The 284,231-nt window shown below is 51.6% G+C and overlaps 3 protein-coding genes and 1 long non-coding RNA gene across 10 annotated transcripts; 1 reads left to right on the forward strand and 3 right to left on the reverse strand.

Moving 5' to 3' along the window:
• Window positions 1–13,473: 13,473 nt before the first annotated feature.
• Window positions 13,474–22,037, reverse strand: LOC120884580 (uncharacterized). Its single transcript, XR_005727015.2, has 3 exons — window positions 21,360–22,037; window positions 20,051–20,171; window positions 13,474–13,690 (listed from the first exon to the last, which is right to left on the reverse strand). It is a non-coding gene; the product is annotated as an uncharacterized LOC120884580 (long non-coding RNA).
• Window positions 22,038–36,156: 14,119 nt separating this feature from the next.
• On the forward strand, window positions 36,157–56,541 carry Mppe1 (metallophosphoesterase 1). Of its 4 annotated transcripts, none has more exons than XM_021732946.3 (10): window positions 36,157–36,267; window positions 46,719–47,060; window positions 48,623–48,731; window positions 50,791–50,894; window positions 51,496–51,570; window positions 53,237–53,345; window positions 53,454–53,522; window positions 53,609–53,731; window positions 54,385–54,525; window positions 55,729–56,541. In XM_021732946.3, the coding sequence occupies exons 2-10, from the start codon at window positions 46,795–46,797 to the stop codon at window positions 55,909–55,911; spliced, it is 1,179 nt and encodes a 392-aa protein (XP_021588621.1). In that variant the 5' UTR covers window positions 36,157–36,267; window positions 46,719–46,794; the 3' UTR covers window positions 55,912–56,541. The 4 variants fall into 4 exon arrangements, with proteins under 4 accessions (XP_021588621.1, XP_040126547.1, XP_021588620.1 ...); XM_040270613.2 differs by lacking the exon at window positions 36,157–36,267 and adding an exon at window positions 36,557–36,816; XM_021732945.3 differs by lacking the exon at window positions 36,157–36,267 and adding an exon at window positions 36,903–37,182.
• Gnal (G protein subunit alpha L) lies at window positions 54,516–177,564 on the reverse strand. 4 transcript variants are annotated; one of them, XM_078030435.1, is made up of 13 exons: window positions 176,674–176,692; window positions 144,246–144,491; window positions 143,896–143,968; window positions 142,885–142,939; window positions 142,617–142,736; window positions 98,692–98,789; window positions 72,741–72,795; window positions 71,280–71,353; window positions 69,413–69,471; window positions 68,720–68,840; window positions 66,235–66,365; window positions 63,137–63,204; window positions 54,516–59,047 (listed from the first exon to the last, which is right to left on the reverse strand). In XM_078030435.1, the coding sequence occupies exons 2-13, from the start codon at window positions 144,385–144,387 to the stop codon at window positions 58,901–58,903; spliced, it is 1,143 nt and encodes a 380-aa protein (XP_077886561.1). In that variant the 5' UTR covers window positions 144,388–144,491; window positions 176,674–176,692; the 3' UTR covers window positions 54,516–58,900. The 4 variants fall into 4 exon arrangements, with proteins under 4 accessions (XP_077886561.1, XP_077886560.1, XP_077886562.1 ...); XM_078030434.1 differs by lacking the exon at window positions 176,674–176,692 and adding an exon at window positions 145,093–145,231; XM_078030436.1 differs by lacking the exons at window positions 144,246–144,491; window positions 176,674–176,692 and adding an exon at window positions 177,546–177,564.
• Window positions 77,375–79,888, reverse strand: Chmp1b (charged multivesicular body protein 1B). The gene has a single exon (XM_005334865.4). The coding sequence runs from the start codon at window positions 79,741–79,743 to the stop codon at window positions 79,144–79,146; it is 600 nt and encodes a 199-aa protein (XP_005334922.1). The 5' UTR covers window positions 79,744–79,888; the 3' UTR covers window positions 77,375–79,143.
• Window positions 177,565–284,231: the final 106,667 nt, after the last annotated feature.

Consider the following 284,231-nt stretch of genomic DNA (forward strand, 5'->3'; position numbering starts at 1 on the left):
GTGAGGGGTCGTTTCTGCAGTGATGGGAGCCAGTCAGAACCACACGGTAGTGTACAGAGTCAGGTGGGTGATGGCCAACAAGTGCTCTGTGTTTGGGTGCCACCTGACCTGCACATGGACAGGCAGCAACACATGCCTCTAGTAGTCCTTGCAAAGCTGTGTGCCCACAGAGCTGTTAACCGCCAGGTTACGTCACTGCTCACTTATTCCCACTATAACCCTCGAGGTGCTTTTTCCTACTCTGGGGAAATCTGCTAAATGGTTACTTGCCATTGGGGAAGGGGTTAATGTGGTAGTCCTTCTTCTCCTGCTGAGGTGAACCTTTAACTTCTGAGAATTCACAGACTCACATTTCTTCCTGGTTTGCCTTTTTATCACTTTTCAGGGTTCCACATTCATAGATTCTGGAGAGTAAGGAATTGTACTTCAATAATTGATGTCCCCTCTGACCTATGAAATCATTGTCCAGCACTTCCAATTCCATGCCTGATGGCCTGAGTGGAAATTAACAGGCTAGACTCGAGGTCATATTTTGCAACCTGCACATTCAGTTGTACAACATGCAACTCTATTCACTTCCCCATAACTGAACTTTCTTGCCTCACCTCCCTCCTGATAGCAGAAAACTGCACCTACTTACTTTCAGACTCTTCACACCTGTGCCGATGCAAAATATCAATTCTGCTTTACAGAAAAACAAGATAGATTGTTCTGAACCAAATATAAGTAGCTTAGGCCTGGGAACACAGATTTGAGTTATTTGAAGGCGTGTTCTGAAGAACAAGGACCTGCAAGGACCCTTTTGGCAGAGAACAAAGTTAATCACAAACCAGTTCATTCAGGGAATACATTGATAAAGTGGATGGTACCTTGCTGCATTCTTAGGAGAAGACTGGAAAATCAGGGGCCTGTTCTTTTACCTAGTTGTCAGTGCTAGGCCAGACACCAGGTCAGAACCATGACTTCTTTATCTTAGGGCCTCAGGTACTTTGTCCTGCAGGTCCATCTGCCTGGGCTTCATCTCTCTGGGGAGGAAGAAGTTATCTCACTGGTGCTTGCTAAAGAATTCTATTGCAATAGTTTCCTGGGAAATGCTTCATTTCACACTTTAGTGATTTTTCAGACATTTCAGGTTTAAAATTCAATCAATTCCACCTCGAACTGTTCCTTTTTCCCTGGGTGGGTCTGCACAAATGGACCTGGCCATGAGAGGCCCATACTCCTTGGCCTTGGCTGAGTCCTACATTGGCCAAGCTGAGACCCGATCTGCCCTTGTGCCTTGGCTTTGGCCCAGCCCCCATGGCCTCTCCTGGGTAGCCTGACCATCCTGGGCCTGCTCCTGTGGGTCTCTTGTTTGCTCCAGGAGGCCTCTAGAGCCTGAACACTCACTTTGCTATCATGCAGTTCTTCTGTGTTGGTGTCTGTGGAAGAACCCAGGAGCTCACTGGTTCCCCAGGTCCCACAGGAAGGCACCCAAGCCTTCATTGTCACCTGGCTCCTCACCTCTGCAGGAGAGAGGGCTTCTGTGCCCTGTGGGAGGTAACCCTGCCTCTTCTCCTCCCCCTCTCCAGGCAGCTGTGCCCTTGTAGGAGAGAAAGGGACACTGGCTACATTCTAGCACATCTCCCCTCCCCCTCAAAGAACTTTGTTTGTTTTCAGTGCCGGGAATCCAACTCAGTCCCTCATGCATGCTGGGTAGGTGACACCACTGAGCTATGTCCCCAGCCTCTCCCCCAGTTTTCTTTTTACTTTTTATTTAATTTTATATTTTAGTAGTGGCAATTGAATCCAGAGGCACTGTGCTGCTGAGCTACATTTTAATATTTAATTTAATTATTTAAAACCATTTTTTTTTGGTTGTACACGACACAATACCTTTATTTATTTTTATGTGGTGCTGAGGATCAAAACCAGTGCCTCACATGAGCTAGACAAGTGCTCTACCACCGAGCTACATCCCCAACCCTAATTTTAATTATTTAATAACAAGTTAATTATTTTTAATTTGGGGACAAGGTCTCACTAAGTTGCCCAGGCTGGCCTCAAACTTGTAATCCTCTTGCTTCAGCTTCCCATGTCACTGGGATTATAAAAGAATGTGCCATTGGGCATGGCCCAGTGTTCTTTTTTTTCTTTCTTTTAAATGTTTTTATCAGTGTGTTATAGTTGTACATCATAGCAGGTTCGTTTCATCCTAATCACACATGCATAGAATATAATTTGCTCCATATCAGTCCCCAGTACTTCTTCTTTCCCTCCCCTCTTCCCTCCCACTGTTCCCCTTACTCTGCTGATCTATTCTTATTCTATGTATTTATTCACTGTAATTGGTGCTTTATAGATGGCGAAACCCACTGTAGTGAATCATTGGGTCCATTTCATTCTGTAGTCCTTCCATTTCCCTCCTCCCTCCCTTTTCCCATTCCTCCTCCCTCCCCCATGGTCTTACACTTTACTCATCTGCTATCTGTTTTCCTGGGATACCCCCTCTTTCCTTCCCCTGATTTTGGTCTAGCTTCCACATAGGAGAGAAAATGTTAGACCATTGACCTTCTGAGTCTGGCTGATTTCACTGAGCATGGTATCTTCCATTTCCACCTATTTACCAGCGAATGCCATAACATGTTCAAAATGTAGAGGAAGGTTCAGAGATTTCCCATCTGCGTCCCCTATACACAGCTGCTTATCTCTCCTATCTTCTTTGTTGGCCCTGACCTACTGGGCAGTGCTTCATTCTGAGTTCTTCAGTGATAAACATGCATCCTGTCCCTTGGGTAACTGAAGCCTTAGATCTGCTGCCGACTCCTGGGGTGAAAATGAGTGGAGGTGGCACAGACTGACAAACTCTCCTCCTGCCTATAGTTTTAAACTGGGTTGTTTTCTAGGAAATGTTTCTGTTTTTTTTTTTTTTTTATTGCAGACTTATGTTCATTTGCATGCAATGTGGTCCCCTATCCCCCCAACTAAAAAGATTTTGTTACAATATCCCATTCAGTTTGGGTGTATTTTTACTACAGAGAAAAGAGAGGAAAAACAATCTTTTTACCTGGGGAAAGTTGTATGTTGGTGCACACAAAGATGCTTCAGAGTTATAGGTAACATCTGAGGGGAGATGCAAGGAGGCTGGGCTGCACTGTCCCAGGAGGGATCTTGCACTTGACCTACTCACTACAGGACCATGCTGGAGGAAGCCCGGGTGGGGCTTTGTGTCTTGGTTTCTCAAGCTGGTGCTGGAGTGTTGAGGTCCAAGTTTTCTTCTCCTGGTTTTGGTAACTGCAGGAAGGGCCAATGCAGGACGTGCTCAGTCCTGCCAGCTTCCTTCACCCTAACAGATGAACAGATCTCTCACAAATCACTCTTTGTTTAAAATATTCCCCATTTGGTAATAGCTCGTGTCTAGCTCCCATGCTTAAAGACAAAAACACGGAGCAAATTTCCTGAGCCGGCCTCTGTGCATGAAATGCTTTAGGTTCACAGGCCTTTTGAAGAAAGATTAAGTTTCTTAGAATGATTCCTGCAAATTATGCTAGGCACGTTATGAATGTATCACTATGCATTCCAATTTTACATGTAATATAATGTGCCAATTTAAAAAGTAAACAGAAGGAAGACCAATAGGGTATAGGAGGGGGATGGAGGGAAGGGGAGAGGAGGAAGTACTGGGGATTGAAATGGAGTAAACTATGTGGCATGCATTTATGAATATGTCAAAATGAATCCTACTATTATGTATAACTATAATGCACCAATGGATATTTTTTAAAATATTTATTGAATTTCTGACAACTGTCAAAATCAGTCATATTTTAATTGAGACAGTGTTTCATTTTACACTTTAAAAAACCTGATCTAAACTTAAAATTCTTTTTAGTATAGGGGTGTGTGTGCACATGTGTGTGGAGAGAGTTGGAGGAGTAGTAAGCAAGAGGACAGGAGCACACACATTTAGCTTCCAGGGATAAACAACTGACAGAGAAAAGTAATAAACACATGACCTGTGACACTCCAGGTCTTGTGCAACCACAAGAATGGGAAGTTGTGCTCCGCGTGTGTGTGATGTGTCAAAAGACACTCTACTGTCACGAACGTGTAACTGAAAAGAACAAATTAAAAAAAAAAAGAATTTCTACTTCTGGGCTGGGTGTGTATCTCAGTGAGTGGTGGAGTGCTTGCCTAGCATGTGTGAGGCACAAAAAAAGAAAAGAGAAATATTTTTTTCTACTTCTAAGGCAGCACTACTAATAGAGAATACATTTCGCCAAGGATGAGCATGAGATGAATGTATTCTGCTTGTTTGTGTCTCAGCAGGGAATTCTGAGTCTGGCGTAGTGGTGCTCAGGACGGCAGGGGGATATCCTGAGTTCAAAGCCAGACTCAGCAACAAAGCAGCAAGATCTTGCTTCAAAAAAAACCTAAAATAAAAAGGCTGGGGATGTGGTTCAGGGTTAAGCTCCTCTGAGTTCAATCCCTGGTACAAAGAAGAAGGAGGAGGAGGAGGAGGAGGAGGAGGAGGAGGAGGAGGAGGAGGAGGAGGAGGAGGAGGAGGAAGAGGAGGAGGAGGAGGAAGAGGAGGAGGAAGAGGAGGAGGAAGAGGAGGAATCATGATCAGTACCAACATTTGTCAGGAGAGGAACCTAATTTAATGGGGAAAACAAACAAATTTCCTACTTATATGTGTGGATGCACCCTCAAGTATGTGATTGGTCCTTTGTTCACTCACTTGTTCCACAGGTGAATATTGACCATGGTCACAGGGGACACAAAAGGGGAGGGGAGGTTGGGGTGCTGTGTCCTGCGTATTGAAGGCCACACCCGGAGGGTTCCAGATGGAGTTGGCAGTGGGACTGGACAGGAGAAGATACCACACAGGGAACAGGAATAAGATGACAGGGCCAGGCAGAGCCACAGGCTGTGTCGGATGGGCTTGACCATTGCTTCAGAGACAAGTCAGCTACCGTGGTCCTGTGGTAATGCGTCCTATCGGGGAGACTCCAAGGAGTGCGGAAACATTTCAGAATACTAGTCAGTTCCACGCCTTGGGCAGAAACCTCACCTTAAGGGGGAAGCACTGCAGGAAAAAAACAACAAAAAACTCCAAACATAGCAGCAGGCCAGGGCTGGGGGTATAGCTCAGTTGGTAGGGTGCTTTCCTTGTATGTATAAGGCCCTGGGTTCAATCCCCAACACCACAAGGAAACAAGCCACTGAATCTTCCACAATCCCAGCTTCTCAAATATGAATTTTTAAGACTAAAGTCACCTCCGGATAACATTTTCTCTACACACACACACACACACACACACACACACACACATACAGATCCTTACAATGAAAATGTATTAGGTCATACAACTCTCCTGAGACCATTTCTCCTGGAGTAGAGGTGGGACAGAAAACAGACCTTTTATTTCCATTTGGAGAGCTGTGTTAATGTTTGTAAAGCTAACTTCTACAAAGTCCGTCCAAATGTTCCCTTATTTAGAAAAACTTCTGTGTGTTCACGAGCATTGAAGTCACCGTGTTTCAGGACAGCTCTCACCTTTCCTTTGACTAGTCACAATGCCCTCTAACGTTTTCAACAAATGCCACACTTAGCCCAAGTTCTAGGCGGATCATTTCACACAGTTTACAGTTTTGTTATTTTGTATCCATATAAAAATATTTTACTTAAGACAAGAGCATATTTCTGCCCTGATTCTGAATAGTTTTGTGGTTAAGAAAACAATGCAAAAGAGAAAGGGGATACAGTCCCTTGCTCCCTGAATCTCAGAAGGAACTGACCAGGAGAGGCATTGGAGGTGACTGGATCAAGATCAGGCAGGGCGTGAGAACCCAAGTGTCAGCGAGAACAAACCGGGGGGGCCCCTGGCCTCAAGGCTGCTGCCAGCCCCGTGGCAAGTGTGCCCATCAGGTGAACCCCTGGCTGCCAGCGAGGCCACTCTCAAGCCAGCCTGGGGAATGCATGAATGGCCCAACCAGATTGGGTGACTGATGAGAACTGGGGTTTGTTGGTCTCACTGTCCCAGAGGCTGGCAAGTCCCAGAGCATGGCGCCAGCCTCTTCTGAGGGATTCTTCCTGAGTTATGGCAAGGCAGAGGGCTTTGCCTGGGAGATAGCAAACTTGGTCAGCTCAGGTCTCTCTTCCTTCTCTCGGAAGCCATGGAGGCAGCAAGGGGCCACCCTTGTCTGATTCTACTTACCTCCAGAGGCCCCACCTCCAATTAGCATGTACATAGGAACCCAGGGACAAAGTTTCCAATATGGGAGCCTGGTTGGGACCCTTTCAAACCCTTGCAAGGGCTGAAGTGAACACATTCCCGTCCTGCCATATGAACGGTGCTTTCAGAACCTGGAAAGGTTCAGAAGTTCCCTGTGATATTATATAGGTTTTGGTTTTCAACCTCGGCTCCTGGCTTCCTTCCCCAAGGAGGCTCTTCCTCTGCCTCTAACCTGCCCTTAAGAACTTCTCTGACAGTGGGTCATAAGACTTCTCCTGCTAGAGGGATCCTGCCCATTCTGGAGGAAGACTGTGAGGGATCCTAATGCTCAGGCCTTGCTGAGCTCCCTCACCTGGTCTACTAGCTTTAGGTCAGGCCCCTTTTGTGCAGTCACAATCACGTCCATGCAAAGAAGTGTCCATAAAACGCAGAAGAGCAGGGTTGGGAGCATTTCCTGATGGTAACACACGGAGGTTCCTGGGGGGTAGCACCACCAGAGAGGGCATGGAAGCTCCCTGTCCCTTCCTCTATACCGTGACCTTCAATTGTTCCATGTGTCCTAGAATAAACTGGCAAGGTGTGTTCCCTGAGTTCTTCAAGCTGCTCATACAAAATAATCAAGCCCAAGGAGGGTCCTAAGAATCCTTATTTCTAGCTGGTGGGTCAGAAGTCTGGGTCAGACAACCTGGGGCTTGTGACTGGCATCTGAAAGGTAAAGGTGCCATCTTGGGACTGAGCTCTCCACCTTTGGGACCTGACCCTACCTCCAGGTAGACAGTGACAGAATTAAATTGTCACAGAGGACACTTGGCTGCCTTTGGGGTGTCAAGTTGGAGTCCAGGTTCTTGGTGTTCCAAATAAAAAAATTGAGCAAGACACACCTAAGTAACAGCCACAGTGCAGATCTATTGCAGGCAGCACTCCATAAGGTAGAGTGGAGAGGGCTGAGAGAGAGGAGGCTCAAGACCCCCATGTCTGGAAATTGGTGTCTTATAAGCTGAGCATGAGGCCTTCTCTTCCCTGTGCAGACCTGATTGTGGACCTGCCCCATGTCCCCCCACTGGGTACCTTGTGAAACCTACTTAGAATAGTATCCAATTTCCCCCCATTGGCTACTTTAAAAAACCTAACTAGAATATTGCCCACTTTACCCCCATTGGTCATTTTAAAGCACCACATCTGTGGTGGCAGTTGTTATGGTGATACATCCTCAGTGGCAGGAGTTGTCATGGCAATGGGACTTATTCTAACAGGAACACGTTCCCCTGTCTTGTCCTCCAGCGGCAGCCTTCTTGAACCCTGCTCCCACTCTCTTGGTGTCCCTGAACTCCTACCTCACAGGAGGTCTCAGAAGCCTTCTGTGTTGTGGTTTCCCAACACACATTCCCCCCGTCGAGCTGGTCAGAAAAGGCCTGCCTAAAGCCAGCCGGTCAGGAGTCTCCTTTTCTTTATGCCTGGTTTGCTGGACCGCAGCTCAGTGCCTGTATTTGTGGCACAATTGCTTTAGACTTATCAGTAACTCACACCCACTGCCACCCTCATGCATAACAATCATACCAATATGAACAGGTGATTGGAAACGATGATTTTGAACAGATTTGCAAAATGGAACAACCAGTGAAGGCATGGCCGAATTAGTAGAGTGAAAAAAAGAATCGAGTGAGGAATTAAAAAAAAAAATAGCAAACTGCATCTGTGTTGTTTAATCTGAAGCATTGTTTAGATCCACAAGTTCTTTTTTTTTTTTTTTTTTTTTTTAAATATTTTATTTATTTTTTAGTTTTTGGCGGACACAACATCTTTGTTTGTATGTGGTGCTGAGGATTGAACCCGGGCCGCACGCATGCCAGGCGAGCGTGCTACCGCTTGAGCCACATCCTCAGCCCTAGATCCACAAGTTCTCACGGAGTCATTCTGGATCAAATGGTCTGTCGCCTGAGACATGGATGAAGGAGGAAATAGAAGGAAGAGATCTAGGATAGGACCAGATTTCTCCAAAAGTATAACCTAAGCCTGTCCCAAGGCAATCCCACATGCAGTGGGTGCCTGGGCTCGGAGGGGAAGCAGGGTCAGTGTGGGCCAGGCCGGCTGACCCTGGCCCTCCCCAATCGGGATCTGCATGAGCCATAAAGACAGGCTGACAGCACTGAGGCTCTGATGGCCCATGTTGTCACCGACTCCCAGGCCCCAGGAGACTTTCCTTTTCATCCTTTGCCAAAGGTTCTCTGTGGAAATGGCTGTGCTGTGGAGGGGCAGGAAGATTCGCTCCCTCCCCAAACACCAGGGCAGCAGAAGTGGCTCAGGACGTTCCAGAACACTAAAAATCACACTTGTTCCAGAACAAATTGCCCCGTGACTTCCAGGGAAGAGGGTGTCAGAGACGGGGTTTCCCAGCACACTGAGCCTGCCCTCTCCGTGGTTCAGGACACGAAGGAGAATGGAACACCACAGGAGGGACCATCTCGGAACTTTGTCCACGTCCCTTTACGTCTCCTCTGTCCGCCACCATCCTTCTCAGGTAGTGCGATTGGTGACAGAGCTAAAGCCTGCGTGTCTGAGGGATGAGAGGTCTGAAGCGGGGAGTCTGTTCCTGGACATTCCACAGTCAGTAGTATCCAGAGCTTAGACCAGCTCCCAAGACACAAATGCTAGAAGGTGCCATGCTGAGGCTCCCACCTGTCATCTTAGTGACTGCGGAGGCTGAGGCAGGAGGATGGCAAGTTCAAGGCCAGCCTCAGCAACTTAGCCAGACCTTGACTCAAAATAAAAAATAAAAAGAGCTGGGGATGTGACTTAGTGGTAGAGCCACTCAGCCCCCTGGGTTCAATCCCCATAGTACAAAAAAAAAAAAAAAAAAAAAAAAAAAAAGAAGAAGAAAAGAAAAAGATCTAGAAGGTCACTCTCCTTCCAGGCCCCGAGCCCCTCCCAGTTCTCTCACACTGCCTCGTTTTCATGCCCCGTCCAACCTCTGTCACCCTCAGGTCCCTACAGGCAGTACCCCGTCCCCTGCTCCGACATGTTCCCAGTTTCTCCTCTTCCCTCTGACCCGAAGAGCCCCTAACAGTGGAACCCTCTGGAAGCTTGTGGGCACTCCCAGGGCGAGTGTGCAGGGATGAGGCTGATGTGTGGGTGGCCATGCCCTCTTCTCCCACTGCACCCTGGCTCCTCTTGGGCTCTTCTGTGTTAGGCGGGAACTCCAGCTCCCAGGAGGTCCCTACCTCTCGGGTCACCGTCACTGTCTTATGTGAGCTGGTGTCTTGTGTGTTCGTGTCTCTCTTGGCTTGTGACTTTTCGCCCAACCCCAACACAACTTTCAAGATGTTGCCAACATTTAAAGAATGGTCCTCACCTGCGTGTCCGCAAGGTGGCTGACAGCTGCGTGGGGTGTGTGGAGAAGTCAGTGAAACTGTGGAAAGGACCTTTACACAGTAGGTGCTCACTAAACGCTGGCCTCTTTCCATTGCCTGACCTTAGTGCTGCTTGGTGGTGCATTTGCTTGTTCTTGCTAACTCTTTCCCTCCACTGGTTTCTCCCAAGCCCTCTGCTCTCTGCTCAAACCCCAGCCTCACACTGCATCCACTGCCGTGGTCCAAGCTGACCGCAGCAGCCTCACCATCCCATTCTCCTCCTGCTTCTCCTCTGCCCAGACCCTGACCTTCCCTTTGTGCTGGGGGCCTCCCTGCTTCGCCCCTTCCTCTTCACTTCCTATCCCTCCTGAGTGCATGCCCTCTGTCTATCTGCCTGCACCGCGTCCCCGTTCTGCTCAGGCTCCTCTCCCTGAATGTCCCCGTTGACCTTGTGCCTCTGGTTCCACCACTCTCCTTTGATTTGCAGCCAATGTCCCCCAAGGAGCGTCCCCCTCCTCACATAGATGCTACCCTGTCACTCCAATGTCTCCCAAGGAGCACCCCCTCCTCACATAGATGCCACCCCCTTCATTCCAATGTCCCCCAAGGAGTGCTCCCTCCTCACATAGACACCACCCCCGTCATTCCTCAACCCACGCCTCGCCCTGTGTGAGCTGCTGCTCTTGCAAATGTGCCCTTCCAAGGGCTGTACACAAGGAACCCTTTAAGATGGCTCTCCTGCTGGCGTCCTCGATGGCATTTCACTCTGGGGACGACTGCTTGGAATTCTCCTCTGGGCTTCAGGACACAGTGTCTGCTGGTGCATTCCACGCCACTTTCTGGTCTCCGTGAAAACGCTCGCCTCCCCCTCCCCTGTCCACTCTTGGCCACGTTCTGCACGACTGCCAAGTTCCAGGCTGGCGGCTCGTGTGTGTGTGTGTGTGTGTGTGTGTGTGTGTGTGTGTGTGTGTGTGTGTGTGTATGCTTGCCACGTGACAAAGGCGAGGTCCCAGTCCTCAGGGAGCACCATGTCAATGAGGTCCCCAGAGAAGCAGAACGTGAAAGAGGGGCCTGGAGTAGCTGAGCGGCAGAGCGCATGCCCAGCGGTTTCAGCCCTGGGTTCTGTCCCCAGCCTGGAAAAACAAATAAAATGAGAGAATAACTTAAACTCCTGAAATACAGGGTGACCCCCAACCACATATGCCTTTGTTTAGACTAATCAGTGGAAAGCTCGGTTCTCGGTCAGAGCAGCTTTGTCCTGGACACTGAGCTGTCCTGGACAGCTTTGTCCTGGCTCCAGAAAAAACTCTGTGGTCTTTCAGACCTGGCCCAAGGCGACTCCTTGCTCAGCGGGTCAGGTGCTGCCTCCCTCACTGGACCTGGTGTGCCGCTGGTGACTCCAGCTTATGGACGGATTTCAGTGCAGGACTCAGAAACCACCTATTCCAAGATGGGAGGCTGCCTCCGAGGACACTCTCCTGCCCCTTCCTCTTGGCCTCCTCTCCCTCCTGTGTGCACTCTGGGACCCTGAGGATGCTCTCCCAGCCTAGCCCAGAGCTCATACTTCTCCACATCCAGCCCTCCCCGCTCCGCCCTGTCCCCAGCCCTCTGGGTCCTGGCAGCCCAGTTTATTCCAACTCAGTCTAGAAATACTCACATCAGGAAATTATTTGGTTTTCTTGGTTTTCAAATCTGATTGGCACTTAATGATTATCTTTATTTATTTTTTTAAAAGATGGGGTTTTGCTATGTGCTGCTTAGGCTGGCCCCTAACTGCTCTCCAATGATCCTCCTGCCTCAGCCTCCCTGGTAGCTGGAACTTCAGGTGCTCACCATCATGCCCAGCAAGGGAGTTTAGAATTGAATGAGTAAAAGCAGGTTTCTGTTTTCGAGAAGACAAACCTAAAGAGAGATCACTGGGCATGAGTGATGGGATAAGGCTTCAAGAAATTTTGTGGACAACTTGGCAAAGGAAACTTAAATCCTTAGATCTCAGATGTGGACAAGGAAGGGGGATGTGGAGTTGACTGGCCATTGTAAGGTCAGCATGTTGAAGGGCCTGATGTTTGGAGCATATGGAGCAAGACCTGGCTGGAGGTATCCCAATGACTTCTGGGCAAGCTCTGAGGGTTACTTATTCAACTATTCAATGAAATACATTCAAACATGCAATCTTGCACCTGGCAAGTTTTTTTCCCCCCCCCGCAGGAGGGCAGGTACTGAAACTTCCACCACAGTCAGCTGTCTCCCATTGGCCATTGACCAACAAGAACATGTCCAAGGAAACAATGGTGTGAATCAGGATGCCTATTGGGGGAAAGAAAAGACATAGCAGTGAAGGAGCTAAGGATGAACTGTCTCAAAATATGCCACATTGGTCTGTTGCTGATTTTGAGCTGATATCATTTGAGAAAGGATAGCCTTGGAGAAGGTGGCTCGGCCTGTCTGTATGCAGCAAGCCGGGAAGGCAGGGAAATGGCCTTCTTCACCAGAGCCTGTGCTTGGGCTGCAGCGGATGGGCTGGCCCAGCTCCCCAGTCCCCTGCTGTCCTCCTGGCTCTAAGTGACACCCCTGGAACTCACTGCTGCTGACTCCAGATGGCCATCTGGGCTGTCACCCCTTGCCACGAGGGTGCTTTGGTCATCTCACTGTCCTGTGAAAGTCTGCATGTACATATGAAATTAATAAAGTTTTATGCTTTGCTCTTGTTAACCAGCTCCTGTGTAAATTGGGTTCCTGGATACAGTTGAAGAACCCACGTAGGAACCATGGGGGATAGAGAGGACACTCCCTCCCTGCAGCAGCCAGGTAGAGTGTGGGGTGATAGAAGGACTCTCAGGAGAAGGGGCCACAGCAAGCTGCCTTTGCTAAGGCTCTCCTGGGACAGAAGCTCCCAGGCCCTGCCTGCCTCCTCCCAGCCTTCCATCTAACTCACATGGTGGTTGGTATTCTTCTGAAGGAGGCCCTGGGAATGAATGGGGCTAGCACAACCACCACAGCGAGGCCTCCCCAGAGCCAGAATGAGTCCACACACCGCCGCATGCATCAGGGCTAATAATAGAGAAGAGCAGTGAGGCCTGACATTATTCAGGGTCTGAGAACTCACCCAATCAGTGCTACTCAAACCTGGGCAGGGCTGCAGCACCCAGGGGAGCACAGCACTGGGCGCCTTCAGGAGGGGCAGAAGTTCTCTTGCAGAGACTGCAGAGGAAATGCCCTCCTCCAGCTATAGGAATCCTAACCTCCACGATAAGCTATAGAGCATTCACAATTATATTTTTTAGCTGTGCCTTATACCTGACACCCCAAGTCCAAACTTGCAGTAGTCACGTCCCCTTTAAGTTGCCACAGTACAATGAAGTAGTAATGCATGTACAAAAGCATGTGACATTACAGAAGTCTTTTCTCAAACTACTCAAGCCTGTTGGGACCTACCAAATTTAACTTGCCATTGATTCCTATCTCCCACTCCTCCAGCCAAGCTGTAGGAAACTGGATTCCTACCTCAGGTTGTCCTGTGCTTTCTTCTCTTCCTCACAGTGTGCAAGTAGTGACAACCTGTCCCACCACCCTGTCCTCATTGCAGCCACATGAGTCCAGGGTAGCCTGGCCTTCAAGCCAGGTCAGCAAATGCTTGAACACACTGACAGGTAACAGTGACAAGCAATGGCAGCCACATGCTGTGGGTTACAAGTACCTGCTGAGTGTCCCTTCTCTGAAATGCTTGGGACCAGAAAGTTTTCTGATTTTGGATTTAAAAAATTTGCAAATACATCACGTGGTATCTTGGGGATGGGGACCAAGTCTAGACATGAGATCCTTTTATGTTGCATACACTGTATTCACATAGCCTGAAAGCAACTTTATGCAATATTTTAAATAATTTAATGTATAAAGCACAGCTTCGCATGGAATTTTCCACTTGCAGCATCATGTTGATCCTCCAGATTTCAAATTTCTGAGCATTTGGGTTTGGGATTCCAGACCTGGGTGCTCGATCTGTATTCCAGCTCCCACCAGCAGAGTTCCAGGCCAACATCAGGCCCAAGAGACACCCACCTCAGTTCTGAAATCTCATTGGTGAGAGTCTGTTTCCTCGAGGCCAATCTGCCATCAGTCCTGGTCCTGGCAAGAAAACAGAAATAGCCCTAAGCATTTCAACAGAGAGAACTCGACCCAAGAAATCGGTTAAGCAGGTAAAAAGGCAAAGGCAGGAAACCGAGGCCGTGAAGATAGCAGTGGAACCAGTTCCTGCCATCACCAACCTCAGGGCAGAGGTTGGGAGGATGGTGCCTGGAGCTGAGAGCAGAGCCCACAGAGGACGCTGCTGAGCCGGCGGGCAGGCGCAGGCGAGGTCCTGCAGGAAGAGTGCTGCTGGCTGGTGCCACACGTCCACAGGGCACAGCGAGGTGGGCCAGGCGTGCTGATGAGGACAAGGGCAAGCAGGTCCCTTGGGCTCCAGATGCCCTGTCATCTTTGTGCTGCTCTCCCACTGCTGTCCCTGCTGCCTGTCCCTAGCAGAAGCCATTGGCATAGGGGAACTGCGTGTTCAGTCAGCCTCAGCAGCAAGCTGTGGAGCAGAGGAGGGTGGCACTGAGCTCAAAGACCATGGCTTACGATCCTTCAAGCATGGCCTCTGGGGTCCTATGGGCCTCGCTGCCCACCAGTCCTGCAGCCCCTCATGTGAGACAAGCTTCGTGCCCTCTCTGCAAGTGGGAGGGGTGAAGTTCTCTTTCCTTATGATCCAACGCACCTGCTCAGGTGACTGAAAGCCAGGGACCAGCCAGGCATGGTGGAGCACCCCTGTAATCCTAGGGGCTCAGGAGGCCGAGGCAGGAAGATCTCAAGTTCAAGGCCAGCCTCAGCAACAGTGAGGCACTAAGCAAGTCCCTTATAAAAATGTTGCCCTATTGCACGGAACCCCCACGCATCCCTCTGTGTACTTAATACAGGGGCCCACATGTCACCACCTTTCCATGGGCTCAGCCTGGTCCTTGGAGCACGACAAACTCAAGTTTTGCTTTTTGGAACTTTATGAGTCTTGTGAGGGCCCAGGCTGGTCTTGAACTCCTGGACTGAAGCAATCCTCCTGCCTCAGCCTCCAAAGTAGCTGGGATCACAGGTCGACGCCACACTTGGCTTGGAATTCTTTTTTTCCCAGTACTGGGGACTGAACCGGGGGTGCTCTAGAACTCCACTACTGAGCTATATCCTCAGTCCTTTTTACTCTTTATTATGAGATAGGATCTAATACACTGCCCAGGCTGGCCTTGAATTGCCATTCTCCTCCTCAGCCTCCAGAGTCACTGGGATTACAGGTGTGAACCACCACACCTGCTTGGCTTAGAATTCTTTTAAAAGGTATTTTCTATTCACAGTTGGTTGAATCCATGAAGGCAGGTATGGAGGGTCAAATGTACTTTGGCTGGCACTTGTAGGTACTTCGAAACATTTTGTTGGGTGGCTGGGGTTGTGGCTCCGTGGTAGAGCGCTTGCCTAGCATGTGTGAGGCACTGGGTTCGATTCTGTGCACCACATGTCAATAAATAAATAAAGGGTAAATTGACAACTAAAAAAAAATATTTAAAAATTTGGTTGGATGAAGGAAAATGTCTTAAGTGTTTGTCAAGTTTGGTAGTAATATTCTAATTTTAAGAGATCACATATAAGTTATAGACAAATGAAAAGTTTTTAATGGGAGTTGAAGCATCCTGGGCTTAAATCTTTTAAGAATCCCTGATCTACAGAAAACTGTAAGCTAATAGAACTTCCATTTACAATCAAATGCTTGTCATTTACTCTCTGGTAGTCTAAAATCCTCCATCTCCACAAAATAGTTTTTTGTCTAATGTAGGTAAATATCTGTGGCCTGAGGATAGGAGGTGTTTTGTTTGTTTGTTTATTAGGGAGGGGTCTTGCCTTGATGCCCAGGCAAGCCTAAACTCTCACTCACCCCCCCACCACCCCCCCTCGAGACTGCAGAGGGGGCCTGTGGCCTCGGGGCCCAGCATAGAAGGCGTTTGTAAAGTGGGGAGTGTTATTCATGTTTTCTTTGAAAGATGGCTGTTCTTTTAGTAAGAATGGGAGAAGTAGCAAAACCACACTGTCCCCTCCCAGGAACACAAGCCATTCGACAGGAAGACACTCCTCCTTCCTCGACAGGCATCTTCTCCTGGTCAGGGGAAGCCAACAGGTAGCCGGGGTCTCTGGCTCCAAGGTGCCCAGTGACAACCTCAGAAGCTAAGATGGTGCCGGTCTGATACTGATCTGAGAGGCGCGTGAATCAAGGGCCGCGGAAGTGAGCTTGCCCAGCATGGTCAAGGCCCTGGTTTCCATCCACAGCACGGACAGGAAGGAGACCAGGGAAGGGGAAGAAAGCAGGGGAGGGGTGGGTGTGGGGGGGGGACACCCACAGGGGACAAGAGGGCCGGGTAGCGTGGGGCTTCTTCTGAATAGTGGAGGAGAGAACAGAATGCTTCCCTGTTCCAGGTGGAGCAGGCAGGGATGGAGCTGGTGGGTTTGGAGCCTGATGGCGTCTGACCGTGGTTGTGAGGGTGGGCAGGACCACCACCCACAGCCTGTTCTCTGGTCCATAATTCCCAGCTGGGCGCTGGTCTGCCTACTGGGACATTTACACCACCGTGAATGGTGCAAATGACTCCTGAGGTTTTCATTTTGCTGAGCTTATTTCACATACAAAATTGGTCTTAGAACAATGTTCTTTCTACATTTTGGCATTAAAATATCATTTTTTAAATAAATTGACTGTTATGAGAAATGACAGTTTTGTTTTGTTTTTCTTCCTCTCACTTAGATGTACAAATGGTTGATACACCTATGCAGGCAGCCACCTAAACAAAAATAAAAAATCAAAAAAATATCCCTTTTTGAGACCCTGTTGGTGTGTGGAAGCTGGAAGTCTGGGAAGCAGTGTGTTGGTCAGCTTTCCATTCCTATGACAAAATACCTGAGGTAACCCACCAACAAGAGGAAAGATTCACTTCAGCTCACAGTTTGGAGGCTTCAGTCCAAGTCCATTGTCCCTATTTCTTTGGGGGGTTGTGACAAGACAGTGCGGCATGGCGGGAGCAAGTGGCAGATGAAGCTCCTCACTTTGTGGAAGCTCCTCACTTCAGTAAAGAATGAAAGGAAGGGGTCCCAAGGTCCCCTTCAAGGCACAACCTCAATGACCTCACTTCCTCCATGAAGCCCCACTTCCTAAGGTCTCCACCACCTCCAGACAGTGCCACAGGCTGGGGACCGAGCCTTTAGCTGGCCTTTATGCACAGTGATGAAGTCCCCGGGGGCTCCTCCCACAAGACATGGTGAGCCAAGGAGAGGAGAGTTGGGGGACAGGACATCAACAGAGAACAGCACTCCATCTTTTCCCAGGTAAGAGTTAACAACAGGGGCTGGGGATGTGGCTCAAGCGGTAGCGCGCTCGCTTGGCATGCGTGCGGCCCGGGTTCGATCCTCAGCACCACGTACCAACAAAGATGTTGTGTCCACCGAAAACTAAAAAATAAATATTAAAAATTAAAAAAAAAAAAGAGTTAACAGCAAAGTCATTGGTGAGAATCCCCAGGACTTCTGAGATCACCCAGCTCTTCTAAGTAGCGATCAGAGAACTTTCTCTCGGATTATGCCCTTTTAGAAGGAAAAAACAAAGGGCTGCTTTGTACATTCCCAAAATTGCATTAATCTGGAAAAAAGAAATCACTTGGTCCTTAGGTGAACTGAGCCCTGACCTTTGCATGGCTTGAGCAACTGGGTTTTATGCACTTCTCTGAACCTGTGGCTCAAGAGCGGTTGGTCGTGTGTGCACCGGGGAGAGGGTGCTTTGCTCTGAAGAGGACCTGAGAGCTGGTGTTTTCAATTTCATTTGTGTTTTTGTTTTTGTTCTGTGAGGTGGAGTCTCACTGTGGCCCAGGCTGGCCTTGAACTTGTGGATCCAACCTGAGCTTCCCTCTTCCCCACAGGCACATACCACTTGAAATTACCATAACGAGCTAAAATTATAAATTCAAAGACCTAACGTTTTCTCTTTCTTGGTTTCTAATTTTTTTTCTTTCTTTGGCAGTGCTGGGGATGCAGCGGGGCTTCATTCATGCCAGGGAAGTGCTCAACCACCAAGCCACATCCCAGCCTCCCAAACCTGCTGTTCTTAAACCCTTGTGTTCACTTCATAAATCTTATTAATCTATTCAACAACCCAATTCTGTTAGTAAGTCAAAAGATTTAGCTTCCCCTTATTCTTTAATCAATGCTCAATTTGTGCATAAATTGGACAGGTTAAATTCTCTCCCAAGCATACTATTTCCAAACTTGATTGAATTGCCTTGGACATTTCAATGATGAGTGTGATGCCTGATTTCTTTCAAGCATTCCAAATACACAACTAGGTGCTTTCATAATTTGCAAAGACAAAATCTCCCTGAGTACTTAAGTGGCTCGTGTGCTTAAGAAGGCTGACTTAGAACCCTAGAGAACCCGGTTCTCCTTGCCAATCCAACATCACAATCTCAACCAAAGCCCACAAACCACGGAATTCTAAAACCTCTCACGACAATGACAGAGGGTCAAAAACATTCTCAGCAACTGAGAGACAAATCTCTTATTCCAGGTCCTCGGTCTGGGTCGGAGGCTGGAAAGCTGCGCCTGAGTGAGAGGCTTGGCTTAGTCTGGCATCTCAGGATTGGAGACAAGGCTCCCTGCTACCTCATTTCTTTGCCCTGGTTGATTTCTTTGCTGTCAATATTTTTTTGGGGGGAGTGGGGTACCAGGGATTGAACTCAGGGGCACTCAACCACTGAGCCACATCCCAGCCTATTTTGTATTTTATTTAGAGATAGGGTCTCACTGAGTGCTTAGCACCTGGCCGTGGCTGAGGCTGGCTTTGAACTCAGATCCTCCTGCCTCAGCCTCCGAGCCACTGGGACTGCAGGCTCACCACCTCACCTGCCAGATTTAGACTCAGTTTCAGAGGTTTTAATTTGGTCACTTGGTTCCTTTATTCTGGGCCTGTGGTGAGGTGGCACATCCAGGCTCGAGCTCGCAAGGAGCGGGTCTCGTGACAGTTGAGAGGGAGAGGCGGAGAGGGCCCAGGGACTGGACACCCCTCCAGCGCCCGCACACCCAAGGTCGCCCTTGTGGTAACTGGGCCACCGCCTACAGTTCCCACCACCTCCCCGGAGTCCTTATCACCGGACCAATCCCCTGGGAGATCAGAGCCCTCAGACCAATGCCCTGTTCGGGGGATCCAGCCTCCAACACGGGAGTCTGGGAGTCTGGGGCACTCCAGATCCCAGCCCCTCACTTCAGTTGTCTGACTGGTACGCAGCGGGCTTAGCACGGCGCCTCGTGTTCTCAAGCTGATCTTGGAAATGTCTGCATGGCTTTGCTTCACCCTCCTTAGTCTGCTGGTCCCTAGGAGGTCACAAGTGACTCGTGCCTTTTTTGCAGAATGGTTAATTTCTTTCTTGAATTATTGTCATGCAGCCACGGGAGCTGGCTTCTGGGGAGTCTTGGAATGCCCTCTGCTTTTCGTGACAAGTAAGTGTGTCACGATGGCTGTGACTCCTCTCAAGACACAGGATCAGATGCTGAAGGGCCAGCAGCCCAGGGACCCTGGGGAGGTGACACTGATGAGAGGACTTTAGGTAGCACCATGTGCTGTGATGTGTCCACAGAGGTTCCTGTGTTGGGGGCGTGGTCCCCAAGGTAGTGGGTGTGGGTGGGCAGTCAGCCCTCAGGACCTGTCCAGAGGCAGTGGTACCTTGAAGGGGTGAGGCCTGTGGGAGGAGTGTCCTCCTGGTCCTTAGGAGGCAGAGACCCATCTCAGGGAGTGGGTTTGCTCACCTAGAGAGAGGGTTAGGTTGTAAACAAAGTGAGTTTAACCAGGTGCAGGGGCAAGTGCCTGAAACCCTACAACCCAGGAGGCTGAGGCAGGAGGATCTCAAGTTCAAGGCCAGCCTGGGAAACATAGTGAGTCCCTTCTCAAATGTTCTGCTTTCTCCGCTGGTTCTTCTGCTCCTTCTTACCAGGTGAGCTTTCTCACCACATGGTGCTATCAGCCATCACCAGAAGCTGCTATCAGGGCCATGCTCTTGGACCTTCAGGACTGTGCCTAAATGAAACCTTTTGCTTTATAAAGTACTCTCAGGTATTTTGTCACAGCCATACAAAATGGAGTAAGACATGAGTTTGCATTTATGGATCTGTTAAGCCTCCATCTTAACTCAATACTCTTTTGGTTGAAAACAATCCTATTCTATAATAAAATCTTCACTTGTTTCCCTCTTTCTGATCTACCACTTCCTTCTTCTCTGACATAGCCATGCCCTCTTGCCATGTGTGAAGTGCCATCCTGTGTTATTTTCCCCAACTATTTGATTGAATCACACTGTTTGTCTAGCATTTTTCTGACTTTTCTGTCATGCAAAATGCACCTATTTAGATCTTAGAGTCTAAGCAGCACAATCTCACCTGGTTATAATTACAGCTCCATTTTCTCCTAAAATCCTTTTTTTTTTTTTAACAGTAGTTTTCTGGATCCATTTGAGCATTTGAGGTCAGCACTGCGGTTTATAGTGTTCAATCTGCAAGACTGACAAAGAAAATATCCTTCAGTACTTCGCATGACATTCGAAGCTGTATGCTGCTTGGTGAACAGAAGCAGTGAACATAATGGTAATCAATACTACTTTACCACCAAACTACGCTTTGATGTTTGTCTTCTAGGGTTTGAGATTGTAATAATCAGTGCTCAGGAGGACAGAAGAGGGACAGGCAGCCAAGGGCCTTCAGTCACTCAGGACATTAGTTCACAAGCATGTGCCTCTTACTGTGCCACGTCAGCACCTCCCCCCAACCCCCCCCCCAATCGTGCTCCAGTGCCAGGACACAGGGTGTGTGGGTGGGCAGTCAGCCCTCAGGACCTGCAGGGGACCCTGACCTGCTGTGTGCTCTCCACTGTTGCACTACACAGCAGAGCGATTCAAGTGGAGAACAAAATATCTGCCTGGAAAGGCACAGTAGGCAGAGTGCTGAATTGCTGTGGATGATTTTCTATTAAAATAGCTGTTGCAGAGGCATTCTCCTGGAATCCCACCTGCTAGGGAGGTTGAGGCAGGAGGATCACAAGTTCAAGGCTAACCTGGGCAGCTTAGTGAGACCCCATCTCAAAAATAAAATTAAAGGGCTGGAGGTGTAGGTCAATGGCAGAGTTGCCAGCCTAGAACGTGCAAGGCCCTGAGTTCAATGCCCAGAAATAGAAAAAGGGAAGAAAAAAAAACCTAAATGTCACTCTTCTGGCCTTTGCTGGCCTCTTAGGCAGAATGTGCTGAATGCCCCTATCTAAGATGCCAGGGGTGGAGGTCAGGTTGCTGGGAGGGGAGCTGTTGTCTGTTGGTCCAAGCACAGGCCTGACCCCACCTGTGCCTTCAGGACAGGACAAACTGCGCTGCTCCTCCCCCATAGCTTCAGTCTTGAAAACTTTTTTATTGAAGCACATGTGCGTTCAGAAGAGCACATATAACCTTAACATAAAACTCATCGAATTGGCCACAAATTGAATGTATCTATGCAATCGGAGCCACATTAAAATGCAAGGTTTCATTTTAATAATATGAATAATAATTTTGCACAGGACATGAATGCAGAAGACAAAAAGAGCGTTGTACAAATTAGTCTCCCTCCCACTCCTTTCTCCAGCCACCCAGTTCTTGCTAGAGATCAAAGCATCGTTAGTGGTTCCTTAATCGGTGGGTTTTTAAACAGACGGGCTTTTAGACACCTGCAAGATCCTGGCTGCGGTGTGCGCCTGGATGACGCTGGCGCGGTCTTTGTGAGCCAGAGCTGCTCAGCGGGGCGACTGTTCTGGGCAGGACCCGGCACCGTGGTCCACGCCGGCAGCTGGCGCGGCCTGGCTGGGACAACAGCCTCTCCTGGCTGTGGGAGAAGCCAGCACAGACCCAGGAGTTCAGAAGCGAGCCCTCGGGGCGCTCGGCCGCCACCAAGGAAGGTCCCGGCGGATGCCGGCCCGCTGGCTGGCGCCTGGCCAGGTCAGTCCTGGGAAAAGGGACAGAGGAGCCTCGAGGGGCAGCCTGTCCCCGCGACGCCGGCAGGAGGCAGTACGTCAGGCTGGGCGTGGAGCCCAGGGCCCTGGCGGGCTCTCGCGGGTCCCTGGAACGCTGTGCGCTGTAGGTCGCGCCCGCCCGCGCCCAGGCGCGCAGCCTTGGTGGCCAGGCCCTGCGCCTGTGCAGTGTGGGAATTTCCAGGAGAGATTCCAAAAATAGCCCAGCGTGGGTGTGAAGGGCCGCAGCAATTGGTGAGCTGCAGCACCTGCTCAGTCCAAGCCCCAGCACCGAGCCTGGGCGGGAGGCCGGCCGCGCCTCTAAACCCGCAAATACGGCCTCCTGGAAGTGGGGCAAAGGTCTCCGCGGAAACCTGTGGCGGGGTGTTCAATGGGTAATTTCTTTCCTTTGAAGAGGGTACACTTGTAACCGATTCATTTTTTTTTTTTGTAGTTGTAGATGGAGAGAATGTCATTTTTTTTTAAAATTTGTTTATTGGTGAAGGCAGTCCTGCACCCACTATCTGACAGGATCACAGTGTGGGGGATGCTGGGGCAAGGCTGCACCATCTGGAAACTGGAACCATTAGGAATGTTAAGTGTTTTGTTTGTGATACTTATGATATGGATAACAGGGCATATGTCAATCAACAATAAAAGTAAGTATTGCCTGAGATTGCAGGAAAATTCCCAGAATGAGACTAAGGATTCAATGGAGACATGCCATGAGGTGCGTTTCAGTATCTCTCAGGATACAAACAATAGTGTCATTCCTCAAGCCTGAGCAACAAGAAATATTGATCCCATGGTTAACAATTTACACTAGCCACCCCCACACACACACACACAACCCCATCCTAAAGCCACAACCTGTATAATAGCCTAGCTACAGAAAAACAATTGCTGTGCCAACAGTACAAGGATCATTCTATGTAGCTTATGGACAAGAGGCTAACGAAAATACATTCCTCAACCAATAGACCCTCCTTTGCTTTATGTAGAAACTTATGATGAAAATGGAAAACACATAGTTAATATAAATGACAAATGAGTTGAGGTGTAAAGCCTGCCCTTCAGTTGAAGATTACAAAGACATAAGAATTGATGTGCTTTGACCAAGGATCAAGGAAGTTCTTTAAGAGAGCAATTGAGGGCTGGGGATGTGGCTCAAGTGGTAGCGCGCTTGCCTGGCATGCGTGCGGCCCAGGTTCGATCCTCAGCACCACATACCAACAAAGATGTTGTGTCTGCCGAGAACTATAAAATAAATATTAAAAATTCTCTCTCTCTCACTCTCTCTTAAAAAAAAGCAATTGAATGAAAAAAGGAAATTACCTTGGACATTAAAAATAGAATAATTTTAAAATTAACATAGATATATTTTAGAGGCACTTCAGAATAGTAGGCTTTTAAATACTAGACTTTCACTACTTTAAGTATGTTTTACAGGGATTTTAGTTTAGAAGTAAGAAAGCTTACCAATAATCATAAATATGCTTTAAAGTTAAAGGTTAATGAAATAATTATAGGTATGCTTTAAAGTTAGAAGTGAATAACAGGGGCTGGGGATGTGGCTCAAGCGGTAGCGCGCTCGCCTGGCATGCGAGTCATGTAGTCTAGTTGCATCGCCTAGTACCTAGTGATTGAGGTAAAAATGTAAAAGCTTAATCATGATTGTCTAAGGTTGCAGAAAAATATTTTGAACAATGTACTCAATATCTTAGGTAATCAATGTATGTTAGAAAAGATTGTAATTCTTGAAAGTTATGTAAATCAAAAAAGTTTTGGGCTTTGAAGCTATCCATTAACTACCTGAAAAAAACACCTGTAAAAAAGGTATAAAAATAAAAGTCCCTCCAGGGTCAATGAGATGTCTTCTTGAGGTTGCTCATAACTTGTAACCTGTCATCCTGACTCTTCTTCTTTCACTGATGCCACTCCTCCTTCAGGAACACCCTGGACCCTCACCTCTCCCCCTGCTGGGGCTGGACCTCGGCAGTTTATTTTATTTGTTTTTAAAATTAATTCATGGGCTGGGGATGTGGCTCAAGCGGTAGTGCGCTCGCCTGGCATGCGTGCGGCCCGGGTTCGATCCTCAGCACCACATACCAACAAAGATGTTGTGTCCACCGAGAACTAAAAAATAAATATTAAAAATTCTCTCTCTCTCTCTCTCTCTCTCTCCCCTCTCTCACTCTCTCTTTAAAAAATAAAATAAAATTAATTCATTATTTTAATCAGATATGTATGTCAGCAGAATGCATTTTGATTCGTTGTACACAATTGCAGCTTTTCATTTCTCTGGTTGTACATGATGTAGTGTTGCACCATATGTGTAGCCACTTGTAACTATGGTAATGATGTCCATCTCGTTCCATCATTTTTCCTGCCCCCATACCCCCTCCCCTTCCCTCCCTCCCCTTTGCCCAAGCACAGTTCCTCTGTTTTTCCCCTGCACCCCACCCCATATAGATCAGCATCCACTTATCAGAAAGAACATTTGGCCTTTGTTTTTTGGGGATTGGCTTACTTCTCTTAGCATGATATTCTCCAATTCAATCTATTTACCTGCAAATGCCATAATTTTATTCTCTTTTAATGGTGAGTAATATGTGGTGCTAAGGATAGAACCAGTCATACATGCTAGGCAAGCACTCTGCCACTGAGCTACAGCCCCACCTTCCTTCTGTGAGTAACCCCCAAAGATCGTGCTAGTTCTCAATTCACCTGCTATCAAGGTCAAGTGATGAGCCATTCATATATATATATCTCCTTTATTTTTATTTATGCATGGTAGTGAGACTCGAACCCAATGCCTCACTCATGCTAGGCAAGCATTCTACCACTGAGCCCCAGCACCAGCTCTGATGAGCTATTTTAATTCCTTGACATTGCAGTAAATTTTGAAGCTGACCATCAGATAACATGTTGATGGGCACCTAAGTTCAGCCCTGGGCTATGCCTCCCAGAGTCTAAAAGAGTAAAACTGAGCTCAGTGGATGTATCCAGGGCACATGCCTTATAATGCATGGTAGTGCAGGATTCTCCATAATAAGGTGTTAATTCAGATCACTGGGGAAGTTGGGTGGGGAAGACATGAGTGAGAACAAAGAATCAGAGAAGAACCATTCATCTCCAGTTGGGTAAGATTTCCATGAGTCCTTCCTGGGTGACACTGCCCTAGACCTTTGTCCTCACGCATCCGGAAGCCTGTGTTAACTGAAGGCTGTGTCCACATGTCCATGTGCTGTCATAGGGGTAGCGTACACTATTACTAGTGCCCCAGAAGTGTGCCCCCACCCCCTGAAACAGCTTTCCCTCCCTCCTGCACCTCCTGCAGGTACACACTGTTGTTCCCACAGTAAGCACAGGCATTCACTGTTTGCATCTAAAGGTTACCTGAACGTCCACTGTGCTAGCTATAGCTGTTGGCTACTATCTCTGAACCTGTCCTTCTGTTCTGCCTCCCCCAGCCCAGACCTTGCACCGGGCACTCCCTGGATGGGTCTGCCCACCGCTGAGTCCCTCTTCCTCCAAGACCAGTTTTGCTTTATGCTCTCAGGGCTGAAGACGAGAAGACACCAGCCCAGCCCCGTGGTTGGCTATGGTCTCTCCACCAAGCTTCCAAGTTCCCAACTATTTTTATTTGCTCTCCAGCTGTCTGTCCCAGGTTGCCAGGAGGAGTCTGCGGTAGAGTATTCTGTTCCTGCCTCTTTAGAGCCAGGGCCCAGCACTGCAGATGCTTTCAGGTCTATTCACTTTCTCATAAAAATCACAGAGCCAGGCTCCCAAGTGTGAGCAAGAAAACTCTGTGGATAACAAGCAAAGTGGCATACACCCTGGCTGAACTCCATCATCTTTAATCAGCATCCCCTCCCGAAGCCTCCTTCAGAATTGGCTTGATTTTTAATTTGTTATGGTAAGCTCACAGTTTCTCCATTATGAGAGCTTCACTAATTATGCTACCAGATAATCAAAATATTTCCAGACAGGCGGGTATGGTGGTGCACACCTGTCATCTCAGCGACTTGAGAGGCTGAGGCAGGAGGATTGCAAGTTTGAGGCCAGCTTGGGCAACTTAGTAGGACACCCTGTTTTTCAAAATAAAAATAAAAAGCCACTGACATTTCAGACTGTGCCGGCGGGAAACATCTTGACCACAGATCCCAGGGCAGGCAGGATGTGGTGTCTCAGCAGAGGGCAGCTGGTGCCACCTGCTGGGTGCTGGGTGGATCTCATTCCGTGGAGTACCATTCTCCCTGCAGCCTCACCATCTGGTGTTCCTGGCCAGCGGTGGTGCAGACTGTTTCAGAGGAGCGCGAAGTACAATTCACCTTATATAAAAATAAATTTAAACTAAAAGATGCAGTCATCTGCTTACCCCAAAGGACAGCCCAAGGAGGAGCTGAGCGAATAGCCTGATACCTTTAGGGTGGTCTCAAGGTGTGTGTGTGTGGAAACCTTCCAGCTTTGCCCTGGGGAAGGGCACCTGGCCTGGGAGTTCAGTGCTAGGCTGGAATCCTCTGTCACCAGCCAGTCTGCTGGAGCCCCTTCCCCACAGACACAGAAAAGTGAAATTAGCCTTGGCTTGAGTTTCAAACTCCGCCCTCAGGCCTGTTGCTCAGGGAGTGGATTCTTTGCCCTACAGACTGCTTCCTGCCCAGCCCTGTGCTGTCTGTCGCTGGCCTCCTGCCCCCCATATGTGTGCTCAGGTGAGCACCCCACCCCCTGGTCTGGGCTGCTGGTCTTCTAGGACTGGGGCCCCAGGTTCTGCTGGTGACCCTGCCCCTGGATGAGGCTCTCAGCTCCGTCCTCTCCAGGGAGGATTTACGTGTATCGAATCACTCCTGGTGTCTGCCGTGTTCTTCTCTTGGCTGCAGCTGACTCCCGACTCCTCCATGGGTTGCTGCGGTGGAGTTTCGAGGTTGCCGCCCAATGAGTCTTACTTGCAGGGTGTGAGGAAATTATTTCCTCCAGGGTTAACTGGAAACTCCATGACCTACTTGTCAGATCAGGCGAGGCAGGCAACCACCAAAGGAGGCAGATTTAAAAGGGCCGCTGAACAAGGCTTTATTGAGATATCACTCCCAGGCGGAACTCAATCAGACCCACAGAGTGGACAGGAGAAGGGTCTGAGGAGAAACCATGTGGAAGCTCGACCCGACTGGACTTTTATGGGGCTTACAGCAAGAAGGGAAGGGCTTGGGACAAGAAAAGGTGTTTTTAGGGTCCCTTGTCCCCTTGGAGTTGGTCAGGGGAGTTGGCTGAACTCCAGGATTGGCCAGGGGGTCCTGCTGATTGACAGGTGTTAGGCAGGAGATCCCGCTGATTGACAAGCGTCTCCGCTGGCACCTGATTGATATTCTAAGTCGGGCTGCTTTGTTCTAAGTAGCCACTAAGTGGCCACCAAGTCACCACCACCGACCTAACATTACTTTTCCAAGCCCCGAATCTGCTTCTCTGCAGGAGAACAGAGGGCTTACTGGAGATGACAGCCATGGATCTGGAGGAGTGAGGACCCCTGGGCTTCTGCCCTTGGAGCAGCCCCGGGGCTCTAACACTTCTTCCCCTCCAAGGGCGGAGCCTCTGCTTCTGACAGTGTCAGAGGTGTCAGAGGTACTTAGTGTGCAAACATTCCTATGTTATAATAAAAAGCAGTCTCTTTTGTCTTGGCTTTCTTCTATAATTTTATGAAAACAATTTTATACTTTCAACTGTCTTCAGAAGCTGTTCAGAATTTCTTAAAGACTGTCACTTTAATCTTCTGTGTGACCTTTCCAAAGGACTCCTCCTGTCATGGGAGCCAAGCTGCCATTAGTAAGGCTCATGCTTCTTGTGTGAAGGTAGAAACAGTCCAAGACCCAAGTCCATTACTCTAGATTTAAAAAAATTACAATTACCACAACAAATTAAATCAACTAAAACTTTGAAAGTGTTACAACAGGCTGGGGGCACAGTTCAAGGTGGGGCACATGCTTAGCATGTGCAAAGCCCTCTGATTAACTTCCAGTATCTCTATCCCCCCAAAGTGGTAAAGTCCGTGATGATTTTTATTTCCTGCCATTCTGGCCGTATTTATTTTTCCTTTCTTTTGCATGAAATATCTTATTGATTATGTTCTGCAGTGATGGTTTAGTGGTTTTGAATTCTTTTAGTTTCTGCTTATCATGGACAGTTTTAATTTCATCTTTAATTCCTAAGGGTGGTTTTGTTGGGTATAGCAATCTTGGTTGAAACCCATTGTTTTTCAGGGTGTGGTTTATATTATTCAAAGCTCTCCTGGCTATTTTAGTCTGGGCTGAGAAATCAGTACAAATTCAAATTGACTTATCTCTAAATGTGCTGTACTATTGTTCTCTTGTGGCTTTTAGAATTCAATCCTTTTTTCTGAATATGAGGTGTTTTATCCACAATTTGTCCTGGAGAGGGTCTTTTTTGATCTATCTATTCGAGGTTCTAAATATCTCTTGATTTGGATTTCTAGTATTGTTTTAATGAAAAGGTTGTGTATTTATTTAGTTTGTATTTTGATTTCTTCAGGTATACCAATTAGATTTGGTCTCTTGATATTATCAGATTTCTTGAAAATTCTGGTCATGATTTCCTAAAACCTTTTCTTTGTTGTTGACTTTATTTTCAAGATTGCATACCTTATCTTTGAAGCCTGAGAATCTGTCTTCACCAATAGAAGACAGAATCTGTCTTCTATTGGTGATATTTTCAATAGAATTTTTGAGTTGAGACTTTCATTTCCATTTCGGTGAGATTCTTTTTCAGAATCTCTCTTTATTGAACTGTCCTTTTACTTCTTGTATTATCTCAGTTCATTAAACATTTTAACTGTCAATTTAAACATTTTAACTTTATAATTTTTTTTTTTTATAACTTTATAATTTTTTTTTGAGGGGGTGTATTGGGGATTGAACTTAGGGCACTTGACCACTGGGCCACATCCCCAGCCCTAGTTTATATTTTATTTAGAGAGAGTCTCACTGAGTTGCTTAATGCCTCACTGTTGCTGAGGCTGGCTTTGAACTTGAGGTCCTCCTGCCTCAGTCTTCCCAGCTTCTGGGATTACAGCCGTGCCCCACCGTGCCTGGCTTGCTAGCTATTTGGGGTGGCTTATTCCCTTGATTTTTTGGTATTGTTAGTATTTGTACCCATCTGCTGGGAGGATTTTTCTCTTATACTTTTATATAAGGGATTTTTTGCTGTTGTTCTTAGGTTGACATGAAAGTAGAGTGTATTTTGACATATTATTCATAGATGGAGTATAACTTATTTTAATTAGGATCCCATTCTTGTGTGTACATGATGTGGAGTAGTACTGGTCATGTATTCATCTGTGAACATAGGAAAGTTATGTCCAATCCATTCCACTGTCTTTCCTACTCCTATCCCCCTCCCTTCCCTTCCTTCCCCTTTGTCTAATCCAGTGAACTTCTAGTCTTTCCTCCTTCCCTTATTGTGTGTTAGTATCCACCTATCAGAGAAAACATTCAGCCTTTAGTGTTTTGGGGGATTGGCTTTTTCACTTAGTGTGATATTCTCCAGTTCCATCCGTTTCCCAGCAAATGCCATAATTTCATTCTTCTTTATAATTTCATTGGGTATTGTCATGAGGGGGCAAAATTATGACATATGCAGTCAAGGGGAGAAATAAAGAATGTCCCTTTCAATGCTTTATTCACTCAAATTACTCAATACAATTTCACTCTATAGGTTCTTTATCAAGAAAATGACAATCCTTAATGCTAGGCACTGCAGTAGACATAATCAATTCACAGCAAATACTTCTAGATTAATTAATTCACAGCAAACAACTCTAGATTAATTCTAAGCACTGCAAAACACACTTAATCATGACAGGCTAATGGCAGACATTCCCTCTGCATGCTAAGTTCAAAGGTCTTAAGTCTTAGGCTTTATGTCCAGCAGATGCACACTCCCTCAGACGAGGTGGTAGAGTTTGAGGGTGGTGAGGATCGTGCAGAGGCTCAGGGAAGGATGACAAATGATGAGATGTCAGGTCCTCATCAGGCTCTACAGTGCATCCTTGATTCGCCTGGCTCATCCCTGTTCATTTGCTTTATCATTTATACTAAGTTTTGGGGTTTTTTGACCCGCCCCCTTTCAATCCTTATCAGCTACCATGGGATTTCTCACTGACATCATTTACCCTGGGGTCAGAAACTTCTGGTCCCCACCCTGATCTTCTCCCCTTTCCCTCTTATCAGGGGAGGACAGCCTGCCAGGGGCTTCACTCTGTTTATATGGGTGAGGGGAAGTAACTTGTCTGAGGCCATACTGGAGGGCTCTGTGGGTGTGCCTGGTGAGATTGCAGGAGTTTTTAAAATGGAGTTGCTTAGGCCTAAGGCCATCCTAACAGGAATATATACCATTTTCTTTATCCATTCGTCTGTTGAAGGGCACCTAGGTTGGTTCCATAGCTTAGCTACTGTGAATTGGGCTGCTGTAAACATTGATGTGGATGTGTCACTATAGCTGGTTTTAAGTCCTTTGGTAGAGATCTAGGAGTGGGATGACGGGGTCAAATGGTGGTTCCATTCCAAGTTTTCTGAGGGATCTCCCCAGTGCATTCCAGAGCGGTTGCACCAATTTGCAGTCCCACCAACAATGTATGAGTGACCCTTTTCTCCCACACCCCCACCAACGTTTATTGTTACTTGTATTCTTGATGACTGCCATTCTGGTTAGAGTGGGGCGGAATCTCAGTGTAGTCTGTAAGGGACATTTTAGTGAGTCTTTTTCTTTTTACTGTTGGTCCTGGGATAGGTGAATGTCTTGGCCTCAATTTGAACTCACTGTTGTTTCCAGTCTCTAACACACATTGGGAGGAGATACTGGTCTCAGTGATCACAGTCATTTCAGAACACTGTCTTGTGCTGATCAATCTTTTAAGAAAGGACTAATTAACGATGTTCCTCCGCAGCCCACTCACCTGACCATTGTTTGTGGTCAGGTTTCTGAAGTATGGGTTTGCTTTCCGGGGTCTCAGTCATCACGTGGTTCATTCTTAGCTTTGACCCTGAGTGGTCAGACTCCTTAGGGGGTCTTTATGCAGAATTTCAAGACAGGCTCATTCCTTTCCCAACTGGGCAGCCTTGATGTCCCCAATTTTTCTGAGCACGTCTCAGACGAGTGCTGGGGAGGAGAGTGGGATGTGCTGGCCTGCCCTCCCTCCACTTCCAGGCTTGAAGGGACTAACGCAGCCAGGTCTGGTCAGCAGGGCCCAGGGGTCCCCCATATCACGTGCCCATCGGCCAGACCCCTGACAGACTGCAGATGTCTGTTCCAATGCTACAGCAGTCTGCTCCTCTCCATTTGCCGGTGTGAGTGGCTGTTCTGACTCACTCTCAGGGAGCTGCCATGGCCGTGTGACTTCCTCTGAACCCTCTTATCCCAGCCCCCCAGGGACAATGGTCCCACCCAGGTCATGGCTTGGCTGAGACCACTGTCCCTATTATACTCTGAGCTTTCTCCACATTCCTGGTTGGGGATGAAGATAATTTTTATTTCTTAAATTGTTTCCCTTTTATGTCTAATTCTTTTCTCAGGTTGCCACTTCATTTCTCAAGGCTCCTAATTCTGATTTATATTGTTCTTTAGCTCTTCTATGATTTTCTTGATGTTGTTAGCTTGTTCTGAAATAAGACGCCATGGATGGGAGCCTGTGCTGCTCACCTGCCTGAGGGAGGCCTGGGTTCAATTCCAGCAACAAACAATGACAGAGAGAGAGAGAGAGAGAGAGAGAGAGAGAGAGAGAGAGAGAGAGAGGGGGAGAGGGGGGAGGAGAGGGGGAGGGGGGAGAGAGGAAGAGAGGGAGAGAGAGAGAGAGGAGGAGGGGGAGAGGGGAAGGGAGAGAGGTCACATGACAGAGGGAGAGAGGGAGAGAGGGAGGAAGGGAGAGAGGAAGGGAGAAAGGGAGAGGAGGAGAGGGGGAGGGAGAGGGGGATAGGGGAGGGAGAGGGGGAGAGGGGAGGGAGAGGGGGAGAGGGGGACAGGAGAGAGAGAGGAGGAAGGGAGAGGGGGAGGGAGGGGGATAGGGGAGGAAGGGAGGGAGGATGGGAGAGGGGAGGGAGAGGGGGAGAGGGGGACAGGAGAGAGAGGAAGGGAGAGGGGGAGGGAGGGGGAGAAGGGTAGAGAGGGAGGAGGGAGGGAGAGGGGGAGGGGGGAGAAGGTCACAGTTTGGATCGGTTGTGTGGGCATGTCCTTGTGGCCTGCTTTCTTTATGGGAATGTCCTCTTCTCAGCTCTTTCCTGGTAATGGCCTTGCATGTGACTGATCTCAGTTCTCCCTAGTGCTCATTCTTGTGTGCATGTAGAAGGAGGCAGAGTTTAGGAGAGCTTTGGTAACCTCACTTAATGTGGTCTTTCTGGACTTCTATCAAAATGCCACAGTCTGGGTGGTTTATGAACAATGGACACTTAACCTCTCACAGTTCTTTAGGGTGGAAGCCCAAGACCGAGGTGCCAGCAGATTTGGGGTCTGGTGAGGGCCTGGTTTCTGTTGCACAGATGGTACCTGTGAAGGAGGCCCAGTTGCTGACCTCACCAACTTCATTCTGACCCTCTGATTCCATTCACCTCTTTACTTTTACTTTCCTTTGAACCACTTTCTTTCACAGTTACCTTGAATTCCAGGAACAGTAGGCCTGATGATAAGGTACTGAGCCCAGCCCCAAGAGCTAGGAGCCCCACCGGACAGATCACCCCACAAGGAGACTGTCCCCTCAGCAAGCACTGACTTCCCCGGGGGAAGTGAGGCTGCCCCTTACGCAGGAGCAGTGACCTCATGACAGGAACCAAAGACTGTCTAGATGGGCCCCCAGGGTACGCCTGGCCAGCACAGCTGACTGCCAGCAAGGCAGCCCTGCAGCAAAGTGTTCTCCTTGCCATGGTCTGTGCCCCCTTTTCTAGAAAACTTCTAAGTGTCTGTCAGTCCCTTGAAGACAGACCTTTGGTCACTGTCCCCTGCATCTTTCTTCTCAGTGTGGCCACACGGAGTATATCTCCTTTCCTGCCCTTCACCACTGCTCAGCCCTCTGGCTGGCACATCGGGGTGGGTGGTGGAGCCTGGTCTGTTGGGACCACTAGGGCTGGGCCCCCACCCAGGGACTTCCATAAAACTCTCCTGCCATGCCTTCATGGTAGAGGCTAAGGAACTCTCTGGGGAATTTTTTATTTTTATTTTTTTGTGATACTGGGGATGGGCAAACACTCTACCACTGTGCAACATCCCCAGCCTTTCTTCATTCTTTATTTTGAGGCAGGGTCTGAGTTGCCCAGGCTGGCCTTAAAGTTGTGACCCTCCTGTCTCGGCCTCTGGGATTACAGAATGCTCTCCCATCCCAATCCCATGGGTTCCCTGTGCCCCCATCCCTTCCTTAGCATCACATCTCCTAACCCTAACACTTTGGTGACTATATTTATCGTGTGAATTTTGGGGGATACAAACTTGCAGACTCTTCTGCTCTTCTCCGCAGGGTGCCAACACACAGAGGCTCTCTGAAGTCTCCTTTCCCACTTTGTACCAGAGAAATGCACTTTCTCTTTCCTGCATTTCTCTGGTACATTCTGTGGGGGTTCTTATTTCCTCCTGGGAGGCTCCCCTCTGTGAGGACCCTGGAAGGAGTGTTGGCTGTAGCCCCGGTCTGGCCCTGGCCCCTCTACTTGCTCACTATTGTCCAGGGCAAACCCATCCTCATTGGTTCTCCAACCTGGGGCAACCTGATGCTTTCAGGTCTCCTGTCTTCAGGTGAGTGGAAAGTGTAGCTCTATTCCGGTTCCTACCTGCACAGGCCGATAGCTCGCAAGCCTCATAGCGTTCTGTGGTTCATCCCACCCCCTTTATACGTTGGGCCTTCATGGAGATACACCTTTGATGTCTTGTGAGCTGTCTTGTTCCAAACACTGTCCGTGGGGTTTGGTTTTGATACCTAGTTGCTCAGTCCAAAGTACTTATAGATAAATGGCCCTTGATCCATATTAAAAAACTAAAAGAAAAAGAACATCTTTTTAAAAATATTTTTTTAGTTTTAGATGGACACAATATTTTTATTTTTTATTTTTATGGGGTGCTGAGAATCGAACCCAGGGCCTCACGCCTACCAGATGAGCGTGCTACCACTTGAGCCACGTCCCCAGCCCCGAAAAAGAACATCTTATTGAATCATTTTTAATTATTTGAACTATGGATTCTGCCTTGAACCAAAAATATGAAGAACAAAATCTTGAGAAAGTAATTCTCCCAAAAAGCGGAAAAAACCAAGCCACCCCCAAGTAATAAGCCTTAGAAGTATCTAAACCAAAGTTTCCTAAACTAGAATCTTTGCAACCACTTAATACATCTTAGTGTTTTCAAGACATTCAAGACATTCTGAGTGTGAATCTATTGCAGGTGGTGGTTCTAGTGCATGCTGTTCTAGAATTAACTAAGTGTGAAGCCGGGGCCCTCTTCAGAGAGTCTCAGATCTGACTGTCCTTATGTCGGACACATGAGGCAGGACAGTAATCTGCAAATTACAATGCCTAACATAAGATGTCCTTCCACGGGGCTGGGGATGTGGCTCAAGCGGTAGCGCGCTCGCCTGGCATGCATGCGGCTCGGGTTCGATCCTCAGCACCACATATAAACAAAGATGTTGTGTCTGCCAAAAACTAAAAAATAAATATTAAAAAAAAAAAAGATGTCCTTCCACATCTCATCGCACATTGACTATAATCTATCTTGGGCCACCCCTCACCCCACCCCGTAGTTCTCTATAATTCACTGGGATCACACTGCAAGCACTACTTGGAGGGAAGGAAGATGGATGGAGTAGGTACACTTTTGACCCTAAGAAAAAAGTTGCAAAGGTCTAAGAAGCAAAACAAAATTCTAAATGCAAAGTTGAGGAAAACAGTTCCTCAAAGATCTTTCACCATCTTAAGCAAGAACTCAATGTCACATTAAGCTTTATAAAACAGACTAGAGGGTTGGGGATGGGGCTCAAGGGGTAACGTGCTCGCCTGGCATGTGCTGGGTTCGATCCTCAGCACCACATAAAAATAAAAGATGTTGTGTCCACTGAAAACTAAAAAATAAATATTAAAAATTCTCTCTCTCTTTAAAAAAAACAGACTAGAAATAATATTTCACATTAAAACTGGATTCTCTAACTTTCCTTCTGATAGCTCTCATCTGCTTTTATATCTGACTTTCTTTTTACATTGTTTTTTTTTTGCACAAATCCTATTTCCCCTTCCCCTGCATAACTTGGTTTATATATATAAAATTTAGCTTTGGTCAACCTGCATTAATTGTGTGCATTCAGTGTGATATTTCCACACATGCACACAAGGTGCCTGATAAAACCGATCCTCTCTTTATCCACCTACCTCCTTCCCAGTGCCTAGAGGTCACTATTCTACATTCAGGTCTACTTTGTTTATCTTCCACTCCAGAACAGGATGCACTCTCTTTCTGTGTCTGGCTTATTTCCTGTAACTTGATGTCCTCCAGTTCTATCCATGCTGCTGCGGATGACAGGATTTCACTCTTCTTTACAGCTGAAAAATACTCCCTTGGTTTAGATTTCTTGTTTGATTTTCTGGTGATGCTCTATGAAGAGTTCAGTACCAGGGCTACTCTGAGAGAGACCTTGAGACTTCTCCAGGCTTTGTGTTATCTCTTGAAATGAAGGTGGAATACCGCGGGTGGTGGAGAGAATTCTAAATGGCTCCCCAAGATCTCTCCCTTGTTGTACACTCAGTTGAAGCTCTTCTTGTCCATAGTGCCCAGAGGTAGAAAGGCTGAGTGCCTGCCAAGGCGGTGTCATTTCCCTCCAGGGTTCATTGAAAGGACACAGGCAAATATATATATATATATGTTTGTAAACATGGTTAAAATGTTAAGACTGGCCTCTGGGCTTCATCTTCTGGGGCTCTCAAACACCATTTCTTATTGGAAAGGAGGGGATTTTCATGGCTTCCTTATTGTACACTGGGATAAAAAAATATTACAGGCCTAGGCTGGGTTGTAACTCAAGGTTATGTGTGTTTATCTAGAATTCACAAGGTCCTGGGTTCCATACCCAACACTAAAAAAAAAAAATCTTGTTTATTGTGGTGAATTTGACAAAGTGAGAATTATTTATTCGATATGCTATTTGGGGGAAAAAACCCCGAGGTCAAAATATTGTGGTCTATGTTAAACCATTCTATATTTACCTATTTTCAGAAATAGTTTTCTCAATTTTTAAAAAATTTTATAAACTCGCTGTTTTATAAGTTTGGTGACCACTCCAGCCTTGTTCTGCCTGTCGCCCAGCATGCCAATTCTAAAGCCATCAATTTTGCAGAGTTTATTCCAGAGGCGTCCAAGTGTGTGGAGGAGGGGGCCCCAGGCTCAAATCCGCCCTCCAGAGTTAGAATTTGGGAACATACACGGGATGAAGCAGCAGGGGTGGCAGGTGAGGGGAAAGGTGAGCGGTGAACTGACGCGAAACGCCAGGTCTGGGCATGCGTCAATGTCCAGGCTGCTCTCTGGGCACACACTCGGAAGACCGCTGCCTTAGTCCATCCCAGGGTGGCTTTTTTGCCTTCACACAGGAAAGGTCGCTCAAACGGTTAGCCATCAGACACTTGTGCAGGCCTTCAACCAACCTCCTAAGCAAAGGGACATTTTACAATAGCCCTTGCCAAGGTGGCCACTCCTCGACTCGGGTCTGTAGCCAACCGGCCCCGGGCCCATTCAGCTGGGCCAGGCGCAGGGCGCCCATCGCGCGGCCTCGGGACTGGGGCGGAGGTGCCGGGCGCGCCCCGGGTGGGCAACGGCAGGAGCTCGCGGCGGGATGCGACCCGGGCCGGAGCTGTCACTCTTGCTGGTGGCTCCGGGCGGGAGCGCGCGAGCGCGGGGGCCGCCGTTGCGGGCGCGCGGCGCGGACAGTTCGGCTCCGGGGCTCCTCTCCACCGGCCGGTCCCCGGCGCCCACGACCTCCCAAGGGCGCCTCGCCTCGCCCTGCCCTGTCCCGCGGGACGTTCCCGAGCTCCCTCCTGCGCCCTCGCCCTGGGCAGCGACTTCCGAGGTTCTGGGGCAGCCAGCGCCGCGGCCCGCGCGCACCGGGCCTCGGAAGCCCAGGAGGGCGGCGCGGGCCGGCGAGGATGGCGCGGCCGGGGTACGCTTGTGCCTTTATTTTGATCCGTTCTATGGGGTCGCGCGGAGCGCCAGCTGGGTTTCCTCCGTGAGCACCGGCCGCGTAAATGTCCGGGGCGCGACAGCCGGGCCACCTCCGCAGCCCGCGCTCCAGAACGCGGGCGCCGGGCCGGGAAGGGTGGGCCGCGCGGGACTCGGTTCCCCGGAGGGCGGGGCGGCGGAGGTGGGTTCCTGGCGACAGAGATTGCAGAGGCGCTGCGGAAACAGGAAGGCCGCAGGATGCTCCGCCCAGCTGCGAGGCGGCTGGCCTGGTGCGGAGCGTGGGACAGCAGAACCCCCGGGCTTGGCCTTTCCGGGGACCCGCGGGGTCCCGGCGCCCTGGGGTTTTGTAAGTATCCTCTTGTCAGGATGAACTTCAAGGGTCATAGCTAATTTTTTTTATCACTGCAAAATGGAACTTTATGGTCCTTTGGGGTTGCAAATAAACCTATGGAAAAAGCAGTTTTCTGTAACGAGTTATTTGCTGGAAACTCTGGATGACTAAAGGTCGTATGTTAAATTGTAGGGGCCTCTCGCTCTGTAGTTTATCCATGTAGATTGAATAAAAATGCTCTTATTTTAAAATAACACTTAAGATTAAAGATTTCACATGCAAATAGCCATCGGAGAGATTGTGATAATAATGTATTTAAGATAATGAACAATTAAGAGAAGAAACTACATATTTAGTGTATTTAAATGCTATTTTTTCCCCCAGGCTATTGGGGGTAGGATTTGGATATTAGCTTTGAAGTTATAAGTCAGTCGATGGATAAAATACTTTACTTTCATTTGCAGCTCTTTTTTCTATGTGTTGGGCAGTATAGAACAATGAAGTATACTTTCTGAACATAAGTATTTTATAATTTGAAAGACTTACTTGTAGTTTTCCGTGCTGGGGATGGAATCCAGGGCCTTGTGCAGAAGTCTTACCCCCACCCCGCCAGCTACATGGGGGTAGGGGTTACTGGGTGATGGAACCCAGTCCTTTTCCTTATGTTCTCAGCTGTTTTACTCTCAAGGTTGGTGAGTTTTCTTGACAGTAGTTCACTAAATGAAAATCATTCAGCAAACTAAACATGTTTTTCTCATTCTTTAAAAGGTGACGAGATTCATGGGTTCTCCTGGGAAGCCAGACTCCCAAAGCTTTCTTCCTCCTGTTTATCCTGTTCCTCCCCTCCTCCTCCTTCTTCTTCCTCCATTTCTTCTTTAAATATAAAAAGTAATAGGGGCTGGGGTTGTGGTTCAGTGGTAGAGTACTTGTCTAGCATGTGTGAGGCCCTGGGTTTGAGTCTCAGCACCACATATAAATAAAATAAAGGTCCATTTACAACTAAAACAAATATATATTGAAAAAATATATATCTAGGTAATAGATTTAAGGGTTGGGGATTTAGCTTGGTACTCAAATGCTTGCCTAGCATTCTGGGGACCAACACTTACATCCCCAACACTGGAAAAAAAAAAGCAGCATAGATTTAGATTTAAAAGGAAGGCCTCGGGCTAGGGATGTGGCTCAAGCGGTAGCATGCACACGGGTTCGATTCTCAGCACCACATACAAACAAAGATGTTGTGTCTGCCGAGACCTGAAAAATAAATATTAAAAAAAAAATTCTAAAATAAATAAATAAAAGGAAGCCCTCACATAGGACACTGTTAGCTTTTTGGATGGTGTGTGGTGACTTGTGAGATCTGCAACTGGGATAATGGACTTCCAAGCAGCCTGGGTCCCCAGGGCCCAGGGGAAAACCAAAGTTAGGTCACTTTTCTATTTATAACTCTTTGAGGAAAAAAGTTCTCTAAAGAGGCTCAAGGGAAGATTGTCCCTCTTCTCTCCAGTCAATGGGTGAGTGCATTAGCTCTTCCTCTCAGGCCACATACAGGGGTGGCTGCACCTGTTTGCCAGTCCCCCCCCACTACACCCATAGCACTGGCAGTGGAACCCAGGGCCTTGTGCATGCGAAGCAAGCGCTCTACCACTGAGCTGCATCCCCAGCCCATTTCCATTCTTTAAATACTTTTTATCAAAGGCAGAAAAAAAAATGACTTCTTTTCCTCCTGTTTATATGACTGTGGACTTTTAAGTATTTACAGAAAGGTGATAGAACAAAAAGGTGAGCACGTGTATTTTGTAATTCTAAAATGTTTGGTAAAATGAGACTACTTGAAAGCCATTGAATCAATAGATTTCTGTGTGTGTGCATGCTGCATCCTGGTCATGGGGTGATCTCGATAGTGGAGTGCAGATGTTGTGGGGCAGGTTGCTCAGAAAACACATCAAGTCCCAGTTTTGTCCAAATTGAAGAGTCTTTATTTAGCTGGCAGGTTGGCGACTGCTCCCTACAGGACCCATAACTGTCTTTGCAAGGAACAACCTCAAGCCTCAATATATTTTAGGATATTTAAAGGCAAAAACCACATCCAGGTTGACATAGCTGCAAGCAAACAGGTACAGAAGCAGAACTGGACAGTTAGCGAGACAATGCAATGGGGTATATTGGTATTTCCCACGGGACTTCCAGGTTGGCACTGCAGCAAGCAAGCAGAAGTGGATCAAAATGACCCTAGTTCAGCACAAGTTAGAGAATGGTTACTAATGTCTAGACATCAATCTCTGACATTGCCCAAGAAAAATGGAAACAAAGAGAACAATTTTACATTGTATAAGGATTGCTACTTTGTGTTGCCAAGTATGCTATGCTAGGTAACTATTAATGAGTACAGAGGCGGGCTTTCTTAAGGGATAAGTATTTCTTACATGATGGAGTCTCAGGGTAAAATGCAGTCTGTTTGGTCATTGCCCATATAGCCTGTCCTATGTGAGGGCTTCCTTTTCAATCTAAATCTACACTTTTTTTTTTCTAGTGTTAGGGATCCAAGCTTTGGTCCCCAGCATGCTAGGCAAGTACTTGAGTGTCAGGTTTCTGTTCTTGTGATTAAAAGGCTCAGGGGTCACTCCAGGTAAACTGGGCTAACTGGGCTGTGTAAAATAACCACAAAAGAGACACAAATACCTTCTTCTTTGGGGTCTCTGTGACGGGCTCCTCTGACCTTAAGGGTCCACAGGAAGAGAGAGGGAGAGCACACGTGCTGACCCCTTTTATTGAGGAGAAGCTATTCAAATGAGGCAAGGGGTCAGGTTTCAGGGGGCTGAGTCTATCTTCATGATGTCCACTGTCAGCAGGTTGACTGACATCTGGGTAGGCCACACCCAAGGGCTCAGTAAGAGAAGGGGACACACACAAGGCACTTCCATGGAAGATTCTATCCTAAACAGGGCAAGGGGTTATATTACAAAGGAACAGGTGAGCATAGCTTCCCCCATGGGACTGTAGCAAGACACACCCATGCACGAGACACTGTCCCTTGAATCCAAGAAGGTCATGGGGAAAGCTCTGCCACATTTCTGTGACTGAGCGCCTCAGCACCCAGCCGGGGATTCTGACTCAGTCACGTGCGAGGTTGGTCTCTCACACTCGAGTACCAAGCTAAATCCCCAACCCTTAACACAGAGTGAAGTGCGTTTTGTATTGTGAGCAGTACACATAGATACAGGTGTTTTAAAATGGGAACAGAAGTTTCATCAAATTAACTTGACTACACCTTGTCCCTACTGTACAAGCTAGTATTTTCTACTGTTATTTTAGTTTTTTAAAATTATGGTCACAAATCATCAAACTGATTTCATAAACCAGTAATGAGGCTCTTTAAGCTTTTTGAAAAGTTCTGTGATAGATATTAACAAGTTGGGATTTTTGTTTTGCTTTTTTGTTATTGTTGTTGTTGTCATGGGACAACAGGAGTAAAATGTATGTATGTGATAGAAATCAGAACATGACAAGGTCAGCATTCCAGTTCTGAAGAGGGCCTTCGGGGCCTTCACTGTCCAGTCTGGCTGCCTTGTTTACATACCTGTCAGGAGGAGTCCAGAGAGGTACCTGTTAACTTGCAATCCTAGGCCAGCTCAAATGGTACTATACAGACCATATGATGGTGAAGTTTCTCTTGGGTTATCATTTGATAATAAAACTGGCAACTTGAGCTTTTAAAGTGAAATAAGTAATAGAGCAAGTAATTTTGATTTTTAATCCCAAATCTGCTAATGTGCTTCTGGCATCTCAGCTGCTTTGGAGGCCGAGGCAGGAGGATTGTAGGTTTGAGGCCAGCCCCAGCAATTTATCAAGGTCTTGTCTCAAAATAAAATAAAATAAAATAAAAGGGTTGGGGGTGTAACTCAGTGGTAGAGCACCCTGGATTCAATCCCCAGTACAGCAGCAAACACAGGAATCCTCCTAGTATGGATAGAATCATTCATTCATTAATCAAAGGGAGAGTAGCACACAGTATGTGCTCTTTGTCCAAACCTCTTGTTTTATAGTTGTTCAGTTTAATGATTCCAGATAAGTGCCCACATCTCCCCATCTTTCCTGTTTGGGCCTCAGGCACTCCCTTAGCTCCGGGGAAGGCCAGATCCCTGCTCACTTAGTCTCAGGAAAAGAGGCCCATTTCTCTTCTTGTCCTGTAAGAGCCAGGCTCGGGAGTGGCACGTTCACTTACTCGCACGCTGAGCAGGGGTGAAGGTCTAGAGCCTTGGCTGAGGCAGAGTTGAAGGTTCACATGACAGGTGACTCAGGAACTGCTCTGCTGGGTGGCCACAGCCTCTAAGATGTCTTTAATCCTTAGCCTTTTCATTCTTCCTAACTCCATTTTGGTCCTTTGGTTCCGGAGATTGAATCCACTGAGCCACATCTCCTGCCCCCTTTTTACATTTTATTTAGAGACAGGGTCTCTCTGAGCTGCCGAGGGTCTCACTGAGTTGCTGAGGCTGGATTTGAACCCACGATCCTCCTGCCTTATCCTCCCAAGCTGCTAGGAATTCAGGTGTGTGCCACCGCCATTTTGGCCCTTTGAATTGAGCAACATTGCATGAAGCCCTTTGGGGTCCACTGGATGCTGAGGTTTACCTCCAAACCAAATCCTGACACATCTGCTCTGTAGAAGGCTCTACAGGACTTGGTGTAACTCAGTGGTAGATCACATACTAGGTGTGCAGAGACTGGAGCGTCAGTTGTCCACACTGCACACACACGTGCACACACATGCAAACACACACACGTACACACACGTGCACACAATTATTTTTAGAAAAGAACAGTTGTGTAGATTATTTCTGTCAATCTGCACAACACAGTGAGGTTGGTGTTGTAGGTTGTGAGGTTCAGAAGGGGTGAGCAGCCTGCCTCAGGTCACAGAGCTGGGCTGCGGGTCTGGCTTCTCGTCCATTCAGTGTGGCTCTTGTCTCTGCTGGTGGGTCTTCACAGCAGAAGGCAGAATATTTGAAGAGGAACGAGCTGTTAGCTGTACACAGAGCTCTGCTTCCTCCTTCCTACCAAGAAGGCAGGGCTGCATTGCAGGGGTCTTCCCGTCAGGAGTGTCTGCGTAGCTCCTGCTTGCCGTAGCAGGATCCCCTCAGCTGTCCCTCTAGTTGGCCCAGGAAGTGTGTGCAATGAGGAGGTCACTTTTACCCTTAAGGTAGGGCTGACTTCTCATTTCCTAAAGCTCGTTTTGAAAGGCCCGGCAGCCTTGCTGGTGCCACTCCTGGGGAGAGAATGATCCCTCTCTCTATCCCTATCAACTCTTCAGATGGTTTTGTCTTCATTTTGTTGCCATCGTCCCCAACCAGGGGGCCTCAACTGGGGAGCCCCAACACACCAGATGCAGCCTCTCCCCCCAAAGGAGAAGTGGAAAAAGTGCTGGTGAGGAATCGAGGAGTCTTGCTCTGATAGCTCTCCTGGGAAATCAGGGGCCAGGCGTCCTCAGCCTGTCTCCAGGGCACTGACCTGAGCTTCAGGGTCAGACGGGGGAAGAGTTGGGGTCTTTGACTCAGGGTCTTGCTCACACTGTGGTCTGGTTGGTCATTGTCTCAGGTCTGGTCCTGGGAGATGCTGAAGTCCTCATTGCATGAGGGGTGGTCGGATCCCATCTGGAGATGATGGTTCCTGCTTTGGGGCATCCTTGGGACTGTCATAGTGCTATTACTCCCAGTGAGGGGGCAGTCTCAGCATCGGGTGATCTGCCTGCAAGCTGCCTGCCTGTTCCAGCGGCTGCCGCAGGGGTCTAGAGCAGGTGGTCTTGAAAGCTGCTGTCTGCTGCTGATGTCTCTGCAGATCTTGGACACACCTTCCTTCCTCTTTATCTCAGTGCCTCCAGCCTTGAATTGGGGAGAGCAAGGTTAGGTGAGTTTAGGGCTGACCAACTGCGGGTTTCCAGTTTTTAGACAGTCTCTCCTTAAGGGATTACCATGTTTAGGTTCAGAGTCGATCAGTAATCGGATCCAAGTTCAGATAGCAAAGGGAGACAGCTGCAGAATGAAGGTTGGGCCAAGTGTGTCCTGCTTCAAGGTTCCCATCAGGAACCTGCAGAGCCCAGCAGAGAGTCAATGCCTTCAGCCACAGTAGCCTCCGGGGCCCTGTTATGAATTCAGGAGGAAAAGGGCATGTTTTGGACATAACATTGCAGACAACATTGGAAGTACTAACAGTAAGTGTTGGGTAGAGGAAGAAAAGGAGTTTTGTAAGATTTAAGCAAAAGCAATTGTTTAAGGATCTGGTGACAGAAGTTGCTTAAATACGGTTTTCATTTCTCTTTTCTGTTAAATGATCACATTATTACAAAGCGTGGATTCACAGATGTTAGGCTTTCTGCAGAAATTCCAGATCAGCACATGTCTCTCCCTGCCCTCCCCTCTTTTCTCTCTCTCCTGCTGGCCACGTCCCTGGCTGGAAGACTCTCTGTGGGACAGTTTTTATTTCTTTGTGGAAAAAAGAACCCAGAAGTCTGAGGTCTGGACCTCCCTCACCTTTTTTTGGTGGCAACATGGCCTCCTTGCGGGTGGCTAACCATTTGGGTCCCATGAGTGGGTCAGGTAGAACTCAGGTTGCCGGGGAATGCAATGGAGGTTAGAGGTTTTGTGTCGCTTTGGCTCCTAAACTCCAGCTGGGGCAGGGTCGCCTTCCTGGCCTGCAGCCTCTCCCACCTGGGAGTTGCTTGCTCCTCTTACTCATGACTGCTCCAGGATTCTCTGATGAAAAGAAGAGGGGCACTGCGTTGTGGCTCAGCGGCAAAGCGCTTGTGTGAGGTGCTGGGTTCAATCCACATACAAATAAGGAAATAAAATAAAGGTATTGCCCAACTATAATTAAAAAAAATATTTAAAAAGAAAAGAAAAGAAAAGAAGTGGGTGTGGAAGAGAGAACAGTGGTTAAAGTTTCCATCTGGTGTCTGATCTTGGGAATGTGAAACCTGTACAGCTGCTGAGCTTCTCGCAGATTCCTAAACCCAGCCCTACGGGGGCAGGACACCTTTCTCACACTCCTCAGGGCCGCAGGGAGTTTCAGCTGCTGCTTTGGGCTCCCCTTTTAGGAGTAGGAGATTCTAGGCCTTTTAAAAGAAATGAGGTATTAAGACAAAGTAATTGCTTTGGGTATGTTTGATTTAATCAAACAAAGGCCACTGGGTGCTCTAAAAGGAACACTGTCATTATTGCTTGAAGCCTGTCTCTTCTCTTATCTCCTTAACTCTGGACGATAGCTCCACACCAGTGTGGCCTGGCACCATCATTTCCCCTCGATACTGGGGATTTAATCTAGGGTTGTGCTACCGATAAGCTACACCCCGAGCCCCCTTTTAAAATTGTTTTGAGAGAGGGTCTCACTAAGTTGCCAAGGCTGGCCTCAAACTTGCAGTCCTCCTGCCTGAGCTTTGCCCGTTGCTGGGATGACAGGCAGGTGCCATGGGCCTGGCTGAAGGGGCACCCCTGCACTTGGTACAGAGGCCACGGGCCTGGCTGCATGGGCACCCTGTGCCTGGTACAGGTGGAGTGGAAAATAGCAATCTTCTACTCATGCCTCTCAGGTCCAGCGCTAGAATTTCGGGGCAGTGTGATGTGCAGGGTGCTGCACATCCTCAGTCGCTGGGCCAGTCCTGGCTCACCGCTGCTGTGTTGCGCCTACCATCATCTCAGAGGTGTCCCTGGTTGGAGGACAAGGTTTCTGGTGATTCTGGTTTCATGGCCCATGGGGTTCCACTCGGAGAAAACAGAGGGGAGGAGGAAGTTCAGGTGGGGCAGGTAAGGTCTAGCATGTGGACCCTGAGGGCTGGGCTGGAGCCTGGCGACGGAGCTCCTGTGGGCTGCTGCAATGGCCATGTCCCTACTGACCAGGTCCTGCAGGAATCTCCGCTCTGCAGGAACATCCTTAACTCTGGACGATGGCTCCACGTGCAGGCGGCTGGGCCTTACTCTGCTCCAGGAAGACTTTCTGTATCCTCGTGATTGCTTGTCATGGAACACCACCGTGACATAAACCGAGGAGTTTTGTAAGGGTCTGGGGTTTGTCCTTCCTTTTCTGTGATCAAATGTGAAACCATCCTGAAGACTGGCTTTCTCTGAGATGCCCCTTTGGCCCAGTGGACGTGAGGTTGTTCCTGACTCCACGCCTGTGAGCCAGGGGAAGTTCCTGGACTCACATGAGAAAGTTCTGCAGAAGAGGACCTTCTCCCTCTGTGGACTCCCTCGGGGCTGCTGGCCATTGTCTCACGATCCCTGCTCAGTCCCCTGAGACCTCGGGGCTTCTCTGACAGGTCACTGAGCCCTGTGGGTCACTGCTCTTCTCAGAGTCTCCTCTTGTACCCAAGCTGCAGCACCTTGAGGTGGATCTCTCAGAGCCCATCTCAGGGTATCTTCTCATAATGTGGCTCTTCAGAGTCTCAAACACAGATACCTCTTTTCTTCTTTTTGATACCAGGGATTGAACCCAGGGGCATTTAACCACTGAGCCCCATCCTCAGCCCTTTGTATTTTTGTTTTGAGACAGGGGTCTCACTGAGTTGCTGAGGCTGGCCTTGAACTTGTGATCCTCCTGCCCCAGCCTCCACGTCTCTGGGATGACAGGCATGCCTGGCTAACAGACAATGTCTTTAGAGGGTGGAAAGTTCATCTAAAATTCAGGATGAATCCATCAACATTTTTAAGGACTCCAAAGTGAAGCCACTGTACATAAGTTTCTTATAAAGACTAATTCAAGTCTAATTTGTGGAGGAAACCATTTCTGTGGAAACAGAATCCAGCTGCAGAATTCAGCATCCACATTCAGGAGGGTGGCTCTGAGCTCCTGGCCTCTTGTCTAGTGTGAGATGAATCACTAGGAACTTTGAAGCACGTTGTCCATGCTTCTTTTAAGGAAAAGCAGAGTCCTAGTGTGGGGTCACACCAAAAGCAGCGCATCCTAGGGCTTAGGACGCTGTTGACTTTTAATATCATGGGGGTGGTTGAGGTGAATTCTTCTGGGAGTCAGATTACATTTTTCCCATTAGATCCGGCTTTAGCACACACCTTCCTGATGGGTTTCCACGGTGTCTCCTGTATCTGTCCAATTCCACTTCCTTGGGTTGGGGTGTAGCTTGGAGGTAGAATGCTTGACAGGGTGCCCAAGGCCTTGAGTTCCACCCCTGCACCACAGAAAACATGAAACACACACACACACACACACACACACACACTTTTTGATCATCTTAGTGGGAGGATCCTCCTCACAGCGTTATTCTGGCACACGGAAGTAGGGAGACTCGAAGGAGTCAGTGTTTATCCTGTGACATTGGGTGTACTACAGTGTTGAAGTCCAGACGGGAATGTGGCTAGGATTGTGTGGGTCACTGGTTCTGCTTATCCCTTTGCTTTTGTGTGCTGGGCTGCGATCCAGGACCCGTGTGCTAGGCGAGTGCTCTACCTGTTGGCTGGTCCCAGGGCCCTAGTGGGTTCTCCTGGAGGGAGGTGCTGATACTGGCCCTTGGAGGAACCTAACCCAGTCCCGTCCTTGCCCTGTAGGCACACAGCCCAGCCGGATGCTGCCTCCCGCTCCCCGGGCTCCACGGCCTTCTCAGGGTGAACTCTTGATGGAGACATGGCTCTGACGCACTGGCTCAGGAGACACAGTTTCTGCCTGTCGAGGAGGAAAAGGTCCTTGCTGTGGAAACTCACCGTGGTGGCCTTGGCCTCTCTCCTGTTTTGTGAATTTCTCATCTATTACCTCGTCATCTTCTGGTGCCGCTGGCCGGAGGTGGGAACTCCAGCCCCAGGCAGACGGGGCCCTGTGCTGAAGGCCATGTTTCTGGCCGATACCCACCTGCTCGGGGAAATAACTGGCCACTGGCTGGACAAGTTGCGAAGGTAAGAGGTGAAGTTAGGACTGTGTTCTGGAATTCTGTAAGCAGAAAGGGGTAGCCCTGTCCCCATGGGTCAGGTGGAGTGGCTTTGAGTTACTCTTATTTTTCTCTCAAAGAAGGGCATTTGGGGACATTTGAGTTTCCCTTGAACTTAGTGTTTACTGGACATCTGTCCTATAGAGGGACTCAGATCTAGGCTGCTGATGGGCTTTCTGAGTCGGAGGGGTTACCAGGGCCTTGGCCCCCCATCAGGACCAGGAGGACCTCACAGCTGTGAGGGAGGTGGGCGTGACCCAGGTGGGGAGGGCAGGCCTGGACAGTGTGTGACTTTGAGTCCCCTGGGCCTCAGGGGTGTGCTGGCTTCCTGGGGAAGGGTCACACCCGTCTCCCCAATGTGGACCTTCTGATTTTCCACCAGCAGGCTTTTTAAAAGCCTGTGTATAAGTGTGGTGAGATGCACACGGCGTCCGCTAATCGTCCCCACCATGGTAGGCGCACAGTGGCTCGAAGCACATCCATGCTGTTGTGCAGCTGTCCTGCCCTCCTCCCAGAACCTTCTCTTCATGACACACCAGCTCCTTGTCCCCTCTGCTCCCTACCCCTGGTGACCGCTGTTCTCACTGTGCTTGTGGATTTGGCTGCTCTGGACACCACATGCAGATGGAGTCATTCTGCGTCTCTGGTGTTGCGTGAAGATCCTCCAGGTCCACCTTGCTGCCTAGAGCTCAGGGTGACTTTCCTCCCAGGGCCGAGTCATATTCCCCTGTGCAGACTCTGTGCTTTGCTCCTCCTCCATCTGTGGGCAGAGCTGGGCAGCTCCCCATCTCAGGGATGGGCTCTCCTTGCTCCTGGCCCGAGCCCCGCTGCTTTCTCTCACTACCCTATGTTGTGCCCTTCGACCCTTATCATCCTAACAAGAGGCAGCATGCCCAGAGGGCTGTGGATGTGGGTGAACTTGGGCCAGGGAGGTGGGTGATTTGCGAGGTCCCCAGGGATGAGTGAAGAAAGAAGGTGGGGGGCACAGTGGCTGCAAATCAGCGGAGGTACGAGTCCCAGGCCAGAGTGAGACCCCAGCTCTGAAGCTGAGATCTCTCTCTCTCTCTCTCTCTCTCTCTCTCTCTCTCTCTCTCTCTCTCTCTCTCTCTCAGCAGTGCTTAACTACTGAACCACACCCCTAGCCCTTTTTATTAACTATTTTTATTTTGAGACAAGGTCTCACTAAGTTGCCCAGGCTGGCTTTGAACTTGCGATGCTCCCGCCGAGATGATGGGCATGTGCCACCTTGCCTGGGTGTTCCCCACATTCAGTCAGACTCAGACTCAGTGGCCCTTTGGCATGAGAGTGGGAGAGCAAGAGTGGGGTTGTGGAAGGAGAGTGGGAGCACTCAGCCCACTCGTCTAGTCTTTGTGGACCTGGGGAAGAACCCAGGGCTTCCCTCCTGCTGGGCCAGTGCTCCAGCACTGAGCCAGGCCTGGCCTTGGCTTCACTTGTTAAATGGCTAGGTAGATGGAAGTAGCCTCTTCCAAGGAGCATCTTGACGGCTTATTTTTTCCTGTTGTCCTCAAGGGAATGGCAAATGGAGAGAGCCTTCCAGACTGCGCTGTGGTTGTTGCAGCCGGAAGTCGTCTTCATTCTGGGGGACGTCTTTGATGAAGGGAAGTGGAGCTCCCCCAAGGTAGGACCCGGGCACCCTCACCCAGCGCGGGGAGTCACCCCCGCAGTGCAGAATGGCCAGGAAGCTGTGCTGGCCCACGTGGATACACTGCTTAGTGCTCATACTAGAAATGTAGTTGAAGAATCTTAGAATTCGTGTATAATGCTAATTTCAAATTTTACTTTTGTGGTGCTGGAGATCCAACCCCAGACCTCACGCATGCTGGGTGAGTACTCTACCACTGATCTTCATCCCCAGCCTATTTATTTTATTTTGAGACAGAATCTCACCAAGTTGCTGAGGCTGCCCTCAAACTTGCAGTCCTCCTGCCTCAGTCTCCTGAGTAGCTAGGATCACAGGTGGGCGCCCCTGTGTCCAGGTCACAATTCTAACCTTGAATTAGGTTCCCGATCTTGTATTTGTCTAGGTAGGAAATGTGTGGATGGCCAGATATTGCTTGGCTTGAATTCACTGTCTTGTTAACCTCTTGAGAGAGGGAAAAGTGGGCAGGATGGCTGCTGTTTCATTGATCACCAAATCACAGAATATATGTTGAAATGGACACCTAATGGGGCACATTTTTTTTTTTTTGGTGGTGATGGTAGTGGTGCTGGGGATGGCACTCGGGGCCTCACACATGCTAGGCAAGCATTGCACCACCAAGCCACACCCCAGTCCTGTTTTATTTAGTTGCTACATCCTGAGAATTGTGCTACAAATGTTCCTTGCTACTCTCCTCTGATTTTCTTTCTTAAGTGAGCGGCATAGAAGGAGCCTTGGGGTTCTTCTTCCTTCAGAGGGCCCCAGACATGTGCCTGGGTATTGGTGTGATGTAAGCCTTTCAGTAAACCAGACAGAGAGGTTGTTCTCCCTTTAGCTGGCTGAAGGCTCTGCTCATGATATTCTGGAGATGAATGAAGGATTCCTCCTGCTGCTTAGTTAAAGATGTTCAGTCACTAATGTTTTTTTTGGAAATGTTTTATTTGGAGGATCTCTCTTATAAATTCATTGGTATTTCCCAGAACAGCGCTACAACTTGGTTCAAATGTGATTGGAACTTACTGTTTACAGAATTGCAAGTTTGTTATGATGTAGGCTCTACTTAAACATGATAATGGAAATATTGTATGTAAATAGCAACTAGTTATTCAATTAGATTATATGTTGCTTTTGCAAATTAAGAGCAACATTTTATGATTTCCTAGATTTGTTATTCTAAATTTAAATACCATTTGTTACCATGAATTCTTTGTAAAGGAAGGGCTTTATCTAGCACTTTTCTTTATGTTGAATCGTATACTGTATTTAACATTTTTAGGATAAAGTTGTTACTATCCAGAATAGAATTGCTTTTTGTTTTTGTTGATTTCTTTTTGGCCCACCCAGGGTGTTCATCCAATTGATATTTTTACCTTATAAAAATAAGGAGGAGCTGGGCATGGTGGTGTGTGCTTGTAGTCCCAGCTCCTAGGAAGGCCAAGGCAGGAGGATCACTTAGCCCAGGAGTTGGAGGCCATCCTGGGTAACATAGCCAGACAAAGCAAGTAAAAATAGTTAATATAAATGTCAGAATACTTGAAATGTTTATTGTAATAAAGGTCTTGTCTGCCTCCTCTGTCTCGGTGGACCTAAGAGTCAGCGTTTCCCAGGAGTCTGTTCTCCTCATTTCTTGACCTGGGGCTCTGTGCCTGGGGACGTTGGAATAACAAGAACCAAAAATTTGGGGGAGTTGCCAGTTAAAAATGTTTAAAGATGGAGGAAGACACCATCTGTTAAGATTTGGCATCAAATTAAATAAAGGATGAAAGCTATTGTAGTAGTCTTGGGGAAAGAGGTATTACGAAGAATTAAAACTCAAAGGTTTTTTTTAAAATTTAACCTTATTTTATTTATTTGATTTTATGAGGCGCTGAGAATTGAACCCAGTGCCCCACATGTGCTAGGCCAGTGCTCTGCCACTGGGCCCTAGCCCCAGCCCAATTTTTTGAGATTTATGAGCATCTGATTTGGACCCGAGAGTTAATTTTCAGCTGTGGGCAGAGAGGGTTCTGGGCCCTCAGCAGTGACCCTGTCTCCCCAGGCCTGGGAGGAGGAGATGGCGCGCTTTCGGCAAATGTTCAGACACCCGGGTCATGTGCAGCTGAAGGTGGTCGCGGGCAACCACGACATTGGCTTTCACTATGAGTAAGTGGTTCACCAAGTCACTGTTCCCCAGAGCCGAGGTACGAGCTCATGTCAGACCTGCTGAGATGCAGGGCAAAGCCTCACCTGTGCTGTGTGGGGAGCCTGTCCTCCAACCAAGCTTGGGAGTGTGAGCTGCTCAGGGACCCTTAACATAGTGGAATGTCCACCCAGTGTCTGCTGCAGGAACAAAGCACAGTGCCCTTAGGAATCAGTGGCCAGACTGTTTTCTTTAGGAGTCAGAAAACAAGACCATTGAGACTTGCACAGCTCACAGGAATGTGGGGCTGCAGTGTTTCATAGGAGCCTGCTCAGGTTTCTTCCCTGTGGTAATCTGGTCTTTCCTGGGGCCTGTTGTTTCACTCTTTGCTCCAATGAGGAGGACACGAGGTCCTTGGGAGCCAAGCAACCTGCCTGGGGCCTCTGGGTGTGTAGTTGAGCTTAGATTTGAGCTTCTCTAGCCTGGGGTCAGCTGGAGCTCTCACCTAAAGGTAATGCTAGTGTGACATTCAGATCCTCAAAGTTACTTGCAATGTTCAGAATAACTCCAAGGTTCTAATATGGCTTAATCTGAAAAAATGTTTCTCTTGACAACTGAATCTAGGATGAGCCCCTACAAAGTAAAACGATTTGAGGAGGTGTTCAGCTCCGATAGGCTGTTTTCTTGGAAAGGAGTAAAGTGAGTATTGGTCGTGAATTCTTATGAAGATCTGAATCCTTGGAGGCTGCTCCCCTCCCCTCCTGTTCCTCTTCCCCTTCCTTTCCTCTTCCCTTCCATTTCTTCTCCCCTCCCCTCCCCTCCTCCTCTCCCCTCCCCTCCTCCTCTCCCCTCCCCCTCCTCCCTCTCCCCTCCCCCTCCCCCATCTCCCTTCCTCCTCCTTCCTCTCCCTCCCCTCCTCCTCCTTCCTCTCCCTTCCCTCCTCCTCCTTGTCCCCTCCCCCCTCCTCCCTCCTGGTGTTGGGGCCCAGCCCAGGGTCTCTGGCCTGCTCATAGCAAGCTCTACCTCTCAGCTACCCTCCTAGAGACTTCCTTTTTGAAGGTGATTACCCTGTTCAGTTAGACCCACTATCTGCTGGACTGGTATCTTAGATAAGGGTCCCTCTGTGGAACCAGTCTTGGCCAATGGTTACCCTGGAGTTGGCAGGAGGCCTCACACCACCCAGGTTTTCCCTAGCAACCCAGAGTGAACCGCCAGACTCCTCCCGGCCGTGGGTGCAGTGTCCCTGCATTTCACCAGCCGTTTTGCAAAGGTGTCTTTATTTCATGTCCATCATCATGGAGTTTTGGGACTTGGCATGTTGGGGGCACTCCTGCAGCTCCCATGAGCCTTGGCTTTTAGACCGAGCCTCCCAACCCTGAGCTGGCCATTCACATTGTGGCCCTCTTCGAGGCCACTCCAGTGCCAACTTCTGGACCTGTTCTGGTCTGTGTCTGCAGCACCAAGACAAGGCTAGGAAACCACTCTGGTTGTGACGCAGTGGAGAGGAGGGCTTGGAGAGGAGGGTTTCCTCTTTGGCTATGTTTCCTGTGGGTGCCCAGAACTCCTGATTGAGGCCGACCCAGCTGATGGGGGCTGTCCAGTGAGACCCTCTCTGTCAAGTGCCTGCATGGGTAGTATGGAGCATTTGAATGTTCCCCTTCCCTCCCTTTGCCTGGAGGGGGGCAGCCTTAGCAGGTAGCTTCCTTTGCTGTGTCACCATGGAGACACAGTACCTGTGGGTGATTCAGAAACTTTAAACACGCTCCTCATGTTTCGGCCTCATTGTTTGAGTTTCAGAGTCATTCCTGACAGGCCCCTTTTCCATGCCCAGGTAGTGTTTGCATGGGAGATAAAGCAAGTGGGGGGTGGGGTGGGGGGGTCTGTAGGTGCAGGAGCTATGGAGGGGTGGCCTTGTCTGGGCCTGGCACTACCCAGCCCTGCCAGCTGCAGTTAGCACCTGTACCCCTTGCCACCCGCTTAGTGCACCTGGAGAGGGGGAGGTCTCTAAGTCTACCAATCTACTGATGGGAGGGCTTACTGTTCTCACTCCACCAAGACAGGTGAGGCACAGAGGGGCTAAGTAACTCACACAGGGACACGCCTTTCTGGCTAGATGACAAGTGGACAGGCCCCCTGAGCTCAGAGCTTCTGCCGTCTGGGATTTCCTACTAGTTTATGGTTAAAAATCATTTTGTGGAGTCTTGGGTGCAACTGACTCGGATGCGGTACACACGGCTGGCAGGACTTGGAAGTGACCTGGCTTGGTTCTTCCCACCATGATGCTCAGTGGTACTTGAGGAACGATGGGGAGAGGAGCTCAGGCCTGTGTGGCCGTGGCCTGACCTGCCCACCCTGTCTGCCTCAGTTTTGTGATGGTCAACAGTGTGGCGCTGGAAGGGGACGGCTGCGGCATCTGTTCTGAAGTAGAGGCTGAACTCACTGAAGTCTCTCGCAGACTGAATTGCTCCCGGGAGGTAGGAGAGGTCCTCGGGTACAGGCCTGTGCTCCTGCCGCAGCTGGGCTCCCCCTTCCCTTCCTGCCTCCGACCAGGTGCGCTGGGTTAATGGCTGACCTCTGACCAGCAGGTGCCAGGCTCCAGCCAGTGTGCGGGTGGGCAGCAGCTCCCCGCCTCTGCACCCATCCTCCTGCAGGTGAGCTGGGGCGGTGGGAGCCGGGCTGGGCAAAGCCACCTGGGGGTTCCTGAAGTTACATCCATCTCCTCTTCGGGTCCTGGCAGCACTACCCGCTGTATCGCGCCAGCGATGCCAACTGCTCTGGGGAAGACGCGGCTCCTCCGGAGGAGAGGAACATCCCTTTCCAGGAGAAGTACGACGTGCTTTCTCGGGAGGCCTCACAGAAGGTGTGCCAGTGGGTGGACCCCATGCCAGGGTGGCCCTGCTTTCTTACCCTGTGCATCGTGGCTAGTCAGGGGTGGGAGGCGCCCGGGTGGGGGCGGGGGCACAGGACGGGGGGGGGGGGCGGGGGCCCTCTGGAGGACTCGGCAGTGGCTTTCTCCTTTCTCCATTTGGGAACATCGTAACATTCTCGGCTATTGTTTGCAGTCATTCTCATAAACTTAAATGGATTTTGGAGTGTAAAGGGCACTTAGAGTCAAATTTTTAGGGTCTTAATTAAAAATGCACTTTCTTAAATATATATAACAAATATAGACATAAATAGCATTTATAGATAATGAAATATAAGATTCATATTTATACTTGAAAGTAAATGAATTTCTATTTAAAATATATTTTGGAAAATATGAGATAAATTTGTAAAAATGTTTATAAAAATAAAACATGTAAAGCCTGGGGTGAGAAGAGTAGAGTTTATGAGGCTGGGTATTAACAAGCCTTACTTTTTATAAGCAAGATTATTTTTGGAGGAGAAAATAAGCCCATCCTCTGTAGCAACCGGGTGTTTAGCTCAGTACATGGTGGCCCTGGGGCAGGGGCGGGGCGGGGGGGAGGGTCCACGAGGAGTAAGCGCTAACTGTCTGTCCCCTGGGCCCAGCTGCTGTGGTGGTTCCGGCCACGCCTGATCCTGAGTGGCCACACGCACAGCGCCTGTGAGGTGTTGCACCGCGGGGGCGTCCCCGAGATCAGTGTCCCATCTTTCAGCTGGCGGAACAGAAACAACCCCAGTTTCATCATGGTAACGTGAAAGTTTATTTTCATCTGAAAGCTTTCATAGGTATATAAGTCAACACAGTAATCAACTATTTAAGTGCTGCAATCTGTAAGAAGGTACAAAAGCCAGAAATCAGTGAGCCTCCTACACACCATGCTGTGTCACTCTCCCGCTTCCCAGCAGCTGCGTGGGAACAGATGAGCAGAGCTGGGTCCTGGGGCAGTTACCGCAAGCAGCATCTCCTGGGTGTGCCTTGCCCCGTGCAGAAGGCAGTGTCTGCCCATGTCACACTCTTTTTTTTTTTTTTTTTTATTGTTGGTCGTTCAAAACATTACTCAGTTCTTAATACATCATCTTTCACAGTTTGATTCAAGTGGGTTATGAGCTCCCACACACTCTTGAGTGTGACATTTTCTAAGGAGGCAAGATCTTGTCACTTGTCACCAACACTCGATTGTCTTGAATTTTGCAAACGCACTCGTTTGCCCCGGCAGACAGTGCTGCCGCGTCTGCGGCTGATGGACAGTGTTGGTCCATCAGTGACATCTGGAGCGACCACACCCTGCTTTTGGTCATGGGATCCTGCGCCTGGCTCACAGATGCTTTACTGTGGCAGGTGCTTTACTTCATGAAAGGTGGGGGACCCTCGTATTGTCAAATTCCCAGTGTATGAAAACATTCTCCACTGTCCTTCCACACTGTGCACTGGCGACCAGGGGAAGCCCGTGGGGGCCGGGATGTGACTCAGGGGCGGAGCGCTGGCCTGGCATGACAAGGACCTGGCTTCCATCCTTAGCACCGCAAAAACAGAGAGTAACCTGTGGACAGGTGTGGGCATGCGTGTATGGGCATGGAGTGGCATGAGAACACCCTTATCTGCCTGTTCCTCGCTGACCATTGCTCCCTGGTCTCTGACGCGCTCTGAATCTCTGTTAGGCGCCCCCCATTCTTTGGTGGGAGCCCCCAGCGCCGGGGTGAGTGCGAATGGCGAGATCCATCCGCATCGCCATCCCCTCCCCCAGGCACGCCTGCCTCACCTCCTCTTGCCAGTGCCCGTGTGGGCAGGTGGCGGCAGAGCAGGCCGAGGCCCCTGATCACTTGGTCTCGGGTGGGAGGGCTGCCCCAGCCTCACCAAGAGACCCCTTCAGGGCAGACTTTCCCCTGGCGCTAAGTTGGGCTGCTGTGCTAGTCCTCTGCAGAAAGAGTACCTTCCTATTTCTTTTCCAGGGCAGCTTCACGCCCAGAGACCATGCCCTCTCCAAGTGCTTCCTCCCCCTGGAGGGCACAGTTCTGAGCACGTACTGCGCAGCCGCAGGGCTCCTGGTGGTCCTCACCTTCGCCCGCCTGGAGTGCCTAGCCAAGCCTTTCCTTTCCGTTTGGACCCTGCTCAGAATGCACATGGCCCGGTGAAGAGCGGTGCTGGCTGCGCGCCGTAGCGAGTGCCAAGCCAAAGACCCGGCTCCTTCAGGACTCATGGGGCTCAGGCCAGCCAGGCTGGCTGTGGGACTGCGCTCGTCAGGGGAGGGCTGAACCTCTGAGGAGTGACTGTAGAATAAACCGCTGATGGTCCTCATGCGATAAAAATGGAACACGTACTCTATAACAGCCTGCTTACCGAACGTAGGTGCGATCGGAGGTGGCATCTGCCCAGCACAGAGGTGCCCGATACCGCTCCTTGCATGATGCACCACCCTGCTCCCCAGGAAGCACCCGCGCCCTGGTGCACGCTCAGGCTGACACGGGCACATGCACATTGAGTGTGCTTCTGTCCTTCTGTGAAGTGGCTCTCAAATTCCTACGTCCTATGAAGCCCTAAACTTAGAACTACAGATGCGATGTGTGGGGCACATGGTTGATTCTTATAGACTTCTGTACTTCTATGGGAAACTAATAGAATCAGTTTTAGGTGAGTAGATTTTCTGTCTAGGAGACCATGTTCTTACATCTGAATTCAATGCCTGTTAATGATCAAAAATTGAAAAGAATGGAGTGCTGATATATGGCTTTTAGTATTAAAAATGAATATTTTGATAATTTCAAGTCAGATGTCATGTCTCCTTGTTTTTGTTTCCTAAGAGTCTGGCTCTGTTTTTAATTCCAGCTTTTGTTATTTGTTTGTTTATTTGGGGTGGTGCTGGGGACTGCACCCTGAGCCACACATCCCCCCCCCCTCCAGTTCCTAAGTCATACTTGGTCAGGGGAGTTGCCTAGTGGTAAGGAGTTGTAAGGAGAGGACAGCCTTCTACAGCTTTACTTGTTTTTGGTGGATGTGTAGCTCTTCAGTTTTCTTCCTCCCCTGTGAAAGCAGAAGGGGACCTGAGACCATCTGCATTTCAGTTCCACTGCGTCTTAGGCCACCGTCGGGAATCAGAGGAGCGCGAAGATGGGGATGATGAGATAGATAGCCTATTTGGGAAGCTGTCATGGTCCATGGGAAGTGACATCTAAATCTAGTTGAATTCCTACATGATCATAGAATGCTGATCCACAGAGTGTACTTGAATATATTAAAGACTAAAAGAAAGATAATGAACTGACATAGGCTGTCCCTTCTCTGGACCTGTACTGTTGAAAGTTCAGTTCTGGACATCTTTACAGATTGTTGTAGGACGACCGAGAAAACCAAACCTGTGGCTGTGGATGGAACTGAAGCACCATTCCCGCGGCGATTGAGCCTTCTTAGGGGTCGTGCCAGGATGTAGCTCTTGAGGCTGCATTTGAGAATCTTGCACAACAGCCATACGTTCTGCCTTCATATTTCAAATAAAGGTTCTGTGGGGTGGGGTGTAGCTTAGTGGGAGAGCACCTGCCTGGCAGGACAAGGTCCCGGCTTCTATCCCCAGCATTGCAAATAAAAATGATTTTTTTAAAAAAAGATTTTATAATGTTTCATCTTCACAAGACAAATGAAGATGCAACCCTTTTTCTCCTCATCCGGATGCAAACACAGATTCCACTTTGCTTTTCTCTCGTTATCTGTTTACTCGCCTGGTGGAGTCTATGCCCAAAGCTTTGGCTATGGGGATGGCGGTCCTGTTCCTACCTGGGGAACTTGAAGGAGTCTTTAACTAGCAAAGTAATCAAAAAACATTGACTGGGAAGGAAAAATAAATCCCTAGCTCTTGGAAAGATGATGTTGTGATCTGTACCCCGAAAGGGAGTTCAGGATTTTGCAACTGAGACCCAGAGAAGCACAGGCAGGTGGCTGAGGCAGTGTTGGGACAACGTTGTAGTTGAGGATGACATATAATTCACAATTTCTTGGAACCAAGGATATCTTACAAAGTCCCAGGCTGATGAGAATGTCGCCAAAGCTACAGATACCATTCGTTCCCTCTTATGGGGGAAGCGGCAGGTCAGGATGACATAGGCTGATCAGCACTACTGAAACACAGGTCCTTTACAGGGAGAACCATCATCCAAGGCACAAAAATCTACAAGGAGTTTTCTTTAGTAGTGATACAAAAGAATATTACATTTTGTGGTCTGTACAGTGTAATAAACCAGCAATAAACCAACAGTGAAAGGAATATATGAAAGAAGACTCCACCCAAATATAGTGAAAGCATAAGGGATCTTTTTTCCAGACAGGACAGGTTTTCTAATAGTGAATGTGGCAGGTGTTCTGCCTAAATTCCAAAGGCTCAGAGGAGCTCTAATTCAAGTGCCTGAGGCTGGCAGCAAGGGCAAAGGAGACTGAAAAAGGGCTTCTCAGCTGGGTGTGATGGAGGTCGAGGCCAGAGGATCGAAAGTTCAAGGCCAGCCTCAGCAACTTAGTGAGACCCTGTCTCAGAATTAATAAATAAATAAATAAATAAAGAGAGCTGGGGGTGTAGCTCAATGGTAGAGCACCCCTGGAATCAATCAATTCCTAGTACTGCCAAAAAAGAAAAAAAAAAAATCTCTGCTTGGTTGCTCAGGGTCTCCTCCATGCCTTGGGCCAGCCACCTGCTGGCCTTCCTCAAGGAAAATCAGAGGCCCCTGGCTCAGGGCACTTTGCATATGCCTTTGCAATCATGCTGAATAACTTGAAGAAGGAAAAAAAGCACTTTCTCCATCTACCTACAGGGTCTTGGTGAGTCAGTCCACAAGTGTGTGACAGGGGTCCCCACCCAGAGAGGGCTCCCTGCAGCATCAATGGGTGAGTGGGAGGTTCTGCAGCAATGCAAATCTGGGGGTGGAGGTTGTGTTCAGTGAAAACCAAGCAACAGAACTAAACCTGGGGGGTGGAGGTAGCCAGAGGCTTGGTGGGGCACACCCAGGGCAGGACAGACAGCAGCCAGAGGGGACTAGACACTCACTACACCCTACCAGGTCTTGGATGGATGAACACGCAGTCTGGCCACTCGTTGGGGTGGCAAGAGGGATGGGGGCAGCGGAGGGACAGGGACAGTGGGCCTCACAAGAGTTCGTACTGCTTGAGGTGCATCCTCTGGATGATGTCACGGCAGTCGTTGAAGACCCTGCGGATGTTCTCTGTGTCCACGGCGCAGGTGAAGTGCGGGTAGCAGTAGTGCTTGCCATCCCCAGTGGCTGTGCTGATCCTCTGCAAGAGAGAGCCAGGGCTGAGGGCCGGGTGGGCCCATGCACTCGGGGCGGGGCGGGAGCACCTGTCAGGAGGTGCCTGGACAACCCGGAGCTTACCTCTGCCCACAGGTGATCCCTGCTGAGCTGGAGAGACAGCACCCAGGTGCTGGCCAGCCTCAGGAGAGGCAGGCTAAGGTTTCCAGAAATGGGCACCTAAGCATGGTGTGCTGGAACACACGTCATGTTCTCCTCTGTCCTGTCTCCTGCTCACGGTGCAACCCAGGGACTGGCCTTAGCTGACGTACTTTTAATAAGCTTATTAAACATCTGGTGTGACTGGTGGTCCAGCAGTGGGCAATGCACCGGTCACAGGGACTCCTGCTCACAGATGGTCTTCAGCATTTGCTGAGGGTGCCCTGGGCTGGCAGTGGAATGTCTCCTGGCAGTCTGGGAGCACAGCACCTTGTTGTCCAGTAACTTGGGGGATGCAGGTTAAAGATCCCTGATCATGATGCTTAGAGTCACAGGCTCACGCACACCATGAAGCTGCATGGGTGGATGAGAAGTGGGCTGTGGCTGAATCTGAAGTCTGAACCGGCACAACTGGTGTGCTCCCAAGAAGAAATTGGACACAGACACAGGGAGTCCACAATGAGGAGGAGGTGGCCGGCTACAAGCCAGGCAGAGAGGCCTCAGGAGGAAGCAGGGGGACTTCAAAGCTCTGGCCTCCAGCAGTGTTTGGAGACCTGCTGTTCAGGCTCTGGCAGCCCAGGACTGCTCTGGGCTCCTCGGGAATCCCTGAGCCTCCTGCCCCTCCCCTGAGTGAAAGAATCTTCAGGCTCTGTGACTTCTCCAGGGGTGGGTTAGACTAAATTTGAGCACAAGTCAGGCTTCTCTTGAACATTTTTTTTTTTTTAATGTGCCAGGAGTGGAATAAGTGCTTCACCAATGAGCTACACTCCCAGCCCCTATTTTTCATTTTTAAACTTGGGAACACCAAAACCAAGTGTCTGTGTGCGCACTCGGGCAGTGCTGGGGATTGAATCCAGGAGCAATCTGCCTCTGGGCCACATCCCCAGCCTTTTTAAACAATTTTTACTTTGAGACAGGGTCTGCCTAAGTTGCTGAGGCTGGCCTCCCACGTGCCATCTGCCTGCCTGTCTCCCGAGCCACCTGGATGACAGGTGTGCACCACCACATCTGGCTGGTTAAATATCCTTTGTGCTCTAAAGCACCAGGTGAGCTATGGGTGCACACAGCATAAGTGCACCGAGAACAAATCAAAAGAAGGCTGTTTTCTGTAACCACCAGACTAGCTGGTCCTGTCCCAGGGCAATAAAAAAACTGGGGTAAGGAGACATTACAAAGGTTGTTGCAACTTGCAAATCTTGCACAGTTCTCCTCGCAGCACACCTGCTTTGATCACTGGCTTTCACTAAACACGAGGGTGGTAACTGGTCAAGGAGAACTGGCAGTCCCTGGCTCTCTGCATGCCTGGGGCCCTCTCTTAGGAGACGGTGGTCAAGGTGAAGGAAGGCTCAGGGGAGCTGGTGAAGCACCAGGCAGTCACCTAGGAGGCAGGAAGACTGCCATGGTGCTGGGGTGCCAGGATGCAGCTGTCCACCCCACAGCCACCATCTTAGCTGCACCACTGGGAGGCCAGTCCAGCTCTGAGTTGGCACTCCCAGCTGGTTTCCAGTCTGAGGGACAGGATTGTTCCCAGTGACGGGCAGGACCCTGGGGGACACCTGCCTCTCCCACTCCTGGCTCCCTCAGCTCCAAGTTCCTCCTGCCTGTGGAGATGGTTCCAGCTGACCCTATGGAAGGAAGGGCCTTGTCGGAGACTCACCCTGGTGGTCGGTACCCTCCTTAGGCAATGACTGTAAAGTGCATCTAAGGAGGATGCTCACCGGGCGCGCAGCTGGCTCTCAAAGTGGACTTCCTGCCACTAAGCCCCCTGCTCCTCTGCCCTTCCCAGAGGACTTCTAGTAGGAATAGAAATTTATGGCTCATTGGGCCTTAGAACCTAAAGCTGCCAGTCGAAGCTGATTTTTTTTTGGGGGGGGGGGAAAGTACTGGGAATTGAACTCAGGGGCACTCAACCACTGAGCCACATCCCAAGCCCTATTTTGAATTTTTTTTGAGACAGGATCTTCACTGAGTTGCTTAGTGCTGAGGTCAGCTTTGAACTCGTGATCCTCCTGCCTCAACCTCCTGAGCCATTGGGATTTCAGGCGTGAGCCACTGCACCTGGCTAGGTTTTTTCCCTTTCCAAGGAAGGAAAGGTTTGTCCAGACAAGGTCTGAATGCCCCTTTGCTGAGGGCCATTACCAAGTAGGAATGACGCATCGAAATTTCCTTGCCAAGCGTACCCCATGCTGCTTAAAGGACATTCGATGGGACATTGCATGCATGCTTTAATAAGGTGACCTTGCTCAAGGACCAAGGCGGATCCGGGTTTAGAGCTGATCAGGTTTGAGGAAGTAACCGGCTCCTTGAGTTTAAGGCGTTGCCAGTTTAAGATAATGGGTTTTAGGGAAGTTAGAGGTTGAAGGTTATTGCTGGGATTAGGGTGTTCCTGCTGCTTGTTCCCGTTGAGTTCTCGTGAGATTAAAATGGGATTTGGAGTAGGTGAATTGGGCGGGAGACGGCAGAACGCGATTGCCCCTGGACCTGTGTGGAGGCGGTGTGAGAGCAGGAATAAAGAATTGCTGTTTGAATCTACAAAGTGTGGGGTGGCTCGTGATTCTGGTGCCAAGCCGAGACATTGGCACCCCTTATTTGGGGGATGGCGTAGTTTGTCTTTGGCACGGTGGATAGAACACAGAGCCTGCTAGGCCTGTGCTCTGCCCCTGAGCATCAACCCCTGCCATTTAAAATGTTTTTTTTTTTTTTAAATTCTGAGACAGGGTCTCACTAAGTTCCCGAGGCTGGCCTCGAACATGCCGCACTCCTGCCTCAGCCTCCCAAGTAGCTGAATTACAAGTGTGTACCACCCCACCTGGCTTTTATAACCTCCATCTCAATGCCCGACATTTTCATACTTAATTAACATTTAATTCTGATTAGAGTAGTGTTCCATGGGGCACTTTCTAATGTGTCTTATATTTTGAGGTCTTACAAGGTGCTCCTCAAACAAAGAATCCCCGGATCTGCTAGGAACTGAATTGTCTTATTGAAGATGTTTCCAGTATGTCCCCGTGTAGGGAGGCTCTGGGAATCTGACCACCAAACACCTGCTGTGGATTCAGAGTAGCAGCAGGCTCCAGATTTATGTATTTGCAGAAGATTTTCTGGTACCGCCTGTTCACTTCCTGGAGAACTCTTATCTCTCTGGGCACGGATTTCTTACCATCCTTACTTTCTAAATCAGTGTAGGACTCAAAAGGCAACCTGCCCTTGGAGTGTGATGGCAAGGGGGGCAGGCAGGAGAGCTGAACTGTGGCCCAAGGGCCACTCCTGCGCTGGCTGGGCTAAGAAACTGACCTGTCCAAGAGACAAGGTCCACTGCACCTGTCATGTGCACCTGCAGTCTCACCAGGAACATGCCCTTGGCATTCCTTGTGAGTCACTAGTTCCAAGCCAGGAAAAACTCACAGCCAGCTGTAGGTTATTCAAGAGAAAAAAAAAATGTAGACATATATACATAGAAACAGCAAATTCGGCAAAAATTTTATCAATCTGGGGTCAATTTGCATAGAGTAGATGGGAATTATTTGCATTTTTTCCATGTTTTATGTAAATCTGCAAGGATCTCAAAGAGTTGAAGATGAAGAAAAAAGAAAATATCTTAATTTGAGCGGGTCCATTTTTATGTTAAATTTTTCCTGTTACCGCTTTTGGTGGGGGAAGTGGGGTACCAAAGTATGAGAGCTGGAGTCGCAGCCTGTGCAGGAGGGTTCTGTTCTTTTCAGAAAGCACAAGTGAGTGCTGTGTTACCCTGGTGAGAAACCTGACCTCTCTGACTCTCAGTGTGTGCCACGGTGAAGGGAGCGAACACACCTCCTCTCTCCTGGCTCATGATTTTTGGGAAGACTCGGTGAGATCATGAGAGGCTAAGGAATCTGTGAATTATAAGGAACAACGTAACTTAGAAAATACTGCTTACCAAAAACAAGTCCCGGATAAAGAACTTGGCTCTTGTGACTTTAGGGTCTTCTCCTGCATCTGGTGTCGCTGCGGAAATTAAGAATGGAGATTTAAGTGGTGAAAGAGACAAGTGGGTGGAAACCAAGGAGGAACCGGAGCTGGGCTGCCCTGGTTACCGCGTCCATCACGCCAACAGAAGGCTCTTTCCTTCTCCCCCAGATCACTGACACGTCGTTCTTGGGCCTCTGACAAGGCCATTCTTTGGCAGTGCTGTGGCCTGAAAGTGTGTGTCCCTCCCAAGTTCTCTCAAAGCTCAAAAGGTCGGTCCTTTGGAAGGCCATTAGGTCAGGTGGGCTCGAGACTCAGGGAGGTTGGGCACACCTTCCACTGTGTGAGGATTCAGTCAGAAGCACCAACTGTGAAGCAGAGACCCCAAATATGCTGCTTCCCAGCCTCCAGTAGAGGGAGCTAGAAATTCCTGATGTTTATAAACCTCACAGTCTCAGGTATCTTGTCATAGCAGCCAAAATGGGCTGAGGGAGGTAGAAACTCTCCACTCAGATAAAACGGGTGCACCTCCGTGCATGCTGACCACAGCTCCAGAGCCGGCTCTGCCCGCAGGCCTGCTCGGACAGGAAGACTGGCAGCCCTGGGCCTTCTGAGGTGAGGGTTGGCACCGGCTGCTGGTGTGACTGCAGCTGGCATCCATCAGCCCTGCTCTGAGGGGCAGAGGGAGGGGGGCTGCAGCAAGCACTCTGGCCCCGGGTCCTCCTGAGACCGTCTGCGGTCCTGGGACTGGCCTCCCATTTTCTGCACGAGGGACATCTGTTCTCCTGCGACTCAGGCTGCGCAGGTGGGCTCACCACTCTGCCTTCTCTACTGAGGGTCCGTGAGGACATGGCCACTCTCCTGGGAGCGGGATGGCAGGCCTGCTCTCCAGACCCGCCAGGCTTGGCTGGAGGGAGGGCTGGGCAGGCCATGTCGGTGCGACAGGCAGAGAGGGCAGCACCCCCAGCTCTCAGCCCAGCTGTGTGGGGCATCACTGAGAGCTTCCAATCCCACGTGACCCTAGGCACTGGGGGTGCAGCGCGGTGGAGCGCTGCCCAGCAGGCCGGATGCGCAGAAGGAAGCCCTCCCTATGTCTGCGGCCCTGGTTCCTTCTCATGGCCACAGTTCAGGGCGTGGAGGAGGAGGTGACGCCAGGGACAGGTGGGTGCCCTGGGAGGTCCAGGGGGATGTGACGCAGTGCCCTGGTGTGGCTGTCACTGGGCCTGAGCCACTGGCCCTGTCCATCCCCTGGCTGGGGCGGGTTGGCCTTGGCTTGCGAGGCAGTTAAGCCAGTGGCCACAGTGCCCCTTAGATAAGTGTGATGGCGGTGGGGGTTACAGGAAGATGGCTTGGCAGAATTTCAGGGAATGTTCTGGAAGGATACAGGAGGCCAGGGAAGAAGCTGTGGCAGTCTCCGAGACAAGGAGAGTGAGGACCTGGACCAAGGACGTGAGGGCAGAAGGAAGGAAGAAGCTGATTTGGAGGTGGCTCTACCCAGCTCGGCCACCTCCCAGACCCAGAGGCCAGGGCTGAGGTGGGTGGCACCAGGAGAGGTGAAGGCCTAGCTGGCTGGGAGGGGGGCAAGGCCAGCAGCACGGGGCACCAGCAGCCCTATGGGTCCCCTGAGGCAGCTGCCCGGCCCGCTGTGAGCTTCAGCAAGGAGAGGAGGAATGCTTGCTGGTGAAGGAGAGCCGGGGCGGCCCTGCAGGCCGAGGCCCCAGGCCACTTCCAGGGCTATTCACCCTGCAAGGAGGCCTCGAGCTCCTGCCCTTGGCCAGCACATCGGGGTGGTTCAGGTCTTGCTATGACTGTGCTAGTCAGGGGCTCTGCCGTTATGGGGAAGAGAAAATTGAACACAAAGAGCAGGAAAGTTAATTACAAATCCCCAATTTCCTTCCCCTCTTCACTGATGATAGAAAATAAATCCCCCAAACCTGAGCTGGTCAGCAGGCGAGTCCCTTTCATTTGGCTTCATCTAGTTTGGGCTTCGGATATTGAGAAATGATGTCATTCTGCCTGTGACAAACCACCCGGGTGCCTGCTGACACTGAAGCACAGTGACCAGCCCTTCCTGGTGACCTTCCTGCCTGGGCGCTCAGCCCTGCCGGCTCAGGTGGACGGATGGCCCCCCAGGGCGTAGCCAAGGGCAGCACAGGGAGGCTGGCAGAGCCGGCTGTGGGCCAGGGTTCAAGGAGTGTGCTGCCCACGCAGGCCCCCTGTGTGTGGCCTTGAGCAAGCTGCCACCTCTGTCAGCCTCACATTCCGTGGTAAAATAATAGGAAGCACCACCTCAGCTCCCAGGAAGGAGGAAGGCTCCCAGCCACACAGACCCCAAGGCAGAACTTACTCAGGCAGTGACACATTCATACCCCCCCAATGGTCCTTTCATTTTTTTTGGGGGGGGGTACTGGAGATTGAACTCAGAAGCACTCAATCATGGAGCCACACCCCCAGCCCTATTTTGTATTTTATTTAAAGACAGGGTCTCACTGAGTTGCTTAGGGCCTCACCATTGCTGAGGCTGGCTTTGAACTTGTGATCCTCCTGCCTCAGCCTCCCAAGCCACTGGGATAACAGGCTGCACCACTGCCCAATGGCCCTTCCCTGTGTTGCTCGGGAGTGTGAACCATTTACAAGTGGATCCTAAGCCAGACAAGCGTCCTGAGATGCCTCAAAACAAAAGCTTTTTGAGCATCAACATGACACAAGTGGAGTATTACACGTCTGACCTCAAGTGACAGTAACAGCTAGAACACAGGTGTGCTACAAACCTGCAACCTCACCTCAATCCACGGTGTAAGGTGGACATGAAGCCATGAGTTCCACAGTCAGACCCGGGCCCATCTCATGATGGAGGAGCAAACATCCCCAAATCATGAAGCCCCTGTGGTCTGAAGCACCTCTGTCCTGTCCCTGGATAAGGGTGCTGAGCCTGTGTGCCAGCACTTCAGATGGCGCTAGAGGAGAGGGCTAATGGGGACTGGTGGACGTCTTAGTTCAGGAGGTGTTTGAATGACTGGACCAGAGAAGTCGTCACTCCTCCGTCACAAGGACCTGCTGGAGCCTTACCGTCTTCGGGGACGGTGTAGTTGGCGTACTCTGGGAAATAGTCTTCGATCTTCGATTTCCCCGCTAGGACTTTTTCCGCCAGCATGTCCTGTTTGTTCAGGAACAGGATGATGGAGATGGTCCGCAGCCACCTGGAGAGCAGGAGACACAGACTTCACCTGTGCTGGGTGAGAAAGCTCCGGGCAGGGCTGTCGCCCAGAGGCAGAGCGCTCGCCTGGCACAGGCCAGCCCTGGGGTCACCCAAACATTAAAAAACATTGTGTCTTCCTGGAAATGTACAGGATTCATTTTTTTAAAAAATTTACTTATTAATTTTTTTGGTACTGGAGTTTGAACCTGGGACACTTGACCACTGAGCCACATTCCCAGTCCCTTTTTTATTTTGAGACAGGGTCTTGTTAAGTTGCCCAGGCTGACCTGGAACTCACAATCCTCCTGCCTCAGTCTCCCGAGTTGCTAGGATGACAGGGGTGTGCCACCGTGCCCAGTGATGTTCAGGAGCTACAACTGTTTGGTACACCAGTACCCCCTTCCAGCTGTAAGCCAGGATAAACACTGGGAGTTAGTGGAGCAGTTCAGCATTTTCCAATTCAGCTTCACTGGGGACATAAATTTACTGGTACCAAAACCAAGATTCATTCATTAAACAGAGACAGTAGGATTTTTGTGGTATGATTTCCTAATAAAGGGTCAGAAGACTGACACTGGAAGAATCATTAACAACAGCAACAACAACATATCACGACTCATTAGCTCAAGGCAGAGCCTGGTGTGCCCCTCACCGGGTCTCCTCTGGAGCAGTGGCCTCCTGGGGCCAGGATGTCCATCAGATCTGACTCCCTGAATCTCTACCACCAGCTCAGTAGAGGGCGGGGACATCTGGAGGGGTCTGTTCTCTCCGCCTCATGAAACAGGAACTGAGAACTGGCTCACAAAGAGTCTAGCAAACCAAGGAATCAGTACCGCCTTGGGGGCCCTTGCTTCCCAGCTTACTGGTCAGCCCACAGTCATCTATTATAAACTAAAGCACAGGCCAGGCATGTGGTGCAGCCCACAACCCCCACCACTTGGGAGGCTGAGGCCTGAGGATTCAAATTTGGGACAAGGCTTAGCTATTCATCTAGACCCTATCTTGGATTAAAAATCTTTTTAAAAGGCCTGGGGATATAGCTCAGTGGTAAAGCACGCCCCCCCCCCCAGAGGGGGCAGTCCCCAGGACCACACACACACACACACACACACACACAACAAAACCCCCAACCACTTCCACCACAAATGGAAATGGTGCATAGCTTCTTCCAGTTATAAACTACATAAGCTTTATAAAAAGGTTATTTTGAGAGTATTTTTCTATTATCTTAGATTAGCCTTAATTAAGATAATAACTTATCATCTTAAATTACAGAAAAATATTCAGAAAACACTCAAATGTAATTACACCAGAGAAAATTACTATTAAACTGATCATCTTTTTACACCCAGGTTGACTCTCATATATATTTATAAAATAAGAACATTTTTTTTTCAAAACCACTTATTTTTGTTGTCTAGGTGCTGAGGGGGGCACCCCTGTGCATGCCAGGCCAGTGCTCTGTCTCTCCGCTGGTTCTGTGCCTGCTCCAAACTGCAGTACTGTGTCCTTCCTCCCGGGGGTGAGCAGCGGTGAACTTACAGCCACTCCAAAGCAGAGGCAGGGTTGGCATTTAGTGGCCCGATTTCTTTCCCATTAACTTCTTAGACCACAAAACTGAAGACAGTGTTGGACACTTGATAGAGATACTTTTCCAATGATCCAAGCCTTTTGCAGGGCTAACTTATATTCCCTGGGCTCCTTGGAGACACATCTCAATGCCATGTGAGTAAGCAGTGCCTGGGTGCTGGCACCCTGGCCACAATCACCTCGGCCACTCTGCAGTTGGTAGAATCAGCCTGGCCGCGGCTGTGGTTTTGCGATGCAAGGGCTTTTAGACACCCTCAGTTACCTGTAGGTGCCTTTTTTTTTTTTTTAAACTGTGGATTGAACCCAGGAGTGCTCTACCACTAACCACACCCCCAGCTCTTTTTATTTATTTTGAGACAGGGTCTCCCTAAGTTGCTGAGCCTGGTCTCAAACTTGCCATCATCCTCCTGCCTCAGCCTCCTGAGCCACTGAGATTACCGTCACCACAATCTGCAAGTGGCCAGCAAATGTTCTAAGCTGGATTCCTAAAAAATTTAAGCATAGAACAAAATCAATTTTGAACCCCAGATGTAATCTCAGGATTTCAAAACAGGTCTGAAAACTGTCTTGACAAAGCACATTCTCTGTTTCATTAGAGCACTTCCCTCATTGTCCACACACTAGATGGGTGAGGGAGGCCCTTCTTAGGATGGTTCGGGGCCGATCAGTGAGGACAGAGTATGTTTCTGGGGGAACAAACATGAACGCGTTCTTCCTAAGAGAAGACACGCAGTCCGGTGTGAGACTGCGTGGACCCCGCGTGACCTGTTGTTCCAGATGCTTTCAAACAGGTCCAGGGACTCTCGGAGCCGGTTGGTGTTGTTGTCCTCCCGGATCACCATGTTGTAACTGCTGCAGGCCGCCACGTAGATGATGGCCGTGACGTCTACATGGGGAACAGAGGAAAGGGAAGCCTGTGGTTAGACAGAGGCAGTGGTCTGGGGTCAGGGTCAAGCACACGCCTGGTAGCAGCTCAGGCCAGGGACCCGGATGTCCACTGACCACTGCTTGCGTGGTGTCTGGTGTCAGTGCACACCTCACGGGTTGCCCCAGAGAGAGGTCACTTTGGGATGCTTAAGTTCTTTGTGAGATTTGTGTTTCAGGAAGAAGCACAATGATCTGATAAAAAATGCTGCAGTTTGGCTGGGCACAGTGGTGCCCGCCTGCCCCAGAGGCTCCGGAGGCTGAGGCAGGAGGATGGCAAGTTCAAAGACAGCCTCAGCAACTGAGGGAGGCCCTAAGCAACTCAGTGAGGCCCCGTCTGTAAATAAAATATAAAAGAGGGCTGGGGATGGGGCTCAGTGGTTGAGTGCCCCTGAGTTCAATCCCTGGTACCAAAAAAAAAAAAAAAAAGGCAGTAGTTTGCGTCCTAGGTAGGGGAGGATATCCCACTCAACGCAGTCACACGGGGCTTGCTGAGCTGGCCCTCTACCGGGTCCTGAGGTTCGTGAAAATCACCGTTGAAACACTGGATCCATTTCCTTCTCTCGTCCCTCTGGCCACCGACGTCGAACATGCTGTGGGGAGCAAGGGGAGACTGTTGGGGGCAGCAGGAACCCGGGCGCGCCCACCTTCCTCCTCTGCTGTCAGAATGTCCCCATTCACAAAGCTGCATCTGCCTCATCAGGGCCACGCGTGGGGCTGCCAGCTCTGTCCCTCCTCTGTGGCCCTGCACAGTGGAGGCTCAGGGAGGGCTCAGACAGGCAGCAGCCTGCAGTGTGCAGGGGCACAGAGTAGGTGCCTTATAAATGCAGTGGTTTCTAGTTCACACCACATCCTACGCAGACGTGGGGGCCTCTCTGAGTACATGCCAAGTGCCCACCCAGGGCAGCTCAGGTGACCTGTCCTGGCTCTCAGACATGGTCTCTCTCCTCCCCTGGACAAGGGAGAAAGGCTCCCTGCCCTCCCAGCTGTGTCTATGTCCCTCTGGGCCACTGGAGGCCTCTTCCTGGGCCTGCAGTGGGTCTGGTCCCCTCCTGCATCAGTCCAGATCCCTGGGCCGCCCAGGTCTCCCTCGGGGGCCTCCCCTGCAGCTCTCCAGGTGGCACCCGCCCCTCCCCAGCATCTCTCCTGCAGCACCCCTCCTCCACACCCCCCAGGCTCCTGGCTAAGCCAGACTTGGGCTCTGGGACCACGCAGTCTGTACCAGCTGGCCCGGCAGGCTCATCAGCGACCCTACAGATTTCAACCTGGTTTGCCTTAGCACGTGCTAAGGTGCTTGATGAGCAGCCAAGCCGCAGAGCAGAACACTGTTCAGCAAACCCTGCTGCAGTGGGACGTCTCCTTGTTAGTAAGTCCCCATGCCCGGGACCTGCTGCGGTGTGGGTCACTCCATGACTGTACAGCTGGACCTAGCCGGGCTTTGTCCAGCCCACACGGCCTGACCATGTCCTGCTGGGTTCTCCAGAAATGCAGAGGAAGTACACATGCCTGCCGTGGAAAGTTCTGGGCATCGTGGGAGTCCCGCTCAGGGCCCTCACTACTGACTTGCCACTGAGGTGACGTGGGCAGGGGACAGGAGCATGTTCTCAAGTGCTGAGCCGCACAGCAGATGTAGCAGAAGCTCCAAGGAGCCAGTGTGCTGGGATTTGAAGGCTGCTTTGACAGATCTGTAGGGTTTGCTTAGCCAGGCAGCATCCAGCAGGGCTTGGAGGACTGGGTGAGCAAAGGCACTGTGGCAGGGGAGCTGGGTGAACTTTGAGGACAGTGACCTGGTACAACCTGGTGAGGTAGAAGACTGGCCAGGCCTATCCAGGTGGTCTGGGTGGGAAATATGAGGGGACTAGGATGGGCAGTGCAAACGGCTTTGTGGATGGAGAATCAACTGAGGGTCTCAGGGGAGGAAAACAAAGAAATGGGTTCATTCAGTGAAGTTTGTGCATGGACAGCGGGAAGAGCCCCCCCAGGGGTGTGGACAGGGGGAAGTGCCCTTCAGGGGAGTGGACAGGGGGAAGAGCCCCTCAGCAGGATGGACAGCAGAAAGTGTCCTCCCAGTGTGGGGGGGGGACAGGGGGAAATGCTCCTCAGGGGGTGGTACAAAAGAGGTTGCTGGCTTCAGTTCTCAAATTCCTGATTTAATCCAAGGGCCAGTCAAACCTGCGACCGGCTGAAATGTCCCTTTCCTTTAGGGGAACACTTCAGAATACTACTACTTGAAAGTAGGTGGTAAAATGCAAGATGCCCACCCTGGCTTGAGATCAGATTTCACCCAACAGCCTCACCTGAAAGGGTCAGTCTCTCGTTCAGGCCCCTCCAGCCCCAGGGCTGGGTCCTGGGACCCCGCCCTCCACCCCACCTGAGGCTCCCCTCTGAACAGCATACTCACTGAAAATTCACTTTGTCCACTTGGAATCGTGTCTCGAAAATTCCCGATGTCAGCACCCTGCACCTGAGGAGGTCCTGGGAGCAAGGAGAGAGAAGCCAGCTCAGCCCTGCCCTGCTGTGACCACGGTGACCAACCCTTTCAAAGGACAACTTCTACTGTAAAAAAGCAGCAATAGCTAAAGACTCAGATGAACGCTCTGTCTTATCCTCCAGGGAAAATCCACAGTGAATATATAGATTTGGTCCCCAAGACTTGAGAACTGTGCTTTTCTTTTCTGTCTTTTTTTTTTTTTTTTTTGGTACTGGGGATTGAACTCAGGGGCACTCAACCACTGAGCCACATCCCAGCCCTATTTTGTATTTTATTTAGAGACAGGGTCTCACTGAGTTGCTTAGCACCTCACTTTCACTGAGGCTGGCTTTGAACTCCTGCCTCAGCCTCCTCTTTTTTTCAAAAAACGTTCCCAGTGAACATCTTGCGACTGCTTTGCCCCTGACAACTGAGTCACAGCACTCGCCTCTGGGGAGAGCACCTCTGCTCCTGTTCAGCTCTGGGTGAAGAATACTTTCAGAGAGAAAGTAACTCTGCATTCACAAACCAGGGACCAGAAGACTAGAATCGATTATAGATTTGCTCTCTTCCTTGAATATCTCTTTTCTCTAAGATCTCAGATGACATGGTCCCCAGGGGATGGAAAGCCAGGGGGTTTCACTAAGGGGACATCTCTGCTTCCCAGGCAACCTCAGGGTCTTAAGCTCCACCTTTGTGATGCTGATGAAGTGGTCACTGTGCTGCCATTCTAGACCGAGAGAGGTGGTCCTGCCGTTTTACACCAGGAGGAGTGTTTAGGACGGGACTAAGGGATCCGCCTGAGGCTAGGAAGCCCAGAAGGCTGTCAGATCATTGTAAGCTCTTGGAATTGGCTTCAGGGAGAGAGGGACCTTAAGGGAGAGAGAGGACCTCAGGCTTCCAGGAAGGGGAGAGGAGGGAGCCTCCAGGGGCCCAAGGCTCAGGCCCCAGGGATGCAGCTCTGGGGGGGGGGGCTGAATAGATCCCCTCCTATCCTCCTTGGGGCGCACCAGCTCTGGAAGGCCTGGTGGCTGTGGAATTGAGCCGCCTGGGCACTCGTCTCTGCACATGCCTGAAGCCTCTGTGCCTACAGTTTGCTCAATCCAAGGGAGACCGTGGGGCACAGGTGCAGTGTCCTATGGGACCCTGCTGGGCCCAAAGCAGAGAGGCCCCGTCCACAAAGAGGAGTTGAAGCCTGGCTTTCCTGCTGCCTGGGCTTCTTTCCAAGCCCGGGAGCAGGGGCTCAGGCTTGGTGACAGGCTGAGGACACTGGCATGCACAGTGAGCGTGCAGCAGGCATCTGAAGGATTTTTTTTTCTTAACCTGTTTTAAAACGGTCACTGAGTCTCTGGGAAGTTGGCCGCAGGCTTGCACAGGGTGCTGCTTGCCTACCTGGTCAGTGGGAGTGTAGTCCACCAGGCTGACACTGTCGATTCTCTCCAAGAAGCTGCAAGAAAAGCCGTGTTCGCTCAGCAGCAGGTTCTGATGCCTGTCCCCTGGGTTGGGGACACATGCTCAGGGCAGAACAAAGTGAAAAACCAGCCTCTACCTCAGAGCAAAGCCTGTCCAAGGACTGACCTTTGTCCTTGGAAAGCCCCACAGAGCACTCCTAGGCACATTCCCACCCTGCGAAGTGGTTTATCTAAAAATAACAGGAGAGATCTGCTGCCCCAGGTGTCCCTGACTCAGTCAGGCTAGGTGGGAATCCATAGCAACCCCCTAGCAGCCACCAATCAGCATGAGACAGGGAAATACCTGGGATGCCAGATGACCCTCCCAGTAGTTTATGGTGGTTGATAACGTGTTGGGAAACCATGTAGTTCAGCACATACACCCCTCTTGGCTTAAACCAATCAGTTCAAACGAATCCCCCTCTTGTAGTAACCAATCACCCCTACCCAACTTGTTCCCGCCAGTGAATGTGCTAATCATGTTTTAGAGTTGTTATTTGATTTTCCCGCCGGTGTGTGATGATTTGCTAAGAGAGGCTATGATGTATGTGAAGTCCCTGCCTTCTCCAAAGAATGTATAAAACTGCTGCAAACCCTGGGCTCGGAGCCTCTCAGCGTCACCAGTTGCTGTGTGCACGCAGAGGACCGAGCTAGCTCGCAATAAACACCTCTTTGCTGCTTGCATCAATCTTGGGTCTCTGGTGGTCTTTTGGGAGTCCCGAATTCGAGCATAACAAAAGCACACGAGGACGGGGTGGGCTGAGAGCTGAGGTCACCGCCCACCTTCCTTCCAGGAATGCATCCTGGATAATGCTACTGTCTGGCCGAAGAGCAAAGGCCTGATTCTGGTGTGAGTGTGTGTGTGTGTGTGTGTGTGTGTGTGTGTGTGTCTTGGGGATGAACCTGGCTTCCCACAGGCAGGGGCAAGCACTCTGCCCCTGAGCTAAAATTCTAAAAATTTTGAGAAAGGGATTTCCTAAATTGCTGAGGCTGACCTTGAACTTGGGATCCTCCCACTTCAGCCTCCCCAACAGCTGGGGTTACAGGTGTGCACCACCATGCCTGTCTTTTCTCTTCATTTTAACCTCTACCTTCCCTCTTTCTTCTTCCCCAGTCCTACAGGGTTGGGGAAAGGGCCAACTGGAAAATGAGGAAATGGGGGGCCTCCTTTCCAAAGAGAAGACAGTAGAAGTCATCGTGATGTAAATAAAACAGGGAAGTTGAGAGATGACCAAAGCCTGTGTGGGAGGAGAGTTATATTGTGCCCGTAGAGACACTGCAGAGCTAGGACCCAGGTGACAGGGCAGTGAGAAGCTGGTGGCCTCTTGAGAATGGTAGTGTGGATCCTTGTAGCTGCCTGCCTTCCTGGCTGGAGGAGGGAGGGTCTGCCCCAGCTGAGGCCGGTTTGAGAATAAGAGAGGAGGTTGGCTCAGTGGCGCTGGCCTCCAAGGTGGCCATGGTATCGAGCACGAGGGCAGGACGCCCGAGTCCCCCCCCCCAGGAGGGAACATGAACAAAATCTGCAAGTGGGAGAAGTCCCTGCCTGTGGCGGGCGCTCAGGCCTGGGGCTGACAGCAGCTGCTCCCCAAGCCCTGGTGCTGTCAGCATTGACCCAGAGGGCCCTGCTGACTTGACACAGGCACCTGGGGCTGAGCACTCCAGGCAGACTCAGCTCCTTGGAGAAGGGAGCAAGGCCGAAATTAAACCTGGCACCCAGGATGCAGGGTGTAGGAAGCAATTGACTTAAAATGGATGCACTGGGGCGGAGGCGCCCGGGAGAAAGTATTCAGATGGTAATAACCTGTATGAGCAGAAACAGTTGAGAGAGGTTGACAAAAAGCACATCTGAGGTTCTGCTCCAGAACGCAATTAAACACTGCCTTCCAGAGGAAGTGGTGGGAGAACCGTGCTGAGCCACTGTCCTGAGATGCTGGTGGGTCTCCCCCCACCTCCAGGGCAGGCATTGGGCTGCCTCCAGTTTGGCCGCCTGGCTCACGTCCAGGGCTCCCACAGAATGACCTCACTGGGGGCTCCTGAGGTTACATACAGAGGTGAGCTACAAAGGGGACTTGAAGTCACATAGTCTTGCACATGACCACATTTGAAAGGGTTATAACATTGTCTCCTTAAAAATGCCACTGCACTCTATGAAGAAAAATTAAGGAAATCTAAGAATTCCTCTTGCAAACCTTTGACTACAGACTACACACAGAGCTTCAAAACATCATCAAACTGTGAAAAGTCACTTCTGCAGGAATGGAGGTGCGCACGTGCAGTCCAGCAGCTCAGGAGGCTGGGGCAGGAGGATTGCAAGTTGGAGGCCAGCCTGTGAAACTTAGTGAGACTCTGTCTCACAATAAAAGAAAAAAGCTGTGTGTGGAGCTCAGTGGTAGAGGACCCTTGAGTTCAATCTTCAGTAACCACACCCTCCCCCCAAAAGTCACCTGCATTGTTGAGAATGTAGACAATGTACCTTTTTCTCCTTTTCCCTTTGAAACCTCAGATTACATCCCCATGGAACTCTCTCCACCTGGCACTGAGGCACACTCTGTTTAACAGAGTGCACAGCCTTTCATTGTGATTCACCCCCTTCTTAGAAGTGGCGATAGGAGACACATGAAGCATGTGAGCTACACTCATCTTTTTTTTTTTCCTTTAAAGGCACAAAATGCAAAACCAAACCAAACCAAACCAAACAAAAAATTGCAAAACATTCCTATATTGTCCAGGCTGGTTATTGAACTCCCAGGCTCAAGTGATCCCCCTGCCTCAGCCTCCAGAATAGCTGGGGTTACTGGTCTGAGCCACTGCCCACCTTGCACCAATCTTTTTTTTTTTTTAAATACATATTTTTAGATGTAGATGGACACAGTACCTTTATTTATTTTTTATGTGGTGCCAGGGATCACACCCAGTGCCTCGTGCATGCACGGTAAGTGCTCTACCACTGAGCCCCAGCCCCCTTACACCAATCTTAAGTGTTCAGTTTGATCTTTTTTCACACCCATGTCCATATTTCCTTTTATGTGCATGTCTCATCTAGTATTAGTGATGCTTAAGGGCAGACACTAAGTTTTTTAATCTCTAGAGAGAAGTGTCACGTAGCTGGTGCCTGATACATTTTGGTCTGGTCTTTCACCATGTCCCATCATTCTGAATAAACACCACTGACCTGTTTGTCCTGAGACTGTTCTGGTAAGAGACAGACTGCCAGCCCCAAGGAGAGGGACAAACATTTCCATCTGGACCAGTGCCGTGAAGGGCAAGACACAGGGCTCCCAGCACCATACCCGGGGCTCTGCCTGTGCTCACCACGGCTGTTCCCTGCATCCACTGTTGCCATCAGGGAGCTCCCGGCACTGTCAAGAGAGCACCCCAGGGAGGCACACTTGCCCTGGTGCACCAGGAGCTCACGGCATCAGGTGCCAGGCCAGAGCAGACCCTGTGTGCTCCTGCTTCTGGTGGAATGACATCTAGCTGTGCAAAGGTGGATTTCGGGAAACCAGGCAGGCATTTGCTAATGGATTAAAATCAGTTGGTTGTTTACAAACATTACAGAGGTCTGTTCATCAGTTTGTTCAACGTCCCTGGCTTCTCACTTTTGTTAATGGTACCAAAGATTCGAACTTGACTTTTGGCTACAGAAACACCCTCCAGGTGGTGCTTGTGTACTGCAGATGGACGGAACCCCTCACTTCAGCTCTTAGTGGGACGAGCTGACCCTGATACCACGGGCAGTAAACAAGATTGTCAAATGGACAGTGTGCAGACCTTGTGGTAGGTCCTGTCGAAAGGCATACAGGGTGGCCTGAGGCTTGCTCTGTTAGGAAACTAGCTTTAGTTAGAAAGGTCTTGGCAGATACATCTGGGTTGCTGTATTCAAATAAGTCAAAATTGAAGGAAAGTTAAGTTTGTGTATCTGTTTAACTCTATGTCTCTCCCCATTCTTTTTTTTTTGGGAAATTGAATCCAGGGGCGCTTTACCACCAAGCTACGTTCACAGCCCTTCTTATTTATTTTTGAAACAGGTGTTGCTAAGTTGCCAGGCTGGTCTTAATTCAGCACCAGCCTCCAGAGTTGCTGGAGTTACAGGTGTGGCGGCCACACCTGGCTTTCCTCAATAATTCAAACCTCAGGTTAGAAACTGCATTTGAAAGCAGGAAAATAAGACTAAAAATAATGTTAGTAGTTGCATGAACTGCTTTCCCTGGTGTGTTTAAATTGGACCCAGTCATAGGCTACTCATCTTTGGTCTAGAGACATTTCAACAGATGATCTTGCTGCCAGGAAGAGACAATTACTGTAAAGAAGGGATAGACAAGGCTCCGAGGAAGGTGCAAGATAATGCCATATTGATCACACAGGAGCTCAGGTGGGAAGACCAGGTTGGGGGGCGGGGGGGGGGGTCTAGTCAAACACCAGGCTTTTTGAGCAAAATCTACCTCTGGATTCTTTTTCCTTTTTTGTGTGTGTGGTGCTGGGGACTGAATGCATGCTAAGCACAGCCCTACTCTGAGCTACTTCCCAGCACATAAGCAACTTTTTAAATAGGACTCATACTCATATGCAATAACATGCAGTTTAAAACAATTTATTTAACAAAATCTCTGTGATTTACATCTTATCATTGCATCAACTCCAAAAGTGAGGAAATAATTCATGGGCCTGTAGCGGTGCTTTTGAAAATAATATTTGATTCATAAAAAATGTACATTCATATAGTATGAAATGAACATATTTTAAGAAAGTTCAAGCATATACAAGAATTGTTTAATCTTACAAAAAATATTTTAATGGGAATATCTGCACTACAAAAGTGTCTTCAACATACCAAAGAATTCAACACTAAGCTATTTTTTGAGTTCTAATTATAATTTTCCAGTCCAAAGAGGGTTTAAGACACATGCTGTACTCACACCAGGCAGGCTTTGTGAAACCAAGCGATGAGAGGACACCCGACCTGCTAAGGGCCCATGACAAAAGACTCTGGGCAATCGACAAGTGTCCCATAGAGGAGACTTCTGAACAACACCCCGTCAAATATACTTTAAAAAACTTACTATGAAGGTCAGTCCTCATCTGCCTATGCTTCTTTTTTCCTTAAACATTCATTCACACTGGAAAACATGTTATCTATGTGTACTTGGTGGTGAATCTTTCAAAGAGCTTGGAAAAGTCCCTATTTTCAGAAATACCGGAATTCTCTTAGGGAGAAATCTTCCAGTGAATGAAGAAGAATTTTAAAAACTTACAAGTATTTAACTTAGTTTAATTTAATTGCCAAGCAAAATAAGTGCAATTCTCCCTGTTCTGAGCCCAAGCAGAGTGGAGAAGGCCTGCTTTGCTCTTCAGCTAGACACACAGCCTTGGGAAATGTCGCAGCCCGGCATGCCATTCAGACCCCCAGCCCTAGCTGGCTCCCCTTCCCACACTTCCAGTTGGCCGGAGGAACATGCCTTGTTTGCATGGCTAAGTCAAACATTACAACTTGTATTTTTAAGGTTTTTAAAGTTGTTACTTTAAGACAAATAACAAATGAAAATAATTAGAACTTAAAATAATTAGAACTAATTTTATTTCATTTTTGGTTGTTAAAATAAAAATGAAACCTATAAACATACAGTCCCAAGGTTTCCCCAGACCAATCAGCTGTTCTTTGGCAATGTTAGGTGTGTAAAATGACTATCATGCTAATTAACATACTTTAAGGAGAAGTCTGATTAAAGTGATGACATCGTGAAATAACTAGGAAACTGTCAAACATTACATCTAAGTCCTTTAAAAAACTCTCTGTAAATAGAAAATATAAATGAACAAATTTATTTTTCCCAATAAATTAACTTTTGTGGCATTTTTTCCAGTTACACAAACTCCATTATCACATGAAAATTTATAGAATGTAAACAGCAAGAGAATATTATTTTAAGATCTAAGATAATTTTAGAGTAAGTTATGAGAACAAATAGTCAATTGTAGTCTTGCTTTGATGGCAAAACCCAAACAAATCAAAATCGAAAGAAAGGCTATACAGAAACAGCACTGCCGACTGAACGAAGTGTTTATAGCTGTGTAATCAAAATAATCATCCCCTTCTTTAATTCTCACGGACCACCTGTCACTCCGTGTGCCACCAAACACGCGACACACGCACACACACACACTTGGCCTCGCATGGGACCCTCCTCGGTAGGCAGCGTCACCGAGGGGCCGAGATCCACGCCCACCACTCAACCAGTTCTGTTAAAAGGCGGCTATAAAAATACACGTCACCACGAGCGGCAGCTGCAGGGCGGAGGCGGCCTCGCGGGCCTGTCCGCGGGCCTCCTGCGGCAGCCTCCGGCCCGTCACACCTGGTCGCGCAGGCGGGCCAGTCTCTGCGACAGCTCGTCCTGCTCGGCCGAGGCCACGCTGGTGCCCACGGAGCCGGTCTGGCCCTGCGGCAGCTCCATGTTGAGGTCGAGGCCCGCCTCGTCTGCCATCTCCTGGAGCAGCAGGTCCACCTGGTTCTGGGGAGTGGTCAGCGTCGTCGTGCTGCTCATCGTGTCCTCCATCTGCTGCGTCTGGACGTCCAGGGTCTCGAACTGGTGCTCGAACTTGTCCATCAGCGCGGAGATCTTCTCCAGGTTCATGGTCTTCAGCGTCGCGTCCATGGACTTGACCACGCCGGCCATCGACTTGGTCACCTTGCCCATGGTCACGGCCGTCTGCACGCGGGCGGCCACGGCGTCCACGCGCGCGCTCATCCTCAGGAAGTTCACGGCCTGGTTCTTCTGGCGGATGGCGTTCTCGGCGTGGATCCGGGCCACTTCCATGTTGCCCTTCTGGATGGCCTTCTTGATCTTGGCCTTTTCGGCCTTCTCCTCCTTATCGCACTTCTTGGCACTCCTGCTCAGTTCTTTGGCGGCGAACTTCAGGTTGAACAGGTGCTTCTCCATGTTCGACATGGCGGGACGCCGCCTCGGGGTCGGCGGCCAGGGCCCGGGCTTGCGCGGAAGCGAGGCGAGGAGAGGCAGGTCCGCTCCCGGCAGCCGCTCCTTTGTTTTGGTCCTACTTCCTGCTTCCACCGCGCGCGACGCAGACGGTGACGTCAGAACTAGGCGCCGGGGCGGGGCCTGCGGGACCGGGACTGCGAGCCGAGGGAGCCAGGGGCGTGTCCTGCGTGGCGCGAGGCGCGGAGAGGAAGGGCGGGGTTACGGGTCGGAGGGCGCCGGGGGAGGGGTCTGCGTGACGCACGGTGCCTCGGGCGGGGCTGGCTGGACCGCCGACGCCCGCGCTGTGCGGGTCGCCCATTTACTGACCTGAAGCGTTAGCCCGTTTCCAACTTCACCGGAGCGGCGCTCGCAGACACTGGCGTAGGAGTACGTCCTCTGACGTAAGCGGCCACGCTCGGACCTGCACGTCAACGCAGCCAGGCGCCAGGCCTGCCGGGCTTCGGCAGAGGGTCTGGCCGGGGCTGGAGACCCGCAGGAGACCGGCGAGGTCTGCCGGTGGGAGCTCTCTGATTGACGTGGGAGCTCTCTTGATTGACGCGGGCAGCTCCGCTTTCTCAGGGGAACCTGAGACTGTGGATGAAGGCAGGGTCCGCGCTGACCCACGGTTTGCGCTGCAGAGCGCGGCGGGTGGGAAACCTCAAAACCCAGGCGCCGCCGACTTCAGCAACCATCACCCCAGGTCGGCCCGTGGCTGAGGAATAAGAAGACCTGGCTTCTGCTGACACGAGTCTGTCTTTTTGATGTTTTATAAAATACCCAAGGAACTTCAGTCACATTCCAGGTTGACAGGCAGAGGACGGCGAGGTCCGGAACCCCGCACACGGGCATGCGTCACAGCTGTCACTGGGTATCTTACCCTTTAACAGTAAATGCAGCTTTTGGATGGCAGCAGTGCGCACCGTGACTTTTCCTATTAGAAAAGCCCCTTCCACGTAGCAAGAACGAAAGGCAAGGGACGTCCAACCTGTCCAGATGACCTAGGCTGCAGGGAATACTCAGAGGATCCTGTTTACAAGTCATTTCCTCTAGAGTCTCCAGGCTTCTCCAGGCTTCCTGGGCTAGTTTCCCAGTCAGTTCAAGGGGTGCCAGTGCTGGGTGCATCCCCTTGAAGCACAGCTCTGATGATATCTCTTGCTCCAGACCCGGGCATGCAGGTTACACTCCTATGGGGCATCCTGGCTCCTTTCTTTTGCTGCCCGATGCCAGTCAAACCAGGCCGAAGCATGGAAGCTGCTAGTCGGTTGAATCACTGGACCAAGGCAGAGGATGAGACATGTTGCTCCTCCCCATGTCCTGGGTTTTCTGTCCACCACTTTGCCACCTCCTCCATGAAGCCTTCCCAGGACTCCCTCATGTCCCCTGAGTGCTGCTACTGTATTCTGGGTGGATACCACAGCACAGGGCATATGCCTGGCTCATAACAATTATACATGAGCTACTTGGACGCAAAGAATATTCTCATTTTGATTGCATGTGGACTACTGCAAGTGCTCAGAACACCCCAGGCACTGTGTGCAGTAAGGCTTTGCTGATTCCAGCTGTCACAGATAGGGGCTGGGACATGACCCTAATTAGCAGCTTAACAGATTCCCCTGCCTCAAAGCAGAACTCTTTTTCCAGAGAAAACTTCTAGAAATGTGATGTAGAAATGAGTAAGAGGGAAGAAATCTCTCTGAAGTGGGGATGGAGTGTGGAGGGCCCCTTCTCACCCTCCCCTCCTTTCAGCTCCCTGGCTCTTCTTTCAGTTTGCAAAAACAGTTTAACATACATGTTTTGTGGGGATTTTTTTTTTTTTTTTTGGTACTGGAGATTGAACCCAGAGGCACTCTACCACTGAGCACATTCCTAGCCCTTTTTATTTTTTTATTTTGAGGTAGAGTCTTACCAAGTTGCCCAGCCTGGCCTCAAACTTGCAATCTTCCCACCTCAGCCTCCTGAGTAGCTGGATTTGCTGGTGTTCACCATGCATACCTTCTTAATAACAAATTCTAATTAGGTGAGATGGTTTGGAATATAATCATGAGAGATGATGATGATTGTGACAACTACCATCTATTAAGGACTATGTGCCAGATATTGTTCTAGGTGCTTTCCACGACTTAACTCGCAGCCCCTGTGAGGTGGATACTGGTAACATTGCCAGCCTGCAGATCAGGGAAGGGAAGCACAGAGCCCAAAGGAATTTGTCCGAGACCACACATCTGGTTACGTGGCAGAAACCAGGTTCCGTGGATGTGTGAGGACCAGGAACAAAACAATGGGGCATCTGTTCCAGGTAAAGGTTAGGAAAAACAGAGGATGCTCACTTGGCCTAAAAGAAGGAGGTGACTCAGCAGCTGTCGTGTTGAGAAGAAGGAGGGTTGTGTGGACTGTAGGGACTGCAGGGTCAATGTTCGCTGCAGTGTAGCTGCTAAAAGAAGGTGCCACCACCTGAAGCTGCTCATGGAATGCCCGGGCCCCACCCTGGCTGGACAATGTACAAAGAAAGGGGCAGATTCAGAAGCCAGTCAGAGACGGGGCTGACAGACCTGGAGGAGAAGGCTCAGTCACCTTGGCCCCTGCTGTCCCTACCCTTCTAGGGAAGTATCCAAGCCCTGCCTCTAGTCCCTGCCCCCAAGGGTCCCACCTTGCTAGCAGGATCTGGAGCAGGTTTTCCCTCTGAGCTCTCCATCTCCTTGGCCCAGGATAATCTGTGACACAAGACCCTTCGCAGCTCCTCAGGGTGTCTCAACTCAGTCCTTGCCCCCAAATCTCCTCATCTCCACTTAGCCATGGCACCCCCTCCATGGGTTCTTCAGGTCAGGGTCTTAGGAACCCCCTGATGAGGCCTCACCCACATCTGTGTCTAACGCATCTCCACGTGTTTCCCATTCTCTGCCCCCCGCTGGAGGTGACAGCCTTAAGCCTGTCTTACACTCGTGTGTGTGTGTGTGTGTGTGTGTGTGTGTGTGTGTGTAAAACGAGCAAAGGGAAGATTATTTGGTGATTACTGTCAAAAGAGACTTTAGGCCTATGACAGTTAAGATTGCTCCTAAGAACCTGCAGGATCTAATATGGGGGATGAAAGTGTAGTTCAAACCACCGGATAGCCGTGGCTGTGGCTCCCGGCACCCCTAGCCAAGCAGATATTTCTCAGTGAAGAGAAGTAATGTTCTGTTAGACTGCCAACGTTTCCAGAAAGCTGTGAGTCAAACCAGTTAATTATTTTCATTATAACATGTTAGGAAATATATGCTATAATTTGGAACTTTTATTTCCCTCTTTTGAACTCATATAGATGTTTAATCTTCAGATACACAGGTAGGATATGAGATCCGATTTCATTGGGAAAGAATGAATCATTTGCTAAATCTAAAGACATTAAAAAAAAGGAGAAAATACAAAATTTAATTTTGTCCCCTGTGTTAAAATATTTCAGGAGCCTGGGCTTGGGCTGAAGCTCAGTGGTATAGCATGAGGCCAGTACTCGTGACACCCTGTGTGTTTCAGATTCTCTCAGCCACCGATTCCTCCCCACCACGACTGCACCCATGCGGCTCTGTGGGTGTCCTCGCTCTGCACAGCCCTTCCTTCCCCCAGCATGGGGCATACTGGCTCACCACTTATCCCTGTCCTTCTGCAACATAGCAGATGCTCCATGAGCTCCTGCTGAATGCGTGAATGCAGGTAAAGGAAACAGTTCTGTGTACACAGCCACTTGGTGACCATTTCAAGGACTATGTGACTACGTGTATGTGCATCATATGATACATGCATGTGTTGATATATCCCATATGTCACACACGTGTACACATGTATCTAAATTTCCTCCATATCACTGTTCTTTTCCAGTGCTAGGGATCAAACCCAGAGCCTCAGGCATGCTACAGAAGCACTGTACCCCTGAGCTGCATCCCATCATTCATCCGTCTACCATCTGTCTGCCTATCTGTCACCTTTTTATACAGGAACACGAGCTGTAATTCAAAACCCTAAGACTCCTCAAAGCTTATACAATCTCATAGTCACTACACTCAGTTTATGTTAGCATGATGTCAAGTTTAACCAATAAAAGCAAGGAAGCATCAGCAGGGAACAGAGCCGAGGCATGACAGTGGCCGGCACTGCTTTGTCGCTCCTCAGAGGCCTGGTGACTCAGTTCTGGACGGAGAAACCTGCTCCAGGAGCCCTGAAGGCCTAGTTTGGCATCTACCACTATACTAACAGAGGGATCTACTTCTCTTCCCTGAACAACTTACTGATTTGGTAAGTTTGGGATGGAATCTAAATGCCCTGCTCCTCTAAGACAGTTCAGAATTTCTTTTGGCACTGAGTAAAAGCAGTGACCCCCTGACCCTGGGCCTTCATGGTGGGCAGGCTTTATTCTGTCTTCCTTGGAATAAAGAAAAATCTGACTGGGCATGGTGGTACAAGCCTATAATCCCATCCCAATGTGGGAGGCCAAGGCAGGAGGACTGCAAGTTACAGGCCAGCCTCAGCAACTCAGTGAGACCCGTCAAAGAATAAAAAATAAAACGGGCTGGCAGTGTTGCTCAGTGGTTACAAAAAAGATACAAGACCGCTCGCCGAGGTTCCTCAGAGTGACTGAAAGCCACTTGCGCACACTTTGTTCATGTCAGACTCCACATCTGTGGAAATGGGAATCGTGAGCACTAACTAAGGAAATGTGGTAGGAAACTGGAGACCCACGTGTTACTTGGTTTGTGAAGCAGGCCACATATTTTCCTTTCTATTCCTTGCTGGCCATCTTATTATGTCCCTTTTTCCCTTTAGGAAAGCTGTTTCCCTGCAATAGCTGACAGTTGCCTGGCCATCTGTGGGCAATACCTGGTTCATCCCACCAACGGTTCTGACGCACACTGGCCTCATGACCACATGCCCGAGGCTGGACAGGGCAGCACACTGACCTTGTGACCACACACCCGAGGCTGGACAGTGCAGCACAATAACCTCACAACCACGTGCCCAAGCCTGGGATAGGGCAGCAGACTGACCTCATGACCACGTACCCAAGGCTGGACAGGGCAGCGCACTGGCCTCACGACCATTCCCTGAGGCTGGACAGGGCAGCACTGGCCCCCTGTGGTGCTGCTTTGCAGGAATATGGAAGCTGATCCTTCTCATGTAATTTTCTTTTATACCTGAGCCTACAACCCATAAATTAAAAACTCAGCCTGCAGGGTCCAGCCCATTCTGCTGTCTACTAAAACCTCATCTTGTGCCCTGAGAGCTTTGACTACACCTAATGGACACAGACCCCTGGGAGCTGGGCCTCTTCCCAGGGCTAGTGTGGGGTTTATTGACAGTGGATGGAGTGGAGGGAGCAGTGTCCACCCACATCACTGCCCTCTGGGAATGTGTACATGACTTGCGACGTCCTTGATCAGTGCTGCACCTGCCCAACCCTGAGGCCCAACTTCTACTTAGTGTTGTGTCTTGGTTAAATTAAGCTTCAGAAGGGCAAGTGATTTAAAATGGCCACGGTCAGGGGAGAGGAGTGCCCGTTCCAACAGCCAGGTATGCCGAGAACCATTTAAAACCTTTTCAGTTCCTGTCCAACCCACATTACATACTGGGCTCCTTGACCATTAGTGTTCACAGAAAGGGGTCTTGGCCATTTCTTCCGGTTAAGGAAGGCCTGAAATTTAGTTTTTGAGCCCAAACAAAGATATTTTTCTTAATTTAAGCTAGTATCTTTAAGTTAGGAAGAAAAATAGTATTAGAAATCAAATATAATCTATCTTAGGGAGTCCTACTAGAAATTATCCTTTAAAAAACTTTTTTTTAGTTGTAATTGGACACAATACCTTCATTTATTTATTTATTTTTAGGTGGTACTGAGGATTGAACCCAGCACCTTGCATGTGCTGGGCAAGTGCTCTATCACTGAGCCCCAGCCCCAGCCCTGAGGTGATCCATTTTAACACCTCTAATTTGAATGTAAAAGATCCTGTAACAAGGCAGAATATTTCCTATCATTTCTGTACTATCATAATACACCATTACAGTTGCCAGCTTCCTCTGAAACATGAACACTGTGATCTACAGAGAGTCAAGGGCAAAGTGCTAACTGCAGGAGGCCGAGGCAGGGGGATTGCAATTTAGCAAGACACTGGGCGACTCAGGGAGACTCTGTCTCCAAATAAAAAAGGGCTGGGGATGTGGCTCAGTGGTTAAGCACCCTGGGTTCAATCCCAGTACCCCCACTCCCTCCAAAAATGTCAACTCTAAAATGATGTTGAACTAAGTCATTAAGTAGGAGGTATCTGAACTATTACAATGGAGATGTTTTCTTCTGTTAGCCAGCAGAGATGGGCAAGAATCTTCCAGTTCATGCCTGCATTCTATAATATCTACCAAGTTCTGGGTTAGTAGAGGTAAATCAAGCATTTAGGCAAAAGCCAGGCAAAGAGGGCACATTTCCATTAGTCCACTCACAGAGGTCGTGATCTCTCCCTGAGTTTCTTCTAATGAAAGTGCAACAGTGAGTTAGAAGATGCTTTTGCTAAAAGCACTGACTTTCTGTGTGGGCATGCAGATGCCCAATGGGCGATTAAAAGCAGGACAAAGCCTGGCATCTCTGATTGTATTTTGTAATTGTCTCCTTTATTATTTTTTTTTTTTTGGCACTGGGGATTGAACCCAGGGGTGCTTAACCACTGACCACACCCCGTGCCCTTTTTTTGTATTACATTTAGAGACAGGTCTTGTAGAGTTGCTTAGGGCCTTGCTAAATTGCTGAGGCTGGCTCTGAATTGTGATCTTCCTGCCTCAGCCTCTGGAGCTGGGATTGCAGATATGCACCACCATGCCCGGCTTCCTTTATTACTTTATTTTTATTTTTTTTAACACAATGTCTTTATTATTATTTTTTTTAATGTGGTGCTGAGATTCAAACCCGGGTCACGCCCGTGCCAGGCGAGCGCTCTACCGCTGAGCCACAATCCCAGTCCCCTTTATTACTTTAAACCTCTAGTTGGGTTCCTGCTCGGCCGGTTCAGGGCTTGAGGAGTGTCATACAGGTTGATGTGCTCTAAGTTTACCTGACCCTTCTCGTCCTGCCTTAAGACCCAGAACACCAGGCTAAGAGTAACCGAGGCATCTGCAAGATATGCAGAGACATCCAACTGCCAGCCTTTGTGACCTTTGGCTCTAGACCCTTGCAGCGGTGCCTGGACGTGTCCTGTCACTGCCCTAAACCTGCAGCCATCTTGGGTTCCAGGAACAGCACAGCCTCACAGACAGATGATGGAACCCCCCAAGTGGAGGCACTACCCCAGGAGAAGAACGGAGGCTGCCCAGCTCATGGGCACCCGGCTGCTCCCTCAGGTCTAGTAAGGACCTCTGCAGAGTCTCCATGCAGAACCAGACCTGAGGTGATGACCGACAGGACCATGGCGTGACCACACTGCCTGGGACACGGACCCCTCTGGGCCAGCTTGTGCTTGTTACTGCTGAGCTCCTGTCGGGGCCTGCAGGCAGCGCTGTGGTGCTGGACCCCACTCGCCTTCAACATGGCTGCGCTGATCAAAGGTCCTTTCCTGCTCTCCACCACTGCTTTTTCCACGTGATTTCTGGGGTGAGTGGTCAGGCCTGAGTTTTTGGGACCCCCAGAGCTGTGCCTCTGACCTAGAACTCCAGGAGCAGAAGGGTCTCCTCAACTGAGGGACGAGGTGCCGGCCGAGCAGTACCAATATTTTGGACAAGGGAGGCCTCTGGCAGATATCTCTTTGCAGGAACCACCTAGAAAGTGACACTAGTAGGAAATCAGAGCACATTGGAGGAGAAGTGTATTTGAGAGTAAGCTTGGGGTTAAAGAGAACTGAAAGCTAACTGAATTCCAACCAGGTGGACACGAAACTGTGAATTCCGCAATGTCAAGTGCGTGAACTGAAAGAAGGCAGCCCCTCACTCACTCAGGCCTCCTGCATCTCCTCTTCTCCCAGCTGCCACCAGGACCTTGCCTCTGCCCAGCTTCATTGCCCTGTAGCCCCTCCATCCCCTTTGGACACTTTCAAGGAAGAAGGAGATGCATGTGGTCAGGACGGGGTAGAGAGCTGTGTTCTGAGGACTTCCACACCAGGGAGCTCCCAAGAGGGGTGCCCCAGAGACCAAATAGGGTCTGCACCCCATATCCAACCCGCCAACAACTGCAAGTTGAAAATCCCATTAAAAAGGACATTGCCTCTGTCCTCAGCACACAGACACTCTCTCCCTGCCGTCATTCCCTGGACAGTAGAGTATGACCCCTGCTTATGGGCAGTCGCAGGGTCTTAGGTGTCAGAAGTCATCTAGTGATGGTTTGAAGTCTGCGGCAGGTTGTGTGCCGGTTACTGGCAGATACCATTCCATTTTATATAAGAACTTGAGCATCTGTGGGTTGCAATCTGAGAGGTCTGGGAGCTGGTTCGCTGAGGATCCTTCACTCATACCAGGTTTTAGAGGAAGAACCAGAAAGAGAAACTGACCTTTGAATCAATGTTTACCTTATGCTGAGTTTCTCACGTTAGGAAATCTGAGATGTCATCAAACACGTTCCATTGAGGGTAACACAGAGTTGCCTTTTTTGGCAAAACGCTGTCAAATCCTGTCTCTCTTAGAAGAAGATATATTTAGCCACCACATGTAGCTCAGCAGAGCCTCTGTTCCTTCGCAAATTACTGCCTGCCTCAGGGAGCCGGGAGGGATCCTTCCATTCCCTCCTCACAAGGTGATGCCCAGCTCAAGGATTTTACTCATATCAAGTAGAATGAGAAACAAGGGTACCCCTGCACCCAACTTCCTCTTGTGAGTAGCAAATGGAAATTCTGTGCTTAGATTTCCTTAGGTGAACATAATAATACAGGAGAGCTTCGACCTCAAATGTAGCTTTCGGTCGGTATCAGAGATCCTGGTGGATCTGCAGAAACAAAGGTATTGAATTGTAATCACTGATGCACATACTAGCTGAAGGAAGGACTTTCTTTCTTCCTTTTCAAATGCTTTCTTTGATAGGAAATTGTTAAAGAGTAGCTTCCTTATACCCTACACTGTTTCAAAGCTTTCATTGCATTTCTTGGTCTTGTGAACACATTCTCACTTTCTCCTGGGAAGAGGGACTTACATGATCTACTTCCCATTTCTCCAAGGCAGTCAACACTTCTGCTCTAAAGGAAGCCACATAGTAGGGTATATCAGAACCTCATTCTTTTCACTTTGTTTTGTTTTGTTTTTTGGTCCTAGGGGTGGTACCCAGAGTCTTATGTGCCAAGCATGCCTTCTACCACTGAGCCACATGTCCAGCCCTGAGAACTTTTCGTTTTTATGCCCGAATAATATTCCCTTATACAGCTGTGCTGTATTTTCATCAGTTGATGAATACTGTTTTCCCCCATTTTTGGCTATTGTGAAGCATGCCATGGTGAACAGATAACAGATAATGTACCAGATCTGGCTAGCTTCACAGAAACATTGATTTTGTTTATAGGAGAGTGATAAATAATGGTGTAGAGAAAGGCTAAGAAGCGCAGTTGTAATATGAAAATCCAGTTGTTAACAAATTCACGGCACAGCTGCTGTGGGGCCAGAGGCTGTTCTAGCACAGGACTCGAATTCACCTGAGCAGTCAGTAAGGTGCATTGGCCTAGCCAGAGTGGGGAGCTCACAGTCCCTGGTCAGACCCACACGTTCACGTTGTCTGGCTGTGAGAGGAAGGAAGTGCTGCTACGTGCCCCAGCATCTCATGTTGGTGAGCCGTCCCTGCGTCAGGCCCTGCGTGGGGAACGAGTCCCGAGCCTGTGGAAACAACCTGTCAATCACCTTCTCGAGTCTGAGATTTTAAGACATATATATGTTCACTATAGGACCACATCTCGCATCTGCATTTTTACTTTTCTTTCTCCCCTTCCCCTCTTAGAAGAAAGTGTGCATGGATGCGGACGGTTTAGGCTCTGCTCTGGGCAGCACCGTGGCACCCTGACAAGTCACCATCGTGGAAGGGGTCAGGAAAGTCCCTACTCCTGCAGAGCACTCTGTTCACTACTGCTGGGCCTTGGTGTTGGCCAGAAAGACCCTGGAACCAGGCGGACTTAGATGATCAGACGTCTCTAGATTAATGCTACCGATGTGTCCAAGAAAGCACACGATTCAGGGTCTTTTCTGTGTGCCCAGGATCACTAGCCATCTCCACGGCAGCAGCATTTCCATCACTCCAAAAAGAAACCTGGGCCCACTGGAGTGACCACTCGTCCGCTCCTACCCCTCACTGTTTCAAAGCTTTCATTGCATTTCTTGGTCTTGTGACCCCTATCTGCTCTGTCCCTACTCTGTCCCACTCTGGGCATTTCACAGCAATGATTATTTTTTCCTTTGGTGGTACTGGGCAGAGCCAGGGCCTCAAGTGTGCCAGGCAAGTGCTCTGCCCCGACTGCACCGCAGCCTGGACGTTTCATATACAAGGACTCAAACAACATGTGGCCTTTCAGTCTGGCTTCTCTGACTTAGCACAGCTGTTTCATCCATCAGTAGGATGCACGCACTGAAGGACAGCAGTGTCCTTCCCTAGGTGTGTGGCCGGCTCCTTCAAGGGGTGACATAGTGCCGCTGGTGGCTAGCTGCTTTGTCACCTGTTGGCCAGCCCCGGGCACATACGTGGCTGTCCCCATTCTTCCTTGCTGGAGCACTTGTCTGTGGGTTTCCATGTGGGTGTGAGCTGGCAGGTCCTGGGTGTCCACCAGGGGTGGGGCTGGGGGTCCCTTTCTGGAACGGCCATGCTGTTGGCCACCAGCGTTCCCCCAGCAGCAGGAGGTGCTCCACAGCCGCCCAGGCTGCTTTCAGCTGTTTGGGTTAGAGCCGTGGAGGAGGTCTGAAGTGGGGTTCTGGGTCCCTAATGCCCAAGGAGCATCTTCTCACGCGCTTCATGGCTATTTATACACCTCACTGGGGAGGGTCTACTAAGATGCGTCCTCTGCCGTTTAAAAGGTGAGGCATTGGTCTTTTTATGATTGAGTCATGAGAGTTCTGATAAGAGCTCCTACAACTCCATCGCCATGCAGTAGCCTGACATGGAAAGTCAACAAGAGTCACTTCAGAATCTGGGCCAGCGGCAGCCCTCTGACAATCCACCTGGTCAATCCACCTGGGGGCCGTGCTCGTCGTCTTTGACACTAGTGCCTGGCCCCACGTGGCCAGCATTGGAAGGTCACAGAATGCCGATGACACTTTACTCCAAAAGAGTCTCTCAAAATCTTCAGGTTTCAAATGTGAGATCCCGGCCACATCAAGTGGTGGTGTGGTGCCGTGGAGTCCTGTGTCATCTTGTGTGACTTTGAGTTCTCCTCTGCCTGACAGGATCAAAAATTCCTTGGGGTCGGTGTGAGGACTAGTATGTTAACTCAGATCCCGTGCCTGGAACAGCCCCTCCGTGGTAAGTTTCAACAAATACGAGCGCTCCTCTAGGTGCACGTGAAGCTGAGAAATACAGGACACGCCTCTTAAATTATTCTGAAACTGTATATTCGATGAGCAGTCGTAGTTAGTGGCTTTCCATCTGAGTTCCCTGGGCTCCTTGGAAGTGTTTCAAAGGATTCTGCAAACATTTGAAAATAACTGAAGAAACTCCTCACATATTCAAATGCCTTATCGGTCTGTAATTTGGGGGGACCTCCAATTTATTAGCTGTGCTACTATGTGACATTTTTCTAGAGACTTCGGATCACATACACTTACATGTTTTCTTTCTTCCTCCTACATTTTACCATAAGCATTTCAAACACGAAACAACTTGAAATAATTTCAAAGAAAACACTTGAATACCTTTTATCTAGATCCTGCCGTTATCATTTCACTGTATTATTATTATTTTTTTTTTATGTGCCTGCTGAGGACGGAATCCAGGGCTCTGCATGCTAAGCACGTGCTCTACCCCCAAGCCACGCCTGGCCCTGCTGGTTCTCTGTAGGACGCAGGCCCTGAAGGACAGCAGTTCCCCCCCTAGGAGCAAGACCTAGAAGGGACAGAGGTGCACAGCCTGCTCCTCTAACACCAGAGGGGCTGGAGCTCCCCTGGCAGGCCAGCTGCCCTCTTCCCAGGGGAAAACGCAGCCCACTCCAGGGCCGTAAATAGAATACTGACGGGATTTCACATTCCTGCTATAGGACTGCGAAGAGTTGTTCACGATGGTTAAAAACTCAACTTGGAAGAAAATTTACAATGATTCTCTTTTTCAAATTTCAGCATAATTTAACTTAAAACATTCCTTGTGGCTACAAGGAAAACAAAAATAAAATTATTTTATTTGCCAGAATACTTCCACACAGCCTCCTGCCCAGCAGGAATGAAGCGGTGTCAAACCTGGCAAAGGCTCCGCTCTCACCTCTGATCACTGGATTTCAATTTTGTTCCTATTAAAATTGGCTAAAGAGATCTTCTTGTTCACTTGCAATGAGCAAAAGGGTAAACAGAGCATCCGAGATACCCTGTATTCACTCCGATCCACTTGGACATATTTGTTCCAATAAAATACCACTCTGCGTTGGCACTTGCTGTGCATTTTGAAATGCACAGTGTGGCCACCACACCTTGGGGAGCTTGGTGCCTGCAGGCTGCAGAGGGACCCCAGCAGCACCCGGAGGCTGGGTGCTGGAGCAGTCTGGCTTTCCCCACACAGTTCCACTTCTGGGAACGTTGAAATTTACAGCTCGAAGTCATTGAAAGGCAGCTTTCTTTTGTTTGTTTTATTTTACTATATAAAACATGATGTTCACAGCTTTTTGCGTGAATCTAGCAACATACAGCAAATGGTAAACACCGTTAGAAGCTTGGTAAGATGTGCAAGGAAGAGGCTGAGGATTGAACCAGGCAACAAACGGGGTGGACTATACTCTTCAATCAAGGCAGTGTTTGTTCTGGGATATTTTATTTTATTTTTGGTACTGAAGATTCATCCCAGGGGGCTCTACTATTGAACTACACTCCCAGCCATTTTTTATTTTTATTTTGAGACAGAGTCTTGCTAAGCTGCTTAGGGCCTTGCTAAGTCACTGAGGCTGGCCTTGAACTTGTGATCCTCCTGCCTCAGCCTCTTGAGTTGCTGGAATTACAGGTGTGCACCACTTTACCTGGCTCAATATGAGGTATTTAAAACCACTTTTTACAAAAAAACGTTTGTGGTAAGTGGTGTCAAGAATTTCTTCTGCATGTGTCAATTTCTTCTGCATGTAGGAGTTTTCACATGAGGGTAGAAGAAATGAATACTCGCTGCAGGACTTACCTCTGAGATACCCAGTTCACCTGCTTTGCTTCGGCTGCTACCTTTGCTATTCATAAGTACAATGACAAAAAGACTAATTGTACTGCCTATAAGCAGTTCCAATTTTTTCAAATACAGAAAGTCTTGAAATAATGGGTAGAAATAAAGGCCAAAATAAGTGCCAAGAGGAATATGTATGTGTACCCAGGTAGTTGTTATGAAGTTAATGAATTTAGCGTATACTGTAATATATGTATTTAAAATTACAGTTTCTTTTATTTTAAAATAACCGACAAAAATAATGTTGAAGCTGAAATTTCATTGGTGTTAGTGATTTCCAGATTGTCCTGGAAGCCTAGTATTCCAGGACTTGCCAGCCCTCCGACTGGAGGTGGGGCCGCAGTGAACATGGTTATGGAGACTCCTGACAAGTGACAGGGACACCTGTAGCCGAAGAGTAACCTGATCTTTTCCCCTGATCTTTTCTTTTTTTCTGGAATATTCTCTCTGCAAGTATTCAAAACCAATTATTCAAATGGATGCGCTCCTGAGCAAGCTTACGTGGCTGAACAAAGCCCACGAACCTACCCAGAGCCGAGGCATTCAGAGTTACATCAAGCAAAGCCTGACTTTATGAAGCTATTCTGAAGATCCACGTTCTCTGGTTTTTCTCTCTCCTAAAATAGCTGTTTCCATGGCTACGTGATCACTCATTATTACACTCAGAGGAAGTGCATCTTGGGGGTGATTCAGTAGACTGGGTTATGATTTTCACAGCAGGACCTGGGAAATTCTGCATCAAATATGATCTCTGTTAATTTGCACTGCTTACGGCTTCAAAGACGCTCATTTTTACTGAAAGTACGAAATTTCAGATTCAGCCACATGATGGTTTCCACAGTCCTCTTGAGGCGGTCCCGGGGCTGGACGGAGCAGCTGGCTGGCTCTGTCCAACCACAGCCCCAGCTCAGAGACACTGCCTGGGTCAAGGGGGCCCAGCAACCTGGCCGGGGGCTGGTGTGAAGGACAGAGTCAGAAGTGAAGTGGCCCAGCCCCAGCAAAACCCATCTCCCTTGCCCCCCGGGAAGGGAGGACTGGACAGGGAAGGACAGAACCACTTCTCGACAGCCACTGAGTCACCGGCAGCGTCCTCGCACACGCAGCAGCCAGCGAAGACCTCATCAGCCTTTGACATCTGTGCTTTATGTGGCTTGAATCCCTGGGTGGTCGCCACCCACAGGCCTGGGGCCTGGTGCTGGGCGCTGCTGGTTGGCCTGTCTGAAGAACAGGCCTCAGAGGCAGGCACACCCTCCCTGCCGTGGGGAAGAGCACCCTGGGGAGCAGGAGGCCAGAGTGCGAGGCCAGCTTCGCTGAGTCCTCAACAAGAGGCGCCAGGCCCAACGTGACCACTGTGTTCCCGACACGCCCCTGCCTGAGCTCCCCCTCCTCCTGCCATCTTTCTTGTTAAAACTGAGATATAATTCACATAAGATAGGACACAATAACCCATAACCCCACACCCACCGCTTTGAAGCCTACAAGTCTGGTTTTAGGATATTCGCAAGGTCCGAGTTCGAGAACACGCCTGCTATCCCAGAGACCACAGACACTCAGCTTCCGCTCCCAGTCCCTGCACCACAACTCTCCCTCTGCCTCCGAGGAGGTGCCTCTGTGGACACTTCACACCCAGAGTCATCTACAAGTGGCCCTGGTGTTGCCTTCTGCACTCAGCACAGTGTTTTCAAGGCTCATCCATTCTGCAGAAGGTTTATCAGGACTTCATTCCTTTTTTGTTGGTGAATAATATTCCACGGTGTGGAATTTCATATGTGGTTTTTGTCCACCAGTCAGTCGATGGGTACGTGGGTTGTCTCCACTTCTGGCTGTGATGGATGAGCCAAGAACACGTGTCTTCGAGTTTCTGTGTCAGTATCTGTTTTTAGTTCTCTTTGGTGTCCACCTAAGGGAGCACTGCTGGATGCACAGGCGAACTGCCAGATTCTCCCGAGTGCCTAGCCGACGGCTTTGCCTCCCTAGCCCGAACAGGATCCTGACATCACCCAGCATCTGCTGTTCCTCAAGAGTCCCCAGGAAGCTGCGCCACAGGAGGCATGACCTCATCGGCCTCGGTACTGGCCCCTTTCTGGTGTGTCTGCAGGTGCAGTGCAGGCCTGTGGGGGACACAGCGCCAGCCCGCGAGGGACACACAGCGACTCAGTCACCCCAAGGTGCAGATTGGGTCTGCCCCAGAGCCACTTAGATGAGGGGAAGAAGGTGCGTGGAGGCTGTGTGGGGAGGACGAGCAAGTGCAGAGGCCCAAGCATTTCTGAAGGCTGTGGTCAGCACTGCCCGCCAGCAGTGCACAACTAGGGACTCTGCCAGTCCAGCTGCAGCCACATGGACAATGTTTCCATCAATGCCAGACGCAGGCAGGAGTGGCCCCGAGGTGACAACGGAAAAATGGTCTCCACATCAGTGACCTGGCCGCTGCCTGGTGTCCCAGCACAGTGCGGGCCTCGCGATGGCGGTGGGACGACCTGCCAGGCACCCCTGGGGGCTCGCATGTCCACCACACCGTGCTCTGCTGTCATTGCTTTGGAGCACAGTCCTACTCACAGAGAAGGACATCTCGGTAACACGGTTGGCCATGTTCGGATGGCCAGCTCCGAGCACCCTGAGCCCATTGTGCCTCCCAGTCGCATGGTTTTCTCTCGTGCTTGATTTAACCTCAGCTGTGTTGAGCACCATGCGCCTGGAGCTGTCTGCCCACCTCGAACACAGCCCAGGGGTAGAAGGCCAGGCAGTCGGGTTGCGCGAGTGCACCCCAGGACATTTGCACAGTGGTTCTCAGCACTGTGGCTAGGTGACCCACGACTGCATTTCCAGGTGCGTGCACTGAGCACTGGCTTCTGCAGAAGACCCAGCCCGGAGCCGGGCTTCAGAGCTGAAGGAGACTCGTTCCCGGGGATCAGAGCGTGATGGGCTGGACAGCAGGCGTGAGGATCGTGGCCCCAGGCTGCGGAGAGCTCGGTCCCTCTGCTGATCTGCCTGGCACCTCCCTCCTCTGACCCAGTGCAGGAGGTGGGAGACGGACACAGGTTCTACTTGAACGTTTGGTTTGGCAACTTGAAGGATTTGGCAGCTACACACGGGTCTGGCGGAGTGACTGAAATGCCACCGGCTTCTGAGCTCTTCCTCCCTCAACCCCAGAACCGAGCACAGAGGAGACTCAAGGCAATTATCAAGAGAGAAGGTTCTGGACCATCGTGATTCCCTCGTGCATTAACAGGGATAAGACGAGGGAAGGCGGAGAAGTGAGGAGTAATCCAGGATCCCCAGGTCTTGGTGTGGGGCTGGTTCCCGTGGTTCTGCCTGGTCGGGGACAGAGGCCAGGACGGAGGCCAGCACGGAGGCCAGGACAGAGGCTCGGGCTGAATGTGTTTTATTCCTGACAAGCCTGGAAGGTCTGGGCCTGAGGCCGGGAGCCTCACCTGCAAGGCCTCCTCTATCCGTGGCTTCCTGCGGTGTGAAAGGCCAGGACTGAGAGAGTGAGGTGGCATCTGTGACGGGGCAGCCGTGACCCCACGGCCCTCAGTTTCTGACCCCTGGGCCTTGGTTTCTGTGCTGGTGACACATGAGCGAGAGGCAGAGCTTCTCTGGGGCTTCCTCTGCGCTGGGCACTCTTGATGGCTTTGATAACTACTGACTGAATCCTACCAGGGCCAACTGGGCACAGACGCCATGGTCCCTCCCACTGAAATAACCTGCCCCAAGCCCCGCGTGGCACCCCCGGGAGCCAGGGCTGAACCCGGTTGTCACACTCAACCTTATATTCTCATTTTCTATTTAAAGCTGAATCATCGATTGTACCACCGTGGTGATGCACGAGTAAGCAGTCTGTTCATTTTCCTGTGTGTGTTTAAAAAGATTCCAGTGTGGGACTGAGTGGCACTCTGATTTCCCCGCCAGTCTGTGCTCAGGGCCCACGGGCACAGGCCGACAAAGCACCTGGAGGCAGTGCACAGGGTGAGCGTCCCCATGGTGACGGGCTGAGCCAGTAATGCCCCGTCCACCCCCCTGGGCCTTAGCACCCAGTTCTGCCATGGCTTCTAAACGACTGGAAGGAACTACCGCCTGAGCCAAGCCTCTGCTGACCCCCATGACATCTCAAGCTGCCCTCGAGCTCTGCAGCAAACCTCCTGCAGCAGCACAGGAGGAGAGACCCAGTGGGCGGCTGCTGGTGGTGGGCAGAGCCCCATCAGTGGATGGATTAATATTCTATGGGGAAGGAGTCAGCTTTCAGGGAGTTCAGCCCCTTCTCACGTCTGCTTGCTTTTCTTTCTGCCACGAGGCCCTTGATGGCACAGACCAGATGCCATTGCTTCATCTGGTGATTTCTGGCCTCCAGAACCATAAACCAAAACAAACCTCTTTCCTTTATAAGTTACCCAGTCTCAGGTATTCTGTGACAGCAACAGAATGGATGATTCTCTCTGAGCTTCAGGCTCCTATAACAATGGCCTGCTTGAGGTCTCCACTCTCCATCCCTTTGGCATCTCAAACTTAAAATGCCCAAATCAGAGATCCCTATCCCCCCACCATCCCACAGACTAAATCTCCCAGGCTTCCCCATCTCAGAAAATGGCACTGTGCTGCCCAAAACCCTTTCCTCGTTTCTGCCTCTCGGCTCCCAGTGTGCAGTTCCACACTGACCCGAGCCACTCCATGGGCTCTGCCTCCTCCATTTTATTCTCCCCTCTCCAGTCAAAGCCACTCACTGCACTGGAAGAAAACCAAGTTCCTCCACATGGCCTCAGCCCTGAGGGCCTGGCCCTGGCCCACCTCTCCCTTCAGGTGGCCACTCTTCCTCTCCCATCCATGCTGCTGCCTCCAGCGCCCACTCCTGCCATGACCCTTCCCAGCGCTTGCAGGCGGGACCTTGCTGGGTGCCTCATGCCCACCCCCATGGAGCCTGCACCTCTGCAGGGAGGAGGGCGCGGTGCCACAGGCTGCTTGCTCCTTGGGATCAGCACTCACGGTGCAGGTTCCCGAGGGCCAGTCCCGGGGCCTAGGCTGAGAGGCTCTGAGCTCTTTGCTGTCCAAAGGGCCACATGAAACAAGTGTCATGTCCCCTGTTTGTGATCAGAGCAGCAGACACTTGTAGAACTTCTCGTCATTGGACAGTCTCCTGGGGAGCCTCGCTGTCTAACAGTAACAGAGTGTGTCTAAAAACCGCACCAGACATAGAACATAAACATTTAGGGAAAAGTAAGGAGGCCACCTGCATCAGGCGTCCTCTCATTACCGGTTCCCCCTCAGGTGCTTATTATGTCAGTTACCAGCTGGATCACTAACGAGGTGGCCGCGTCACTTTAAGGGTCTGGCCTTGATCATGGGTGTTGGTATTATTTTAAAATTTACTTTGGAGACCCCCTGCTCCAAAATGAAAACATAATGAGCCCCTGGCTCACGTCCATCACACTTTACAAACATGCCTGCCACCCCGTACAGAAGGGAAGAAGTGACAGATTGACCGCACCATGAGGCCGAGCCAGCACAGCTTTCTGCTCCTGCTGGGCCTTCTGCTCCGCCTGCCAGACACACCCCTCCACCACGAGGCTGCCCTCGGCCCCTGGCCCGCCCCCCAGCTCCCGCCGCAGCCCGGCACTTACTACTGTGCGCAGTCGATGAGCTGGTACTCGTTGGACCTCTCGAAGCAGGCCTTGACGCCCTCGTCGTCCCAGAGCTTCTTCACGTGGTCGAAGAACTCCTGGGAGAGAGAGCGCAGGTGAGAAGGCGCCCACTGCCGCCTCCAACGCCAAGGTGCTACCTCGTGACAAATCTGCCCCCCGCCATGCTGCCAACGTCTGTGGTTCCAGAATGTTCCCCCAGATGGAATCCAGAAGCACAAAATGCCGTCACTATCTAAAGTTCCGGGCACTCAGGATGAAGGAGGTGAGTGGCCACCTCAGCGTGGACACAGGCTCAGGTTCTGTCTCGGCAGCTTCTCCTTCAGCCCTTCCCTGTGAGCCGCCAGCACAATGGACGCGGTCCACTTAGGGTAAAATCTGGCCACTAAGTCCATAAGACTGAAACCTTTAAATTTACCCTTTTTGGTGATAATACGTGTGTGTGTGTGTGTGTGTGAGTGTGTGTGAGTGATTTTCCGTTCACCCCAGAGCCAGGAGGGCCATGCTGATCTCACCCACCAAGGCAAGCCAGACCCCCTGAAAGCAGAGCGTTTCTTATCTGGAGGTGGGGGCCCACTTGTGAAGTCCCCTCCCAAGTTACCCAGGCTGAATGAACCAGAGCCTGGCGCAACTGAACACGTTAGGTGTGCCCTTCCCACCTTGGCACCTGACCCCTGCTGGGACCCCAGGAAGCACAGGACCACCTGTGGTCTGTGTGCAGGGGTTGAGGCTGCAGCCTTTCCTGCCTCCACCTCCAGCAGATGGCCAAGAATCAATCCTAAGTTCCCTGGGGGACAATAAGGGTTTGCTACATGTTCTTAGCCACAGTTCCATTCAAAAGTGGGTCCAGGTATTGTGAGGCAGCCTACTACTTAGGAGGGGAGGAGGAGGGGGAGGAGGGGAGGAGGAGGGGGAGGAGGGGAGGAGGAGGAATGAAGGAAAGATGAGGGGGGGGGAGGAGAGGGGAGTAGGAGGGGGAGGAGGGGAAGGAGGAGGAGAAAGAGGAGGAGGGGGAATGAGGGGAAGATGAGGAGGAGGGGGAAGGAGGGGAGGGGGAGGAAGGGGGAGGGGGAGGAAGAGGAGGGAAGGAGGAAGATGAGGAGGAGGAGGGGGAGGAGGGGGAGAAGGAGGAGAAAGAGGAGGAGGGGGAATGAGGGGAAGATGAGGAGGAGGGGGAAGGAGAGGAAGAGGAGGGAAGGAGGAAGATGAGGAGGAGGAGGGGGAGGAGGGGGAGAAGGAGGAGAAAGAGGAGGAGGGGGAATGAGGGGAAGATGAGGAGGAGGGGGAAGGAGGGGAGGGGGAGGAAGGAGGAGGAGGAGGAAGAGGAGGGAAGGAGGAAGATGAGGAGGAGGAGGGGGAGGAGGGGAAGGAGGAGGAGAAAGAGGAGGAGGGGGAATGAGGGGAAGATGAGAGGAGGGGGAAGGAGGGGAGGGGGAGGAAGGGGGAGGAGGGGGGAGAAGGAGGGAAGGAGGAAGATGAGGAGGAGGAGGGGGAGAAGGAGGAGAAGGAGGAGAAAGAGGAGGAGGGGGAATGAGGGGAAGATGTGGAGGAGGGGGGAAGGAGGGGAGGGGGAGGAAGGGGGAGGAGGGGGGAGAAGGAGGAGATAAAGGAGGGCGAGGGGAGGGGAGAAGAAGAAGTAGTAGTAGAAGAAGAAGAAACCAAAAGGATGATATGAAATCAAGAATAAGACCCTGTGTTTGAGCCTTAACGGCCTCCGATATCTCCAACTCTCACTTCCTAGAATGAAGAGCCATCTTTTGGGTTAGGAGCTGTATCTCTCTACCTGTCTATCAGGTCACCACCGGCAAATCCAAAGTCCCCACAGTTGAAAGAGGAAGAGCCGATCTCTGCCAGAGCCCCTGCTTATATCTTGTCTCCCTGGGCTTAGGCTTCCCTTCTGGAACGTTCCTCTGCTGTTTCCCTTATTCCAGGAAAGGCATTTGTAGCTTCCTTACAAATCCTCCTCCCCCCCCCCAACACACACACACAGACACACACATAGCAGCCACTGTCTGGGAAGAGGGTCCTGGAAGAGACCCAGAACCCTGCATCACAGTGACAGGCACCTCCAGTCGCCAGCGCTGGGGCACCTGAGTTCTCTCCACGTGGCGGACTACAGATAAATGACCACTGGACCTCAACGTAGGAACCACAGTACACACAGCTAGAAGTCCACACAAGGATGGTCCACTATGATAGGTTTCCAAATGGCGATAAAAACGAGTGTCCACGGTAGGAGCGAGCAGCCAAACCCGGGCAGTAAGAAGAGACGGGCCCCTTCGTCTGGTTTCCAGACATCCGGAGAGGCCGGGAGGAGGGACAGGGGTACTTGCAAACCAACGTCCCGCTCTCCGGGGTCCCCAGCTGCTCAAGTGGGCCTCGGTGGGCCGCCCCTGCCCACCGGCCACTCGAGTGACCGTCTATGGGGAGGGCCTGGACCTGAAGGTGGGGGCAGGGGCTGGAGGGGATGAGAAGCCCCCGCAGGTCAGTGCTGTGACCCCGCCCCATGCGGCCCTCCTCCCAGGCAGTGGATGAACTGCCCTCCAACCAGGTCCAGGCGTGTGGACCCCTTAAACAGGGGGCGGCCGCTGCAGGCAGCGCTGGCCTGGCTGGAGGTGGCCCGGGTGTGGCGGGCCAGCACGGAGGCAGGGCTCCTGTCCCCGCTCAGGGCCCACTGGGCTTCCCAGCCCGGTAACTAGGAGCCGCGAGGGAACACGCCCCGCAGAGCTCCCCGGCCTGGGCTCTGCTCAGCGCCTGTTCCAGGCGGCCGTTTCCTTCCCAGCACCCGCTCCTGACTCGCTCTGCATCCATGTCCTGGACCTGAGAGTGAGATCCTCGTTGGCACCACGTCCTGCCCTTGAGTTCTTAGGCGGGTCTTATTTTGTTGAAGGCCCTGAGCACCATATTCGAGCACACATGATTTCCTTTGTTTCTCCCAAAGATGGAAGAGGTAGATGGTCTTCTCTGTGCTCAGAGAAGCTGAGCTACTCAACCAAGGGCAAACAGCTGGTAATGGCAGGATCTGTCTTATTCCACAACCTGGGTTCGACATGTCCACCACCCACACTACCACCCTTCATGAACCCAGGAAATCACCTTCTGTTCTCTAGTTTCTGACCAGAGTTCTTTGAAGTCACTATTAATGTGATCTAGTAGACCCACTCAACAGGATACCCGCGTACAAGGGATCCAGGAACTAGCTGAGGCACCAAGTGGACATTCAGGGGGTTCCTGGAAGCTCCACAGAGCTGGGCAACCTAGATCCTTCCACAACTCAGGCCTACGAGTTCAGTTCTGGGGTAGGTGGTCACCCTATCCTGCCTCAAGGGACACCCACAGGGAGGCTGGACATGCAGGGTTCTGCCTGAAACCTCCAAGGCAGAATGCATGGGATGTGTTCTCACAGCAATAGTGGAATAAACAGGAGCACTGTGACTTGAGACTCATCTTGTTTTTCCAGCAGAAGCTTCTGCTGGAAGTTTCTTTTAGATAAATGCTCTGGATAACACTAAAGAAAGCAGCAGCAATCTCTCTGGGCTCTGGCTCACTGGCTAATGCTCGTGGGTGCTGATGGAGGACTTGCGGGGTCTTTGGGATACCACGTGTGTACTTTTAGGGTTCTGAAGTCTTTGTCGGGCCTGCTGCTACTGCTATGTCAGTGCATTGACTAGAGAAAGTTTCAAGCTTATGGAAGTAGAGAGGATAAACCCCGGGTGCCCTTCAGCCTCTGCGTCTGTGAACACAGCTTTCTTTAAAATCTGTCTCGTCCCCCTTAGCCTACACCTTCCTTGTGTTCAGCGGATCTCTGAAACTGTATCATTGCATTTCAACATTATTGCCAAAGGATTCAGACAGCCCAATACCACTGTTTCCACCAAAACCACACAAACCAATCAAGAAAGGTTCTTTAAAGTCACTACATGTTCAGTCAGTCAAACAGCTTCCTTAGCTGTAAGCTGGACATGTGGCCTGGCTGGCGAGGTTCCAGTGGGCCTCGTGCCCCTGGAGGTTGTCTGGAGCAGAAGGCTGCTGAGAACTGCAAAGGCAAAGAGAATGCTCCCTTCCTGTCTGAATTCCAGAACCAGGAGTGGGGGGGGTTGCTGGGCAGAGCCCTCCTACCCACCCCTCTCCCCACCCCTCTCCCCAGAACTTGTAGCCCCTTCTCCAGGACTTCTCTCCCTTGTTAAGGTGGCACAGAAGCTCGGAATCACACTGGCTCTTTGGGGGGTGCCATTTCTTTTCTGTGATGCCTCTGCACACAGAAAATCAAAGCTGTCACTAAGGGCTGGGGTGGGAGAGCACATGGTGTGTGTGTGGGGGGGGGGTGGAGAGAGACGCTGTGTGTGTGTGTGTAATGCGGGGGCCCTTGGTTTGATCGCAACACCCCCCACACCCCATCTCTCTCCACCAACACACACACACACACACACACACACACACACACCCCATCTCTCTCCACCAACACACACTCACACACCTATCTTTCTCCACCAACACACACTCACACACACACCATCTCTCTCCACCAACACACACACACTCCCCATCTCTCTCCACCAACACACACTCACACACACACCATCTCTCTCCACCAACACACACACACTCCCCATCTCTCTCCACCAACACACACACACACACACCATCTCTCTCCACCAACACACACAAACACACACACACATACACACACACACCTATCTCTCTCCACCAACACACACACACACACCCCATCTCTCTCCACCAACACACACACACACCCATCTCTCTCCACCAACACACACACACACACCCCATCTCTCTCCACCAACACACACACACACCTCTCTCCACCAACACACACACACACACACACCCCATCTCTCTCCACCAACACACACACACACCCATCTCTCTCCACCAACATACACACACACCCATCTCTCTCTACCAACGTACACACACCCCATCTCTCTCCACCAACACACACACACTAAGTTGTGGAGACTGGCCTTGAACTTGTGATCTTCTTCCTTCATACTCCCGAATCCCTGACTACAGGGGAACGCCACCTTGCCCAGTTTAAAATTAGGTAGTTTTAAATTCTCCAGCTTTGTTTTTCTGTTCTAACATTGTTTTAGCTATCGCAAGGTCTTTTTAATTTTCACATACACTTTAGAATTACCTTGTCAGCTTCCATAAAAAAGCCTGCTGGTATTTTGATTGGGATCACATTGACTCTCTAGGTCATTTTGGGGAGAATTGTCATCTGAATCATGAATCTTGTAATCCATGAACATGGTGTGTCTATGTATGTCTTATTTAAGTCTCCCAATATTGTTTTGTACTTTTCAATGTATAGATACTTTAGATCTTTGGTTACTAAGGCCAGGTGCAATGGGACACACTTGTAATCCCAGAGATTTGAGAGGCTGAGACAGGAGGATCACAATTTCAAGGCCAGCCTGGCCAACTTAGTGAGGCCCTGTCTCAAAATTAAACCGGCTGAGAATGTAGCTCAGAGGTAGAGCATCCCTGGGTTCAGCCCCAGTACTGCAAGGAAAAAAAAGTCTTCCTAAGAAAACTTTTTGGGGTGTTTTTTTGAATGCCCATGTTTTAAAAATGGCTGGTACATAGAAACAGTGATCCCTGTGTTTGGTCTTGTCTTTTGTAAACTGCTAAGTTTACCCATAGTTCTAGTATTTCCAAAGGCATTTTCATCCTGGGGAGGAATTAGAATTCCATGGGGCTCTGAAGTATGGGGGGGCTCACCGAGGGACCCCTCAGCACCACAGCCAGCTCTCCTAGTCTTTGTGACTCTTACACTTCATTTTTAAAGATTCCCAGAGCTTCTATCTTTTGTTCCCAAGCTGTAAGCTCACACACAACCATGATAAGTCTAAAGTTTCAGTGATCAGATCCATGAACCACAGTGGAGAATTAAGTCTACCCTGTTGTTATGGGAACATATAATTTTCCTTAAGTTATCTTTTTTTTCCACAAAATTATTATTTTTTTTTTAGCTTTTGAGACTTTTCTTTTTGCAATACTCCCACTCCTACCCCTAAGATCCTCTCTGTAACATCCTAATTCTCGGAGAAAATTGTGCAATCACACAGCATGCCAAAGACACTCAGTAGAGAAACTTATTTGTGTGGGAATAGAAATACAATAATTAGATATTTTCATTAGGGGAAGAGACTCCAAGAATCACGACTTTAGACTTTGCTCCCAGACAAGGTGCTAAGTTATCTGACAAAACCCCCAGAGCATCAAGCTGGGATTACATAACATTTTAAGGTATTATTCTCCTCCTCGGTCTTCTCAGTCACTGTGGGTCTCTCTGCTTTGTGTGCTGCAAGGCAGAATGGAGAAAGGGGGTTCCCTCCTTTGAGGAGTGAGGTTGAATTCAAAGAGAAGGTTGGCATCGGCGGGTTTGTGTTCCTGCTGAGAAGCACAGGGTCGAATGGGGGGGAGTCATAAAATAGTATGGGGGTGGACTTTGGTGTCTGAGGGCTCCGTTCAGTCCCAGCTGTGTGTGTGGGGGGGTTCTTTGTGACTTTGGAAACTCAGTTTCCCCTCCTGTCTGGGGACAGCATGGAGAAGACAGTTTATCTGGCAGGTGGTGCAGTAGCAGGCTGAGCAGGTCACCACTCACAGAACTCTGGGTAGATGGGGGCGACAGGCGGCGGGCACAGAAGTTGAAGGGAGAGCAGAGGTCAGCAGGGGCTCAGACCTGGGCCCTCTGCACCCTGGGCACGGAGACGCTCCAGGAACATGGCCTTGCCGCTCTGGTAGCGTGTGGCAAGGCCCACATTCCAGCAGCCTGAGAGGACACGCAGAGAAGAGGCGGGAGTCCTGTGGCCTGGTAATGGACCACCTGCAGGGCGTCTGTGTGAGGGACAGAGGGGCGAGCGCGCTGCCTTTGGCTGGACTCCCACTGCCTCCTGCAGACTGCTGCGCTGGCCATGCCTCAGGCCCTTCTGGAAGGACTTGGGCACTAGAGCCAGGCCAGGAGCGAGGACCAGACGAAGCCTGTCAACGGGAGGGCGGCAGAGTCCCCTGTGCAGACTGCAGGGACTTTGGGATGGCCTGGAGGTCCCTTGCTGTAGACTGAGCCTCCAGGCCCCTGGAGACCCTGGCTGAGCTTTCAAAGGTGGTGACAGGCTGGGACCCATCCAGCCCTGCCCAGCCCACTGTGACCTCCAGCTCACACCTGCCAGTCACCCTACTGGGAAAGGCCAGGGGACCCTGTGGAGCAGTCGGGTGGAGCCAGGAGGGACAGTGTGGGCACAGGCCATGATCTCTGTCTGCCAGTGGACAGGCCACACCCCAAGAGCCAGCGGGCAGCATCCTCACGGGAGGTATCCTCTTGGAAGGGCCGAGAGCAGGTAGGCACACGACCCCCCGGCTGTGTGGGCCTCGCTGTGCCCAGGAGACCTGACACGGGCTCCTGTGGGAGGACAGGCTCGACCCTGAACTCGGAGCTCCAGAAGTTGGTCCGTGGTGGGCCAGCTCCCTTGCCCTGGGCCCAGGACGAGGCAGAACGTCCTGGCGCAGGGTATGGGAAGGACACCTGCTCAGCTCACAGCAGCCAGGAAGCAGAGCAGAGCCAGGGACAAGACCTGCGCTCCTCCAGGGCTCGATGCCCGTGACCTTCCTCCTCCAGCCACACCACCCCTCCAGTGGACAACCCTGAAGAGGCGAAGCTCCCTGGTCTGGTCACCTGGCCTCTGAACGCCCCTGCACTGCCCGACACAGGAGCTTTGGGGGGACGTCTCGGATGAGGATTTTTGGAAAATCTGCGCATGGATGGGAAGTCATCGGGGCTGCGATGAAGGGGATCCGACCTCTGCCTTGGGGACAGGAATGCGGGGTGCAGCACAGGCCAGTCTGCAAGGCGCACCTGGGGAGCACAGGGGCGATGGGCTTGGAAAGAGGCCGCCGGGCTCCTGGCCGGACGATCAGAGGTGTCCGGAGGGACTGGACCTGGGTGGGTTGGGGCCAAAGACGGGTGAATTTGGGGAAGGGTCTTTGTGTGGCTGATGGTTTAAGTCCTATGCTGAAAGAAGGCACTGGGGGTGAATAAGGAAGAAGGGACAGTGGGACCCTGAGACCCTGGGACGTGGAGCGCGGGTCGGAGGAGAAGACTTAGGAGAAGACACCGAATGTCCCACGAAGCCAGAGCCCACGTGGGGCTGGGCCACGGCGAGGTGGGATCCCACACACCACAGGTCACAGTGGGGCACACAAGGACACCTCCTTCAGTCAGCGACTCCAGTCAGAAACCAAGGGAGACTTCGGGGCCCGCATGGCATACAAGGCCCTCACAGAAGACGGGACTCTACTTGTCCACCTTCTAGGGCCAGACGACGAAATGGGCAGCAGCAGTGGGGGCTGGGCCAGGCACAGAAGCACGAGCTTTGGCTCCTCGCCTGTTTCGCTAACTTGACTCTTACTATCAAGAAAATGCCATTTTCTTGTCAGGCGATCTGCAGAGTGGACGGACGAAGGCGTCTGACAAATTACAGGAAATAGGAACGTTGTTCTTGTCATCTTTTTCTGAAACTAGATTTTATTCCTACCACAAGGAAAACGGCCCTAACCTTTCAGGGAAGCAGGTGGCCAAGTTCGCATTTGAGAAAACAGAAGCTTCAACAGGGCTGTGCGTCGCGTTGGTGCTGGCTAAGGCTGTCCCGAGGACCTGGGCACTGCTTACCCTCTGACCACATGGGGTTCCCCCCAAAGAGCCTTCTACTCACAGATGGCAGAAAGCTCCCCACATCCCCACTGGGGTGGACCTGAACTCCCTGCGGCCAGGGCTGACCTCTGGCTCCCCCAATCTGCTCCGCTGCAGCCCCAGCATCTCAGTGGAGGGTGCCGTGGTTTTTCCAGTGGCTCAGGCCAAACCATGAAGCCAGCCTGGACGCTCCTCCTCCTGTCATGTTGGACGTGTCTCCTTTCCGTACTTGGGAACCTCCAGACACATGTCACGTGCCCTACCTGGTCTCTTCACTTCCACCAGTGTGGGCTGGCCCAGTCCCTCCCCTGGCTCCACCTTCTCCAGGGGGATCCTGGTCACCGAGGACCCTTCCTCTTTGTCCCTTCCCCACCTCCTGTCCAACCTGGCCACCTCCTCATCCTCCTGGCTCCCTGCTCCAGCCACAGAGGGCACTTCCTCTGTTTCCTGCTCCCGGGGTGCTCCCACCAGGGCAAGGCCTTAGCACTTCCCCCAGGCACAGCCCCTCCTTAGTTCAGCCCTCCCGTAGCCCCTCTCTGACCACCCTGTTCCAGGCCTGGCCTGCTCCCATTACTCATTCGCCTTGGACGTGTCTGTTTCTAAAGCTGGGGGCGGGGACTGGGGGCGTACCTGTGAAGTTCCCTTATCTCTGACCTCTCTGCTACACAGCAGGCCCCACCAGGTGTTTCTCCTTTGCTCTCTGACCCTGACCCTGACAAGCACTCACCATTGTTCTGGGCACATACCCGGGGCACAGTGGACGACCGTCTCAGAGCGAGTGGATGGGAAGCTTTGCCGGGAGCTGTCCCTCTCTGTCCTCTGCTGAACGGCAGGGTCTGTCACTTCAGAGCTGAGCTCCTGTGGTCGGACACTCACGCCAAGTCTCAGTTGGTGACCTGACTGGTGGGGCTGTGCGTTTTGACACTCCCTGGCCTGTTCACCAGGGCTCTTCTCCACGGTGACTTAGAGACTCCTGGAGTCCCGGAGCAGAACTGGCCTCTGGAGTTCATGGGCAGCTGATGGGCAGGGGAGGGGGATGCACTCTCCTTTCCACACAGGCTGTGGCCCCTTGGGGTCTCAGCTGTGGCAGAGCCGGGAGGAGCAGTGACGTTGTCAGTGCAGTGTCATTGAGGATACCTCGAGGACAGTGACCCAGGCAGTGGGTGGCAGAGGACAAGTTCGACTTGCCCTCAGGGCCTGGGGTGACCTCTGCCAGGATTCAGCCCCTCCTCTCCACCGGCAGCACTCTGCCCCCAGGGTGCCCATGGGGACTGGCATTCCTGCCTGCTCAATCCTTATTTTTGACCTCTGCCAGGACGATCTGCAATACCTGGGCTCATCTGTCGCCTTCACACCCCCCACAGTCCATCCCAGGAGCCCAGTCACTGGCCACTGCAGGGGTTGGAGGAACACCTGCTGCCGTCACTTCATCTCTCTTCTCTCGTTCTGTCCACCAGCCCACCTCCCTTCCTACCTGTCATCCTGTCACCTATGCAAGTGTGACATAAGCACGTGGGCAGATGGACACAGCCTCACACACCGCCGTCCATCCATACCTGTGGGTTTGACATGGGTGGATTCCACAGCCACAGGTAGAATATTCTGGGGGGAAAGGGCTGCATCTGCACAAAACACGCACAGACTTTGTTCTTGTCATTGTCCCTAAACGATATGGTATGACGACTATTTATATAGGACTTGCATGGCATCAGGTAGTCTAAGCAACCCAGAGATGATTTAAAGCATCTGGGAGGATGGTGTAGGTGACGTGCAGACACTGTCTGTTTTATATAAGGGACTGAGCATCTGCAGATGCTGACATCGGGTGGGGAGTCCTGGGACTCAACCCTTCACTCTCTCTTGGCTGTGTGCCATGACACCAGTTCACTGTGACCAAAGGCTGTGAGCTTTCCGTTTTCTCCCCTGTGGGCCTGTGTTATTATTACTGTTTTAAGTTACATGCCACATCGGGACAGACTCATTTCTCTCTGTTTTTCTTTTTTTGTGATGCTGGGGTAAACCCAGGGCCTTGCATGTACCAGGCAAGCACTGAGCTACACCCCAGTCTGGATATACTGCTAAACTCAACAGGAAGCTTGTTTCTTTGACAACCCTGTCCAAAATGGTGACAGAAAGAGAATATGAAACAATCAAGTTTGGTCACTCACTGTGTAAGACATTTTGTAAATGGTGGGCGCAAAAGTGTCCCAGAAGATCACACTGCCCAGTGACGTCCTAGGTGCTTGACCTGTCCAAGTCCACTCTATGATATTCACACACAGTAGAAAATGTCTGACAACAAAATTTTCAGAAAGTATCTGCATCCTCAACACTATATGATACAATTCAAGAAGGGAAGCTTTCTATACTATAAACAAAACATTTTCTTCTAACCATCAAGGAGAGTTAAAATTACATCAGTCCATAAAAAATCAACCAACCAAATAAACAAACAAAAAACCCCAAATTAAACAATATAATAACACAAATTAAAAGGTTTAAAGACATCTCTATGCTATTCTAGTAGGAATTTATCCTCAGGGGAAAAAATCAGAGGGCTGTAAAAGCCATACACACATTCAGTATAACATAATCACAATTAAACGTCTTCAATGGGGAGTTTCTCAGTGAGTAACGGGATACTCACAAGGAATAAATAGTACGTAGCCATCAAAAGTCAGGCGGTACAGGCGTATTGAAATGACAACAGCTTTTAATATGTTTAAAAAGCAGTAATGAACAACAAGCAGATTTGAAATCGGTAGCCATGCTAGGATTGCGATTTGATTTAAAATTGTCCCCTTCAGGCGGACGGTGGGGGCTCTCCCAGATGTCTATAGTGTCTTTCTCTGGGGGCCTGGAGCCATGAAGGTTCCAGCTTCCCGTGGGGTACCTCCCAGTGTTAAAGGCAAACCAGTCCTACTGTCCTGCTGTGCAGCCTGAGGAGCCCAGCCAGCCCCCTCCCCTGGCCTTTGCTGAGCCTGTCCATCTCTCAGCAGGTGGCTTGTCTGCACAGCAATGAGGACTGCTTTACACCCATGTGAGAACTTCCTCCTCTCAGGTGACCACCTGGGTGCCCGTTAGTGACCCCAGCTTCCGTGAACCTCATAACTGGGTCCCCTGCTCTAGGCAGGAGCCAGATCTGCCGTCCTGGGAGCTCTGTCCTCACCTGGGCTGGTGAGGTGGGGATCCTTCACTGTGCACTCAGAGTGGCCAGTTCCTTGGGAGGGACGGCTCTCCCTGGAACAGAGGGTCCTCCTCCCACCCCAGGGTCTAACCCTCAGGAGGTGCCGGAGACTGGGCAACCGGTGTCCACAGCTCTCATAGGACGAGGGCGTGGACACCCAAACAGGGCAGGGCTCGGGTTTCCAGGAAACACCTGTCTGAAGGGGGCCCCAGCTGGACTCTCACCAGGGCCCTGTGTTGGCTCAGTACAAAGCCTTTGAGAACATCTACTCCTCCGTTGCTCCCTTAAACCTGTGCCTGTCGGGGGTGGGTCCCTGGCAAAACTGCAATGTTTATAAGTGACTTTCATCTCTCCTTAACAGAGTGGAAATGTAAGAAAGCTAATTTTCCCTGACGATGGGTGCGAATGTTGTCGAGATGCCTGTTTTGTGCGTCTTTGTCACGTGTGTGCTTTTAACTGAGGGCAAATCCACAGAGCATGGGACTGCCCACGTCCAGGTGGGTATGTGGTAGCACTAGTGTATGCACGATGCCGGGTGATCACCACCTCTATGCAGTCCAGTGATATCTTCATCAGCCAGTGAAACCCTGTGCCCACTGGCCTGCCCCTCTCCAGTCCCTCTGTCCCCCAGCGCCGGCAGCCACCACCATGGAGTTTCCAACGTAGACAGTTCATAGAGAAGGAAGCACACACAGCTGGGCTTTAGTGTCGGATTTCTTTCTCTCAGCACCAAGACCTGAAGGTCTATCTGGGCTGTGGGGGGCAGGGCTACTTCCCTACTGCTGTGTGGGGCTGGGTGGAACCCATTGCCCTGTGTCCCTCATGATTGTCATCCAGCCTCCTGGGTTGTTCGGCTCTTTGGCTATTGTGAATCAGCATGCAGACCTGTTTGGGACTCTGCTGTCCGGGACTCTGACTAGCTTTACAGTATTCTGAGGTTCAGCTTTGGGAGCTGTTTCCACGGGGACCGCACCATCTCACATCCACAGAAATGCGGGACAGTTACAATTCCCCACCCCTTGCCGACACTGCTGTGCCTGGTCTTTCTTTTGCTGTGGTTTCAATTTGCATTTCCCCAACAGCTCGTGATGCTGGGCATCTTCTCGTGAGCTGGCCGTGGCAAATCTGCTCTGGACAGACCTCTGTGCGAGGGCCTTGTGCGTTTTAACTGGAGTTGTGGGGATTCTTCCTGTATTCTGAGCATGAGGGCCTCTGTGAGATGCACAACGCTGGTGCATGTGCCTCTCATTCTGTGGGCCGTCCTCCTGCCTTTTAGATAATGTCCTCATGCACACGTCTTTAATTGGAAGAGGACACACACTCTCTAAGTCCACACTGCATAATCACACCTAATTTTATGAAGGAAATCTGTAGTTTCTTCCCTTCTACAAACAGAACACAAGGAATCTCCTAGTAAAGCTGTGTCACCATGTCACTGGGTCCGCAGTTTGTCACAGACACTTTAAAACAAGAATCACCTTTTCTTTCAAACTTGTCATTGTGCCACACAGTGCCCAGGTGCCCACTGGGCAGTGATCTTCAGTGCTTGCTGTGCTCCACTCCATGTTGATCCATGCTGGGAGCTGGGGCACGGGCATGAACGAGGGAGGTGCCCTGGGCTGCAGGCGTCTGTGTGTGGTAGAGCACGTGCCCAGCACACGGGCAGCTCCTGGGGGTGTGGGGACGGGTCTCTCCCTGCTCTCCGGAGCCGCCCTTTACTAGGGCATCCACTACTCAGATAATCAGGACATGACTCCTGGCAGGAAGCACTGAAGTAACACGGCCACTAAGTCAACGGGCGCGAGAGCTGAGGAGCCCAGGGGAGAGATGTCCCTGTTTCAGCACAGGCGGACACGTCTGCACAGGAGGTGGGCTTGGCCTCCAAGAATAATCAGGGAATGAAAGATGGAAGCGTAGCGGTCATTACCCAGGGTTCCCAGCCCTCGGGCGGCCTGGCTCTGCTGCAGGGGAGGTGTCTGTCAGAGAGCCAGGAGGGCTGAGGCTGCAGGCTGCACTGTGTGGGGAGGTGGCCCCTGGGGGGCTTTGCATACTCCCTGCTGGAGACCAGGGAAAGCTCCTCTGCCTCCTGCTTCTGTGCATCTCGTCACCAAGACACAGGAGCCGAAACGTGGGTCTAGGCGACAGTCCCTGGAAGCCAGCCTCCCTATTCTCCAACAAGAGAAGTGGATGTGTGTGTGTTGTGACTCCATGTCACTGTGTGACCTTAGTCTTTTATTTAGGTAGTGCAGAGTTGGCTACAGCCTCCCCCACACCCTGTTCTCTTTAAAAAGCTTTTATAAAATGTTTTACCATGAAAAATACCCAGGAGAGAAATCAGCTAATTTATTCTAAACAAACAGCATGATCTCTTGATAACCGGCCTTCTGTTTAGAAGGCGAATCGTGTCCCCTGAGGCTTCTCTGATTTCACCCCTCCTGCCTGGTGTCTCTGGTGCCCAACAAGGGAGCATATTCTTCTGTGGCTACAGAAAAACACCGCTGGTTCCTTCCCCGCCCTGTGGCTGACAACAGGGCTGCGAACAGGCCGGGATCTACAGTGACCGTGGCCAGTGGGTCTGTGTGAGCTCCCACCTCGCTTCCTTAGGACCCAGCCAGGCTTCAGAGCCCACATGACCACTCAGGTGTCCCTGTGTCCAGAGGACAGCTCAGCAACACTGCTTTGGGCTCTCCATCCAGCCATGGAAGTGACAGCTTACTAGAAACCAACTCTGGGAGTCGAGACTCTCTGTTTTCCCAAATCTGGATGTTCTGGAATGGTTTCGATAGGAAAGTCAGGAGGAGGACTGAAAACCACCCATTTTACATTCTCTTGCCAGAGGGGTTTCCGCACATCTAACGCCAGCATGTACTCCGACCCCCCTGTAGTGCTAAGAATTGCTTAAAGTGGTGAAAAATGTCTATCCAAAGAAACTAAAATATAAAGGTTAAAAATAATCTAAAATGCTGATGAATCTGTATAAAAATACTGTCTTAGTTTGAATGTGACATATCGTAAACATCACGTCCCCGAGGATACAGTGATGTCAGAGGTTCAAAGCTGAGGGACAGAGAGGAGCTGGTGAATACCTGGAGAGTTCTTATGTCCCAGCAGTGGTGTGGCAAGTCCCCCAGGGGACAGCCAGCTCTGAAACCCTGCCTGATGGGCACAGAAGACAGCTCTCAACTCCTCTCTGAACACCTAACATTCAAACTATTAAAACTATTCTCCCACTTCAATTTTTTTTCTCTTTTTGGTACTGGGATTGAACCTAGGAGTTCTCTACCACTAATCTACATCCCCAGCCTTTTAATTTTTTGTTTTGAGGCAGGCTCTTACGAAGTCACTGAGGCTGGCCTTGAACTTGTTGGTCCTTTGGCCTCGGCCTCCTGAGTTCCTGGGATCACAGGCAAGTGCCACAGGTCCAGCCCCCACTGAGGCTTCCACTGTGAATATGTCTGAGCTTTCATTGTGGTGAAAGAGAACCCTTTTCCTGGTCTCCAGGGGCTTTCTAGAAAATTAAAGCCTTTAGCTTGGTTGCCTAGAATGTTCTTCTTAGTTTCATCCATGACAGAGGTTTTCCTTCTTCAAGTAATCCTACACATTGCAAGTAAGGAGACTTGTTTTACTCCACACAAGACGTTTACCTGTATCTGAGACTTTGACACCTAGTCCCATCAATGACTCGGAGGCACCTCTTGATGAAAGGCACTGTATCGATAGCATGAAAGATCCTCAATCTAACATCGTTCTTGACTCCTGGTGGCAAACGCCAAGATAAAAGTGGGAATAGAATTCAAGGAGACAGAAAGAGAACCCAGAGTACTTCACTAAAATAACCCACTCAAAGGACACCGTCACTTCTGTTTAGCGTCTACAGAGGTGTGACGTTGACTGGCCACCTGTGGCTTTCCCATCCTCCCGGCTGTGACCTTGTGTCACATGTGCACGGGATCATCAAATGCCTGAGAGGTCGTGAGGAAATGCTGTACGGAGGTGTGTAAGTCACCTTCAGACAGGGCCAACCAGGCCGGAACCTGCCCCCTGTAGCCTGGTCATGGAGAACCTGGAGCAGGGCTTGCTGGTACAGTATTGGAGGCCACCGTAAGCTCGCTGACCACCCCCTGTTCACCCAGGCTGACACGCCTGACACCTGGGAGTCACCAGGTAGGAAGTGGGCTTTCAGCAGACTCCACGGCTCGCCTGGGGCTCACCTTGGCTGACTCTCTGGTGAGCCAAAGCTGAACTCTGCACCTCACCGTTAAAGACGGGCTTTAGCTCTCTGGCTCTCCTGTGTCCCTGGAGAGTGTGACTTGACAGAGCAGGTGTGGACCCAGTGGGGAGGTCAGTCGGAGGTGGGAGCAGGTGCTGGATCTGGAGGCAGAGCCAGATGTGGTATGGAGCCCCCGTCACAGCCAGCACTTAAATGTACCTGACAAACTGTTTTTAAGTGAAAATACTGCAAATACCTTTTCTAACTTCAAGGCTTAGTTGTAAATATAAAAGGGCTATGGGAACACACCCTGGTTATTAGGATTGGGGACAGGAACTACGAGCTGGCAGAGGGTGGGAGTTGGGGGTCCGGTGGCTAGCCGACTCTCAGGGAACCTGCAAGTTCATCCTGGGTTTGGGCCACGTCCTAACCCCTGCTCCTGTTGACAGCCACACTAGGTGTTGCGTGGCCAGCGCCAAAGCTGGTGGTGCCTTGGAAACCCTTGGGGAGCCTTTAAAACAGGCTTGCGAACCGTCACCCAAGCATTCCTGAGTCAGAATTGCTGGGAATCCTCTGAGGATCTCTGCAGGGATCTTGCGTGACAAGCTCCCGGGGGGTTTCTGAAGCACAGCCCATTAGGAACAGCACGTGTATCCTCTACGGCCCAATTAAGTTAATGGCTCTAGGACTAATTTACTGGGCACAGGAGGAAATAAAAGAGGGGTATTGCGGAAGGAGCGGGAAGTTGGAGCATCGGGGAAGCCGGGTGCCTGAGCCCACGCAGGCCTCCCCTGGTACCTCCACTGCAGGTGCCTCCAATCCCACCCAGCAGGTTCCCTAAACACACATGAACTTCAGCAAGGAGTCCACGGAGGCAGGCAGACCTCCGACATGGCGGAGCGGCCTCCTGGTTTAACGTCCCTCAATTCAGTACAGCTGCCAGCCAGCATTTGATCCACACACAGTTCTCCATGCTTCCCTGATGCCAGTGCTGCAGTCACCGAGGGGGTGACATCATGGCAACGCTGCGAGTGCTGAGCAGCTTCAGCCACCTCACAGGCGACCACACTGCCAGCCCCAGGCACAATGAGTGCTGGCCCAGAGGGCTGTGTCCAGCAGGTCCCTGTTCTGCGTTTCTGCATCACGAGGAGATGCCAACTGCTTTTCACGACTGCTGGTCCTTTCCTAGTAGCTCTAGGTGAGGGGTTATCTTCAAATCCTCCATCTCCCCTCGAGTACCTGGCCCAACGCCCTGGACAGCATGAGGTAAAGCAGACACATGTGAACCCATATTTTCACTAGCTTGGGGTGTATGACACGGAGTTGAATCAACAGGGACATTATGAATTGATGTCCCCAAACACAGAGTCACAGTGGAAATCTGTAAAGGCCATCCCTGGCATTCCCTCAACGACACGTAGCAGAATCATCGCGAACGCTGCTCTTCCCTCAGAGCTGACCCCACGTGCATTCTGTTTCACGGGGAGTCTGGGTGCTCAGAGGAATGGAGGAGAGAAGCCTCTCCTACGCCTCCTTCCCCTAGGAATGTCGGGGTCTTTTTGCAAAGCTGCCCTGTGAGGACCTTTTCCTGTGAACCTGGGTTCCCCGTTAGTCCAGGACGTCCAGTGCCACGCAGGCAGTGGCAGGTGCGGGGCCTCCCCTCCTCCTAGTCCCTGGGAGGCAGGTGCCCCTCACAGGAGGGAATGAGGAAGGAGAGACAGCCCCACTCTCCCTCTCTCTCCTTTTTAGAACACGGAACAGTCATTTTCTCTCACTTTAATAATTTCCTCCCTTGCGAGAGGAATTCAAACGTCTTTCACTTGCAGGTGAGTGGGAGGCGGGTGGGTGGAAGTCTCTAGAGACCTTCAATAACAGCTTGACACCAGCCGAGCTGGAGGAGCTGGCGCTTAACCCCTGCAGGGCCGAGGCCTTTGCAGGAGGGGAAAATAAAAGCAGGGGTCAGCGATCCCTGTTGGCCTTCTCACACTAGCCGTACCTACCAGCTGGGGCCCCATTTAGGAAAAGGAACATTGGAAAAAACGAAAACAGTGCATTTCAGTGACACCGAATTCTGTCACCCACGACCATTAACCGCCTGCTAGAGAGAGAAAAAACTGGAAACCCTTGTAAAGGCTGTGTAGGGTGTGGTGCAGGGTCTGGGTTCTTAGAAGGGAGTGGCAGGTGACGGGGTCCTCGCTGGCCTCCTTGCTGGGCTCCCTCCGGACCCCAGTGTTGTGGCCCCATGTCCCACTCACTCCTCATCGTGACAAGTGTTTGAAGTTCACGCCATCTGCCTCTGTCGGCAGGTTCCGCATCCGTGAACCAACCCAGGATCGAAAGCACTCTAAGCAGGAGCCTGTGCTGAACACGCAGTTTCTTGTCATTGTTCCCTAAGCAAAACATGTGACAACCACGTACACTGCACCTACATGTCCTGGGTACATAAATGACCTGGAGATGATCTGCAGCATGTGGAGGATGTGCCCAGGTCACACTCAGAGCCGTGTGGTTTATGTGAAGGACTTGAGTACCTGGGGATCTGGGTGTCCACAGGGCTTCCTGGGACCAGGGCCTGGGCCTACCCAAGGGTGACTGCATTCCAGGCTCATGGCTCCCTACGGGGTGTCCCCAGCTCCGTGAGCCCTGTAGACACCCCCTCCACACTTGCAGGGTTCCTTCGGGGTGGCATCGTGAGAAGGGTTCAGACTCAAGGCCCATCTGCTCAAAATTCGCCTCTCACCTTTCCAAACTCTGCCAAGTGGGATCTGGTAGAAAACCACCCAGAAGACCTTGCTGGCCTGAGGCAGGGAGGCAGGGCCTCTTTTCAGGAGGCCAAAAACTGAGCCCAGGGACAACAAGCACCAGGTGATAGCTCCAGACTTTGGAGAAACTAAAAATGATATACTATCTGGAACTTTCTTTTGACACTCATGTGCTGTCTTCCCAGGTTTAAATCCTAGTGATTGAGTAACTCCTCTTGTTTATTCCCTTTTCCAAAAGCCACTTCTTTGTGCACCATGAATCACAGATTTCCTCCCACGCTCTGGGCTCCCGTGGTACAGCACGGGGACCTGTGCAGGCTGCTAGCTGGAGTAGGCCACGGAGAGCGGTTCCTGTAAGGCCCCCCACTCAGGTCTTGGCTTTCTTTTCATTTCCCCCAAAATCCACGGAGTTGGGAAACAGCTTACCTCATGTCTCCTACTCACATTCAGAATGTAGTGCTTTTAATATGCACGCAGGCCACAGCCAAAGCTTGGCTCGGAAATAAAATGCTAATCTGTGTTTTGAGTGGATTACTAAGTACCCTAAAAAGTACATGCATAAAACAAAAAGAACAAAATTACACAACCTGCTCCTGCTTGAGCAATGCAAAACACACATGGCTCTTTTTGAGCAAGGGATCAGGGATGCGTTTTAGGGCCAGGTGTGGCTGGGGTGGAGCCCTTTCCCGAATGTGTACCCCGAGTCCCGTCCCCAGCACAGCACCAAGCTTTGGAAAGCCATGAGGGTGTGACAAAGTTAAGTCTGGCAGTCACACCCGCTGCCCACGTAGGGTCTGGCTGACTACAACCACCATGCAGGGAGGGACGAGGGCCACCTGGTTAGATTTGGTCTGGTGGGTGACACGGGAGACTCAGAAGCAGTCCATTGGGCTAGGGTCACAGCCACTCGGGTGGACACTTGGCTCACAAACCTGGAGACACACAGGCCTCTAAGAGCAAGAGGTTCTTGTCAGCACCAGGAGACCAAAGGCACGTGGTCTGGGCCATGTCAGGAGGAAGTATGGCTGGCTGCCAAGCACTGGGCAGTGCCCACACCTCAACCTGAGAGCAGGGGCCGGCGGGGCGGGGGGCAGAGAGGCCCGCAGCCAATGAGCAAGTACTGACAGAGCCCACACCCAGCCAGCACTTTCCAACCATGGACACTGACGCTATCAAGGAAGACACCATTGCAGGCTCAAGGAGGATGCCCAGATCCTCAGGTGGCAAAATAGTCGCATAGAAACTACAGAATCCTCCAGTATATTCAGATCATCTCAGATTATTACAATACCCGACACAATGTACATACCATGTAAATAGTTACTATGCTGTATTGTTTAGGAGGAAAAAAAAGTTTGTATCTGTTCCACAGAGAACTGATACAGTAACTGTTTTCTCTCTGCAGCTGGTTGAACTTAAGGATAAAGAGCCCAGGATGTGTGTCCTCTGGTTCCCACCTGCCCTGTCTGAAATAGTGGCCACTAGCAACAGGTGGCTTCTGAGCACGTGGGGGTGTGGCTTGTGAGGCATGTGAATTACACACTAGATTTAAAAGATCTATCATGAAAAAAGAATATAAAATATCTCATTAATAATTTCTAAAAATTACATGTAGAATAATATCTTGGGTATAGTGTGTTAATAAGATGTATTGTTTAGAGTTTATGTTATTCTTTTTATTTTTTGAAGAATGTGGCTACTAGACAATGGGAAGCGACACGTGTGGCTTGCATCTGGGGCTCACACGTGGTGTCTGCCTCCTGTGTTGGTCACTGCTGGTGGAGAAACATGTCTGTCAGAACATGCTGGCCACGGACAGCGGCGGGCTTTTTCAGCTTTGCAAATGCAGACCATAAAACTGTGATTTAAACATGATTTTTTTCTGAATAGCTAAGAGGAGCTTATGAGGTGCGACCTTTGAGCCTGGCCTTTTAATCCTTGCGGTTCTCATGCCCATTTCAGAGGACAAAGAGAGGGACCTGAGGTGACGCTGCTTGGAGCAGCACAGGTGGGCTCCGTCCTCACGGCTGGCTCCAGGGGGAGCCTCTCCCACCCCTGTGCCTGCCAGATGTGAGGTGGTCAGCAGACACTGCTAATATAACCTGGTCACGTTCAGCGTGAAAAGGAACAGGCACCCTCGCCTCCCGAGTTAGTCTGACTAACTGCAGGAATAAGGGCTAGAAACCTACAGCACGACAGTTAGTCACTCTACCAGGTGTGGATCCTTCTTCCCCACCTGATAGTTTGTCTTTATGTGGGTAGCACCCCGTGAACTTGGTGGTAGTAATTCTGAAGCATTGTCACCCATCACAATCAACACAAATTCCAAACACGATTCTTGGGACTTAGAGTCCTCTTCATTGCATGTGCTCACATAGCGCTTTCAATATCAGATACAAATATATATACATACATATACATATATATGTATATATATATACATACATATACATATATATATAATATATATATATATATATAATATATATATATATTTTTTTTTTTTTTTAAGAGGACATGAGGGCATGACAGAAAGAAGAAAGCTTGTCAATAAACCAGCCGGGGCTGGGGAGTGGCTCAGTGGTAGGTCCTTGCATGTATTGTAACAAACGAGTGATCTCCTGCAACAGCAGCAACAAAAGAAATTAAAGTTTTTCTTTTTAGAAAAACTTTAATTTCTTTTTAGTGTGTCTGCAGGAGATCACTCGTTTGTTAAATAATGCAAAGGACACCCTGAACCCCTCCCAGCCCCCATAGCAGGCCTGGTCAAAATCTGTATTCTCTGTGTTCCTTCTCCTCCCATCCCTCCCCCTGCCTCTGCTCCCCTCTCCTGAATGTTGTGACCACCATTCTCATCATCATCATCCCAACACACGAGTGTTTGTGCGGCACAGTGTCATTCTGCTTGTTCTGAGCTTCCCGGGAGCATCTTGCTGGGTACGATCTTAGCAGCGTGTATCCTTCACTCTGCGGAAGGCACTGAGACCTGTCCCGTTAGGGCGAGTGCGTACAACCCATTGGCTGCTGTTTTATTTCACTGTGTGAACATTCCACACGTTGTGTATCTGCTGTCCCATTATTGGGCATTTGATTCTTTCTTTGTTTTGGTCTTGCAAACAGTATCACTATGTATATTCTAGAGCATGTCTCCTGTTATACATTCTTGACGACAGTATTTATTTAACAAATTTAATTTTGCATCCATTGTAACCCAGTTCTCTGCAGCACTGTCTCCTAAGTTTTCTTCAAGCAGCAGAATAAACTGCAAGGTGGTGGCTTAAGATGTCTGTCCTGTGCAGCTCAGGGTTTGCTTTCCTGTGGCTTCTCGGATGTAGCCCTGCAGCCTGTGTGAAGCCGGACAGCCCAACACAGTTTGCAATTCTCACGGAGGCAAGGTTAATCTCCCAAGAACCCAGTAATTCGCTAATTTGCTCCTTATATAAAATGACATTTTAAAAAGGATTATGCAATTAGCTAAGGAAATGTCTACAACTGCAGTTTTCTTTTTTCGAAGCAATCTGATGCTTAATTTTCTACAAAATGATATATATATTTTTTTCATTCTTGATGAAGCACTGTTTTAATAATAGATTTTCGAGGGTGTGGGGGTGTATGGGAGGAGAAACGCTATGACATGAGATGTGCATGTCTATTATAAGATACAGAAATCACATATTGTGTGAGGTGCATGTCAAGATCGCCCGATCCAGGGGTGGGCTTCCTGGCTCTGGTAGCGCAAAGGAACTCAGGCTGCAGAGCTGTAGTGGACTGTGAGACACTCTAAGACCCATCAAGTGTATAAGTTGGGGCACGTTTGTTTGCAAATATTGCATGTTGCCAAGATGCATGTAAAAGAAAATGTAGATTAAAAAAAATAAAACATTTGTCTGACACTTAAATTCACTCAAAACAGCCCCCAAATCATGAGTATTAATTATAGCCCTAACTGTATAATTATAGTAGTTGATATTTAAAATTCACTTGCAGCACATCAATCCTGCAGTCAAGTCCTGGGTCAGCTGAAAAGCAAAGACACCTGGGGGGGATCAGGTTGGTCCTGCTACCAGTCACTGTCCCCTGGTGTGACTTGGGTCTTGCCTAACAGTGGACCTCTGGGAACGGGGCTGTCCAGTCAGTGTGTCAGCGTCTCCTGGGTTTCTGGATAATTTTTATTGCAATTCAGGTCCCTTTATGGTTCCAGTCTGTGACCTGGCCATTACCACAACAGTAATGATTCACGTGTACTGTGTTCTTCACCTTCCCAGCTGCTCCACGCACCGATCCAGTTCATTCTTCAGGGCAAGATCCTCATCTACCCATTTTACAGATAGGGAGGCCCAAGGCAGATTGGCTGGAGTCCGTGACGGACTCTATTCCTCCGCCAGGGATCCAGGGTTTGGGATCCAGGGTCCCACACTTCACAGGGGCCGACTGAAATAGTTTTGAAATCTGTGTGGATGGAGAATCATGCTCCAGTTTATGGCAGAAATTGAAATATTTTTCTTTTAAGGGGTCAAAGAAGTTTCCACCAGAAAACCATAAACATTTTTAAAAGACCTTAAAATATCTACATTCCAGAGTTGGCAGTCTTACATCTAACAAAGATCTTTTTAAAATAAGAGAGACATAATAAGAATTTCAGATATTTGCTTTGAAAGAAGACCTACGTACAAGAAATCCAACAGGATAAACCCCTGGGCCCGAGTGGCTGTACAAAGACACCCTGACTTCCCGGGTTGGCTTCAAGGGCCTGTGGAAAAACTTCAGGTCACGGCACACAGAAAAGAGGTTAAAGAAATCAAAGATAGAAATTCGTCACAGAGATAATTTCGTCTTACCCCTGAGAAGTGTAACCCAATCCACCAGAGTCCCTGCAACAGATGGGGCATGACAGCAAGGCCGGGCCCAGCCTGAGCTAGGGATCTGAGTTCTAAGGGTCCCACGTCATCCTGTCCCAGGGTCCCAGGTAGGGAACACGTGTGAGAACTTAAACACAGTCCATAGTGTACAACGATATGGCTCAGAAGGTTATAAGTATGCACAACGTCGATAGCGCACGTGCGAGGTTAAGATTCCCAATTTTGTAGAACCCGTCACAGAACTGAAAACCTGGACTCAACAAAGACATCCTTGACTACTCAGTAAGCAGAAGAAGGCTTCTTCAAGCCGTGGAAAATGACCCCAGGTTGGTATTTTCCATCCCAATCTTCACTAATGGCGGCACAATTAAATTTTATAGTATGATGCAAGGAAACGAGGGGAACTGCAAGCGGCCCCGGGGGCAAGTGGCTCACTGCTGGCAGAAGCTTGCTGAACTCCTCGGGGAGGGACTGTGCCTCGGTCACTGTGACAGCCCAGTTTCCAGCCCACCCGACACAGGAGGTGACTGGGGAATTTACCTGAAGGCGGCCGGCCCAGGGACACCCCCAAACAGAGTGACTCCTAGATCTGAGTTTTTGCTGAATAGTCAGGTTGTCCTGGGACCCGGACCTGGTGAGCTCCCTGTCATTCCAGGTGACTTCCCCTTTTCGGGTTGCGCAGTGAAGCCTGCTCTGCCACACAGGCTCATGTCAGCGGGTCCTCTGTGCCTCAGGCCTGGAGGCTTTCCGTTGCTTTACCTGCCTGCAGCCCCGGCCACGTGCCATGTGCCCCTATGAACACTGGTGTGGAAAGCACGCTTGCATCCAGGGGAAGGAGGAGTCCCAGGCAAGAGAGGCAAACTGCTGCAGTCTGCCATGGCGCCTGCCGTGGTGCCTGCTGTGGCGCCTGCTGTGGGTCAGCGTCTCTGGCCTTCCCTCTGCCTCACCAGAGACCCCCATCTCCAAACTGCGGAGAGATTTCCTCTGTCTGCCAGGGCCACTGTCGCCGGCCTAGGGGGGGCTGGCCCTTCCTTTCCTCTGCATTCACTTTTGGCTCTTTCTACAATTTCCAACTCTTGCTGTTGGGATGCGTCTCCCTGATGATGCTGGAATTCGGTAAAAACAGGGTTTGCTTCTCTTCAAATGTTCATCCATGTGCTCACTGTGTGCACCCAGGAAGACCTCTGTCGCGGTTCCCTGGGTCCCAATGTGCCCAATGTGTGCATCCAGGAAGACCTCTGTTGCTGTCCCCTGGGTCCCAGGGCTGGCAGGCTGCTCTGTATCCCCTCGCCCAGAGTGTCTCCGAGTGACATTCCACGGCTCACAAGCACAGGGAGGGGGGAGGGAAGACAAAACCCTTCCGTAGTGTTTGTCTGTGAGAGCACATGGCCTCTGAAGATGTTACCCAGGCCCCAGACCAGCCCTTTGGGATGCCCAATCAGTTGGTGGTTGACACCATTTTTGAGGAAATAATAAAAATAGGAGGAGGAGATAGGACGTCATGTGACGCATAGTGATCTGACGGGACAGAGCCACCAACAGGGCGTGGTTCAGATACCCCAGGGAACTGAACTCACCTTTGGTCTTCAACTGTGGTTTATCTGTGCCAAGGGTGGACATTGCTTGGGGGCCACAGAAAAATCCCCAGCGCTCAGGGCAGGTAACCCAGGAGGTGAAAGCCAGCCTAGCTCTGCAGTCCCAAGTCACCACACATTCAAATGTCCGTGCACACTGGGGTGCCCTTATCTGAGGAGCATGGCGTGGGCCACGATTAACTGTGGGAAGGCAGCCGTGCCATGGGATGTCAAGCACGGGACAAGCTGTGGGAAGGCAGATCTGTCCCAGGGGCAGCCAGTGAATGGGAGGAGAGCACAGAACAGATTCTGGGGTTCCCATCCTGAACCCTCTGCCGACGGGCTGCCCGACTTCCCTCTCTGCACTGCAGTTCCCTGACAGTTCCTGGTGGGGGCGCCGTGAGGACCCAGTGAGCGCTTACGTCTAAAGCCCCAGGAAGGAGAGGGGGCTATGTGACGGCCCATCCTTCTGTGTGGGGTGAATCCTCCACAACTTCAAAACCTCTGTGGCTGCCCATCTGACTAAATGGTTTGAAAAAAAAGCCTGAAGGGTGTCATTAGGGAAAGCACTTTCCGAGGGGTGCCCAGGCTGGCCTTGAGCTGGTGGGCTCCAGAGATCCTCCTGCCTCAGCCTCCTGAGTAGCCTGCACGGCGGCACCCAGTGGGAAGACGTGTCAAGGGTGCTAATTAAATGACTGGCAAGGGAGATTGTTCTTCGATGTGTCCCTCAAGTCTTGAGGCCTCTTCCTGTCCAGTGCTCTGTGCTTTCCCACTGGCCTGTGCAGCCGGAGGCGAGGTGAAGAGATAGATGTACCTCCAAGTTCACTTGCCATGCGATGTCCTCGTCACGAGCAGCAGGTGTTCACTGCGTTCTGGACACAGGGTGCTGTGAAGCTGGCTCCACATCAGCTGCCCGTCACTGGCCTTCAGGAGAGCGGGGCATAGGGTGCTGGAGTTTCCCACAGAGGCCAGCTGTGGTTACACAGGATTGGGTTTTTGGTGGTCCTGCGGATGGAACCGGGGGCCTCATGCGTGCCAGGCCAGTGCGTCACCACTGAGCAACACCCCAGGTCTGGAGGTGATTGTGGGTTGGGTGGTTCGTTGTACCTTAAAAATGAAGGATTCTCACCAGGGCTGTGTCGTGGACACCTGAGGTGTAGGAATGATGGTCTCAGGAGGAGGAGTTTTGGTTTTTCCACCGGTGTGGTCTACACCCGGACAAGGCCCTCCATCTCCTGGATTCTGTTGCTCATCAGTGAACTCCCTTGGACATTCTCTGAACCAACTCCTACGCTTATGTTTAAAAAAAAGGACCAAAGGATAGAAGAGTGGTAAAAAGATGTGTTTTCCTCCTGACTCCTGATGTCGAGAACAAGAACATCGGGTTTTTATCTTGATCTGAAGCCTCTGCACAGTGAAGACCCATTTGGGTTTTGGACTTGTGGAGTGACCTCCGAGGAGTCGGGGAAGCGGTCGGGGACCTGTGTGTACCTTCCTCATTCCTAGTCAATAACCAGTGATGAGCAGAAGCCGCTTCAGCAGAACTGCAGTTGGTGCAAACTCCAGGAGGAGAGAGCACTAGTTAAGTCCCCATCAGGGCGTCTTCTCTCACCCCACAGGGAGAGTTGTGCCCCACGAGGGGAGCTCTCACTAACACACACTTTCCAATGAAAAGAACTTCTTTTCTCAACAGCATCGAATTCTTCTTCCTAACGAGCAAACTGGAATCTGGATGTTTTTGCAAAAACGTCCTGTAGAGTCCACTTGGAAGAGGCTGGAGAGCCCGGGTTCCAGCTGTGAGGAGGAGGAATGTGGCATAGGGGCCACTGGGTGTGCACACTGGGGACTCTGCAGGGTGTCTCCCAGCAAAGGGACACCTGACTTCTCAGGTATCAGCGGGGAGGCAGTGAGCAAGGGCGAGGGATGAGGAGGTCATAAACGGCCTCTGCCTGCAGCCTTCTTGTCGGGCCTTAACTGCTGCGGTGGACCTCAGGAGAGCAATCTCAGTGAACGAGATGACAGCCCACCATCCAGAGCGAAGCTCTCCAGGTGGCCAGGTCCACTACTGTGCTGTGCTGGGGACACAGAGGTGTCTTGGTATAGAATGCCCCCAAGGATGTGCTTCTGAGCTCTGGGTGTGTGCCTGAGCACATCTGTCCCTGCCTGAGATCACAGTATAGTCACGTGCCATGAGGCTCAGTCCATGATGGTCGCATGCACCATAGTGGCCCCAGGAGATGACCATGGAACTGACGAACTCCCTCACAGTGACAGCAGCTGTCTCACGCTGCAGCATGAGGTGCCACTTGTCTGCTCACAGGGACACTGGTGCACACCGACCTGCTGCCCCCAGCAGAGCCATGTACTGCCACGATGCTCCAGGGCCACCGTGAACACTGATGTCACTCACTTGGGAGATCACAGCCACAGCGAGTGAGTGACACACACCACCAAGACTGCACAAGTACCCCGTGATGCTCCCGCACTGACAGAAGGGCCTAGTGACTGTTCCTGAGAGCAGCACATGGCCACTCTCCTCCTGGCCGTCCTTGTTCCTAGCAGGACGTGGGCCTAGGGAACTCCCTCAGAGTATGGATGACACCTCCAACATCTTGCTGAGAGTGGCTCTGGTGCTGGCTCCCCCCGGCACAAGCACTGTCCCTCCGCCTGGCCTTCTGTCCACTTCTCATGGCCGGGGATGGACTGTTTCTCCACCTGGCCTTCTCTCCTCCTCACAGGGTCAGGGACAGGCTCCTTGACAGGTGTGCTAGGAGGCAGCCCATGGACACCACAGCACTGAGCACTCAGGACTGGATCATGGCTGTGACGCGGGGTCTGACTATGTGGGCACATGGAAAGCCAGAGGGTACGGGCAGGTGTGGCCTTGAGGCCTGGCCACGGCCGATGTCTGCCCCCGCCCTCCTACCTAGGAGTGTTGGCAGGAGCTCCCCAGCCCAGGTCCCTCCAGGATCGCTGGCTGTGGCTGGGAGGTGCCCCACAGTGACTCCTTCAGACTTAGGAAGCCACTGCTGGTCGAGGGGAAGCTCAGCAGGACTCTGCCACACAGAGTCCTCTGCAGAGGGATGGCCACTGGCTGCAGGGAGGGTTGTCACCATGAGATGCAGAGGTGCCCAGTGGGGTGAGCCCACCACCCTGTCACTCTGCTCTGTGCAGACCCAGGGCTCTGTCACACACCAGCGGTTCCCATCAACCTGGGCTCTGAAATTAGGACCACAGGAGGGAAGGCCAGCCGATGGACGACCCTGCCTAGAGGCAGGGTGCCAGGGGACGGGGAGCCACTGAGCTGTGCGGGGCAGGTTCTGGGTCGGCTAATCTGGGTTAATGTGACCACCTCCCTAGCCCACGGCCTCCTCAGGGTGTCTCATCCCATGTGAGCCTATGTGAACGGCAAGGCAGCCAGCTCCTGCAGGTTGTGAGTGGCCATCACCTTCACCCACCAGGGTGGGGCCCATCACCACCACCACCAGACACCCAGAGGATGGAGCGGAAGCATTTCTGTGTGCACGTTTATCAGAACTACATGATCTATCCCAGGCGGAGACACTTCCTGAGGAATGGGGCACTTTGACCCTTCCCGCACAACTCCAAGCTCTGGAGGGCCACCAGAGGCCCAGTCCCCTGGAAACCCACAGACTGGTCATCCATCCCGAGCCAGGCGTGTTCCTGGGCACCCTGGGCACGTGCGTGGCTTCTGGCCGCGTCAAGGAGGCATCCGACGGGGGAGTTCCGTGCCACCCCTCCATCTACCCGGGGGCCCATACTGCTCCCTCAGGAGTCCAGCAAGGACAGGAGGAGCTGCCCTGAGTCTCCAAGGAGACAGGGAGAGCCTTGCTGTCACCAAGGCATACGCGGGCTGGAAATCAAAACCCCAAGATTGAGCGTGCAGAGCTTCAGAGCTCAGCAACATTCAGGATGACAGCGTGTGCACATTTATAAGTGCCATGTTACAGGGGCCTGGGGCGGCATGTGACACCTCTGAAGTTCACGCTGCTGCCTACAGTGTGCAGCACTGTAGATTACTGCATTTGATTCCCCCAAACAGCTTTGTGGGACAGGCATTCCCGCTACCATCCCGCTTCGCAGACGGGGACACCGAGCACAGAGATGCTCTTGAACCACCCAGGGCCGAGAGACGGAGCAGGGCGTAGGCCAGGTGAAGGGCAGGTCCATACCCTTTTACGTTAAGGGTGGTTACTCCAGCCACCAACATCACAGACACCAGAGCGGCTGAAGGATCATGCGGGGAATGATTATTATTAGAATTTTGGTTCTATTTTGTTTCCTTTCTTAAAAAAAAAAAAGCCCCAAGATGTGACCCCAGGTGGACTGTGGGAGCAGCTCCAGGGGCTGGCTCTGCAGAGCGCCCACCTGTCCGCCTCCCGCCCCAGCACACCCTCGGGACCCTTGGGTGACGTCACTGCCTGATAACTGCTGCAACTGCAGGAAAGGGGTCCAGTTCCTGCGTAGCCGCCAAAATTGGGATGCTTGGGTGCTGGGCTGCTGTGGTGACGTGACACAGGTAGCTAACTGGGAAACTGCCACCTCTGGTCCCACAGCAGGGATGCTCCAGGACAGAGGAGGGGAAGTGGGGGGAGGGAACGCTGCTGACCGGCGGGAGGCAGGAAGACCCATGCAGGGGCTGAGAGCTGCAGTGTCAAAGAGAAGGGTCGGACGCAGTGGCAGGACTGCAGTGGTCCCCTCAGGGCACCTGCCACACATGGGGACAGGGGACATAGGGATGGTACCAGAATCTGATGGGCACGTGCCACCTAAAGGTTGCTACCTTATAGCTCAACGTGGCCAAATGCTGGCAGCTTCTTAGGGTCCTACTCACGGAGGACACTGTTCTTCCAAGGAGGAGCAGCACTGAGCCACAGATGGATGAACGTGGACATGTTCTGAGTGTGCCTCCAGGTCAGCACCCCCCTGGTGGCCACATAGGCCTTCTCAGGGCGTCGAGAGCCCAGCTCCACTGCTAGCTGAAAGGCCAGGAGCCTTGCTGAGCCACCATACTGGTGTGGGTGGAGAGGCGGGGCCGAAGGTGTCCAAGAAGCCACTGTGCCGGCCCCTTGGACCTCTGCAAGGGGACAGTGCTGGGGCAACCATTGGGCCCAGAGGAAGCACCTGACATAGAAAGCCTGGGCAGACCTAGCCAACCCCAGGGCAGCATGGGAAGCCATGAAACGGATGGGCTTCAAACGCTCTCAGGAGGGCCAGCGGGACAGTTGAAAGCAACCTTTTTATGGGAGCACAGAGCTGGTCTGAGCTTCCTGTAACCCTCTTGTGTTATGCACACTGGGTTTTATTTATTCTGCTATAATATTCAGGCCACATTCATGCTGTAAGAGTCTCCACTGCAGCAAGGGCCAACGTGTCCAGATGGATTGCCTGAAAATTCAGTCCAGAGAGGCCTCCTCCTGGGAGAGTTCTCCCATGACCTTCCTGTGGGGCTGGACTCTCTTGAAATCCTTCCCGAGAGGCAGGGTTTCTGAGGAGGAGCCTCGGGTGTGTCCTGACTCACACCTGGCACTTCCCTGGCCATGCCTCCAAGGCTGCCCCTGGTCACCCACTTGGCTCCAGTGCTGGCCTGGCCTTCCCTGGGTCAGGCTGCTCCCTCGGGGCCAAGCCCACGCTCCTCTCACCCCCTCGGGACAGTGTGTCGTCATTATTCATTCAAACCCCGTGTGTCCTGCTGGAGTTGCCGTGGGCACGCATGACGCAGCCATCTGGCACTTCTGGCGCCGCCACGCTCACAGGGTGACACTCCTCACATGTAAGTTTTAACAGGAGACGTAAGAAACACTGGTGGAAATCGTCACAGGCTCAGTTCAGATCTATTGTCCCAGTCGAGGATGCCAGTGGGCGCCATCTTGGTTTCTGGGGAAGTCGACTGGAAACCATAAAGAGACGACAGCTTGGGGCTGGTAAAACAGTCCATGGGGAGTTTGAAGCAGTACACCCCGAGTCTAAAGTCATCCCGTAAAGTGGCACCACATTCAGACAGTGAGGGGCAGAGAGGCCTGAGGGAGGATGGTGGGCTCCAGAGAAGGCCTCTGTGGGTGCTGCCACACCTTGGCCAGCAGGCACAAACACAACCCGACCTCAACGTCACAAAACCCTGAATGTGGTTTTCGATAAAAATGAAAACTCAAGTGACAGTTTTCATTTGTCTACAAACATACCAGTTAAGTTCTTCTCATTAGAGACTGCACAGACGGCTCTAGAAACAGTTAAACCATGGCTGCTAAAGCTCCTGCCACCCTCATCCTGTGGTGGGAGAGTGGGAAATCAAGAGGAGATGTGTATTTCCTGTTTTTGGGTTTAGAGCCAACTCTAAATGTTTTTGCTATGAGGAGACCTTTCATTCTTTTTAGACATTCTTGAAGAACAGTCACGGAGCTGGCTGTTGTGTCTGGGCAATATTTTCAAAGCAATGTTCAAAATGCAGGTGATGCTTTGTGCATGATTCAGGCCCATGTGTACGTGTGTGCACATGTGGGCATGTGTGTCACAAGTGTGCATGTGAATAAATGGGAAGAATGAGCAAGATTAGGGAAGGTTCATTTTACCTCAGTAGGCACGAGGAAGTTCAAAAGGAAAATACGTGAAGTAAGGGGTGTCCATCTCTTCTTGCTCTAAATTTGCAGGCTTTATAAAATGAAAAGACATCTTTAATGCAATCGGTCTTTAACACCAGTGGTCCTGAGCGCGCACAGTAAGTGGACGGCCACGGTGAACTGGCCACCAGGACTTCTCTGCTCTTGTGAGTGCTGTAGAAGGAGCATGTGGACTCAGCTTGTCTAGGGTCCCAGCAGAGTTGAGAGTCCCCACAGACGGGAGCCCTGAGGCTGGTGATGGACGTGCCTTCCTGACCGGGCAGCCCGGCCTCCTAAGGTTTCCTTCTTGCTTTGCTATTGGCAGCCACACCCCAAACCTATAAGGTGCCACATTTAAAAACAGGAAGCGTGTCCCTCACTTTTGGCAGTCCTGGCCCCTCTCTGTCTCTGCCCCCAACGCCTACCTTTCCTCCACAACCTTGAGTGAGACTGTCCCTCAGCCAGGAAGTCCCACTGCCTCAAGTGCTGCCGTGTGAGCTCGTCTGCTCCAGGGCCCTGGTCTGCACGCTGACGTCAGCGCTGAGTCCTGCACCTTTATCTGTGCTATAAGTGAGGTATCACACACGCCTGTCGCTCCATCAGGCCGGAGCTTCCGGAGCCGCGAGGGTGTACGGTGACCTCCTCTGTGAGACCCATGTCCTGAGTGCCTACCGAGCGTAAGCGGGTGGCCCGTACTTGGTTTCCGCACCCACTTACTGAGCACAACTGTATGCCAAATGCCACGCCAAGCAAGGGGAAGGTGGGTCCTGCCCCTGATCAGGGTGCACTAAGTGACAAACCCAATGTGACTAACCACACCACGAGCTTCAAGATTGAAAGGGCAGGCACCGAAAAATAAATATTTCAAATTATGCCACACAAATCTGCTTTCTAAATAAGCCCCGCCTTGGCAAATGGAGAGACTTAAAAAGCAGGCAACTAACCTGTTCTGAGTTATCACTCTGCATTGACTGACTAGTTACCAGGTGGTCGAGATTGTCGTTCTGGCCTCAGGCAGATGAACGTGCGGATAAGGACAACCACACGCTTGCAGACTGCGGTTCTGGGAATCCGAGTTGATCAGGAAGAGGGAGAAAAGCAGCAGGCAGGGCAGAGGGGTGTGTAGCACCGGGGACAGAGCCCAGGGCTGGCACATGCCAGGCCAGTGCTGACCACTGAGCCGCACCCCAGCCCTTCTTATTTTAGTTTGAGACAGAGTCTCGCTAAGTAGCTGAGGCTGGCCTTGAGATGCTCCTGCCTCAGCCTCCTGAGTCCTGGGTTCTACAGGTGTGGCCACTGCGCCCAGCCAGGTTTGAGGAGGTGGGAGAAGACCTGGTAGGAAGGAGGGGAGAGTGCAGGGGCACAGAGGGGCAGGTGTAGACAGGAAGGAAGCCAGGGGTTCTTTCTTGGGCAGAAGTTTCAAACTGGGCTGAGACAGAAATAGACACAGGTGGGCAGGAGACTCTAGATGGAGAGCTTCTGCCTGAACGGCAGCTCCTGGGAGGAGGAGGACCCCTGCAAGGACCTGAGCAGGTTGGAGACATGTCCCAAGACCTGCCGGCCACTGTCCAGGGCCAGTGGCCACCACACGGGACCCAGAGGTCAGCTGCTCCCAATGTCCTTCTGCTAACCGTGGGGTTCCTCTGGGGGAGGAAGCCCGCAGCTGGACACCTCAGAACAGGAACATGGGGGTGCCCAGTTGGATCTTCCCGCGTTTTTAGGACCTCGTGTTCTGGCATTTGTCTCAGGCCCCACAGTCCCATACGACTCACTGTAAGGTTAGATTTTATGTAAAAAACATGGCAATTCCGTACAGATATTTCTCCACTAATGAGGTTAACTGTGATTACAGTAAATAATAGATGATCTTCATTAGAAGATAAAAATATGTAAAGGGCTGGTGAGTTCCTTCCCCAGCACCTCACACAAAAAGTTGTGTGTGTGTGCATGTGCATGTGCATGCGTGTCTGTGTGTATGTGTGTGTGTACATGTGCATGTGTCTCTGTGTTGGTATGTGTGTGCATGTGTGTGTGTGCGTGTGTCTGTGTTGATGTGTGTGTCTGTATGTGTGCACGTGTGTTTGTGTGTCAGCATGTGTGTGCATGTGTGCATGTGTCATGGTATGTGTGTATGTGTGTATGTGTATGTGTGTGTGCATGTGTCTGTGTGTCCATATGTGTGCATGTGTGCATGCGTGTATGTGTTGTGTGTGTGCATGTGTTGTGTGTACGTGTGTGCATGTGTATTGTTATGTGTATATGCATGTATGTGTGTACATGTGTGTGTATGTGTGTCGGCATGTGTGTGCATGTGTGTCTGTGTCAGGATGTGTGTGCATGTGTGCATGTGTGGGTGTGTGCATGTGCATGCTGCGTGTGTGCATCAGTGTGTGTACATGTGTATGTGTGTCTCTGTGTTAGTATGTGCACACACATGTGTATGTCAGGGTGTGTGTGCATATGTGTGCATGTGTGTGTCTGTGTTGGTGCATGTGTTTGTGTGTGTGAGTGACATGTGTGCGCATGCATGTGTGTTTGTGTGTCAGTGTGTGTGTCTGTGAGTGTGTGCATGTGTCTCTGTGTTGGTGCATATGTGCATGTGTGTCTGTGTGCATGTATGTGTGTGTGCATGCATGTGTGTCTGTATGTCAGTGTGTGTGTCTCTGTGTGTGCATATGTGTGCATGTGTGCGTGCGTGTGCATCTGTGTGTCGGTGTGCATGTGTGTGTATGCATGTATGTGTGTGTGTGCGTGTGTGTGTGAACAAGATGGCTGGGGTGCTCTAACTGCTGTTGTGCCAAACTCAGCTGCTGCACGTCTCACCGGCTGCCTCAGGTGAGGACCTGGGGGTGGGCAGCAGGAGAGACCCTCTTCGTTCCATCCTCTTTCCTGTTTTTGGCTTTTTTGCCCACACTGATATTTCCTATTCCAACATATACAGACAGGATTTTAAAATGGAAATTCCTTCTGTGGCGAGGATGTTATGCGAAAACTGATTGAATTGCATGTACATGGCATAGCAAGTGACAGGAATTATTTTAAGAGGTGAAGAGACCCCATGCCTTCATGGAGGGCGTCCTTGGGACAGCTGGAGCCCTGTGCAGACCTTCCTGCGCTCCCCAGCCCCTCGACACCTCTGCGCTCTTGTGCCACCCAGGCTGACTCACGTCGCCTGCTTCCTGCCCCTTCTGCCATTTCCCAAGAGACAGCTCGACAGTTCAAAATATTTTCTCTCAGAGTTACATAAGGCCAGCGATGACAGGGACAAAAGGCACTCATGCTAAAGTATCTTCCTGTCCTGTTCCGCGAACAGCAGGTGTCCTTAGAGGCGAAGGCAAGTCTCATTACTGGTTCCAGGCTCGTGAACCCGGGGAGCCTGGGTACAACGTCACACTCTCCTAGGACTGGACGTCTCAGAGCTCTCTCATCCCAGGGATTGCAAGAGTACTGCCTTAGTTACTCTAACTTCAAGTGGACCTCTGTAAGCACGAGCCCTTTAGATAAAATCCACAAGGCTCAGCTCCTGGCATCATGGTGGGACACTGCCAGCGTCAGGTGAGTCTCCTCGGCACATAGAAAGCAGCAGCCCGGGCCCTCTGCCTCACGTCCCCTGCAGGATTCACAGAAGGAAGACCAGAGGGCAAGAGCGTCCCCTGTACGTGTTCGATGTGGTTCAGATTCACTAGTGTGCTAAAATCAGCACAGGAGTGCTGGGGTAAGAACAGGGCATTTATTCTGTCCCCAAAGACATTCCTACATTTACTTAGGAATGACCCTGGGATCAGGGGCCCCTTGCAGGGACGACCCCACCTCAGCTCTGTGTGCAGAGTTAATTTCACAGCTACACTGAGAAGGAATGGAGATCCCTCAAGCGTCCTTCTTGCCAAACACAAAACCCAACCTGGTCACCAGAAAACATCGGGAGCCCTCAGCCAGGGCTCTGACCGGGACCTGCCACATCCCGGTCAGGACAGGAAGAGGCGGAGATGGGAGGTCCTGCTCCATCCTGGACGGGATTACTGGCAAGATAACAGCCGGTAGCTGATAATTACTGATAGCTGAGCTGTGGTTACACAAGTGGATGACCTTGTTCTGGGGACACACACTGCCATGGCGGGGGAAGGGGGGTGTGTGCCACCTCTCAGGTGTCTGTGGGAATGTGCCTTAGAGCAGAGAGTGAGGAAGCACCCGCCCACCCGGGGAAGCAAGGACGGACGGGAGTTTGCTGGACTATTTTTTCCACATTTTGGAAGTAATTTCAAAATTATTGTAAAATAAAAAGAGTTTATCAGGAAGACCCCTTATGACAGTATTTTTAAAAATGGACTTTTAAAAAAGCATCTTATGGAGCTCTAATACGCTTGACACATCTAACGTCAATATTCTCTTATTAGCACACAGGATATGCAAAGTAAGAAAGATAATGACGATAACCATGCTCCTGGGGTCCCCCCCAGCATTCCTCATGGCCCTGTGGCCTGGAGACAGGGCTCCAGCAGAGGAAATGCCCGATCCCCACCGAGACCAGCTCCGTCATGCCGTCCCTCCGCAGCCTCGCTGTGAATACAGAAGAGACTGTCCCAAAGGCAACCAGCTCTCCGTCCCTGCCTTGAGGGAAACCCCTGACTGATAGGGTCTCTGCACCCGTGAGGAGGAGGGGCCCAGCCCCTGCCACGTTACACAGCCCCATCCAACCTGCTGTCCAGGTGTGGGTGCCTGTCTGAGCTGCTGCCTGCAGGTCGCAAAGCTGTCCCCTGCCTCTGGTGCCCGTGCTTGTCTCTGGCCACCTTCGCACCTGACCCTTGTTCCTGCAGGCACTCTCGCTCAGCACGAGCCAGCTGGTGGGGTCCTCGTGTGCTCCCAGAGGCTCGCTCTGAGCACAGCATCATGGGACGGCACCACCTCCTTGTCAAGCCTGAATCCCCTCCAGCCTGAGAAAAGTGCTGCTCCATATGAGCCTCCCTGTGCTTGGCCAAGGAGCGGGCTCAGTCCATGCCACCCCTGGTACAGATCTCTTCACACCTGGCATCCGTAGTCAGAGCCCAGGGACCTCAAGGCCAGCCCTCAGTAGACCGCTGCTTACAGAGTCCCTTGGGAAGTCCCACTCCATCCTGGCCCAGGCCAGGGCGCTCCACGGACATCCCGGGAAACCAGGGGATGTTCCCAAGTCCTACCTCCTGGTTCCTGTCCTCAGCTGGGACATCACACGACAAGGACCCCATTCCCAGTCTCCTCAACACACACCAGTTTCAGTTTCAAAGTGTGACTTCTAGAATTCTCTATGGACTCAACATGGCCTGAATCTGACAGGCAGGTGGCCCTTCCAGCAAATTCCAGGAGAGAGAGAGAGGCTATCAGAGGTGCAGATTAGAGAAAGCAGCTCTAGCTTAGAGAAATGGCTCATTTAAAAGGATCTTTTTGGGGACTTTTAAAAAAACCAATGGAGACACCTAGGATATTCAGAATATCTCATTTACAAAAATTCCAAATGCTGACTACCTTCCTGAGGAAATGCCTGTCGCTTGAAAGCTGGTCTTTATTTTAGTGTTAACTCCCCTTGGCGGTCAATTCCAGACACCTCTCACCTTTCTCTCTTCAGGTAGCACAAAGCACTTTGGGGTGAGCACCCGGTCGGATTAGCTAAGCACTTGTTAGAACCCGAAGCAAAGCTGGGCAGACCCTGTAGCCCCAGAACAAGGTGAAAGGTGGACGAGGCCCAGCAGAGCCAGCACAGGCCCAGTGCGCTGTGGGAACCTGGGGCCCATCACAGAACCAGGCAGGCCCCAGGTGGGAACCGAGGACGAATAAGTCGGTTTAAGAAAGTCTGACTGAAGGCAAGACAGAGAAGTGGGTAGGGGTCCCTGGGACACTCTAGTGACAGACCAGACAGGAAGCGAGGTCCAGGCACATCATTCAGTGGGGGTGTCTGGAGGACTCTCACACAGAAACCTGACCTCTGAAGGGAGGCAAAGGTTGGGATTCCAAGCACGGGGCCAGCGCTGTCCCCAGGGCCACCTCCCCAGGATGCTGTAAGGTGGTAGGGACAGTGCTGGTCTGTGGCAGGGGCTCAGAGGGCTCTGCCTGCGATCCAGAGGGGTTGGGACAGGGACTGGGTGGGTGTTTAGACCACCAGGATCTCAGGATGCACGAGATGGGAGGAGCTCAGGAGGTTTGGGGCTGAGCTGATATGGGAGGAGAACACAGGGCCCCTGACCTGCGGTGGGCTGGCTCGCTGTGGCCTTGGGCAGATGGCCAGGCTGCACCCAGCTGCCTGCCGCCCATGCTCCTTCTCAGGCAGAGCAGGCAGCTCATGTGGAAGCTGCCGCTCCCGGGGACCAGCCACCGCCCCAGATCGGCACCCCTGACAGCCACGTGTGGTCGGCCTTGTGATCACTGCTGCTGAACCATGCAGAGCAGACAAGCAGCGAGCAACCCGCCCAGGTCATGGCAAGAACGGGGAAGGGCTGGACTCGGAGGGCAGCCGGGCTGGCTCTCGAGTCTCCCCTCCAGACCTGGCCGCCATCCTGCCAGAGATCCCAGAGGGATGTCCTTACAACACCTGTCCCCCTCCTGCACCTGACCTGCCCCACCCCAGCCTTGGGCCCACACAGGCAGCCCAGTCCCTTCCACCCCATGGCTCCTGCTGCGGCAGACGGTCGGGCCTCCAGAGGAGCCACCCTCGCTTCTAGCCACACTGAGCACATCTAAGACGACACCTATTACTCCTCACGCATTTCAGCTCCCTGTGGAAAGCAGCCCCAAGCTTCCCTGCTCTGTGGCTTCTTCTCTGTCTGTCCTGCTCCCGGGGCTGGGGAAAGATCCCGGGACCTCACGCACACCAGTGCTCTACCCGTGAGCCGCACACTCCCGGTTCCCAGGGCCAGAAGAGGGTGGCTGTCTGGACATGGATTTCAACATCATTTTGAATTTTAGTGTGGGCCTCATTTGCCTCCAATAGTCAGCCCACCCCGGCATATCATGCCCACAGGTCCTCAGTGAGCAACAGGCCTTTGGTGACATTTTCAGTGTACCCAGACGTGAGATGCAAATTCCAGTGTCAGCTGAGGGTGGGGGTGGGGGCCTGGTCCCCAGCTGTTCTTGGGGAGCTGACACAGAAAGCCTGCATCTCCCAGCAGTGCCGGGCTGAGTGGGGAGGGCCTGGGAGGAAGGTCCAGGGGAGCACCACTGGAGGACGGTGCTGGGGACCTGGGCTCCCACGGAGGCACGCACTCTTACCCGATTTACACAGTGGCTTCAAATTGGCTAATTGACACAGACACAGAAACAGCAAGGAAAGCCCCTAAGCTGGATGACTGCCGTGTGTTCAAGAAATTCTGCACTCACTCGCCACCGAGGCAGAGCACACAGGCGGGCGTAGCTAAGAGGTCATGCCCCCAGAGACGGTAGAGCTGAGACCCACATGGGCCAGCCTGGTTCCCCAGACCTTGCTCCAGTCCCTGGGGGGTCCTCTGCCTCTACTTTAACTGAGCACTCACACATTAGCCCAGCTGAGCACCACTGACGAGCTAGCTCTCTGGATTTTTAACTTAGGAGCCATCCAGTGGTAACGATGGGTCATCGACTGCCAGATGGAACTACATTTTTTGGGGGGCAATACTAGAACTGAACCCAGAGTCGCTTCACCAATGAGCCACGTCCCCAGCTCCACTTCCCTTTTATTTTTTATTTTGAGACAGGGTTTCACTAAGTTGCTTAGGACTTTGTAAAGTTGCTGGGGCTGGCCTTAAACTTGCGATTCTCCTGCCTCAGCCTCCCCAGCCACTGGGATGACAGGCGTGCGCCACAGGTGAGACCGCTTTTGCATTTCTTATTAAGACTCATTTATTCTCTTCCCCTTAAAAATTTAATGACACATAATTTTAAAAGAGCTAACACAATATCACATTTGAAGAAGAAAAAATTAACAAATAAGCACTTCAGTTTATCTCAGCAGTGATTTTGCTTAGTTCCACACCAAAGGCATTTTGGGGACTCGGAGCAACTATGACATTTTCCTATTAATAATCGACCCATTGATCTTCAATCTCTTGTGATAGTCACTACAGCCTATTCATCTCCTCTCCCTCCCTGTGGATATGAATCAGGTGGGATCCAAAACTGGGTTGCAAAGACCTGGGGCCAGCCAGGGAAGGGGTCTTGGGGAGAGTCAGTGCCCAGCCAGGGTGATCTCAAGTCTGGACACACTGATGGGGAAAATATTATCCCAGGCAACGGGGGCTGGATGAGTCGCCTTGGACCAGCACCTTCCCTTTCCCTTTGGATTTACATGCGGCAAAGCACTTTTTCATTTATTTTATTTGAAATTCAAATCCAACACATTGTGCTGGGCTTGTCCCCAGAATTCCACAGTATCCAGCAGTGAGCCTCTTGCTGGCTTCGAGGACAGCTGGATCGTTTGCTTCTCATGTCTGCAAGAACCCCCTGTTTACACTGTTGGCTGGTGAAGGGAATAACTGTGTCCTGGGGCTTGAGGTCAAAAGGGCTCAACTGCCATCGTCCACTGAGCTCAAACAAAACCACAAATGGCAGGCGGGTTGGCTCTGGATGATTCCCACACGAGACAGTCATCTTCACCTAAGTCGCCAGTTTGCTTTAGCAAACTCTGTGCCACCAAATCTGAACCCCCACCTGGCCTGCGCCTGCTGCTCTGCGCTCCCTCCTGTCCAGTGGCAGGTAGTCTGTCCTTCTGTCCTGTCAACAGCCATTCTCCACCTGTACTGCCACTTTCTCCTGCTTCACCAGACAATTCAGGCCGTGTGCATTCAGCTGCTTCTAGATCTTTCATCTCAAGAGAAGCCCTCCCTGGCCTCTGCCGCCCTTGGACTTGCTGCCCTGCTTCTCAGCTTCCCGGCACAGGAGGACCTTTGGAAAGCCTGATGCCCTGCGGCTCCAGGGTCCCAGGCGGCACCCTCTCCTTGACACTTGCCAGCCCAGGGCCAGGGCACTGGGCATCAAGCTGCCAAAGCCATGTTAGCCCAAGGCCCAGTTGAGCCCTCAGCCCTGCACTGGCCCAGCTGCTGTCCCTCGACCTCTGGCTCTCTGGCCACCTCACCAGAACATCCCTGGTCTGAAGGTCCTCAGCCTCCTCCACCCTGGGCTCCAAACCCACAAACCAGGCTTTCCACCCCATCCGCAGGACAGGTGTGAACAGCGTCTCCAACCCACCAGGAGAATTCGCCGCACCTCCTCACACCCGCCTCCGCCCACCCTTTCTCCCATCTAAGGGAAATTCAGGCCAAACCCCTGGCCTCGTTGATTTCTCCATCTCCCTCCCAAACCACGTCCAAACATCAGCCAGTCTGAGTGGCTCCATTTCCACAGTGAGTCCTAACTCGGGATATTTCTCTGGGTGTCCATGGTCACCAGCTCACACTAAGTCACCCCATCACCTGGCATCTGGAATGCTACCTCAGCCTTTAAGTGGCCGCCAGTGGCCCCAGCCCCCTCCCCCATGACCAGCATGATCTGGACCAAATACAGTGGCCTCCTGAAGCCCACTGCCCAGCACGTGCTCAGCACCTGGCCCAGGAGGCCAAGACCCGGCCTCTAGCTCTACCCTGCCTATGGCAGTCCTGGCTTCTAGGTAGGGCCACATTTCCCTTCCTCCCTCCCTTCACCCCTGAAGTTTCAGAGTTCAAGTGAATTCAAAGAAAAGGCAGTAGGAAAAAAGGGGAACCCACCTGTATTTCTAAATAAGTTATTCTTCTAATTTCTCCTGCTGAACTTGAAGAACTCAGAAATTTGATTTGTTCTGTTTGGGGGCCTGGGGATGGAACCCAGGGATTACGCATGCTAGGCACGAGCTCTATCACTGAGCTACCGGCCCAGTCCCCCAAATTGATTTTTGGCAATAGAGCACTTTTGGTTCAAAAGTTATTTTACTGGGGTTGGAGATGTGGTTCAAGAGGGAGCACCCTTGCCAGGCTTGGGAGGCCCTGGGTTTGTCCCCAGCACCGCTAGAGCCAAAGGTTAGAACCTAGAAACTTATGATCCAATAAAATAAATAGTGTGACTATTTCTAGGCACTCTGGGAAAAATGGATACATGTCCCTGGAAATCGTGTGCATGCATCATAAAATAAAAATGACATTTTCAGAAGGAACACTATATATTTGATATTAACTTCCTTATTTGTGTAAGTCTAAGTTGTAAATAAAACATACTCTCATTTGACAGGAATAGACAGACGGCAGAATGTTAGCATTACAACGGGACTGGAGTCACCCTGGAGAGGAGCATCATCTCTAAAAGAGGATTACATTACATTTGTCTCTGCTACTGCCCAGTTCTCTTTTATTTTTCTGAGAGTTAATTATGGTTTCTGACCACCAATTTTAAGTAACCTTAAAAAACAAATGTGAAAGTACATGCATTCAAAGGAAATGGTTCCTCAAGTTTTGTATATTTTTATTTAAACTAAATATAATTTAACTTAGAGACCACGTTCATGAATCAAATGGACTCCTTGGATAATACCGACAGTTTCTGAATAGATTGAATAAAGCCTCCCTTCTCTGTGAGTGCGTCATGAGGAGAAAAAGGTGTGGAACTGATTGATGCGTCTTGACCTATTGACACGTGGAGAGATGACTCTCTTTACTGAGCATGGAACGTCACTCCGGGTAGACACAGCAGAACTGATGTCCATGTTCACATGTGGTCTGTAAATGTCTACGGGACACCACTGCTGCTTCCAAACTAGACCCCACCATTTTGAGTGATTTCTCCAACATGCAAAATGCCACAGAGACCTAGGAGGACACCATCACGCTCTGGCTGGTACCAGGGGGCTCCTGGTGTGGCTGACGTGTGGCCCTGGCCTCTCTGGCCCCGCCTTCCCTTCAACCCTTCTCTGCCATCCAAGTAAAGACAATTTTAGAAGACCAGTGTGCCCTGTGCCAGGTGCCCAGTCCCTTCCTCTGCCTGGGTGCCGCCCCAAACTTCTTTTCAAAAATTCTGGTGGTGTCACAGGCTAAGTTGGGGTGCTTGTCAGAAGCAAAATATCACAATAGAAGATGCAAGTAAGAACGTAGTTGTTATTCCTCATACCAATACAGAGCGTGCGGACAACAGAGTCTTGCTAAGAGGGTGTGGGCCAGCGGGGGTGCCCGGCCCTGCAGCCAGGGTGGATGGAGCCCCTCCACTCACAAACTGGTGTCTACACAAGCTGTCCTTGAAGATAGGATTCCGAGAAGGCTGTCTCCAAACCACCAAGCCAGGCCACAAAAATGCTAAAGTACTTTCACTGATATCTCTCTCTCTCTCTCTCTCTCTCTCTCTCTCTCTCTCTCTCTTTCACACACACACACACACACACACACACACACACACACACACAGGCTCTTTTGATGCAACTGTAGCAAAAAATGGCTTTCTGAAGAACTGAATATTTTTCCTTTAAAATATGCTTCATGGAATTTCCAACTGGCAATATTTTTAGGAAATGTTAATCCACCAAACAAGAGGCCACTAATACTGAAAACTCCCCTCTGCACAAACCACCTGCCAAGTAGTGATGAGGAAGGTTTAACTGGATGCAGCACACCTATGCACGTGCTCTGCCCTGTGTGGGGGAGTCGGACAGTGCCCTCTGAGAGTCCGAAGGACTCTGCCCTGTTACTCCAGGGAGGTGACTGCGTACCATCAGTATTCTTCTCTACTGATGTAATCTCTGCTGTTGAGATCTGGGATGCTGCTTAATTGTTCATTTTAAAGAATACAGGAAAAAGCTCTACCAAGATTCCTAAAGGCATGCTGTCTTCCCATGAAATTCATGAAAGCACTTGTGGCGGTCCTACTGTCTTTAATTCTTTTAACAAACACGAATATTTTCCTAAAGAGGGAAATATTTAAAGAGCTAGATTTTGAAGAGTTAATAATGAATGAGCATTAACACTGATTCTCAATAAGCCAGCCTATTAAAAACAGTTATTGAAAATATTTCAGGAAGGATTTACTTACCTGAGAATATTCAAAGTCAGTGATAGGCGCTATGCTCTTGATATAATCTGATCGAAACTGGTTTTCGGGGTTGGCCAGTGGGACTGGAGGTATTATAGTACTCATTGCTGAGACGATCGTCTAACATGGAATGAAGAAAGAAACAGAAAGAAACGTGACATGTGGGCCCCATGTGTGATAATCTCACACATGTAATCTCCACCTGTGTAGTTTTACAGCACAGACTACTTAATCTTTCTGGTAAACAAACATTAAGAATATTTCTTACCACAATAGCATCTTTGACATTTTTCCTGATGTCCAGAATTTTCTGTTTCTTCTCCCTATGTTGGAAGAAAGTTATTAATTTAATTCTCCCTCAGCACTGATTGGTATCCAATGAGTAGGATTTTACACCTCATGCAGCATTGGTAGAATTCGAGGTCAGAATTGACTCCCAGGACAAAGTTTTTACCAGGGAAAGGAAAACAACCCTTTTCTAATTTGTACTCTAAACAAACTTGAATGCCCCAGTCTTATAACTAAAGCATGCAGCTCACACAAAAACATGGCGACATTGTGATGAGCACTGCTTGTAAATGCAATGATTTGGCTACACTTAAATCTACCCATGGGTACAAACAGATGTGGGCAAGAGAGACTACAGAGAAAAGTATATCTTAAAATACCGCTGGACTCCTTATATGCACTCCACATAGGTGGAGTCAACTGACTAGATATAGAAAATACAGGGGAAAAGAACCACTTCTGCACCCAACAGACTCCCCCGTTATTATTTATTAAACAATTATTTATTTACATAACATGTACATCATATCAGGTATTATGAATCATCTAGAGGTGATTTCAAGTGTTTGGAAGGATGTGTGTGGGTTACATCAAACCCAGGCCATTTTATGTAACAACTCAGTCACTCCAGGACTTCTGGTATAGGCAGGTGACCTGGAGGCAATCTCCCACCCTCCAAGGACCAGGAACCAGTGTATTGGTTGAGTGCTCAGAGCAGTGCCAATATTGCACATCAATACCCCAAGAATACCTAATAGATCATATTTTGTTAAACAAGTTTTTTTTTAAACTATGCACTACCAGAAGAAAGATTTGCCTAAATTAAGCAGATTCAACAACAGAATTTCTATTCCCCCCCCCCCGCCCCGCCAAAAGGACTCATGGGTCATCAAAGGAGCTGACCAGAGAAAGGAATTGCTGGGAGAGCTGGGAGAGATGTCAAAAAGTCTGCATGCAATTCGGTAGCAAAACTGAAACTGGGCTTTCTTACTCGGGATTAAATCCGTTCACGTGCAGGATCCTCATCTGTTTGACGATAGTGCTTTTCCCAGACTCTCCAGCCCCTAGGAACAAACAAAAAGAATGCGGTCAACTGTACGCTCACCGCGTGGCCACCCCTCTCCGCTAACCCTATTATTTTCCTGCCCCTACGTGGGGATTTTCGCGGACACGCCGGTTGCTGTGGAGGAGCTCGCCGAGGTCGGCGGCGTTTGGTCTCGGTCCCCTCCCGCTCCTGCCCGCCCCGCCCGGTGCTCGCCGCAATCCTGGACGGGAGCTCGGCCGTGCGCTCCGCGGGTGCCAGGCGCGCCTGGCGGAGCGGCCGCGAGCCTCCGACCTTACCCAGCAGCAGCAGGCGGTGGGTCGCTTTGTAGGCCAAGCGCTCTTTCTGCAACTGCTTCTCGATCTTTTTGTTGGCCTCACGTCGTTCCTTTTCATCGACGCCCTGGTCTTCTGCGGTCTTGCTGTTGCCCAGACAGCCCATGCCTGCCCGCTTGGGTGGACGTCAGGCACAGGTTGGAAGGCGCACCGAGAGCAAGAGGGAGGTGCAGGTAGTTGTGGGTCCTGCGAAGGCGTCTTTTCTCCACGCTGCAGAAAGAGATGGTCTGGTCTCCTGGTGTTTTCCGATCGCAACGGGCGGTTCTTCTCCCTCCCTCTGCCTACCGCAAACTCCCAACCAGGAAGACGCAAGCAACACGCGCGGAGGAAAACGCTTTTTGAAGGGACTTAAGAATCTGCTGGATATGCACCGCACAACGCAGGGAGCCGGGACGCGGGCGGCGGGCGGCGGGCTCTGCAGGAGACAGCCAGGGAGGCGCTGCGCCCTAGGTTCGCCCCAAGGCTCCGCGCCCGCGCTCAGCGCCCAGTCCGGTACCGCCCAGCGGGGACCTCCAGGGGCGGCGCGCTAGACCGGTGCCGGGTCCCCGCTGGTGTGGTGGCCGAGCGCAAAGCAGAGGGACCGAGTGCGTCACCAGGTCCCCGCTGGACGACTGTGGCCACCTTCCGGCGCAACCTGCTCAGAGCCTGGGACACGCGCCCCCTCCCGGGTCTGCACTCCCCGTGGGGGACAGGGGAAGGGGCAAGGGAAGGATGTTGGTTCGGCGGGCAGCCGGGCGCCGACCCCAGGGCTCTAGGAGAGGGGCTGCGGTGCGGGTGGGGTCGGGAGCGGGAGGAAGGGCAGGACGCTTACACTGGCCCGCGTGGGTCCCGAGCCGCAGCCCGCTCCGCCGGCCGAGGCCGCCTGGCTGTCTCGCACCCCGCGCCCGAGAGTGCGTCTGGGCGCGCGCTCCCCGCCTTCCTTGGACGCCTCCCCGCTCCGGGCGGGCGGCGAGGCCTCGCTCAGGATCATGCATATTCTATCAGGGAGGAGGGTCTCGGAGCGCCAGTCACTCCGCCTTTGTTCCCTGCAGTTTCTAGACTGTTCCGCTCACCCACGCCGCCGCCTCCCTGCTCGCTCGCTTTACCTCCAGCCCAGGTTTCTCCTCTGCAGTTGGGAACAGCTCTACTATTTCTCAGAAGGCACCGTGGCGTTGAATTCGGCATTGTGGCCGCAGAGCAGAGAGGGCACCTGTTGTCTTGCTGGGTGACTGAAGTCCAGGGCTCTCCATTCCTCCCCAAGGCGAGCAGCAAGGGGTCAGCAGCTTTGTTGAACTTGTGAGGCAGGAGGGCGAAAGCCACAAGGCGCGACTGGGCCAAAGTCGTGGACACCAGCATCCAGCCCTGAAGATCACTCTTCCGTGTGTGGACAGATTGCCTTGAGGCCAGCGGGATCTGGGCACTGCTCACCAAATCCATTTCTTTGCTCAGATGTTTAAGCCCCCGCGGGCCCTGCCTTCCCAAACCCACACCATCTGCCCGCAGTTTTGCACACTGGCCTCTGTCCTGAGGGAGAAGCCAGGCCTGCCAGTCCTTGCACTTTCCCCGAGGCTGGGATGGGCTTCTGTCCTCTGCACCCTCCAGCTCTCCCTCTCCTCAGCCTCTCTTCCCACACCCTGGTTTCCCTCAAGCAGGCAGACAGGTGAAGCTCTGTCCCATTATAGTCAGTCTGGCACCTGGTCAGTTCCACCAGCTTTCTTCCTGCACTGGGCCTCTGCCAGCATTTCCTGCTTCCTGGCCACTCTGGCTTTGGCCTGTGCCTTCCACCAAAAACATCCTCTTGAGTGGGCTTCCAGGACCTGGGCCTCTTCAGGGGAGCCAGTTCTGACCCCTCCTGGAGGCTCCTGCCTTTGGCTCCCCATGCTGCCCTTTGGCCTCTGCTCACCCCTGGCGGGGGACTTGAGCTCTGACTCCCTGAGCCAAGTTCCTGGGGCCTGGCTGCATCCTGTGGACTCCATATGCCCAGATCTGAGGACATCGGCATCAGACCTGCAGCCTGGTGCACCCTGTCACTGTCCCTGAACTCACCGAGATCTTCAGGCATCTCCAGTTAGACTTACCCTGGACTGAGCCCCCCCCCCCCCAAGTATTGGATGGGCCCTCTCCCTCTGTGCTCTCTCTGGAATAAAGGACCCTGGTTTCCAGGACCAGGAGCATCATGCCGGACTCCTTTTTCTTCTTGCAAACTCCCAAAGTGACTGCGTCCCTTTGGACCTATGCCCTGAACTGGTGTCCTATCCTCTTCACTCATCTGCCACCACTGAGATTTCAGCAGAATCCTGACCCTTTCTACCAGGGTCCTCCTGTCTGGCTGAGTCCAGTGCACCTGGCACAATGGTGTCACAGTGACAGTGCAAATCCAGCCACGCCACTGGGCCCACCATCTACAACCCACGGCATGGCCCTGCCAAACCTCTAGCTTCAGCTCTCATTTCTCCCCCTCCCACCCCACACTCCACAGTCCAGAGCAGGTGGTTCAATGTGCCAGCCACTCCCTCCTGGGGAATACCTGTGGCCCCTCTTCTCAGCCAGCTCCTATTTACGTTCATCCTTCAGTCCACATGGGCGTCTCCCTCATGGCCAGGGTTAGGCACCCCCTCACGATCTCACTGGGCCCAGGTGATGGCTTGCTACTGCCCCCTCAAACCCCACTGGCTGTGACACTGCCAGCTGGGCTGGGTCTGCCCACCTGTACCTGCCTCTTCAGCCTCAGAGTCACGGGTGCTCTCTGGGTCCTTGTTCAGTGAAATGACGAGTTCGCCAAAGCCACAGATAGCTCCTGGTCAAAGTGCGGATTCTCGCTAAAGGAATCTCATGATCACACTTTAAATTTGTAAAATAGTTCTCCATTGTATCACTATATGGGAAATAATACTTTAAAAATGAAAAAATAACTCTTCTTTTAAAAATTTTTATTGGTTAATTACAATCACACATAACAGTGGGTTTTGCTGTTACACATTTGTACATGATACAGTATAACCCTATCCTCTGGCCCACCTCATCCCTGGTGCCTTCCCTTTGCCTCCTCCCCCCCCCCCCCATCAGCTTCCTCTGCTCCACTGACCTTCTTGTTATTATCATGGGCTTCCCTTCCTCCTTTTCTTTAGCTTCCACATATGAGAGAAAATGTACGACCTGGACTTTCCAAGTCTGGCTTTTTCCTCTTAACTTGTTGGTCTCAAGCCCCATCCATTTTCTTACAAATGACATAATTTCATTTTTCTTTATGGCTGAATAAAACTCCATTGTGCATATAAACCCTACATTTTCTTTATCCATTCATCTGGGCTGTTTCCATAGCATGTTGATAACCCTTCTTGACATATGCAGACACAAATGCACAGTGTCACACTCCATCCTGAGCTAGGCTAAAGTTCTAGTTTGTGAACCAAGAGTACTTAGCATGGGTGCCACACCTGTGAGTGTGATAGCATGTCCTGCAGGTGATAGCATGGTATGCCACAGCTGTGAGTGAGCTAGCATGTCTGTACAGGTGATAACATGGCTAATGGGGCGGGCAGTCAGAAGCTGAGAAAATATACATAAAAAATATAGTGTGGGGTGAGGAGTTTGTAAAAGTATGGGTTCTTTTTTAATGACAAGATTTCTATGTGTTGTTAGAGAAAGGGAAACAAAAAATTCTGTGAAAACTTACAAAGGGATAATTCAGTTAGAATTCAGAAGCCACTGTTTTAAGACAAACTGATATTCAGTTACCCTGGGAATATAACAATAGGTTTTGATGTGTTCACATTTAGAAATTAAGGTTAAAGACAACAATGTTTGGTATTTAAGAAGGAGTAGATAAGGAGATTCGATGAAACACACACTCTACTGGAACACGCATTTGTTTATCAGCAAAAGAGTGAGAATATCTGCCCTGTAAAACAGCCTCTAGCTATCCATCAGGGTGGCAGTGGGCTTCATCTGTCCGTGAAAAACTTTATTCAGTGTTGGAAATAGTCCCCAAAGACAGGAACCATAGTAACATCACTTTAAGGAGCAGAGGGGCGAGTGAGAGGGTAAATGACTGGCCACAATGTCAGTGTAACATCACCTACAGTGATGCCTCCACCCACGACAGATGTGACAACCCCAAACATTCCTGTACCTTCCTTGTTCACGGGAGAAACGTTTCTTGTGAAAACTGTGAAGCCAGCATTTGCCTATTACCAGATAGGAGCTCAAGACCTGTCCCCTCCCTCCCTGTCTTCTTCCCTTGGTGCTGCCTGGGGAACAACATGAGGCAAGTGCCACATTCCCTGCCCCAAAACTTTTTTTTAAAAACCCAATCGTCTGGCCCTCTGCTATTTAAGTGTGAGAAAACGATCCTCATTCGTTTCAAGCCATTGGATCAGATTCCAGAACACTAGCTTGCTTATCGGGAGCAGAGGAGTGGAGCTGTCGGGAAACAGAGCCGCTGCTGCGCAAGCATCTGTTGCCAGGCAACCACAGCAGAGCAGCATCAGGCTCCTAGGCAACCAGCGCCCGCGCGCAGGGTCCACCCTGTGAGCAGCGCCAGCAGAGGGCGCGAGCGCGCAAGATCAGGGAACCGCCAGTTCCCCAAAAGCGGTGAGAGAAGGCCCTGCTCACACCTGCTCACACTCTGCTCACACCCTGCTCACACCCAGAACGTGAAGGGCTCAAGACAGGAGGCAAAAGGACAAAGGCAAACCAAGCAGATTCTTCCTCACTCTCGCTGATGTTTAAGACATAAAGAATATCTCAGAAACTTAGTGCATCTGAAAGTTTTATTTTAGTCTTATATTTGGTTTTGTGAATTTCGAACAACGGTTTAAAATTTTGTTTTGGTTTGTTTCCATTCCTCTGACTGAAGGTGGCAAATGGTAAAACAAAAACAAACAAACAAACAAACAAACAAAAAACCAACCCAAACCAGTGGTTGTTCTCGGGGGAGCTAAAACCCATGGCAGGCAACGAAAGTCATGGAAGAAAAACTAGTTGATGGGAGGCCAGGGGTCACTTCAGGAAGCAGACAGCCGAAGCCTGAAGGTCACAGGTGACCGGCCTTTTCTGCACAGGCTTTGTGATCATATTTAGGATTTATTGCAATACTATATCTCCCTGTTTTCCTCCCAAAGCCAAAGTAATGCTAAGAAGCTCTCAGAAGAGCCATGCCCAAAGAATACCAGCCACCTTGAACGACAGCTTCAAACACCAAAACGGCTGTGTTAGTAGGAAAAGCCTGTTAGCAGCTCCGACTCCACTTCATGTCCAAAACCCCAGAGTGAAACACCCTTAGAACATGCCTCGGCTCAGAGGGGAGCTTCATGCCTGTGTTGTGACCGAGTGTGTTAAAAAGCAAAATAACAACGCAACAGGCACATCTGCCAACAGATGAAACTGTCAACGTTCTAGTTAAAAAGCCAGTGAAAGCCACCCAATGGGCAGCTGTACTACAGTTGGGCTGTGTGACCCCGAAGGCGCACGTGATGATGCTGGCCCCAGCCTGAGGCCCTCCTGGGAGACAGGCGAACCCTAAGAGGTGAGTCCCAGTGGGAGGTCTTTGGGCCCTTGGGGGGTACCCTCAAAGGGCACACAAGGACCCCAGTCCTGCCTCTTCCATTCTTCCTCCTCTCAGCCAGAAGCCACGGTTCTGCCATGTGCCACCCCCCTGGTCCACTTTCTGCTTTGCTACACAACCAAAAGTAACAGGGCCCCCCAGCCACAGACTGGGACCTCTAAAACCCGGAGCCGAAAGAAGCCTCTTTATACGCTGAGCATCTTGGGGGTCTGTCACAGTAACGGGAAGCTGGTATGCTGCAGAGGTGGTGGCAGAGCCCATCGGGGACTAGAGTGACTAGAGGTAACCGCACACTTTAAAACATATTTTACAACTCAGTGAAATTCAGGGGCTCCCTGGTGTAGGAGGGGCAGCCCTGGAAGTGGAAGTCAGGGTTCCTGTTGATTTCATTCAGCTCTTCACCTCCATCAGCCTAGGGAGGGCTTGGACGGCAGCAGATATTCACACACATGGTGCTTAATTGATATAACTGAGTACTTGTGTGAAGTTGCAAATAGTCTGCTAGCTTTAAAGACAGTTCTTCCCTGACTAACAAGCATTAGATGAAGTAAAATGTAAGCATTTTGCATATAATTCTACCACACATGAACAAAATCTCCATCTTAAGGAATGTTTATGATAAAACAGATATTTAGCCCTTTAGATGGTTCTAGATCCATGAGTTTTCACATTCTCAAATGATCATATTCACTAACCTATTTTCTTATCAAGTAAATCAGACCCCACCGAGTCCCTTGATTTGGCATGAAAAGAGAGACATGTGGCCCCCCCCCCCACTGTAAATGCTTCACAATGCTCTGTGTTGGTGAGAGCCTGGGTGGGATTTTACCAACCAGAGAGCAAACAGAGGGGTGCAAGGATGTAGGAGGGGCTCCCTCCAGATCTTTTTCTGCTCTTTGCCTCAAATCACCCACACAACTTTGGATCGCAGCAGACACTCACATGCTCTTTAACTGACATATTTGAATACTAAGCATAAGTCCCCAAAGTAGCGAGGCCAGCTGTGAAAGCTGCAGTGCATGAGTTCCTGCACAGCACCCTGGTTCTGTGCCGCACTTCAGACCTGCCTGCAACTGTTCTTGTGTTTTAGCAAATCCCGTGGCAACACGTTACAAGGGAAGCCAGTTCACAGACTCCAGGTCCACGTCTGCACAGCTCAGGTGCCTGTCATTCACATGTCTGCTCCTTCCACATCATCTGATGAACGTGTTACAGATCGGATAAGGAAAGCGTAAGGCCCGTCTCTTACCTTCTTCAACAGCTGGGGATATGAGACTAATTGTGAATTTAGCATCTCAAATCCCTAAATCCAAAATCTGAAACTTTTTTGAACAATGTTAGGACACCACACCTCTGACCTTGAACGGCAGACAGGTCACGGGTCGTAGAAAACGACCTTCGGGCTGAGTGCCTAAGGTGCCTGTCAGACATAAATGAGTTTCAGGTTCAAACTTGGGTCCCATCTTGGAGGAATCCAGTTATGGGTACGTGAGATTCCAAAATCTGAAACACTTCCTGAGCATAAGGAGGGCTCAATTGGCACACTCCAGTGCTGCCGGAGCCGCACATGACAGCGTGCATGTACCGAGGACCAAATGGTGTGGAGGGGACTCTGCTGGGCGTGTGAGGGACAGAACTGGGAAAGGCTCAGGAGGAGGAGGGCTGGAGGTGTGTACTAGAGGAAGCACAGGAGCCAGGTGGGGAGGAACCCATGCGTGGAAAGCAAAGGTCAGAAGTTCGAGCTGCTAGGAGCAAGGTGGACAGAGAAGAGGACAGAGCCTTGGAGACTGGGTGGACCGACGGGGCCGCAGGAAAAGGCACATGCTTGGTGTGGTGGTTTCTCACAGGTGTAACCTCTCCTGTGAGTTGTGCGGCCTCGAGGCTGGCCGGGAAGAACGCTAGGGTTCCAATCCTGCTGCGTGTTGTTCTGTTTCCACGGCTGCGAATGGTGAGGACAGCGTGACACGGATGATTCTAGGTCTCAGCCAGTGCATGAGAGCAGGAGGCTCTCGATCCACGTGGAAATCACATGATCATCCAGCACTAGTTTAGCAGATACACGTCCACTTTCTCCCTCTACAGGGGACACGCTGACGTCCTTGGGGACCTCCTGGCTTTCTTCTGCCAGGGAAACTCGAGAAAAAACTGCAGCACAGTCAACAGCGATGGACTGAGAACCTCCCATGCTTGCTGACCAGTCCCAGCTCCTGGCTGAGACATAAAGACCCTGCCACACGAGCGAGCGAGCGAGCCAGTCCTAGAAGTGGAACAGCTAGGGTGCAGTTCCACTTACCAAAGGTGCCGGGCCAGGCAAATAGGCAGAGACAGAGGCATCCGTGGAGCTGGGGGCTGGAGGTGAGGATACCAGGAGCCTGTGGGGAAGTTCCAGAGATGGTGTGGTGACAGTCGTGTAACGATGCCACTGTTCTTGATGCAGCGGACCGTATACTTCAGAACGGTAAAATGGGGAGTATGGGGGCGCATGGCTGCAATCCAGCTACTGGAGGCTGAGGCAGGAGGATGGCAAGTTAGAGGCAAGCCTAGGCAATTTAGTGAGGCCCTGTCTCAAAAAAAGGGGGGACAGGTGGAGGTTGCTCAGTGATAGACTGCCTTTGGGTTCAATCCTAGTATCAAAAAAAAAATAGTTTTAACCTTTTTAAAGGTAAATTTTATGTTTTGAATATTTTGCCAAAATTTAAAAATATGCCCTTGTGGCACCTCCATCACGGCAATGGTGGAAGAGAGGAATGCTTCTCAGGTGATGACATGTCTGTGGCTTTGGGATAGATTTCTTCTGACTTCTGGTGACAGGTGACCTCAGGCACATTGCTGCAATTACAGGTTATGGCCAGCAGGTAGCAGCACAGAGCCAGAAGGACAGCTGCTTGGATCACTGAACTCTCCCCAATCATTGATCAATCGGAGCATTAAAAAAAAAAAAAAATTCTTTTGTAGTGCTGAGGACTGAACCAAGAGCCTCCCACATGCCAGGCAAATTGTCTACCCATAAACCACACTTCCAGCATCATAAAGATTTTTTTTTCTTTTGGTACGGGGATTGAACTCAGGGGAACTTAACCACTGAGCCACAACCCCAGCTCCCCTCCTTTTTTTTTTTTTGTATTTTTATTTAGAGACAGGGTCTCAATGAGTTGCTTAGGGCCTTGCTAAGTTGCTGAAGCTGGCTTTGAACTCACAATTCCCCTGCCTCAGCCTTGGAGCTATTAGGATTATAGGTGTGTGCCACTGTGCCTGGCTCTCCATAAAGCACTTTTAAAACACCTGCTGGATATCTGGTGCGTTCCCAGGCCTGGATCACCAGGACGAGTGAGATGATGCCCTGATCTCACCTGGAACAACTATCTAGGAGGGGGGGCTAGCCTACAGCTGACCCCACCCCACCTGGCCTGGTCATCTGGTGGACAAGGCTAGCCTGCAGCTGCTCCGACCTCACCTGGAGTGGTCACCTAGGACAGGTGGCTAGCCTACAGCCATCCTGACCCTACTGAAGCAATGGTGTAGGGGACGGGGTACCCTGCTGTCGAGTCCCCTAAGCCTTCTGAAGATCACAGTGGGAGCACAGGACACAGGGCTTGGTCATTTCTAAAGGTTTAGAGAAACCACCATTTCTTTACTAGGGAGACCCTTGCTACCCTGTGCAAGCCCTCTTCATCTCAGTTTGTAGGAGACACTGAAGGTGCTTTGTCTTCGGCATCTCATTGGCCATCACGAGATGCACATTGTCAGCCACAGATGGTCTGAAGGTAACATGGGGGTCTGAAAAGAGCCGTGACTCTGATTCTCAGAAGGAGCTGAAGCCCCTCATACTGAAGGAAATGACACCCTTCTCCCTTCCACTGATTTCAAAAAGGGGGAAAAATTAAAGAAATCTCGTTCCTTTCCCACGCAGGCAGATTAATCTGCATACAATGACTGTTGAATTCATTATCTCTTTGCCTGGTTGCCTTAGAAACGGGTTTCTTTTAGAAGTTGGTTTAGTTGGAGTTTGAAGCCATTGTGTTCCTCATAAGAGAATGTCACGTTGTGTATGAAATCAAACCCAGCAGGCCCGTTTCACCCCAGGTGGGAACCATGCGCCTTTCTCCGGAAACTTGGATGGCTCATCCTAACCCTGGCAAGCTGGTCACAAAGAACGAGAGGTGCAGAGCTCAATGTCCATCTGCATCTGCATCTGTTTGTCACCAAGTAGCAACCACTCAGTGGGGTCCAACCACAGAGAGGGTCCAGCACAGAGGTACAGCACTTTCCAGGCAGGTGCGAGGACCTGGGCTCCCCCCCCCCACTCACCCCCACCCCCGCACCAAGGAAGGAAGGAAGGGAGGAAGGGAGGGAGGCAGGGAGGGAGGGAAGGAGGAGTAGGCTAGACAGGAAGAGTGACATCCAAGAGGGATCCTTTCATTGAAGACCAATCTTGAGCGAATGTCCATGTGCAACGCGGCTGAGCAAATGAAGAATGGACTGATGTCTTGGTTCAGGGCAGGATTTTCTGGGAGAAAGAAGGACCAAGAGGAAACCCCAAGGGGATGGACCAGAAATGTGGAGTTGATGGGAACTCAGGATTTCCAAAGTAGGCATGGACATGTTCGTGAATGTGTCCATACAAGCCTGCGTGCACATGTGAGCCGTGTGTGTACACGTGTGCACATATTTCCTAGTTCTGTCTGTAGAGAGTTCAAGGAGTCAAGACCCCCAGGGGATGCGCACCAGGCCGAGTCCCTGGTCCTCAATACCGTTCACCACTGAAAAGCGCCAGGGCCCTCCCTGCAATGGCTGACTTGGGGCTGAGGGGACCCTGGAGCTATGGATGACCTGAGAATGACGAGCTGGAAAGGAAGGACGTGTCAAAAGATGCTGGGGACACTTCACTAGATCACAAGAGCCACATGGAAGGGCTCTCACTCGGCCAAATCTGAGGCCATGTCACTAGAATGCAAGTGCCCCATGGAAGGGCTGTCACTCAGTAAAATTGGGGGACGTGTGACTAGAACACAGGGCCCCACGGAAGGGCTGTCATTCGGTCAAACCTGGGATGGTTTGAGCACCAAGATCGTTAAGCCCACTGATGAATTCCAAACTGGGGTACAGGAATGCCAGGGGACCTGCCACAACTAGACAGGTAACTGGCGGGGAGGGGCACTGTGGGAGGCGGGCTGCCAGGGGAGAGCTGGCGCTTGCCACCTCGTGAGGTTGGCACCAGGCAGAACTGCCAGGATGCTGGGCCCAGGGAGCCTGTCATGAGGAGCAGGATGGCTGCAGGGTCCGTGTCCCCACAGAGCGCTGACTGGTTGCTATAGGGTGGAAAATCAGGCTCCTGGTAGTGGAAGGACCTGCCACTGCAGAGGGCTGGACCCTCCCTGCTTCCAGATGGGGGTCCAGGAGGGACAGTCTATGTGGTGTCTGGCCAGGGAGGCACAGCCCAGATTAGAATCAGGGGAACGTCAGGCAGACCTCACATGAAGGAAGGAAAGGAGGGAGGGAGAGGGAGGAGAGACAGGTGGAGGGGGAGGCCTGTTTTCTCCCAAAACACCCGAGTCATAATAAACTAGCTGATGACGATGGCGACCATGGGCCACATGGGAGGCTGAGGCAGGAGGATCGCCAGCCTCAGCAACTTAGTGAAGCAGCTTAGTGAGGCCCTGTCTCAAAATAAAAAAAAGAATGAGTCTGTGGGTGTCTTCTGCTTGGGGTCAGGTGGTGTCCGTTCTGGAACCTAAAGCCTCATCCGTAGAAGGCCTGTGAGATAAGCAGGGTCCTGGGCCAGCCCGCGAGCAGGCCGCCACTGAGGCCACGACCCCAGCCTCAGGGCCCAGAGCCAGCCAGTGTCCCCGAGCCCACGCCCTGTGCCATCCGTGGTGTGAAGACAGGCTCCTGGTCTCCCTTGGTCCCAGTCCCACAGGAGGCCACTGAGGGGCTCAGTGAGGCCTGGGGCTCCCCCTCCAGCACGAAGTGGCTGTGGGTTGGCAGAGTGACAGGGCCGGCCAGCAGCTGCAGAGTCTCATGCACAAAAAGGGCCTGGAAAAAATATTTTAACCTAGAAACAATATTCCTGGGAGAGAAAGAGCACACCAACAAGAGGCCAGGACACTCCCACTCCAGGGTGCTGCTCAGGCCCCGGGAAGGCCACCTGGCCCACCCGTGGGTGCCGACATCCAGCTGGGCCACCGCCTGACATTCCTTCCCTGAATGACATCATCATTTCGCAGAAGGAACGCTAGCCCCCTCCCCCCTCCCCAGACAGAGCAGAGCCTGCGTGGATGGCCTCCGCCAGCAGAGCCAGTGTCCTGGCGCACAGTGGGTGGCTGAGAAGACCAGCGCTCCTGTGCGACAGCACCACCCTGTGGCCACTTTGGGGAATGACCCAGCCTGAGCCCAGGTCTGTGCAGGGTTTTCTCCTGCAAATCTTGCAAATCAGTTACTCCCAGCTCATAAAACTCCCCCTCCAGGGCCCATGGCTACAGACACCCCCTGTGCCTCCGCCTGCTTTCTTTCCCCATTTCTGCACCTGCTATGGGCCAGGCCATATGGGCAATGACCAAACAGACTCCATTTACCCTGAGACTCCATACCATGTAAGAAATGCTTCTCCCCTAGGAAAGCCCAGCCTCTGTACCCATTAACAGTTACCCAGCACAGCATACTTGGCAACACAAAGTAGCAATTCTTATACAATGTAAAATTGTTCTCTTCTTTTTCCATTTTTCTTGGGTGATATACCCTGTCAGAGATTGATTGTCTAGACATTAGTAACCATTCTCTAACTTGTACTCAACTAGGGTCATTTTGACCCACTTCCCTTCTGTTTGCTTGCTGCTATGCCAACCTGGAAAGTCCTGTGGGAAATACCAATGTACCCACTGCATTGCCTCACTAACTGCCCAATCCAGCTTCTGTACCTGCTTGCTTACAGTTATGTCAACCTGGGTGTGGTTTTTGCCTTTAAATAACTTGAAATGCTCAGGCTTGGGGCTGTTCCTTGCAGAGACAGTTATGGGTCCTGTGGGGAGCAGTTGCTGGCTGCCCAGCTAAATAAAGACTCTTCAATTTCGACAAAACAGGGACTTGGTGCATTTTCTGAGCGACCTGCCCCACAACAAAGCTGCAGTTCCTGCGCCTCTGACTTCCCGAGCTCTGCTTAGGTTGCTGCTGTAGCTGTTAAAGCACTGTGTCCACCCTAATGGTTAGGTCCTGCTGCCTTCACACTCACATGGTCAAACAGTGTTTCAAAGTATAAGGACGTTTTGTTTAGGTGTCTCCCTGGTGTCTCCCCCAGATGTGTCTCCCCCAGATGTGGGAATGTTGGCAGGGTCTGATTCAGAGCCCTGGAGTTAACAGAATGTTGAAATGACGAAAACAGGTGAAGCTTGACAGCGTGGACTGGAAGTGGACGTCCTGGTCAGGCCTGGGCAGGCCTAGGGTCCCGTGTGGCTGGTGCAGCCTGGAACCAGATGCTCAACATCACTAGGACAGAGAGCTCAGTTGACATGTGCACATGCTCTGGACAGACACTTCTCTAGGGGACACGCACATGAAGGGCACTCAGCAGTGTTAGTCCTCGGAGGTTGCAAGTCAGATGCTCTGTGAGCCCTGTTCACCTGGGGGGGCAGCTGCCAAGGAAAAGAAGGACCTTATGCTGCTGGTGGCCACGTGAGATGGCTAGGTTTTTGTTTTTTCCTTTCTCAAACCCAAAACTGCCTGGTCGGACGGCCCAGCAATCAATGGAGCTTTCAGGAAGCACTGGAGGGAAATGGAGCTGTGTCCAGATGAAAACCTGTACCCGAGTGTTCACAGCCACAGTGGTCGACATAGCAACAGACGGGGCCCAGGAACGCTCACAGAGGCAGGCAGACCCGTCAATGCGAGGAAGTCACCCACCACAGAAGGAGTGGGGTGCCAGACAGTGGCCCATGGGGGAAGGGGCCATGTGCAGTGTGTTGCCAAAAGCTCGGTCCTTGCCCCCAAAGCCAGTCCAATAACAAGACGTGGTCTTGAGAAAAAGCAAAAAGAAGGTTTATTGCTTTGCTAGCAAAGGAGAAGCACAGGGGACTCCCGTCCCAGAGGCTGTGATTCTGCCATCAGCAGGAAAAGGAGGGTTTCTTTTTTTTTGGGGGGGGGCGGCGGTGCCTGGGATTGAACTCAGGGGCACTCGAGCACTGAGCCACATCCCAGCCCTATTTTGTTTTTTATTTAGAGACAGGGTCTCACTGAGTTGCCTAGCGCCTTGCTTTTGCTGAGGTTGGCTTTGAACTCGTGATCTTCCTGCCTCAGCCTCCCGAGCCGCTGGGATTACAGGATGCACCACTGCACCCCACTAGGAACAGGAGGTGTTTAAAGAGGGGCTTCACAGGCTGCACTGTAGGTGCTCTCCGTGGGAGTTGAATTCACTTGTTAATTTGAGACCTGAACGACTTCTTTCCTGTGGAGGGTGTGTGCTCAGGAACCGACACCTCTGCCTGGGTGACCCTGGTTCCCCTGAGGTCAGGGAGAAGCAGGGTGAGAGGAAGAGAAAGACATACGTCTGCTTTAAAAATAAGTCGCAGTGGCAGAGCAGGGTTGATCAAAGCATAAAGTGGCCACTGCCACAGTGGAGCCAGAGACCAGGTGCCACGCGTGTGGGCCACGTACCACACACGTGGACACCCAGCAAGGGAAACCCACAGGGACGGAAGGCAGCTGGTGGCTGTGGGTTGGGCCGGGGATCTGGGTGGGCCTGCAAGTGGGGACAAAGGCATGCCCTTGGGAAGGCAAAACATTCCTGGGCTCAGACTGGGACCGGCCACAACCTGTGACCACACTAAAGACCACCGACTCGCAACGTTAGGAAGGGTAGATTCTGGCGTCTGTGGATGGGATTTGCCTGAAGGGGAGAAAAGCCAGTCCTTCTGGGCAGAGACGAGAGATGCCCACTGGGGGGCGCCAGGCAGACAGGGCCTCCCTCCCAGGAGCCTGCTGTGAGGTGCTCCAGGTCGAAGGTCAGAAGGCTGGGGGTGGGGTTGCCTGGAGCCAGGCCTCCAGGTCAGGGGGCACCTGAGTAGATGACAGGGCAAGTACTGTAGGGCTCCGGAGGGACAGCAGCATGTCATGGAAAGGGACCGCATGGCCTGTTGCAGGGAACCCAGGGGCCGTCAGGCAGAGCTCCGGAGGAGTCCTGGGGGTGGGCACGGCTGGAGGAGGGCCATGGGGATGGGAAGGAGCTTCCTGAGTGCGACTCCATGGCAGTGACCCACACTGAAGCCCTGTCCTCCAATGAGGGCAAACACCAGGCAGGCAGAGGCTGTGTCCCCAAAGCCTGTGGCCCTCAGCACAAGACCTCGTCCTTTAGGATCTGTGACTTTGGAGCCACTGTGACTGATGGGTGACAAAGCCACTTCCACAAGTGGCCAGGCTGACCTCATGCTGGGGAATCCTGTCCATGGCCTTTGGCTGGACTCTAGGACACATGGGGTCAGCCTCAGAGGTATCCTCAATCGCCAGGGAAGGCCAGCCTCCCTCCAGGAGAATTGCTCAAGGACACAGGGACAGAGGTGACAGAACTCATAGGGAGTTGCTCACCTGAGAAGGGCACAGCAGGACAGGAACCCCATGCTGTGACCACAGCCTTCTCTCTCTCTCTCACCATGGGTGCCACTGGTCACCTGCCCACCCTGGACGGCTAGGCCTGTGCACTCCCACCCCAGGTGTGCAGCCTGCTGTCTTGGAACCAACCTGTGGCTTTGCTGAGTCTCATTTTAAAAGACAGCTGGCGGTGAAATGTTGGCCAGGTGTGGTGATGCACGGTGGGAATTCCAGTGGTTTGGGAGGCTGAGGCAGGAGGATTGCAGGCTCAAAGCCAGCCTCAGCAACTTAGTGAGGCCCTGAGCAACTTAGCAACTTCCTCTCTCTAAAGAAAATGTAAAAAGGGCTGGGGATACAGCTCAGTGGTCCAGTGTCCCTGAGTTCAATCCCTGGCACTAAATAAAACAATAAAATTAGTATGATCACTCTGGAATACAGTGAGGAGATTCCTCAGAAGACAAGTAACGGAGCCACCAGGGGACCCGGCTGTGACACTCCTCAGTGTTTATCCATAAGAACTAAAATCATCGCACTGTAGAGACGTAGCCGCATCCACAGCTGAGCTCACAATATGCCAGAGAACCAAGAAGTCCTCCTGCAAAAGCAAAGGTGAAAATTCATCCTAGGTGGGTAGATGCAGGAAACAGTAGACACTGTGATTTCAGGCGTCCAGCAGGACCTTGACCTTTCCCCCACAGATAAAGAGGGACTCCTGGGTAAAGCCACAGTCCGCTGCTGGAAGAATAGGCCCCCAGTCAGTGGGCCAGAGGAGCGAGCCCAGAAAGAGAGCCACATGGACTCAGGCAAAGGACGTTTGCCAAGGAGCCAGGAACGGGATGGGTCGGGTAGGCTTTGCAATCTGTGGTGCTAGAACCGGAGAGTCACCGTGGCTAAAATCCAGGCCAGCGACCACACCAAGCGCTGACAAGGAGCGGGAACCACGGGACCCTCTTCAGTGCTGGTGGAAACAAAACGGGATGGACAAACCCTCGTGCTGGGTGCCTTCCCACCACCCAGACAGCGGCGTGGCCACACCAAACCCACACGTGCGTGCAGCACTGGGTTCTCAACCTCCCTGAGCAGCAGGGAAAGACGCAGAGGAACCTCACGCCCCGGCCACCGGGTGAGAGAAGCCAGTCCCAGGGGCCACGTCCCGTGTGACCCCGTGTGACCTCCTGGGCAACGCTGCGCTGAAGAGTCTCCTAGGAATGCTGTCACTGAGCGCCACGGACTCGGGGCGCACACGAGTCCATCTGCTCACAGATTTGGGGGTTAGAAGCTCTTGACCGCGGTGTGGGCAGGGTGTTCTGCTGGGGCCTTTCTCCTGGGTCCTCCCGGGGACATCCCTTGGCCTGGCGTTCCCATCTCCTCTTCTAGAAGGACAGGGGTCCTTCTGGATTGGGGCCCACCCACACGACCCCGTTTTGCCTTAGTCACCTCTTCTCTGCGTGCTGCCACACTGTGAGCTGTTGGCGTTGAGACTTGGGGACAGGGTACTGGGAGGGCGCACCTCGCTCCCGACATTGGGTGCCACTCTGGTCCTCTTCTTGGGGACCCACAGAGCTGCTGGTTTGGAGTGAGATCCAGAGCAAGAGGTGGCTCTGGCTGGGAGTCACGCGACCCAGCTGACCGGTGCCTGGCGGGGTGATGGCAGGTCCCAGAGCCTTCGCAGGCTCCTGGGGGTGAGTCCCCGCACAGACGCGCAGGATTCTAGAACACAGCTTTCCTCTCAAGGAGCCGCTTCTGAATGCTTGACCACGGCCACAAGTCACCCCGGGACCTCAAATGTCCCTCGTGTCATCTGACCCGCCAAACCCTCGTGCTGGGTGCCCAGCGCAGCGTCTGTCCTGAGAGGAAGTGGGCTGTGCCGGTCAGCTTCCTCACGCCACCAAAGGATCCGCAAGAGCAGCTCAGGCAGAAGGTTCCTTCTGGCCCCTGGCCTCGGGTGTCGAGTCCACCGTTGGTCTGTCCACTGCTCTGGCCTGAGGTGAGAGCACAATGGCAGACCAGCATGGCAGAGGCAAGCCCTCAGCTCACAGCAGCCAGGAGGGAGAGGGAGGTGCCGTAGGGAGGGCGGGGACACGAAAAGCCCTTCCAGGGAGGGTGACCTGCTCCCCCCTCTAGGTCCTGCCTCCCAGTGGTATGTCCAATGTACCATCCATCAAGAGGATTGACCACCAAGGGGGGCAACGCTCTCAGGACCACTGTCCCTAGAAGCACCACCTCTGGACGTCCCTGCACTGGGACCAAGCCTCAAGCACACGAGGGACCGTCCAGGTCTGACTGGCCCGACCCAGCCCTTCAGACCCAAGCAAGTGTGGAGGAGTGGCCACAGGCCCGCGGTCCCCACCCGCGCTACGCTGCCTCCCCCTGCTGTCCTCACCTGCGCTCGCGGGCACCCACCCCCGCCTGCAGTCCATCCACAGAGAACAGGAAGACAGGCCGCATGGACAGGCAGCTCTGCCCAGTACCCAGGCACCCCTGGAAGTGGACAGCTACGGCACCACAGCCCTGGTGTGACGTCCCCGAGGGATGCACATCCTCCTGGGCAGGACCTGAGAACACAAGCTGCCACGCGGTCTGCGGGACGCTGCAGGGAAGCCTTGGGAAAGGGATGCAAATCCTCCCAACACAGGAGTGCCACCGACCTGGAAAGGCACCTGCCCAGGTGAGCTTCTCCACACCAGACTCGAAATCGGAGATGCTCCCAACTCCGATGCTGTGAGAGCCATGACAAGATGCCACGGTGGAGAAGCCACCCTTGACGTCACGTAGTGGATCACGGGTGTGGCATGGAGAGGAGCATGGGACCCCGAGCCACTTCCTGTTCTTCTTCCTCTCCCCTGCCCCCCTTCCTCCTCCTCCTCTTCTTGTTTGGTTCCAGGGATTGAACTCAGGCCACTTAACCACTGAGCCACACCCCAGCCCTTTTTATTTTTTATTTTGAGACAGGGTCTTGCTAAGTTGCTGAGGCTGACTCTGAACTTGAGATCCTCCTGCCTCAGCCTCCAGAGCCACTGGGATGACAGATATGGGCCTCTGCACCCAGCATTTTTTTTTTCTTTTGCTTCTTTATAGTAAGATAAATAATTGTCTCCATCACATGCTTCAGCCACAGTGTGTTACCTCACCACAGCTCCAAAAATTATGGGGCCCAATAATCATGGACTAAACTCACAAACTGCTAGCCAAAATAAACCTTTGCTCTTTATAAGTTGAATACCTCAGGCATTTTGTTACAGTGATGGAGAGCTGACTAACACAGTTTCATATACACCCTCAGAGGCGTTGGTCTCCTAGGTCTTGGCTCAAGGGTTTGCAGTTCTAACAAGCTCCTAATATTTTTAGTGCATCTAAATTTTGACTATGATCTTCTGAGAAGGCCTTGCCCATGCAGGAGAGGAAGGGCCACAGCCAAGGAATGTGGGTGGCCTTTGGGTGCTGGAAAAGGCCAGGATACGTTTCCCTGGATCCCTCAGAAAGGAACACAGCCCTGCAGAGCCCCACGCCCAGGGCGGCGAGGCTCCTAGAGGACTTCTGACTATAGAAGTATAAGACAAAGTGGTGCTGTTTCCATACACTACATTTGTGGCCATTTGTTACAGCAGCGGCAGGAAACTAATACGGCAGGCCCTCCGCTGTGCCCGTCAGAGTCCCACCCTCTGCTGTGCCCGTCAGCATCCCCACCATGGCAACACACACTCCAATCGGGGAAGGGAAGGGTGCACTTTGGCTCACAGTTTTGGAGGATGCGTTCAGGACAAGTGGCCCCTTTGCTTTGGGCCAGTGGTGGTGCAGTACATCATGGCGGGAGCCCGTGGTGGTGGAGGCCTGTTCACCTTGTGGCTGGGCATGGAAAGAAGGGGGAAGAGACCAGGTGGCACTGTACCCTCTGGGGCACACCTCCAGTGACCTACGACCCCACTCGACCCACCTCTTGGAGGTTCCAGCACCTCTGGAAGGTCCATGCTGGGGCCATTTGAGGCCAGCACTCCCACCCAGCCCCACCCAGCAGGAATGTAGGTAGAAAGCTCCTTCCCAGCGGCAGCTCCTCCTCCCCCAGCCGGACCCTTTCCATGCTCAGAGGAGAAGGGAATTCTCTCTGTGAACCAAAGGGCTCCAACAGAGGGTGGTGGGGACGTGCCACCCTCCCATAGGGGCCACTTCTGGGTTACACCACTGACCATCCACCAGGTTGCTCAGGAAAGATGTGGAGTGACTTCCAGAGTCCCGGACGGAAAAGAGGGGAGTGACTGAGCGGGCTGGGGCCTGAGAGGAGGCCACTGTCTCCTGAATGGGGTGACATCGCTGGCTGGGCTTCCTGCAGGGCTCCGCCCCTCCTGGTGACATCAGTGGGAAGGGCCAGAGTACTTGGTTGGGATCACCCCTGTGTGGGCAGGCGCTGGGCCAGTCTTCTGTGCCTTCAGTGAACACTGAGTGTCTACCCCAGGCCTGCTTTGTGGTCACCAGGGCGGGTATCCATCTCCCCGGGTGAAAATGATCTTTCAGAGTGATCGGCTCACATGTGTGGGGTTGTCTGTAGGGTCCAGACCTGGGCTAGCAATGTGGCCTGTGGGTGATCCTGGATAGATGCCTCTGTTTTTATTAACTGAGAATGTTTCTCCCCTCAAATTCATATGGTTTTCCCCATGTGCTCCCCATATTTACATGGCTCATTTGTTAGCCAAGCAAGAAAAACCACCTGCTGGTATTAATTAGATGTTTGATTGCAGCAGCAGGAAAAAAAGAGTGTCCAGGGAAAATAAACTACTAGCCATTTGCCAAGAACAGTTGCCGAAGGAATCAAGGATGCTGGCAGCAAGATCCATAGTTAATTAAAAACGAAGGTGGTTTTCCTTGGCTTGTGATGGGCTAGGTGTCAGTACTGGTAATGCTCAGTTGTAATTGTTTACTCAAGGCATCAGTGTTGCGTGCAAAGGGACTGAGAGGTGACCTCCAAGAACAATCTTTGTAGAACAATCATGGTGAAGGTATTTTCAAAGACAGAGAAAACTCGGATTTAGTGCCACCTCAAGTGGGATCCACTAAGATGAGCTAATGCTACTAAGGGAGTAGAAATGAATGAGGAAGAGAGAAAGGTTTAGTGGGACAAATCTGCAAAGCTTGTGAGAATATAGAGTGTTTGCATCTGACGGCCATTGACGGTACCAGCAGGTACTCTGCCATGAGCTGCTGGACTCCCCTCAGCAGCTGTGGATTCTGCTTACTTTAGTGGACGTTGTCAGTTCCATTAATGTTTGGCACAAATAGAAGCTTCTTAGGTTACAGCACTTCAGTGGCTTAGCAGTGGTGATGTTTCCGTGTGAATTCTTGAGCTCAGGGATGAGATGGAAATTTTTATGGAAGAAGAGAACCCTTCATGATCTTTATTAATGAATTTTGGATTGCTTTGGGAATTAGCTTTTAGTGAAGACTTGTTTCTCAAGTAATCCAACCTACAATCATGAAGCCAAACTGCACTTAGATGCAAATCTTATATTGTCAATAGGCCACATCCAGAGGACACTCATGTTTGAATCGCAAGTAATGCCACGCGCGTTCCCTCACACACGTCCGGTGGTGTCAAAACCCCAAACAGGACGTGACGTCTCCATTCCCATCCAAATTTACGGCAGGGACATTTTGCAAGCTGAAAGGACAATTTCAGGAGTATTTTAAAGAACTTGACATACATGCAAAGAAAATTTCCAAATTTCAAAACCCATTTAACTGTGCAACGGAAGAGATCCCACCTAACTTTCACTTGGAGGTGATCCATTTGCGATGTAATGGAAAGCTGAAAGGGAGACATCAAATGATTCATAAGCTCAATTAGAGTCCTATGCTGGGGTATCCCTATGAGAGGCCGGGCCTCAGGAAGGGGTCCCCAATGTAGAGAAAGTATTGAAGGAAAAGCCTGTGTTACCTTATGCCACAGGGTCTATGAGATGAACTTCAATCAGTAAGAACTTGGAATGTAGACACGTCTATCATGATTTTTTGTGATACATGGTTCTCTAAAATTCTTTTTCTTTTTCTTTTTTTTTGGATTGGTAAGGATTTCCAAAGATAGCTTATGAAGAAATTAACCACTTCTCATTTAAAGGTGAAAAATTGGGTTTTCTGTTTCTAGCTTGAGTCATGTACACACACACACACATTGTGTGTGTATGTGTATATCATATATCTCATTAACACTTTTTTTTTAACATTTGTAAGTTGCTAATATTTTAAAGTGTCAAAATACCTTCACCTGGTGTCAAGTAATACCACACCTTGATGTTGCTGATACATTGAAAATACCGTGGAATTTCTCTAAAATTCTGATTTTTTTTCATAATTCCCCAAACCAGGGCTGAGCTTGCAACTTGGGTTTCAGACTTTATCATTGAGGAGATGTAAAAAGGTTTCAGTGACAAACACTTAGTCCCTTCGGTAATATTTGGATCATGGGGACTGGTGTGCCTGCTCCTGTGACCCTCCTGCCCTGCCCCTCAGCAGTCCCCTGTCAGATCTGACCCACCGTTGTTGCCGGGGCCCCTGGTCTCCCCGTCTTTGTCACTGACCACATAATGTGAAGGACAGTCATGCTTCTGGTGCAAACGCCCATCAAGGCTGTTGCTGTGTCCAGCAGGTTCCCCAAGGGCCCAGGGTGAGGCTTGGTCTCCAGGGTAGGTGCCATCTCCAGGAGGTGGGGTTACTGGGAGTCCTGAGGTCACTGGGGTGTGTGCACGGAGGGGACCGTGGGACCCAGTGTCTTCCTCTTCCTTTGTGCTTCCTGGCTGGTGAGGTCAGTGGTTTCCCCCCCACACTCCTGTGAGGAGAGTCAAAGGCCCAGTCCATGGGACCACGTGACCTTGGACTGGACACATCAGAACCCTGAGCCTTCACGGCCATCTGCATGGCAGTGTGAACAGGCTCTGTGCCAAAGGCTTGGCCAGCGTCCTGTGGTGCTCTGGGAGCCGGTGGGACCTCTAGGAGGTGAGGCCTGGTGGAAGGAAGCTAGGTCAGCAGGGATGTGCCCTTGAACGGGAATGGAGACCTGGCCGCTCTGGTCTCTTTGTGTACCAGCTGCCATGAGGTAAGCTGCTTCCTCTGCCACAGACCCCCAACGACAAAGTCAACCAGCCATAACTGAACCCTTTGTAACTGTGACCCAAAATAAATCCTTCTGTCTTTAAGTTGTTTATCTCAGGCGTTTTGTGGCAGCAATGAAAGCCGACAACACATAGGAAGTTAGCTTTTTATTTTTTGCAATGCCGGGGATGGAACCCAGGGCCTCGCACATGCTAGGCAAGTGCTTTACCCCTGAGCCGCATATCCAGGTTTTAAAAATAGAGTGACCACGACAGAGTAGGTGACCACTACCATGTATTGTAGGTCTCCAGGGAAGTATCAGTGAGCAAACTCGAGTACTTGCTCTCTGGGAGCTTCCGAGGGAGGGGGAGAAGCACGGTGAAGAGCGAGCCCGGTGAGGTCGACAGGGAAAATAGAGCGAAGGGCGGGAGAGGCTGAGCTCTCCTAGGCAGGATGGTCCGGTAAGGCCTCTCTGCCAAGAGACCTGGCTGAAGTGGGCAGTGAGCACGTAGCTTCCAGGCGCTGCGCTGTCCACGTGAAGGGAACAGTCAGAGCAAGGCCCTGGAAGAAAGCAGGAGCACGGCCATCAAGGGCCACACGCAGGACAGGCCCAAGGTCACTTTCTTAGAGGCTCTGAGCGAGCAGGAGTTCATCACGGTGGACGCCGTGGTCACGATGGAACTGGGCACTGTCGTGTTGAGGCTGGGTCACCTTCCGTGGGACTCCCGTGTCAGTGGAGTGGCCAGGCCGAGGGCAGCGGGGAGGCCCTGGAAAGTGGAGGGCGCCCACGGCCACGAGGACAAGAGGGAGGCTCGGTCAGGAACACAGGAAGGCTCTGTGGCCGTCCCCGGGAGAGCCAGGAAGAGGGCAGGGGGCGAGGCCCACGGTGCCAGTACGGAGCCTTCGCCATGGTGAGGGATGGGCATTTTTAACTCAAGTGGTCATGAGACACCCAAGAAAGTCTGGTTGAGAATTACACAAAGTGGTGGGGGAGCTTAGAGGGAGGAGGGGAGGCAGATTTACTGTGGAATGTACCCCCAGGAGCCAGGTCTGAGGGGCTCTGTTCACCCCCCCCCATCCCTGTCCTACAGTCTAACCTGCTGCCTGGCAGGAATCCCTGGATGCATTTGCTCGTGGCACAGGAAGGCCACGTCGAAATCTCAGACTTACTCATGTGCAGGATTTTGTTTGGCAACAGAAAACTTCCGTGATTTCACAGCAGATTCACCGTTTCAAATAGAAAACAAGAACAGAGGCTGAGTGTGGCTTGGTGACAGACTAGCATGGAGTCCTGGGTTCTGTCCCCAGCACCACAAAACACACACCACCCCCTAAACACGAAGCAGCAAAAGCAGGAGCTCAGCACAAGATGTCTCCTTGGGAAGGGAAAATGACCCAAACTGCCTGCAGCCAGTGTCCACCTCCAGCCCCCACTGAGGTCTGCACAGACGGCTGTGGGACGTCTCTTGGCAGGTCAGCATCACCAGAAGGACATTCACGGTGGATTCAGACCACAGGGAATGCTGGCCGTGAACCCCAATTAAGTGAAATCATAACTCCTCCCAGACACGGTTCCGATCTTCTCGTTAGACTTGTCTTATAAAAGTCATAGCAATTATTTTCATTGTATTTGATCTATCACATTAGGATTTGATAATTTTTTTGCAAATTCGTTCTCTTTTGTGACTCACATATCTGCATGACAGACAGCACCCTTGACCTTACCTTGTGGCCTAAACTGTCCCTCTGCAGAAATAGCTGATGCTTGCTCCAAGCTCAGCTGGCCCAGGTGCTGGCCCTGCCAGCAGTTGTCCTGCGACACATCTTTGCCACTCTCGGTTTTCTCTGAAGCATGCAAAACAGATGAATTTAAACAATTCCAACTCAAAAGTTGGGCATGGTGGCGCACACCTGTAATCCCAGCTGCTTGGAGGCTGAGGCAGGAGGATGGCAAGTTTGGGGCCAGCGTCGGCTATTAGTGAGGCCCTAAGCAACTCAGTGAGATCCTGTCTCTAAATCAAATTTAAAAAGAGCTGGGGATGTGGCTCAGTGATAAAGCACTGGTCACCATGTGGTGGGGACCTGGGTTTGACTCCAGTAAGACCCAAACAAGACAAAACATCCCCTCAAACCAAATTGAGATCACACACCTCTACCTTTAACCCTCAACAACCAATAACCAATAACCACGGGATGCTATCTCAGTTGAAATTGTGAGGACTCTTTTTTTTTAAATCTCTGGAGGTGGGGAGGAAAGATAAAATAATTGATAAAATTGATAAATGTTTAGCTAAACTAAAAAAAGGAGAGAAGACTCAAATGAATAAATTCAGAAAGAAGAGACATCACAACTTATACCACCGAGACAGAAAGGATCGTAAAAGATGACATATGCCAATAAATTCAGTCACCTAGAAGAAATGGATAGATTTCTAGAAATATACAACTTGTGAAGTCTGAATCATGAATAAATACAAAATCTGAACCCAGACCAATCCTGAGCAAGGAGGCTTGAGTCCGTGATTCCAAACTAACCAACAAATAAAAGCCCAGGACCAGGTGAGAATTTGCTGAAATTCAACACTCTTTTTTGACTAAAATTTCACTGGAGAAACTTACTGAACCCTTGAAGAGTTAACACCAATCCTCAAACCCTTACACACAATTAAGAAGAGGGAACACTTCCCAGCTCACGGTATGAGACCGGCATCCCTCTGACACCAAAGCTGCACGAAGATGCTGAAATCAAAACCATAGCTCAACGTCCCTGGAGGCCATGCACACAGAGGTCCTCAGCAGAATCCTGGCAGACTGGACGGAGAGCACATGAAGAGAGGGGACACCAGGACCAACCGGGGTGACCCCTGGCGTGTGGGGTGAATGAGTACGCTGCAGACGGGCTGGACACATGCCAATCAGTGCATGTGACAGACCACACGATCAGGTCCTGCAAAGGTCGCATGACCTGCCAAGAGCCGCTGAAAAGACCTGACAAAGTCCCACACTCTTCCATGATCTGAAGTCCGAATGCCAGGTGCAGAGGGGCTGCACTCGACATGACGAGGCTGCCCTCGAACTCAGCAGTGAAAGACTGGAAGCTCGTCCTCCAAGACCAGGGACAAGGCAAGGGTGCCCTCTGTCACCAGTTCTATCCAGCACCTTCCTAGCAGTGGCAGCCAGAGCAATGAGGCAGGAGACAAAGGGCATCCACCCTGGAAAGGAGGAGGCACAGAGATCTGTGTGCAGATGGCGTCATCTCACACAATGGAAACCCCGGGCTCCTCAAAAACTGTCAGCACTGTTCAGAGAATTCAGAAAAGTGCAGGATACAGAAAAAATGTACAAAGGTCAGTTGCATTTCTTTATATAAACAAGGAACTATCCAAATATGAAATTAACAATCCCATTTCTAATAACATCAAAAATAACACCCCCAAAATGTACGCAGCAAGTGGTCAGTCTCCAAAATACCTACCAAGTCCTACAGCTCAACAGCAAACAGCCAACCAGCTTGACCAAAAGACTGGTAGAGGATTTGAAGGACGCTTCTCCAAGGGGGACACGCAAATGGTCAAACACGCAAATGGTTATGAGAAAATGCTAATGTTATTCATCATCAGAAAATGCAAGTCAAAACCTCTGTCAAAAACCAAAAGAGGGTGAGTGTTGGCAAGGATGTGGGGGTTGGGACTCTTGTCCACTGCTGGTGGCCACAACATGGCACTGCTGCTGTGGAAAGCTCAAAAGACAACCACCGCAGTGTTCAGCGATCCTGATTCTTGTATGTGTCCTCAAACATTAATCTCTCTGTCAAAGAGAGAGCTGCATTCCTGTGTTCACTGCATTACTCATAACAGCAAGCCACAGAAAGCACTAAATGTCCATGGGTTCATGAATGGGTGATCAAAATGTGGTATACATATGCCATGGAGTATTACACAGCATTATAAAGGAGAAAATTGTCTTGGGTGTGACATCATGGATGGATGAGCCTGGAGGACGTAATGCTAGGGACACATGCTGGTCACAGAAGGAAGATCGCTGTCTGCCTCAGTCACATGTGGAATCCACATGAGTCCAGTGCAGAAGTGGAGAATGGAATGGTGGTTTCCAGGGGTGGGAGGAAGGCAAAGCCTCAGTCACACAAGAGGAGCAGGATGTTGAGAGCTGGGTGCGACACTGTGCCTGGGGTTAACAGTGCTGAGTGACACATGTCGAGTATCTCCATGAAAGCAAACCAAGGGCAGGGGGAAACCTGCAGGTGGGGGATGTGCTTATTTCTTGGTTGTAGGATGATTTGGGGGCACACGCATGTTAAATTCATCCAATCATCCACTTTAATATGTGCAATTTTACGTATCTCAATTACAATATCAGAAAAGCTGTTAAAATTTAAACAACTTTTGGTAATGGACTTAATAATGTTTACCCTGATTAATAACTTCATAGATCTGCGTCACATGTTCCACAAAAGGGCAAGATTCGATAAGAAAATGTGGACCCTAAAGAAGAGCCAAGAGTGCAGGAGGTGGTGTCGGAAGACCCCCGCAGGCTACGTGGCTGTGCGGTGGCAGGTCCCTTGGCACGGGAGCAGGACCTGCCAGAGCCCGCCTGCCTGCCTCTGACCTGGGCTGGCAGGAGTCTGGGGTATTTAACATGGGGTGTGCCCAGCTGTGGGTTGACCCTGAGAGACCTGCTCCTCGCTGTCCTCACCCTCTGCCCCAAGACCCTGGCCACAGTGGTGCCTCGGACACTCTTGAGCTTTAGGCACAGTGGCCCATGACAAAGCATTCAGGTGCAAGGTCGCCCTGCAGGCTGGGACCACAGGTGAGGCAGGGAGGGGAAACTGTCCTCTGTGTGACTGGCCCTGTAACCCAGGGGCTGCGGTCACTGTGACCCACAGCTACAATTGGAATGTGTCCCCAGGGCCATGGTGTCCACAGGCAGGGCCTTCAGGGCCTGCCACGGGAGCAAAGCTGAGACTGTGCCCTCCATCCGGGGGGATCTCTGTGACCCAGAGCAGCACACTGTGGACCCTAAAGAAATGCGTGTGGTTGACAGATAAAGTCACCTTTGCCCCTGACACTCCAGGTGTGGACACGGTGCTCCTCCTTTTCCAGTTAAGACCCCTGCCTGAGCTTTCCCAGGACAGTTCCCTTCCTTCAAGGGGACGCGGCTTTTCAAAACGTTCGTGAACCCCAACTCGAGCACTGTGGGCCTCCCTCTCCAGGCCTCTGCTGGAGGATCAGGGGAAAGTGGCTCCGGGTCATCAAGGTGCTTACTGACGTTTCCTCAGGGCAGGAGATGGACACGGCAGGGCTGGAGAGGGTAGCCGGACCCCGAGGCTGATGACGTGGGAGGCTCCCTGACACCGTGGGCCGGGGCGTTGGGAGAGGCTCCCACACCAGCATCAGGGCCAGAGCTGGCATTCCTCCAGACAAGGCCAGAGGCAGGGCACCGGCAGGGACCAGGGCCAGCATGTGTGCTGGTCTCCGTGTCCAGCAAGGTGTCGATACCATAGAGCCAGCTGGAAGCCTCTACTGCTGGGGACAGTCACCCAGAAAGGCAGTCAGCGGGGTGTGGGTGATGCTCTTCCTATCACAGGCTGCGTCTTCTAGCTACGAACACTTCGTTCCTGCTCTGGCCAACCTACCTGGGCTCTTTTGGAGGAGGAGGTGGTGTCCGTGGCTCTGAGAAGCTTGTCAGATGACCTTCTCTCTGGCCCTGAGAGTCCTCCTCCGCATCAGCTCCCCCTTCCGGGATTCCAACCAAGTCTTTTCACCTACCTCTTTTCCTAGTAAGGAGTTTTTAGAAACAGACTTTCTAAGAGTAGTCTTAGGTTCGGAGTAAACCGGAGCAGCTGGCACAGCGGTTCCCCATCCCCATCCCTCAAGGCACTGTCACCATGTCCGGAGCTGTCCATCCGGTGCCACCCGCCGGGCTGGACTAGACACCATTCCTGCCCAGGTCTGGGCTGCGCTTCCTCTTTGCTGGGTGTTCTGTGGATCTGCACAAATTAACAAGGATGTGCATGTGGAGTAGCTCCATGGCCCCAAGTGCCCCGTGCTCTGCCTGTTCCTCCCTGGAAAGGGAACTGAAATGATGGGACAGTTTCCACCTGACTCTTGAATACAGGAGCCTGACGCTGCTCCAGTTGGCAGCACCTAATTTTCAGCCAAAGGGAGATTTCAGTTTGGAATCAACCAGAACTGACATTAGGTATGAGTGAATTACACAGGAACTAAATTATCCTAGGTGCTGGGAGATGAGGAGCAATTCTGTAGCGTTCTTTCTTCTTATTTAATTACATAGTGGTTGCCATGGTTTGCATGAGAGGCACCCCCCAAGGCACCTCTGTTAATGTGGAAATGTTCTGAGGTGAAATGACTGGACTGTGAGACCCGTGAGCGAATCAGTCCATTCAGACTAGGAAGTAGTCTAATGTGACTAATGGTGTGGTAGCTTAGGCAGGGGGTGTGGCTGGCTAGGCAGGTCCTGGGGGAGTTCTGGAGAGTGCCTCTTCCCTTGGCCCCTTCCTCCTCTCCCCCTCTCTCCCTGCTTCTGGTTGCCAGGGATAGAGCAGTGCCCTCCACCACGCCCTTCACTTGGGCCCATAGCAATGGACTTGGACCCCCGTAGACTGTACCTCTGGAACCATGAGCCAAAATAAACTCTCCCTCCTTCCTGTGGCTCTTGGCAGGTATTTTGGTTATGGCAAAGCAAGCTGAGCAACACACTGGGGAAGTCTCCTGATTGTCGCTTTCAATGTCATGAGCTGGTTTCAGGCCCTACCAGGTAGGTGTCATCCTTGAAAAGGCTTATGTCTGGAAACCTGGGAAGATGGGGTCAGCAAGGGAACTTGCTGCCTCTCCTGGTCCCATCTGAACTGCAAATCCTGTGTGCTACTGCAGGATCTCACTGTAAATTACAGACGTATGCAACAGTGTGGTGGAGGGGCTGGGTTGGGTCTATGCCTCAGTGCTACGTGGTGGACTCATCACCAGCATCAAAGCAGAGGCTACAGTGATCAGGAACTTCTTGAGCTGGAAGATGGTAGTTCCTCCCCCACCTTTACCTTCCTCTTAGGAGGAGTGCCACTAGGGCATCCTATGTACCCTCCTGAGCCACCTCTCTGTGGGCACCAGAGAGGCACTGGGGCAGCTGCTTTGTCTTCTGCAACCAAGTCCACCCAGAACAGGCACCATGGGTGTCCACGCTCACACTGTGTCAATCTTCAGCCTGCTCCTGATCCCACAAGCAGCCAAGCCGACGGATCACCTTCAGAATTATCTTCGAGCTCCTGGTTGAAACTGCTGGGCGCTCTTTTCCTCCCAAGACCTTTCCTTCCTGGTTTTCCTCCGGTGCCTCTGGATGGCTGCAGTTCCATGATCCCCTGTCCAGGCCCTTCCCTTCGGCTCTGCACATTCTTCCCCGGGTTGGAGGGCCCATCCTGGGCATCTCTCTGGCTCCACCTGAGCGTTCCTCCTGCTGCAGACCCCCAGGGACACCCAGCCCCTTCATAGATCTGCCATGGGAGCCCCACTGCAGCTGTTTCCAATGCCCAAAGCAAAGCTCCTCGTTCTCTGCTCCCTCCACACCTCTGCCTCTGAGGTTCCTTGCTGAGGAGAATGGTGGCCCCGCATTACCGCAGCCAGAAGGCAGAGAGATCCAGGTGTCCGGCCACTGCCTCGTCAGTCCCCAGGGTGTTGATCCCCCACGAGATGTGCCATCCAGCTCAGCCGTCCCCTCTCCCTCCTCCTTTCTGGCCCCGCCTACATGCCCATCCGCGTGTCTCCCGCAGGACCACTCCACTGTGCGACCTTCTGCCTCACCGTGCAGGGCTGTGACTCTTGTGCGAGCGTCGTGTGCATCACGGAGAGCATGAGTAGCACGGGGAAGAGATCCTGTTGGTACAGTTGGATGCAGGGTTTTGAGACCGGTCCACCTTCCTGAGTGTGAGCTCACAGAGATCATTCCAGCCCATTTTGCTGACTCCTTCCGCTGAGTCCTCACACTGGAATTAGTATTGGCAAGGGAGCTGAGGCTCAGAGAGGCTCATCTGGTATGTGCAGGGACTCCCAGGGGAGCAACGACCATGGGGAGAAGATTACCCGAGGACTTCACAGCCCTGAGCTTTCTAGCTGGCAGCCCTGCAGCAAGGCTCCCTCCTGGAGCCTGTGAGTGCTCTGACCCCCACGCCAGGCTCCCCACTCACTGCCAGAACCAGTAGGCAGGCGGGGCAAGGAGAAGCAAGCATCTGAGGACATCCTTGGTTGCATGTCAGGGCTCTGATTCAAACATTGTTTGCTCAGTAAATCCATCGGGAATGCCAACAAAACCAAGGACCTTTCTGTGTTCAAAACTCAAATCTACACAACACCTCACAAACAGCATCAGACAGAAGTAACAGCCCGAGTTGCAGTGTGATGTCCTTGGGTAGAGAACTGGGCACACCAGTCCTCTCATTCAAGGGCAGGTGGCAGGCTATGTTGATCACCAGCTCCACTAGGCCGGAGATAAACAATGTCCATGAGTGTGGTCATTCAAAACCTGTTCAAAGAATGGGCTGCTTAGAGCCCACAGTTCTGTTCTTCAGACACTACCTCCCACTTCTCTTTCCCAAAAAATCAGTTTACTAAATTTTTATTATATATTCATTATTTCTATGATATATAACAAATTACTAATAATGTTATATGTAACAAAATAACTAACATATAACAAAATAATAGTAATTATTATTTCATCATTATTTTGGTGCTGGGGATGGAGCCGGGGCCTGGTGGCACACTAAGTTCACAGTCTACCACAGAGCTACCCACCGTCCCAGAACTGCCTTTTATTATTTTTTAGAGATATGTTTCACTATACAGTCTCATTAAAACTCACAAGAAGAGTGAGTAAACATAATAAGACTTTTGGGGGGCCACATTCACATAATTTTCATTACAGTAAGCGGTTATAATTGCTGTTTTGTTAGTCATGCCATCAGACACATTATAAAATAAACTTTACCATAGGTGTGTATGGATAGGGAAAAGCAGGTACAGAGAGGGTCTGGTGCCTACACTGCCCCAGTTATTCATGGGACCTTGGATCAAACCCCTGCAGATAAGGCAGCACTATCATATTTATTTTGTGTTATTTATTTGAAAACAATTCCCTTTGTTTTAGAACTCAGATATTTTCCCATGACACGGCAGCAGGTTCATGTTGTTTTAATCATTCTTGCAGCAGGTGAGTCCTTCTAAATTCAATATTTATTGTTGTCTAGATTTTAAAAGTCACCTTCATTTGTAAACAGGCTTTTGACTCCAGTCATGGGATAGCTCCTTCCCCCTCGCACAGCAGGGCTAGACCCAAGTAGACGCCTTCCTTCTTGTCACTAACTTGAGATCAAAAGCCCACGTCACTTTGTCACTTTTTCCCCTTAAAGTTTAAAAGGCAACAAGTAGAGTCAAGAATTCAGGATCGCCGCCCCCCCCCCCTTATCCTATAGCAGAGCGTCCAGGAAGTGACTCTAGCCGCTAACTGGCATTGACACACCTGTGCTCCCTAACGCTGAGCTCGGCTGGGACAGAGCACCCGTCACGCAGCGGCTGAGCGCGCTCGGTCCTCCACCTGCCTGCAGCTGATGCTGGGACAGCTGTGGGATCTGGGTACGAGGAAGCGTTCCTACAGCGCCCGGGCTGCGCGGGGCGCCGAGATGCCCTGTAAGCGCCGGGGGCCGAGGCTTCGGACGCTGACGTTATTTCCCAGCAGTCCTCGAGCCACACTCGCCGGCCACTCTTCTCCAACACAGGGGTGGGAAGGAGAGCTTTGTGGTCAGGCTAAGAGGCCGTGTAACGCTTTTCCTTGCTTCTTGCCTGACGCCGGGGCAGGGCGCGGAGCGCACTGTGGGAATCAACCCGAGGACGGGAGGGAGGACGCTTCCCGGGAGGGAGGATGCTTCCCGGAGAGGCTCATTAATTACTTACAAGCGCGCAACCAGCCGGCATCGCAAAGGCGCAAAACCACCCCTGTGCATGTTCTCAGTGGCTGCAGCAAAATACTGTCCGGATAAAGCCTTTCCAGGCCAGTCTCAGCCGGCGGTCTCCCAGGCGGTCTGACCCGCCAATACCGCGTCTGCGACCGTCGCCCACCCCGAGAGGAGCCGCGCCCTGCGCCCCGCTGTGCCCGCCCGCGCGCGGGACCTACCCAGCAGCAGGAGCCGGTGCGTCTGCTGCAGGTCCCGCTTCTGCTCGCGCAGCATGCGGTCGATGCCGCGGCTCACTTTCCGCGCCTCCCGGGCGGCCTCGCGCTCCTCGGCGCGCAGCTGCTCCGGGCGCCGCCGCTTCCCCTTCGGCTTGTCCGCGCTGGGCCGCGCGCCCGCCGCGCTCTGGCCGCCGCCTCGCGGGAGTGGGGTCCCGGCCGCATCATTCCCCGCCGCCCCGGCCGGGGCCGGGTCGGGCCGCGTGTCCTCTAGCCGGGACTCGGGGTCCGCGCAGGGGGCGTCCTCTGGGTCCCCGAAGAGAATTGGCCGCAGGCTGTAGCACAGACCCATGGGGGGCGGGGGGCGGGCGCAGGGCCCGGCGCTCCAGCCGGGCGCGGGCGGAGGGCCCCGGCCCCTCACCGCGGCCGAGGGCCGTGCCGCATTGTCCGCGGGGTGCGGAGAGGCGGCCGCCTCGGCCAGAGACCGCGGGACTCGGAGCCGCGGGGCAGCCCGCTGCCGTCAACCCCGCCGCGGGCTCGCCGTCGTTACCGTAAATATCGCCCCCGGCTGACCGTAGACTTGCTCGCGCCCCGGCCCTCGCTACCGTAAATGCCGCCGCCCAGTCGGCGCGCAGCTGCGGACTGGGCCGCCGCCGCCGTGCGGCCACCGCCTGGAGCCGCGAGCGCAGCGGTCAGAAAACCAGGGCAGCTGTGGTTTCGGACGGCGGTGGATGAGCATCTACAGCCTGGCGTCTGGACGCAGCTCAGCTCAAGGTCGTTCTGCTCCCAAGTGTGACTTGCAGGGACGCATCGCCTTGTCGCTCTTTTCCTACCAGTCGTTCACCCCTCCCACTCTTGAAACCCACTTTAATACTTACATTCTTTGATCTCGACCAAAATCTCCAATGAATGCTGGAAGTCCAGGCGTCGCACTTGCAACAATCTCTACAATTTCTTAAAATACTAAAAACCCGAGCTGGGCGCGGTGGCGCTGTGATCCCAGCGGCTTGGAAAGCTGAAACAGGAGGATCAGGAGTTCAAAGCCAGTCTCAGCAATTTATTTAGTGAGGCTCTTAGCAACTCAGCGAGACTCTGGCCCTATTAAAATATTTAAAAAGGGACTGAGGATGTGGCTCAGTGGTAAGCACCCCTGGGTTCAACCCCAGTACCAATAAATAAAAAATAAAAACCAGCACATATAATTGTCATGTATTCAACATATGTGCTAAAGTGAGGACACGGAGTTACACCTCGCATTTCATTGGAGGCAGCACAGAGAGAAGGGGTGCACCACACTGGGTGTGTACTCTCTCCTTGCCTCTGCAGGTGCCGGCCCTCCAGGGTCCACCTCCCCAGGTGGGGCAAACTTCAACACATCATTCCGAGTGTCTCAGGTACGCTGGCCTTCCCAGGAGAGCTGGCAGCTGCCTTCCTCCCTGATGTCCAAAAGGTTTCCGACATGTGACTTGAGTTTCATTAGAAGGAATAGTAAAATGGAAAGGGGGGGTGGGGCTCTTAAGGGAGAGAGTGGGTCCTCTCAGAGAGAAGAACAGTGCACCCCCTCGTCCTCCACTTTTACTGGAGAGTCTCACTCAGGTCCAGCTTTTGGTGGCAGGTGACAGGGTTTCCCCCATATGCACTCCTGCCCTTGCATTTCTCCTGCAGATCCAGGTCTTTGCTCCTTTTGGCTAAGACAGGCAGGCTACAGGTCAATTGCTTTTAAGAAAGCTGGTGGGGGTCAGCACAGTGAGAAGCAAGGTGACTGCAGCATAGAATTGGCACAGACCACCTCTGGGAGAAGGCCGTGGGGTGTTTCAGGGACATCGAGTTCCCCTGGTTTTGCCCTTAGTTAGCTTTCACTTTTGAATAGCCCTCAGCAGATTTTGTGAGGGGCTTCATGTTTTAGTTGCCATGGTGATGGGCAGAGGTGACATAATTGGTGGTAAGGGAGGGTCCAGGACCTGACAGGCTGTGACCTGATCTTGAAAGAGTCCTTAAAGGAGAGTAACTATAGCTGGGGGAGGTTTTGACACCCCCCACACCCCCCAGGAGCTTGCCTGTCAGCTAAGGCTCCTGTGCTTTTCAGTCACCTCTCACCACCTTTCCCTGCTCATCTACTCGTGGCTGACCAGCTACCTAACCATAGGTGAACATTTCAAAAAGGTTTTTAAGACTCTGCTTATAACATGTGTACTTAGCCGGGTGCAGCGGTCTGCCCTGTCATCCTAGCTACTAGAGAGGCCGAGGCAGGAGGATAGCAAGTTCCATGCCAGCATGGGCAACTCAGCAAGACCCTGCCTCAAAGTAAAAAATAAAAAAGAGCTGGGGATGCAGCTCAGTGGTAGAGTGCCCTGGGGCCCACCCCAACATGCCCCTCCCCCCACACACACAAAAGAAAAAAAGGAAAGCGTGTTCTTTAATTTGGAAGACAATGACAGGGAGTCTCATAACGGATAGTTAAATACATCTGATTCGAACACTAAGGACACAGCAGATGAGGCCATCTAATGCAGCACAGTGCTGCCTACATTGTATCAGCTGACGCTTGTCTTTGATTTTTAAAGAAAGAAATTGGAGACCTGGGTTTGCCATTTTTTCTGGAGCCCTGCTGATAATACACGTGCTATGCAGTGCTTCTGACCTAGCACTACTTCACACAACTTGCCCAGATCACGGCATGCTTTAGGTCTTTGAGCAGTAGGAGGAAGGGAGACAAAAAGTTACTAGACACCGAATTTTCACTCTTCAATCAGTCTTTCATCCATTGACTCATTTGATGGGGAACAGACAGATGCCGGGTTAAGGGGAAGTCCCATAAACTGGGCCACTGTGCTGAGCCCCACATGCTTCTTCCTTTCCTTTCCCCTCTCTTCCATGTTTCCTTTCTTTTAAATAAAATGCCGTTTACCCGAAACCCTGCCTGGCTTCAGTTGACAGGACATGTCACGTTCCTCAGTGAACAGCCTGTTACCTGCAGAAGGAACACACGTTACCTCGAGGGGGGGGGGTGTACTTTTGTGACCTTTACACAGAACAGATCCTGGAACAAAGGGAGACAAGGATAATTTACTGTAACCGAAAACCTGAAAGAACAAGTTCCATTAGAACTGGTCAATGTGGGCCAAAGTGACTCCAAGTGGTCATGTGCAGTGGGAACTTCAAAGTCCAATGTCATCATGCTGTCAGTCAAAAATCAAGAGGTGGACCCAGTGGACTCTCTGGAAACTTCCATACCCAACAAAACTGGAGGGTAAGAGGGGTGCCTGCTGTCTCTCTGGAGAGCGTCCCCTTCCCCTTTCCTATCCTAATAAAACTCAGGCCTGCACTCTGAGCAACGCGACTTTAGTCTTTCTGGTCTGCTTGCAAGAATCAGGGTGAGAAAGGGCAGCAGTGCCCGCCTCAGCTCGGCAGCCGGCCTCTGCCCTGTGATGTATTCACTCGTGTTTGTCAAGCACTGACCATGTTCTAGGCATACTGGCCATTGGGGGAGGAAAAGGATATGGGTTCTTGTAGAGTTTACATACTAGTGAGGTAGAAATATGTTGAATCACAAAAACGTAGGTTAATGCATCACTGTCCATTGGGATTATACATGAGCCATGAAGACAGATGGCAGGATCTTCCAAGCAGTAAGGGAAGGTCCGATTTAAATTAGTGTGCTCGGGTGAGGTTTGTGAGACAGGAAAGGCCTTCAAAGGAAGGGGTGGCTGAGCTGAACCCTCAGGAGTTGGTAGCAATTACTTTCCTAATATAACTTAACTAGCTAAACTCTCATGTCACAAGAGAAGGAAAAGGCTTAGTTTATATATTAGAGCCAGCTGAAAAACAGGAGCAAGCAAAGCAGAGATTTTTCAAACTTAAGTTTATAAATTAAAATGTGGTCCCTTGTTGAAAAATTAAGACAGAGCAAAGCATTGAATCCAGTGCCCTGGGTAAAGTTCAGGCCACAGACCCATGAAACTGGCCTTGCTTTTGGCTGGTGATGTCAGAGAATTTGGAGCTGGGGAGTCCTACAGATATGTATACAACAGCCTCTCAAAACACTGACAGGCCACTCAACAATGTGGATAAGGGACACACTGGTGGCTAACTGAAGATAACCAAGATGGCAGGTGCTTTTCACATCAGGGAAGGCAGAGTTGGGATCTGAGTACAGCCAAGTGAACCAGTTTACAAAACAAAAGTTCACTCAATAGAGAAACACAACAGCCCTAAGGCCCTTCACTATATAATTTGTAATGTCTAAAGTCCAACAAAAAAATCACTCAACCAGCCTAGACAGGCAAAAAAAGCAATCAATATAAAGTGATGTTTAAATGGCAAAGATGTACCCATTATCAGATAAGGATTTTAAGGCAGATGTTATGTACAAATGCCTAAATATGACATATATATTTATTTGTTATAATAACCTGTATTTATATGGTATGTAAGGATTTTAAAGAAGATGCAACCACAATAAAAAGATAAAAAGGAAAATTGGAGCTCTACAAGAGAAGCAAACACAGAGTCAAACTAAAAAGTACAATAACTGAAGTAAAAACCTCACTGTAGGTGCTTAACAGCAGAGTGAAGATAGATCAAACTGATGAATCAGAAAAAAAAATCAATACAAATGATCCAATATGAAGAACAGAGAGGAAAAAAATCAATTAAGAACAATGAACAGAAGAAACTCAAAGACCTATTAGCCAACATTGTCTGGTATAACATTAGTGTAATAAGAATCCTGGAAAGAAAGGAAAATAAAATGGAAGAAATAGTGGCCTCAAATTTGGTAAAAAATGCATTAACTTATGAATTAAATAAATATTTATAAATTAAGTCAAATATGGTAAAATGCATTAACTTATAAATTAAAAAAACAAACAAACCCAAGACTGAATCAATATGCAGGACTATAGAGCTTAGGTATACACCTAGGAACATCAATTAAGTCCACAGGCCCAGGCACCCTGGTGGCACCGTGGAACGTGAAGAGAGGGCTGGGAATGTGCCTTGGCACACAGCGGCCGAGCACATGGTGACGAGTGAATAGCCTTGGCTCTTTGCCAGAGCCACCGAGGCCAAAGGCGGCAGAGTAGCACGGCCAGGTGCTGGGCACTGGCATGGCTCCAGTAGTCCACTCTCAAGATGCAGACGTCCAGCTCAGGTGAGTGGGGCCAGAGAGAGGAGCACAGGGGCAGGCGTCACCCCCAAGGCTACCCAGGATGAAGCAGGGGAGTCCTGCTTCTCCCGAGCCTTAGGGTGAAAAGTCCTGCCACCGGAGAGGCAGGCTGCCCTCCTGAGCAGAGGCCGGTGGACTCATCAAGTGGACCTAGACCTAAGTCGTCCTGAGTGTCCATGGTTGGCTGAGAGCCCACCCAGCAGCCTTGCCGAGAATGCAGAGCGGGGAGCCCAGGGGCTCTGAGAGGGCTGTGTGAACCCGCCTGGGCTTGGCCTGGACCCCACTGGGCCTGACCAGCCCGTGGAAGATGGCAATGGAGCACATTTCACCCAGGGAACCCAAGATGCAGGGGCTGGAGGGAGGCCGGCTTTCCCCAACCCGAGTCCTGCAGCTCACAGAGAAGTTGGAAGGGTGGGGTGCGGCACCTGGCCCTCAACCTGCCCAGTCGACCAGTCCAGCAACCCGCCCAGTTCAGCGCCCACTGGGTTCCCAGGACCCACCCACAGGCACCCACAAGGTCCTGGCACCAGCCTGGTCCCTGGAATCACCCTGGTACATCAGCCTTAGTACACCACCAGGTGCCTGGGCCTCCTAGGCCCATGGGGCATAGCCCAGCCTGCCAGGCCTCCACTATGCCTCCAGACCTGCCTGTCCATGGACAGCCCTGGCCTGCCTGGCCCAGGTCAGCTAGGCCCCCAGACATAACCAGCCACTTGGCCACCCAGCAGCAGCCCAGCCTGCTCCACATGCCACCTCCCTGCCAGGCCCAGCTGCCCCAGCCTTGGCCTCCCACCTGGCAGCAGCCCCACCAACCCACAACAATTTCCCAAGAGGGGAGATTGGGAAGTGGTCAACCCCAGCCTTCAACTGGGTGAGTGACAAAATTAAGAGGAAGGACTGGATAGCCATGGCCCACACTCCCTCCCTTAGTTCATCCCTTAAGAAGAAAGGTAGACAATCAGCTGGGCACTCATGGCCAGGCACGAGCTCACTGACTGTTATGTCCACCATAGTGGAAAAGACTCCATAACTTCTTAACTTTTCACCAAGATTCTTCCCACTCCCTACTTTTTTTTGCTGGTATTGTTTTGGTTTTGGTTTTCTATATTTGGTTTTTGTTCTATTTGAATGTGAATTGACTGATTCAAGGACTTCTATGTATGAAAATTTCTAGCCTTTTTTTTAAAGGTGTTATTTTCTCATGCTTTGTATTTTGAGGGTTAGGGGTTTTGATTGGGATATTTTGATTTGATTTTGATTTTGTTTTGTATTATCTTTGCACTACTCTATCTCCCATCTTACTCTTTTTTTTTCCTCTGGCTGAGAGCCAAATTCCATTCTCTCTCTCCTCCTTTATATTCCTACTTTTATTTTTTTCTTTTCCTTTCTCATTAACAACATATCCTAAGTTAGCACTGCATCTGCCCCATTCACTTTTTGAAATTGCATACACTTTTCTACCCTCTTATCTCTTCTTCTTTCCTCATGCTAAATTCTATCCTTAACAACTCTTAGTACCAATGTATATACCGTTTGCCCCTACCACCAAAGTCACAGCAATAATTAATATCTCACAAGTCATAGACAACACCTATTGTTTAATTTCATGCCAGGCATAATTCATGATTATTTACTGTTTTTACTGATGGAAATTGCTGATCCTACTATTTCTGCATACTGTACCAATTCACACTGTGGGTATCAAAACAGGAACAAAGTGCCTAGACTACTGCTATATATTGTTGGCATAGATTGTTGCTATCATTGGACTCCCCCTCGCACATCTATGAGATACTAGCAACATAAAGAGTCACTCTAAACTTGTAATGTAGGAACTCTACAGCTTCAGATCATACCAGATAGACGGGTAGACACAGGAATCATAAGAAAAAGCAAGGGAACAAACCATCCCAAACAACACAGAGTACCTCAACAACAGACTCCATTGACACCACAGTGGAGGAAATGTTAGAGATGGGATTCAGAAAGTCATGGTTAAACTGACCTGCAAGGTAAAGGAATAAAATTAGACTAAAAAATATAGGAAATGAAAGTTCACTTCAACGAAGAGAGATTCTGAAAAAAAAAAAAAACTAAGCAGAAATCTTCAAAATGCAGGCATCAATAAACTAAATTAAAAGTTCAATGGAAAGCATCACCAATAGACTAGACCATACGGATGACTGAGTTTCAGGTCATGAAGACAAAATACATAATCTTGAAAATAGAGTTGACCATGAAGAAAAGATATTAAAAGACCATGAGCAGAACTTCCAAGGAATATGGGGTAGCGTGAAAAGACCAAACTTGAGATGTATCAGGAAAGATGAAGGCACAGAGGCACAAACCAAAGGAATGCACAAATTTTCAATGAACTAGTATCAGAAAATTTCCTAAACTTTAAGAATGAAATGGGAAATCAAATACAGGAGGCATATAGGACCCTGGATATACAAAATCACAACAGACACACAATAAGGTATATTAGTTTGAAAATGCCTAGCATACAGAATAGATAAATTTTAAAGACTGACAGAGAAAAATGACAGGTCACATTTAGAGGGAAACCAATCCAGATCTCAGCTGATTCTCCACCCAGACCCTCAAGGCTAGGAGATCTTAGAATAACATATACAAAGCTCTGAAAGAAAATGGATGCCAGGCACGGATACTAAAGCCAGCAAAATTAAGCTGTAGAATTGATGAAATAAAAACTTTCCATGATAAACAAAAGTTGAAACAATTCACAACTAGAAAGCCTGCACTACAAAACATACTCAATAAAATATTTCATGAAGAAGTTAAAAATAAAAGTGAAAACCAGCAAAGGGAGGAACTACAGAAAAATAGGAGAAAGTAATCCAAGTTAAAAGCCAGAAATAAATCAAAATGATAGGGGATAAAAATCATATCTCAATAATAACATTGAATGTAAATGGCCTAAACTCTTCAATCAAAAGACATAGATTAGCAGATTGGACCCAACAGTATGCTGCTCCAAGACTCACCTCATAGGCAAAGACACCCACAGACTGAAGGTGAAAGGATGGGAAAAAAACACATCACTCACATGGATCTTAACAAACAGAGGTTTCTATCCTCATATCGGATAAAGTGGACTTTAAGCCAAAGTTAATCAGAAGGGACAAAGAAGGCCATTTCCTACTGCTTAAGGGAACTATGCACCAATTGCATACAAAAATATATTAAAAAGATAGCGCACCATGATCAATTGGGGTTCATCCCAGGGATGCAATTTTGGTTCAACATACAGAAATCAATCAACCTAATTCATCATATCAATAGATTAAAGAATCATATGATCATCTCAATAAATGCAGAAAAAGCATTTGACAAAATTCAGAACCCCTCATGTTCAAAATACTAGAAAATCTAGGGATAATAAAAGCATACCTCAACATTGTAAAAGCAATCTATGCTAAACCAAGGCCAACATCATTCTAAATGGAGAAAAACTTGGGCTGGGATTGTGGCTCAATGGTAGAGTGCTCACCTCGAATGGGTGGGACCCAGGTTTGATCCTCAGCACCACATAAAAATAAAGGCAGTGTGTTGTGTTCATCTACACCTAAGAATATATAAATATTAAAAAAAGAAAATAAATGGAGAAAACCCGAGAACATTCCCTCTAAAAGCTGGAACAAGACAGCAATGCCCTCTTTCACCACTTCTAGGACTTCAAGGACTATTCAACATAGTCCTTGAAACCCTAAGCAGAGTAATTATACAGAACAAAGAAATTAAAAGATACAAATAGGAAAATAAGAACTCAAAACTATCACTATTTGCCAAAAACATGATTCTACATATAGAAGACCCCCACCTCCCAAAAAAACCTCAGTTAGAAAGCTTCTAGAACAACAAATTCAGCAAAGTAGCAGGATATAAAATTAACATCCATAAATCAGTTTCACCAATGGTGAATCAGCTGAAAGGGAAATCAGGAAAACTACCCCACAGTTTAAATAAACAAGCAACAACAACAAAAAACAAAAAAGCCCCACAAAACAAACAACAAACAACAACAAAAAACTTGAGAATCAATCTAAAAAAGAGACAAAAGTCCTCTACAATGAAAACTACAGGACACTAAAGAAAGATATTGAAGGAGACCTTAGATGATGGAAAAATCTCCCATGTACTTAGAAGGGTAGGGTTAATATTGTCAAAATGGCTATGTTACCAAAAGTGCTTTACAGATCAAGTGCAATTTCTATTAAAATTCCAATGACATTCTTCATAGAAATGGAAGAAGAAATCATGAAATGCATTTGGAAAAATAAGAGACCCAGAATAGCCAAAGCAATCCTTAGTGAGAAAAGTGAAGCAGGAAGCATCACAATGCTAGGCCTTAAACTATACTACAGAGCTATAGTAACAAAAACAGCATGGTATTGGCACCAAAACAGATAGTGTTACAGAATAGAAGACACATGAGACAAACCCACATAAATACAGTTGTCTCACACTAGCAACAGGGCCGTAAACACACATTGGAGAAAAGGTAGCCCCTTTAACAATGGTGCTGGGAAAACTGGAAATCCTCATCCAACAAAATGAAATTAAACCCCTGTCTCTCACCATGCATGAAAGTCGACTCAAAGTGGATCACAGACCCTGGACCTACTGGGAGAGAACACAGGCCCAATTCTCCATCATGTCAGCTGAGGAAACAACTTCCTCAACAAGACCCTTAAAGTGCAAGAAGTAAAATCCATAGTCAAGAAATGAGATGGTGTCAAACTAGAAACCTTTTTCATAAAAAGGAAAAAATCAAGAATGTGAAGAGAGAGACCATAGATTGGGAGGGAATCATTGCCACCTGCACTTCAGATAGCACATTAATCTCTAGGATATACAAAGAAATCAAAAACCTTAACCCACCCCCCACACTAACCCAATCAATAAACGGGCAAAGCAACTGAACAGGCACTTCACAGAAGATATATGAAAGGTCCAACAAATATATAAAAGCATGTTCAATATCTCTAGCAATTAGAGAAATGAAAATTAAAACTACACTGAGATTTGACCTCACTCCCGTCAGAATGGCAATTATCAAGAATATAAGTAACAATAAATGCTGGTAAGGATGTGGGGAAAAGGTTCACTCATACTTTGTTGGTGGGACTGCAAACTGGTGTGACCACTTTTGAAAGCAATATGGAGATTCCTCAGAAAACTTGGGATGGAATCACCAGTTGACCCAGTGATCCCACTCCTCGATATATACCCAAAAGACTTAAGATCAGCTCACCCACATCAGATCTTAAGTCTTTTGGGTGTTTAATGTTTATAACAGCTCAGCTCACAATAGCTAAGCTCTGGAACCAACCTCAGTGACTTTCAACAGATGAACAGATAAAGAAAATGTGGTCCATGTACACCATGGAATATGTGGGACTGGAGTTCAGCCATAAAGAAGGATGAAATTATGGCACTTGCCAGTCAATGGATAAAACTGGATACTGTCTTCTAAGTAAAATAAGCCAATCCCCCAAAACAGAGGTGGAATATTGTCTCTGATATGCGGATGCTAACCCACAATAAGGGGGGCTGGAGGGAGGGATAGAAGTTTATTGTTTAGACAAAGGGGATGAGGGAAGCTAGGGGGGATGGAATAGGAAAGACAGTGGGATGAATGGGACATCACTGTCCTATGTTCACATATGAACGCACCACCAGTGTGACTCCACATCATGTACAACCACAAGAGTGGGATCCTCATTAGAGTAATTATGTTTCCTGTTATGTATACTATGTCAAATGCACTCTACTGTCATGAACATCTGAAAAGAACCACAACAGAAAGAATGAGGGTGAAAGAATATTTAAGATAAAAAAATTCAGGGAGAATTTACCATCAGCCCACCCACATCAGGAAGGATGTTAGGGAGAACTCTTCAGGCCCAAGGCCTGCGACAGGAGGTGGTGTCCAGTCAGGGGAAGGTGAAAGGCCACAGAGATGGGCAAGCATACAGAGCCTGTCTGCTTCTCTAAAGCTCAAAAAAGGAAGAGGGATGGGTATCTTGGGGTCTGTGACACATGCAGGAGAAACACCTGTGCAGCTATGCATAGGTTGTGAAAGCCAGTCTGAATCGATGCCCTGCTGAAGGGCTTGTACTGAAGGCTTGGTCCCCAGGAAGCAGTGTTCAGAGGTGGGCGTGGACCTTGGGCACTCTGACGGTTCCAGTGGATTCATTCATACCTGGAGGGCTGGAGGGGAGGGGCTCTGTCTCTCTGCTTCTGGCCCCTGTCACAATGGCCAGGGGGCCAGCATCTCTCTCCAACCCACTCCACCTTGTGCTCACCAGAGGCCCCAAGCAAGTGACCATGGATTAACACCTCCAACACTGAGCGCAAACCCAGCTCTCCTCCTTCCCCTTGTCTTGCTCCCGTATTCTGTCACAGTGACGAAACACTAAGCGGCACAATCAGAGTGGAAAAGCCATATTCTCACACAGTCCCAGCGTTTATTTCACATAGTATAATATTAACCATAAGTAGCTTGTGATGAGAATCACCTTCCACCATGATAAATATTCCATATCTGCCTCGCCCTGCGGACCAGCACACCTGTGAGGTCATTTCTGCCTTGCCCTCTGAGGTACCTTGTAAGACTAGCCACATGCACTCGTCAAACCCTTGAAATGTGAGGACTGTGGCCACAAAACTAAATCTCAACTGTGATTTTAATTAACTTAAATTTAAATAGCCATATCTATGGAACGAGGCTATTATTTTGTACAATGCAGGCCTAAACTACTAAAAACCAAAGCAAAATAGCGTACCTTAAAAGCCAACGGGGAAGAAATACCATATAATCCAGCTGCACACTTCTCATATTTATCCAGGTGAACTGAAGGCAGCACCCTTCAGAGCTGCCACGCATGCCTGTTACCCTCCCACCCCTGCACGCCTGCCACCTGGAGGGACCAGTGTCCATCAACGTGGACGGAGGAAGAAAGGGTGGCGTGTACACAGGTGGAGGTTCACTCAGCTGTATAGAAAATTGAAATCATGTTGATTGCAGAAAAATGATGGAACTGGAGCTCATAATGCTGAGAAATAAGACTCAGAAACTGAGAAGTACTGTGTGTTTCCTATGGGAAGCCAGAGGGGACAGAGGGACAGACACTGTGAAAGTAGAGGGGAGACCTGGAGGTAGAGGAGACTAGGGAGAGGTCAGAGGGAAGGGTGTGGGAGGGACAGGGCAGTGACACTCACCAAACTTGTGCCTTCACCTGTGTGTGAAGATGTCACAATGTCCAGGCACGTGGCCCATGCCTGTAATTGCCAGTGGCTCTGGAGGCTGAGGCAGGAGGATTGTGAGTTCAAAGCCAGCCTCAGCAACTTACTGAGGTACTAAACAACTCAGTGAGACCCTGTCTCTAAATAAAATACAAAACAGGGCTGGGGATGTGGCTCAGTGGTCGAGTGCCTCTGAGTACAATCCCTGGTACCAAAAGAAAAAGGAAAAAAAAAAAGTCACAATGACCACACTGTTCTCTAAACTTAAGGGTCACCATGGAAAAATTTCAGGATCTTCGATAGCAACCCCTTCACAGTGGAGTTTATACGGAGTTCCATTCCCACCAGGATGGGCTGTCTACAGTATTGTTTCTGATGCCAAAAATCTACAATTACCAGAGCTAAAAATGCCTTCGTGAACTCAGGGGGGAACTCTCTGTGAATAAAAGTCATGTGTCCTGTCTTCTTTTGATTGCACTGGCATAGTACAAAATGCCAAAATCCATGGATGAAGCTCTGAAAGAAATACCAACTTGTCATTTAATTAACATCCCCATCTTTTTATAGCACTCATTTACCTCCTATATATTGCATATTTTGATTATCACCGCTTCAAAACACCCTTTTAATGCTTAAAAAAATGCCAGTATGGAATTAAAACTGAAATGCCAGAAAACATTCAATGAAGCCCTTAGAAGGATGTAAGAGAGGGAAACAGAAGCCAAGGTGGCCGACTCAGATCCAACCACATTAATAACATAAACGGACTAAATCCCCAAACAAAAAGTAGAGACTGTCAGGGGGAATAAGCCCAAGATCCAACTGTACGCTGTTAATGAGAAGCACACTTTACATCCAGACACAAGCAGATGGATGTTAAAAAGAAACAAGAACAATGTCCTGAGACTCTGGATGGACTGCATGTGTCCACCTCGGTTTCCATGTCCAAGTCCTTATCCCCACCTGATGGTGTTTGGAAGTGGTCTTTTGGAGCTGAGGGGCCAAGGGAAGTCACGTGACTTCAGGGAGCCTTTTCACAGTCTCTCTGCACCTGAGTCCACCGCCAGACCGAAGGCCCTCACCCCACAGACCAAAAAGCCGCTCTGGCATCTCAGACCTCCAGCTTCTGCTGCTGCAGGAAAGTGAACTTTCTCCTGCTGAAGTCACCTCGCCTGTGATATTTTGTTTTGTGGCGTCAGCTAGGCCTTATGTATAGCATATTGTTCCCTAGGACTTCGGGGACAAATCGCCGGCTGGGAGACCTCACTACCGCACAGTCTAGAGGGCAGTCCAAATCTCAGGAGGACCGGGCCAGGCTCCCCTGAAGCCTCCGGGGAAGAGCACATCTCTGTGCCCTTGGTGTGTGGCAAGGCCACGCCGCTGTCTGCCTCCATCTCCTCCAGGTCCTGTCTTGTTCTGTCTGTTGTGAGGACAGTCTCACTGAACCTAGGGCCTAGCTACCCAGTGTGTTTGGATCTTGATCCTTGCTGTAACCATGGTCTACAAAAGACACTTTACAAATAAAGTCATCTCCTGGGGCTCCAGAGGGATGTGCATTTGGAGAGGAAGCTGTTGGACCCACGACGTGTGGACCATCTCGTCATGAGAAGCCTGCAGTGTCTATGAGGATATCAAGCAAGACAGACGTCGAGGGCGAGGCCGATTGGAAACAGGGCTACTTCACTGTGATCAAAAGGTGAGCACATCAGGAGGATGTGACAAAGAAAAATGCCTCTACAGAGTTGCAAAATATCATGTTGGACAGAACTTCAGGGAGAAGTGAACAAATCCACTCTCGTGGTGAAATCTCTTAATGTGCTTATCTCATTAATAAAAAAGCAGGAGGTCCAAAGGATGCTGTGAGCCATCTTTGACGCCTTGACATGTTCGAAGCTCTGCACGTAACAAAGGCAAATGTTTCTTCCCATGTCTACGTGCCACCTTCACCAGGAGAGACCAGATTCTGGGCCAAAAGGTAAGTCTTGGTCAAAGTCTGCTAGAGCTTGCTTCCTGTCCTCGTTGGAGTTACCTAGAGTAAATGAAAAGCATCTCAAAAAAATTCCCAAATGTTTGGAAATTAAACAAGAAGCCTCTGAACAGCCTGTGGCTCTAGGAAGAGGCCCAAGGATGCGAGAAGTGCTGTGCCTGAAGGGCAGACAGAACCACGAGGGGCCTGGGGGACGGGGCTGTAGCTGCTCCTGATGGTCATCTGCAGTTTCCACCACTTTCGCAGGACACGACAACAAGTAAAATGTCAACTCTCCAGGGCACTTATACAAAATCCTGGAACAGAATTCATTCAAGTTGAAGCAGTTATTATGATGGCTGCTCCAGTAGCACAGTATCCATTGAGAAGGGTCATAGAGTCAGGGGGGAGACAAAATGTCCATCATTTACACGGGATGTGGGTTTATATTGACCGACCGTGGTTCAAAATGATACAAAAAGACGTGTGCGTCCCAATATATGCCAACCTTACCTAAAACATCTAGTCAGTGGGCTTGAGTGTGGGCAGGTAGAGTTACCGAGGTCAGAAAAATGGCCAAACACCATGACTCCTGAAGTTGAGTGATGAGCTTCAGCATCTGCCGTGTTTAGTTTGTGCAGGTGACCTGGGTTTATGGCAAGGTCTCACCCCGACACACCCACTGCAAACTGAAAACATTGTACTTTGGAATGGCTCCCTTATCCTGTCCCTGGAAGACTGATGGCTTGAGCCAGACTGCTTCTTGTGACCAGTCATGAGGACTGTCCCCAACCTGACCCAGGTGCAAATAGGCACCAGGGTGTCTTTCACCCCAAATTGACATGCTCAAGAGCGTGCATCTTACAGGAAGTGTTGATGGTATTCTGCTGTGTGCTAGGCCACACTTTCCTTGTCCCTCCACCTGTTGGTGGACATGCGAGTTGGTTCCCCATTTGGGCTCTGGCGAATAGTCCTGCAGTGGCCACAGGAGTGCAGGGCTCTGGGACGCATGGCTTTCAATCCTTTGGTTCCACACCCAGCAGAGAGACCCTGAATCCCGCGGGAGTTCTGTTTTTGAGATTTCAAGGAGCCTCCTACGACACCGTGCATGGCTGCAACTGATGAGCCTGGACTGCTCAGCCATTATCCTGCTAAGACCCCGGCTCCCACAAGGGTCCAGCCTGGTCGCTGTGCGTTCCAGGGGCTGGACACGTCTCCCACAGTGCTGTCTTTTCCAGGACCTAGCTTCCCAGGCTGGCTAGATTCACTCGGTCACCTGTGGTCAAGGCACCGCCGTGTCTTTCCATGGCTGGACAGCACACCTCTTCCTGGGGCAGATCCTCTTGCCTGGCCTGGATGGACCAGGTTCAGGGACCCACTCACCGACCGAAGAGCGTCTTGGTGCTGGCCACAATGAGCAACCTGCCGTGGACATCTCGTGCAGGTCTAGGGGATCGCGGTTCTCGGTTCAGGTGGCCCAGTGCCCTGGAGGGCCAGGGCTGGGTTCCCTGTGCCATATCTCCTGTGTGTAGGACCCCTGACTCTCTGCTAGGAACCTGGCTCTCCTTGTTCCTCCATTTCGACCCCCTCTGACGGCTTCTTGAGAAAGGTTCATTGAAAGTTGATTTTTTGAGACTTCTGCCTAAAAAGGCCTCTTGCTCTGTTTAAATTGCTATTTTGGCTGGATATGGAATCCCAGATTGGAGATTTATATATACTTAAAAGTGTTTTTAGTTCCCCCAGCCCTGGGGAGGGAACCCGGGGCCTTGGGTGTGCCAGGCGAGGGCTCGGCTCTGAGCTGCACCCTGTCTCTGTGGGACCTTTTAAGGCTTCGGGCTGTGCCTTCTGGGGTTCGGCTACTGGGCGAGTCTCCATCCTCCACGCCCCACCTCCCCTCGCCCGCATGGCTCTTCTCTGGCTTGTGGGGTCCTGAACTTCCCACGCAGCCCTCGCGGTGGCCGTCACAGTGTCCCTCTTGCTTAGCACGTTGTCTTCACTTTAGCCTCTACCGACTGTTCTCCTCTAATCTACAAATTTAATGCTTCAAATTTGAGAAAGTCTTTAGTTTAATTCATGATTTTTCTTCTTCCTCCCCTTTTTCTTTTATAAAGAAATATGGTTATTCAGACATTGGACTTCCTGGTCTTATAATTTTTAAAAATTTCTTATAATATCTTTTAATTCTGTTTTTTGCTTTTTTTTGTGTGTGTGATTTTTCTCAAGTTTATATTCCAGATTTTCACTGATTTTTAAAAATGATACACAAGATACGACTCACTTGTGATAAAATCTACCCTTTTCAGGTGGAGTGTTTTGGATTTTCTGGTTTGTTCTCTGTGTGCTTCCCTCACCAATTTCCAGTTCTAGAACATGCTTCCCACTTCCACGGACACCCTGCGGCCCTGGAGGACACGTGGAACCCCCGGTGGCATGGTCTTTGGGGTCTGTTCCATTCCCTCAGAGTGCGGTTCTCAGGGTCCATCCGTGTGGGAGCATGTATCTGTGCTTCCTTCCTCTTCATCAAAACATGAAACCCCATCTCCTGGAAACGCTGCCTTTCACTGACCCATCGTCAGCTGGTGGACGTTTGTCCTTTCTGGCCAACATGAATAATGCTGTTGTGAACACCTGGCTACCAGCTTTCATGTGGACACTTGTGTCCATCTCTCTTGGGAAACACCGTTTCAGTGTGGCTTTTGGAAGGCCTCCAAATCTCTGGGCCGCAGAGGCTGTGCTGTATGCCTCTTCCAGCAACAGGTGAAGGGGCCAGCTCTCCCCCAAGCTCACAGATGCATGCTACTTCATTATAGCTATCAAAGTGGGTGCCTTGTGCATCTCGGGTTTTGATTTGCATTTCTCTAGTGATTACTCAATTTTCAAGTTTTTTTCTTGATGTACGTATGCATCATATCTATGTTTATATATATATATACATATATACACATTTATAAAATCATTCTATTCTTGTTAATGAGTATATATCTTTCCTTGCCTCTGCAAGGTGTTTAATTTTTTTTTTTTTCAGAGACAGAGGGAGAGAGGACAGAGAGAGAGAGAGCACAAAGGAGAAATTTTCTTATTCAAGAACCTGCGCCAGGTTTCTCTGTTTCGGCATCTTTCATTCTGTACCTCTGTCCTCAGGCTGTCCAACCCTTAGGAGCTTGGGGGGGGGGCCTGCACACACACACACAGGGTACTACTGCTGGGCCCTCCTCCTCCCAGGGTGGGGCTGGAAGGGGTCTCTGTGGGGAGGAGCCCTGCTGGGCACCTTTGGGCCTTTCTCCTGGAAGGCCAGACTCCCCAGGAAGGCCTCAGGCATGGCTTTATCCCGAGTCTTAATTGTGAGCTTGGCTCCAGCAATTCCCGTGGTTGGGCCACGGGGTGGCAGGGGGCATCATCATTCCCCTGCAGAAGTTCAGCCAAGCCCCCCACTTCAGAACCCAGCTGCTGTCCCCTGTGTCTGGAGCCTCCTTTCAGACCCCCGCACCTCGGGGAGGACTGGCCCATGGGGGCCTGGGGCAGCTATTCCACCGTGTGGCGCGGGGGACAGGGGAGGAACGAGGCCGCGAGGACCGTGGCTCCAGGCTCCTTCATTTCTACATCTACGTGACATACCGTCCCCTCCTGACCCTGGGGCCCAGTGGGGGCCTCTGGTTGTCCCACCGCCGCCCTCTGCTCTGCTTTCACAAGCTTCATCCATGACAGTCAATCCATCTGATTTCCTGTCTCCGAAACTTTGTGTTTTCTTCTCAAACATCATCTTTCACCTTTTAGGTTTATGCAGTCCAATGGGGCTTGGGGACACAGCAGGCATTAAGTGCCCTCAGGCAGTTTTAGCCTAAAATGAAGACGTCTCAACAAAGTCCCTGTGCGTCTTGGATCACGAAGCACACCTTCCTTTCAATGTAAAGGAGCCTCATGTGGCGCCCCCTTCAGGGAGTGCAGCCCAGGGGAGAGCCCGGTCAGCCAGGCTTGCCTCTGTCAATGCTGCAACTTCTGAAACGCAGGCGCCCCTGGGGGACACCCAAATTACAGCAGGACGTCACTTTAGTTCATCCAGAACTCTGCAACAGCCGACATGTAAGGGACGTTTGGATTCATGGGACAGTGACCGTAGATCAGCACAGCTACCTGCACCCAGTCTTTGTCTCCAGCGAAGACGCATTACTGCCCGCTCCACATTTCTGAATCTGGTGTCAATTATGACGGGGACACGGGGAGTGGGTGGGGCGGTGATCACCTTCTGTTCTCAAGATGGCTCTTAATAGTGCTTAAGAGTCCATTAAGCCTGGCCTTGCTTCACTTTTCACTAACAAGGTAGGGTCAGTAACAAAACCCAGGCCTCATCTCATGGCCACCTGCCAATGCACTGTCCTCTCTGTGTCCCGGCTTCCTCCTGGTGGGGGCGGTGGCAGACACCCCTGCTCCCTGGGAGGCTTTGCCTTCACTGGGCACCCTCTCTCCTCCACGTGCCTTGCTTTCCAAGAATCATTCCCAGCAGGAACTTGGGCCCCATTCGCTTTCCACCCCTTCCTTCCGTCATCCCCAGAGACGGCTCCTGCCATGACGAGCCAGTCTCCATGCTGCCAGGGCCAGGGCCACCGCTGCAGCATCCTATGACGATAAGCATCCGTGCTGAGCCAGCCTCTGTGTTGCCAGGGCCAGGGGCATTGCTGCACCATCCTGTGATGAGCCAGCCTCGGTGCTGCTAGGGACAGGGCCACCACTGCAGCATCCCATGATGAGGCAGCATCGCATGACGAGCCAGCCTGCGTGCTGAGCCAGCTCTGTGCTGAGCCGTGCTCCATGCTGCCCGGGGCCAGGTCCACGGCTGCAGTATTGTGGGACTAGGCTCCAATCTTAGAACCCGTCTGTCCCCTTCCCTCCGCCTCTCCCTGCCCTTCCTGATCTCCTTGGAGGTCTGCTCTTCCTTCACTTGATCTCTGGGTGGTGGCAAGTCCCAAGCCTGGGCTCTGAACTCCCCTCTCTTTTCTGCCTCTTTCAGGTCATGGCTTCAATTCCAGCCGTGGTGCAAATCCCACCTAGGCAGGAAAACCCACCCCAATTTCCATCTCTGGGCTCAGCCATTGCCCTGAGCTCCAGGGGCCATGTTTTATCAACACCTTGGCCATCCCTTGACGGTCAGTGACCATCCCATTTCACACCTGCAAATTTGCATCCTGTGTCCCCCTAAATAGCCAACTGCTTTCCCTCTCTTCCCCAACTCAGATGAGGAGACCGCAGCCTGTTCATGGCTCAAACTCCGGACTCAGGAGGGCTCTTGCCTCCTTTTTATGTGTGACCAGGGCCTGTCCCTTCAACCCCCTTTGAGTACCCCAAGGACTTCTGTCCCTACCACCTCAACACTAGTTCACATGATTCCCTTCTTGTACTTGGTTTTCTGGAGTCCTGAGGCTCTAGGGATTTCCTGGCTCTGCTGCATAGTGGCTGCACTCATCTTTTAAAGGTACAAATCCAGTTACGTCACTCTGCTGCTTGGAAACCTGCCACGCTTTCCCTTGGCGTTTGGAACGAAAGTTCCCCCCTCCTTGCTTTTCCCGGCTTTTGTGACCTGGTCTCTGGCTCCTGCCTTGGCCCCTGACCTACGTGTTGGTCACCCTACCGACTTTTTATTTCTTAAACTCCAGGTTCGTTGCCACCTGCAGCCTTTGCAACTGTCCTTGCCTCAGCCTGGAAAACTTTAGCGAGCAGCGAGTGGCTCCCGACACTCCCGGCTGAACGGCTGGCTGGTAGCCAGGAGTAAGAACCCACGTCAACTCCCCGGGAGGAAGATTTAGTGTTTTAGATTCTCTGTCCCCCAGTGTCTAGCTCAGGGAATGGAGAAAAGGTCTCTTATTCACAGCATTTCCCCAAAGTAAGTGCCTGGCAGAGGGATGAGAAGGCGGAGAAGTATTCAGGAAGAGAGGGTTCAGCAGCAGACCCACTGCACCTACCTCCCCAGGGTGGGCCCTTTAAGTTTAGGGAAATAGAGAGGAGTAAAGACACGCACCCTGCTCCCAGGGCTGGGGGGATATCAGCATTGCAGTGAGCTCTCAGGAGAGGATGACCAAGGTCACACTGCAGGTGATGCTGTGGAAACAGGTCACCCACAAGAGTGGCAGGCAGCGCCCTCAGACCTCAGGGGCCCCGTGGCCTTTGTGGGAAAGGTCTCCATGGACAGGTGAGTGGGGAGGACAGCCACCACAGCAAGGCCCCAGCTCGCCTCTTGTCAGCCGTGTGGGATGGGCTGGGGCCAGGTGTGTGGTAAACTAGGGCTGGCTGTCCCAGCTCCCGGGAGCCAGTTACACACACAGCACATCCTCCCAGACACACGCCTGGGACCCCTGTTCAGTGACATCATATGGTAGGTGGCTTGGAGTTGGCCATGGTAGGAGAATTTATAACATGGAAATTGGCAAGTTCTAGAAGCAGGGCTCTTTCCTTTGTCCCCTGCCAGCTCCCTAGCTTCCCAGCACACCACTGGGGACACACCCGTAACGGAGCCATTTGCCCAATCTGAGGAGGATAAAATCTCTGAATAGAAACTCGTGTGACTCGTAGGAAGGTACGGGTTATTCTTTGCATGCAAGGGGCTGGCCACTGCGATTCTCTTTTACTTTTCCAGGTTGGGGACGGTTTTAGGTGGGATTCCTCAGGAGCAGACTCAAGACAAGAGGCTGGGTACAGTGATTTGTTAGGAAAGTTCTCCTGGGAGGAAGAGGTCAGAGAGGAAGGCAGACAGGCAGGACGGAGCCACGCGTGGGGCCCAGGTCCTTTGCAGTTTCAGTCCTGCCTGAGGCTGTGGCCTTGCTCTGGCCGGTGGCTCTGGGATGGGCTTCCGTCGACCACCCTGGCTGGCTATGGCTGTGCCAGGCGGGATGCTCGCCCAGGTGCCTCCAGCCTTTGGCCCGCAAGCTGCAGCATGCCAGCAGCCTCGGGGGGGCGGGGGGGTCTGCTAAAGGAGGCCTGGCAGCTAGGGCACAGACCCAGGACTCAGGGAGTGGTCTGCACAGGGAAAGCACCAGGAGGTGGCGCCGGGGCTGCCGTCTGTCTCCTGGGTTCTTGGCACACTGTCACCCTCTGTCACCCTGGAAGGTCCTTCTCTCATTTCGTTTTTGCTGCTTTATCCCCAGCCCTCCCCACCAGCCTCGAATGTGTTGGCGGGTGGAGATCACACCCCTCACACGTGGGCACGTGGGCAGAGGACAGGTTTACCTATGGGAGGGGGACAGGGTGCTGCAGTCTTAGAAATGGCACACAAGCCCGAGGGGAGGAGCAAGGGGGAGCCCCACTCTCAGGTGGCCCCCGGGGCAGAGACTGGGTCACCTGTACATAAACACACGGCCCAGGTGTTCCTCAAACCCTGGCAACTCTAAGGTTGGGAATGGCTGAGGAAGGTTCCTGGCCACATGTCTGGGGAGGCCAGGCATGGCCGAGGTCAGCATCAGGGTGGCTGTTCTGGGCAGCAGCTAGGGAAGCGCTATGAGGAAGCTCTCGAGAGGGCGTCCGGTCCACGGCCCAGTGGCTCCACCAGATGAGTGCAGGCGTCAAGCTAGACCCCCGGACCAGCAGGGAGGGCTGAGTTCCCGGCTGTGCCGCTTTCGTTACCCTTCTCGAGAGCTAGAGCAGGGAAACGGGCAGGAGCGTCCTTCTGTCTGTGCAGAGACAGACGCAGCCTGCCGCCCACCTCTGCGGCGGCTGGGAGTGGGCCTGCCCCTTCTGGCTGGCGAGTTTGTGTTCTATGACTCCATCCCATGAGCCTGCTGAACAGGGTGCTGGGCTCCCAGGAGCTGGGTGCAGCTATAGGGAATGAGAGGGACGTCAGTTTCCACAAAGAAATGAATGAAATAGGGAACGGCTCTTCAGGGCGGCCGAGGCAGGGACCGGGAAGACACTGAGGGCTTTTCCGTGCGGGTCCCAGCCCCTTCCCAGGCCGAACTGTGATCCTGGCCTTGGGGCCCGGGCGACGAGAGCCCGCATTCTGGTCTTTCTACCTTGTAAACCTGGGGACGTGCTCTTTTCCCTTCCCACCCCTTTCCTTTAGCAAAGCCGCTCGGCCCTTCCTGGGCTGGGCGCGGGGCTCCCCTTCTGAGTTCCCCGAGAACGCTTAGCCTTGGTCCCCCTCAGTCTCTGAGTTTCTGGAAAGGGCAGAGGCGCTCCAGGAGGTCCCCAGGGGAGGGTGGCTGGAGCAGAGGCGGGAGTGCTGAGAGCAGCAGCTGTGAGGAAGGGGACCCCCGGTGAGCGGCGCTCCACAAGTCTGTCCAGAGAGAGAGAGGGAGGCCGGTGGGCGATGAATGACCTACAGAGTGACAAGAGAACCCAGGCCAGCAGGAGCCCAGGGCACTGGCAGGACAGGCTGGCCGTCATCACAGGCCTGCCTACCCTGACATTCTGCGCAAAAGCTGAAATGATACTTTTCTGGACCTTGGGTCCCAGGTCACCCTGTGGTGTGGAGGTGGGAGGGCCCGGCAGACCCAGGACTAGACTTTAGACGCAGCTCTCAGGAGTGGCAGGCCACAGCAGTGCCACACGCAGCAGCGTGTTCTTTATAAGGAGAAGGTCCTTCTGTGGCCCCGAGCTGCTTTGAGCAATCATCTTTATGTGGGTCCCCAAAGGGTCTGTGCGTGGAGAAGCATGAGACCCCTTCATAGAGATGGCGGCCAGCCCTAGTGCCCCTTAGAAACCGTCTGAAAAACAGGCAGGTCCTGGGGTGACAACTGAGGAGCATCAAGAGGAAAAGACCAGGGATGAACGAGGGGGCCAGGCCCAGAGGGCGGCGGCTGGCAGTACTTCTGAGTGGCAGTTGCTCGGGGGCAGTTGATGGGCAGCAGTTAGAACCCCAGGCAGTTGGACTGGTTCCGCTGCAGCGGGTAGGAAGGACCCTGACTGCTGGGACTCTAGAGCCTCCTGGGCTGAGGCCAGGGAGGCCGGGGCGAAGGCAGACTGCTGAAGATGCCCTTCTTGGGCCTTCAGACCCCCAGTGCCACTGTGGGATAAAGAAAGACCCAAGAACATGGAGAGCTGAAGGGGCCAGTGCTCTGCTGGCCCCAGGGACTGGAAAGAGTTGGGGGGGGTGAAGAGCTTGGCCTTAGAGGTTTGCTTTCTTCTACGGCCGTCCGCAACCAGTGGCATCTCTACACTTGGCGCCCAGCTCAGTGCTAGCCAGTGGAGGCCTGTCTGGCCTTGGGAACAGTCGTTCCTAGAGAGAGTTCTTGGCAGGGGCAGCAGCGTCCATCAAGTCTGTTGGACTTGACAATAATTTGGCTCCTGTTTCCCTACTTGCTTGTGTGAAATGAGGCCTCTCCTTCCACACCCACAGCCCTGTGGACGCTCGGGGCTCCCGGGTGGCAGGAATGCCTTTCTTGGTTGTTTGCTTGACTCAGGCTACACTCCAGTAAGCAGCCAGAAGGAGAGTCATGCTGTCCCCAGCCACACTACTGAATGTCCCCTGAGACTTTCTGGGCCTCCAGGCCAGTCTTTCCTTCAACCTTCTGTTGCCAGTCCTTAGACACTGCTCAATCTGGTCACCCACGTTCTTTTTAAGAAACACCATGACCAGCCCTGGAGATGTCCCTACCTCCCCCGGGCATCCTCTAGGTCTCAGCAAAACACCCCCTTGGTTTGAGGTCTTCCTCGATCACAGTGCCTCCCTGCCATGCTCTTCTGCCACGTCTGATAACTTTATTTCTAGTCCTTCCACAAAGTGTGGGCGTTCCCCTGGCCAGGTGGGCCACTGCAGGCTCCTTTTCTTCACTCAGCACCTGGCACACAGGTGTGGGCCTGATGAAGGAGCAAGCCCGGGTTTCTCTCCCGCCTGGCCCTGCCTCCTGCCAGGACAAGAACCGGCCTGCGGCTTCCTGCCAGAAGTCTCGGTAGCTCCGGTTTCCCTAGGCTCATGCTCCCAGGCTCAGGCACCCCTTCCCATGCTGGCCTGGTGGTCCCTCAGAGAGCTCAGCTCTTTCTGTACTGCGTTGTCTTTTTTCCCATCCTGACGCCTCTCTCTTCCCGTCATGAGCTTGTTGCTTCCAAACATTGCCCTCTGAGTTTTCTTCCTCTGCACTATTTTCAGGATTCATTCTGAAATTAAACTTGTGTCACTGGGAACTCTTTTTTCTAAAATTAACTGTTTTTGTGCAGGGGCCGTGTTCTCCTCTAGCTACTTAATGTCTTCATGGGTAAGATTAAGGACTATAAACTTGTCCGAGGTGCTTTGAGCACAAGCAGAATCTTCTCAAAATGAAGTGATTCATGAAGACAAATATGTTCTACTAGAACACAAATCCACGTGATAGCATCTGGGCAATGATTTCTTTCTTAAAGCTATTTTGAATTTTCTTGTGTCCTTGGAGTCATGTCGGGTACATTACCAAATATTGGTTGAATGAATTAATCTTTTAAAACATGGTCAGAAAATATACAGGCAAACCCTTATTCCATGAAGCATCTAGATATTCATAATCAACAAAATTACTTGGAAGTAATGCCCCTAACTTGTCCTAGTCAGTAGTTTTGAGTGATTTTGAATGTTACAATTTATCGGTGAAACACAGATGCTGGTGGGGAAATAGTATTTTGGTTATTGAAGTTTTCTTTCCAGGCATCTCAGGGACATGATCCTTGGGAAGAGACATCTACTCAAAAGCATTTGCAGAACTGGGCAGTAGGCATCAAAGAAGGTGCTTGTCCTGGGGTGGCAGGTTTACCATCCCAGGCGGGTTCTGTGGCTAACCAGCTGCAAGACTCTCTGGCTGTGGCTTGTCTCATTCATAGACATGAGGGAGCTAGAGTGGGCTCCCTCTGGTGGGTTAGTGCTGGGGATTGTACTTCCTGGTCATGGAAGCTGTCTCCAAGCTCACCCTGATGGGGTGGGAAATGATCTTGCTATCTCAGGAGCAAGATGTCAGAAGTTCCTTCCTAATAGGTAAATGAGATGTATCAGGAACTGGAGTTTGACCTCAGGGACTTCCCAGGTGCATCAGGCACAGATTCAAGATAAGTCAGCCCTTGCCACCTCAGCAGGAGGGGCCATGCAGCGGGCGGGCGGCTGGAGATGCGGCCTGGAGACCCATCTGTACTTACCTCTGTGAAGCACTGACCTCCACAGCTGTGGGGAAAATGATCTACAAGCAGAGGGCTTAGAGCTCAGACCATCTGCAAAAGCAGGGTGGCAAGAAACATGAGGAAGAGGGTATTTCTACTTTCTTTACATGGTGACAGGTGGCCTTCCCAAGTCTTTATTGATACGTGGGGTTGGGCTAGTTACTTGCCAAAGACACGTGGAGAGAGTATTTAATGGACCTCATTTTCTCCAAAATAATAGAGTTGAAATAGATGATCCTTGGACTTCGTTTCAGCATTACCAGTCTGTGGTGTGATGTGGCATCCCTGAGACATTAGATACTAGAGAGGCTTCTGATGTGGTCTGACCTCTTGGGTTTAGTGGCTTGAGATTCTTTGTCGGTGGGAAGGTCTGGGGCCACGCTTGCTGCAAACCAAACCGACTCATGGGAAACGCTGTGCAGATGAGTGCTTCCCCTTCTCAGCAGGTTTCCTTTCTCAGTGCTGATGGGCTCTAGGAGGAAACCTCGGGTGCTGGGGGCACTCTTCAGGTGCTACAGTGGAAAAAACAGGCTGATGCCAGGCCTGAGAAATTCTCGGCTTTCTCAGTCTCCCAAGGCCTCCTCCTATCCACAGCGAAGCCTCCTCTGCACGCTGTCGTTGCTACTGAATAGACGGCTTGTGCTTTCCTTCCTCTTGGCTTGAAACGCGTTGGGACGACTTGACCTTTCCTCTTTACCCTGTTGGCAACAGCCTGGCGTCGCCAAGCTCCAGGCGTGTTCTGGCCATTCTGCTGCTTTCCATCAGTAGACAGGCCATGGAAAGCAAGGGTTTATGTCCTGAATAGTGATGTTGACGCAGAGGACATCGTCAAGCTTGCCTTTTCCTTGATAGGAGGTGCCAGAGAGTCCAGCCAGCACGTCCAGAGCTGGGAGCTTAACTCCCAGTTCAGTTTCACTCGGGCCCACCCAGTGTATACAGCCGGTGCTCTTGGTTGCAAGGGACAGAAACCCAACTCACACTTGTTTAAGCAAAAGCAGGAATTTATTGGATCAGAGGATTGAGAGGTCGTGGGACGTGATGGTGTTGTCCAGCTTGACTACACCGAGGCAGGGGCACACTGTCAAGACTGTCCTCAGCTTCAGTCTTTCTGTGTGGGCCCCGTTTCCGGGTAGGATGTCCCTGCATGGGGGGGGGGCAATGCGGTTTGCCTCCCCCGACAGCTCGTGCTCTCCAAAAGTGTCGCTCCTTTTCTGATAATTCCGGCAGAAGTTCCGGGAAGAGGTCAGACTGAGCATCTTCAGTCACACACTTGCTAGTGACTACGTCACTGTGACCCCGTGGAGAAAGAAACCTGAGGGCTGGGTCTGGGCTGGTGGCAGGGATCAGTCCTCTCCCCAAAGCAAGGAGAAGGACAATGGAGGGTAGAGGGGTGTGTCCCCCAGTGCCTACTGGGCAGGCCAACAGTTCTGTCTGTAGTTAGAGAACGAAGGGGGCCAGGCCTTCTCCCTGTGCCCTAGCACACAGCAGGGAGACCCGTGTGGTCCTCAGAGGGCACAGCTGTAAGCTGTAGTGACTGACGCCTGCCCAGGAAGGGAGCGGTGTCTCTACACCTCTACAGGGAAGTGAAAGTTCAGATACAGGAGGCAGAGGTCTCTCTTATTCTTCACTTTAAGAAGGGAGGATAAAACAGGAGGAAGGTATCCAAGTTATTATTTTATGTCCAGCCTCACATTCTCCTGCACTGGGTCCCCCGAGGTGCTGATTTTGTTCCACGCTTCCTGAAGTGCAGAGATGCAATAGCCATTTAACAAGGGATTCTTGGCCACGGAGGTGGCTGTATGTTCTCATCAGTGTTCAAGAATAGGTTTGGTGGCCCACCTGGCACACAGAGACTGCCCCGTGGTGCAGGGAGTCCTGGTTCCCAGGTCAGATTTAGCTCTTTTCATCGCTTTGGAGCCTGAGGTTTGGCCATCACCTCCCTTTCCTGATGGCCCACACTGGGGTGATGCCATCAGCTTCTCCTACGGCAGAGGGCTTTGTGTGATTGAGCCTGGGAGGCTGCTTTCATGAAATGCACTTTTAAAGACCACTTATTTTATAACTAAAAGCGACACAGGAGCGGTATACCCTCCGCTGTCAGGTTGAGCCAGCGAGTCCGAGTGCCCGACATGCTGCCCACCTAGCAGAGTTCACATTGGCGTTCAGGCAGGATCCAGCTACCTATTTTTGCTGCCAGAAGGTGTTAACAGTGTTGTGGTGCTACACACGAGCCCAAGGGGCAGTCAGGGACCTTGGGAGGTGCAGAAGCACAGGCTGGGCTGCAGGCAGCAGGGGGACGTGAGGCGTGCAGGTCAGAAGTCCGAGGCTCTGGCCTGCTGTGAACCTCTCAAGTGCTGGCACTGACGGAGTGCTGCCCACGCTGACAGAGGCGGGGCCCAGGGACTGCCTTGTGTTCTTCATTGTAAGGGACTGTCTAAAAAAGTTGTTGTCGAAAAGCAAAGGAAACCTTGGGATACAATTCCTCTCAGCAAAGCACCCTAAACACCCCGGGAGTGTGGGGTGGGGTGGGGCTGGCTCACATGGGACAGGGACAGTTGTGGGCTGGCCTGAGCTGGCAAAGGCAGAGTTAACATAACCCCAGCTGAGCTGTTTTAGACACTGAACTTTGGCCACCCTTCTGAAAAAAGCAAAGGGAACACACTAAGAACCATAGACCAATAATATGCTTGATGAAAATGGATGCAAAAATCTTGAATATTAGCAATCTCCACTCAAAAGCACACCAAGAAGATTGTACACCATGATCAAGTGGGTTTCATCTCAGAAATGCAAGGTTAACTCAATAGATATAAACCAATAAATGTAATTCATCACATCAATAGAATTAAAAACAAAACTCACATGATCATCTCAATAGATAGCAGGAAAAAAAAAAGGCTTTGACAAAATTTGATACCCATTCATGATAAAAGCATTGAAGAAACTTGGGACAGAAGGAACCTACTGCAACATTATAAAGGGTATTTAGGCCAAACCCAAAGCCAACATCATACTGAACAGGGACACCTAAAAGCATTTCCTTCAACATGAGGAACAGGACCAGGTTGTCCACTCTGACCACTCCTATTCAATATAGTTCTTGAAATCTTAGCCAGAGCGATTAGGCAAGAGAAGGAAATTAAAGAGATACAAGTCAGAAAAAAAAAGAAGTTAAATTATCTTTATTTACAGATGATATGATCCCATAGATCCCCCCAAAAAAACTCCACCAGAAAGTTAGTTAAAATGTTAGTCTGTGTGATAATCAGATCGGCAACCAATTTCAGAGAAACCCTTCAAAGTTCCTTAAGAGAGAGGCAGAGAGAGAAGGGCTGCCGTGTGCTCTGATGGGTTACTTGCACCGGTGACTGTTCCTACCCCAGGACAGTCACTCTTCCCACAGGGAAGTGTGAGTGAGCCAAGCAGTGTAAACCCAGGACAGCTGCCGAGCCTCATGCCCCAGGCCACAGACTAGGAACTGGCATCTCAGAAGTCCAAGCTGATCTAGCAGAGGTATTATTTGTTTCACATGGAATTTTGAGAAAGTTTGAATTGGTGGCAGACGTTTTAAAAAAATGGAACTTTCCATCCTCAAAAATGTGTTTCTGGCTTTTCTTGGGGGAAAAAAAAAAAAAAAACCGGTAGAAGCAGCAAGCCTGGGCCTGTGTGTCCACATGGAGATCACTGCCAAGCCCCAGGGCTGCCCTGTTCCGACTGAGGCTGTGACAACCTGGGTCGTTTTCATGCCGCCCCTGGTCTTTGAAGTTATTTGAATTTGTAATCTTTGATGCTAAGTAGGATTTTCACTTTAAGAAGGGGGGAGGGTAAAACAAGAAAAAGGGAGCAAAGCTATTTATTTTAAGCTGAACTTTCTTGGTGGAGAACCCAGACGCCATCCAGGGTATCAGGAAGGAAGTGCCACATGAATAGTGACAGGCCGGAGCCTACACTTTATGACCTTGACTTTTCTTGTTGCTTTCTGGTGTTTAGTCATATGATTAAAGTTCTTTAGAAAATATCCGCCTTTTTGGATGGACTGAGGCTTCTGAAGAGGCAAGGGGTGGTGGGAGGGCAGGCGGGAGCTGTGCAGCGTGGGAGGGTGAGTCCCGAAGGGCCCTCCTTGGTCTTCCCCACCTGGAAGGTGCAGAGTCTTGTTGTTTATTTTGCTTTCTTCACATTTATCAGAAAAGCTGATTGCCTGAGGCTGTAGCTGAGAAGGGTGTAAAAGAAGCAAGACAACTCTATACTACGGGCAGGTGAAAATTCAGATACAGGAGGCAGAAGTCTCTCTGATTCTTAAATAACTTTGATTTTTTTTTTTTTTTAACGGGCAGGGGTGGCCCCTAAGCTTGTGAAAAGCTTATCAAAGGAAAAGGGATTGTGTTGGGGTTTGGGAGTCGACTTCTCCATTCTCGTGTTTCGAGTGCCGCCCTCGACTCAGGAGGGAGCTTGAGGTCACTTCCCAGGTGACACAGACCCGGCCTGGGTGGGCGCTCAAGAAGGGCTGCTACCTTACCACGCCTGCCGAGTCCCTGTGACCAGGCAGGCACGCATCACCTTCTGGTGTAAAGTGGCCTCACCCAGGAGGGTTCCCACTAGGGGACCACCTTGCTCTTGGGTGCCCCCTCTCCATCTGTGCCCACCCTCACATCAGAGCCGGTAGGTCCCAGCTGCTGACAAACTATCACATCTGTTGAGCTCTGACGGATTGGCTGTTTGCACGCAGGTTTTGAGGGGGAAGGAGAGGCTGCCCAACCCTCAAAGCCTCCACTTCTCTTGCTCTTTCCTGGCTCTGTCCCTTGTCGTCTTTCCCCCTCCAGCGTGCCCTCTGAATGCTCCTCCTATGCTCCCGCTTGACTTCTTTCTGTCTCATTTCTCAGAATCTTCACAGGTGGCCATCTGGTGGGGGTGGGGGGTAGAAATTGGGCCAAATGCTGATGAACACCTGCTGTCTGAAGCCAGAGCCCCGGGCAGGCAGGCAGCCAGGAAGGGCTCACCTCCACCGCTGGGCGAGGCTCCAGGAGGTGAATTCTCCTTAAGAGGGTGACTGGGTCCTGGCTGTCAGTGGCCTCCTGGGGACAGGGACTCTGCTGGGAGAGACTGACTTCTGAATCAAAATCAGACCAAATCCTGGATTTCTGAATTTAAAGCAGGAGGAAAGATAGAGTGAAGGCTCTATCACGTACAGAGCCTCATTTGCAGGCCAGGAGCATAGCTGCTCTGTTGAGGGTGATGTGGGCCCTGGGCTTGAGGCTGCAGGGTCATGTAGGATGTGGGAAGGGGACTTGGGGGTTCTCTGCCCTCTGAGTGGGAGGGAGGATTTTGCAACTGCCAGCTGAATGCGAGGGTTGGGGGCGGAGGCGGAGACAGTCTTTCCCCGAGAGGCCACCTGATGGGAAGAAAGGGAAGTCCACTGTGGAGGTTCAGGTCTCCTGCAGAAATGGAGGTGGCACCCCGGGGTCACCCTGGCTCCCGGGGACGATCGGTAAAGACCCACTGGTTCACCACTGCTTTCGCTCCAGTCGTTATTTTGGGGTGAAGTTGAAGAGAAGGTGAAGTTTCATGAGATAGAGGCGCGGGGGTGAGGGCGGCCTCAGGGGCGGAGCTGAGAGGACTCAGAAGTGTGCCTGGAAGTTGGTAGAACTGTCAGTACCGTGCAGTGTCCCTCTGCTGCTGGGACCCGGGGTGGGTGGTGAGGGGCAGGGCGTGACTGTGGGCCTAACCCGAGCCCTCAGCCTGACTCTAACCCTAACCCTGACCCTGACCCTCTGCCTCCTGGGAGCAGGGGTGGGTGGAGAAGGGCCAGGGGTGGCTGTAGGCCTACCCCTGACCCTCACCCTCACTCTAACCCTGACCCTGACTCTGATCCTGACCCTCTGCCTGCTGGGAGCAGGGGTGGGCGGAGAAGGGCAAGGCATAGCCACGGGCCTAACCCTCACCCTCACCCTAAACCAGCAGAGGGGCACAGAGACCCTTTGTCCCAGTGCCTCTCACACTTGCTCTTGATCTTCAGGTGCTGAGAAAATAACGATGGAGGAGGTTGTCAGGAAGCCCACAGGAGGACAGTGAGGGACTCAGGAGGCTCAGGCTACGTGTGCTAGCCACCCCTGGCAGGGACCTGTGGCCCTGGCTCGCCAGCCCGTTTAGAGGGCGGTGTGCCCACTGATCTGCTTTCCTCTAGAGTTGGGGACGAGATTCTGATGTGCCCTGTGGTCTCAGTGCGTTTGTTCAGCACAGGGATGACTGGGTGGCCCGGCCAGGTTTGGTGGCTTCCTTCCCTTGTCTGTGAAGTTACCTAATAGCAGTCTCTGTGACGCGGGATGGTCATGAGTGTTGAACGACTCAGCAAGTGCTCAGGGGGGACCTGCTTAAGGACCCAGAGTGCCCAGGGTGGACTTGCTCCAAGGGCCCAGAGTGCCCAGGGTGGACCTGCTCCAAGGGCCCAGAGTACTCAGTTATTTTACTTCTAATAGCTCGGTATGAGAGTCACATAAACCTCACAGTGGGACGATCTGGACATGGCTGGGGTGCGGTACACCCATGGCCCTTCATCCCCCTCACCTGGGACCTCCATGGTTGCCATCTGAATCCCTGCTGCACCCCAGACAGCCTCAGCCCATCCTGTCCCGACTGGTATCTGTTTCCCATCGTGCAGACGGAATGATAACTCATGGGCACATCTGCCTGAGCCTGGGCTCCGGAAGCCCACTCCCCCCGGATCCTGTTCAGCGAGGACACGGACAGGATCACTGAGCCCTCCATTCCTGGGGCTCCCGGCCCTTCCTGGCCACTTCTGGCCTGGCTGCAAATCCCCAGCAGGGCCTCTGTCGCTGCCTCCTGCCCAGCTCTGCTGGAGGCCTAGGTGTACCTATTCTTGCTTCTTACAGGACATCTCTTCTTCTTCCCACATTACAACACCCTCCTTGCTCTGCCTCCCTCAGGAGTGTTGAGAACATTACTCAGTCTATAAATTTAGTAGTGGGGAGAAGAACAAGAGGAAACTGGAGACCATACAAGCCTGGGCTGGGCTGAGCCTGGTGTGGTCAGGCAGTCAGGTGGCTGCACGTCCAGGGGACTCTCGGCAGTCCCTCCTGTGGATGCAGTTGGCTTCCTGTTGTGGCCGGAGGTGCCCTGCCCTGCAGGAAGCCCTCTGTCGGCTTAGAGCGAGGTCTGCCTTCCTGGTGGGGACCCCAAGGTCTACACATTCTGGTTTGTGCCTGACTCTGCGCTATCATGGGTGGCCGGTTCTCTGGCCTTTGTTCTGCACAGGGGATGGGCCCAACCTGCACCTGCTTGTCCCAGAAAACTCTTCTCCCAGCTGCACAGAGACACCTGAGAAGCAGCCCACGCCCAGCCCGCGCTCTCCAGCCTGTCCTCACACTCCCCCACCTGCTGGCCTCTGTGTTATTTCCTGGCTTGGGTTCTACCTGGGGCCCCTCCTTGGTTGGAAACAGTGAGGGCAGAGGCTGGTCCGCAGAGCTCATGGGTTCTCTAGTGGCCACAGTGCTGTCCGGCACATAGTTGCTCAATAAAATCTATTGGGTGAAGGTCTTGCTTTTCCAACCAGACCGGTGAACTCTTCACCGCATGCTAATTGATTGCGCCCTGGAGGTCCTAGACCGCCACCTCCGGCAGCATCAGAATAATGGCTAAATCAAACTTGGCTTCCTTCTCAAAGCACCTGGAACACAGACAATGCCGGGCGCACATCCACACGCAGGGCGGTCAGTGGGACCCGAGAGGAAGACACCTGGGGTTGCAGCTTCCCAGTTGTGCTGCGGGTCTTCTCCTCCTCCATGTCAAAGTTAGGGGAATGTGGGCGGGAAGAGCTGGGATCTGGACCCCAGTTCCGAGGGTGCCTCTAGCTGGCTGCGGGGTGGGCACAGGCAAGGGGCCTCCTGGCCCCTGCGACTCTCATTCCTCACATCTGTGAATACGAGAATCAGACCAGGGACCCTGGGGCTCCCTTTTACTTCTGGATTCCAGACCTGGTCCCCTTTGGGCCAGTACCAGCACCACCGACATACTGCTTCAATTTGGCTTTTTGAGTAGGTGAGCTGAAAAATGATGGCTTATCTCAGCCTGAAGCTGGGGGAGGCACGAGGTGGGAAAGGACCAGGGGAGGGGAAGAGGAGCTTGTGGCGAGGAGCCAGGTCTGTGCCGTGCCAGCTCTCGTGTTCAGGGCTTGCTGTGACACGGGCACTCGTGAACACGTGGCACACCACTCATGGGAAGGGACCTGAGAAAAAAGTCTGGCGGTGGGAGTGAGAGGGCCGCCATCAGGGCACAGGTGAGCTCTGCAAGGCAGCAGTCATGCTGGGCTCAGGGAGGGGACGCTGCCCTGTGAAGTGTCCCTCGAGGGCCCCAGCTGATGCCCAGAAGCACATGTGCTGGGGAAGGCAGGCTGCGGGGCGTGGTGGGTGGCGGGCTCCCTGGGTGGGTTAGGACCCATCCCTCCTGAGTGGCAGACGGGCAGGCGGAGGGCACCTGGAGGAGAAGACAGCCCAGTGCGTCCCCTGAAGCTGTGCCCTGGCCTTCTGGTTGGCTCCCAGCATGCATTTCTCTCCACCCCGTTGTCTGGCTGATCAGGCACCAGGGCTGGGAACCAGGGCCTCCCTGCCCACTGTTGGCGGGTGCTGAGAGAGTTCCTGCAATAGTCATCTCTGGTGTGACGGGATTCCACGGGCCCACCGAAGCCACTGAGGTGCTCGTTCCCCTTCCTTTCCTCGTCCCCTGTCAAGCTGTGCCGGTGTGCATGGGAGTGGGCCTCTGCCTCGGTGCCCCCGTCTGGCACCCCAGACCCTCGGTGGCACTGAGCACTGCCCTGCAAATGCAGCCTGAGTGTGGAGCAGCGGAGGCCCCGCCTGGCTCCTTGGTCCTCCTAGCAGGAGCACGGAAGTACAGTGCTGGCACCCGCAGGGCCCCCTCCACCCAGTCACCACTGCAGTCCACTGCCAGGCCCCAGGGCACCGGACCCCAGCCTCTTGGCTGGCCTCGTGGATGGACGGGTCTTCTCTCTCTGGCTGGCAGTGTTGGTTTCTGTCGCTGGCAATGTGCTCGCACACGACCCCCGTCCCTCCTAAGGTTCAAGTCCGGTGTCATAGCGAATCTTCCTGAGAGAGAGACTTCCTCTCTGAACGTTGTCTGGACCCCACCTCCCTCCCCCAGAGAGAGCTGCAGACTGTGTCTCTGACTGTTCAGAGGTTCACAGAGACTAACGGATGACTTCAGGAACGATACATTGAAAAGAAAATGAAGAAATCACCTGGTTCCAGGGAAAGGCACCCCTCACTCCCTCCCAGCACATGGACAGTGATGCTCTTGGGAGGAGCGTGCAGACGCATGTCAGTCAGGAGGGTTTTGGGGGATATTGGTGCCTCTCCTTATTTTTCAGTCTTGATCTTTTGGTCTTTACTTGTGCCCATGGGAAACCAGAATAGTCACGGAAAACAGCTGTTTGCATGAAGTCTGCCAGTGAAGTCCGTCTCTACCCACGTGCCAGTCACTGTATCTCACCACAGAGGCCCGTGGAACAACTTTGAGTGAAACATACTCATGGGGGTCCTGGGAGGAAGACAGGGAGAAGCTCGGCAACCCTTGCAGGTGCCTGTGACTGGTTTCTGTCTGAGCTTCTCTGGTGACAGAGGACCCATTATCTGTCAAGAAAGGCAGTGGCCTCTTTGATGGCTCTGTTAAGTAGGTCTTGCTTTAATCCAGAGAGGGTCTCCTCGTGTGAGTGGTGATCTTCCCTTCAGGGCCACATGGGTGCCACAGGGGTGCCGCTGTCACCTGGGCTCTCCAGAAGTCAGAGCCTGGGGCAGAGGAAGAGGGTGGGGTGGAGGGACATGTGATGAGGAGTGTCCACATCAGAAAACTGGTTTTTGCCTGGAGTGAGGGACTCCTCCATCCAGGGACTGTGCCTCTGAAAAGTCACACCGACTAAGCCCCAGGACAGTCCCTGGGTGGTGGAGAGGGGAGGATTCATGCAGGGGCACTCACGTCCGTGCTAACTCCCCTGCCCTCCAGGTCACATCCTGTGGCTGTGGACGCCTCTGGGTGCCTACGGGCCACGAGTGCAGGGTGGGTGGCAGGAGGTCTGAGGCCGGCCAGGGCTTGCAGGGAGGATGGTTCCCAGGCTGTGTCTGCATTAGGTTGGTCTGAGCTTGGTTGCCATGTTGGTATAGCTCAGCACTTTAGTAAACAGGAACACAAAGACTGCTAGGACAACAGGTGTGAAATAAGTCACCCCTGGGTGACTGGGGTGCTTGGTCAGGTCAGAGGCCCTAAAAAGGAACATCTGGCCTGCAGGAGAGCCACGCTGAGGGTCACTGAGTCGCTTGATGAGCATCGAGTGCCTGCTCGTGCCAGGTAGTGCCAGGTCTTGGGAGGCAATGGAGCTCCCTGGGCAGGGCTTCTGCTGGGAGAGCGGGCACCTGCTTTAAACAGTGACAACCCCGTGAAGATGCGTGTGGTGGCCATGGTGTGATCACACCCTAGTGTTGAACTGCTGAGAATACACCAAGGGCACCACCTCCCCTGAGGTCGGTGGCAGGGTCTGCCCTTGTCCAAGGGAAGGAAGAGCCTGATTCTAGGAGCAAAAGGCACTGGCCCCCACAGCCTGGGATGGCATGATGGACAGACGCGGCAGGACCCCTGACCGGTGGCTTCAAGTTTTCTTTGAAACACTTAAGATAAGGTCATCAGCTCATATGGTGGCAGAATAAAAACAAAAAAGAAGCCCTGCTGCAGGTGTGACAGACTACGGATGGGATCTGCCCCTCGCAGGGGAGGGCACATGTTTGGAGGGGGCGCACAGAGTCCACCAACTCCTGAATGTTAATAGGACGATTTCCTCCCAAAGCCTGGAGAGCTGAGCTGGTGACACAGAGGGGTCCCTGTCTTCGGTACTGTTGCTGTCATTTAAAACCCAGTTCCCATCTTACCCCAACAGGGGGTGCTGGGTCCAGTCACTTGGCTGGAACGGGGTCCTGCACTTTGAGTTTACCCATTTTTCACAAAGTATTGTTCCTGCTCCTTGTCAGGAGATATGGAATTTGGCTTGTAAAGACCCCTCTTGGAGTGCCCAGACCCCCAGGGCAAAGTGGATTTTGGTGGTTCTTGCTTTTGTGTTTGTGGGTTGGGGTTGGGGTGGGGTGAGGGCTGGAGGTAAATCCCATCAGCATGGGGAGGCCCCACATGTGCAAGATTCGAGGTGGCAATCGCCCCCTCCCTCCCTCGTGTTTGGCTGTGGACACAGTGGTCAGGTTCTGAGGACCATGGCTGGGGCGGGAGGCTGCTGGAGAGGGATGCTCACCCAGATGGGTCACAGAGGTTGTGTGTGGACAGCTGCCCACAGCACGCTCCCTGGGAATGCCTCAGAGACTGAGGGCATTTGGGAATATGCGGGAAAATCTGTTCCAATCCACTGTTTGATGAAGGGCCTCATTTTGACCCTATCCTGCTGAGATGAAAAGGGAAGAGGGGGAAGTCGCTGGCCTGGGTCTGTGGACAGGGGGAGAGGACTAGGGTGCATTCTTCTCTGGGCAGTAGAAGCTTTGCACCTAGAAGTTAGGATCATGGACCAGAGAGTTATCTGCTCTTCATAAATTGAAAAACAGCCCCGCCCTCCCTTGGTCTCTGATGCTCCACAGTCTCACAGAGCCCAGTCTGAGCAGTGTGGGGTGAGGGCAGATGAGCCACTCCTGGATGCGTGTCTCTGTTCACCTTTTGTTCCCAGTTCCTTGAAGACAGGGACACGTCCTGCGTGGTCACCTTCCCAGTGTTTCCTGTCCAGTGAGCATTTGTGGACATACTCACCTCCTTGGAAGAAGTTGCTCCGTTTTGAAGACTGGACATTGAATCTGCTGTTGGAATTTTAAAGCTGGGCCTTTTTTTCTTTTGCTGTGATATCAGAAAAGTCCCACTTCCCCTCTGCGCGGGAGACAGTAGGAGTCCCCTGCTCTCAGCATCTTCCTTTTGGGGACCCAGCTCCCAGGCCCCTCTGATTTATCCTGATGGTCTCTGGACTTTTGAATTAGGAAGAGAGGAGCAGCCAGTGCAGAGCATCCGGGAAACAAGTGGCTGCATTGTTAGCTACGGGAGATATTTAAAGTGTGGTCATCACATGTGAATTTCATCCCACACAAGCCCAGCTGGGAAAACAGATAACCGTTCAGACAGCCCTCTGCAGGCTTGGCTGAGAGTTCCAGCAAGTCCTGCGGATTCCCTCCGTCAGTCCCAGTAGGGAAGAAGAGAGAGCTCTGCCCAAACCTGGAAACTCATCTTCTCAGAAATCCAAGGGTGTAGCTGTCCTTGGGCCTTCCTGGTGCCTGTGAATCTGTCAGTGAACAGTCAAGTGTTGTCTGGGCAGGTCACGCTGCTCTGGAAGTCAGATGCTATTTCTGCTTCACCACCTCTGATGCAGCCACTGAGTGGGTTGTCCCTGGACTTCACACTCCAGTGGGAAGCTGAGGGCTCAGGGCTGGGCTCTGGCAGGGAGACAGAGGAGGCCCATGCTGGGGAGTGGCTGGCACTGAGTCCTGGGAGCAGGTGGGGGCGGCGTCTGTCTTTGGGTCCTGGTTCCTTCCCCACGCTGGGGTTATCCTGGCAAAAAAGTCCAGGTGATTTGACTAGATGATTTCTAAGGACCCTTCCAGCTATCTGTGTATCCCTGCTCCCAGGGCTTTGGAATGCAGGCAGCATCTTTACCTGAGCTTCCTGTGGCCACCTGGTAAGGGCACACAGCCTGACTGTCCAGGTTGCCGGGCATGAAGACTAGACTTGGGTGGCTGGGCTTGCTGGGAAGGACACGCCTCCTCCCAGGCCACCGGAGCATGCGGTCCTTGCCGGCTGTTCCCACCCATCTTTCCCTGCCTCGAAGCCAGGTCTAGACATTACTCCCCAATTGATCCTGTCACCATGACACACTCTGAGCAGCCCCTACCTCCCTGCTGCTGCACAGACAGGTGGACGCTGTCGGAGGAAAGTGTGCCCAGGTCCCCACCTGCCTTCGGGCTGAGCTCAGCAGGATCTGCCCCCTGGAAGTGCCTTCCTCTAGCAACTCACCTGCAAGCTGCTTTGGGCAGCGCACCCCCTCCTCCCTTTCACAGCCAAATTTCTTGAAAGCAGCATCTACATCCGCGGGCTCCCTTCCTGTCTCTTGCTCTCTCCATGGCCTTTGTCTGGCTTTGTCCCTCATGGGCACACCCCTGAAACTGCAGGAGCTCAAGGTCCACCCACGACCAAGGGCCCTGGCTAACTGTTGCTGCCACCCCAGGAGACCCGTGCCCCATTTCCGCAACCTGGTCTCCCCCACCTTTGGCTGCTTGTGTGTGGCCTCGAGGGTCCAGCTGTCTTGGGTCCCCTTTGGATGGGCCCCAGATGTTTTCCTGTTAGGCTCCATGCTCTGGACTGAGTGCAGAAGGGAGCACAGGCAGGGATGGGGCACAGAGACTGAGGGGGCTGCTGAGGTGGCAGAGGTGCACAGCCCTGGGTCACATGGGGTGCTCAGGGGGGCCTGGTGTGTGCCACCTGCAGGGTGACTCTGAGCACCTGGCAGGCGCCTTTCCTGGAACAGGGTGGCCGTGGTGAGGGCCCCTGACGATAGGGTGGCATGGCAGCCGCCTGGACCAGGGTGGGTGAGGGTTCCCTGCAATGAGCAGCTCCTGGGTGGCCCACAGCACCTGCAGGAGCCAGGGGCCATTATGGTCACCAACACGGAGTGTGCCAGGGTCTTGGGAGCAAGCCCACACTGAAGGAAAGCCGGTGTCCAGCGGAAGGAGGAGACCTGGCCCCAGAGGCTGCTGTGGCTGGTGCAGATGGTGGGAGGGAGAGCAGGGCGGCAGGAAGTGGGGCTGCCATTCGCCCCATGACCCTCCAAAGGAGCTGCTTGGGTCGGGCCCAGGAGAGTGAGTTCTGAGTATCACCGCAGGAGCCAGCGGGCTCTTGAGAGGGTCCACATGGTGACAGGAGATAAGGAGCCCATGTTTTCTTGGCACTTCTGATTGGAAACTGAGAAATTTAAAAATTTTTCAAGAAACTCAAAAGGGTCTCCCTGGTACCTGCACTAGTTATAAACATGCAGTTCCTGGGTGGACATGAAAACCCCGTCTGGCGCAATATCACATGAGCAAAGGTCGAAACTTACGTGCCACGGTTTCAGCCACGTGACATCGTAGACACTTGAGTATAATCTGGAAAAGAACCTGGGGGACTGAAAAGAGCTCTGTTACTGTGGCAGGCATGTGGGTGGGTGGGTTTTAGGAAAAAAAAACCTTTTCATTTGATTGACCAATAATAAAATGAAATTATGAATAAATTCATTTTCTTAATGATGGTCTATTTCAAGGGTGAAGAACGGAAACCTCGAATTTTCTTTGTTTTTTTTTTTTTTTCTCCTGGTGATGTAGTCTGCTCTACCCTTTTACTTTCACCCGAGTAGGTTTCTGTTTGGAAATCACAACATGAATATGTCTGTAGCCATTACTTATTTTCTCATTCATAAGCAAAAATATATTCATTAAAACAAAGTAATGGAGGAGGTGAACACCGCTGAAGAGACACTATGTAGCCGATTCTACTGGAGTCCTGGGAAGGAATGATCTGCTATTGGGATTTGGAGGGTGCTTTTGTGAAGGTCTCCCCATGTATAGTTCCAATGGATGCTGTGAGCCCAGGACTGGGAGCGGAAAGCCAGGAGACCACTGGGGTCTGAGCAGGGCTCTTTAGATCTCTTCCTCTTTCCTCTCCATTCCTACTACTCTTGAGAATTGATGTTGGTGTGATGCCCACCGTGGAATGGGGCGTGGTCTGACCCCAACACCACATCAGCCTCCCTGGGGGGAAGGTCGTATGCTCTCCACTGCCCTTGAGCCTTGGTGCATTTACTTCTCGTATGTATATGTGACCTATCACCACATGAAAAATTGATGACCACTCCTTGTCCCCCACTGGAGCATGAGACAGGCTGGGCGCAGGTGGACACTGCTGCTGTGGTCTGGGCCCAGTGGCCCTACAGCTACTGAAAGCTTTGGACCAGGATGGAAATCCAGCTGCGGTCCCCATCAGGCCCACCTGTTTTTGAAGCACCCTGCTTCCACGCTCCAGGGTTAGTTATCTCTCACAGCGTAACAGATCTCCCCCAGAGTTAGATGCTTCACACAATCACAAAAGCTCTCACAGTGACTGGAGAGCCCAGAGGGGCTGGCCTCGGCAGGAGCCCTTGCTCGTGTTCACGCAGGCCACTTGGGCTGCTGCTGGAGGTCTGCGGTTTCCCTTGGAATAGGAGCAGCAAGGGACCCCAAGGGCATCAGAGCGTCTTTATGGTCTGGCCTTGGAAGTCACTCTGTGATGTCTGTAGTTTCCTGTTGGTTGCACAAGTCAGAGCAGAAAGAGGAACAAGAGGGTACTGAAGCCGGAGTTGGAGACAGAATTCAGTGCTCCTGCCTCTGCTGGCAGGTGGGTCTGCTTAAGCAGCAGGCCCTGCACCGCAGAAAGCCCATTTTATGGATCAAGGAGCTTGATATTAAATCAGAGACATGGCATCTGATAGAAGAAAAAGTTGGTTATGATCTACATACTGTGGGATCGGGCCCCAAATTCCTCAATAGGACACCCATAGCGCAAGAGTTAACAACTAAAATCAACAAATGGGACTTACTCAAACTAAAAAGTTTTTTCTCAGCAAAAGAAACAATAAGAGAGATAAACAGGGAGCCTACATCCTGGGAACAAATCTTTAATCCACACACTTCAGATAGAGCCCTAATAACCAGAATATACAAAGAACTCAAAAAATTAGACAATAAGATAACAAATAACCCAATCAATAAATGGGCCAAGGACCTGAACAGACACTTCTCAGAGGAGGATATACAATCAATCAATAAGTACATGAAGAAATGCTCACCATCGCTAGCAGTCAGAGAAATGCAAATCAAAACTACCCTAAGATACCATCTCACTCCAGTAAGATTGGCAGCCATTAGGAAGTCAAACAACAATAAGTGCTGGAGAGAATTCGGGGAAAAGGGCACTCTTGTTCATTGTTGGTGGGACTGCAAATTGGTGCAGCCAATTTGGAAAGCAGTATGGAGATTTCTTGGAAAGCTGGGAATGGAACCACCATTTGACCCAGCTATTCCCCTTCTTGGTCTATTCCCTAAAGACCTAATAAGAGCATGCTACAGGGACACTGCTACATCGATGTTCATAGCAGCACAATTCACGATAGCAAGATGGTGGAATCAGCCTAGATGCCCTTCTATAGATGAATGGATAAAAAAATGTGGCATTTATACACAATGGAGTATTACAAACTGCATTAAAAAATGACAAAATCATAGAATTTGGAGGGAAATGGATGGCATTAGAGCAGATTATGCTAAGTGAAGCTAGTCAATCGTTAAAAAACAAATACCAAATGACCCCTTTGATATAAGGGGAGTAAACAAGGACAGGGTAGGGATGAAGAGCTTGAGAAGAAGATTTACATTAAACAGGGATGAGAGGTGGGAGGGAAAGGGAGTGAGAAGGGAAATTGCATGGAAATGGAAGGCGATCCTCAGGGTTATACAAAATGATATATAAGAGGAAAGGAGGGGTAAGACAAGATAATACAAATGGAAGAAATGATTTACAGTAGAAGGGGTAGAGAGAGAAAAGGGGAGGGGAGGGGAGGGGAGGGGGGATAGTAGAGAATAGGACTGACAGCAGAATACATCAGACACTAGAAAGGCAATATGTCAATTAATGGAAGGGTAACTGATGTGATACGGCAATCTGTATACGGGGTAAAGTTGGGAGTTCATAACCTGCTTGAATCAAACTGTGAAATATGATGTATTAAGAACTGTGTAATGTTTTGAACGACCAACAATTAAAAAAAAAAAAGAAAGCCCATTTTAGTGTCAGCTCATCACAGCAGGGGACACCTGGTGGCCTCAGCTCCAGGGCCGATGCTAGCAAAGCCGGATTCTTGCCTGTGAGGGCTGAGTGAGCTGTGGCAGACTTGGCAGCTCACCTCCAATTTTTCTCTGAGTTCTTGTCTCACAAATCCCAAGAATGAAATTCACAGACAACAGAAGGCAACAGCAAAAGGGAGTAGGGTTTATTAAGTGTGAACAACAGAAACAGAGCTCTCACAGGGCAGGAGGGGGCCTCTAGGGGTTGCCACTTCAGGGCACTGGGTCTAGGGTCTTATTTGGTTACTGGGTAGGGGCATTGGCCAATACCTACGCTAATCGGGGTTTGTAAAAGTACCAACACTATTGTCAAAATCTATGCCAGGCAGCTATTGGAAAAGTACCAGAGTGATTGGTCTGGCCAGTGACCTAATTGGCTGTGCCCTTCTGGCCCTTGAGTATGAACTTTCCCACAGGCTCTATTGGGGTCTGCTGCTCTGGGACAGAGGTTTGGCTGGGATGTTTGAAATGTTCCTACAGGTTAACCTCATTTACATTGAAACATGACTTAGATTGGGATCCATTAATGATCTTATTCAGTAGGAATAGCAGGGAGAGAGGAGGCCACCCTGGAGAGTGGTGACCTCAGCCCAGTCTGGCCCACCGTGTCTCATGTCCTTCCCACAGCAAAAGACAGCCACCTTCTCTCCGGGCTCCCCTCGGCCTCACGCCACAGAAGCCTCAACTCCAACGATCCCAGATCTCAGGGTCTAAACAAGGCCCAGTGTCGCTGAGGCTGCTCGGGCCCGGTTCCTCCCACGTCGTGCACACCCAGCACCCACGTAGGATAGGCTCACACCTTCCTGTCCAAAAGGTGGGAAGATGGAGCCGTGGGGAGCCCCTGGTCCAGAGGGGCTCTGGAATCCGCCTGCACATTTTGAAGGCTCCCTGCTCCAGCTGGGAGGAGCCCCTGCCGCTGGCCTGACTCTGCCTTGGCCTCTGGCTCCCTGCAGCCTGTGTTTGCAGCCTTCCTGACTGTAGATATTTGAGGGTTCAGAGGCCACTTTCCATTGGGCCCTTGCTCCGCCCCTTTGAGTCCAGGTTGGGGCTGATCCTGCCCAGTTCTCTAGTCTTCATGGGCCTCCTGTGCTAAGGGACGTGTTCCTGGAGCCGACATTCACATTCCCAAGTCTCTTCAAAGTGAAGCTTGATATATAGTAAGTCTTAGGCTGCTTCCGAGACACAGAAAAGGCCTTGAAGCTCTCAGAAGCCTTGGAATCTGCCTCAGAGCACCTCAGAGTCACCTCTGGACTCGGTCTTCAGACCACGTCTTCTTGTGAGGCCTCTGGGTATGATGATTTTGCTCAGAAGCCAGTTCCTTGCTTGAGCTCTTTGCCATCTAGAGAGGATGGGAATCTTCAGACCTCACACTTCCCGGCTCTTTCTGGCTCGAGTCCTTGGATAGCTCCTCTCTGACTCACTGCATTTCAGTAGCACCATCAGAATCCAGCAGCATTGCCCGGCTCACTGGTCTGTTTGTGTTTGGCATTCTGCAGAGGACCACATGGCTAAACTGTTTGCCACGACAGACCCTCCAGCCGTGGCCTCCTCCCCAGGTTTCCTTTGAGTCTCACGGGTGACCTCAGGTGTCATCCAGTTTTTGCTAGCAGTCCCTTCAAAGTCCTCTCGACTTTTATGAACACTCCTAAAAGCCTGCTTAGCCCCTGTCCACTGCCAGATCCGCAGTGTGCTAGCTTTCCATCACTGTGACGAATTACTTGAGATGATCAGCTTATAAGGAGGAAAGGTTTTATTTTGGCTCACAGCTTCAGAGGTTTTGTTCATTGTCGTTTGGCTTTGTTGCTTTGGGCCTGTGGTGAGGCAGGACTTCCTGGTGAGATCTTGTGGTGGAGCAGAGCTGCTCACCTCATGCCAGTTGAGAAATGAGAAGGAGGAAGGGACCAGGGTCCCAGTACCCCTTCAAGGGCATGCCCTGCCCCCGAGACCTAACTTCCTCCTTCGCTGGACTCCACCTCCTAAAATTTCCATCACCTCCCAAATGGAACCAGAAGCTGTGACCAAGCCTTTAGCCTGTGGGCCTCTGGGGACATTGATGGCCCAAGCCGTAACACAGGACGTCTCCCACAGTAGCATTCCACTTCCGCATTTCAGAGTCTGTAATTTCTTGCTGAAACATAATCATTCCAAAGCTCAGAGGCTTACAAAAAACAAACAAAACAAAACAAAAAACCCACAAACAAACAAACAAACAAAAAACATTATCTTACCCATTTTCTGTGAGAATTAGGGAGTTAGAGACTGAATCAGCCCGGTGGTCCTGCCTCAGGGTCCTGTGGAGTGACAGCCCGGGACGGCTGGTCTGTCCAGTTTCACACTGTCTCACTCACACACGTGACAGGCGTGGCGGGCTGTGGGCGTGAGGCCTCAGTCCCCTGACCCGGGGCTCTTGAGCGCTGCCCCATGTTCCTGGAGGCCACAGCGGGTTTCTCTGGGACGAGGGAGGGCTGGCATCATCTGACCTTTGACCTGACTTGGAAGACACACTCACCTGTTTCTGCAGTGACAACCTGCCCTGCTCACTGCGGGGGGTGGGGGGGACACTGCGGGACGTGAGTGGCAGAACGTCACAACGTAAGACATGGTCACACGCACATGTGTTCTCAGAAAGGAGACAGCGTGACAGCGCGTAGGCACGCGGGTCTTTTGAGGGGTAATGTCCTAGGTCCACGACAATCAGGAGCAGCAATGGCTGACAGAAGGGACAAAGCCCTTGGTGCTGGCCACACGACGCTGGCGTTTGTGCCGGTGCTTGTGTCTCTAGACAAATGAACTGTTCCGTTTTTATTTCTGCTTAATGTTCTGCTCTTGAGATTCCTTCATGGGAACGAGGCTTAGTCCTCTGTCAGTGCTGTGCTGTGCTTGATGGGGCCACAGCACCCCGCTGGCCCTGGCTCCAGATGGCCGCCAAGGTGTCCCTGCCAAGTGGTGTCCCCTTGCTCTTCAAGAGCAGTCTCTAGGGAGTCACCTGTGCCTTTCTCCTTGTCTCAGGGTGTGAGAACTGCTCTGGGTACAGACAGAGCCAAGAAGTACCTGAACCCCAGAATACGTACCCGGTGGCTTTGAGAAGGTAATGCCACATCATTTTTTCAAACTGGACATAGCAAATTATATTCCCACTGGGATTTAAAAGAATTTTCTTTGCTCAACATCTTGGTACTGTTTTTACTTTTTGATGATTTTTTTCCCCTGATGGATGTAAAAGGGCATCTTATGTTTTCTTTGATTTCCATTTCTTGGTTTCTAGTGAGGAGGATGACTTTTGCAGATTTGGGCTTTGGTCGTCCCCGGTTCTTCTTTTATGAATGTTAGTTTGGGTTGCTGACCTATTTTTTTCATTGGGTTGAATCTCTCTGCCCTGGGCCCCTGAGGTCACTGATGACAGGAAGACCTGCCGGGTTGTGTTGTGTGCGTTTCCTGTGTGTCAAAGAGGCCTTCCTCAGGGTGCCCCCTGACTGCTGCGGTGCTGACCCTCACTCCCCGGGCGGCACCCCCAGCAGCAGCAGCATACACTGATGGGGGACATGCCAGAGAGTGAGCCCTGTGAGGGCAAGGAACATTGTCTGTCTAGTCAAGGAGGTGTTTCGCACACTCCCAACCCACAGCATCTGCGGGTACCCAGGAAGCACACCCCGAGTGAGTGAGCAGGAGCCCACCTGACCTGGGCGGTCTGACTCAGGCGTGTGTCTGGAGCGGGTGTGGCTGGGCAGAGGGCAGGGGGCAGGGGGGCATGAGTCTGTTCACGCTTCCCCGGGCTCTGAGGGGCGTCTTCAGCAGAAGGTTTGCCTGCTCCTTGCAAAAGGTTTTGTTTTCCAGCCCCTCTCCGTCAGGGAAGTCAAAATCTTTTCAGCAGACCCTCGGCCTGCCGCCGGGGGTCCTCAGCAGGTCCCCCTGTAGGGTCTCAGCGGGTGATTCTCAGCCACTCGTCTCTGTCTGGCTCTCCAGGTGGCCTTGCACTGTCCAGAATTCTACAGAAATTGCAATCATGACTTTGGTCTGGTCTCTTGATGCAGCCTAATTACTTTGAAGTCCGTCTATTGTGGCGAGTGTGATCAGTATTCTCCTCCCTCACTGTGAGTGGCAGTCCCCCTGGAGGGCATGCCACCCCCTGTTGATTCAGCTGGCAACAGACACGCCTTCCCTTTGGGACCTGGGCAATTTCAGACCCACCACAAGCATTCTGTCCCTCTCTTCGTTTGGGCACGGGCTTTCCTTTCTCTTGGTGAAGTACTCGGGGGTGGAAGAGAGCAGGGTCACGGGGTTGGTGTGTGCTTGACGTTCTAAGAATGGGTTGGAGTGTTTTCCAAAGTGGCTGTGCCACTCCACACCTGCCTGAGCCAGGGGGGCTGGAGGTGCTCAGGTTCCCGCCCACATTGAGTGGGGTCCTGCTAATTGCCAGCCCTTGCAGCGGGGTGAGGTGGTATCTCACTGAGATTTTAGTTTGCACTTCCTTAATGACCAGTGATGTTGAACCTTGTTTGACGTGCTGCGATGTTAGCCATACATCTTTGCTGAAGTGTCTGTCAAATATTTTTGCTTCTTTTCTTTTTTTTTTTTTTTAAATTAGGCAATTGACTGAGCTGTAAGAGTTCTTTATATGTCAGTTGTTGGGCCTTTTTTGAAAGGTTTTTCTACCAGTTATTGACTTGTCTTCTCATTTTCTTAATGTGTTTTGAAAATCCAAGGACTTTAATTTGAAGGAGGTCCACTGTTAATTTTTTTCTGGGATAGTGCCTGTTTTCAATGCAGCGTTTGCAAAATCCATGCTCAAAACAGATTAGCATGGATTTTGGTTTCCTTTTCGACTCTCTCTTGGACCTGTGACCTGTTTTGAGTTGATTTTTTGTACTGTGTGAAGTGGGGCTGGGAGTCACCTTATTTTTCCTCATCTTGTTCTCCGACACGTCCAGCATTTGCTGAGGTTCCTCTTTGCCCTACTTCTTGGGGACCTTTGTGTTTCTGGAGTCCCCAGGACGTCTTTCCTCGTGCCCACGCTACATTGTCTTTTCCTTGACTTCTGTCTTTGTTTTCTCTGCTTACATTGGAATGTGATCTGCCTCTCCTTTCCATTCTAGTTTCTTCTGATAAAAGTGTAGGCCGCGCACCTGACCGCTGCCTGGACGTGGGAAGGGCCGTGGGTTTCCCACAGTGCACTCTTTGGTCTGCGCCCCCCGGTTTTTGATATGTTGTGTTTTTATTTTCACTCAGTTCAAAATAACTTTAGATTCTTGTTTTCACTTTGTCTGTGGCCATGGGTCCTACAGAGCATATTTATTTTTCAAGTGTTTGGGAACTTCCCACATCGCCTTCCGCCATGGATTTCTAACTAAACTCCACTGGGGTTGGAGACTCTTCTTTGACAATTTGATTTCTTCCAGATCGAGCCTGGCTCTGGGCCCAAGATGGGGCCTCTCCCTGGGCAGGCGCCGTGGGTCCTGGGGAGCTGAGCTCAGTGGCTGTCTTCTATGTGGAAAACTGGTGTGTCTTCTGTTCCCTTCACGCCTGGTCTTTTGGTATTGAGATCCGGGTGCTGAGTCCGCCAGAGACGAGGCTGGGCATCTGTTTCCCTGTTCCGTCTCCAGCCCTGGGTGTGTGATCTTGGACTGTGCTGCAGTGTCTGGAGTCGCCAGGCCTTCTTGTGTGGGGACGTGCCTGCCGTCTTGGGGGACTCGTGGCGGTGGCAGCTGCTGCGGCTTTTTTCCCGTGATCAGGAGACAGGTATCTATGCTCACTCTTTTCCTCCTCACCAGTTTGTTCTCATACTTGTGCTGGGTTCCTGTGAGGCCACGTTTTTGATCCTCCTCATTCCAACCGTCCTTGGCAGTCCACTGGGTAAGTAGGACATTGAACTTGGCGATGGATTTGTTTAGGTGGACCGTCCTGTTCGTTCCACTTACTCATTGTTTCCCTTTCCCCCACTCTTGTCTTCCTTTGCTTTAACTGAGTGTTTTTTTTTTTTTTTTACTGATTCCATTTTATCTTCAACATTGTCTTAATCATACTGTTTGGTGTTGATAGCGCATGTTTTAAGACTGGACGGCTGGACCTTCCCGTAATGGAAAGACTTCCTGTACGGCACAGTGGCCCCCTGCGGCCTGGGCACCCTCCTCAGGTCACATGTGAAGGCCCTGACCCCAGGTGTGAGGGGAGGTGATTGGGTTAGATGAGGTGGCCAGGGTGGGCCCTCAGGATGGGGCCATGCCCTCCTAAGAAGAGACACTGGACGATGGCTGTCTCCTTTCTGTGCCTGTGCACGAGCACACAGCCAGAAGACGGGGACGGCCCTCCAGGAGAAGGCGCTCCCCGTAACCCAGCCCTGCGGGCACCCTGAGCTGGACCCAGCCTTCAGGACGGTGGGAACCCAGCTCTGCTGCTGCGTCTGCAGGCTAAGACGGCACCTTGGGCTGCAGGGCCACTCCCTGACTCTGCTGCGTTCGTGTGTATTTCACTTCTAGATATGTCACGAACTGCACGGGGAACTAGTAGTTTTTGCTTTAAGTATTCCATTTGTTTTTAAGGGAATTGGAAAACGTGAGGAGTGATGTCACGCTCGCCCACGTATTTAGGTTCCCTTTGGGGGACTGGGGTTCCTTCTGCTTCAAGACCTGACCTTTCCCACGATGCTGTTCTGGTGATAAATTCTTTTCGACGTTTGTATGTCTTTTAAAAAACCCTTTATTTTGCCTTTGGTTTGCAAGACACTTTCTGTGGGGCAGAACTCCGGGCTGTGCTCAGCGGCCTGCCTTCTCGGGCCTGCAGAGCTTCTGCCTGAGGTCGGCTGCCCTTTGTCTTTATTTCTCTCCACACCAGATGGCTTTTTGGTCCGGTTGCTGTTAGGGCTTTGTCTTGGGTTTTAAGCGATTTGATTGTGATGTGCTGTTGGGGGTGAGGGTTCATTGAGTCTCTCAGACCTGTGGGTTGATAGTTTTTTTTTGTCAAATTTGGAACATTTTTTGGCCATTCTTCCTTAACATTCTTTTTCCTGATCCTCCCACCCCTGCCCCAGGCTACATTCCTTTTGAGGGGGAGACCCCAGTTGAAAGAACTGAAACTGAGACACGGAGTTACCCATTGGAGAAGTCCATTTATTTCAGTACAGCAGAGCCTTTTATAAGATAGAGAGGGGAATTTCCAGGGTAGGCGGAGCCCCTTAGGACAGGAGGCAAATTCTCATTGGATTACAGCCATTAGAATGGTTTTTTCAGTCGCCCACTGGTGACTTATTGGCACCTTAATCTGCATAGAGCGGGAAATGGACCTGGAAGAGAAGTCTAGTCGGCGCCACCTTGGGGCGAGTAACCCAATATTGCCCCCTTTTTAGTTTAATAATAGGAGTAGGGTCGTAGTTTGTTCTGACTGCTTCCTGCTGAGCGGGGGTGTCGCTGGGAAGGAGCGGATAACCCCTGATAACCCTGATAGACTTCTGATGGGGCCAGGTCCAAAAAAGTACCCTGAAGCCATAGGTCCTGGATCGCGTCCCACCAATCCTCCTCAGTGTTCATGGATGGGAGGAGCCATGCATCCTGGTGAAGGGCATCCAAAATGGTTTTCCATGGATCTGCCATCTAGCAGGACGTGAGTTGAGTGGTGGAAGACTGGTCAGGATCTTCTGAGGCCAGTAGTTGGAGGTAATTCTTCAGAAGGAGCTGGTTAAAAGATTGTTTAGAGATTTTTGCTATCTGATTTTGAGCAAATTTAATCATGTAAGGGAGAAAGAGGCAGGCCCACAGAATAATGGAGAGCCGTCTGATTATTGGCCACATCCATGCCAAGATGGGTGACTGGAGCCAGAAGGAAAAAGGAGCGGTTTGGGATGCCTTCTGTAAGCCTCCTGCCAGATCATTAAGTTTATTAATGTTTTGTTCCATCAAACCACATGGAACTCATTAATGTAGTAACAACATTCTTCTCGCAAGAACACACAGGTTCCACCCTTCTCTCCAGTGAGGAGGTCTAGAGCCCTGCGATTCTGCAGTGTGACTTGAGCTAAGGAGGTCACCTGTTTTTGCAACGAGGCTAGTGACACCGCAGTAGAGGAGAGCGCGGTTTCCAACCGGGAATTGACATCTTCACCAGCCCACAGGGTATGACCCAGAGCCCCTCCAGAAAGGCTAGTACCAACAAGAGAGGTGGTGAGAGAAACCCCTATGAGGATTGGTAAAAAGACGGCTCGCTTGGTCCTTTGGGGGGGCTGAGAAAATATTTCATTTCTGACCACTGTAGAGAGTCAACTGAGGTACCACTGTTAGCAGAAAACACGGGGAGGAGACATTTGTGGAAGCCAAATTCGTAAGGGTACCACTACACCAGAAGAAACTTCCAGGAGGAGAGGAGGTGTTATTATTGAGGGGAATGTTTGAGTTGCAGGTTACGTTTGACGATATAGTAGGCCTGTAAGAAACAAATAGGCAGATACGGTGGAATGGGCCAAGGGAATCCTCGGGTTCCCATAGTGGGACCCGAGAAAGGGGCCTCATGACCTGTCCCCTGAGGTGGAAAACTTAAAGTGGAGGTATTTATGGGGACTGCCACTAGCAGGGGCTGGGTCCAAGAAGCACAGAGGAAGCAGTTGTCCGGGCACGTTCCTGGGAGGGTATACGATTAAGGAAAGTTAGGGTATCCATTAGGTTCTGGAGCCAAGAGTAAGACATTGTGGGTGAAGAAGAGGCTAAAGAGGAAGAGGAGTCTCGAACTGCCTGTATGATAACCTTTTCTGATTGCAGAATGTCAGAGGACACTCGAGAAACTTGAGATAGAAGAAGGCGGTGACCCCTGCAGCCCATCGTGGGTCCCATGGGTCCTTGATGGTGATGTTATATTTTTGAATCTGGCTAACGTAGGAGAATATTCCCATGTTTAATTGGCCTGAGTATGGACATGGTGTGTTTTGCATGACCAGTATGGACATCCCCCATATACCTCTGGCCACCAGCGGCATCGTTCATCCTGTTGATCATATAAGTACACAGTGTCAGAGCAACCAGGCAGGGGGCAGTCTGCCGTTGCGGCTAGGGCTGTAGTTTTAGTATTTTTTTTTTAAGTATAGGTTTGTCTAGCCTTAAATCTCCAGACATAAGGGGAAGAAGAGACCATGAGAGTAAGGCTTATGAGAGTTAAGGAGAGGCTTAGAGATCCAGGGGTTCAGACTGAGTGATATGTGAAACGAACCCGGGCCCGTTATCTGATTGAAGTGGGCATCCCGAATGGGGGGATAATATGGGTTAGTAAAGCATCAGCCACAGTGGTTGCCCTTTTATTTGTGGTGGGAGAGAAGAAAGATTTAAGGAAAGTTTCTAAGCTTTGGGTGCTAGAGTGGAAGAGGGAGTGGAGAACAGTAAAACGTCCTTCATGGTTGTCCTCAGGCTCTTCCTGTAGGGTGTCCTTGAGGAGGGTAGACATAAGTACAGAAGAGGGAGCGGCTGTTCTCAATGCTGCTGCCCGTGCGGCCTGATCAGCCTGAGCATTACCTTTGGTGACAGGAGAGGAATCAGTTTGGTGTGCCTTACAGTGACTGACCCCAAGCGGAACGGGCAGCTGAGAGGCTTTAAGAAGTTTGGTTGTGAGACCTGCGTTTGTGACAGCTGTTCCCTTGGTGGTTAATAATCCCCTTTCCTTCCAAATAGCAGCACGAGATAAAAGGGTATGGAAAGCATACTTGGAATCAATGTATAGGGATAGAGACTTGCCTGCTGCCAACTCGCAGGCCCTAGTGGCAGCAATGAGTTTGGCCTGCTGGTTGGTAGCATTGGGCAGAAGGGGTTGTGCCTCAGTGATATCTGAAAGAGAAACTACAGCATATCCGGCTTTTCTTATTCGGTCCAGCACAAAGAACTACCATCGGAGAACCATATGAAGTCAGGATCAGAGAGAGAGAGCGCCTTCGGAAATGGACGTAGGGCAGGGTAGGAATGTCTCAGGGGTTTCTATACAGCTATGGAACGGGAGATGGGTGGCATCGGAGACAGGGAGTAAAGAGGCAGGATTTAGTGGAGGGCAGGCCTGGAATGATAAAGAAGGATTTTGAAGAAAGGAGACAAGAAGAGACAGCACCCTAGAAGGCGGGAGCGACTGGAGTCCCTTGTAGGTCAAAAGATCCTTTAGATGATGGGGGGAGAGGATAGTGAGAGGGGATCCAAATGTAAGTTTCTTCTGTAAATCATGAGCAGCTGCCAAAGCCCGCAGGCATGGAGCCCATCCCTTAACAGTAGGATCTAATTGCTTGGATAAGTGAGCCACGGGGACAAAGGAAGGCCCATACTTTTGGTCTAAGACCCCAAGACTCTGTCCACCTCTTTCATGAACATATAGGATGAAAGGACGGGTTTAAGTCAGGTAACTGCAGGGCTGGAGCTTGAAGAAGGGCCTGCTTTAGTTTCTGGAAGGGCCATTTGGCCATGGAAAGCCGTGGTTCATGTATTGGTCCCTTTGTGAGGTCACATGGGGGTCTAGCCTGTAGGGAGTAGTTGGGGATCCAGGCTCCGAAGTATCTAGCCAGACCCAGAAAGGATAAGATCTCATTTTTTTTGTTTTAGGGGTTGGGAGGGCACTAATAAGATCTTTCCTGTCTGTCGCAATGGCCTTTTTTCCTTGTGATAAGGAAAAGCCGAGGTATGTGACCTCAGGTGAGCAAAGTTGGGCCTTCTGGGGAGAGGCCCGATGCCCCCGACTGGCCAAATGATTCAGGAGACCAACAGTATCAGCCTTTGAGGCCTCCGAAGAGGAGCTACATGGGAGGAGGTCATCTCCATGTGAATTGCTGAGAATGTCTGGTTTTAGGGTCAGTCCATGTGAAGGCAAAAATATCTTGGGACTCCTTGGCTAGGGGTATGGAGAAAAAGACATCATTTCAGTCGATGACAGAAGAGTGGGTGGTTACAGCGGGAATTTGTGACAAAAGGGTATAGGGTTTGGGAACCAGCGGGTGGATGGGTTCAACAGCGGAGTTGATGAGGCGAAGATCTTGAACCAGGCGGTAAGTGCCGTTGGGCTTTTTTACCGCCAGTATGGGGGGGTGTTGAATGATGAATGTGTGGGCCTAGTGTATCCTTTGGTTAATAAGTCTTTTATGATTGGCTCTAAGCTGATGAGAGCTGCTGTAGATAAAGGATGTTGGGGCTGGCTGGGGAAGTAGGAGGGATCCTTAAGTCGCACCACAATGGGTGGGCAATTTACCCTGGATGGACTTTTGAATGTCCCACATTGTGGGATCCACCAGTTGTACAGGTGTAGAAAAGTGACTTTCAGAGTGGGCTTCTATTGATGTATCACATGGAGAGCAGAAGGGAGTGTGAGATTTTCAGGCAGAAGTGTTAAAAGGAAGGAGGGTGTGGATGAGATTGGCGACTGGATGGAGAGTGCAGCTCAGAGAGTGGAAAGAAACATCTATTCCCAGAAGGAGTACAGGACACTGAGGCATAACCAAGAAAGAATGGGTGAATGGGAACTTTTCTATGGAACGAGTGAGAGGCGGGGGGTTTATGAGGAATGATGGTCTTCCCTCCTACCCCGACAATAGGAGAGGATGAAGGGAACGTGGGACCCCAATATTTCCTCAGGACCGAAAAGGTGGCTCCGGTGTCCATGAGGAAATTAATAGCGCGCCCGTCTACATGAATGTGTACCTTAGGTTCTTGCCGGCTGATGGTCACGGTCAGGCAGGAGGACCCAGGGCCTCGTCAATCATCAAGCGCAAGACCCAGGAGGTCAGAGCCAGGGTGTTTGGCTGCATTCCCCCTTCGGGGACTGGGACAATCCGACCCCCAGTGGCCCATCTGTTGGCACTTTGGACAAGGCGTAGTTGGAGTCCTCGGGGTTGGGCAGGCCTTTGCCCAGTGACCCTCTTTACCACATTTAAAGCCCCCGGAAGGGCAGTTGTCGTTGAGCTTGTGGAGCCTTTGTAAGACCGGGGCCAGCATTTGAAATTTTTGGTGTTCAAATTTTTCAGGTCTCTGATGCTTGCGGTGCCCAGCCTCCTCATCCCGGTTACGATGTACTTTAAAGGCTGTGGCCAGAATTCCGGTCTGAGGAGTTGCAGGACCCTGTTCCAATTTCTTCCATTGAGCTCTTATGTCGGGGTAGCTTTGGGACAGGAAGTACGACATAAGGACGTGTCTCCCATCTGGAGACTCAGGATCTAAATTTGAATATTGTTGGAGGGCTTTTGTGAGGCGCTCCAGGAACTCTGAGGAAGTCTCTTTCCCTTTTCTGAATAACTTTCTGAAGGTTTTGAAAGTTGACTGCTTTTCTAGAGGCCTTCTTAAGGCCTACAATCATCCATGCGGCAAATTGGTCCCTTAATTGGAGTCTAGCTGCGGTATTATAGTCCCAGATCGGTTCCTGGTCTGGGACCGCCTGGGAACCGGTAGGGTGATTGGGATTAATTCAGTGGGTCTCATCTGCATGGGCCTGAACCAAGACCCATACCCTACTCCGTCCCTCAGGGAGTAATGTATTGGCCAGGATCACGTATATATCATGGTGGGCGAGACTAAAGGCTTGAAGGACCCACTGAAATTCTCTAATATAAAGAGTGGGGTCAGTGGTGTAAGATCCCAGCCTCTTTTCAAGTTGTATGAGATCAGACATAGAGACGGGGACACGGACACCCACAATGCCTTCAGATCCAGTCACTTCGTGTAAAGGGGCCAAGGGGGCAGTTCGTTAGCCGGGTCAAAAGAAAATACAAAAGAATCACCAAGAGGTGAGGGGACAGGCCTACAGGCTAAGAGGACTTGTTGAGGACTGCAGGTGGAGCAAAGCTCGGGATGGGTATGAAGAAGGGAAAAGGCTTCAACATCAGGGATCTCCCCACTTTCTCGAGCGCTCGCAGTGGTTGAACAAGTCACGAAGAATTTGAGGAATCTAAGGACCCTCAGCAGGCCATTTACTGAGATTGTCCAAAGGACAGTATGGCCAGTCTCGGGTGCAAAAATCTGATTAATAATTTAGGCTTAATGTCTGGAGCAAGGGACAGACAGTTCAAATTGAAAGGAAGGCATTTTAGAGGGGAGTCACTCAGAAGAGAAGAAGAGGCCCCCATGGTGAGGACAGAGGAGAACATGGAAAGTCAAGGAGAAGAAACTCCCGACTGGAATTACAAAGGGGACCCAGTTGGGCGTCCCCAAGAGGTAGTTCCATTCGACGGACTCAGTAGAGGGCAAAACAGGAGGAGCAGTTGGGTGGTCACCAGAGGGCTCTTCCTGTAGGGTGGAGCATCTAGCACTAGGCATTTGTAGGGGGAGAGAGAGAGAGAGAGAGAGAGAGAGAGAGAGAGAGAGAGAGAGAGACCGAGAAGCAGGGGTCTGTTCTTCCCTCCGATTTCATCAGGGTAGGGCAGGGACCGTCTTGGGAAGTGACCTAGGAGACCACTGTGGTCATGAAGACCTAGGTGGGGGCAAATTTTCCTCCCACAGCCAAGCGTCGGAGAGTTGCCGGACCATCACGGTCAAGTTCTCCATAATAGCAAGACCGAGGTGGTCACTTCAAAGGGGGCGCTCACCTAGAGATCGGCTGGTGTTGGTCGGGAAGAAGCGAGCACTTGAGCAGGCAGACAAGGACGAGAAACTCTGGTAGGTTCGAATTGGGAGGGGGTCCTCAGGGAGAGGTTGCCCCTCCTGGGTTTCGGCACCAATGAAAGAACTGAGTCATGGAGTTACCCGTCGGAGAAGTCCGTTTATTTCAGTATGGCAGAGCCTTTTATAAGATGGAGAGGGGACTTTCCAGGGTCGGTGGAGCCCCTTAAGACAGGAGGCAAATTCTCATTGGATTACAGCCATTAGAATGGTTTTGTCAGTTGCCCATTGGTGCCTTGATCTGCATAGAGCAGGAAACGGACCCAGAAGAGAAGCCTAGTGGGCGCCATCTTGGGGCGGGTAACCCAATACCAGTGACATGTTAATGAGGTGGTATGATGTTGGACCTTTGGCTAAGGGCAGTTGGTTCAATTCTTACGAGTCTTTTCCCTTCCACCTAGCATCCCCTGTGATGTATCAACACACACATCCTCTGTCGTGTCCAGCTGGCTGCCCAGCTGCTTTTGAGTTGAAGACACTGTCGGTCATTGTGCTGCGCGTGCTGTTGTAGTAAGTGATACAGATGGCTTGTACGTGTGCCACGCCCTCGCCAATGGCCACGTTTTGCCAAACTGTAGTGTGCTACCACAGCCAGGAGAGTGACACTGATGTAGTCTGTCAATAGTATTCAGCGGTCCTCTGTGTGGCTTGTGCTCTTCGTGTGTGTCGATGACAACGTGAGAGGTCTTTATCTCAGTGTCCCCACGCACTCTCTCTGTGTCAGCCCCGTGGTCATCAGCTGCAACGGCTCCAACCCCATGGCGTCCTGGTGCCCTCCCAGAGCTGTGCCCACTCTGCTCCTGCCCTGAGTCCCGTGACCAACCTATCCCTGTTTCCAGATGTCCCTGGCGTGGGACGGCCTTCCCTCCGAGCAGGCTCCCTGCAGCTGGGCAGAGCCCTTGCTCTCAGTGTGTCTCAGCCTCGGACAGTGTGGTGGCGCCTCGAGAGGCTGGAGCAGGGTCTTTTAGTCTCTGTCCTTATTTTCTTACCCCGTGCAGGCTTCCCCCTCCCAGCTGCGACCCTTGACATGTTCATGTCAGCTGCCTTAATGCTCATGTGTCCCCGTCATTGTGTTCCATCCCATGTTTGTGGCAGTGACCGACTTTTACTGTTGGGGGGTCACATTTTCCCTGTGAGTATTTGGTGGTTTTTGAACACACTGTACTTGCTGGTTCTTGCTGGTTCTGTGCTGTTGTGAGTGTCTTTGAGCCTTGTCCTTGGGTGCAACTGAGGGACTCGGGAACAGCTGGACACTTGGAGGCTCGGGGTCAACCATTGCCAGACTGCGGGGGAGTGGGACTCCCGGTGAGCTGGCCCCTGCTGGGGGTTCCCACACCAGCTGGTGGGTGTGTGGAGCCCTGGGGGCTGCTGTGCTCGCCTTGGCCCTGCCGTGGGTCAGCGCAGCTCCATGGGAATCTGGATGCAGAAGGCTCCGTGTTCTTCTACCTTGCTCTCACGGTTCTGCTCCTGGAATGTCTGTGCCATGGCTGACACTTTGCATTTAAAAAAAAATGTATAATCAACTTATAAACTGTCATCACCATTGGAATCTTGATTGGAATTAGACTAAAGCTGTAAATAAATTTTAGGAGAACCCTTTTTGGATACAGCATGTCTCTTATGATATGAATGACCACTGTATATTTCGGTCTCTGTTAGTATCTTTCAATGAGACTTGATATCAGGCAATTTCCTGATTTTTGTTAGATATATTTGTAATCATCTTAGAATTCTGGTTGCTGGTATAAAATTCTGTTTCCTGATTGTTTCTTGCATCCAGAAGTATAACTTTAATTGATTTACAAAATTCTGCCAACCCTGATGAACTCTTATTAGTTCTAATAATTGCCTTGTGGTGCTTTATGTAGATGACCTTCTCTAAAAATGTATCGTTCCTTCATTTCCAACATTGATTTTGTTACTTCATCTCACTTTATTTTTCTGGCTTTTTTGTTCTGCCCTTGAATCTCCCCTTCAGTTGTGGTGACAGTGGGAACCCATGTGTCCCTTCTGATTTTTAAACAGAGCTTTATTGAGGCATGATTCACATACTGTGGATCCACCATTGTGGATCTGATGATCCTGGTACATGCGTAGGTCCAGATCCGTGGGGATGGGAGCCACAAGTCAGTGAACGCTCCGTTCGTCCCACTCTGTATGCAAGAAGAGGGAGCCAGGGAGTGTGGGGGGTGTGCGGGCAGAGCTGCTGGGCTCAGGCCCTGCCCTCGCCACCCTCTCCACCCTCTCCTGGCCTGTGGCCTGGCTTAGCAGTGTCTGGAGGTTCCTCAAAGTGTGTGTGTGGGGAGCCCTCGGGGGGCAGGCAGCAGGGCTAGTGGGGATCTACCTGGCACAGAGGATGGGCGCTGTGGTGTTGGCAAGCCGTGGAGCACCTGTGGTGGCACTAGAGGACATGGACATGAACCTGGGCACGTCTTAAAGTACCAGAGCTTAGTGGGAAAGGTGGGGAAGTCATATATATATATATATATATATATATAAAAATAAAAAATATATAATATATATAAAATATATAAAATATATCTAAAATGTATCTAAAAAATTATATGTGACTCACACATATATATTCATACATTTTATATAAATTATATATGCATACAAATATATGTGTGTATATATATATACCCTTTAAGAAGAAGATAAAAAGGATGCATTAAAAGTTCAAATAGAAAGGGCCGTCTGCTATTAGCCAGGGGATGTGGCTGACTTGACCCAATGAAGTGCCTGAGATAGAAAACAAAACAAAACAAAACAAAACAGAAATCTAGCTTCTTAGCAGTTCCTCAGGGACATCTGGGGACCTGACTCTCTCTGTGGGACCCGAGGAGAGGATCCAGATGCTTGGCCTGTGAGGGCCATCCTGGAAGGCCCTACCGCAGCTCCATGCCTGGCGCCTGGCCTGGGTAGTGTGCACACCTTTACTTTCCTCTTCGTCTGTTCTTAATGCCCCACCCCAGGTGTGTAGCCTGCCTGCTGGGCCTCTGTCCTCTCACTGAGGTGAGCAAATGCTGTTTGACTCTGTGAAATGTCATCTACTGCTGCGCCCAACAGGAATCCGGCCTGTGTCGACCAAGCAGTGTGTGCACACCATAGCTTCCTCTTTCTCGATTTACTCTTTAGGTTTGCTGAAGCACGTCCCCTGGTAGCTTCCTCCAAAAGGCGTGTGAAAAGTGGGTTGGGATTGTGCGAGGCTGAATTTGTTGATGTTCTGGAGGGGCCACGCTGTGCCCCGATGGGCAGCAGTGCTATGGCTGTTGAGGAGTGGGATATCTTTCCACTTTCTTTTTTGGGTAGACTTTCAGTTTGGATATGACCTTGGATTCGCTGGTGAGTTTCCAAGACGGCACACAGTTTCTGTGTAACTGTGCCCCGTTTTCTCCATTGTTGACGTTACACTTCCACGTCTGCCAAAACCCAAACGATGATCGGAGCAGGTGACGACGGGCAGTTCCCGGGTGTATTCAGACTCCACCAGCTTTTCTGTCATCCCCCGTTGATTCCAGGGTTTGGTCTGCGGCTGTGGGGCCTTTCGATGTCTCCTCCTCTGCTCTGTGCGTGTCTTCCGTGATGCTGGCAGCCCCCAAGAGCACGGCCAGCCACCCTGGGCTGCTCTGCACTCCAGGTTGTGGCCACGACTAGACAGGTCACAGGTGTTCAGAAAGTGCCGCAGAGGTGAAGTGCCTTTCTGGCCCTACACTGGACACTCCTGGAGATGTGAGACACCTGTCAGTTTAGAAGTGTCTGCCAAGCTCCTCTCTGGAAATGTGGCCAGAGACCAGCAGCAGTGGGCCTGGATTGTGCCCTGTGCCTGTGTAGACCCCGGGGCCCGAGAGATGTAGCACTGTCGGTCAGCTCCATGCAGTAGGGAACCTGGACGGGCCGGGGCTTGTGCATGCGCTCGGTCCCTAGTGCCGCAGGCCCCCTTGTTTGCAGGTATTTCTCTTTCCTTGCAGAAGGGATGCCAAATTCTGTGGTCCAGCGAGAGGTCTGTGGGTGTGGGGGCACGCACTCTGTCTTCTCAATGTTTGTACTTTGGGCACCGAGAAGGAGCCTGGCTTCACCATCGACATCCATCCAGGAGAAGCGGGCTGGCTCCTGAGATGTGTGCCCGTGGGCCCGGGCACAGGAAAGGGCATGTCCACTCCACGTGGGGACACATTTCTTTATCCATTCGTCAGTTGACGGGTGCTTAGGGTGTTTGTTGGGGCTGTTCTGAATAATGCTGCTGTGAACACTGGAGCACCAGCTCCCACAGGAGCAAAATCTCAGTTCTCTCGAGTATCTACCTAGGAATGGCCCTCGGCCTTTTCTGGCTTAGCATTGAGGTGCTGCCCAGCGGGTCCAGCAGCGGCTGTGCACCCCAAGTTCCACGGTGAGTGCATAACTCCACTGCCGAGCACCCACGCCTATCTCTTCTGGTACTGGGATTCCAGCTGCTGGGGGGCTGTGGGGACGGCGTCTCCCTGTGCCTTCACTTATATTTCCAGTTGCTAATGATGCTGAGCATCTTTTCATGTGCTTATTGGCCATTTGTATGTTTTCCCTGGGGACCTGTCTATTCAGATCCTTTGTCCATTTCCCAGCTGGGTTATTTACCTTTTTATCATTAAGTTGTCTGAGTATTCCGGCACCAGTATTATAAATGTCATATCCACAGGCTGCAAAAAGGCTCCCCATCCTCGGGTTTGCCTTTTCATGTTCTTAGGTGCCTTTGATGGGCAGAAGGTCTCGGTGTGGTGAGATCCAGCTTGCCTTTCTTTTCCCTGTCACGTGTGCTTTGGATGCTGTATCTAACGAGGCTGAGTGCACCCGACGGTCACAAAGGTTTACTCCTGTGTCTTTTCCTAGGGGTTTTTTATGTTGCGCCCTCACGTTTAGGTGGACTTGGGGGCAGTTTAGCTGTCCATTTTGTGTTAACTTTTGTGTGTGGTGTGACATTCAGATCCAAATTGAGCCTTCTGCGTGTGGCTGCGTGGGTGGCCCGTCTCCTGGGACTGCGGGTGTCTGCTCAGCCTTTCTCGACTCCTTGGAGGGGCCTGCAGGGCTCGGCGCCCTCTGCTGGATGCGCTGTGCTCGCGTTTGCTCAGCAAGGATTTAGGAGGGTTTACCCGGAGTCTCTTTCTTCTGGGATGTCCTCTCCTCTCACGTGTCCTTGCTTCAGCTCCTGCTGGCCTGCAGTAGTCACCTTTGCCCACGAATGCTTCGGGTCCCCTACCATGTGCTGGATGGAGGGCCAGCCACATGGCTGCACCTCTGACCCTGTGTCTTTATTTCTTTCAGGGATGAAATCATCTGTACTTTAAAAAAAACAAAACAAAACTGTGTATTCCCTGAAAATATTCATTTCTAAAAAGAATTTGGAGTCTATTTTTGTGAGCTGGATTTAGGGTTGAAATGCCAGCTGTGACACCGTCAGTGACAGTTGCTTCTTATAGAACGTGACTGTGCTGGCCTGATTTTCTTTTTTCCCTTAGCTGCGACCCCCAGCTTGCGTTGGCTGTTTGAGTGCACCTGCTGTACCTCCCTCCAGACCCTGCTCCCTCCAGGAGGCTCCTGACATTCCTCTCAATACAGTGGGACACGCTGGGAATCTGTCAGATTTATTGTTTTCTTCTTTACCTCATCTCTTCTGGAGTCCTTCATCTTTCAGGTCCAAGATGGACACTTTTCCCTTGTCTAGGCCAGCTGGACGGGCTTCTTCCCTCCCCACCTGGCTTGGGGGTGTGGGGGCTCCCCATCAGACTGCTCCTGTGTTGGATTCCCTGCTTGCTGATCCCACGTCTTCCCTTTGGCTTCCTTACTCGGTTTTACGGAGCAGACCCTGCCCTGTGGTTCAGTGATAATTGGTAGACAACAGGCAAACTGTCTGAACACTGCACAGGTTTGAAAAGACGTTCTTCCTCCCTTAGGATCGACAGTCTGGAGAGCTGTACAATTGTCATTTGGGGGTAAATTCTGGAATTTCACATTGCCCTCTGGTCTTTTAGATCTGGTGTTGTTTTGTTTAGAAGTTGGAATAAATTCTTGTTCTTGATCCCTTCCCCCCCCCCCCCGAGAATATTTTCAGATTTTGTGGGGTCAGGGCTCTGGAATCGCAGGGTTGTGTGCACTGGTGCACCGGCTGCTCTCCAGTCCTGGATGTCTGCGTGCTCTCCTGAGGGTCCCGGGTGTGCAGTTTCCCACCCGATCCTCCTGGCTCCTGGTGCGTGATTCTTTCTCTATGCTGCTGGTTTTGATTTGCTAATTTCTTTCTTTTCACAGCTTGCTGGTGTTCCCTCGACCCTCACCACGGCTGGCTGCGCCCCGCTGGCGTGACGTTCTGTCTCCATGTGGTTGGCGGCTGGTCCTCGGCCTCCTCTGGAGATGCAGCAGATGGCTCTAGGTCTCTGGTGTGTACTAGACAAGAGGTGTTGCGTCCACCGACAGCATTCTCCAGGGTCTTTTGATCTGATCTGCTTCCTGCTCAGTAGGAAAAGATGAATATCGTTGGCTTTTCCTCTTTCGGGCTTTCTCTCACGGATCGGGGGCAGCTTCCAGGGTGGTCCTGCCTGCGCCCGCTGAGGGTGCTGCTGCCTTCACGGTTGTCTTCCGCACCTTGTTGCTGTCTCTGGCCTTGCCTTGAATGGGGGGGACTCATCCTGTCCTTTCTTTGTGGGTGCTTGTGCTTGGTTGTTCTGCACTCGTAGACGGCTGTTCCAGGCTGCTGGTTGGTGGCTGTGCCGCTCACACTTGTTGAGGGTACCTGCATCTCTCTTCAGGAGAATTCTTGTCTGCGGTGGTCCTTTCTTGGGACGTCCTGGCTGGTTTGGGGGTCAGCTGATGCCTATAGAATGAGTTTGGAGAAGTGTTCCCTCTGCTTCTGTTTTCTGAGAGCCATTTCAGAGGATTGGTAGGATTTCTTCCCTACAGGCTCCGGAGATTGCCCCAGAGGGTGTGGGGGCTCTGTGTGCTGGAAGGCCCGATGATGGCTTTCTTAACGGATGTGGGCCTACTGAGGTTATCCACCTCTTCTTGGATGAGTTTTGCTAGGTTGTATGTGGATACAGAGTTAGTTGACCACTGGGCTCCTTCATCATCCTTTTCCTGTCCAGGGGGTCAGCCGAGTTGTCCCTCTCCCCTTTCTGAGACTGGCAGCTCGTGTCTTCTCTTTCTTTTCCTAGTTTATCTGGTCAGAGGAGCTCAGAGTTTTCACTGCAGTTTTGGCTACTGATTTATCTATTTTCAATTTTATTTTCATTTCTCCTCTAACCTGTATTTTTTTTTTTCCGTGTGCTTCCTTGAGATTGAACTTGTTCTTCTTTTCTAATTTCCTGGGTAGGGAGGCTTGATTACTAATCTTAGATGGAGCCTTATTTTTTTTCCAGACACATACATTCAATGCTTCACTGCAGCCCACAATTTTTTATAAGTCGTATCTGCATTTTCTTGAAAGTATCTGAAACTTCTCCGGAGATGCCCTCTCCAGCCCACTTGGAAGAGCGCAGTTTTCACCTCTAAGCATTTGGGCGTTTTCCAGAGGTATTTCTGCTGTTTTTAGCACTCCGTTGTCTGACAGCAGACCTGGTATGATTGGGCTCCTCTAAGTTGGCCAGCCGTGTTCTGTGGCCCCGAGAGGGGTCTGAGCTGGTGAGTGTCCCCATGGCGGCCCTGCCACTGTTGGGGGTGGGGGACACTCTGTAAGTATCGGCTGGATTCAGCTCAGCTGACTGAGAGTGCATTCGGTCCAGCCATGTCCCCTTGGCCTGTCTGTCACTCTGGGGTGTTGACATCTCCAGCTCCAATGGTGGATTTATCTTTTTTTTTTTTTTTTTTTGGTACCAGTTTTTGCCCCATATGTTGGCATTTTGCTGCTATGCCAATGCACATTAGGGATTGCTGTTATGCCAATGCACATTAGGGACTGCTGTGTCTTCTGGGAGGAGTGACTCCTTGGCCACTGTGATGTCCTTTTTTTTTCCCCCGATGGCTTTCCTGGCTCTGAAGTCGGCTTGTCTGAAGTTGAGGCGGCTGCTCCTGCTGTCGTGGGTCCCTCAGCCTTAGCGCAGTGGGCCTTTCTCTTTCACCTTGCTTCTGACTACTTGTGTTTAAAGTGGATTCCTTTAGACAAGGGTTAGTTGGATCTTGTTTTCTAAACCCACTCTTAAGTCACTGGTATAGTTAGCCCACTTACGTGTAGAGAGGTCAGTGACAGACCTGAGTCAGGGTCCGTCGTACTTGCCGTTTGTTGCTCCTGCCCTTCGTTTGGGTCTGGTTCTTTTTGTCCCTTGCCCTCCCCTTTCTCTGGCTTCCTGCGTCTCACAGAATTTTTATGATCTTGTTGTATCTTTTCTTGGCATATCAACCACACTTTTCAACACATCTTCAGGTGGTTGCACCAGAGTTCATGACGCACGTTGACCAGGACTTGAAGGCTACTGTCACGGCACACTGCCCCACCTCACCGGCAGGGGGTGGGGGACACTGTGACAGAGCTCTCACGTTCCTCTACCACCCTGATAACATTGTGGCCATCATTTCACTTATTCACAAGCTGCATTCAGCAAATTCATTATTGCTAGTATTGTTTTGAACAAAGGGTGGTCTATTAGATGCATCAGAATAAGAAAAACACTTTTACCTTTATTGATTCCTTCTCTCATATTCTTTCTCTATCTAGAATCTGAGTTCCTGACATGTTTTCCTTTTCTTGGAATAATTTCTTTTAACATTTCTTCCTTGAAGGGCAAGTCTCCTGACAACAAATTCCTCAATTTTTGCTTTTTTGAGAAAGTCTTTATTTCTCCTTCATTTTTGAATATCTATTTTGCTGAATACAAAATTCTAACTTGGTGATATCTTTTTTGCAACACTTTATTTTGCTGAATATTTTCACTGGTTTCTGAAGAGATGTCTGATTGTGATTTTTATCTTTATTCCTCTCTAGGTAAGGTGATATTATTTATATATACATATCATTTTGGAAAATTCTCCATCATTACTTTACATATTTCTTTTGATCCTTCTATTTTTCTTGTTCTGGTATTCCCATTCTGTGCATGTGACACACGTTAGAATTGTCCCACGCTTCCTGGACCTTCTTCCTTAATGAGGCTGTTCCTTGGGTCTGGATGACCCCCTTCCCTGGCCTTAGGTGAGCTGATCTGCCTGGATGGATTTAGGTGTTTGGTGAGTGAGCTGCCCTTTGTACAGACCTTCAGCCAGTTTTGCTGTTTTAAGCACCCCCCTCTTTATCTTCAAGGTTGGGTGATGCCTTTAGTCTTACCAGTGTCTGCTTCCTGTCTGAACTACGGGCTCTGGCTTGCGTGACTGTGACAGACCACCTGCTCCAGTCCATCTGTTTCCCACCTTTCAATATATTGTTCTCTCTTTCCTCTGGGATTATTTTCTCTCATTCTCTATCCTTACGAGTTTTGCCTTTTCAAAGCGTGATTTCAGTGAAAGAATAGGGAAAATGCACATTTATCAATCCTTTGTATTTATACACTGGAATGACCCCTGAATAACTTCTTAGAAAAATTCTGGCTTTTGGTTGGATAATTTCTCACAAAACGCTGCCACTCGTTCCACCATCCTCTCAGTCAGTACCCTTAGCTGACAGGCACTGGAGACTTCACATGTGGTGGACACTGAGCCAAACCGTCCACATGCGTGATGCCTTCTAAGACCTGTCAGAGCGTTACAGGGCAGAGCCTCACAGAGAGCAAGACCCGGGGCGGAAGGCTTGGGACACACATTGGTGGGGACACAGCTGCGACGCGGCCCCAGCGACTCGGGCCAGCACCCAGCATCCAGCACCCAGTACTGTGGAGGCAGGTCTCCAACTCTGTGAAGGACTGATATTAACCATCATTAAAATAATATTTATTCACTAAAATAAAGGCTAGATGAAGCACGAGACTCCTGAAATCCCTGCTGCTGTGGTCCTTGCTGTGGGTATGTGGCTCTTCCTCCAACGTCTCAGATGTTGGCACCAGGGCTGCCCGTCTAGGGGGTCCCTTGGAAGTAGCTGGGGAGCTTCCAGTCTGAGGAACAGCAGGCTGCAGAATTTTGATGATGCCATCGACGAGGAATAGGAAGAGTACCAAACGTGGTGTTTGCTGGAAGGAACCAGCAAGATGGCAAAATATCAGCCTGACCTGACTTCCCCCAGCACACAACAGGGATGGAGGACCCCCGACCGGGGAGACCCGGATGGTCACAGACGTCTCCAGGACACCTGGTCTGTTGTAGGGGAGCAGAGAGGCTCCCTCCCTGGGTCTGCTCTGAGTCTTGGGTGGCCCATGGTGGCAGATGCTGTGGCATGTTTTTCCAAACTGTGGAGGTGTCTCCATTGAACAAGGTGTGGGCCAGGCTTCTCCTGAAGCCCCTGCAGGAGAATTGCACTTGCCAGGGGGCACCATTGAGGTCCGTGAGGCAAGGGCAGCTGTATGCCCCATATGGGGGCTGCAGGCCATGGTGCTGCCCTCATTGCCCTGGATCTAGTTGGGGAGCTTCTTTAAGGAAGTCAAAGTTGGGCCTTGTTGGTGAGAAGCTGCAGCCTGCTAGACACTGGGTGGGGTGGGGTGGGCAGAGCTGTCATTCCGAGAGGTCGTGGAACAGGACAGATGTCCTGTCAGGTTTCTCCAACCTCAGAGCTGACGCAGAGGAGGAGGGGATGTCCCTGTGCCACTCCACCTGGTCAGAGCGAGCTTGCGGCATTCGCAGGATGTCCCACGGGCGGGCGGCTGTAGACGTCACAGTGGGGCTCGGTGCAGGTGCACTGCTTTCCTGCTGAGGTCGCAGGATTTCCAGGTCCTGCCTGAAACCTGTCCGGTCTGGGAGTGGAGGCGTGCGGGCTTACGCAGGGACAGTGCTGAGATGCTGGGCGGTGCTCAACCTGTGCGCACCTGCCATGTCCTTGACCTGATCTTGGGCTTTGAGCTCTTCACTCTCTGGGGCTCTTGGGGGTGGAGAGGAGCTCTGTGTGGTCCTGGGAAGCCTTTCTCAACACACTGTGCTCGGTGTCCAGCACATGTGGGAATCCAGGAAGGAGCCAGGTGAGGCCGGTGTCACCAGGAGACACCGGAGACGCCACCCAGGTGACGTAAGTACCAACCACAGCTTTCCCATCAAGCAAGTAAATGAGGGAAGGGGAAGAGGACAGAGGGGGAGGAGGTGGGTCCCACCAGCGTGAGGAAAGGCGCTTGCTTGGCTCCCGCCCTCGCAGAGGGTGACCGACAGGGTTCCAGGTGTGTGGACACTGGAGCAGCCATTGGCCACCTCCCAGTCTCACCTGGGACCTCTGTCTTCCTCCTGTCCCTGGCCTGCCTTTTCCCTGTGGACCCCCCTCCCGTGTGGACTGTCCCTTCTCCTGAGACGTCCTTCCCCCTGTTTCCTCCTTGGACCCCTCCTCAGCTTTCTGACCCACACAGAGGTTTCCCTGGGGCAGGCAAATTCTCCTGGGTGACGTCTCAGTGGGACCCAGAGCCCAGCAGGCATTTCCCTGAGCAGTCGTCCCCACTGTGCCAATGGGCCCCTGGCACTGCACCTGCACAGGGAGCCTCCTGGCAAAGGCTACTGGTGCAAGCTGCTTGTAGGCCGTGCTGTCCCTCGTCCACCCTTGGAGCTGATGGGGCTACCAGACCCCTCCGGCAGGTGCCAAGAAGACCCACAGGTGCCCAGGCTGAGGGAGGCCTCCCGCCTGCCCTTTGCCAGTCGTGCCCCTGAAGAAGTAACATCAAAACCTGACTCAAAAATATATGAGTAACTTACCTGAAAAACTGAAGAGAAATGGAGAAAATCCCAAACCGCCCAGCTGACAAAACTCATGGCAAGAAAATATTCCACCGCTCTGCTCTGACAGCATTCCCACCGCATAGGGGCCTGCTCCCTGCGTGTGCAGTCCTGTCAGCCACATTCCTGCAGCTGGACTGTCCACTGGAATAGGCACCTCAGTGTCAGCAAGGATCCCATTAATACATCTCTGTTTCCCCCAACAAGCGTCCTGTGCCCTCATTCGTCGGGAGGTCTTGTCTAGGGAGGAGGGGCAGGGAGTCCCTGTCCATCATCCCCTGGAGGTGAGGACGCAGGTCCGTACCTAGCTTCCTCCAGGCGGCTTTCTTAACAAGGCCCACAGAAGATGGTTGGAAAAATCCGTTGTGATTGGAAAACCAAAATGAGCTCATTAGGAACTTGCCAACTCAGGGAACCCTCACTGAATGAATTAAATTGCTTGAAAAGAATGGTGGTGGGGGGTGGGTTGGAGAGGAGTTTGACGGTGCATTTGGTGGGAGGCGGTGGGCAGGTGGGGTAGCAGTTGACCAGAACTTAGGAACCAGGGAGTGTCCGAGTCTGAGGCCTGAAGCAGGTCTACCGCTGAAGCTGCCTGTGGTTTTGATTTTCGAGGACACAGTCCAAACCAGAGATTGCTACGTCAGACGGAGCTCACGTCCTTGTGCCCCAGGTGCGGTTTCCAGGAACTCAGTGCATTTTGCTGGTCATGGTCTCTGTAGTTTTGCGTGATGTCCCCTTCTCAGCCTGAGACAGGGTCACACTTAAGACTGCAGAAGAGTCCATGTTCTCAGCCAACCGATCCACACTGTGGCCAGCGTGTCTGTAGCCACGGGGGAGACCACTTGAATTTTTCAGGTTCTGTTGAATTTCACCTATTGGGTTATTTGGTGAGATGGTGGCTGAGTAACCGAGATTCAGACCTGGGGGACCAGGCGTGAGGGCTCGTACTGATGCTGTCTGTGGAAAGCGCCTACAGTGTGCCGCCCGCCTTCCTGATCCCGAGACTGTGGTTTTCCAGCTGCCTTGGAAGATTACCTGCACTGGGGCAGCATCCTTAGAATCTGGAGGGCTTTGGAGGGTTGACTTTCCGGGGGTTGAGTAAGCTAGTTTCCCTGTGGTCGGGAGACAAATCTGAGGACCAGCGCCTGACACTTGGCCCACGGTGCTGTTGGTCAGCAGGACTTGCTGTGCTTCTTTCACACGTCCAGCCCCACATCACTGGGCAACAGGGTGGAATATGAGATCTGGGATATTGTTCCCGAAGGTAGAGGGCTGCTGGTCACCAGCTCGTGGAGGGACAGTGACCTCAGCCAGAACTTGACCACAGTTACCAAGGCCAACGGCGGCAACCTTGTGACAAAGGTCAGGGTTTCTGAAAGTTAGGGTCACCTGTAAAATACCACTGCCCTTTAGAATTCTCTGGAAGGGCAAAGCTGTTGTGGATGGTGAAAGGTGGGATTTTTCAATCTCACAAGGCTGGTTTCGGGGCCTGGGTCCCCGAAGGACTGGAGAGAGGATGGGTGTCCTCCAGACCAGATGCCGGCAAGCCCACTGGAGCTGTCCAAGGAGGAGGCCCCAGGGGCGGTCTCTTGTCTACACCCCTCCTTCACAGTTTAAGAGGATAGCATTGGTGACAAATGGGATCAGCACTGGGTTCCTGCCCAGAAATTTTTGTGACATTTCGCCACCAAGAGTGAAGTGGGTCTTCCTCCCATGGGTGAGTTCAGGTGCAGGGGTGGTGAGGTCCCAGTTTTGAAGTCCTTGGGCAGCCCCGAGGTCTAAGGTGAGACGGGAGCGGCCGCCCTCCGACAGCACACAGCCAGGTCTCCACCAGCATCTTCTGTGTGTGTGTGTGTGTGTCTGGAGCCAGGTTTTGCTGTCACATAGTTGCCTCTGTCCTCGAATTCGCCCTCTGCACCGCACGGGGGGACAGGGGCCCCCTGCGACTTCAGTGGACTCCCAGGGCATTTCCCTCAGCACCTCGGCAGACATCTCTGTGCGTGGTTCCACCTGCACAATGGCTTCCAGGTGCCCAGGAGTCCCGGAACCCGAGTTCTATTTAGTTGGGCTCCCCGTGGACTCTCTATTTTCCGAGGACCCGTGATTCGTACATCTGTCCCCAGGGGTGTGTCTCAGTCCGATGTATTTGAGGCACGGAGGCTTCCAAGAGGACACTGGCAATCACGAGCTTTCCCTTCCACAGGTAGAGGGAATCAGCAGGCTTCAAGGTCCTGCGAGGGAAGATGGAAAGGTAGGCGCTGGACACAGCCAAGAGTCGTAAGAGGCGATTCTGCCTGCTAGGATGTGCCATTTCCCAGGGAGTGGCAAGGGCCATACAGCACGAGGGACACTCAGAGGAGGTGCTAGGCTTCTGCATGCTTGGCTGGTCCTGCCACTGCTCTGCAGCGCAGTGGCCTGGCCTGGCCTTTCCGTGACCCTGCAGCAGCTGTTGTCCTGATGGAGTCAGAGGCTGAGGGGAAGCCCAGGGCTGTCCCCATGGGAACTCCCGCTGGGAGGCTGTCCTAGGGTCCTGATGCTGTGGTCCTCTGTCATACAAAGGTGGCAATGTCAGAAAGACGAGAACCTGTTGTCTGAAGACACCAACTTGAAGAAATGGAAGGCTTTTAAGACCTTGGCTAGGGCTTTACATTATCTGTGGGCTTCTAGAAGATCCCAAGGCACAGAGTACAGAGGCATTGGCTGGTCTCCCCAGGAGAACAGGGGGGTCTGCTTCGGAAGGCTCATCAGTCCTCAGGGCTGCTTGGATGCAGACTTGTTGGGGCTGCTCAGGACTGTAGGCCCCCTTGCTACACATGGACACCTTCTACCACATGCCCAGGGGGACAGGAATTAATAAAATCAAAGCAAGTGTCCAAGGGCTTCAACCACACACTCAACTGAACTGGCAGTATTCACAGGCCAGCAGTCCCCGGAGGCTTGGGTCCTAGGAAAGAAAGTCGGTGCGGAGTTCAATAAGATGGTGTGGAGCTGGGGGCCTCTTCACGTGACAGGACGGTAGGCCCCCAGGGGCTCTGGGGCCTTCTGTCCTGCTCCTGGGCCAGCTCTATGTTCTGCTGGTTTGGGACACTCCTGCTGCCTCACCGCAGCGCTCCCCAGGGAACATGTGGTTGCATTGTTGGTAGAAGAAGTAACGTCCCTTCATTCTGTCTTAATGGAGGGTTCCACGTGCTGTCCTTGGGCCACGAGACAAGCCGCCCTCAGCCCTCAGCCCTCAGCCCTCGGGCTGTGAATCCTGGGCAGACCTGTGGTAATGCCATTGCTGGGCTTCCCAGGAGCCTGCTCCATAGCTCTGGGGTAAGCCCGGGGACCCGCACTTTCTGCACCAGCCAGGGAAGCTGCAGCTGCTGGTGCAGGGCCTGCGTGTTGGGAACCCCTGCAGCAGGGTCTGCAGTCCACAGAGGTACCCGGGGCCAGCAAGGCCAGCTCCTTTCTCCATATCAAGGCTGGTTTAGGCTCCCAGCAGAAGGGTGAGCCCTTTGGAGCCACCTGGGAGTGCCCCTTTGTACCTGCTGGGTTAGGGAGGTGACAGGAGGGACAGCTCCCACTGACTCCAGTGGGTGTCCACACTTCATTACCGCAGGGCCTCTCCCACCCACAGTCCCAGGTGGCCTCCCCACAACACCACTGCTCCGGAGCCCGTGCAGCATCTTGGGGCAATACGCCCTGTGTCCAGAAGTGGGCACTTGGTTTTGGAGTCACTGTCCCCAGTTTGAATCCACGACCTTGAGAACTTCCTGTTTCCTCCTCTTCTGGAGACCGCACCTGCCTTCCCGCCGAGGTGCTGATGGCGGGAGCCAAGGGCACCTCTTTATCGATAAACCACCACCTCTGTTCTGGATCAAGACAAATCTTTCTGAAATCAGATTTATTTTTCTCCATAAAACAGCAATTACAGAATTCAGTACTGGCCTGAGGAAGGAGGGGAGGATTGGGGCCCGCACATGTCCCTCCTTCTCCGCGGGAGTGTGTCACCACACCTGCCGCACACCATCCAACAAGGACATCAGAGGCCAGAGGAGGGAGGCTGCAGGACCCTGCCCACTGGCTCTGTCTTCCCAGGTCCTTGTCAGCAGGGCTGGGGGTGTGGACGTCCCTCCAGGAACACTGCAGGGATCCTAGCAGCCGCCAGGCGGCTCCCATCCTGGGCACTTCAAGGGCTCTCCTGGTTGCTGGTGGCCCTGTATCCCAGTCCCCTGTCCCTCTCTGCTGTGTCTGGATGAGTCCACTTGTTTTCTGGGATGTTGACCTTCACAGACCCCGAACCTCATCCCAAGCCTTCAAAGTACAAGGGAGGAGGCTTCTCTTGCCCTTCACGTTGACCCTAAAACCAGAAACTGGCCTTTGGAATTAATTCCTGCTCAGACACATCGGGACATGGAAGCACCCTGACAAGACGGCAGAGCAGGGAAAGGCTCCCGCCTTGGCGGGGAGGCCCCCAGGCAGCTCTGACTTCCTTCCCTCTGCCTCCCCCGGCCCGGGTTCAGATCCTAACAGCAATAATCATTGCTATTATTTAGTTCTGGGGACTGAAGCTGTGATTCATCAAAAACTGTCCTTTCAAAGTAATTCCTTCCAGAGGGATTTGAAGATTATAGCCAGGAGTCTGAAGGGCATGTGTGTGCATGTGTGTGCATGTGTGTGTGTGTGTGTGTGTGTGTGTGAAGCCTTTTTGGACCACACAGGGGTAAAATCCAACACTGGATTTTGTCAGCTTTGCTCTCAGAGAAGCGCTGTATTGTTTCTAGAAGCAGTTGAGCCCCCTGTAGAGGGGTGAAGACCCCGAGAGTCGGATGGAACCAGTGTGAATCTGCAGCCACTCTGTGCCCTGAGCACAGGCCCACTGGTGTAACCCTGTGAGCCCTGTGATGGGGGGTACGAAGTCACGCTTGCATCTTGTTGCTGTCATTTAGGAGATTTTTGGGGGATCCACACGCAGTGCCAAGCTGAGTATCTGGTACTTAGTGGTGTGTCAGAGAAACCTTGCCCCAGGGTGGATAGTCACGTGCTGTGACATGGGGTGGGGCAGGGCTGGAGACACGGGTTGAGGGGCCTCAGCTTATCAGTCCACCTAATGGTGAGCTGAGTCGCTTCCGCTCTCGGGCCATTGTAAATAAAGCTGCTCTGAACTCTGGCGGAGAAGCACTCCTGGTGACACCGTCTTCCAGCCTGCCGGGTACGTCGGTGGGAAGGGGAGGCTGGGTGTGTGACAGGCTGTGCCGAGTGTTCCCAGACTGCTTTCCCACGGGGTCTGCATTTCTCTCGTCTCCCCGGCTCTTAGGTGGTCAGGTTTTCTTGGTAAGCACCGCTGTTTTAAATGGTTCCCGTGTCAGACAGTAAGACGGGGGCAGATGCACACTTCACAAACCAGCCCGAGGCCCCGGCTGAGGAGTGGAGTCGTGGTTCTGATGGACCGACTCTCCTGGGGGAAGAAGCCACTGAACAGCGAAGGCGGCTGGGCCTGCTAGGTGGTGGGTGACTTAGTGAGCACGTCACCCTGCCGCTCAGGAAGTTGAGATGTGGCGTGGGGGTCTGGGAGAGGAGTTACTTCGGAGGAGATTAGCGCTTCCTAGCGGCTGTCACTCTGGGTCTGACGAGCCGCTTTCTCCCTGCCTGCGGCCAGCTCTGGGAAGGTCAGGTCTTGAGAGGCACAAGCTGTCAAGGTCTGGCTTTGCTTACTTCTTCTCCCAGGCCTCAATGGAGGAAGAGGCCTCCGTCCGTGTTCTGGACGGCCTGCGTCCCCGACCTGGGCGTGGTGAGGGTCTTCTCATTCTGTGCCTTGCCTTTCCGTTTTCTTCATCCGTGCCTTTTTGAAGACCAGGAGTCTACGCGTTGGTAAATTCTGGAATACTGCTTATTTCTTTTAGGGTGAGTGCTTTATTTTTCATGTCCTAAGAAACTTCTGTCTACCACGAGGTCACAGAGTTTTCCTCCTAGGTTTTCCTTCGGAATGTCCACGGCGCTCACCTTGGGGTCTGGACTGGGGCTCTGCTGTTGGCAGAGCCCGTGTGGCTGGTGTTCCTCTGGGCGAGCCTGGCTAGGTCGTGGTGCCTGGTCCCTGGGTGTTCTCTGCCGTCTTTACCAGATCTCACGACCAGTTAAGGCCACCGACTGTGAGTCAAGCAGACCACCCACGACTGCAGTGAGGACATCGACTGCCCCCAGAGGCCCTGTGCGGAAGGCCGGGTCCTCAGGGTGGTGCTGCTGAGAGGCAGAGGGGCTTTAAGAGGTGGGCCTGTCGGGAGGTCTTGAGACCACTGGGTCCTCCCTCTTTACTCCTCTCCCACTCCCTGGCCCCTGATGTAAGGGCACATGTACCACCATGCACTCCCCCAGATGTGGTGTCTTGCCACAGGCCCGGAGCAGTGGGGTTGTGGTGTGTACCCATAAATACAGTCAATAAGAGTGTAAGTCACAGGTTACACATTAGTGAAAAATATAGGTTATAGATACGAGATTTTGAGAAGAGATAATTATAAAGCGAGAACGGCCATAGGCAGGCCTGAGACTCCATTTTCTGTCTTCTTAAAAAATTGACACAAGAGCTGTTTCTGAGAAGGGTAGGTTGCATTATTCAAGGAGTTAGTTCATCTCAACCGTCTTGGCCCCGATTCCTTGGCATGGAGGGTATTTAACGCAGGCTACAGAGATGACACCTTCTTCTTGGTCCCTGGTGGTTTGTGTTCCTCCCTTTTTATTGACCAGTGCAGAGGGGAACGTATTCAACTTGTAGGTCATTGACACAGAGGAATTTGTGACTTTGGCATTTTTATTCCCTTGGGTTTTATTGTATTAACATCTCTTTAATATTTCTTAGTTTTGTGCATATGTGATTTTTTTTGACATATAGGTGAGTAGAAATTGGATTACTGCTCCTAAGACAGTATGTGAATCTAAGTTTTTGACAGATTCTTTCAAATTTCTTCTTCTTTCCAATAGGCTCCACAAATCAGTGTTCCTACAAACAGAAAAGAGTGCCTATTTCTCTTTACCTCCTTGTGAGTCGATGGTATCCACTTTTAGAAATGCCCCTCCTGTGGAGTTTTTTTTTTTTTGTTATTGGTTTTTGTATCACTGGTGACCATCTTTTCATATTCTATGGGTGATGTTTTAGCATGTGGAGTTTCCCTTCATGGCCCATATTAACTTATCTAATGGGGGGTTTGTCTTATCCTAACTGGTTTGAGGAACTCTATTCATTATAATCCTCCATTTGTTATATATGTGTAACACAATTTCTGACAGCCTGTGACATCTTCATGTTCCTAACAGATTTTTTACACACTATTTTAAAATATGAGTCAGGATTCTTAGTATAAAAATACATTTTTTTGGTGTTTGCTAAGGTAAATAAGTTTACCTATGTGATATAACATTGTCATATTTACCATTTCGTTCCATGTAGAATCCTTTTTAAGGAGGTAGGGATTTCGTTTTTCAAGAGAAAGAGGTCATTCCCAACACTGTCTTATTTCTTCCCCACTGGTTAATACTGCTTTTATCACATTCTAAATTCTCACAGGTAAATATGTCTTTTTTAGAATTCTCTTTCATTCTAGGGACCTGTCTCCCTTTTTAAATGAAACAAAACAAGACAAAAAGCCAGACATGTGATTACTATAGTCTATTGTTTCATTTTTAGTAAGTCCTCACTGCTTTCTGGTGTTTTGGGAGTTTTTTTTAAATTTTTCTATTTATTTTTTATTTTTCAGTTGTTGGTGAGCACTATATCTTTACTTCATTTTTAGGCGGTGCTGAGGGTCGAACCTCATGCATGCTAAGCAAGTGCTCTGCCCCTGAGCCCCAGCCCCAGCCCCTGTTTTTGGAATTGGCATGCATGTACCTTCCTGCTGACTTCTAGAGTGGATGTAAGCCACACCGCAGCCCAGTTCACGAGTGTACACAGAAATCTTTCACATACTTGTCTTCCGTGTAAAAATTGTTTTCAACTATTATTAGTTCCAAGGACATTTCAGTTTACTTAGTGGATTTTCCACGTGGGCAATCATATAAATTAAAGATTTGACAAATATGTGAGTTTGTCGTTAACTTCCTGACATTTACGCTCCTTGTTTTTCCTGTTCTGTTTAATTGCCCGGGACCCCCGTGAGTCCTGCACAAGGAGCACAGAAAGCGCCTGGGCTGGTCTTCGTTGAGGATGTAAGGATTTTTTTTTCTTTTTTCATTTTTTTTGGTTATTATAACACTGAGAATGTTGGTATCTTTTTCTTATAATTTAAAAGAGTTTTTCTCTATTTTTAGCTTTGTAAGAGCTTAATTTTACGGGGTGAGGGACCCTGACGTCCCCTCCTGCCATCTCCATCCGCAGGGACCCCTTCACCAGGTCGCCTCCAGATGTCACGCCCTCCGGGGACACCAGGGGGCGCTCCACCCGGCCCTCCTCCTTCCTGCGGAGCCGCCGTCCGGGCCAGCGGTGACAGCCCGATGTCACGTGCTCTGGGGACACCAGAGGGCGCTGCTGGCCAAGGAAGCGGCTTTGGCTCCCGGCGCCCGCGGCCCAGAGTTTCGGAGGGAGCGCTGTATTGCGGGGGAGTTTTTCAAGTCTTCTCAAAATATTTGTCATTTTGTCACAAAATCAGAAAGGTAAGCAACCTAGACCCTAGGTGTTATTTGTTGAGAATTATTTTGCTCCCTTTCTGAATAAACACAAGTTCAGTTTAGTTCTTTGCTGTTTTTTTTTTTTTTAATACCGGGCCTCATTGAACCCGGGGAACTCAGGCTGACACATCCCCAGATCTCTGTATTTTTATCTTGAAGGAGGGTCTTGCTAAGTTGCCCAGGCTGGCCCTCAACCTGTGACACCCCCCCCCCACCCCCAGTCACTGGGACTGCAGGGGCGTGCCACCACACCCGGCTGATTCCTCACTACCAAGGAGTTGCACAGGGAGTTCAAGGCCACTTGCTGGGCGTCCCTATGTGTGTAAGCTCATGGTAAAGCATTGACTTGTCCACTTGGAACTGTGTCCACAGAGTGAAAGTCCTGTTTCTTTCATTTGGTATTTGACAGACAATTAAAAAGGAGGGGAACTCCAGGCAGGGAGGGGCCTCAGCCTCTGCTCGGGAGGACCAGCAGAGAGGGCTTTGCTCTTCCAGCACTGGCCTGGGCGTGTGCCTCAGATGGGAAACATGAAGAGCCACCCTGGGAAACAAGGCACAGTTAGGACCAGGGAACCGTCGGGGCCAACAGTTGTCACTGGGTCCTGAGTGATTTACCAGAGCTTCTCAGCCCACCCACACCCCTCACAGAAGGTCTGGTCCTCAGCCTGCAGTGGAGGTCGCCAGGTGGGTCGAAGCACCTGGATGGAGAGGTGCAGAAGGGGCCTCAGCAGGGCAAGATGTCACCCAGACGGGAGGCCTCTGCCTTGTTGCACAAGTCTTTGTGTGGACAGACCTAGTCGGGCTTCTGAACCTCCTGTAGGACCATCTCGCACTTCCTTGCAGAATCTAGACTGAGGAAAGACACCTGCTAGTTCAGTGTACCCAGAAGTCTACCTGTGTACCCCAGGTTGCCTGCTAGTTAGCTTTCTGTTACTGCAGCAAATTACTTGAGAGGATCAACTGAGAAAGAAGAGAGGTTTATTTGGCTCACACTTTTGGAAGGCTGTTCTCTGGGGCCTGCGGTGAGGCAGCACCTCACTGTGGGAGCCTTTGGTGAGGAAGTTGCTCCCCTATTGGTTGCTGGGAGGCAAAAGAGGAAGAAAGAGAAGGACCTCTACATCGCCACTGAGGGCACATCCTGGAAGCCTAAGGCCTCTCTGCCTCCTAGAGGCTCCCCAGCTCCCACAGCACCAAGCTGGGGGTCAGGCCTTTCATACATGGGCCTTTGGAGGGCAGAGTCTAATACAGCATCCCCAGGGTACCTGTTCACCCCAGTCTCTGCTCACGTTCCTTGTCCTCCAGGGGTGTCGGGCCTCCCTGGCTTGTTGGGCCAGTGTCGTGCACCTTGTTCTCCACCAGGGGCTGCACCCTGGTCACTGCTGAGCTCTGAAAGCTTCCCTCTAAAGCCCTCTTTCCCTCTGCATCTTTGAAATGTGAGTTCCAATTTGCAATTTTGTATTTCTTTACTCCTGGTTTTAAAGTCAACAAAATAAAAGAAAAATAGCCACCTTGTAACTAGCTCTTAGATTTTAGCAGCCTTTCAGAGATAGGAAACTTCTAGCTTCAACATTTATTATCTAGGTTACTGTGCTCCTCCTAGGTGTCTTTTCCAACCTCCAGCTTCTCAGCAACATTCCCGATTGTGCGGTGTTTATGGTTCTCCTGCTGGTAGGAGCTTTCCAGCCGTGCAGAAGGGCTTGTCTACAGGGAGACGAGGACCCTTCCAGTGGCGGCTGGGCACCTTCTGGGAACCAACACCCTGGGTCATTTTTGTTGTGATGGGAGGAGATGAGAATAAGACAGGGCTGATGGCCTGCACGTGGTGGCTCTGTGATTCAGAACAGCAGGTGCGTTCTGGTGAACTGACAGGGATGGCTTCCCGGTCACCCTCCCACAGCCCCCTGATCCCCAGCCACGGGGAGCAGCCCATACCTGACATGGAAAGAAAGACCCCGACACTGGGGAAGAACGGGATCCACCAAGGTGCACAAGGGAGACGTGCAACACCAGGATGCGTAGGCACCTGAGACAGACTGAGGTCTCAGGCCCGCGTGGGCATTGGACGCCAGGTTCAAGAGCAAAGAACCAGCAGCTTGCAGAAGGATCCTGGGGGCCTGGAGATGGAGACCAGCGTGACACCAGATGTGGGATGCAGGACGCTTGCTGCCTGGATGGGCGTGTGTCCAAGTCCTGGTCCCACAGCAGCACTACTGCAGGAGAGAAGCCCAGCCCCCAGCAGGGCTTCCCAGGGTGCCCTAGGGAGCCTGGATGGAAAGGGCAGCATCTTCAGCAGAGAGGAGAGGGAGCTGCCATGGGTGGGCAGAGACAAGTGGGGTCTCTGGGTATCAGCTACCACGTCCAACATGGCCATGGCAGGGGACAGGGAAGGAGAGCTGGGGAGCCATGGCCCAGGACAGGGCAGGCCTGGGGCTCTGCAGAGGCCACCTAGCTGTCAAAGGGGAGCTGGAGGACTGTGTCCTCTTCTTAGGGGTGGGTTCTGGCCCTGAGGGTGAGAGCCCGGGGAGGACTGAGTCCTCTGACCTCCAGAGAGGAGCGGGAGGCCTGAGGACTCAAGGCAAGCTTCTGGAAGTTCTGAGGGCATTGGAGGTCCTGCTGCAGATGTGGACGGGGCTGCTGCTTCCCACCTCTGTCCTCGGGGGTCCCTCATCTGACCAGCATCCCTTGCTGCTCTCTGCAGACCCTCCCCTGCCCAGGCTGTCTTCCCCTCCCTGTCCCCTCCTCTTCCTTCTCTGCCCCCAACCAGCTTTCCTAAGGGTCCATATGGAGAGTCCCTGTCCAGGGGGTCTCCTATTCCCCTCCTGCAGCAGCCCGGAGCACCCCTGTCCCAGCTGGCTTCCCACCAGGGGCTCCTGGGCCTCCCTTCTGTTCTCTGGGCCTCTCCTCGAATATCCCAACCAGAAGACAGAAGCCACCTCTTGGTGTTTCTGAGCTCAACAGTATGTGGGTGTGTGCCTGTGTCCGGCAGGCAGGTGGCATACAAAGGGCCCATCATAATGTCCCCAGTACTCTGGGTGGACACTCAGATGCTCCTAAAACCATACCAATGTCTCCCTCCCTGCCCACACCCCCTGGGTGGCTTCCCCACTCACCCTTAATTCATCAGCCAGTGACACTGGAGTCTGACCACAGAACCAGACTTCACTCACGGAGAACTCTGGGAGGGCCGTGTGCACAAGGGAACGAGGCGCCTGGCGGCTACTAGCCCCTGCTATGCCAGGCTGAATGTTGGAACCTAGATCCTGTTGACTGTCAGTTCAGATGTGGGAAACGGGGTAAAGACAGCATTGCTGATGGACCCCAGACAGACTGACCGGAGGGCAGGCCACTTCTGAGGGCCCATGTGTGGACGCTATGTTGATTCAAAGACACATTTGTGTGGTTAATATCAGCCAAACGGGTGTCCAGATATGTCCTCCGAGTGTGCCTGGCTTAAAGGGGAGGAGCAAGTGGGCTCCTTTTGACGTAGGATAGATCCCACGGGGAGCATTGTGATGCTGTTATAGTTGAGTACCTACCAGGTCTTAGGCAAGAGCCAGGCACACGTTATTGGGCCGCTCACTAAGTAAGTAACTCAGGAACCTTTGCTGAGTGGGGGAGGCCCTCCACTGCCTTTCCCCAGCCCATGGGTCCACCTTGCCTGTGCGGTGGAGTCGGCATTAGGGAAGCTTTAAGAGTCTGCTGTCTGAGCCACACTCTGCAATAAATAACTGAGAGCCCAGGGCTCTCCATGATGCCACCTGCCATGGCATGGTGGCTCTAGGATCCTTGCCAGAGCTGGTCTCATGCTGTTTGGACTTCCAGCCTCTTAAACTATGAGCTAAATAAGCCTCTTTTCTTTATAAAGTACTCAACTTCAGATATTTTGTTATAGTAACAGAGTACAGACTAATCTACCTCTGTCCAGGAGCTGTCTCTGGATGTTGAGAGTAAAACCACTCAGGGAATGGCTGTGTTCTTGTCCAGAACCCTGGGACTTTAGGAGGCTCCCAGGAGTCTACCTCCCAAATGCCTCGTTGATAGTGGACGGTTGGGAAACGGAGTCTCCAGTCCCAGCCAACTGTGGAAGGACTCGAGAATTCTGAGACAGCTGCAAGGTCAGAGCAAGGCTGTGAGGACTTGAGGGGTTTTAGAGGTGGAAGGTTTAAAAGCAGCTGTGGGACAGGTGAGCCCGGGTCTGGTGTGGGTGGAAGGTGTCCCAGCCAGCGTCACCTCAGTGTGCCTGCCACTGTCGACCCTGGCCTCGCAGTCAGCACTGGGTGGCCCCAGGCAGAGTCCAGCTCCTGCTGGCTGTGGGAGTGACCCAGGGTGGGCAGCTGGGAAGGGCAGCCAGGGCTGGCACAGCCTGAAGGCCCAGGAGGGCCAGCTGGGCAGCCGGGTGGGCGAGGCAGAGCCCAGTCCCTCCAAGTGTGGCCTGTGTGCTGTGCAGGGCCTTGTCCTTGGGCTGGGAAGACACGTCCCATCATTGCTGGTCTTTCTGGGGACATCCTGAGTTGTCAGAGCCTTGCAAGTGTGACACCACAGGTTTTGGTGGCTGAGAACGTGACAAGGCAAATGCAGAGAACATGGTGGGGGTGGTCATAATGACAAACCGGGGTCCTGGCAGCTCTTAGATGGGACAGGGTGGATGTTGGGGACAATGCCAACAGAAACTTGCTCGTCGTCATGATGGCGTGCCCACCATGCAGGGTGCCAGGAGAGGAGCTTCATGAAAGGGGGTTTATTTGAAGGCACTCAGCGGGGGGGGGGACAGAAGACCCCAGCCTTGAGTCAGCCTCTCAGGGGGCTGGGCTGTTATGGGAACTGGTGGTCTAGGTGCAGGGAGGGTGAGAGGAGGGGAGTCGTCAGGGCCTGTGTTTGCGAGATCCGTCCTCGTCACTGTGGGGCATGTGCCAAAGAAACCATGTTGCTCACAGTCCTGTCCAAAGGTCACCCATGGATGCCTGCTCAGTCCCCAGAGAGCTGACAGCTTCGACTAAGGTGGGCTCAGGCCTCTGGAGGTAACCTAGGCCACCTGTGTGAGGACCAAGGCCTCTGGAGTAACCTAGGCAACCAGTGAGTGAGGACCAAGGCCTCTGGAGTAACCTAGGCAAACTGTGTGAGGACCAAGGCCTCTGGAGTAACCTAGGCAACCAGTGAGTGAGGACCAAGGCCTCTGGAGTAACCTAGGCAAACTGTGTGAGGACCAAGGCCTCTGGAGTAACCTAGGCCACCTGTGTGAGGACCAAGGCCTCTGGAGTAACCTAGGCAAACTGTGTGAGGACCAAGGCCTCTGGAGTAACCTAGGCCACCTGTGTGAGGACCAAGGCCTCTGGAGTAACCTAGGCAACCAGTGAGTGAGGACCAAGGCCTCTGGAGGTAACCTAGGCAAACTGTGTGAGGACCAAGGCCTCTGGGTAACCTAGGCAACCAGTGAGTGAGGACCAAGGCCTCTGGAGGTAACCTAGGCAAACTGTGTGAGGACCAAGGCCTCTGGAGGTAACCTAGGCAACCTGTGTGAGGACCAAGGCCTCTGGAGGTAACCTAGGCAACCAGTGAGTGAGGACCAAGGCCTCTGGAGTAACCTAGGCAACCACTGAGTGAGGACCAAGGCCTCTAGAGTAACCTAGGCAACCACTGAGTGAGGACCAAGGCCTCTGGAGTAACCTAGGCAACCAGTGAGTGAGGATCAAGGCCTCTGGAGTAACCTAGGCAATAGCAGTGTGAGGGCCAAGGCCTCTGGAGTAACCTAGGCAGCCACTGAGTGAGGACCAAGGCCTCAGGAGGTAACCTAGGCAACCGCTGTGTGAGGACCAAAGCCTCTGGAGTAACATAGCCAACCGCTGTGTATGGACCAAGGCCTCTGGAGGTAACCTAGGCAACCTGTGTGAGGACCAAGGCCTCTGGAGTAACCTAGGCAACCGCTGTGTGAGGACCAAGGCCTCTGGAGTAACCTAGGCAACCAATGAGTGAGGACCAAGGCCTCTGGAGGTAAACTGGGCAGCCACTGTGTGAGGACCAAGGCCTCTGGAGATAACCTAAGTAACCTTGTGTGAGGACCAAGGCCTCTGGAGTAACATAGCCAACTGCTGTGTATGGACCAAGGCCTCTGGGTAACCTAGGCAACCGCTGTGTGAGGACCAAGGCCTCTGGAGTAACCTAGACAACCTGTGTGAGGACCAAGGCCTCTGGAGGTAACCTAGGCAACTGCTGTGTGAAGACCAAGGCCTCTGGAGGTAACCTAGGCCACCGCTGAGTGGGGACCACGTCAGAGGTTCACCTACAGCCAATTACAGCTCAGCCCTCGGCCCCACATTAGTGACTCCTAAGGTCATCTGAATGCAAGTGACAAATGGGTTCCCCAGCTCTGGCTGAGGTGTGACTGGCCCTCCAGGTCCCCAGTGCCTGGGAAGGGGGCGTGCACACTGTGCTCTCCTTCCAGTGGGCAGCTCAGCTAAAGCTGAGGCAGGTGGACAGCCACGGCAGGCCCCAAGGGCCCTTCAGGCTCCAAGTCCGACGTGGCGACTCCGGGGTGCCATGCTTGGCTGTGTGCTCCAACCCTCAGGGGTGAACTGATGCTCTCTCGGGGGGTCGTCCCTCAGCGATGCTGGTAGCCTATGCAAAGAGCCATGGGCTCATGGTCCACGGTTCTGGACGCTGCCCCAGGATGGTCTGTTAGCAATACACTGGATTGATTGAGCCCAGAAGGCTTTTCGCTCATCAGCCAAGTGACCTAGAGGCACTTGCTAAGGTGACATCAGGCCTCAGGATTTTGTTCTTGGAGAGATGGTGGCATTTTCATAGGAAATGCGACCTTCAGCCCAGCAGCCGATTCCTGAGAAGAAGAAACTAGAACAGATTTTTTTTTCTTCTGGTTTTGGCTCTTAAACAATCAATTCTTTCATTTTCCTTCAACCATAAACAGAATAAAACAAAACTCCCATGAAAGTCCAGCGCTTCTCTCTCAGGCTTTTCACTTAGGTGAAGTGGCAGGTACCAAGTCAGCCTGGAAGAGTCCCCGGGTCAACGCTGTGGGTAGCGTCCAGTTGTGCATAAAACGCTTTCTCTGTGAGAGCAGCCACGGCCCTTCTCATCCCGAGGTCGCCTCGTGTTCTCGCATCCTCGGGGACCACGCTGGCTGTCCTGCAGTGGCCACCTGATGTACACACGTGGCCTTCCTCGGCTGGGCTGAAGCCAGTGCAGCCGGCTGGATGTGTCTCTGGCTGTTTCTTTGCCTTTGGACTTAGCGGTTGTTGGGTCTGTCGTCTGAGCATGAATTTAGGAATAACTTTCCTCCTCTTCAAGAGCACAGTCCAAGCCCTGATTCCATGGAAGGACCCGTCCGGTATCCTGCTGTGAGAAAGGTCACAGTGACGGGCACGGTTTCCCAAGGCTCCAGGCCATAGAGAGGCCTGCAGGGGAGCGGGCCAGCACCTCTCTGTGGGAAGCACTCTGGGTACGTACACAGAGGGTCCACTCCGCCTGCTGCTCCAGCGGAACCGCAAGTGAGAACCCACAGAGACCCGCAGAGCCGCCTGCCCAGCTCCCTCTGGTGGGGACCAGCCTCCAGCTGGCTCTGGGAAAGGCCTTTGAGTGCACGCTAGACCAGCTGCCATGGACTCCATGAGCCCTTGGATTTAGTGAGCTTCGGTTTCCTCATCTGTGAAATGGAGTCGATGCTAGTTCACACCCCACGAGGGGCTCTGGGCGGAAATGGATGGACTCCACTGAACACACAGCCTGGGCCAGGGCAGAGCATGTGCTGGGTCCCCAAGGCCTTAGGTGAAGGCACTATCCTGGGCTTGGTGCTACTAGGAGGTGGGACCTTGTTGGAGGAGGCTGGAGTGGGAGGTGGCTAGGCAGGGAAGGAGGCTAGGCAGGGGAGGAAGCTATATGGGGAGGAGGCTAGATGGAGGAAGAGGCTGGTGGGGGGGCTTGCCCTTGACAGGGACTGTGGGTGAGACCAGCCCCTCCCTTCCTCTCTGTTTCCTGGCCACCCACGAGGTGACAGGACCCCTCCATCATGCTCTCCTGCCACAAAGTACTGAGCCACCACAGGCCCAAAGCAGCAGGGCCAAGCAACCCTTGTCTGAGGCCCTGACACCATGAGCTAACAGTAGCCCTTCCTCCTTCTCAGTGGATTCCTGTGGGTATTTGGTCACAGTGACAGAATGCTGACCATCGCAGGTTCTTAGATCCCTCCAGACAAGTTTCTCCGCAGTCTGCAGCTCAGGTGCACAGCAATGAGTAACCAGAGGAAAAACCCCGACTGTAAATCTGTCACATTTTCTGTTGATGCCACAGTTTTAGATGTTTAAATATTCATGGGTTTGGCAAATGCATCAGGGCCGAGCGATAGGCTGAAACGTATAGATGGCCATCTGAGCCGCTGAAGAGAGACGGATGGCCTTCTGGGCCTCAGGCATTGACCGGCGTGCATTAGTGATCCAGACTGTTACCCGTCCTTCGGTTTCGAGCAATCTCTCCCGATGCCCGGTGTGCCGCGCTGCCAGGTACGCCGTATCGATGGGAGCAGAGTGGACTGCGGATCAATGTGATCAGCTTTAAGGGGACTGCAGTGCAGAGCGCGCACCTCTAAAAGTCTGACTTTCTTTGACGGGAAATGGCCTCATCGTTCCAGGCACACATCAGCAGAGAGAGCTCCTAGTTTTAAAAAACACAGTTAAAATAGACAAACAACTTATGTTTGTGTGGAATAATAGAAAAAAGACAGAGACCTTCCTCAGGTCCCTCCGACATTCCATTTCAAATGCGGTGAGCGCTTCTCCCCACAGAAGCCTCCCTTCCCACCGGAGGCTCCTTGGCTCTTGGTGGAGGTGACGCCGCACACGCTGGTGTTTCCGGCTTGTCTGCTGTCATCCTGTGAAGTCCAGTTCCGTGAGGACCACCTGGCACATTCTGGACTCTGGTCTGTGACTCGCCATGGCCCCCAGGTGGGAACTCTGGCTGCTTACGCATCACGGATGATACAGGCAGAGAGAAGCTTCCAGAACCTGCCAAGTCACAGAGGGGAGCCCAGGCCGAGCTGGGATGCACCAGGTGCGGGGACCTACTGTCTGACAGGGTGACTGCTCCTGCTGTCCCTCAGTCGTTCCCAGTCGGTCCCGAGGCCCAGGGCTTGTGCTAAGCGGAGCTTGGCGATTTTTCGCGTCTCTCTTGCTGAATCAACGTCTGTACGTCCATCATCTGGGGAAGCGACAGCTCATCACAGGGGCTCATTTCTGAATGAGGGGCTTCATTTCTCACCTGGTGCAAGGCCCTGCAACGTGTCCCAGTGGACAGACATGCTGCCTGATGCAGTGGAGTCTCCATGTGGGAGACTGGCAGCAGGACTATCTCCACCTGCACACGCCACCTCCCTGTCAAAGGTGGGGTCAATGGCGGCTCCCCCAGAGCCAGGTGGTTCTTGGTGACAGACAGCTTCAGCTCACAAAGCTCGGAGAACAGAGGCCCTGGGACTCCGGGGCCTGGGTCAAGCAAGGCAGAGCAGCTTCCTCCTGGCCCTTCCTGATCTTCGCCGTTACTCTGGGTGGAAGCCAGACAGCCCCTCAGAGGGGCCTGGGGGACAATGTTCCCAATGAGAGCTGGTTTTGCCTCCAGACCTGGGCCTTCAGGCTGCACCAGCCCCCGCAGCCCCTCCCAGGCCAGATGCCCCAGGAGTGAGCCCACCCACCCTCAAAGCCACCAGCCTTCCATCGCGGAGGAGAGAGGGGAACCCAAAGGCTATCCTGGAAAGTGCTCTCGAGAGAGGGCTCCAGGTCCCAGCCTCGTCAGGACCACAGACCGACCTGTTGGAGAGTCTGTGCTGTCTTCTCCAGGTGGCCCCGTCTTCTCCGGTCCTCGTCCTGGCCTTCATTGTCCTCACTCATTCATTTACTCAATCGCTCACAAGACATACCAGAAAGGCTTCTAAAATATTAGCAATAAATAGATCTGTCACCTTGCCTTTGTGCCTTGCGTCTGTGTTTGTGAGAGACCGCGACAGAGGTGACCCCTGGTGATCACTGCTAGGAAGGAAGACTCAGTGGGCAGCCGCGGTGCCATGGAGGGCCTTCGTCACTTCTTGGAGCCCTTTGCTCTGGCCTCAAAGGTCAGGAGCCCACTGTGAGGGCCCCAGGCCTGGAGGGTATCCAGCAGCCTAAGCTCCAACACCACGTTTCCCCATAGACTTGGGGGAGGTTACCACTTAGACAGACCTAAGGTCCTCCCAGCATGGAGACGAGCCTGTGCGTGACCTGGGCACTGACTGACGCCTACGACGTGTACAGAGCACCCAGCTAGAGAGGGACACTTGGGTTAAAGCGTGTTTGATGGAGGGCGACTGGGCTTTCCTCATCTCCCAGCCTAAAGCCCCGTCCGAGAGAACCTTTTCCAACCTGGTGCCCGTCTACACGGTGCCCGTCTACACAGTGGTGCCTCATCTACGGTGAAAGATGAAAGACCCATCTCAAAGCCGGAGGCTGCGGCTGGTGGGATGCACACAGGGCCAGTGGACTCCACAGCCACGAATCCTCTTCCCGCCCTGTCTGCCATCAGGCGGGTCCCTTGGTCTGCAGCAGTGAAACACGGGCCTGGGCCATGCAGGCCACCTCCTGCAAGCCTCAGACAGCTGTGGGGGCTGAGGGGCTGTGGGCAGAAGGGGTGGAGGGCACTGGCAGTGTGTCTGTCCAGTGGACACAGATCCCTGCTTCAGAGTAGAAGCTTACTGTACTTGGCTGTGAGCAGCTGGACCTCGTCACCATGGGTGGCCATGCAGGGCTGAGCACTGCTCTCTGTGGCTGGCGGGTTGGCCACTGGGTGGTGGCAGTGGCTAGGTCCACTCTGAGAGGGGAGCCCGTTCCCTTAAGCCCAGGCGTCTTCTCCATCCCTGCTGCCATGGCCACGGCTCAGGAGCCCACGGGTCCCCTGGTGGCCCTTGACGGCGCTGGCCGACCTTGGCTGTCTGAGACTTCGGGGTCTGGCAGCCTCCTTCAGGGTGGACACTGTCTGGTGGGTGTGCTCATGCTCAGGTCCCAAGATTTTCGCCTGTGGAGATAGTCCCTGTGCCCAGGAGTACGCCTCTCCCTGAAACATCTGGTCCCCGATGACCACCTTCTCCATGAAGGGCCTGGCCCACCAGCCTGGCCATTAGCCCACGCCTCTCACGGCAGGTGAGAGGCGCCCACTGGGGACTTCCCCATGTCACTGGCGTCAGGATCTCCCACCCTGACGGGGACGGTGACGGGCACTGTCCAGCTTTCTCTCCGCCTGCGTGTGAAGCTGAATTGCCTGTGGTCAAAGAGGGGTCTTCCTCTCCTGTGGCAGCAGACCCAAGTGACCCTCACCCCCAACATGGCAGCAGGTGTGGACGGAGAAGAGACATTGAGTGCGGGCTTGTCCAGCCACGTGGGGGCAGGCTGCTCCCGGGCCCCAATTCTGATAAGCAGGGACGAAGCCACACACGAGTCACATCACTGCCTGCAAACTTAGAGGCCAGGCAGTCTGCTCCAGAGAGAGCCCGCACCTGCCTGGACGCTGCAGCCGGGGGACTGCTGGGAGAGTCCTCTGCTGGCCATGGGGGCCAGGCTGGTGAAGTGAGCCAGGACTCATGGGGACCACGGCTGGGATCATGAGGGCACCATCACTGCTGTCCACTCTGGGACCTGACAGTTCTGACTCACCCCAGGACAGTGTGCGGACGCAACTGTGTGTGTGCTGTGTGTCTTTGTGTGTGTCTGTGTGTCTATGTCTGTGTGTGTCTCTGTGTATGTGTGTCTGTGTGTGTCTCTGTATGCGTGTCTGTGTGTCTGCTGTGTCTCTGTGTGTGTGTCTCTGCGTGTCTCTGTGTGTGTCTGTGTGTGTCTCTGTATGCGTATGTGTCTCTCTGTGTGTGTTTGTGTGTGTCTCTGTATGCGTGTCTGTGTGTCTGCTGTGTGTCTCTGTGTGTGTGTGCCTCTGTGTGTCTCTCTGTGTGTGTCTGTGCATGTGTGTGTGCTGTGTGTCTCTGCGTGTGTGTCTGTGTGTCTGTGTATCTGTGTCTCTGTATGTAGTGGGCTGGGTCTGTGTGTGTCTCTGTGTGTGTCTGTGTCTGTGTGTCTCTATGTGTCTCTGTGTGTCTCTCTGTGTGTGTCTGTGAGTGTGACTGTGTGTGTGTCTGTGTGTGCTTGCCTTCTTCTTTCTGCCAGGGCAGACTGATGCTGTGATGTGTCCTCTGACAATTAAGCTCATTCTTGTGACACCTCTGAGGTCCACTGAAGAGATCAAGGGCCCCCGTCCGGAGTTGGCACGGGCCAGGAATCCATGTCTTTGCCTGGGTGCTTAGCCCCTTCTTACAGAGGTTTGGTGACCATGTTTTGGGCATTGATGTTCCGAAGACAAGGAGGACCCTGCATCGATGTCCTCGAGGGGTCTGAATGGTCCCCTTTCTTGGGTGAACTGCTGCCTAACTGAATAGCCCTGTGCCTATTAAGGGCAGATGGGGAGTCGTCACTGGGCAGCCACTTGCTGGGGTATTCTCAGTGTCTTTCCTTCTGGGGACATAACCTCTCTTCCAGTCCAGGGGCTCCTGGAAGGAGAACTGACCCAAAGGCAGCAGGTGGACGAAGGACTGTGAGTGATCATCAGGTGACTAAGACCCAGTCATCCACCATTGATTTTTTAAGTGGCACATATTGAACGACACTTGTGGGGGTGCCCATCCACCTGGCCCCTGACACACCGTGTTCACCGTTGACCTCCTGCATGGGGCTCTGCAGGCCTGGCCTCCTGCCCTCTGCTCCACCCTGGTTACCACTCTGCCAGCAGCACCATCTTGCTCCTGAGAGTGAGGTGCTGACCGCTGGCTCTGTGTGTTGGCTCCTGTCCTCTCCTCACTCTCTCTCCAGTGGCCTCTCCTCTCCCTTGCCCACAGACACCTCTGGCATCTTGGTGATGCAGCATCCCACTCACCAGTGTGTTCCTTGTTCCTGAGGTAAACAGTGTCCTCTGCTCCAACTCCTGGAGCACTGTGTGTGGGGGGGTGGTTTGGGGCCACGTGTGGGCTGTCCACTCCGTCGTGTCCACTGGTTCACGCCTTTTGACGGGCTCTTCTGTCCTCTGCTGGAGCCCTCTGACGTTTCTCCTTCACATGGTGTGGGACAATGCCACCTGGGCCTCCCAGGGCACCATGCCTCATGCTGGGTGTCTGACTGTGCATTAGAAGGAAGTGCTCCCGTTTCCATGAATCACCCTGTCCCAGCTTCGGCTCCCACCCACCTGAAGCTAGTACTCTTAGAATCCCATCCCACTTGCCATCTTCCTCTTGCTGGTGCAGGTTGGCGGTGCCCTGAGCAGCCTCAGCAGACAGCCCTGAGGTTCAGTGGCTGGACAACTCCATTCTGTTCACAGTGGTCTGGGTTAGACTGCAGGCAGGAGCAGCCAGGAGACCCACGGAGGCTGCCAGAGAAGTTTCACTGCACGAGGGCTGCTCTGGGGACAAGGGCAGTGTTGGTCACGTGTCTGGTGTCATGACGGGATGGCTGCCTGGCCTCCTTGTGGCCTGTCCAGCTGTGGTCACAAGGTGACGAGATTCTCACAGGGCAGCTCAGGGCACCGAGAATGTGGCATGAGAGACCCCCACACACGACTGCAGGGTGTCGTGGAAGCCAGCCTGGGAGACCCTGTCTGGGGATTCGTGCTCAGGCACTTGGCGTAGTGCATGCAGTGCCCACTCTTAGTGAAGGATCAGTGCCATCTCTGGGAATTCCAACATGAGCTTTTCTCTCTGCTGGGTGTGGTGGTGGGTGTTGATTGGCACTGGGGACAGACCAGGGGTGCTGCACCACTGAGCTGTTGGCTTCACTCTGAGACGGGCCTTGCTACATTGCCCAGGTTGTTGACCTGGGCAGAAAGATGAGGAGTTCATTGGGTCTGGACACAGATTCTCTAGGGCCACTGTGGGGAAGGGAGGTTTAGGGTCTGGAGACAGATTCACTAGGGCCACTGTGGGGAAGGGAGGTTTGACAGGCACCCCCGATTTTTGGAGGGCACACCTGGGAGGATGGCTGTGCCCCCACTGGGAACAGACACACGTGGCCCCAGGGGATCTGAGGGCTCTTGGACACATGCATGGAGGCCTTGTCCACTGGGTGGACACAGGGCCCTGGACTCTGGGGAAATCTGGCCCAGAGATGGGGACTGGGGAGATAGGGCCATGGGGATGGGGTGAGGAGTGAGAACAGGAGTGGTGAGCTGGGCCACAGGAGCCCACCTGTCCCCAGGGACACAGGCCAGCAGCAGGCAGGGAAGGTGTGGACAGGCCATCCGAGTGAGGACTCTCACTGCACAGCTTGTCTGAAGTCAAGGAAGGCCTGGAGAGGGGACCCTCTCCTCACAGCCCTCGGGGTGTGGGATGCATGTGGAGGAGGCAGGGCCACCCAAGCTTTTTGGAATAAAATGCAGACGTGAAGGCATTTCTGTAGCGTGGCCTCCGCAGCACAGGGACATCCTTCCCGGTCGTCTCTGTTGCCTTCAGAATGGTTAAAGGGAAGGCATGGGTGTAGGGGGTCCTCGGTTCTTTTCAGCAGCCTTCTGATTTAAACTGCAAATGCAAGAGAACTCACAGAGCAAGCGGTTCCCAGTCTTTTATGTAGAAAGCTAGCTCAGGGGGGAAGGAAAATGCTCCTGGGCTGGAGGACGAGAGAGGAGGCCAGCCTGCTTCTTGTCTGTCTCCCCATTCCCTGAATTAAAACAACAAGACAGGAAACGTTCCAGGGAATTGCTGTGTCTCCTGTGGAATGACTGTGAGAAACACTGGTCACCCCTAATGATTGTTCAGAGAAGGAGGATGGAGCGCAAGGGGGAGCGCTTGGATGGCGCTCCACCTCCCCTTCACAACCGTCAGCTATGGCCACATCTTGTTCTGTTGTGCATCACATGCTGCGTCTTGGTGGTCTGTGGTGAGCCAAGAGCCACCCATCATTCCTTGTCCTGGGGCCTCTCTGAGCTGCAGCCCTGAGTCCAGCTGATTAACAGCCCTGCAGTGGCCTCCATGGGGAAGGAAGAGGCTCCTCTCCCCCAAACCAAGAGCTGGAGAGGCCGAGCCGAGTGAGGCAGGCAGGTGGAGGCCGAGGCCTGCAGAGGCTGCTGTGCCAAGGGCACCCAGCTGAAGGCAGGGTCGCGGTGGACACTGGTGGGTGTGAAGGTGGGGGTCACAGTGGACACTGGTGGGCGTGAAGGTGGGGTTCATGGTGGACACTGGAGGGCCTGAAGATGGGGGTCATGGTGAACACTGATGGGCAGTGGACACTGGTGGGCCTGAAGGTGGGGGTCATGGTAGACACTGGTGGGCGGTGGATACTGGTGAGCGTGAAAGTGGAGTTGGGGGTCATGGCAGATGTGGGTGGGCGCGAGGGTGGGGGTAGGGGCCATGGCGGATGCTGGTGGGCATTAAGGTGAAGGTCTGTGTCCCCTGAGGGTAACTTCAAGGCTTCAGCCCACGGGACCAGCACAGTCTGAAATCGTCAGGCCTGAAGGTGACACTTGGAAGAGGTGATGCAAGGCACATTCTCTCAGTGGACCTTTCCTCCCTTGGCTTCTTCATGCTGTGGACTCTTGCCCCTCGTCGGTGGATCCACTGTGCTCAGGAACATCGTGCCGCTAGGAGGTCACCCAGCCCGAACCTGAGCCCAGCTCTGGGGCTTGACCGGCTCAGGCAGTCCCCCAGGTGCCTTCCACAGCCGCCAGAACCCAGGCCCCCTTGTCACTGGCTGGACATGCGCAGACTGGCACTCACGCCCTCTTGCTCTTCAGCCTGGCGTGGAGTGGGTGACACGAATTCATTTGAAAACACACAAGTGCCCCTTGGCATTTCTACCTATCATTTTGCAAGCCATGGGCACCAGGTGGATGATCCTGACTTCTGAGCCTTGCTGGGGTGCCGCAGGTGCAGATCAAGGAGGAGAAGATCAAGGAGGAGAAGATCAAGGTGGCCTCTGTCTAATCTGAGGGGCTCCTGTTTCCTGGAGGTGCCGGGCTTGATGAAGACCCCCCCTCTTATTTCTCTCCCTGTCTCAGCAGCCCGAGGTCTCAGCAGCCCAAAGTCTCAGCAGCCTGAGGTCTCAGTAGCCCACACTATCAACAGCCCGAGGTCTCAGCAGCCCAGTCTCAACAGGCTCTAAATGGTCTCAGCAGGCACGGCTTTGAGGGAGATCCTGGGCTCTCTGCGTGGGTCACAGGCTGCTCCAGGGCTGTGTGGCAGTGGTGGCAGGGCTTTCATCTGACGCTTTGCGGGACGCTTTCCATCCCCACACTGGGGACATTGGAGAACATTAACTGGGAGAATCAAAACACACAGTAGGAAAATAGAGATCCGGTTGGCTTTGGACCTTGAACCTCTGGGTTTTCTTTACGTGTAGATTTTATAAGACCGTCTTAGTTCACTGTGGCTACTGGGAATCCTCTAGGACCCGCAGGCAGGACGCCTAGCAGGTAGCTTCCCAAGTAACCATGGGCATGTCTTCTGGTTTTCAGCCGTGAAGGGTTAACCCAGGGACACTCTACCACTAAGATACATCCCAACACTTTTAAACAATTTTTATTTTGAGATAGGGTCTCACTAAACTGCTAAGTCTGCCCTCAGACTTGCCATCTGTCTGCCTCCGCCTCCCTGGGAGCTAGGAGGACAGGCGTGAGCCGGCACAGCAGGAATGGAGTTACATTTTAAATGCAATTGTCCCAATTGTATGCAAACAGGGACCCCATTTTTATTAAAAGACAATTATATACTTAATCAGGATACCAAGGAATTAAAAGATATTCACTAAAACCTAACGGAATATGCAGAAGGTAGAATTGTAAGTTTGATTTTTGTTTTTGTAATATGCTCTATTTTTATAATAAGCATGTATTACTTTCATAGTAAAAATATTAGTATTCATAATACCAGAATCCTGATTATAAACATTTTTACATAAAATTTTAATCCAAACATATTCAAACTACAAAATATTAGAGATGCAAAAAATCATTAAAATATTGAAACGTCTGTTACAGTGATCTTTATATGTTTTTGACACAAAAATTGCACATATTTATGGGGTACAGGGTGGTGTTTGCATACACGCTCATGCTGAATAGTGTTCAGATGGGGTAAAGTATCCATCTCCTTATCGGGTCTCTATGGCGAAACATTCAAGGTCCTTCCTCCCAGTTCTGGAAGTACACAGTGCCTTGGTTTCCCACCTGCCGAGTGGGTTCTTGGTACCCACTTCACAGGGGCTTTGTGATGACCAAGTGAAACCTGAGCGTGTGGGCAGCAGCCACGGGACACGGGCTGTATCAATCTACAGAAGTTATTCGTCACCCCCCGGTTATTATGCTGCAGCTGGACTGCGGCACCTCTCTCTCTCCCTCCCTCCCTCTCTCTCTCCCTCCCTCCCTCCCTCTCTCTCTCCTCCCTCCCTCCCTCTCTCCCTGCCTCTCTCCCTCCCTCCTTAGTTTTGCAAACACAGTGCCACAGTCCTGGCCTCCCTGCACCTCAGCAGCCAGCACAGCCCTTGCCCAGGTCGGCTCGAGGCTGTGGGAGGCAGGTGCATTGGCCTTCATGGGGGTGGGGGGAACCTGACAAGGTCCACTCGAAGGTCCACTCAAGTAGCTTTCACTTATCACAGGTGGAGGACCCCTATCTCAGGTGCCTGGGACCAGTACTTTTTCCAGATTTGGGGTTTTTCTGGTTCTGGAATATTGGCGTAGACATGGTGTGGCCTCTGGGGAATGCCGTCCACGTCTGAACACAGCAGCCTGTGGTCTCAGCAGCCCGTGGTCTGTCCTTTGTTGTGTGTACTCCCGTGTGTGCAGCCGGAAGGTGACTCGCAGCCTTGGATTCTGGAGGATTTTACTTTGGGACTTTGGATTCGGGATGCTCACGAGGAACTTGCTCTGTCCCCCCTTGGCAGGGCCTGAGGTCCTCAGAGGCAGGAGTTCAACCACCACCGGCTCCTTGGAGAGCCCAGCACGGAGCCAAGACCTGACCTCATTCGTCCTCCAGGCGATGGCCTTGACCCGTTCCCTCCCAGACTGCGAGTGTCTTCAGGGAAGGGCCTCTGCCCGCCTGGAGATGGCTCAGGAGCCCCAGAGAAAGGCAGACGCTGACCCCAACGCTGCTGGCCAGGCCCGGGTTTCAGTACTGTCTTCATTCATGTCATTTTTTATTTTATTTTACTGCCACTTTGAGTTGGAGCTTGAAGCCATAGTTGTATTTTACTGTCTGGCTATTCTTTTCCCCGGTGGCTTATAAAATCCGAATATTTGTATCACTAGCGTCAGCAACATTACATCAGATACGGGCCATGTCCCCTGGAAGACAGACTGACCAGACTCCAGAGCACTGTGGTCTCCTCCGCCAGGGATCGCACTCTTCCCTTGCTCAAGGTCAACTTCCATCCAAAACTACTAGTGGGAATTCCAGAAATAACAACTCATGGGTTTAGAGTCACAGGCCATGCTGGGCAGTGGGATGGAACGTGGCCTGCCCACCGCCCTCCTGACTGTGTGAATGGGCCTCTGTCCCCGTGTCCACGCCACCTCCTGGTGGTCACTTGGCAGCTCCACCCAGGCCTCGTACCTGACGCCTGTCACACACCTGGGCCACTCACCTGCCTTCTCATCACGGAGGCTGTGTCCTCCCTCATCCTCAGCAGATGCCTGGGAGGGGGATCACACGCACACGACTGTCACCCTAGCACATTGCTGCAGCCATCCGCTCCTCAGTTACTGCCGATGGCATCTAACTGGAACTCAAGTCTGCATCATGGGAAAAGTCACGGTGTGTTGGGGCTGGGTGCCACCCACAGCTCAGGCACCCTCCTGGGGTCCTGGAACACATCCTCTGTGCATAGGGGACAGCTGTCATTCAAGTCACACAGCTGCGGAGCAGGAGGGAGGGCCACGTGCCAACCAGCTGGCCCTCCTCCTGTCCGCAGGTGTTCCCGAGGGGGGGCTGCCTCTGGGACGATCTTCCTGACTCTGCCTCCGAGGCCTGGGGGCAGCCCCTAAGAGCACGGTGGTGCCACAGGCCGAGGAGCGGCCACACTGTAAAGGAGCTAAAGCGCTTCCTCCACTCACGCCGAGCCTCCTGGGTCTCCGCGTCCCTCTAGCGGGGGCTGGAGGGTTTGCGACCATCCTTACGGAAGGTAGAACTTCCTCCAGTCAGTTTATAGTCCAGCTTTAAAAGTCTAAGCAACAGCAAAAAACAAACAGAAAAAAGGGAAACAAAGCAACACCCCAAAGAGTGAGGGAGAGAGCTCCCCACGGACGCGGAAGCCTGAGGGTTAGGGTTACGGGAAGATTAAAGGTACCCATGGGTGACTGCAGATGGCAGGGGAAACGTAGGAAAAGGAGGAAAGAAAATGAGAAACAGGTGTGGGAAGGCCAGTGTAGTCAGCGTGTCTTCTCACTGTCCATCTGGTCTGTGTCCCCCAAACGTCCTGGAGGGAGCGAGGGTTAGTCAGCGAATCTTACCAGACGTCCTCAGGACGGTTCCCCAAGGGCAGCGATGCCAATTGGCCCCACTCAGTGCACAGTCAGAGATCCATAAGTGTTTGCCGGCCCCACTGCAGGAGCGGTGCATGCGGGTCACAGAAGGCAACCCGCTCCCTTCTGGCTCACTCAGCTTCAGAGCCGATGCCCGCTGCCCAGAGACAGAGGACGCGCTTCAACACGGGCTGCCACACGGCTGGAAAGATGGCTCTGATTCTAGGTTAAAGGCTCTGATGAATCAGAAAAAGAGGCGGCTTGAGACCACGGCAAGCCCCGGCTGCGCTGGACAGGGAGGATGTCCACTCCCTTTCCTGTGTGGTGTCAGCAGCAAGCCATGCTGTCTTCTGGTGCATCCACGTAGAGGACACCATGGTGCCACCCGGGAAGCTACGTGCCACCTGGGGAAGCCATGTGCCACCCGGGAAGCCGACTGCCTGCTGTACCCTCTTGGTGAAATCGGCCTCACAGGCCATAGCACATGATGACCGCCTCGCATCCCAAAGGTCCCTCTCTGCCTTGCTTCAGATTCAGGCCATTCACGCTGTCCCGTGGGGCTTCTCAGGGATTGGATTGCTTGGCTATACCACCCTGACTGCTACCTAGTCCTGATAGACCTGGGACAATGCCGTGTCCCCCGCTGAGTCTTAAGGGATGGGAAGCCTTGCCACCCAGACCACAGACCAGGGCCTTTCCCGGGCTCCTCTTTTCTTCTTTCTGGTCTCACTGCTGAAGTGCAGGGACAGTATCTTTCTGCTGGATGAAGAAAGTTCTCTTTCTGTGGAGTTAGAGCACTTCAGGGGGACATGCGGAATGCCAGTCATGTGCACTTGGTGCACACGTGGGGGTCAAGCAGCTTTGGGATCGGAGCTTCCCAGAGCGGCACGAGTCACCTGGCAGTAGCTGCAGCACTGGAAGAGGTGGACTGTCCCTCCCCAGGACAGTAAGGAGACGGCCTCAGAGTTAGACCCTGTGTGATCCTCGGGTGCCTCTGCCTGTAAAGGTCCTATGTGTCGAAAGGTGATTTTGTTGGCCGACACTGTCAGTGTGGGCCTGTCTGGAATCCTAGGAGTGTCATGTGTTGGCTTCTCTTTTTTTTTTTTTTTCTAAAATGGCCAACTAGAAAGAGAGGATGCACTAGCCAAAAATCATCTAAGTTAAACCAAGTGCAACTGAGAAGAACACTTGGGCTTGGCAGCTTCCAAATCCCATTCTTCTATGAGGGCTGACATGGGGGCAGACTGCAGCCTAGTGGATAATAAAGTTGGGGAGGCGTCTGCTCTGACAACGTGTTGGGAGAGTGTGTTTCTGTGCTTGCCCGGGAGGCTGGGGGACACACCGCGGCTGCAAGCCCCACTACCTTCCTGAGGAGGGAGAACCCATAAAGGAAAACTGTCTTGGCCTGGGACTCACCCAATGTGCCTTAGGAACATCCCAGCCCCGTGGCCCGGCCAGGTGGCCTGGGACACTCTGCCACTGGTTCCAATGCGATAGACAGGCCTTGAAAAGTAGCCAGGAGAGTCTTGTCTCCTGCGGGCTGTTAGAGAGGCTTTCTTTAGAGAGGTGGAGACCAGGAGCCAGGGCCAGGGTTTCATTAAAATGTTGAAAAATGGCTTTTCGTAACTAGAGAATTGAGATAAAAAACAGAAATACAAACAAATGTCTTTTGAATCGTGTCTTCACTTTTCTCATTTTGAAGTGCATGAAGCAAAAAATGAAGACTCTCCCTCTGGTCCCTAAGGTAACCACGGCTCGTGATGCTCAAGTTCCGAGTACAAGGTGGCAGGATGCAGATGTTGGGACAGCTTCTCGCCAAGCCGGCCGAGCCTGCGAGGGTGGAGGGCGAGGTTACTGTACCTTCCTAAGTCACCCTAATTTTAATGGGATCTGTTATTTTTGAGGAGAACACAGAGGACACGTAGATCCTAAAGATGGATCAGTTGAAATTCCTCTTTTCATAGTGGTGAAATGGAAACCCAGGAAGGCAGGAAGACCAGCTTCCCTAACAGAACCACGAGGAGAATCCTCACCTCCTGGGCTCTCGCTGCCACCCCGGGTTTTAGGCTTGAGGACTCCCGCTGTGTCAGAGAAGGGGGCTTGAAGGAGCGCGCGGAGGGCAGAGGGCTGAGCACACAGTCATGGATTTGTGTGTTTAGTCACCTGTGTAAGTAGGGACATGCCACTCAGGAAAACCGAAGGTAGCCCTTACCCTCAGAAAGTGCAGGATTAGTGAGGAGGGCGGGAGGGACAGAGTATAAAGAAAACACGGGAGTAAAATACGTGTCATGTTGGAAAGTGGTAAAAGCCACGGAGAAAAATTAAAGAATGGAGAGGTGGGCGTTGGAGAGTGACATTATGGTTTTTTTTTTAGGTTGTGTAATTTTTAAAAATTCATAGATTCTAATTTGTTATATATGACGGCAGAATGCATCACAATTCATGCTACACCTGCGGAGTACAATTTTTCATGTCTCTGGTTGTGCGCAAAGTATATTCACACCATTCATGTCTTCACACATGTACCTTGGACAATGACGTCCATCTCCTTTCACCATCATTTCTAACAGTTTTAAGCCAGTCCGTCAGAGAAAGCCCTGCCGATCACGCAGCCTCCTACTGAGTCTCGACTTGGGTAACACAAGAGCCTCCTTTCACGGTCGTCCTTGGGATTGCCCAGTTTGTTTCCTTTGCCATGTGGGTTTTTGAATCAGCTCATTACTTTCCGCAGAGACGCCCATGGAACCTTGATTTGGCTGTTTCGGGCCTGTAGATCAGTCACCAAGGGAGAGAGTCTTAGTGACGCTGTGTCCTCCAGTCTTCTGACTGTGGTGCAAGCCTCCGTGCTGCCAGCCTCCTTCTGCCTCCCCTCAGCTGTTCCTGGTCTCTACAGGCAGCTGGTTCATGTCTCCTCTCAAATTTGTTCCTGAATATTTTTTTTCTGATGCTATAATAAATTATTTTTTTAAAGTTACATTTCCAATTGTTGGTTGGTAACACAGAAAAATAAACTTGCTTTTATATATCTTTTTTAAAGAATTCTTTTTAGTTGTTAATAGACCTATATATATATATATATATATATATATTTAAATTTATATGTGGTGCTGAGAATCAAACCCAGTGCTTCACACATGCCAGGCAAGTATGCTACCGCTGAGCCCCATCCCCAGCCTGCTTTTATATATCTTATGCAGCAACTCTGTTAGGCTCCTTTGTTAGCTTCTATAGTTTTGTTTTTTGAGATGCTATAGGATTTCCACATAGACAGTTGTATTGTCTATATATAAAGAGGATTTTTTTTTCCTTTTCAGTCTAGACACATTTTATTTCTTTTTCCTGCCTTATTGCATAGGTTACAACTTTTAGTGAAAAGATGAGTAGTGTGAGGAGGGACATCCTTACCTTATTCCTGATCTTAGCAGAAACCACAAATCTTTCACTATTGTAATGACCTGTAGGTCATGTTTAAAGACTAGAGAGGAGGATCACTTGAGCCTAGGAATTTGAGGCCAGACTGGGCCAGGAAGTCACCTGTGTCAGGGAAAAGAAAAAAAAAAAAAAAGAAAAGGAAAGGAAATCGAAAAATAACTACAACCACAGAGAGAGGAACCCAGAGGAGGAAGAAGCCTGGCAGACGCCAGAGGTGGGAGGTACTTGGGTGGGGAGGCCAGGGTGGAGGCAGAGGCCACAGTGGGCCTATGAAGCTGGCCCTGTGCATGCTCAGGAAGGCAGACTGCACGTAAATTCAGCATCAGCAGAACAAAAGCCAGCCTGGCCTGCGGTTCCCGCACTGCACCGTGTTTAGAGTGAGGCAGGAGCTACGCGCCTCTACCCACAGCTCTTGTTGGTTGAGCCCATGGATCTGATGAGCCAATGGGATTGATTGTTCTGTGGACACCTGTGCAAGGGCCAGGGTCCGCATAAGCGTCCCTAGCGCCCTGCTGAAGGCGTGGTCCCAGCCAGAGCTGCTCTTGGAGGTGAGGGACTCCAGGAGGTGGGGCAGGTCACTCACGGGGCGTGCCCTGAGGGATTCTGGCACCCGGCCTCTCTTCTTCCTCCCTCAGGCACCCTGAAGTGCTCCACCACGTGCTCTGGACACAGGCCCAGAACCTGCAGGGCCAGGTGGCCACAGACTGAGACTGTGAGCCAGGACACCTCTCCGCCACACCAGCTGACCGTCTCAGCTCCTCCGTCACAGTGGAGCCACGTCCCCAGGCCATGGCTGGTCTTCCACCACCGGAGCTTTGAGAGAGGGGCCCTCCCTTTCCTCCTCAGCACTGACCATGCCCCTGGTGAATGAGGGGTCAGGCCTGAGGTGCGGTGAGGGGCAGGGAGGGCGAGTGGCACCGAGCTGCTGGCACCGAGCTGTGGCCACATCCCCAGTGGCACATCACGGTTCGGAAGGATCTGGAATCCCCTCCCTGGAGAGGAGGCCGGGAAGGTAGGAATGAAGTGGGGACCTCGTGACCTCACTTGGCGGGCAGCTCCTGGGGGTCCCAGCTCCCTCCCTCCTGGACTCCAGGTGCTCACAGAGTGGCCTGAGGTTGGCTCTGGGCCGTGCATGGGGTCGGGTCACTGGTGCCACAAGAGCGTCCCTCGCTTGTGCAGAGGCAAAGGAGCTTTACAGGAGGTGAAGTCCCTCGGCAGCCGCTCCTCCCCTCCTCCTCTGCTGGGTGGCTTTGGACGTTTGGGGACAGGTTGACTCTCCCCTGGGGGGTGTGCTGCTCCTGTCTGTCCTCCGTGTCCCCAGGTGGCTGTGCTCCCAGGAGGGGCCCTGCACTCTCCGGGGAGGCTTCTCGTGGTCTGTGAGGACAATGGTCCATGGTCCCAGCCGTGGCAGGCGCACTTGGCCACGGAGACGTGGCTCTGAGGTCCCTGTTCTGTGGGGTGCGGCCCCCCTCAGGCCCAGCACACCAGGGGGGTTTGTGAAGGCTCCTGGGGACGTGTCCTCGGACACACCCTGTGCCCTCAGCCCCCATTGGTGGGGTGAGCCGGCTCCCCAGGAGGAAGCAGGTGAGAGCCGCTGGGGAGGAGGTTGGTGCCCCCCAAACTGCAAGTGGCCTTCTGTTTCCTCCTCCAGGGTGGGCTCCACGCCAACCTTCCGCAGGGGTGCTGTGCAGAGGGGCCAGGGCACGGGGTCTGCAGCCGGCCCGGCCTCACTGGGGTCCCCTAGGGCTCTGATGGCTGCTGCCATGACTTGTGGCTCTTCAGAGAGTGGCCCCAGGAACCCCAGCCCAGGGGGCTGCTGCGGGGCAGTGAGGGGGTCATCCCCGTAGAGATGGGCAGCCCCGAGGTGGTCACCCTACAGGGAAGGGGCTCCCCGCCAGGGTTGGAGGCTTGGGTCCTCGTGCAGTGGCCAGGCGGCTCACGACGTGCAGGGGACCAGTGAGGAAGGGACAGGAAGGCAGGGGTCCCACGGCCCCCTTTCTGAGCACTGGACCACCTCTTCTCTCAAAGGCCCCCCGCCCCTCAGAGGCACCAGCTGGTGACCATTCCTTGGCACCCGGGCCTTTGTGAGGGGTTCTAGATCCACGCTGCAGCAGTCACCCTGACAGCCCACTGGTGGCTGGAGACGGTGAGTGCGAGTCACTGAAGTGCGAGGCGCGCCGGGGGACCCTCTTCCTGGACACGAGATGCTGGTCACTTGTCAGTTTAACCCCTGGATAATTAAAAGACATAGTGAGGCACGGGACAGCCAATGAGAAGACTCCACCTGCCAGAGTCCTAGAGAGACAGCTGTGACATGACTGAGAAGAAATGTCTATGCGGATCCTAGAAGCAGATCCCAAGGGACGCCTGCACTTTTCTTTTCCCCTTTCTCTCTCCTGCTGTCTGGAACTATGGACGTGATAGCCGGGGCTTGTGCAGCCACCCAGGGCCTCCCTCCCTCCCTCCCTCTTTCCCTTCCTTCCTTCCTCCCTCCCTCCTTTCCTCCCTCCTCTTTCCTTCCTCCCTCCTTCCCTTCCTCGCTCCCTCCCTCCCCCTCTCCTTTCCTCCCTCCTCCCTCCTCCTTCCCTCCTTCCTTCCCTTCCTCCCTCCTCCTTCCCTCCTTCCTTCCCTTCCTCCCTCCCTCCCTCCCTCCCTCCCTCCCTCCCTCCCTTTTATCAGGGATTGAAGCCAGGGTGCTCTACCACTGAGCTACTTCCCCAGTCCTTTTGTTTAATCTGTTTCACTCTAGTTTGGACAGGGTCTCACTCAGTTGCCGGGCTGGCCTGCAGCTGTGATCCTCCTCCTCAGCCTCTTGGGTCGCCGGCATTACAGGCTTTGGCCATCCTCATCTTTTGATCATGCTGACCGTGTCCAATTCATTCATATGTGAAGGTCACATTCACTGTGTAAACCATTCTGTAAACGTAGGCTGTGTACCTAACTAGTACTGAACTAGTTAGCACACAGTAGGGCTGGGTTGAGAAGCTGGGTTTTTATTGCTGCCGTTATTTTGCTTTTATGCTGTTTCTGGCCTCCCAGAGCCCGGCCCCCTGGACGCCGTGCACCATCTCCTGGGCACAGCGGCCAGGGCCAGGCGTTCCTGAGGCTGGAAGATGTGACAGCCGATCTGATCATCAGCTGATGATGGAGAGGCCCTCCGGACCAAGAGGCTCTGGGTGTGTCTGTGGGGGGTTTCCAGAGGCGACTGGCATATGGGGTAGCAAGGCCAGGGTGGGGACCTGTGGGGACCCGCCCTGAGTGTGGTGGCACTGTCCAACAGGCTGGGGTCCTGATGGAGCAAGTGGGGGGCCTCCGTTGCCAGCTGGCTTCTTCCTGAGCTTGGTGTGTCTGTCCCTGTCCCCATCGCCCCAGGGGCCACCTACTCTGGCTCCTTCATTCTGCCCTAGTGGCTCTCCCAGCGGCCCTGCAGGGAGGTCCAGGCCTTCAGCCTGGACTGGGCTGCACCACTGTCCTCCTGTTGTGAGGCTCCAGCTTCCTGGACTGAGCCTGATGGGTCCTTCAGCTCTCAGCCCGCAGATGTCCCTTGCGGGACCCCCAGCTGCTGGTGGTGCAAGCCAGCCTGGTGACCCCTCTGTACCCACTCGTCTACACATCCTGTTGATTCCGTTCCTCTAGAAGATCCAAGTAGTGCTGCAGGTCTGAAGTCGGTGTCATAAGTCACAGGCAGTTGACTTCATCACAGCATGGACCTGCTGCAAATGGGGCGTCCTTGCTTGGACACTAGTCTTTGCCTGGAAAGGGCAAGTTGAAGCCTCCCTTGTCTCCTCTTTCGAAGGTGAGGATGGTGCACTCAAAGTCGGGTTCCCCTGGAGTTTCAGAGGAACCCGAGGTGCAGGGGAGGTAGCTGAGTGAGTGTCCGGACCCCAGTGCCAGGATTTCTCCAGAGTCCCCTCTGCAGTTCCAAAGTCCCAGTTAGGGTACTTACTATTGCAGAAATTACTGTCGTGACAGCTAGAAAGTGCTGAGATCCACCATTGAAAGGGAGGGAGGGTTAAAGAGGCCAGCACTGTGCCCCTCCAGATTCCAGAAATGCTCCTTTAAGCACTGATGGCCGAGATGCGTGTGGTGACAGGCGGATCAGCTTGTGTCAGTGCAGGGTGGTGTTAGTCACCTCACACGCTAGACACTGCTGGGGCTGGAGCCGGTGTCCCCAGCAGCCCGTGGCTGGATGCAGGGCACCCACACCCTCCTGGGGGCTGCCTTCCGCCTGGTGGTCCCGAGGTACGTCTTACCAGCTTATGTGACCTTCCTGAGGGCATCCCCTCCCCCTCCCCTGGGAGCATCTACATTTTGGCCAAACATTAGGAATTTAATATTTAATGTTAAAAGAGAAACTGTTTAGAAAGTCTAGCAATCTCTCATGTGCCTCCTGGCAATTATGTGATCCCTGGGCCCCCCTTAAACAAAGAGCTTTGTTCTTCTAAAGCAATTACCAGAAGTAAAAAAGCAATAATGCCAGTAAAACTTTTAAAAGGCACATCTGCAGGAAGAAGACGGGCATTCAGGCCCTCTGTGGGTAGCTCTGTGCCCTGCAGTGAACAGAGGAGCCTGCATGGGAGGAGGATCCTGTGCCCCTGCAGCCAGCGCAGCTGCGAAGGCCGGCGGTCAGCAGCACGTGTGCCTTGCCATGTGCAGACCACACTTACTGCTACCCCGGGACTGAAGTTAGCAGTTCTGTGAAATTTTTATCGTCACTTAGTGCTCCTGCAGTTAAAACATGCTTTCTGTAGAAATTAAAAAACGTTTTTGAAAAACGCTGCCGTTTGTGGGATGTGATGATAGGGGGTAAAATCAACAAGCCTCATTTTTCTTTTCTTTTTAGTGTTTCAGGTGAAGGAAACCAGTGCACCAACCACTGTGCCAGGACCTGGGACACGTGGAGATGAGGAGTCCTGACCCTGAGGGCATCGTCCAGGCTGGACCTTCTCCTGGCTAGGCAAAGGGAAGTGCTTTCTAAGAAAGCCCAACTGGTGTTCCCAGAGCTGGACCAGGAGGGTCTGCAGTGTGAGAGTGACCGCGGGGACCTGGGGTCACACTCAGGTGACAGGGAGCGCCTCCGGGTCCCAGGGTGCAGCCCCGTCCTTGGGCACTGCAGTGGACGCCTCCAAGCAGGATGTGAGGGCAGCCGTTCTCCAAGGCCAGGGTGAGAGTTAGGCATTTACAACCACTTGTGAAGGGCAGGACAGGAGGTCCCGGGGACACCTGGCCGCTGCCGGGTCCTGGAGCCTCAAGGCTGTCATCTGTAAAGTGGGCGCAGTGAGCTCTCCTTCCTGATGTTACTGTGAGAACATGAAATAATGTATTCAGTAGGCTTAGGAGTGTGCCTCCGCCAGGGCAGGCAAACCATGGAGTCCCAAGCTTTCAGTTCAGTGACTCTTTCAACAGAATTGATGATGGGTGCATTAAAATAGGTTGGGGTCCTGGTGGAGCAAGTGGGGGGGCTCCACTGCCAGCTGGAGCACGTATATATACCATCACGACTCCTGGGTTACGGTCATCCTGACCCTGTTCTCACCCATGGCTGGGCTGTGTTTGACACTATCACTCTTTGCAGGGGTCCTCCTCCGGGACGATGGCACAGCCAGCTGACCACACCGAGCATGGAGACCCGGCGTGCGGAGGCAGCGGCAGGTGAGCTGCCATCGCCCCCGGGGGCCCCCCAGGCTGCGTATCTCTCAGTAGCTCCTCCCAGCAGAAGCCTCCCGGCGCTGGCGAGAGGTTCCGAGCCGCTCACCAGGACTCCACGCTGCCCGCTGAGGGACCGGCCGGCTTCTTGGGCTGCTGCTCCTGGGAGAGCTCTTGCCCTGCACACCTGAGGCCCTGGCCGTCCCCAGCCCTGGACAGAGGAGGTTTCTTCAAAACTCCACATTTCAAGTGCTTCTTTGTAAAGGAAATAAACATTAGATTCACATATAAAATATATTATTAAGTGGTAGAAGTGGATGCTCTTTAAAGTTCCTAATTATTTGAAGAAAGTTTTCCAAAAACTAAAAATCCCTTCCTCTCTATGCAGCAATTATATATTTCTATATTTCCTCTTTATTTAAATTTAAAATTAAATTTCCTTTAAAAATAACAAATACAGCAAATTATAAAGGATAAAATAGCAGAGTTAAATAATTCCCAAAAGGGCGGAAGCAGTTCACAGGCCCTGACGCTACCCGCTTGAGAGACAGTCATGGAGGTTGTCTTCTGCACCTTCCTTCTGGCTCAGGGGTCACTTTAAATGGCTTTTATAAGGACAAAATAGATACATCCATTTTTGTTTATTTATCTTTATATGTTTATGCACTTGTTTCCACTGGACATGTTCCTAAATAGGAACTGAAGCTGGAATATATATATACATACACACATATACATACACTATTATTAATACACATATAATTATATCTGATATAATTATATGCAATTATATTATTACAATAGATATAATCAGCATAATGATATATTAGATGTAATAATAATATGAAAATATAATATTTTTGCAGGAAATCATGCTCCAGTACAACCAATAGCCTAAAAGCACAGGTTACAAATCTCTGTTTTTTTTTCAAATCCTGGAAATGGGAATCAGGGAGACTTAACCACTGAGCTACATCCCTAGTCCTTTAAAATTTTTTTTTTTTTTTTTAAGAAAGGGTCTCACTGAATTCCTTCGGGCCTCACTAAATTGTTGAGGCTGGCTTTGAACTCGCGATCCTCCAGCCTCAGCCTCCCCAGCTGCTGGGATGACAGGTGTGCACCTCTGTGCCCTGCTAGGCTATGGTCTCTTGATAGCCACTGTAGGCTACTAGATTTTTTGCAGTGTTTTTGTTTATGTCCCTGACTGTGTGTCTCCCTGATCTTTGATTCAGCTTCTTGTCCTTTCTGTCACGTGCAGGTTCGATGGGGCTGGCGTTCTCCAGGTGCGGGCTGAACAGCCCTGTGTGAGGAGCGCTCTTTCCCGCTCTCTGCACAGGCGACGGCTGGATTTACCCAAGAGACAGAAAAAGGGCTGCACGTTCCTGGTAACACAGCACAGCAGCGTGTTCTGTGCTTCTTGAGCACGAGGTTGTGGTTCAGGGATGTTCTACTGATGGGGGAGAGTGGGTCTCCCCACAGGAAAACGGGACTGAATTGACTACAGAGAAGGAATAAATGGGCCTGGTCTGCCAGTGAGTTAGCATAGGAGTGGCCCTCTGAGGGCAGCGGCTATGTGGCACCTTCCAGAGCTGTGAGCCAGAGGGGGCTTCAAAGAGCCTCCCTCAGAGTGGACGTCTGCCTTCTAACATGGAATAAATAGTCCCTTCTCCCATGGCCAGGTTACTCCGCCATTTAAACCAACAACAAACTGCACACACACACTAACAGTAAATCAGACAATAAGCCACAGTGGTTTGAGTGTCTGGTGGCTTCTGTTTGCCTCTTAGAGCATCTGAGCTGTGCTGGGCACCTCGTTCCAGGACAGCAACTCGCCCCAGTCAGAGGCCACACCACTGCCCACTTCTTCCTGGAAGGTGAGAGGCTGGGACGCAGAGCGCTTATCTTTGGATTCCAGATCAGCATGTTGTTTTCCAGACAGCACTGGGAGCCTGTTTCACAGGTGAGTGCGTTACATACACCACAGTCCTGCAGGAAAATCCGCCAGTCTCACAGGCCACCTGGGCCCGGGTCTGCTGGACTGGAGGGGTAACAAGAAAAGGAGTCGGAGTCTCCAGCCTTCTTTAGTCACCTGGGCTTTGCTTTGGAGACTGGTGACAGTGTGGAGCGAATGCGGGTCAATGCTGGATGCCGTGCCATGCAAGGCCACCACGACCCTGCCCCTGACAGGTTCACCAGGTATCCAAAGTTAGGATCGGGACTGCAACTTAGGGAAGCCTCTGAAAGACAAAAAAACAACCAACCAAACAACAACAACAAAAAACCTGAACTTGCTGTGAAGTCCATGGGATGAGCTGCTATTTTGGAGGGTGAGTCACTGAGGCAACACATTGGAAACCTCAGGACGCCAACAGAAAGCGCAAGCCCCGGGGAATTTGCTTCCTGTGGAGGCAACATGGAGCTGGGAAGCAGGGACACCTGCTGCCCTGGTGCTCCTGCACATGGCCCACACTGCTGGCCCCAAGGCAGGTCCCTGTGCT

Source organism: Ictidomys tridecemlineatus, chromosome 13 (assembly GCF_052094955.1).
Source record: "Ictidomys tridecemlineatus isolate mIctTri1 chromosome 13, mIctTri1.hap1, whole genome shotgun sequence".
NCBI classification, from domain to species: Eukaryota; Metazoa; Chordata; class Mammalia; order Rodentia; family Sciuridae; genus Ictidomys; species Ictidomys tridecemlineatus.

What these genes read in the sequence shown, in the direction of transcription:
- Chmp1b (XM_005334865.4), bottom strand. Translation starts at nt 79,743, where the DNA reads ATGTCGAACATGGAGAAGCACCTGTTCAACCTGAAGTTCGCCGCCAAA.
- Mppe1 (XM_021732946.3), top strand. Translation starts at nt 46,795, where the DNA reads ATGGCTCTGACGCACTGGCTCAGGAGACACAGTTTCTGCCTGTCGAGG. An exon ending in CTGCACCCATCCTCCTGCAG is followed by an intron (nt 53,523 to 53,608) that starts GTGAGCTGGGGC and finishes GGGTCCTGGCAG; the next exon opens with CACTACCCGCTGTATCGCGC. An exon ending in CTCGGGAGGCCTCACAGAAG is followed by an intron (nt 53,732 to 54,384) that starts GTGTGCCAGTGG and finishes CCCTGGGCCCAG; the next exon opens with CTGCTGTGGTGGTTCCGGCC.
- Gnal (XM_078030433.1), bottom strand. Translation starts at nt 177,019, where the DNA reads ATGGGTCTGTGCTACAGCCTGCGGCCAATTCTCTTCGGGGACCCAGAG. An exon ending in GTGAACGGATTTAATCCCGA is followed by an intron (nt 142,940 to 143,895) that starts GTAAGAAAGCCC and finishes CTTCCAACATAG; the next exon opens with GGAGAAGAAACAGAAAATTC. An exon ending in TTATCCGGGACTTGTTTTTG is followed by an intron (nt 59,048 to 63,136) that starts GTAAGCAGTATT and finishes TCTCTCTTGCAG; the next exon opens with AGGATCAGCACAGCCACTGG.